This window comes from Podarcis erhardii, assembly GCF_964252035.2.
Source record: "Podarcis erhardii genome assembly, chromosome: 15".
Classification (NCBI taxonomy): Eukaryota; Metazoa; Chordata; class Lepidosauria; order Squamata; family Lacertidae; genus Podarcis; species Podarcis erhardii.
This window is the reverse complement of record NC_138505.1, coordinates 312,735-594,361: the sequence shown is the minus strand read 5'-3', so window position 1 is coordinate 594,361 and position 281,627 is coordinate 312,735. Positions and strand designations below refer to the sequence as shown.

Sequence of the window (281,627 nt, the reverse complement as noted above, 5' to 3'; positions counted from 1 at the left end):
ATGCAAGCCAGCAGACGCAGCCAGATCCCTCAGGCCTGAATCAGCCCCTCCTGGCTCCAGAGCAGCTGTCCTGGGCGATCTTGTATTTCGACAGTCTTTCAGGAAGCGACAGGATCCTGGCCTGCCACTCAGCCAGCCGGAGAATCTACCCAGAAACCGACGTTTTATTTTCTGTCTGCTCGGGTTTATTTTTAGCTCTGTTCCCATGCCGAGCCCAGCAGGGCCGCGGGGCGGGCAGCGAGCTCACACAGCCCCTGGGAGGACGGGGATTTTGACAGGCCTCCGCAGTGGCTGCTTGGGCTTCCTTGCTGGTTCTCCAGTCTTGGGGGCAGATATTCGGGGGGGGGGGGTTGAAGGGTGGGGGCAGTGCAGAAAGAGAAAGGGGTCACAGATGGGGCAGCCTGGCAGAGCCAGATGGAGCAAGGGTGAGCCGATTCGTTCAAAAGACATTTTGTGGAGTCAGAGAGTTGAAAGGGACCCTGAGGGTCATCCAGACCAACCCCCGGGAGCCACAGATTCGTGAAAACTTTTAATGGGGAGAAATGTAATTTCATTTAAAAAAGAAGATAAAACCCATTAACGGAGAAATCTGAGGGTTCCCTTGGACAAAAAACAAGGACACCAGCCAGGAATACCAGAGCAAAACAGCAGCCAATAGACTTGGTCTTGATTGAAGACTGTCTCGCGACAGGACTCCCACCTGCCACAAGACGAAGCAAGATGGAAGCCCCCAACAAAAGAGAACCCAAACTTTTATTAGCTGCTGATCCCCATGTTACACCCCCCCCCCCCAACTACATCACTCATACATCATGGTTGCATCACGAAAGGGGAGGTCTGGTGGCCGGAATCTGAGCATCCTGGACCCTGCCCCATGGTTCCCCTTGCCCTCCACCAAACACCCATCAAGTGTAACAAAAGAGATATTTACATTTCCCTGTTTCCCAGCCAAGTTCATCCCACCCTTTTGTCTTCATCTGGGCTTGTTATTTCTGCATGGCTACCTGTCTGGCACTCAGGTATCAGGATGCCAGGGATTATCCCTCAGGCAGAGGGGCTGCTGAGGAGCTGAGCTCACAGGTCTAGATGAATTTCTGAAGTTTCCCAGTGAGCCAGTACAGAGATACATTTATCAGTGAATTCTTACATTTGGTATCGTGCAGCAGAGGCCCTTTGAATAGATAGGAAGAAACTGTCATGAAATGTTTTGTGGGGACAAATCACAAAAGTGATGGTGCTGGTTTTGGTAGTGGGCTGCATGTGCATGAGATCTGCTGGAGGGGCAGATACCCCCCCAACCTATACATAAATTCCTGCAACAAACCCCAAAATAACGCCGTTCAGTGTTTTGGCACTTGATGCCAACGCTGCTTAGAGATTTCTGCATTCATTGTCCAGAACAATCCTGGCTGGGAAAGAACAGGCATCTTTGGAAATAATTAGGAAGAAAATGCAGGTGGTCAACTCTGAACTTCCCCCACCCTGCAGATGTTTAAAGAGAGGAAAGGGAAACTGGATGCTTAAGGAAGGCACCTCCTGGGTGGGAATATTGCTGAGGCGACGGCATGTCCTGTAAGATGGATTGGGGGCCAAGAGATTCTTCGGTTTGGAGGGACAGGAGACTTCGCTGCCCCCTGCTATATTTTCTCATTTTTTAATCTTTTTTTTTAAAGAAGAAGAATACTTTATTTACAATTCAACAATAACAAAGGAAAAACCCACAGTAATTGTTATTCATTACAATTAACTGATTTTAACAATACATAAATAGTAATAGAAAAATTACACAACATCACTTTTAATTTACTGAAGTTTTCATATTACACTTTTATCTCTTAACGAATCAAAAAGAGAAAGACCAAGAAAGGAGGCACAAAAGAGGAAATGAAGAAGAAAAAGGGGGGAGGAAAAAAGAAAGAAGGAAAAAACCCACACAAAATAAACACATTTGACTATATAAATACACTCTATTTTCTCATCTAGGGCATGTTCGGGTGGAGTCGCTGCTGCTGTTTCCCAGCCAATGCTGCCACCTAGAGGCCAGCAAAAGGGGCTGCAGCCTCCTTGGCCCAGTTGAGCTGCAGTGCTCCTCTCTGGCCACTCTTGCAGGAGGCGCTGTAGAGCCACAAACAACCAGACTTCCCCTCCTTCAGCCTGGATAGCACAGAGAGAGAGAGAGACTCTGGCCCAGGCCAGACTGGCCATTCGGGATCCAGGTTCTTTCCCCCCAACGCGTCTCAGGAGTGCAGGAAATCTGCTTTATACAGAGCTCCATTGCTTCACCTAGCCCAGTGCTGCCCACACGGACTGGCAGCCGTTCTCCAGGGTTGCAGGCAGGGGGCATTCTCGGACCTGCCTGGAGATGCTGCCAGCGGGGATTTGAAGCTGGGACCTTCTGTATGCCCAGCAGGTGCTCTGTCCCTGAGTTATGGCTCTTCCAGTTTATGTCAGCCAATAATAATAATAATAATAATAATAATTTTTATTTATACCCTGCCCTTCCCAGCCAAGACCAGGCTCAGGGCGGCTAACACCAGATATAAAACAATTGATTGAAATACAACTTAAAAAACAAGATGAAAAGACAACATTAAAATGCAGCCTCATTTCAGCAGAAACTCAAAAACTTTTGGGGGGATGAAAACGTCAAGGCTTCACCAAGGCTAACTATCCAGTTGGTCCTACGTGGGCCAGAAAGCATAATTATGCAGAAGCATGAGGACTAGCGCCTTTGTTTTTTAGGGGGACAGAGGACGTTGCCTCCTCGTGAGCCAGACCTCTCTGCCTGCCTTCAGGGACTGGACCTTCTGCGCACCAGATTCTGCTGCAAAGAAAAAAAGACGGAGCTGCATTTCCTAATTACGCCTTGCTTCGTTACATACGCCTCAACAGTACCCGTTTCCCAGACAACCATGTTTTATGGTAAACCACCCTCTTTGTTGTGTTTCTGTCTGGGCTTTTGGGAAAATGCCTTGGTAAAAAAATAAAATTGGTTAGGGGGAGTTGCTGGAGAGAGTTTTGAGCCTTCAGGGGTCCCGCTCCCTCCTCCCTGAGTAGGGCATCAGCACAGGCTCAGGTCTGTGGAGGGCGAAATGATCTGTTTATGAAAAACATAGACCACTATTTCATTAAAGCCATTCCCAACAAAAATACATTGAACCATACAGTTACAAACGGGCGTCAATTAAACATGGAAGGATGTCTTAATTGCTTACAGAGGCCTGGCAGAATAGGAAAGTTTTCAACAAGCGTTTAAAAGTTGGAAGGCGCCTATTGAATCTCCAGTTGCAGAGAGTTCCGCAGGGCTGAGCCAATGACTCTCAAGGCTCAGTTCCTTGTTGCCTCATGGATTCATGGAATGACCAAATCCTGTGGATGATCTCAGTGAGGGAACTGCGATATAAGGGTTCAGACTGTTCCCACAGTATCCTGGACCTAAGACGCTCAGGGTTTTGTGAATTAACGTCTCTTGAGAATGGATTTCCTTGCAAAGCGTTAGGCAAAAAAAGCCCTTACAACTTTCTACAGACCTTTGGTGGTTTTGATTTCATTTTAGCGACACAGCTCCCAGAAGCCAGGGCAGTGTTGCAATTGCCTGGGGAGAGGGAAGAAAACTAAATGAAAAATTGTTACGTATCTGTTTCATGTAATTTAGACACCCCTCTTGACTGTAAAACAACTCACAGAGGTTTACAAACAATAAAATTCTCAGTAAAACAACTCCTTAAAACCATTCAAAAAATTAAAACCAACAACAGATTAGAACACATGCCAACATTCTACATATCTGGACTAAACAATAATGTTTTTAGCGGGTGCCAAAAAGAGTCCAGTTGAAAGTGCCTGTCTGGTATCCAGTTTATGTCAAGAGGTGGGGAGTTCCAAAGTTTAGCTGCTGCCACACAAAGCAATCAAATTCTTACAAATTCAGAACGGGGATGCTGTGGCCCCGGGAACAGTGGCAGTTCCGCCCATTGAAGCAGTCATGGATGGCGTAATAATGGCACAAGCTTATGCATGTCTACTCAGAAGTAAGCCCTACTATGTCCAATCATGGCGCTTCCTCCCAGGTAAAGCCTGTATATAGGGCCATATAGGTCTCTGAAACAGCCACAGATTCCACACTCCCCAGTCTTGTCCCTATGTGCTGAGAAGCAAGTGGCCTGGAGTTCCACAGGGCCACCTCCCTGGAAATGGTGCCTAGCACTGTGGTTTAATACAGCATGACACTGGAAAGGGTGGAAGAATGATAGGTAGCTCAGGGACAGTGCCTCTGCCTGAAATCCCAGAGTGCCGTTGCTGCCAGTCCGTGTGGGCCCAGGGCCTGACTCTGCATAAGGCATCTCCCTCTGCCCCAAGTGTCAGCTGCAGGACGGACCATCAACTTTGACCGCGATTCTGTTCCTCTTTGCTGGAAATTGGGATAAGAGTGTGCTTTTGGGGGGTACCCAAAATTTATTTGGAAGGAGGCATGTGATTGCACACTGCCCAGCAATCTGTTACAGATAGGTAGCCGTGTTGGTCTGCCATAGTCAATCTGTTGAGTGTGTGATTTCGCTGGGGTCAGGCTGGATGACCCGCGGGGTCCCTTTCAACTCCACCATTCTATGATTCTGTGACTGAGGTCTCAGAAAGATTCTCTGTGCTTGGGGCCTTGGGTTCCTGCATTCTAGGGGGTTGGACTGATGGCATTGGGGTTCCCCACCCCCAAACCTTCAGTTCTATGACCCTTTCCTTCAAGCTGACTTGAAAGGTAGCCTTGAGGGCGAAACTGGCAGAGTGAGGGGTCCTGTTGTTGCAGGAACCCCCCCCCCAATAATTCAGTTTGTACAAACACGACACACACATACACTCACACACACACAAGACATAAGCAACGTTTCTGTTATAAATTCATAGTAAATCAACCATGCATCGGATCTGCACCGTTCCACTTTTATTTTACTCCATGAAGGAAGGATTACAAAATGGGGAAGGTTTGATACAGGGTGGCCATAATCCCTTCACCATACCAGCACATCCACAGGAGCCCTGCCCAGTTATGGCTATGCCAACCCTGTCCTACACAGAAGACCATCAAGATCACAAAGAACTTGCATATGGGAGTGGATTCAGCACGGACTGGAACAAAGGACAATGATCAGATCTTCCCTCTGGGGGCAGGAAACTGCCAACTCCCCTTTGTCTCCTGGAAGTGACTCATGGGGAGGGGGAAAGGGGGAACCAGCCAGGTGACAAGACACTCAGGTTACCTCCACAACTCCTCCCTCAACCCCTCCTTTTTGTGATGTAGTTGTGATGTAGTCTTAGGGGTGTAGTTTGGGGGATTAGTAACTAATAAAAGTTGGGGTCTTCTTTTGTTCTGGACTTCCATTTTGCTTCATCTTGTTGCGGGTGGGAGTCCTGTCGCGACAGTTTCCAATAAAGGCCAAGCCTACAGGCTGCTGTTTTGCTCCAAGTTATCCTGGTTGGTGTCTTTGTTTTTGTCCAAGGGAGCCCTCGGATTTTTCCGTTAACACTGTTTAGCTGGGAGAAAGAAGCCTCACTGAGCTCAAATGCTGCCGACTCCCGGAAGACTGGAAATAATGTTTGGAGACTTTGGGGCGGGTGGGAAGCAGCGGCAAACTTGGCCCTCGCCTTTTCAGAGGAATCGTTTCCGTGTGGACATTAATTTATGTAGTCCATTTCATAATTGGCTTCTTCAAAGTGGACGACTTCGTAGTCCACGTCTGTCCGTTCCTTCGAGAGGGTATATTGTGCAGATTTGGCTTTCTTGAAGTGATGATAATAGAGGAAGAAGAGGGGGACGGGCGTGAGGATGATTTTGGCAGCCCAGTAGCAGAGCACCACGAAAAGTCCTGCGGAAGAGAGAGGGAGAGAGATAATTGTTTCATGTTTGTTTATTGGGAAATCGCATAAACTTATTTAGCCCAAAACCACAAATTTTCCCAAGTGCTGTGTAAAGAGAGGAGGCAAAGGATTGGCTTAAAACCAGCAACTCGTCTGGAAAAAAATATAAGGACATGGGAGGAGCCTGCAGGATCAGACCCATCTAGCCTAAAAGGCCTCAGCCCAATATACCTGAAGGAGCGTCTCCACCCCCATCGTTCTGCCCAGACACTGAGGTCCAGATCCGAGGGCCTTCTGGCGGGTCCCTCTCTGAGAAAAGTGAGGTTACAGGGAACCAGGCAGAGGGCCTTCTCAGTAGTGGCGCCCGCCCTGTGGAACACCCTCCCACCAGGTGTTAAATAGAAAAACAACTACCTGACATTTAGAAAACATCTGAAGGCAGCCTTGTTCAGGGAAGTTTTTAATGTGTGACATTTTGATGTATTTTTAATCTTTGTTGGAAGCCACCCAGAGTGGCTGGGGAAGCCAAGCCAGATGGGTGGGGTACAAATAATAAATTATTATTATTATTATTATTATTATTATTATTATTATTATTATTATTGCCCAGCATCCTATTTTCTCAGGGACAGGATACTCCTAAGGACCTAGGATTGGATAGACTGCTCCTGCACCTGGAGTTTCCACAAGAACACAGGAAGAGCCTGGCTGCTGCCGGATCAGGCCGAAGGGGGCCCATCCAGTCCAGCCTCCTCACCAGGTGCCCCAAAGGAAAGCTTAGTGGTAGGATCCGAGCACAAGAGCAACTCTCTCCCTCCTGCAATTTCTAGCAATCGGCATTCAGAAACACTGCTGCCTCCAGTTGTGGCCAGGAGCCCTCCATGGCCCTCTCCTCCTCCATGAATTTGCCCAGTCCTCTTTTAAATCCACCCAAGTTGGTGGCCATTGCTGCCTCCTGTCCAGTGGGAGGGAGTTCCATAGGTTAACTCTGTCCTGCTGTGAAGAAAGACTTTCTTTTATCCTAAGGAGCTAAGCAGTTGGCGCCTTACCTCTCTTGCCCTGACCTAGCCATTGTGATCCACGCGACGGTCACCTCCGGACTTGATTATTGTAACTCGCTCTACGTGGGGCTGCCCTTGAGACTGACCCAGAAACTCCAGTGGGTGCAGAATGCTGTAGCGAGACTCCTTACGGGGTCCCCGCCATGGGATCACATTCACCCAGCGCTATACCAGCTGCACTGGCTCCCGGTGGAGTACAGGATCAGGTTTAAGGTGCTGGTTTTAACCTTTGAAGCCCTTCACGGCCTAGGACCCTCGTACATACGGGACCGCCTCTCCTGGTATGTCCCACGGAGGAACTTACGGTCTTCAAACAAAAACATCTTGAAGGCCACAGAGAGGTTAGGCTGGCCTCAACCAGAGCCAGGGCTTTTTCGGCTGTGGCCCCAATCTGGTGGAACACTCTATCCCAAGAGACTAGGGTCTTGCAGAACTTGACATCTTTCCTGCAAGACAGAGCTCTTCCACCAGGCCTTTGGCCAAGGCACATTCTGACCCCCTCCTTTGGCGATCCTCACAGAACTCTAGCCCAATGGTTGCCATTAATTTGATTTGAATTGATTTTAAAATGAAATGATTTTAGAATGCTGTGCTACTTTTATTGTTGTTAGCCGCTCTGAGCCCAGCTTCGGCTGGGGAGGGTGGGATATAAATAAAATTATTTTTTATTATTATTATTATTATTATTATTATTATTATTATTTTATTATCCATCCTGAATCTGCCAATGGACAACTTCCTTGGTTGCCCATGGATTCTAGTTTTAGGAGAGAAGGAGCCAACCTTTCCTCTCTCTGCTTTCTCCATGCCAGGCATTATTTTAGGAACTTCTGCCGTGTCCCTTGCATCGTAGGGGGTTGGTCTAGATGACCCTCGGGATCCCCTCCCAACTCTCCAGTTCTTTGATTCTGTGATTCCCTGAAGGCATTTACCTGAAGCCTTGACCCCACAGTCTTCGTAGGGAGAGATGTCCCATGTCACCTGGACCCCAAGAGCCTTTGCGACGCATGAGTAGGACTGATGCGCATCTGTGGGGTGCATGACGAGGTCGAGTCGGCTGCTTTGGGAAAGTGGGGCCCCCGTCGCCGTGAGAGTCCAGTTGTAGGTCACGTTGGCCATCTTCCCGGCCCCCAACTCGCAGAACAAAGTGCAGGAGCTGATCTCCCACCACGTTTTGCTGATGTTGATGCCTGCAGAGGGGCAGGGAAAGGTGGGGGTGGGTGGGAGATGGGCAAGAATTGGGGGGCAGAGGAAGAAGCATGTCATTCTACTCCCTCCCCAATCCTTTATGGGACTGAATCTGGCCATAGTGAGCCCACCGTGTGTTGAAGCAGCAAAAAAGGCTAAGGCTATTCTAGGCTGCATCAACAGACGTCTAGTGCCCAGATCAAGTGATAGCACTACTGTATTCTGCCTTGGTCAGACCCCACCTGGAAGACTGCGTCCAGTTCTGGGCTCCTCACTTTGAGGAGGATATGGAAAAGCTGTAAGCATGTGCAGAGGAGCGTGACTGAGATGGTCAAGGGTCTGGAAACAAAGCCTTATGAGGAACGGTTGAGAATAATAATAATAATAATAATAATAATTTATTATTTATACCCCAGCCACTCTGGGCGGCTTCCACCAGAATATTAAAACACAATAGTCTATTAAACATTAAAAGCTTCCCTGAACAGGACTGCCTTCAAATGTCTTCTACAAGTCTGGTAGTTGTTTATCTCTTTGACATCCGATGGGAGGGCGTTCCACAGGGCGGGCGCCACCACCGAGAAGGCCCTCTGCCTGGTTCCCTGTAATCTCACTTCTTGCAGGGAGGGACCGCCAGAAGGCCTTCGGATCTGGACCTCAGTGTCTGGGCTGGACAATGGGGGTGGAGATGCTCCTTCAGGTATACTGGGCCAAGGCCGTTTAGGGCTTTAAAGGTCAGCACCAACACTTTCAATTGCGCTCGGAAACGTACTGGGAGCCAGTGAAGATCTTTCAGGACTGGTGTTATGTGGTCTCAACTGCCGCTCCCAGTCCCCAGTCTGGCTGCCGCATTCTGGATTAGTTGTAGTTTCTGGGTCACCTTCAAAGGTAGCCCCACATAGAGTGCATTGCAGTAGTCCAAGCGGGAGATAACCAGAGCATGCACCACTCTGGCAAGACAGTCCGCGGGCAGGTAGGGTCTCATCCTGTGTACCAGGTGGAGTTGGTAGACAGCTGCCCTGGATACAGAATTGACCTGCGCCTCCATGGACAGCTGTGAGTCCAGAATGACTCCCAGGCTGCGCACCTGGTCCTTCAGGGGCACAGTTACCCCATTCAGGAACAGGGAGTCCTCCACACCCACCCGCCTCCTGCCCCCCCAAGAACAGTACTTCTGTCTTGTCAGGATTCAACCTCAATCCATTAGCTGCCCTCCATCCTCCAACTGCCTCCAGACACTCACACAGGACCTTCACCGCCTTCACTGGTTCTGATTTGAAAGAGAGGCAGAGCTGGATGGCTTTAAAGGAATAATGGGGGCATTCATGGAGGGGGAGAGGGCTCTGTTCCGCCTCTGCAGTTGGAGGAAGCAAGGCTCCCAAATTCCCCCTTCTGAAAACCGCAGGAGGGGAGAGCTGCTCTTTCACTCGGATCCTGCACAATGGTTTCCCTTTGAGGCAACTGGCTGGCCACTGTGAAGACAGGAGGCTGCACCAGGTGAACCACAGCCTTGATGTTCTGGCGAATAAAGAGTTTTGCTTCCTCTGGTTAACCCCGCTGGACCTCCAGTTATTTCCAGACCCTGGGATCAATGGAGTACTGGTTATTCCTCCTGGCAAACTGCCTGGTGCGCGCTGGATCACCAGTCCTTCCTCGCTCCCAGAATCTGGGTAACCAAATGTCCCTTCGTGGTCGCCATCTGTTGTAAACAAAAATTGTCCTTTTCCCTTATGGGGTATCCAAGAGCCCATATAGAGTCCTTACATAGGTTCCCTATTGATAGGAGAAAATAACAGAGGCCAACCAGAGAATACTGAGAAGCAAAGCAGCTAGTAAGCTTGATCTTTATTGATCTGTTGCAACAGGGTGCTCCCCTCACATGCAGGAGAGGAGGAGGAACCCAGAACAATGGCACGCAAGGCCGTATAAAGACTTTTGAAACTGCCACCCTGTAGATCAAGACCACCCCCAAAAACATCATACATACATCACAGAAGGGGTGTAGCCTAAGACCACCCCTCAGATACATCACACCTACATCACAGAAAAGGCAGTCTAAAACAGAAATTTGAATATTGTTTTTCTCCTGTTGTTGTTTATCTCCTGTCTGGCAGGTTACTTGATTGGATTTCCTGGGGAGCCTGGCCAGTTTTTTGTAATGATAAATACTTAGTTCCTGAGCCAGGTCACAGGCTCACACCCTATTCAAACACAGATATACCCTTAAGACAGGACAAAATAAAAAAATTCCTTCCAGTAGCACCTTAAAGACCAACTAAGTTAGTTCTAGGTATGAGCTTTTGTGTGCATGCACACTTCTTCAGACAGGATTTGTGAAGGAAAAGACAATGGGAGGTTTCCCACTTTGACCTTGCAGAAAAAACATTTGGTCAGTTTAGGAATCAAAATGGTTCCAGGTCGGTCTTCCTGTGCTAATCTATGTATGTGCTTGGTTGGTACATTTATGAACATTTATTATATATCTAAGACCATAAAATTCCTATCACACTTCCTCTCAAGATCCTGGAAGTTTGACTCAGCTCGTCTTCGTGGAAGAAGAGATCTGAGTTTCTGAGAGGAGCAAGCTGGTTTCTTATCAAGAGAGATGCAGTTGAGCCGCCCCCCCCCCCTCGCAGGAAACCGTCAGCAGCAGGGGAGGAAAGCCTCTCATCACGCCCTGGACTCTGCAGTCTTGTTTCAAGATAGTTTTGCTCACACGCAGCCAGGCATCACACTGCAGGCCGTTCCCCTTTCCTGTTATCATGCAACTGTTTCGGCTAATTGCTTCTCTGAATTGCTATTATTTCCTGCAGCACGCAGGGGTGTCGTTTTTTGGGAGAGGGGTTGCTGCTGCTGGCCCTGGATTCATCCGCAGGATTTTTTGTGGAGGGGGGAAGGAAAAATTGAGCACTGGGAAGGGGAAACAGTATACTTCCTCACTTCCCCCAAATAATAGTACATGCACATTTTGCCTCGTGAGAAGAGCCTGCTGGATCAGGCCAGTGGCCCACCTAGTGCAGGTTCCTGCCATCACAGTGGCCAAATGTCCCTAGGAACCCAGGAACCCAGATAGACTGCCTCTGAACCTTGAGTTACAGATAGGTAGCCGTGTTGGTCTGCCATAGTCAAAACAAAATAAAAAAATTCCTTCCAGTAGCACCTTAAAGACCAACTAAGTCAGTTCTAGGTATGAGCTTTCGTGTGCATGCACACTTCTTCAGATACACCATTCTTGTATCTGAAGAAGTGTGCATGCACACGAAAGCTCATACCAAGAACTGACTTAGTTGGTCTTTAAGGTGCTACTGGAAGGAATTTTTTTATTCTGAACCTTGAGGTTCCATAAGAACTAGATCAGGCCCAAGGGGGCCCTCAAGTCCAGCCTCCTCTTCTAACAGATGCCTCTTTTAGGAAACCTGCAAGTGGCACCTGGGCACAAGAGCCCTTGCCCCTCCTGCCATCTCCAGCACCTGGTGTTCAGAAGCATCGCTGCCTCCAACTGTGGGGCAGAGTCATTTTGGCTAGTAGCCGTCGATAGCCCTTTCCTCCTCCATGAATTTGCCCAATCCTCTTTTTAAAGCCACCCAGTTTGGTAGCCATCACTGCCTCCTGCGGAAGGGAGTTCCACAGTTTTAACTACCATATTTTTCACTCCATAAGACACACTTTTTTCCTTCTAAAAAGTAAGGGAAATGTCTGTGTGTCTTATGGAGCGAAGTCGTGGTCCCTGGAGCCAAATTGCCCAGGGGCTAAAAGCAGATCATGCTTTTTTTTTTTTTTTTTTTTTTTGAAAGAGGGAAGTGGGTGTTGAAACAAAGCCGCTGATTGGCAAGAGATCGGGGAGGGAGACAAGGGACGCTAGAGATAAAGGAGGCTGCCTGGGAGGGGGGAGGTAAAAACCCATGGATCCTCAGGATTTTTGCATTGGGTCACCCCAAATTCACCATCAGATCACATAGCATGTCCATGGCTACAGCCTGTACCAAAAAACCAGGCACCCACTGTTTTGTGGGGCCACAATGGTGCAAAAACGTGGTTACAAAGCACGGATCCACATGGATCCTCAGGATTTTTGCATTCGGCTACCACAAACTCACTGTCAAATAACATGTCTGTGGAAACAGCATGAACCACAAAAATCATACATCCACTGTTTCGTTCAGAATATTTTCCTCCTCTAAAAACTAGGTGCATCTTACGGTCCGGTGCGCCTTATGGAGCGAAAAATACGGTATGTGCTGCATGAAGAACTTTATTTTGCCAGTCCCGAATCAAGTGGCTGTCTCTGTAGCCCAAGATACAGACCCCACATCCTTGATGATGCCCTTTATTTTTCCAACCCATGAGCTGAATCTCTCTAACACCAACTTTTCTCTAAACTACTCCTCCTGGCAACATTTCCCTGAAGATCTACTGATGCCACAAATAGCAACTCCCATTCGGAGTGACCCTCCCCCATTGCAGGGGGTTTGGACCCTTGGGACTCCTACCCAACGCTACATTTCTACGATCCTACGGCTCCCGAGGAAGCCTTGCTGTGCCCTCAGAACTTACGAAATATGAACAGTGTGTAATTTTTTAAGATGGTCTCGCGGGGGACGACTCCCATCACGACTTCATAGGGTCCACCGTCTGCCAGGGTCAAGTTGCGTATTTGCAAGACATTGTTCTTCTCAGAGTAGTTCACTCTCCCAGAATACTCGGCGTCGATGACAAACAAGGAGTGCTGGGGGGTCCACAGAGCCAGTGCCTTCTTCCTTGACAAAGACTTCCAGTTCAAGAAGAGCGTGGAGATGTTCTGGGTAGGAATCTCCAGGGGCAACGTGATGGACTCCCCAAAACCTTCAACGAGGTTCACCCCTGCTGTGTCATCCAGCCCTGGGGCAACAAACCAAGAAGGGGCAAGATCAGTGCTGGATTTACATATAAACTAAACAAGCTGTAGCTTAGGGCCCCACTCTCTTGGGAAGAAAAACCTGGATGTACATTTCCAAAATACGGTGGTACCTCGGGTTAAGAACTTAATTCGTTCTGGAGGTCTGTTCTTAACCTGAAACTGTTCTTAACCACTTTGGTGAAGCACCACTTTAGCTAATGGGGCCTCCCGCTGCCGCCGCACAATTTCTGTTCTCAGCCTGAATCAAAGTTCTTAACCAGAGGTACTATTTCTGGGTTAGCAGAGTCTGTAACCTGAAGTGTCTGTAACCTGAAGCGTCTGTAACCTGAAGCGTCTGTAACCTGAGGTACCACTGTATAGGATAAAAAACAAATACAGTGGTACCTCGGGTTACATACGATAACCTCAGTGGTACCTTGGGTTACATATGATATAAGAAAATTTGAAGAAAACTTCTTCTTGTATTGTATTGTCTTTTTTTTCTTTTTCTTTTGTTTTTTCTCTTCTGTCTTCTTTCCTTTTAAAAGTAATAAATATTATTTTAAAAAAAGAAAACTTTTGTTAAAAAAACAGTGAATTTTCTAAATATAGAAAAAAATTAAAAAATTGTCCAGTAGCACCTTAGAGACCAACTAAGTTTGTGTTTGGTATAAACTAAGTTTGTTCTTGGTATTTGCAAGCACATGAAAGTGTATACCAAGAACAAACTTAGTTGGGCTCTGAGAGGCTTTTATGTTAGATATAAGAGGTGGGGAACTACCAAAAGAAAATAAAAGACTGTTTATGTATGCAGCGATGGCAGCGAGAATGCTCCTAGCCCAGAGATGGAAAGAAGTACCAACCCGAGGAGCGTGGCCGACCAAACTGATGGAATATGCAGAAATGGCAAGACTGATGGAAAAGATCAGAAACCAGGAAGACCTACGTATTCTTAAAAGATTGGAATAACTTCTTAATATACTAAAAAGACCACTGTAGACAGTTGAAATCATTGGCAGAGATACAGTGACACTTGTAAAGTGAAATGAACTTTGGTTACTATATATAATAGATGGATAACGATAAAAGATGCAGGAAAAAAGAAAAAGATAATTTTTTTAGAATTGGAACCCATGGGGGAGGGAAGGAGGTCTGAAGGTTTGAAAGAACCTTTTCTATTTTTGTTTTGGAATGGTTACAGTTATTGTGTATAACCTTATGTAAAACTACTGTAATAAAAATATTTTTAGAGAGAGAGAGAGAGAGAGAGAGAGAGAGGCTAGGGTGTTGCATGATGGAGCAGAGAGAGAGAATTTAACTGAGAGTCTCCCAGATTCTACTCACTTGCAGCTTGGAAGGTGCAGAGGAGGAGGAGGAGGAGGAGGAAGACCACGAGGGGATCCATGCCAGCTTCTCTGGAGAGATGATGATTGATGTGCGAGGAGCCTGGGATGCTCAGAGGGGCAGCCGCCTCTCCCTCCCCTTTCTGGCCCAAAGCAAGGGGGGAGTGGCTTCCTCCTGCCTGCCTTCTTGAAGCTCAGGCCAAGGAAGCCAGGGTGGCCCTTGGGGGCACGTGTCCCGCACCGCAGGGTTGCCAGAGGCCTCCCTTTGGGCTCTGAACACCTTCCAGAAAGTGCAAGAAGACGTCCTTGCTGGTTCTGTGTAGCGGAAGAATGAAGGATGAGAGGTTCCAGAGGATGAAGGAGCAGCAGGCAGCCTCGCCTGACGCCACGTCCTTAGGTGGGGCCCCTGGGTGCCCACGGGGCTTGGAGAGAGCTCTGGAGGCAGATCTAAACTCCTGGGCCATGGGGGGGTGTAGCAGGAACCCCCCACCCCAATCATTCTGTTTGTACAAACTTCACACACACACACACACTACATACGCCACACTTCTGTTATAAATTCATAAGAAAATCAACCATACATCGGATTTGCACTGTTCCATTTTTATTTTACTCCATATGACAAGAACTAACAAAGGGGGGTGGCTTAGTCCTGGTCAGCCATAATCCCTTCACCGTCTCAGCACATCCACAGGAGCCCTGCCCATGCCAACCCTGATGATCCCAGACGTATCTTGAAGACAATCAAGATCACAAAGAACTTGCATATGGGAGTGGATTCAGCACGGACTGGAACAAAGGACACTGATCAGCTCTTCCCTCAGGGGGCAGGAAACTGCAAACTCCCCTTTGTCTCCTGGAAGTGACTCATGGGGAGGGGGGAAAGGAGGAACCAGCCAGGTGACAAGACACTCAGGTTACCACCAACTCCTCCCTCAACCCCTCCTTTCTGTAATGTATGCATGATGTTTCTGGGGGTGGGCTAGACCTAGAGGAGGGGAATTTCAAAAGTTTTTATAAGGTCTTGCACACCATTTTTCTGTGTCTTTTCTCTCACCTGCAAGTGAGGGGAGCACCCTGTCGCGACAGTCTTTCTTCAATAAAGACCAAGCCTACAGGCTGCTGATTTGCTTCAATTTACTCTGGTTGGTGTCTTTACTTTTGTCCAAGGGAGCCCTCAGATTTTTCCGGTAACAGGGGCAAGGGGTATGTCAATGAGCAGCTTGACATCTGGCAGTTGTGAGGTTGTGTGCACACCACACATCTGAAGCACACTGGAAACACATTTCGCTCCTCAATGAATCCCAGGAACTGTAGTTTAAGGGCGCTGGGAATTGTAGCTCTGTGAAGAGTAAGATGCAGGGCTTGAAACCGAAATGTGTTCGTTTGGGGCTTTTCATGCAAAGCGGCAGAGAAGCATAAAAAGGCTGATCCCGGCTATAATTTGCCAGAGACGTTTTTGCTGCCTGCAGAATCCGCACTCGGATCTGCAGTCCTACCCAGCTGCCCACTCGGATGGGCCACTTTGGGTACAGGTGTTGAGCCAAAATGCCAGGCGAACGGTCAGCCTTGCGACAATAACGCCGGGCAGCTGGACGAAAGGCTTGTTTCCCCCCCAGAGTGCTGCCCGCCCCAGAGTGGAGTTTGTGAGTCAATGATGAGGCGACCACAAGCCATCAACTGTCAACCTTTCCTGGCAGAGAGATAAGGAGAGCTCTGCCAATCTGCCTTGGCATCTCGCCCAGGTGGCGCATGATCTCCCTTCGCATGATCTCCCTTCGCTCGGGTGATTCTCCCCTTTCTGCACCACAAGAAACCGCCCCCCCCCAAATCAAGATATGGGCCCGCTCTGCAGGCAGGGTGGCAAAGAATGCAAAGCAGCCACTGTCTCAGCTGATCAGGAGAAGATTATGAGAGGTGGAGGAGGGAGTATATCTGAAGGAGCGTCTCCTCCCCCATCGTTCTGCCCGGATGCTGTGGTCCAGATCCGAGGGCCTTCTGGCAGTTCCCTCATTGCGAGAAGCCAAGTTACAGGGAACCAGGCAGAGGGCCTTCTCGGTAGTGGCACCCGCCCTGTGGAACGCCCTCCCACCAGATGTCAAAGAGAAAAATAACTACTGTACCAGACTTTTAGAAGACATCTGAAGGCGGCCCTGTTTAGGGAGGCTTTTAATGTTTGATGTAGTACAGTATTTTAATATATATATTTTTTGAAGCCGCCCAGAGTGGGCGGGGTATAAATAATAAATTATTATTATTATTATTATTATTATTATTATTATTATTATTATCCCCCTCCCTCTCAAGAATTAGATGTGATCATGATGTATAGGTGGTATATCACCCCTGTAAAATTAGCTAAAATGTATAAAATAAGTAATAAATGTTGGAATTGTAAAGAAAAGGAGGGAACTTTTTATCATATGTGGTGGGAATGTAAAAAAGTGAATAACTTCTGGGAAATGATATATAATGAGATGAAAAAGATGTTGAAATATACATTTATTAAGAAACCAGAAGCATTTTTACTTGGCATTGTAGGAGATGATATTAATAGACAGGATTGTATGTTGTTTTTATATGCAAAAACAGCAGCAAGAATATTATTGGCACAAAAATGGAAGCAAGAAGAACTACTGACGAAAGAAGAATGCAGGATTAAGTTGATGGACTACGCAGAATTAGATAAACTAACAGGAAGGATTCGAAACCTGTGGGATCAGAGATTCTTAGAAGACCGGAGTAAATATATGAACTATTTGAAAAGTAACTGTGATGAACAGATTGCGTTAGTTTTCTGCAATAAGTTTTGTAAGGTGAATTATTTGAAATATTGCAAAAAAGACAATGAGGAGAATTATTAGTTAAGGATAATTAAATGTTATATAGAAATTAAGAAATGCATAATAAGTGACAAAGAATGGAAAATCATCAGAGGTGTTGATGGAAGTCTAAAAATATTGTATAAGATGAGAAGTTATGTTGTATGACTGTTGGAACTGATATGTTAAAAAAAAATGTGTATATATATATATATATATATATGAGAATTAAATGTGATCATCAAAAGTCTGAGGAATCATAGACTTGTAGAGTGGGGCAGGAACCCCAAGGGGTCTCTCCTTCCTTGGAGGTGTTTAAGCAGAGCTCAGATGGCCATTTGTCATGGATGCTTGAGCTGAGATTCCTGCATTGCAGGGGTTGGACTGGATGAGCTTTGGGGTTCCCAGCTCTTCTGATGTCCTTACGGGGAGGTTCAGCTGTACAGCCCCCGCCCTTTCCAAGCAGGAGGCCTGAAGTTCAGCCCCTGAGGGGATCTCCGGACAAGGCTAGGAAAAAGTTTCCTGCCTGAAGCTTTGGAGAGCTGCTGCTGCCAGTCAGTGTCAGCCACACTGAGCTAGATGGAGCCAGTGAAGCACCTTCCTCTCTTGTTCACCTTATCAGGTCAGATGAGGGCTGCTCAGATCTGCTACCAATCTGCTAAACGATTGCTGTTGTTTCTCGATTGTGGGGAGCCCTGGGTCCCAACTGAAAGAATAAAATCAGATAGGAGAGGCTTTGGTTATCTGCTGCAAAGCTGGGAAGGCTGCCAAAGCAGAACCCTCCTTTCCTTATCTCATCTATCTGTGGCTTATAGCACTGGCCGTTGGGGGGGCTTGCGATTTCCTTGGCTCCAAAGCAGCTGGGAAAGAAGTTGCCGTTTGAGGAATATGCTGCTCCATAAGAACACGAGAAGAAGCCTGAGGAAGGGTTTAACAAACATTTATCGGGACGCGGGTGGCGCTGTGGGTTAAACCACAGAGCCTAGGACTTGCTGATCAGAAGGTCGGCGGTTCGAATCCCTGCGACGGGGTGAGCTCCCGTTGCTCGGTCCCTGCTCCTGCCAACCTAGCAGTTCAAAAGCACGTCAAAGTGCAAGTAGATAAACAGGTACTGCTGAGGCGGGAAGGTAAACGGCGTTTCCGCGCGCTGCTCTGGTTCACCAGAAGTGGCTTAGTCATGCGGGCCACATGACCCAGAAAAACTGTCTGCGGACAAACGCCAGCTCCCTTGGCCTATAGAGCGAGATGAGCGCTGCAACCCCAGAGTCGTCTGTGACTGGACCTAACAGTCAGGGGTCCCTTTACCTTTACCTTTACAAACATTTATCAGGTCGCTGCTTTCTTGCCTGAGAAACTCAGCCAGATGGGTGGGGTATAAATATTATTATTATTATTATTATTATTATTATTATTATTATTATTATCTGAAAGCCCATCTCTCCATCTGCCTTAACTCCAAGCAAAGCCCTCTTCTGCCAGCTGAGCTGAGCCCAAACTCCTCACATCTCCCCTATTGATAATCCTGCCCCGCCGATCCTTCCCCAGGTCTATCAACCACCTCGACATCTTGTGGCAATGAGTCCCCAGGGCTCACAGAAATGTGAGTGTAATATCAGGCACCGCCTGGCAAGGGACACAGCTTCTGCTCTTTGCCTTCCATGTGGAAATGCCGGTGGGGGTATTTTCAACGGCCGAGGGACCAGAGCACGTTGTTGGTGCTCGAGGTCTATTGCGGCAGCCTCCGTCCTCTTACTTATGGGGGCACTTGTGGGATTGGTGCCCTCGCAGGCCTTTTTATCCAAACCCCCATGTTGTTCTGCACCCTCCTTGTGACAGGCAGATGAAAGCGTGTTGCTGTTGCTGTTATCAGCCTGACATCGGCTGTGATCTGCAAAACTTAAGCCTCGCTAAGCTACCCAACGGAGAGAGCTTAAAACACCCTCTTCTAGTTGTAAGCCTTGTGGATTAGTCTACTCTAAAGGGAGATGGCAAACCTAGACAGCATCTTAAAAAGCAGAGACATCACCTTGCCAACAAAGGTCCGTATAGTTCAAGCTCTGGTTTTCCCAGTAGTGATGTATGGAAGTGAGAGCTGGACCATAAAGAAGGCTGATCACCGAAGAATGGATGCTTTTGAATTCTGGTGCTGGAGGAGACTCTTGAGAGTCCCCTGGACTGCAAGAAGATCCAACCTCTCCATTCTGAAGGAAACCAGCCCTGAGTGCTCACTGGAAGGACAGATCCTGAAGCTGAGGCTCCAAGACTTTGGCCACCTCATGAGAAGAGAAGACTCCCTGGAAAAGACCCTGATGTTGGGAAAGATGGAGGGCACAAGGAGAAGGGGACGACAGAGGACGAGATGGTTGGATGGTGTTCTTGAGGCTACTAACATGAGTTTGACCAAACTGCGGGAGGCAGTGGAAGACAGGAGGGCCTGGCGTGCTCTGGTCCAGGGGGTCACCAAGAGGCGGACACAACTAAACGACTCAACAACAACAACAAGGGAGGTGGCCCTTTCCCTGCTTCTTCAGGAATCAGATGGTGACAGGTCTGAGCATCAGAACACAATAAGCTGGATCAGGCGAAAGGGGACACATCTAGCCCAGCCTCCTGTCCTCACAGTGGTCAGCCTGATGCCTGTGGGAAGCCCATAATCAGCACCTGAGCGCATGAGCAACTCTCCCGTCCTGCGATTTCCTGCAACAGGCATTCAGAAGCATGGCTGCCTCCCACTGGGGGGACAGGGCAGAGCCGTTGTGGCTAGTAGCCATTGATAGCCCCCTTTCTCCTTGTCAGGTGTGTGTGCAGGATCCAGGCCCTGGGACCAGTACGGCTTCGCAGGACTGGGGCCTTCCTATGTTTGTTCTGGAGAGGCAAGGTGCGGCCGCACAGGTGAGGCCACTTGGTAACTCACAACACCTGGTGACAAGAGCCAGGAAGGGATATAAGGTCAGCATTTCCCTTCGGCTCTTGGCCACAGCAACACGTTCCCTGCCTTGCTTCTTGATCCTCGGACCCCTGACTTCATGACTCCTTGCTTCCTGACCCTCAGACCCTTGGCTTCTTGACTCCCGGCTCTCTGACCCTTGGACTCTTGGCTCATGACTCCTGGCTTCTGGACCCCCGTTCCTGCTCCCACCCCCCATCTTGCCCCCAGTCCTGACATCCCCTGCCAGGACTTCGACTGCCCGTGAACCAGACCGTGACACTCCTCCATGAATGTGACCCATCCCCTTGCAGAGCCCTCCAAGTTGTTGGTTGTCACTGCTCCCCTGGGAGAGTGTGGGAGGTGGGGGTCAAAATCCAACAATATATATTCTTCCCAGTTAGTAAGTTTAGGTGCAGGAGACCACAGAGCTGTATTGCTGATAGGCAAAGACTCAGACCATAGAAACGTAATTGGTAGAGAGGGCTCTGTGTGATGTCATTTCCCCTCCTCTCCTGGGAAGGCATATATAATTCCCTGTTCCTCCCCCCCCCCTTCTCCTTCTTTGAGTAGCCTTGAGGATAGACATGCCGTCCACTGGCTCCAGCCCAGACCCATGCGTGAGGCTATTTCTATTGTAAATATAAACATTTTACCTCCATCATTTTTACTGCTGCCATGTTAAGGATAATCTAATTCCCTGAAATGGGAATGTTTGCTGTGTATTTTCAGTATGGTATTTTTTCCCCCTTGGCTGTAGCTCTCTCATGTGATTGGCTGACTGTGAGTCACATAAGAAAGACATTCCATTCCATTGTGACTGTTATTCCAGCAACTGTTGTTTTTTAAACTGCTTTTTCTGCTCTTCTCTCTCTCTGTGTGTGTGAGGGAGAATGGCAGAGAGAGAGAGAGAGAGAGAGAGAGAGAGAGAGAGAGAGAGAGGTTTCTTCAGGATCCTGAGTGCCTGTCAGTGTGAAGTGAAGCAGACAGAGGAAGATCCCGAAATGTTAATAGGGAGAATCCTGTGCAGGAACAATGCAAATAAGCATGAGATTGTAGATACGTTATTCTCAGTTATATGTTTATGAAAGGAAAGTCCTTTTTGAATATAAGGAGTCTGGACATTGCACAACATGCTGCAGCTGAGAACCAAGGCAAGACTATGAGTAAGTAATTCATATTTAAAGCTAATTCCCATAGTCTGTTGCCTGATTTCTTAAGCAGGCTAAAGGAAAAGGGGGAGTCCACTGGCTCTGCAGCTGGACTTACTTAAAAGAAGCCTTCACAGCTGATTCCTACATGTTTCAGTTTTGCTGCTAAGGGTGGGGCTTTTGAACTCTGTTCAGCCACCCTCCCCCCATACACATGAGTGCCTGGAGGGATAAATTGCAATTAATATATCCTCTCCTACCTATGAAAACGCCACAGAGAGTTCCACAGAGTAACTGTGTGAAGAAGGACTTTATTTTCTCTGTCCTGAATCTTCCAATATTCAGCTTCATGGCAAGTCCATGAGTTCTGGTGTCTTGAGAGAGGGAGAAAAACCATTTCCTGTCTGCTTCCTCTGTGCTGTGCAGGATCTACCATGTCCTTTCTTACTCATCTTTTCTCTGAGATAAAAAAACCCCAACACTGCTGCCTTTCCTGTTCCACCCCCCTTGGTCATTTTCTGAATCTTTTCCAACTCTGCCTTCTCCTTTTGGAGAGGAGGCAGTTTCCCAGATACTAGGAAGGATGACACAAAGGGAACTGTTCCCCTTGAGAGCTTTTCCCTGGCGTGTTCTGAATTTTTAGGGAAGTTTAGGGAAGTTTTTAAATGACTGATGTATTAATGTATTTTTAATCCCCTGTTGGAAGCCGCCCAAAGTGGCTGCGGAAATTTATTATAAGTTGTTGTTGTTGTTGTTATTATTATTATTATTATTATTATTATTATTATTATTATTATATTTTATTATGAACAAATTAGGAGCAAGTGACAGTGGAGTCTCAGCGATGGACCAATTCATGTTGCCTCAATATAAGAAGAGAATTCTGGGTTGCAGAGAGACGCTGAACATTGAAGAAGGAGAAGCGTTGACACTTTTTGTTCTAGTTGAAGATGAATCAGCATACGGGGGGGGGGGGGGTTCAAAAAGTATCTACATGGTGCCTAGAGAATAACTTGCACCTAAATATTAGCAAGACAAAGGAGATGGTGTTGGACTTTCGGAGGAAGAGAGGGGAACCTGCCCCGTTGTATATCGGAGGGTTGTGTGGAGAGAGTCTCTTCCTTTAAATTTCTGGGAGTTTACCTTAGTGAAGACCTCACTTGGAAAAGCAATGTAACTCAGGTGGTTAGGAAGGCCCAACAGAGACTCCACTTCCTCAGGGTCTTGTGAAAGAACAATGTTAAACAACAATTGATGACCTCCTTCTACCGGTCCACAATAGAAAGTGTCCTCTCATATTGTATCACAGTGTGGTACGTTGGCTTGACAGCCACGGACAGAAAGTCTTCACAGAGGGTGGTGAACACAGTACATGATATCATGGGCTGTCCCCTGAGCCCGCTAGATGACATCGCAAGGGATCGTTGCCTTAGGAGAGCGAGAAATTTTCAGGGACGATTCACTAAAAAACAGTTTCTACCCGTGGGCTGTTAGGCTGCTGAACGGAAAATAATATAGTGCAACTGACTTTCGGGGTTGGTGTGTTGTGCGACAAGCACAGAGTGCAATGAGATTGAGTGTTTTTTTGGGGGGGAGAGACTGTTAATTTCATTGTACAACGATTGTACATAATAATAATAATTTACTATTTATACCACGCCCATCTGGCTGAGTTTCCCCAGCAAATCTGGGCGGCTCCCAATCGAGTGTTAAAAACAATACAGTGTTAAATATTAAAAACTTCCCTAAACAGGGCTGCCTTCAGATGTATTATTATTATTATTATTATTATTATTATTATTATTATTCGTTTGGAGCATGCCACTAGTCCTCATGGAGGCAGCATGCCACAATCCATATGGCTCAGCCCTTCCCCTCTGGGAGCATCGCTTCAGTGCTTAACCAATCACATAGGGTTGTTGGGTGGGTTGAATGGCGGAGAGGCCAGAACCACATCAGCTACTTTGAACACCTCGGTGGGAAAATGCAAGTGGATCATAAATGCAATAAAGAAATAGTTTTGACATGCAAACTAGGCCAGGATTTTACCACAAGGCAGCCAGTGTGCTGTGGTGTGGTGAGAGTCCCAGACTGGGACCTGGGAGAGACCAGGTCCCCACTGCGTCTCAACCTCACCTCTCACCACCTTGAGTCCCTTGCAGAAAAGGGGTGGGCTATAAATGCAAGCCATGGCAGCACCTGCACTTTGGAACTCCCTGCCACTTGAGACCAAGCAGGTGGCTTCACTGTATGCTTTTCGGTTCCTGCTAAAAACATTCTTTTTTTTTTTCTTTTTTTTTTTGTCTACCCAGAAGCTTAGGAAGCTGGTGTGAATTTTAGCCTGTTTTAGCTTTTTAACTTTCCTACATGTATCATAACCTGCCCTCCCCCCCCCCCCGATTTTATGGTTTTCATAAAATTCTCTGGTGTTTAAATTTCATGGAATGAATGAATGAATGAATGAATGAATGAATCAATCAATCAATCAAAGCGGCCTTGAATCAGTCGTCCCTCATGCAAGATCTGATTGTGGATGAGGAAGCCTATTTGATACACAGGACTGCCTCAGAAGATGGTTTGGAAACTTCATGTCAGAGACTGGCTGGATGAAGAGGAGTTGGGGGAGGCACCATCCGGGGAACCCCCAAGGGAACCCCCAGAGGAGTAAGGCTTAGAGTCTCGGGATTGGTGGTGGGGCACCGAGGAGAGGTCAGAGGGAGAAGATTGGCAGGAGTGGCAGATGCTTAAGGGACAACAGGCTTTAGTGAGCAGCAAGAACCTGTGTCAGAGAGCAGTTCAGACTCCGAGGCTGAAGCAAAGGAGGGGGCCAAGGGGCTGCTGAAGAATTAAGTGAGTCTCCCTGTTCTGCTGCAACAAGCTCCCCTCATCGTTGTCCTCCCAGGACACGCAGAGAAACGAAAAGAGCAGAACGGGGGCCAGAGGTGCGCAGCCACAATTTGAGACTGCTTGGGAAACAGCTGGGAGAGGAGGAGCCTTAGAAAGGGGGGGGGGAGGAGGGACCTTCAGTTCTGGCCACAGCTCCATAGGTACAAAATCTGCTGCAAAGTGTTGCTGAGTTGCATGCCATTTCCTGACTAAGAAACAAAATAAAAAAAATCCTTCCAGGAGCACCTTAGAGACCAGCTAAGTTTGTTCTTGGTGTGAGCTTTTGTGTGCATGCACACTTAGAATCATAGAATCCTAGAGTTGGAAGAGACCACAAGGGCCATCGAGTCCAACCCCCTGCCAAGCAGGAAACACCATCAGAGCACTCCTGACATATGGTTGTCAAGCCTCTGCTTAAAGACCTCCAAAGAAGGAGACTCCACCACACTCCTTGGCAGCAAATTCCACTGTCGAACAGCTCTTACTGTCAGGAAGTTCTTCCTAATGTTTAGGTGGAATCTTCTTTCTTGTAGTTTGGATCCACTGCTCCGTGTCCGCTTCTCTGGAGCAGCAGAAAACAACCTTTCTCCCTCCTCTATGTGACATCCTTTTATATATTTGAACATGGCTATCATATCACCCCTTAACCTCCTCTTCTCCAGGCTAAACATGCCCAGCTCCCTTAGCTGTTCCTCATAAGGCATCGTTTCCAGGCCTTTGACCATTTTGGTTGCCCTCCTCTGGACACGTTCCAGTTTCTCAGTGTCCTTCTTGAACTGTGGTGCCCAGAACTGGACACAGTACTCCAGGTGAGGTCTGACCAGAGCAGAATACAGTGGCACTATTACTTCCCTTGATCTAGATGCAATACTCCTATTGATGCAGCCCAGAATTGCATTGGCTTTTTTAGCTGCCGCGTCACACTGTTGGCTCATGTCAAGTTTGTGGTCAACCAAGACTCCTAGATCACTTCTTCTGATACACTGAAACAGAAGTCACCAGACCCTTCTATATAGTGAGAAGGTGGGGAGGGGGATTACTCAGAAGGGTGGTGGGAATGGGTGATTGGCTGATAGGTGTGGTAAACCTGTTGGCGACTGTTAATGACTGCAATTGGTCTTATAGGAAAAAGCAAGGGGTGAGATGGCTAAAAATAGCTTTATCATGTATAATGAGAGAAGAATCCAATGTCTCTATTCAGTCCAGGTCTCTCCATGGTTTTAAGTTTGGTAAGAAGTTGCAATTCAGCAACTTCTCTTTCCAGTCTATTTCTGAAATTATTTCTGAAACTAGTTACAGGTAGGTAGCCATGTTGGGCTGCCGTAGTCAAAACAAAATTTAAAAAATTCCTTCCAGTAGCACCTTAGAGACCAACTAAGTTTGTTATTGGTATTGTATCTGAAGAAGTGTGCATGCACACGAAAGCTCATACCTAGAACTAACTTAGTTGGTCTTTAAGGTGCTACTGGAAGGAATTTTTTGTTTTGACTCTGGCAGACCAACTACCTACCTGCAACCTAAATAAAGCGTTCACTGTCAACGGAGACCTGCATCTTTCTGCAGACCTGCACCTGACAATAATAATAATAATAATAATAATAATAATAATAATAATAATAATAAATAAATAAATAAATAAATAAATAAATAAATTTATTATTTATCCCCTGCCCCAAGGGAAGTTATTTAAATGAAGGTTGGCTGGCCATCTGTCAGGGGTGGTTTAGCTGTGATTCCCGCATTGCGGGGAGTTGAGGACCCTTAGAAGTCCCTTCCAAATTGACAGTTCTGTGATTGTGAGGAAGGCAGGTGGGTTCATAGGGGTGGATCTTGGCCAGCCTCCCATCCTTTCTCCACCCCCTTGCAAAAGACCCCCCCCCCAGCCCCAGAGTCTCCCATGAAGTTAGACCACCTCCAGGATCCCCAGTCAGGACTCCACCTTCCTTGTTATTGCCCAGGTTTATTGGCTGGCTGTACAGATACAAATGTCAGGGTTTGTGTGTGTGAAAGGCAAACCTTCCCAACCCCAGGTCCTCCCCGACGGATGACAGCTCCCTCCGTCCAAAATCCCGGCTGCTGGGCGTTGGAGTCTGACGATATCTGGAGTTTTGGGGGAACAGCTGGTTTTTAAGGGGGTCATTAAGAATCCTTTTCAGGGGCCCTTCTCTGGTCCGTCGATGAAGCCCCGCATCCTCCTCCCACTCTCCGGCCACCTGCCCTGTCGCCTCGCTCTCTCTGCGGCTTGTCCGTGCTTCCTCCTCGCTGGGAAGCATGCCTGGAGCGGGGCCTCCTGCCGTGGCCTGGCCACCTCTCCCCATGGCCCCCTCAGACCTTGGACTCGCTCTCAGCACTGGCAAGGTTCCCATTCCTCTCCTTGTCCGCGTCCTCCTCCACCGCCGCTTTCTCGGTGGTCCCTTCCTCCACCTTCTCGTCCAGCCGGCTGGGGATGGACCAGTAGAGGTGGGCATCCATGCGGGCGGCCGCCTCGGACAGTTCCCGGGCGCTGCAGCTGGGCGTGGGCACCTCGAAGGTCTGGTGGAAGCTGTTGTAGTCCACTTCGTAGAAGCCGTCCTCCAGAGAGAGGACGGACATGAAGCGGTGGCCCCACAGGACCTCGTCCATCAGGTACGAGCTTCGCGCTTGGCAGGTCATCCCTGGGGGGGGGGGGGTCAAAGCAGAGAAAGTGGGGAAACTGAGTCAGGATGGGCAGAGTCACCAAACGCCACCTTCAGATGGAGGTGGACGTTCAACCGGCCGAGCTGGTGCCATGTAATGACCTGGCATGAAACCCATCTTATATGTGGCAGTAGCTACCCTTTTAGGGACGCGGGTGGCGCTGTGGGTTAAACCACTGAGCCTAGGACTTGCCGATCAGAAGGTTGGCGGTTCGAATCCCCGCGACGGGGTGAGCTCCCGTTGCTCGGTCCCTGCTCCTGCCCACCTTGCAGTTCGAAAGCACTTCAAAGTGCAAGTAGATAAATAGGTACCGCTCCGGCGGGAAGGTAAACGGCGTTTCCGTGTGCTGCTCTGGTTCGCCATAAGCGGCTTAGTCCTGCTGGCCACATGACCCGGAAGCTGTACGCTGGCTCCCTCGGCCAATAAAGCGAGATGAGCGCTGCAACCCCAGAGTCGGCCATGACTGGACCTAACTGTCAGGGGTCCCTTTACCTTTTTAGCTACCCTTTGGAACTCCCTGCCTATTGCGACAGGGATCTATCTTACATGAGCTGCCCACCGTTTCCCTAAGTCATGGGTAGGCAAACTAAGGCCTGGGGGCCTGATTGGGCCCAATCGCCTTCTTAATCCAGCCCATGGACGGTCCAGGAATCAGCGTGTTTTTACATAAGTAGAATGTGTGCTTTTATTTAAAATGCATCTCTGGGTTATTTCTGGGGCATAGGAATTCGTTCACCACCCCCCAATATAGTCTGACCCCCCCCACAAGGTCTGAGGGACAGTGGACTGGCCCCCTGCTGAAAAAGTTTGCTGACCCCTGCCTAAGTCAAGTTGTTCCATCTCCTGCTGAGCTTCTTCATACGCAAAGAGCAGAGCCGGCCCACCGATGAGGCGAGCTGAATCACCTGCCTCAGGCGGTGGAAGGCCAAGAGGAGGCACCCTGCCTGCCCCACTGCTGCCGCCTGAGGAATGCTTCTCTTCAGTATACGGTACTTATTATTAGATTTATATACTGACTGTTGGGTCCACCTATTATTATTATTATTATTATTCATTTATTATTGAATTTATATACCACCCTATACCCAGAGGTCTCAGGGTGCTCCACAGAACAATATTTTCCATCTTTTGGACGGCCCTTAAAGGGGAAAACTAAGCTAAACCAGGCAAAAATGCTATCAAAGGAAGAAATTCTTAGGCAACTGGATGTATATATAGCCCCAAGCAGCTTAATCAACAGAAAATGGCTTCATTGCCCCACTAAATTGCGCAGCCAAGAGAGAAACTGCAGAGCGCTTGCCCCAGTTTTCAAAGCACACCAACGCCGCTTTGACTTGTGTTTAAGCAGCACAAGCAACCTGGCTCAGTACTGTCTGCACTGACTGGCAGCAGTGGCTCTCCAGGTTTTCAGAAAGAGCAAGCAGCCCCACTTCCACCTGGGACGTTCTGCATGCAGAGCAACTGTTCTGCCATGGAGGCTTTCATCTAAAAAACAAAGTTCTAGTCCTCATGGTTCTGATTTAAATAGGAAGCTGCCTTATATTGAGCCAGACCATTGGGGATCATCTGCTGGTCCTTTGAGTCTCCCCCCTCCCCACCAGCCCACCCCAACCAAGCCCAGTGATCTTCAAAGCCTGACACACACCCCCCCCCGGCACGCCATCTGTGAGCCAGAAGCCTTTGCAAACAGCACTCAGACCGCGAGGCTTATGCAAGTGCACACAGGGCAGAGAAGGGGAGAGAAGTCAACGCTGGAGGGTCCTGGGAGGTGAAGAAAAGGATGGGGACCCCCTGAGAGGGAAGGCCCCCCCTGAAAGTTCCTGAGACTCTGGGTTCATTTGCACACCACCGGCCACAGCTCAGCGCTGTGAGAAGGACCTATAGCCTTACTCAGAAACATGAGGACTAGAACCTTGGTTTATTGGGGGGGGGAGGCCTGTAGGAACCAGCACTGGAAGTCCCAGCATCAATCCCCCCGGCATCTCTGGGAAGGGCTTGGAGAAACCCCAGAGTCTGAAAGTCAGGAAAGCCACTGCCAGTCAGTGCAGGCAAAGCATAGGTAGATGGACCAATGGTCTCACTCGGGATAAGGCAGTTTCTGGCTGCCTATCTACTCATAAGCCCAGTTCTAGCTTAGGGACTGCCTAGGGCAGGGGTCAGCAAGCTTTTTCAGCCATGGGCCCATCCACCATCCCTCAGACCATGTGGGGGGCTGGACTATATTTTGGAGAGAGAAAATGAACGAATTCCTATGCCCCACAAATAACCCAGAGATGCATTTAAAAGCACACATTCTACTCATGTAAAAACACACTGATTCCCAGACCATCTGCAGGCCAGATTGAGAAGGCGGTTGGGCCGGATCTGGCCCCCGGGCCTTAGGTTGCCTCCCCCTGGCCTAGGGCCTTCTATCCCAGCTCAATCCCATGAGCTCACCTGCAGGAGTGTCGCTGGGCGAGGTGCTGAGGCTCATTAGGAACACAAGAAGCTGCCTTAGGAATGCAAGAAGAGCGTGCTGGATCAGGCCCAAGGCCTCTCTAGTCCAGCAGCCTGTTCTCCCAGGGCCTTCTCGGTGGTGGCTGCTCCCAGACAACTTTGGAGCTGCCTCCCTGGAGAAGCTCTTTGCTGTCCTTCCCTTCCACTGGCAGGTGGAAACCTTCTTGTTCCAACAGGTGTTTGGGAACTGACTGCTTTTAAGGCCTGGGGCCACACTGTTTTTATTGCAATTAATGGTGTGGTTTTAACAGAGCTCATATGTGTATATAGTTTTATATTCTCTCAATGTTTAATTGTATTTTAATAATCAAATTTTCTATGTTTTTAGCGGTTCTTGTTTCTGTCTGTAAGCTGCCTTTCGTCCCATCAGGAGAAAAGGCAGGAAATTCTTCTTCTTCTTCTTCATCTCTCTCTCTCTCTCAGCTCTCAGCAATTAACCACAAAACTGTACAATTAAAAACCTTATAAAAAGTGGAAAAAATCCAGACATCGATTAACCATTGTGGAAAGGTGTCCTCAATTGCGTGGGCAGGTCCTGGTGGGAAAGGAAAGTTTCCAGTGGCCATATAAAAGTTGGCTTATGGGTTGGACAATTTTGGGGGGTCCCCTCCCTCCCTCCCTCCCTCCCGCCCACCCTCCCCCACCTACCTGTGGCCTCCACCATCCCCTCCAAGATGACCACGATCTCAAAGTCGTCCTTCTTGAGCTGTTCCCGAGAGACCTCCCAGAAGGGGCTGTGCTCGTTGATCTCATGGCTGATGATGAGCGGGGAGACCAGGAAGAGGCGGTCATCTCCAGTCTCGAAGCCCACGTTGATGTCTGTCTGGTTGAGGGGGATGAACTCCCCTTCCTGGGTCTGCTTGGACTTGATGAGCTTGGCTCGGATGGAGGCCTCCACGATGTGTGAGTTGCGCAGGTCCCCCACGCGGAACATGAGGCAGAGGCGGTCGTCGCGCAGGGAGACCACGGCGTGCGAGGAGAAGACCAGTGTCTCGGCCCGCTTGTTGGGCTGCGAGATCTTGACGAACATGCAGCCCACCATGAAGGCGTTGACCATGGAGCCCAGGATGGCCTGCAGCAAGAGCAGGATGATGCCCTCGGGGCACTTGTCCGTGATGACCCGGTGGCCGTAGCCGATGGTGGTCTCCGTCTCGATGGAGAAGAGGAAGGCCGAGACGAAGCCGTTGAGGTTGTTGACGCAGGGCGTCCAGGCGTCGTCGCCCAGGTGGTCCAGGTCTCCTCGGCAGTAGGCGATGAACCACCAGATGAGGCCGAAGAACAACCAAGTGCTGGCGTAAGCCAGGATGAAGACCAACAGGCTGAAGCGCCACTTGAGGTCCACCAGCGTCGTGAAGATGTCCGTCAGGTAGCGGTAGGTCTCGTGGACGTTGCCATGCTGGACGTTGCACTTGCCGTCCTTCTCCACGTACCGCTGGCGACCCCGCTTCTTCTCTGCCTTCTCGGGCTCCTCGCCCAGGCGCCGCAGGGCTGCCGGCTTGAGCTGGGGCCCCGGGACCTTTGCTTCGGGCGCCAGGGGCTCATGGATGGAGGAGAAGGCCGAGTTGTCCTTTGCCATGTTAGAGCTCGCGGGGCCCGGGCAGCGGCTCCCAGTCTGCGGAGGGGGAAACGCAGGAGGCCGGGTTAGTGCCGGAAGCTGCCTGGTGCAGAGCCAGGCCACTGACTACGATATATATACATACGATATACGATATCTTTATTGTCATTGTCCCATGCAGAACAATGAAACTGAAAAACTACACAAAACATTCAAAAACCCCTAAAAACTCTGAAACCCCATTTTAAAATACACTATTCAATAGAGACCCCTTATGCTGCGTTTAGAACCAAAATCGCATTTGGATAGAAAGTATTTCTCAGGCGGCTGGTCCTGGTCTTTATAACCCTGTACCTTCTTCCAGAAGGCAGAAACTGAAAGAGATTGTTTCCGGGGTGCGCACTATCCTGCGCTATCTCTGCCGCTTTCTTACGGCACCTGGAAGTGCAGATTTGATCTAAGGTGGGAAGAGGGCACCCAATTATTCTCTCTGCAGTCTTTACAACCCTGGACAGCATTGTTCTTTCCCTGGCCATGCAGCTCCCAAATCACACACATAGACCATAAGTTAATACACTCTCCACTGCACAGTGGTAAAATGCCATCAAGAGGTCCTTTGAGAGATTGTTTTTCCGGAGGATTCTCAGAAAATATAACCTGCTGTGCTCGCTTCATCAGGTATTTGCTGTTTTCTCCCCAGGTTAGGTCGTCTCTCAGCTCCATTCATAGAAATCGAAACACGGAGACCTGTTCCACACACTTCCCCTCAATAATAAGTGGCTGAATATTCAGTGTTGCCTGTTCTGACCGGCAGCAGCTCCCCAAGGTTTCACGCAGGAAAGGGGTGTTTTTCCAGCCTTTCTTGGAGAAGCTGCTAGTGGGGATTGCAGCTGGGCCTTCTGCATGCCAAGCAGGGGCTCTGCCACTGACATGGGGCCCTCCCTTCAAAAGCAAAGCAGGATTCTAGTCCTCGTGATTCAGAATAAAGAGTTTACCTGAGGAGAGCTGCCTTATACTGAGCTGGACTTTGGGGTTCCATCTTACTGAGTTCTGCCTTCACTGGCTGGCAGCAGCAGCTCTCCAGGATATTCGAGGCAGGGGGGTCTTTGCCCAAACTTACCTGCAGATGCCAAAGGGGACCGAATCTGGGACCTTTTGCCAGCAAACTATTCCAGCGCTTGGGAACCCTTCCCCGCTGACTCCATGCCAGGGCTATGGTTGGAGCCAGGTGCGAGTTGCTACCCAGGCAATAAGCAGACAAGATGAAACAGGAGCAGCGACGAGGCTGTCTGTTCCACAAAACGGAAGCATTTTATCTTCAAACGGTAAAAGCAGAGAAGTGTCAAAATTTGAGAGTGTGATTGTGCAGTCACAAGGCGGGTGTCGCTCCTGTATTTTTAAGCCTTTTATGCCTAAATCTTCACTGTGAAAACTGCACCCACTTGCCAAATCACAACTAGCGCTCTGGGGCTTGATAGAGAGACCTTTCTTGAAGTCGTGTCCAGCCCTTACCTGGTGACACTCACAGAGCCCCCAGAGGAAGATCGTGGCCCTTCAGGAATCACAGAATTATAGAATCACAGAAGTGCAGAGCTGAAAGGGACTCTAAGGGTCATCTAGCCCAACCCTCTGAAGTGCAGGAATCTCAACTAAAGCATACAAGACACAGGATTTTGGCATTTTGCTCTTCACTCCAGCCACACACACCCAACCTTATTCTGGTGACCTTGCCTCTGCTCCAGGTTTGGACCAAGACTGATGCTCTGGACCTGACTTGTTTGGACTGTGGATGTTATGCTTAGTGGCTTTGATCTCCTGGGATCAGGACCCTAGTCCCTGGGAATGAGACTAGATGCTAGAGGATGCCAGTTCTACTTTCTGTACATCCAAGGATGCTGGAGAGAGGAGCGGAAGGTGGGCTGGGAGGAGAAGGAAGGAATATTATGCTAGAATTCAAGAGTATTATTTCAAGATTCAACAGTGGAACGGTCTCCCTTGGAAGACGGTGGACTCTCCTTCCTTCAAGGTTTTTAAACAGAGGTTCGATAGCCATCTGCCAGGGGTGCTTCAGTTGTTAATTCTGCATTGCTGGGGGTGAGGCCTGGGAACCCATACAACTCTATGATTCCATTATGCTGTGAGTTCTGTGGCCCCTTAAGCGCTTGCAGGCTTATTGTGGCACCAGATGACATGGAGAAGAGTCCAGGTTGTGAACCCATAGCCACTGAGAAAGCAGCTCAGGGTCCCACAGCTGCCTTTGTGGCAGAACAGGCCCATTTAAGGTCCTGCAAGGCTCTGTTCTGTGAATTTTTGATGTAACAGACCAATGGTGTCATCCACTGGGCCCCTGGAGTCTCCAGAAAGTGCTCTGTTAACTGTGCTTGCAGGAACATTAACTGCTCCCAGGAAACATTTTTTTGCTACCATTCCTGCACCCACTTTGCAATTCATCGCGGGCCCAGCATCGCCCATCCCTATTCCCAGGGATCGCTGGCTGCAGAAAATATCATCTTCATGGTGCTGCCCCATGCTGCAAAAACATTGGCATTATTCATCCTGCTCCTGGCATGCGCCGGTGTGTTTTTAAACTGCCTGCCTGCGTGCGGGTGTGGTGTGGGACCTGCCGATGCTAAAACTGGCATCCTTTTCGCATGGTGGGTTCAAGGAGAGGGTGACGTGGATTTGGGGGGGGGGAAGGCTCTCACTAAGTGGGTATTGTGCCTAGACAGGCATCAGTTTTTTAAAACACACACACCTACCTCTGCAGGTGTAAACACAGAAAAAGTGGGGTTTACATAACAGCCATGTTTCTCTGCACTGGGAGACACTGGATGCTGGAATTTACAGAACAGGGAGCCTGTTCCTGCTGGCTTCTGTCGCTGGGATTCTTGAGTTGTGATTCCTGCACAGCAAGAGGCCGACTGGATGGGGACCCCAGCTCTGCAATCTGTGATGCTAAATTTATATCCTGCCCTCCCTTCCGAAAGAGCGCAGCGTGGCAAAGCCCAAAAAAACTAAAGGGAGCAGGGAATTATTCCAAGGCACACAGAGACTGAGAAAGGGCTTGAAGGAAAAGGAAGGTCAAAAGGGCAACATTCTGGATCAGACCTGTGGCAGCTCTAGTCCAGCATTCTGCCCTCACAGTGGGCTGTCGGTAGCCCCAAGGGGAATCCCAAGAGCAGGATCTGAATGCAATAGCCCTCTGCCCTCCTGTGGATTTGAGCAACAAGGCTATTCAAAAGCATGGACTGCCTCCATCTGTGCGGGCAGACCATGGGCATTGTGGCTAGTAGCCACTGATAGCCCTCTCCTCCATGAATGTGTCTAATCCTCTTTTAAAGCCACCCAGGTTGGTGGCTATCGATGCCTCCTGTGGCAAGGAGTTCCACAGCTCAACTATGTGATCTAAGGCTTGCACACTTCAAAATCTGAAGTTGCAACCACGAAGCCTAGAAACTTGGCCTTTTAAAAAATGCAATATGTAAGCCTTCCCCCTCTGCCTCAGTTTGTTGTTGTGGAATAAGTTGCAAGCACCACTTATAAAGTTTCAAATCACATGCTTATTTCCCATGCGTGTTTAAAGGCTTGTTCCGGGTCTTTAGGCTGGAGGAGGAGATCGCCCAGCTCCCTCCCAGGCTGCCTGTCCTGATCTGGGCCCACGGATCTGTGCCTCCCTCAGCGGGGCTGGTGGCGAAGCTGCGAGGAGAGCGGGTGGGTGTGTTGTCGAGGCCCAGATGGCTCGACTGATTAAGCACGGCTCTATTTTTAAACTGCGTCCACAGCAATAATTGAACAATTGCACCTGTTCCCGATAAACCGTGTCTGTCTTTGGTTATTAATAGGCAGTGTTTGGGGAAAGAGGCCCCTCTCACCTGAGAATGTGTTCATAGACTCAGAGTATTCTAAGGTCAGAGGGGACCCTGAGGGTCATCTAGTCCAACCCCCTGCAATTCAGGATTCACAGCTGAAGAATCCCTGGCAGGTGGGCATCCAAGCTCTCCTTTAAAAGCTCCAGTGAAGCTTTTTGCAGGGAGGAGTCCAGAGTGGAGGACCCAAATCAATCAATTTAAATGGCAATAAAAGAGAGTCTGACTAAATATCATTAAGAACTTTCTGCCAGTAGGAGCTGTTTGGCAGTGGGACAGACTCCCTCGGAAGGTGGCGGATTCTCCTCCCTTGGAAGTTTTTAAGCAGAGCTTGGATTGGCAGCCTGTCAGAGATTCTTTAGCCGTGGTTCCTGCATTTCAGGGGGTTGGACTAGATGGCCCTTTGATGCCCCTTCCAAACCTGTAATTCGACTGTTCTGTGAAAGGGGATTGAGAGATGCTTTGCTTTCTTAGGCTACTCGAACTTTTGGGTCAATTGACCGGCAGGAGTTTCAATATGGAAGAAAGATTGTGTTTTGCTTTGTTTTTTTCAAAAGGGTCAGAATTAATTTACAGGATTCACTGCCTTTTAAAGCCCAATCTCACAAGGGGACCCAGACCCAACAGGACGCCCCCCCCCGCCTTTCGTTTTGATGGTTTGCAGGCAGACTCTCCCCCCTCCCCATAGCGCAGGGCAGAGGAGTCCGCGTGCTTCTCTTACGTCAGACGCAACGCTAGGAACAGATTGCTGCAAAGTTGGCAAGTGCTTTAACTCACAGGTCTGGGGGCGAAGGTCCCAGGTACACCTCCCTGGGCCCAACTCTGTACCCCAAGGCTGAGCCCTGCATATCCAGGCCCTTAGAAGCCCCTCTTGAACCCTTCTCTGCCAGTGAAAAACCGAGGTGCCCACTGCAAAAAGAATCCAGGTGGGGTTTTTTATGTGTGTTGTTTTGCAGCTGGCGTTCCTCCTCTTCCTGCATTGCATTCATGCCCCCATTCCTATCTGGGACCCAGTCCATGCCAGCACCCTGGCAGAGACAAGACAGAGTGTGGACTTCAGCCCCTTCCCCTTTCTCCTCATAGCGAGCTGGCAAGGAGAGGGAGGAACAAGCACACCAAGTAGGGCAGCCCTGGGGAGAGGTGTGTGTGTGTGTGTGTGTGTGTGTGTGTGCGCGCGCACAGCACCCCCTGATGCGCTTCAGCTGCAACCTCACAATGCCAGCTTGGACGCTGCCTCTTATTTTTGAGCCGTGTTCAGACTCCCCTCCTGAAGCTCTCTCCATGGTCCTGATTCTTTGCCCATCAGCCTAGGCTCCTGGCTGGTGGTCTTTGGTAGCTCAACCTTGCTGTCTGCTGGCTGCTGCTTGGAGGTTCATAAGAACCTAGGAAGAGCCTGGCTGCTGGATCAGGCCAAAGGGGGGAGGGCATCTAGTCCAGCAGATGCCCATTATGGGAAACCCACAAGCAGGATTCCACCACGAGAGCCCTCTCCCTTCCTGCATTTTCTAGCGACTGGCATTCAGAAAAATCGCTGCTTCCAAGTGTGGCAGTAGAGCAGAGCCTTAGGAGAATGGGGGTGTTGAGCCCCCAAGGAGTTCCCCTATTTTCACTGGGGACTGGGACACAAGCCCTGTTCCCAAGCCCTGAGACCTTCCTAAGAACCGCCAACCCCACCCAACACACCAATGTTCCTGTGGAGAAGAAAAGGTTCCCTGCTCTTGCCAACCCACCAACATCTGGCCTTGCCTGGCCCTCAATTTGCAGCCTGACTGCCCCCCCCTTTCCCCCTTCCATCTCCCTACTTATTTTAACTTCCTTGCTGAAAAATGAAATGCACCGGGGGGGATGGTGTCCCCGCAAAACCGCCATGCCTCTTCCTGCTCACCCGACTGATCAATTGTTAGGCACAAGGATTGGCAGATAGAATAATAGAATTGCAGAAAGCCGCCCAAGGGCTCATCTAGTCCACCCCCTGCCATGAGGACAGGGGTCCTGAAGGGCTGTTGTTCAGTGGCAGCCCAGAAGGTCATGGGTTCAAGGCCCAGGGATGTCTCCAGGCAAGAGTGGGAAGGTCTCTTTGTTTGAAACCCGGGAGAGTTGCTGCTGCTCAGTGTGGACCAAGGGCCTGACTCTGCAGAAAGCAGCTTCTTAGGAGTTCAGGTGCCCTTGATGTTCAAAGAATTAGGCCTTCCTTGGTCTCCCTCTGCTGCTCCTCAGCCTCTCCTACCTTACAGGGTTGTTGTCAAAAGGATAACATTATAGGGAAGGACTGGCGTCCGTCTCAGTATCAAATATTTTCTTTGCTGTTTTCATCGGTGGGACTGGTTGCTTTTTCTTTTTCTGCTGGTCTTGATATTTGCTTTTCTTTAAATTGGATTGCATGCATGGCTTTTTAATATTATATGGATAAATTGTTGTTTTACTGTCTGGTTTTAAACTCTGCATATTATATATTTTTATAAGTTACCTTCGGTTTGTTGTTGTTGTTTTTAGAAAGGCAGTTAAGAAACTGACTGACTGAAGTATCCATAATAATACAGAGGATTTAAATATCTATTGGGAAGTGACTGGTGTCAAAAACCCAAATATCTCCACCAGCCCTCTTCCTCCCTCTGGCTGTCCTACCTTGCAGTGTTGCTGTAAAAGGAAACAAGGGAGCAGATCCAGATTTATCTGGGCAAGAGGCTTCAGTTCAAAACCCAAAACACCCTTGAAGCCTGCAGGGCTCCCCTTCATATTATATCCCTCCATCGGGCTTATCCTACTTTGCACGGCTGGTTTTGCAAAGATGAGATGTTAAAAATTTACATATTTATGAAAAGAGAGATCTTGGTTCATGCCCCTGGCTTCTCAGGAAGTTTGCAAGAGACCCTTTAAAAACTCCCTCTCTGCTTTTGCTGCCTTAAAAAAGTTGTTATGGTCATGATAAAACAAGGCATAATAAGCATATACAATTCTGTGATTTTTAGGGAAATTGACCTTTCTCCCCTGCTCTCCTTTGCCCCTTCTCTCCCATTCCCCAGTCTTCCCTACCTTCCATGGCTGTTGTTTTCAGAATTAAAACAGGGGATACCATTGATTTTTACTTTGCAACTCACTCTGGAATTGCCCTTGCAATGGAGAGTGGGGCATGAAAGTTTTAAATAAAAATAAGTTTGCAGATTTTACGGAAAGGAAGCATAAGAGGTGGGACGTGAGATACGACTTTCCCTCCTCATCTGCTGTTAAGGCCTCGCAGTATACTCTGCAACTCAGAACCATGAGGACTGGAAACTTGCTTTATGTAAAGGGGAAGAGCTACTGGCTGAGTGGTTAGAGCACTTGCTCTGCAGGCAGTTCAAGTTCAATTCCCAGTGCCTCCTGCTAATGCTGGGAGAGACCCCGGAGAGCGCCTGCCGGTCAGTGCAGCAAGTACTGAGCTAGCTGGACCCTAAGGCTCTGAATCAGTACAAGACAGCTTCCTAGATATATAAGCCTAAACTGAGTAGACTGGCTATGGCAGGTTTCGGGGCAGGTAAGACACAATCATAGAGTCAAAAGGGGCCATAAGGGTCATCTAGTCCTACCCCCTGCAATGACAGCTGACGAATCCCTGACGGAGAGCCATCCAGCCTCTGCTTAAAAACCTCCAAGGAAGGAGAGCCCACCACCTCGCGAGGAAAGTCTGTCCCACTGCCAAACAGCTCTTGCTGTCAGAAAGTTCTTCCTGATGTTTAGACCCTGGATCATCTTGGTTGCCCTCCTCTGAACAACCTTCCAGCTTCTCGATATCCTCCTTAAATTGTGGCACCCAGAACTGGACACTGGACTCCTGGTAGGGTCTGGCCAAGGCCCAAATAGAGCGGTATGCATTATTCCCTGGTGTCTGGCTCTTAACCAGAAGGTTGGTGGTTCGAGCCCACCCAGGGACACCTGTGGGTAGGATTCCTGCATTGCAGGGGGTTGGACTAGATGACCCTTGGAGTACCCTTCCAACTCTACCATTCTCTGGTTCTCCCCTTCCCCCCTGATTTGCTCTCCTCTACACATCTTCCAGCTTGTCCATGAGACCTCCACCCCTCTCACAGGAACAGAGGACGCTGCCTTCCTTCTACTGAGTCTGACCATTGGTCTACCCAGCTCCATATTGCCTACACTGACCGGCAGCAGTGGCTCATCAGGGTTTCACCAACCCTGCCTGGAGGAGATGCCCCAGGGGGGTTGAACCAGAGACTTCTACTTGCAAGGCTGCTTCCCCTGAGAAGGTTATTCTCTCCGTGACCTCCTTCCCAGCCCACTCCCACCCGGGAAGGACCCCTGCCCGCGATGCCGCCACGAGCTCGTTTCCTTGGCAACCCGGTCCCTGCATCCTCCTCCTCCTCCTCCTCCTCCTCCATCCTTTGCTAAGGCCGCTGGGTCCCTCGAGGGAGCTGTCCGCTCACCTGGTGGTGCTGAAAGCGTCTTGCCTCTTGAGGTCAGCAGCGGCGGCAGCAGCGTGGAGAGCGGAGAGGGAGGGCTGGGCAGGATCCGTGGCCGCCCCCCGGCGGGGCCCATCTCGCCCGGGCCCCCCTGCATGACATCCCCGGCGCCTCTTGCTCCTTCCCTCCTCCGCCTAAATTTAGCTGCAGCTCATCAGCCCCGGAGTCAGTCTCTCCCTCTCTATATATGGGAGACTCCCCCCCCCCAACCGCGTTCCCAGGCACCCTTACTTCCCGGCCGTCGCCAAGGCAACGGCTCTGGACGTCCTTTGGCTGGGATGCTAAATGGTGGCGAGGCTGCACCGTCTCGGCTTAAAGAGAGAACCGGGAGGGGGAGCTCTGGCGGGCGAAGCAGAACCAACATCGCCGCCCCCTCCCCGAAAACGCACGACCAGGCATGATTTTGGAACTCGTCGGAGGGTGTCGCTGAGGGTTGGGTGTGTGCCGAGTGTCGCGGGGGGGGGGAGAAGGGAAACGACAGGCCACCAGCCAGTCACGCTCTTATAGAATCATGGGATTGTGGGGTTGAAAGGGGTACCCGAGGGTCATCTAGTCCAACCCCCCGTCGTGCCGGAATCACAGCTAACGAATCACTGATGGGTGATCATCCAGCATCTGCTGGAAAACCTCCAGTGGAGGAGAGTTGTTGCTGCTGCTGCTGCCGCTGCTGTTGTTCATAGAATTGTAGGGTTGGAAGGGAACCCCAAAAGTCATCTAGTCTAACCCCCTGTGATGCAGGATTCGCAGCTCAAGTATCCCTGACAGGTGGCCCCCTGATTTAGAAATCTGCAGCGAAGGAAAGCTCACTGCCTTCCAAGACTTTTGGTTCGGCCATCAGCCAGTCACTCTGTTGCAATTATTTATTTAGTCTTGATTTTAATAAGAATTGAACAGATAAAGTGAAGGTGACCAAAAGAATCAGCTCACATTAAGATTCGATAACCATCTATCCCTCCCTCTTAATTTAGACATATCTATAGGTATCAGCTCTTCAGATGCCCAGATTGGCACGAAATGAAATCCACGTCTGTATGAAGTAAGTTCCAAGGCTGTCAGGAGCGGTGGAGGCACTCAAATGGTTGCATAATGGATGGTGCGTAAATTGTCCTTTCTGCCTCAGAGTAGAAGGTCTTTCGGAAAGCCAGTGCGGTGTAGTGTCAGACGAAGACCTGGAAAACCAGGGTTTGAATCCCTGCTCAGCGATAAAGCTCCCTGAGTGAGCTTGGGCCAATCACTTCCTCTCAGCCTAGCCTACCTCACAGGGTTGTTGTGCAGATTAAATGAAGAAGAACATGAAAAAGAGCCCTGTAGCTGGATCAGGCCCAAGGGGGGCTGTCTAGTTTAGCTTCTTCTTCTCACGGTGACCAAATATACCTATGGACATAGGAAGCAAGATAGACTGCCTCTAGCAGAGACATCACCTTGCCGAGAAAGGTCTGTATAGTTAAAGCTCTGGTTTTCCCAGTAGTGATGTATGGAGGTGAGAGCTGGACCATCAAGAAGGCTGATCGCTGAAGAATGGATGCTTTTGAATTCTGGTGCTGGAGGAGACTCTTGAGAGTCCCATGGACTGGAAGAAGATCCAACCTCTCCATTCTGAAGGAAATCAGCCCTGAGTGCTCACTGGAAGGACAGATCCTGAAGCTGAGGCTCCAAGACTTTGGCCACCTCATGAGAAGAGAAGACTCCCTGGAAAAGACCCTGATGCTGGGAAAGATGGAGGGCACAAGGAGAAGGGGACGACGGAGGACGAGATGGTGGGACAGGGTTCTCGAAGCTACCAGCATGAGGGAGGCAGTGGAAGACAGGAGTGCCTGGCGTGCTCTGGTCCAGGGGGTCACGAAGGGTCGGACACCACTAAACAACTAAACAACAGCAACAGACCTGGAGGCTCCATAAGAAGAGCCTGGCCAAAGGGGCCCCGTCTTGCTCTCACAGGCACCAACCACATGCCCCAGTGGGAAGCCCACAAGCAGCCCCCCAAAAAACTTTATGGGCCTCAAGTCTTTCCACAGATTATATTTCTGGAATATACCCTGGGGCTTTGCTAGAGCAGCTGCTTGGAATGCAGAAGGCCCCTTAATCAACCCCCAGCATCTCCCAGGTGGGGCTGGGAGAGACTCCTTGCCTGAACCCCTGGAGAGCTGCTGCCAGCCAGTGTAGACCAGGCATGTCCAAATTCCGTCTGTTTCAGTGGCCTGTTCCAGCCCGTCGGTTGGTTTAATCCGGCCCCTGTGGCAGTTTATTTCCTGGGGTAAAATCCTTTTAAAAGCCCTCAACAACTTCAATCCTTAAAGAAGGTCAACTACTTTGGTCGGCCCTCATGGCCCTTCACTTCATCAAATCTGGCCCTCTTTGAAAAAAGTTTGGACACCACTGGTGTAGACCATGGTAGGCAAACTAAGGCCCGGGGGCCAGATCCAGCACAATCACCTTCTCAATCTGGCCCACGAACGGTCTGGGAATCAGTGTGTTTTTAAATGAGTAGAATGTGTCCTTTTAATTAAAATGCATCTCTGGGTTATCATTCATATTTTTTTCTTTTCCAAATATAGTCCGGCCCCCCACAAGGTCTGAGGGACAGTGGACCGGCCCCCTGCTGAAAAAGTTTGCTGACCCCTGGTGTAGACAATACTGGGGTATATGGGCCAATGCTTTGACTGGGCAGCTGACAGCTTCCACAGTTCCTATGTACAGTAGTGTGAATCCAGAAGGAGGAGGGAGCTGTGTGTGCTCCGCTTAAGTTTAACGTCAGAAGGACAGCAGGACTTGTGTAACTCGCCCCTCTCTGCCCCCCACCTGCCTTCCCCATGTCAAATTAATAATGCATTTTCTGCTGGCCACGTCTGCATAGCAGAAATAATCAACAGTGCAGCAATGAGTTTTTAATGAAGGGAGCAGCTGAGGGGATGGGAACAAAATTGAAGTATCGCAGGGGGGGGGGGGAGAGAAGGATGGGAGGAGCTGTCTTAGAAGGACCTAAGAGGAGCCAAGGGGCCCATCTAGTCCACAAGAAAGGAGAGTTGCTCTTGTGCATGGGTAGGCAAACTAAGGCCCGGGGGCCGGATCCGGCCCAATCGCCTTCTCAATCCAACCTGCGGACGGTCTGGAAATCAGTATGTTTTTACAGGAGTAGAATGTGTCCTTTTATTTAAAATGCATCTCTGGGTTATTTGTGGGGCATGGGAATTTGTTCACTCCCCCCCCCCATATAGTCTGGCCCCACACAAGGTCTCAGGGACATTGGACCGGCCCCATACTGAAAAAATTTCCTGACCCCTGCTCTTGTGCCTGTATCCTGCTTGTGGGTTTCCCCTAATGGGCATCTGGTCAGCCCCTGTGAGAACAGGATGTTGGACTAGATGGGCCATGGGCCTGATCCAGCAGCCAGGCTCTACTTCTGTTCTTATGGAACTTCCAGGTGGAGAGGCAGTCTATCTGGATTCCTATCTTCTTTGGGACATTGGGCCACAGTGAGGACAGCAAGGACATGGGTGGCCTCTGTCAGGGCAGCTGTTGGGGGCAGGTCAGCAGTAACTCACAAGGTGTCAGTTAACTCTTTATTCAAAGAAACAGAAACAGCACAGATCACAGCAGCTCTTCTCAGTAGGCCTTGCCCCAATGAGGCAGTTGTGAGGATTGCCTTCCCAAGGCTCTCTAAGACTCCTCCTGCCCTGGTTCCTTGGGCTCCTTTACCTTTTCTCCCTGGGCTCTGTCCTCTTCATCCCTCTTCATGTCCTGGGGGGCCAGTGGAGAGGGGAGACCCCTGTCTTCTTCAGCAGCCTGCCTGATTTCTGCCTCTTGGTCCCCCTCCTCTCCACCTTCTGCTCCTGAAGCTGAGTCTGCACTGCTCTCTGCCACAGCCTCTTCCTGCTCACTAAACCCTGTTGCCTCTTCCTCCTCCCAGTCTGCTCCTTCCTCTCACTCCCACCACTCATCACTGTCCCACCACCAATCCCTTGAGTCTCTTCCCTTGAGGGTCCCCCCCCCCACTCCTCCATGGCAGCCGCTGTGAGAAGAGGGCGCTGGACTAGATGGGCCCCTTTGGCCGGATCCAGCAGGCTCTTCTGATAGGCTTTTGTCCCCCTAGACTCCCAAACCAACAGTGGAAGATTCCACCTGTCTTCTTGTCTTCTCCCATATTTTTCTTTCTTTGAAGAACCTGCTGATGGTGCCCCCCTCTCTCTTTCTCTCTCTCTCTCTCTCTCTCTCACTCTCTGCCACTTGCAAAATGCAATGTCTGCTCCCTCCCGGCCAGCTCTGTCAAGAAGGATACCTGTCAGGTTGCCCGAGATCCAAATTGATCAGGCGGGGGCAATTTGTCATCACCAGGGGTTCATGTGGATTGCAGAAGAGAGAGAGAGAGAGAGATGCTGGCTTCTTGCTGAGACAAGCAGCTCTTTCTCAGTGGCTCAGCCAGGTCCAGTCGTGGGGGGGGGGCAGGTTTTGAGGTGGGGGGGGAGACACACGACACAAATGAAAACAGAACATCTCTTGTTCTCGCCCTTTGGATTCCACCCAGGGCCCGTGCATTTCAGAAAAGGGCCTCCTTGCCTCGGCCTCGATGCTTCTCATTTTATCTTGCGTGGTAGGATCTCCATTAAAAGACTCTTCTCCCAGCTCCCCCAGCCCCCCCCCCCGGCATGTTTGAAAGGGTCAGGATAAAAAGGGAAGAGGGAGGGGAAGCCTCCCACTTGCATGGGTGTTTGTTTCAGAGCAAGGAATAGAAAAGGTCCTTTTCTGCGGACAGGAGGGAATTTTTATTTCTTCTCACAGCAGAGTGGGACTGCGGAACTCCCTCCCACATGAGGCAGAGATGGCCACTGATTCCGAGGGCTTTGAAAGAGAACTGGACAAATTCATGGAAGCAGAGGGCTATTGATGGTGACCAGCTAGGATGGCTATGCTCTGTCTTCACAATCAGAGGCAGCAATACTCATGAATCCCATTTCCTGGAAGCCACAGGAGGGGATAGTCCTGTATTCTATGGGACTGCCTCTCCTGGTCTGCCCCGCAGAGGACCTTAAGGTCCATGAATAACCATAAGGTCCATGAATAACCATAAGGTCCTAAGGAAGTCAGACTATCCTCCCCCAGGGCCAGGGCCTTCTCAGTGGTGGCTCCGACCTGGTGGAATGCTCTGTCCCAGGAGACCAGGGTCCTGCAGGATTTCGCCTCCTTCCGCAGGGCCTGTAAGACAGAGCTATTCCGCCTGGCCTTTAATTTGAACTCAGCCTGATCTTTTATTCCCCTTCCTCCCCCCCCCCCTTTTATGAAGATTACCTGCTCTGAGACCCCACATCAAATTCTTCCCTGGTCTCCTCGCTGACCCAAGTAGGACCAGTTTAGCCAGCTAGCCCTGGGAATTATCTAATGCTTATTTCCCCTAAATTGATTTTTAAATTTTATTGTTATTCATGTTTTTATACTGTATTTTATGCTGCTTTTATAATTGTTTTACATTTGTTGTTAGCTGCCCTGAGCCCGGTTTTTGAACCGGGAAGGGCGAGGTATAAATAAAAATTATTATTATTATTATTATTATTATTATTATTATTATTATTACCCTGCTCGCAGGTTTCTTATAATGGTCCTCTGGTTGGCCACTGTGAGGACAGAAGCCTGGACTAGATGAGTCCCCTTCAGAAGCCTCTTCATATCTTCTCATGTTCGTAAAAGTATTTTTTTGGAAGCTATTTCCGGCTAGTTTAACTTAACAGCTTCCAGATATTTAATGGGCTCAGGATTGTATTTATGTTAAGTGATAAAATAATATGTTTAATACTATTAGGAGAAGATTTAAAGATGTTAATGTTTAAGTTAAAGTTTATAAAAATTGGGATTTGGAAAACCGTTATAAGGACATGCAATGAAATTCAACCAAGGGGAAACGAGGAAGTCGCTTTACAAAGTTAATAACTGTTATTTTTAATAAGGTTATGATTTATGTTTGTTATGTTTGTTCGTTTTGTGTGTTTGTTTGTCGATAATATTGTAAAAACCAATAATTTTTGGGGGGGAAAAAATAAATAAAATTATTTTTGGGGGGGGTGGCAGTGGGGAGGAAACTACTTTTATTTAGAGTTGCTGTTTTTTTACACACATCGATCGTCGAATGTGACTTTTAAACCGATGACACAGGAGCTCTTGCAAACAACCCAGTTGGAATCGAGAAGCAGTTTTAACAGCAAGAGAGGAAGAATCACAGGGTCATGGAAAGGAAGAAAAGCTGGTGGAAAATGTGGTGGGAAGGAAAATCGGGAGACAAAGGACAGGTGTGATGTGTTTGTTCCTTCTGCTTCTCAAAAAGAAAGCTCCCTCCTTTGATTTGTTTCCGTCTTTTTCTCTCCAGGGACTTCTCGCCCGAGGAGGCTGCCCCCAGCTCCATTTCCCCGGCTGAAAAGGCCTCGCCTTCCAAGGGAGTATCACTGTTGCGAAGGCACCTGGGCCAAAACAGCCTCTGGAAAATCCCAGCACAAAGGGGAATGTCGTCTCTGGTGCGCAAGTTACCTGATAGCCCTGACCTGGAGCTCCTTTCGTTACCTGTCCCCTGCAAACGCCGCCGTGTCTTTCAAGCGAGGGGGAGACGGGGGTCGCTTTCCCAGGATGGTCTCCGTGTGTGTTGCAGCCTTTGGGACGGGCCAGTGGAGAGGGAAGAGGTCTGTCTAAGGAGACAAGGAGCCACAAGGCCCATGCTCTGCCCTCGGGCAGAAATGTTCCTGAATGCCCCTTCCAGGGAAACATGGAAGGGGAGGGGGCTCTTGTGGCTGGATCCCGCCTGTGGGTCTCCCAGAATGGGCATCTGACTGGCCACTGGAAGAGTAAGATGCTGGACTAGATGGGCCCCCTGTGGCCTGATCCAACACACTCTCCCCCCTATCTATCTATCTATCTATCTATCTATCTATCTATCTATCTATCTATCTCTATCTATCTATCTATCTATCTATCTATCTATCTATCTATCTATCTCTATCTATATCTATCTATCTATCTCTATCTATCTATCTATCTATCTATCTATCATCTATCTATCATCTATCTATCATCTATCATCTATCTATCTATCTATCTATCTATCTATCTATCTATCTATCTATCTCTATCTATCATCTATCTATCATCTATCTATCATCTATATCATCTATATCTATCCATCTATATCTATCTATTTATCATCTATCTATCTATCTATCTATCTCATCTATATCTATCTATCATCTATCTATCTATCTATCTATCTATCTATCTATCTATCTATCATCTATCATCTATCCTCTATCTCTATCTATTTATCATCTATCTATCTATCTATCTATCTATCTATCTATCTATCTATCATCTATTATCTTTTTATTTATTTATTGGTTCTCACATATTACAATACAGATGTACCAAAACCAACGCCATTTCCTCCCCATCCCCCCATACATTTACATTTCTATTTCCTCAATCCATCATATTATTCTTTTCTCCTTCCTCCCACTTCCCTCCGCCCCCACTCAATTTTCTTCACATTATACAATTTATAATAACCTTTGCATTCTACAATCTTCACAAATCATCTACATATTCTTATTATCTTTCCTCACTAATTTTTCTTCCATCCAGTACTTCACATTTTAATCTAGGCATATTAGCGTATCTTTTTTTTTTTTTAGCAATATTTTGCCATATATTCATCAAAACATTTCCACTCCTTTTTTAAATTTTTGATTCGACTGATTTCTTATTATAGCTGTTAATTTTGCCAAAATTAAACATTCATTGAGTTTACAATTCCATTCCTCCTTTGTAGCTCCAACACACTCTTCTTATGCTCTTAGGAAGGGGCCTGGAATGGAGAGAGAGGGCAGGGAACAGCTTTTCTCCATCTCTCATCACACTAGAATTCTTGGACATGCACCTGACGCTGAGTTTTGGAAGATTCGAGACAGATAAAAAGAATCTTTTCATGCAGACCAGGGTTAAACTGTGAACTCCCTGCCACAGGAGACGGTGAGGGCCACCAACTTGGATGGCTTTAAAAGAGGATGAGACAGATTCACGGAGGAGGAGAGAGGGCTACCGATGGCAACTGGCTAGCCTGGCTCTGCTCTGCCAGCAATGCTTGCAAATACCAGTTTCTGGAACCCCCAGGAGGGGAGAGGGCTGCTGTTGGGCTTGGATCCTGCTCACGGGTTTCCCAAATGAAGCATCTGGTCAGCCGCTGTGAGAACAGGGGGCTGGAGTAGATGGTCCTCTGGCTTGATCCAGCAGACGGGCTCTTCTTACAATCTCGTGTTTTATAAAATAGCTAAATATATTATGTTGGAACAAGAGGAAGGAGAATGCAGCCAAGAAACCTGTTGTGCTCTGAAGGTTCAATTAAGTCCCTTGGTTCCCCCAGAACAATAACCTTAAAGTTCAGCACCCAGGTCCCTTAGTCATAGGGAAAACCACAAAATGCGTAATTTTGCAAGTCTCTGTATTGTGCTGGGTGATGATTGTGCCAGTTCCTCCAACATCCAGACAGAGACAGAGGAGTGCCGTACTGCTAGAAATAATTCACCACCACAAATCTGTGGCCCTGGTGATGGAGTTGAGGACATGAGGACATGAACTCAGGGAAGGTCCTGTCAGATCAGGTGAAAGATGGAGGCCAGCTGGTGGTGATGGGCAGGAATGGAACCTCCATGTTCAGATAAAGTATACCTCTGAATCAGGGAGCAGGTGGTGCTGTGGTCTTAACCACTGAGCCTCTTGGGCTTGCTGATCAGAAGGTTGGTGATTTGAATCCCCGTGATGGGGTGAGCTCTGTCCCAACTTCTGCCAGTTTGAAAGCACACCAGTGCAAATAGATAAATAGGTACAGCTTTGGCAGGAAGGTAAATGGTGTCTCCATGTGCTCTGGCTTCCATCATGGTGTTCCGTTGTGCCATTTTAGTCCTGCTGGCCACATGACCCAGAAAGCTGTCTGTGGACAAATGCCGGCTCCCTCAGCCTGAAAGCAAGATGATCGCCACAACCCCATAGTCGCCTTTGACTGGACTCAACCGTCCAGAGATCCTTTCCCTTTCCCTTCTGCCTCTGAATCCCAGATGCTGAAGACCCAGTATAGCACAGGCAAAAACTCTGCAGTGCATCTGGGATCCAGAGCTATTCTGTCTTTGAACATGGAAAATCCATTCTGAGCAATTTCAGCATCAGGACTCAAGAAGAGCTCTGGAGCAGCTGAATCAGGCCCATATAATCCAGCATCCTTAAGGCCAAATGTCCTTAAGAACCGAGGAATTCAGATAGACTGCCTCTGAAACTGGAGGTTCCTCCCAAGGCTTAGTGTGGTCAGAATGGAGTCTATGCTTCCAGAGTTTAACACTAAATACATTACTTCTCGCATGTTTGCAAGCTAGAGAGTTCCAGAAAGACATTTACTGGCAAGACATGGGAGTGCCTGATCACCTCATCTGTCTCCTGAGAAATCTCTATGTGGGACAAGAGGCTACAGTTAGAACTGGATATGGAACAACTGATTGGTTCAAAATTGGGAAAGGAGTACGACAAGGCTGTATTTTGTCTCCCTGCTTATTTAATTTATATGCAGAATTCATCATGCGAAAGGCTGGGCTGGATGAATCCCAAGACGGAATTAAGATTGCCAGAAGAAATATCAACAACCTCAGATATGCAGATGATACAACCTTGATGGCAGAAAGTGAGGAGGAATTAAAGAACCTTTTAATGAGGGTGAAAGAGGAGAGTACAGAATATGGTCTGAAGCTCAACATCAAAAAAAACAAAGATCATGGCCACTGGTCCCATCACCTCCTGGCAAATAGAAGGGAAAGAAATGGAGGCAGTGAGAGATTTTACTTTCTTGGGCTCCATGATCACTGCAGATGGTGACAGCAGCCACGAAATTAAAAGACACCTGCTTCTTGGGAGGAAAGCAATGACAAACCTAGACAGCATCCTAAAAAGCAGAGACAGCATCTTGCCAACAAAGGTCCGTATAGTTCAAGCTCTGGTTTTCCCAGTAGTGATGTATGGAAGTGAGCGCTGGACCATAAAGAAGGCTGATTGCTGAAGAATTGATGCTTTTGAATTCTGGTGCTGGAGGAGACTCTTGAGAGTCCCATGGACTGCAAGAAGATCAAACCTCTCCATTCTGAAGGAAATCAGCCCTGAGTGCTCACTGGAAGGACAGATCCTGAAGCTGAGGCTCCAAGACTTTGGCCACCTCAGGAGAAGAGAAGACTCCCTGGAAAAGACCCTGATGCTGGGAAAGATGGAGGGCACAAGGAGAAGGGGACGACAGAGGACGAGATGGTGGGACAGTGTTCTCGAAGCGACCAGCATGAGGGAGGCAGTGGAAGACAGGAGGGCCTGGCGTGCTCTGGTCCCGGGGGTCACAAAGAGGCGGACACAACTAAACGACTCAACAACAACAACACATTACTTCTGGTTAATGAGCCACCAGAGCCGCTAGAGGGCCGTGGAAATTTGTGTCCTGGGTGTTTTAGATTCATCTACCCATGTACTTTCTGAAACCAAAGGGGCCAGATGTGAAATATATTGGCATTACAGTGGTACCTCGGGTTAAGAACTTAATTCGTTCCGGAGGTCCGTTCTTAACCTGAAACTGTTCTTAACCTGAAGCACCACTTTAGCTAATGGGGCCTCCCTCTGCTGCCGTGTGATTTCTGTTCTCATCCTGAAGCAAAGTTCTTAACCTGAGGTACTGTTTCTGGGTTAGCGGAATCTGTAACCTGAAGCATCTGTAATCCGAGGTACCACTGTATTTTCAGCTCTCCTGCCCCACTATATTTATTTTGTTTCATAAAATCTATGCACTGCTTAATTATACCTGACGATCCTAGTCTGGGGCCCTTCCTGGTGCACCTCGTCCACAAGAGGCCTGGAGGGCAGCAACCTGAGAGTGGGCCTTTTCGGCAGTGACTCCCCACTTGTGAGATGTTCTCCCCAGGGACACTCGCTTGGCACCTTCACGACAGATCTTTAAGTGCCGGGCAAAAACGTTTCTCTTCTCCCAGGCCTTTTAAACTGTGGGTGGGGGGTTATTGTTTTAGTTTGTTATTATGTTATGTGGTTTTGTAGTTTTATATCATAAAACACCCTGTGATCCTCGGATGAAGCGCAGTGTAGAACTTTTTAATAAGGATAATAAACCCCAAACCCCTCCAAGTGGTTCGCTAAGAGCTTAAAACAATAAAATCACCAGTAAAAGCAGCTCTTTTAAAACATTCGAGAGACAAAAACCAGCAATAAACAAAGAACAGATGGAACCTACATCAACAGCCTCACCTAAACAACGATGTTTCTTGACAGGTACCAAAAAGCATTCAGTGAAGGCGCCTCCTGCCTGGGGTCCATAGGCAGGGAGTTCCAAAGGGTAGGTTCCGCCGCACTAAAAGACTGCTTTCCTCCTTTGCTACACAACTGGTGCCTGTGAAGTCTTTTGGGGGGAGATGGGAGGAGGCCGGGTGTCGTGGGAACCTCACGCAGGTCCCCAGAGGGTGGGAAGGACTAATCTGTTCACAGCTCAGCGCAGGTGTCATCCTCTGCCGCCACCACCTCTAGCGCTGCGTCTCCACGGACGGACGGGTGCTCCCTCTGCAACTCTATTCATGTGCCTTTTAAATCCAGCTGTAATTAAATATGCCTCTCCCCCCCTCCCCCTTTCATTCTGCCTTCTCCTCTCCCTTGTCCCGTGACCTTTTAACACAGAGGGTTTGGGGCAGGGAGGCAACCCTATCCCCAGCGAGCGATTTGATTTCCATCTCATTAACTCGCCTCTCAAACTTTAACCCTCCGGCTCTGCCTGTTGGTGCCCACTCCTCTCCCACCTTTCGCTGCCAGATTTCTCTCCCCCCCTTTTCTTCTACACTCCGCACAGCTCCACCTCCCGCCATTGTCCCTTGCCACCGCCCTCCTGCGATAGGCCTGCTGAGGATGTCAATCACCTCCCTCTTCCGCCCCCTGCTTTAAAAAAAAACAACAAAAAATAAATCCTTTCATTCAATTGAACTTGAGCAAAGTTTTGTAAGGGAGAAAAAGAAAGAGAGAGGGGGGAAAGAGGCACAGAATCCATGGGGCAGACTCAGCCTTTCAGAGCAGCTCTTATCTGATGGTGGGTCCTGAATTTAAAAGCCTTTGCGAGAAGCCTCCGAGCCCCTGTGTTGGCAGCTGTGGTTGAATCCTGCCTCTTGGAGCCCCAGGTTTGGGAAGTGTGTGCAAGAGAGAGTTCACACACACACACAGGGGCAGCAGGACAAGAAAACGGAGCAACGTCGATTTAGCTCAGATTCCCTTCGGCGAAAAGTCCGGTTGAACCCTGACCCTTGCCCAGTTTTGCTCTTCGGACCTTCGCTGGACTCAAGGTAAGACTCTGTGAAACGGTGGAAGCCAGGACAGGATGGTGAGGAGGGCGATTTGACTTTGAACAGGTGGACAGTGGGACTTCCTGAGATGCTCCACAGGTAGCGAGTTTCCGTTTCGGGAGTCCTACCTACCTGCACTCCTCTTTGACCAGATACGAAGGAGAGACCTCTCTAGGTGGGCAAAATGTCTGGGTGGTTTCAGGGACTTCACTAACTTCCTGTTGCAACTCAGAATGGGGGGAGAAATTAAGTTTTAGCATGCATTTCAGTGAGAAACTCTCTAACATGCACTTGATCCAACACACGAAACCCGTCCTTTAGAATTTGCACCCCTCTGAATTTTGCGATCACTTCTGCAGCCAAAGAAGTTGTCCAAAGATGCATATGTTTGGAAACAGCGCACTTCAGAATGCATGTGTTAGAGACTACAACATGCAAAATTGCATTGTATTCGGGGAACGCTTGCAGAAAATATGAACTTTCGTCAAAATGGCATGCAAAAAGTGTGTTTAATTGGAGCAATTTGCACTTGGGCACTAACCCATTTTTGTGTTTGAAAAACAAATTGCTGCAGGAATACAGAGATGTGAATTTAAATTTGGGGGGAAACGAGGGCCAAAAGGGACAGGTTTGTGCACCCCGGATTGCCACCCCGGCTGCTTGCTAGAGATTCTCTGCGCTTGCAGGGCAGAATATTAAACATCCCACCTCCAAAACCGGATACATCCTGACAGCGGGGAAACAAGGAAAATCTTGTAGCAAATGATCTCTCTCTCCCGTCTTGAGCTCTTCTTGGCAAGTTCAGTGGCCCACCTTAATCCCCGCCAGCCGTGTTTATTCCTTGGCTGGCCCCATCTCCTCCTGGAGGGATGAAGTCCCCCGTCTCACTCCATCCCTCTGGCTTCACCCCTGCGTGTCCCCTGACTTGGTTCAGGGTGCTCAGCTGGGCGCTCAGAGCGAGAGTGGACACATGCCTGTGTGGGATGCTGCATGTGGGAAACACACAGAGCTTTCTCTCACAGAGCTTTGCCAGCCTGGCATTCCATGTTCCTGGATGTTCGTTCTGCCTCCTCTGCCCTGCCAGCTTCTTCTCCTTCTTCGTGAAATTGTAGAGTTGCAAGGGACCCCCGAGGGACATCTAGTCCATCCCCTGCAGTGCAGTGGTCACAACTAAATAACCCCTGACAGGTGGCCATTCAGCCTCCCTTTAAAAACTTGCCAGCAAAAAGTGAGTGCTAGTGTCTCATCTGAATCGGCTTTCATAGAAGCAGAGTTAGGAGGGGTCCTGGCTGGGTCATTTTGCCCAAGCCCCTGACAGACGCTCAGGCAACCTTGGCTTAAGAACCTCCAACTTCCTGAGGCAGCCTTCTCCACCGCTGAAAAGCTCTTCGCTGGAATCCTTCACCAGCAGGAAAGGAAGACAGTTATCCGGAAAACAGGTGCCTTGAGTGAGGGTCCATAACCGGCAGCCTGAACCTTTTTGGAACTGAACTCTTGAGGCCTGTGGCTGGGGCTGTAATGACCCCTTTTGCAGCCATGCCTCAAAAGCCCATTACAAGCTGGTTTGGCGAGGAAGCCTTACGCAGTGGGAGAACAGCTGCTTTGCCTGCAGAAGGCTATCCCCAGGTTGGTCTGGGAATGTCTCCCACCTGGAACCCGGGAGTGCCATTGCCTGTCAGTGCAGACACCTATGAGCTAGAGGAACCAGTTGGTCTGCCTCGGCGGAGACAGCTTCCTGCGTTCCTATTTCAACCCTTGGTTCAGAACCATGAGGACTGGAATCTTGGCTTATTTTACAGGCAAGGTCTGCAGCTCAGTGGCAGAACAGCTGCCTTGCATACAGAAGGTCCCAGCTATGGGTGGGGAAGACTTCCTTCCTGGAACTGAGGGCAGCTGTTCTGGGTCAGAGCAGTGGTGAGTTTTAAGCTGAATGACGCCCCTTTCAGTTGCTTCGAACTTCTTCCTAGCCAGTGCGAAGGTTGCCCCTTTAATCTCTCTCTCGGTCTCTGATAAGCTTCAGAGCAGGTATGTTAGGGGAGAATTTCTGGGTGGGATTTCTCTTCAAAAGCCTCAAAACAGTCCACTTTTTAAAATGCATAGCCCAACTTTCTAAGTGTGTATCTTCCCAGGGCTTTCTGCCTTGTGCAAAATACCTCACTACTTTGAATCATTTATTTATTCATCCATATCATGGAATTTACACACTGCTAGATTGCAAACAAACAAACAAAACTCAAAGAGAAAACAGTAGAATCAAGAAAAATCCGCAACCCTCCTTTAAAACATAGGAAAATTAACATACAGAAACAGATTAAAATCACCTCAATTTTCTAAGCTTGTCTAAACAGGGATTTTTTTTTTTTAGCAGGCACCGGAAAGAGTACAGAGAAGCTGCCTGCTTGATTTCAATAGGCAGGGAGTTCCATCTGTGAATCAGTTGTGAATCACTTGCAAGAGTTCCTTCCTGATATCACACTTGTTTTTCTCCAAGGACCTTGGCGTAAATGGTTCTCTCCCTCATCATTTAATCCTACACAACAACCCTGTGAGGCAGGCTGGCCTTAGAGAGGGAATGACTGGCCCAAAGTGAGGTTCATGGCCAGAATCGGCATTTGAGCCCTGCTCTCTCCCAGGTCCCAGTATGACACTCTCAGCACTTTTCTTTCTTTCTTTCTTTCTTTCTTTCTTTCTTTCTTGGATTCTGGCCATCTGATAGCTGACCTCTGACCTGACAAGGGTGCTAGGATCAGCCAGCCAGATTTGTATTTCAAAATAGTTCTGCTCATCCATCAACCCTTTAGAGCTATTTATTGATCGTAGATCAATATGATCTTTATTATGATCGTAGATCCCTCTCCTCCCTCAATTTATCCAATCCTCTTTTAAAGCCATCCAAGGTGTTGGCCATCACAGATTCCCGCACAAAGAACTTCCTTCCTCTCTCCTAACGCAAAACTCAGTGTCCATTCAGAGTCCCTCTGCTCTGCAAATTCTGCAGGAATTTGCAGGAAACTTGGTGGTCGTGGAGAATTAGTTTTTACCCATAGAACCCGAAGGTGACTTGTGCATTTTGAACACCTCTAGCAAGACGTTAATCAAGGAGACACTTCCTTAAAGATCTCGGACGAGGGGGAAGGAAACAGGAAATAAAATGGGCAAGCCCTGTGCATCAGGCCCAGACGATGGAGACCCAGCCTGATTCATTTCTTTCCCCTGCTCACCCCAATCACCTTGGGGAGGTCAGAGTGGGTGCAGAGGAAGGAAGCTTCCCTTCAAAACCTTTCAGAACTCCAGAGGACCTCTTTCCCTCTCGCACCTTTTCAAGAGCCACCTGCCAAAAATTCCATTATTTCGTGTAACAAAGAGAGGCCGGACTCTTTCTCTGCATCCGGGTGCCCAGCCTCCCCCCCCTCTCTCTCCTCCAATTTTTTTTACCTCCCTCCCAAATCCCTTTCGCACTCTTCTTTTCTGCATGGCTCACCTCTCTGTGACACAGAGCGCAGCCTCTTTGGAAGCAGAGAGAGAAAGATGGAGAGGGGGAGATAGAGGCAGCGAGGCTCCCCTCCGCGCATACTAATGAACTCCTGATTGTCAAAGCGCTTTTTGTGTCCCTCCAAGCTCCATTCAGGCCCTTTCCTCTGCATACAATGCAGCCACTGTCTGGCCTGTTCCCCCCTGCGAAACAGACAAATGCTTTCACCTCCGTGCTTTCTATCCCCTTCTTTTCACCCTCGCCGCCTCCTCCTCCTCTACTCTGGAGCCCGGACAGGGTCCCTGCTCCTCAAGGCAAGGAGGCTGAGGTTTCCAGGGCCTGCAGAGATCTGGCGGGGAGCTGTCCAGCCTTTTGCATTTGCCACCCCCAGTTCCTGCTCCCGTTCCACTCCTCCGTGTAGCCAAAGCTCTTCGGGGACACCTGGCACTGCCGTCATCGCAACCCTGGGAGGAGAAGGCCTTGGATGAGGCAGAGAGAGGAGCTTGTCCCAAGCCAACGTCGCCATGCGGCTCCAGAATCTGGCTGTTGGGGGAAGAGGCTTTCATAGAACGGTAGAGTTGGAAGGGACTCTGAGGGTCATCCAGTCCAACCCCCTGCAAAACAGGAGTCACAGCTAAAGACTCCCTGAACCTCTGCTTTGAAATCTCCAAAGAAGGAGAGCCCACCACAGTCAAACAGCTCTTGGCATAAGAAAGTTCTTCCTAATGTTCAGCCGTCCTCCCCTTTCTTGAATCGCTTTGTTCTGGTCCTGCCCTTGACAGGCTAGCTCCATCCTTCATGTGACAGCCCCTCCGATATCTGACGCTGACCATCACGTCAGCTCTCCATCTTCTCTTCTCCAGGTGAAGCATCTCCAGCTCCCTCAACCGCTCCTCATGAGCTTTGATGGTCAGACCCACGATCTCCCTTGGTCACCCTCCTCTGCCCACCTCCCAGCCTTCCTCATTTACAACCCCCAGTCTCCGTTCTTGCTCCCTGGTTTATCCAAAGCTACGGGGAAATCTGGCCTTGCCAAAATCACAACGACTGGGAGGTCAAAGTCTGGAATGAGGGAGAGAGGGACAGCAAGGCTAGTCCCAAGTTGATGTTGCCACGAGGCTCAAGGATCTGGGTGTTGGGGAAGAGGCTTTGGCAGGGAGGGGAGAGAGAGAGAGAGAGAGAGAGAGAGAGAGAGAGGAAGCAGGTGTCTGTGTGGGTCCTGGAAGCTGCCAGATGGCTCTTGCTCCCTGCTCCTGTGGTTCTTGCCTGCTTGCTCTGTTCCAGCCACTGGTTTGTTGGCAAGCTCCCACCAGGACACATCCTGCCACCTCAGTGGGGAACAAGCAGTGGTGCTGGAAGAAGTTCCCTTTTCTCTGCTGCCGCCTGCAGAATTGCCAGGCCTGCCCAAAAAGGCCTTTGCTGCCCACTGGGCCTAAAGATTTGTGAGTTTCCCCAAGAAGGCAACCTTGGAAAGGGGCATGATGTTGTTGGCTTGGAGGCAGGCAGCACTTGGCTTCCTCGCGCCAGGTTGCAAAGCTGGACTTCTGGGTGAAGGAACTGGGTGGGCTCTCAGACGCAATTGAGGTGGCTTGGCACTGGGCGTTTGGGAATCAAAGAGGAGCGCGGCTCCATCAGGCCACAGGGACCCATCCAGCCCAGTGCCCTGGCCTGCTCTCACAGTGGGGAACCAGCAGCCCCAGTGAGAAACCCGCAAGCGAGATCTGAGCACAAGCCCGCTCTCCCCTCCTGCGGTTTCAAGAAACTGGAATTCAGAAGCACAGTAGAGACACGAGAACAGGCAGCGATAGCCCTCTCCTCCTAAATCAGCGAGTTCCGTAGTTTACAAGACGTGAAGAAGGACTTCATTTTATCTGTCTTGAATCTTCTGACACTAGTAGATGCTGACACATGCCTGAGATCAGGGATTCCAGATCACTGATGGCAGAATTGTAGGCTTGGAAGAGTCACCCAAAGAGTTGTCCAATGTGATGCAGGAATCACAGCCAAACGAAGTTGAAGGTTTCTTGAGCTGTCAGGTGCCTTGGAAGGAATGGCATTGGAATAAATAAACTCCTAGAGACCTCAGCTTGCTATGCGCTGCGAAAGCGCACAAGGCAACCAGGAAGGAAGGCAGTCTGCGCTGACCTTGACGTGGGTTTGGAATACGAGCAATTCCAGCAAAAGGCCTACACCTCTCCATCCCCCTGCGATGTGAGAGTGCCGGTCTTGTACACCCTCCGTTCCTAGAGTTGGCCTCCGTGCCCCCAGCCTGTTCCCTCCACGCCCAAACACAGGTTTTAACAAGCTGGCTCTTGTTCCAAGCACCTCGGTGGTGCCCTGGAGGAAGAAACACATTTGCAGCAATCCTCTTTCTCAAGCGACCTGAGGTTACAGTTTAACCAGAGTTTGCTGGAGGCTAGGAAAGGATCTGTGATGTTTGGGTGGCGCTGCTGCCATCCCTGCTGTTTCAGCAGAGGAGCGGAGGGGAATCTCTGAAAATGTTCTGCGGAGAGCTTTGGAGGAAAATGGGGCACTGCCCCACCAGTCTCAGTCTGTCCCCCAAGCAGTCCTCCCTCTACATACCTGCCTACCGTCCTATCTGCAACCAGTCCAGGGGCTCAGAGAAACCTAGAGCTGGAAGGGACCCCCAGAGGACATCCAGCCCACCCCCTACAATTACAGCTAAAGAATCCCAGGCAGATGGTCCCCCAACCTCTGCTTAAAAGCCTCCGGTGAGTTTTGCTATGCAGTTAGGCTCCCCAGATCCTTCAAAAGCCTTATCACGGAGGGTGAGATTCTGAAAGACAAATAGCCACATGGGGAATGTTTCATTTCCACTTAGAATATTGTAGCTGGACCTTGCAACTCAAGACTGTGCAGGTGAAAGGCAGGACACAAGAACCTCAGTAGCCTGCTTGGACTACTGCAATGCACTCTACTTGGGGCTACCTTTGAAGGTGACCCAGAAACTGCAACTAATCCAGAATGCGGCAGCTAGACTGGTGATTGGGAGCGGCCGCCGAGACCACATAACACTGGTCCTGAAAGACCTACATTGGCTCCCAGTACGTTTCCGAACACAATTCAAAGTGTTGGTGTTGACCTTGAAAGCCCTAAACAGTCTCAGTCCAGTATACCTGAAGGAGCGTCTCCACCCCCATCATTCTGCCCAGACACTGAGGTCCAGCTCCGAGGGCCTTCTGGCGGTTCCCTCCCTGTGAGAAGCAAAGTTACAGGGAACCAGGCAGAGGGCCTTCTCAGTAGTGGCACCTGCCCTGTGGAACGCCCTCCCATCAGATGTCAAGGCAACAAACAACTATTTTACGTTTAAAAGACAACTGAAGGTGGCCCTGTTTAGGGAATTTTTTAATGTTTGATGCTGTATTGTTTTTAATATTCAGTGGAAGCTGCCCAGAGTGGCTTGGGAAACCCAGCCAGATGGGCGGGGTATAAATAATAAATTATTATTATTATTTATTATCAGAAGAGCCTCCTGGATCAGGCCCAGAGGGCCCACCTAGGCCCGCCTCCTGTTCTCTCGATGGCAAAGGAGGACCATGGAGGCACAGCCCAGCCCTGGTGGCTAGCAGCCTTCAAGAGCCTCCCCCTCCCTGAACTCATCCAATCCTCCTATGAAGCCTTGCAAATTGGAGGGAGTTCCACAGTTCCACCTCTGCCCTGTGTGGAAAGGGGCTTTCTCTGATCTCTCCTGAATTGTCCGTCTTCATGGGATGCTCCCAAGTCCCAGTGGAAGGCAGAGCCTTGCACGGATTTTGGAGAAGGAAACATCTTTCCCCAGAGATGCAATTTATTTTTTTTGGGGGGGGGAGATATTTAGAGGTGCCCTTGGCGAAAGACCCAGGCTGGTCCCCTTCTCCTTCTCGGAGAAAAGGATGCATAAAACTGTTACACACTGTACATTTGGAGTTTCTCAGTGCTCTGCTCTCTGCCCTAATTAATGCCGGTTAAACCACATGCAGTTAATGTTTAATGCCTGTGAGAGGTTAATGGCTCTCCGTGGAGGGGACCTTCTGCTTCTGCACTCTTTTAGCGTTTCAGGAGTGGGTCGGCAAGGAAGGGGGCTCCACAAAGGCCAAAGGCAGGAGACAGAATCATAGAACTGCAGAGTCGGAAGGGACCCCAAAGGCCATCTAGACCAACCCCCTGCAATGCAGAAACCACAGCGGAAGAACTTCTGGCAGGTGGCCACCCAACCTCTCCTTAAAGACCTCCAACCAAGGAGACCTCACCACCTTCTGAGGTGACAGAATCAGAGTTGGAAGGGGCCTCCAAGGGCCATCTAGTCCACCCCCAGCCATTCAGGAACTGTAGTTCAAGGATCCTTGAGAGGTAGGCACCCAACTCTGTTCAAAGTCCTCCAACAGTGGAGAAGGGGCCGCCTTTCTGAGAGGGGAGTGTGGGGAAACTTGCCTACTGTACATGAACATCAGTTGCCCCGCCCACTCTGCCTCTGGCCCCGCCCAGCACTGGCATGCGGCCCCTGGGCCATCTCCCAGGCGGAAATGTGGCCCTCGTGCCAGGAGAGCCCCCCCCAATAATACATAGGGAAAATGGATAGAGAGAAGTTTTCTTTCCTTCTCTCATAAGACTAGAATGCACAGGAGCCCATTGAAGCTGAAGGCTGGAAGATTTGGGACAGGGAAAAGGAAGGACTTACAGTGCAGCAGAGTATCTGAAGAAGTGTGCATGCACACGAAAGCTCATACCTAGAACTAACTCAGTTGGTCTTTAAGGTGCTACTGGAAGGAATTTTTTTATTTTGTTTTGAGTGCAGCAGAGAGTTAGTCCGTGGAACTCCCTGCCACTGGAGGTAGCGACAATCACCAACCTGGATGGCTTTAAAAGAGGACTCGACAAATTCGTGGAGAAGAGAGCCAGGGATGGGTTTCTCTTGGGGGGGCATCTGGCCGGACACTGAGAACTGGATGCTAGATAATAATAATAATAATAATAATAATAATAATAATAATAATAATAAATTAAATAAATAAATTATTTATTTATTCCCCGCCCATCTGGCTGGGCTTCCCCAGCCACTCTGAGCGGCTTTCAACCAAATATTAAAATACAGTAATGCATCAAACATTAAAAGCTTCCCCGAACAGGGCTGCCTTCAGATGTCTTCTAAAAGTCTGGTAGTTGTTCTTCTCTTTGACATCTGGTGGGAGGGCATTCCACAGGGCGGGTGCCACCACCGAGAAGGCCCTCTGCCTGGTTCCCTGTAATCTCACTTCTCACAACGAGGGAACCACCAGAAGGCCCTCGGTGCTGGACCTCAGTGTCCGCGATGGACGATGGGGGTGGAGAAGCTCCTTCAGGTATACTGGACTGAGACCATTCAGGGCTTTAAAGACTAGGTGAGTCAATGGCTCTTCTGATGTCCTTATGGAACCTCCAGGTCCAGAGGCAGTCTATCTGGATTCCTAAGTTCTATGGGGAGTTTTTGCTGCTGTGAGAAGAGGATCAGATAGGTCCCCTTTGGACTCTTCTGCTGTTCTTCAATGCTACTTCAGTGGCCGTTCACAATGCGGTCAGCCAGGCTGCTTCTGTTTTCTGAAAGGTGTAATCGCCCATCTCTGAGAAACAAGCCTCTGTTTCTTCCCAGAGCTGATAAAACTCTCCTGGGGGAGAGGCCGTGTTTCGTGGGAATCTGCCCTGAGCCGTCCCCATCTCTCCCGCGGCCGGCCAGCTTATCAGGAAGCCGAAGAAGAGGTGACCTGATTGCAGGACCCAAGTTTAGCTGCAAAGGAATAAGAGATTAAAAGGGAGAGCCTGGGGTAGTCTTTTCATCCAGCTGTGAGTGGAGGCGGCGAACAAGGGCCAGTGGGAATTAAATCTGGGCCCTTTCCAATTAGTATAATGCCAGAAGTTTTGAGAAAGGAGGGTAAATGGGACAATGAGAGAAGTGGGTCAGAATAAGGACCGTTTCCTTCCGGTAGGAAGGCTCCAGCAACTGGGATTCAGTAGCCCTGCAGGAGAGCAAAGCCATCGAGAGCCCTCCCCTCTTCCGTGAATTTGCCTATTCTTCTTTTAAGGCCACCTGAGCTAGCTCTGGTTTTCCCAGTAGTGATGTATGGAAGTGAGAGCTGGACCATGAAGAAGGCTGATCACCGAAGAATGGATGCTTTTGAATTCTGGTGCTGGAGGAGACTCTTGAGAGTCCCATGGACTGCAAGAAGATCAAACCTCTCCATTCTGAAGGAAATCAGCCCTGAGTGCTCACTGGAAGGACAGATCCTGAAGCTGAGGCTCCAAGACTTTGGTCACCTCATGAGAAGAGAAGACTCCCTGGAAAAGACCCTGATGTTGGGAAAGATGGAGGGCACAAGGAGAAGGGGACGACAGAGGACGAGATGGTGGGACAGTGTTCTCGAAGCTACCAGCATGAGGGAGGCAGTGGGAGACAGGAGTGCCTGGCGTGCTCCGGTCCAGGGGGTCACAAAGAGGCAGACATGACTAAACGACTAAACAACAACGAGCTGCTGGGCCCCCCTGCCTCATGTGGAAAGGAGTTCCACAGTCTAACTATTTGCTGTGTGAAGAAGGAATTCCTTTGATCTGTCCTGCTAGAGATGCAGAAAAGGACCCCCCCCCCCAATTTGGGCATGCGGCTACGGGACCGCCTCTCCTGGTATGTCCCACGGAGGACCTTATGGTCTTCAAACAAAAACATCTTGGAGGTCCCGGGCCACAGGGAGGTTTGGCTGGCCTCAACCAGAGTCAGGGCTTTTTCGGCTGTGGCCCCGACCTGGTGGAATGCTCTGTCCCAAGAGACCAGGACCCTATGGGACTTGACATCTTTCCACAAGACAGAGGTGTTCCACCAGGCCTTTGGCAAGGGCACATTCTGACCCCCTCCTTTGGCAATCCTCACAGAAGTCTAGCCCAAAGGTTGCCATTAATTTGATTTGTACCAATTTTACAATGAATTGATTTTAGAATGCTGTATTATTTGACTGTTGTTAGCCTGTTATTTGACTGTTGTTAGCCGCTCTGAGCCCGGCTTCGGCTGGGGAGGGCGGGATATAAATAAAATACAGTGGTACCTCGAGTTAAGTACTTAATTCATTCTGGAGGTCTGTACTTAACCTGAAACTGTTCTTAACCTGAAGCACCACTTTAGCTAATGGGGCCTCCTGCTGCCGCTGCACCGCCGGAGCACGATTTCAACCTGAAGCCAAGTTCTTAACCCGTGGTACTATTTCTGGGTTAGCAGAGTCTGTAACCTGAAGCGTATGTAACCTGAAGCGTATGTAACCCGAGGTACCACTGTATTATTATTATTATTATTATTATTATTATTATTATTATTATTTGGCTACTGTCTCCTCCCGCATCGCAGCCGTGTTCTGCAGGGACCCCTAGGGAAGGAGAATGCCCCCCCCCCGTGTCCGACAACCCAGCTTCCCTTTCCCCCTTCCCCCTCCTCTCCCTCCAGCCAGAAATCATCTTCTCCTCCATCCCTGTATCTTCAGGTGAGAAAACTGATCTCCCTTCCCACAAAGCAGCCTTTGTCCCGTCCCTCTGGGGATTAGCACAGCCGGCCTTCCTCCAGCCTTGGCCTCCTTTCCGCTGCCCAGGTATCAAAATCTGCATCTGGGTTATAAAAAAAAGCACTTTGCCGCTGCTTTGGAGTGTGCAGGCAGCCCCTGCGGAGTGGTTCCTCTGAGTTGGGGCGCTGCAGGGCTCTGTCAGCAGCAGGAGGAAGGAGAGTGGTTTGGGGGGACTGGGAATCCCAGAATTTTAGAACTGGAAGGGACCCCCAAAGGTCATCTAGCACAACCGTCTGCAACACTGGAAGGAGGCGCGCAGAGGCTGGTGCTCAGCTGGAGCTTAGGCTTGGGGCTGCTTCCTTTACGATAGGCCCTGGGCTGGAATGCAGGTGTCTCGGGTGCAGGAGTGTTGCCTAGTGGGTAGAGCATCTGTTGCCTAGTGGGTAGAGCATCTGATTCAATCCTGGGGAAGCCCTCTGCCTGAAACCATTGAGAGGCGCTGCCAGTCAGTGTAGAGGGCGGTGTGACTATTTAAACCGGTGCTTCACTCCGAAGCCTGAGGACTGGAATCTTGCTTTTTCTGTAGCCCCTTAGAAAAGCCCCAGCTTTGCAGGAAGATGGTCCCAGGGGGAATTTTTTTAAAAAAGAAAGAAGTGGTAACAGGGCCGGATTAACATATAAGCTATAGTTTAGGGCCCCACTCTCTTGGAAAGCCCCCAAAAAATTAAAGGGGAAAAAAACCATGGATGTACACTTATAAAATATGCTAAAAAACAAATAAAATAAAACCTACATACAGCAACAGTATTTTGTGTTGTGTAGGCTCCTATGATGTAAGTCATGGGCCCCCAATCATTTTAAGTTAGAGCTTAATAATTAATAATTAATATTAATATTAATTATTAATATACTTCTTAATTGTATTTCGCTATTAATATACTTCTCCTTAACTGTATTTCAGTTCAATAATTACTTTCATAAAACACACATTTTGTTATGTGCAAATGGCTTTAGATACCCATTAGGTCCATCAATTACCATGTTCAACACGAATATGCGACAATTTGTTGTTGACAAAGGACAGCCGGACATATAAAAGGCCCCATTACCTTCAGGAGCTGAGGGTCTCATCCAACCTGAATCCGGCTCTGGGTGGTGATGTGGTGGGAATCCTTCTATTCTGGAAACAGGATTTGGGGCGCTCAGAGCTTCCAAATCCAGGAGTCGGGGTCCACTGGAGAGCTTTGGAGGGCCGCCTGAGATGTGCAAAAGAGGCAGCCTCCCTCTTCCAGCTGGTCAGGAGGGAGTCTGGCCGGTCCGGTCCTCCCAGGAGGGAAGATGAGGAAACTGCCTTAGGGGGCAGGATCCATAGGGGCAGCAGACCCAGCCTCCTAGGAACGCATTGCCTGCCGTCGCTGCTGCTGGTGGTCTCCTTAGAGGCCGGACCTGCCTCCTCCTTGCCAGCCCCCACCCCTTGCCTCCTTCACAGCGGCCTCTTCTTGTTGTTGTTTAGTCATTTAGTCGTGTCCACCTCTTCGTGACCCCCTGGACCAGAGCACGCCAGGCCCTCCTGTCTTCCACTGCCTCCCGCAGTTTGGTCAAACTCATGCTGGTAGCTTCGAGAACACTGTCCCACCATCTCGTCCTCTGTCGTCCCCTTCTCCTTGCGCCCTCCATCTTTCCCAGCATCAGGGTCCCCTCCATGGAGTCTTCTCTTCTCATGAGGTGGCCAAAGTCTTGGAGCCTCAGCTTCAGGATCTGTCCTTCCAGTGAGCACTCAGGGCTGATTTCCTTCAGAATGGAGACGCTTGATCTTCTTGCAGTCCATGGGACTCTCAAGAGTCTCCTCCAGCACCAGAATTCAAAAGCATCCATTCTTCGCCGATCAGCCTTCTTGATGGTCCAGCTTTCACTAGGCCAGTGTTTCTCCACCTGTGGGTCCCCAGATGTTGTTGGACTACAACTCCCATCATTCCCAGCCAGCATGACCAGAGGTCAGCGATGATGGGAGTTGTAGTCCAACAACATCTGGGGACCCACAGGTGGAGAACCGCTGCTCTAGGCAAAGAGGAGGAGCCGGTGGTACGCCCGCCCCAGGGAGGAAATGGCGGGAGGTGCCCTCTGGGATCTGCACTCACCGGAGGAAGAGGCAATGTTTTGTGGTTCCCCTCAGACCCTAAAGTGTCTTGGGGGCCCCCAGATGCTGGAGCTGAGCAGGTGGGCTGAGAACAGCATTTGCAAATGTGTCCCTTGACCATAGCGGTCAACATTTCCCCCCTTTTTAAGGGAAATTCCCTTATTCCGAATAGGATTCCTCGCAAGAAAAGGGAAAAGTTGACAGCTATGCCCTTGACCTGCTGGGTGTCTGTTTCTCCTCTAAACTGGCACTTTCCCCTCTTTGCAAAGGTGGCGGCTCCTTGAGTCGCCCGATGGCCACATCCTTAGGGGCTCCTTCCAAATCTCATCAGCTGTGATCCCTGCATTACGGCGGGGTGGGCTAGATGACCACTGGGCGTCCTTCCAGCTCTACAAGCCTATGAGTTTCATCCTGGATTGTGGAGGCCTGAATCTTCTTTCCAAAGGGGAAGGGTGCCCTGCCCTCAAAACTGCTTTGAAAAGAAAATCCAATTTTGTATCTGCATGTGCTGACTCTGCTTACCTCTTAGAGACAGCTTCCTGTCCATCACTTGTACTGTCAAAATTCAACAATGAAAATTAAGATAAAACCCCAGTTTTGCACCAGAGTGCTGTGTATTCACAGCTTGTTGAAGCTGCCTGTTCCTTCAAAGCTTTGTACTTTCTCTGCACAACCCACCCTCCGTATACTCCATTGCAAAGCCCATGTGCCCAGCACCCAGATTCTTTCTGCTTGTGGGTTTTGGCTGCTGCAACCCTGAACCACTCCAATTAATATTGATTCAATTAGGACACACCCAAAGTCCACTCCTTTGCAGCTCCCAACCTCCAAACCAGAAGTGACAAAGAAGAGTCAATTGGTTAATTTCGCTTTCGCTCAGTTTCGCATGTTTCCAGTCCAAAATTCACATCTCCACATTTCCAAATCAGTCCCCCCCCCCCAAAAAAGGTCCTTGTGAAAATGAATCAGGATTTTAGTGCTAAATTCTCCAAATCAACACATATTTTGTATGCAATATTGCCTAATAAGACACATTTTTTCCATGATAGGCAATGCATGTTTGTACGCTCTCCTCACTAATATACACACAGTTTGCACATTTCCGGAGAGGATTTAAGGCTCAGTCCCTTTTCCCAGAGAGCTCTGGGGTCTCCTAACAACTCTCAGCACCCTTAACAAACTACAATTCCCAGGGTGCTTTGCGGGAAGCTATGACTGCCTAAAGTGGTGTGATAAAGCTTTAAAGGGATGGTGTAAACGTGGCCTAATGTACCAGACCATCCACAAATCGTTCCTCTTAATCAGTCACTCTGCAACACACTATTGCCATCTGAAGGGTCTTTCCTGTACTATAGCGAAACATCACCAGGATAAAATAAACAAACTCTGCACAGGAACATCACAAGAGCCTGCTGGATCAGCTGCCAAAAGGGGCGCATCCAGTCCAGCCTCCTGTTCTCACTGTGGCCGACCAGATGCCATTTTTGGAAAGCCCACAATCAGGATTCAAACACAAGACCAACTCTCCCCTCCTGCCATTTCCGGAGAGATGGCTAGGAGCCACTGAAAGCCCTCGCCTCCTCCATGAATTTGTCCAGTCCTCTCACAAGCCATCCAAACTGGTGGCCCTTCCTGCAGGAAGGAGTTCCCACAGTGCTGTGTGAACCCAGAGCATCCTAAAACTGTAGAGTTGGAACTCCTTTTTTATATATAGTACATCTGCCATGTGAAAAGTCACATTATTCATATCTGTCAAGCGTCTCTTATTTGGCGGGACAGTCCCTTCTCCCAGGGCCATGTCCCGCTGCTGTCCCTTATTGATGATGTCCCTTAAATATGCGACTATGGCGACGGACTCGTGACGGAGCCTCAAGAACATCTTATTGGACGCTTATGGAAGCCTATGAGATGGCTATGAAAGCTGCTAAGAAATCTTACTTTGCAGCTTCCATTGCATCCGCTAGCTCTCGCCCGGCACAACTTTTTCGAATAATTAGATCAATAACAACCAATTAGATCAATAACAACCAAATTTAAGCACAAATTCGACCCACAGCTGTGAGGTATTCACGAGCTTTTTTGCGGAGAAAGTCCTGTTGCTCCGCCGTGACCTCCCTGCCAATTTAGATACAGTGACTGAACTGGAGGCCCCTCGACTGACTTCAGGTCCAGTGTTGGACCATTTCGAACGAATACTCCCTGCTGATGTGGATAGATTCCTCCAAGTTGGTAGGCCCACCACCTGCCTCCTTGATCCGTGCCCGTCTTGGCTGATTAGGGAGTGTCCAGATGTTGCGCGGACCCCCCCTGGTTGAAATTATCCATTTGTCCCTTGACACGGGGACATTCCCAGGGGAACTGAAGGAAGCAGTGGTGTGTCCACTCTTAAAGAAAACTTCATTAGATCCCTTAGACCTATCCAATTACCGCCCAGTTTCAAATCTTCCATATCTGGGTAAGGTAATTGAGAGAGCGGTTGCTGAACAGCTTGGTAGGTTTCTGGAGGAAACATTGGCTTTAGATCCATTTCAGTCCGGTTTCCATCCTGGTTTTGGGACTGAGACGGCTCTGTTTGCCCTAACAGACGATCTCCGTAGACAGCTGGATCGAGGCGGGTCAGGACTGGTGATCCTTTTAGATTTGTCAGCAGCCTTTGACATGGTCGATCATGATCTTCTGGACCACCGCCTCGCAGACGTGGGGATACAGGGCATAGCCCATAACTGGCTGTGCTCTTTTATCTCTAGTGGGGGACAGAGGGTGGCACTAGGGAGGGAAATGTCGTCACGCCACTCCTTGGTGTGTGGAGTGCCGCAGGGCGCAATTCTCTCCCCGATGCTTTTTAACATCTTTATGCACCCCCTTGCCCAGATTATCCTGAACTTTGGGCTGGGCTGTCCCCAATATGCTGATGACACTCAGCTCTATCTGCTGATGGATGGCCACACCGACTTGGCCCCGAACACACTGACCAGATGCTTGGAAGCTGTGGCTGGATGGTTTCGTGGGAGCCGATTGAAACTAAATCCTTCGAAGCCAGAGGTCCTATGGCTAGGTCGGGATGGCATGGGGATGAGGGACCAACTCCCTTCTCTTGCGGCGTCCCAGTTAGTGCCATTGCCTTCCGTTAAGAGTTTGGATGTAATCCCTGACGCCTCCCTTTCCAGGGAGGCACAAGTTACAGCATCAGCCAAGGCGACATTTTTCCACCTTCGCCACATCAAGCAGTTGGTCCCTTACCTTTCCCGCCCCGACCTGGCCACAGTGATCCATGTGACGGTCATCTCCAGGCTTGACTACTGTAATTCGCTTTACATGGGGCTGCCCTTGAAGCTGTCCCAGAAACTCCAGCGGGTGCAGAATGCTGCAGCGAGGCTCCTCACGGGGTGTCTGCCATGGGAGCATATTCAACCAGTGCTTTTCAAACTGCACTGGCTCCCGGTGGAGTACAGGGTCAGATTTAAGGTGCTGCTTTTGACCTTTAAAGCCCTTCACGGCCTAGGACCCTCGTACCTACGGGACCGCCTCTCCCGGTCTGCCCCACGGAGAGCCTCAAGGTCCATAAATAGCAACACCCTAGTGGTCCCGGGCCCTAAGGAAGTCAGATTGGCCTCAACCAGAGCCAGGGCCTTTTCAACTCTGGCTCCAGCCTGGTGGAACGCTCTGCCTCATGAGACCAGGGCCCTGCAGGATCTGATTTCTTTCCGCAGGGCCTGGAAGACAAAGTTGTTCCGCCTGGCCTTTGGCTTGGAGCCAATTTGATTCCCTCCCTCTCTTTCTTTTTTCTTTTCCTTCTTCTGCGATGACATTTTAATATTTTAATGTTTCAATATTTTAATGTATTTTTTAATTTTGTTTTTAAGTTGTAATCATTTAACTTGATTTTATTATTGCTTGTAAGCCGCTCTGAGCCCGGCCTTGGCTGGGGAGGGCGGGGTATAAATTAAAAAATATTATTATTATTATTATAAATAAGCTACTGAAGGTAATGGGGCCCATTATATGTCCAGCTGTGCTTTGTCAACAACAAATTGTTGCTTTTTTGTGTTGAATATATTCTATATGGTAATTTATGGACCTAATAGGTATCTAAAGCCATTTGCAGGCAACAAAATATGTATTTTATCAAAGTAATTGTTGATCCCTTATTTTGGCTGCTGATCCCTTATTTTAGAGGCTGTTGGTCCCTTATTTTCAAATCTGTAAGTTGACAGCTATGACATTATTTCAGTCGGAAGTTATGACAGGGCTATATTTCTAGAAAAAGAGGGGCCAGCGCCCACCTGAGAGATGTTGGAGGGGAAGGCCCAGGATAGACACCAATCAGAAACGAAGCATGACACCTGACCCAAAATCTGCTCAGGCCCAAAGCAGCATCAAAAGTGGGATCATGGGCAACGTCCCTGATCCCAACATGAGCACAAATAATTATGAAGGCCCAATAAAAGACCCCTGGAGGGGTCCCTCCAGGGCAAGGTACTTTGTGCATGCTCAGAGGTACTTTTGTCCGTTATTTTCAACCCATCAGTTAATTACAGTCAACATACCAAAAATATAAAAAAGTTATTATAACTGGAAGGTTGCAGCGTTTGGGACTCTAGGACTCACTCCTGCAGGGTTTCCCATAATAGGCATCTGGTTGGCCGCTGTGAGAACAGGACGCTGCTCTCTATGGACCATTGGCCTGACTCAGCAGGCTTTTCTGAGGGGCCTATGGAACCTCCAGGTTCAGAGGCAGTCTATCGAGGTCCGGGGGGGCCTTTGGTCACTGTGATGACAGGGTGGTGGACTTCATGGGCTATTGGCCTGATTCAGTAGGCTCACGTCCTTAGGGATAGCTCAGGCCAGGGCCGTCCTAAGCATATGTGGCACCAGGGTGCAAATAATAATAATAATAATAATAATAATAATAATAATAATAATAATTTATTATTTATACCCCACCCATCTGGCGGGGTTTCCCCAGCCACTCTGGGCAGCTTCCAACTGAGTATTAAAAACAATACAGCAACTAAAATTAAAAACCTCCCTAAACAGGGCCGCCTTCGGTTGTCTTTTAAAAGTAAAATAGCTGTTTATTTCCTTGACGTCTGATGGGAGAGCATTCCACAGGGCAGGAGCCACTACTGAGAAGGCCCTCTGCCTAGTTCCCTGCAACCTCACTTCTTGCAGGGAGGGAACCGCCAGAAGACCCTTGGAGCTGGATCTCAGCCTTTGGGCAGAACGATGGGGGTGGAGACGCTTCTTCAGGTCTACCGGGCCTTTGAGGCCGTTTAGGGCTTTCAAGGTCAGCACCAACACTTTGAATTGTGCTCGGAAACGTACTGGGAGCCAGTGTAGGTCTTTCAGAACTGATGTTATATGGTCTCGGCAGCCATTCCCAGTCCCCAGTCTAGCTGCCACATTCTGGATTAGTTGTAGTTTCTGGGTCACCTTCAAAGGTAGCCCCACGTAGAGCGCATTGCAGTAGTCCAAGCGAGAGATACCTAGATCTGCCCCCCCCCCCAGTTGCTCAGTCCCTGGCACGCAGGAGGGCAGAGCTGGCCGGCCGGCCTCAGCGTCTCTCTGGCTCAGTCGCCCCCGAACTCGTGGCACACAGCCGCCTGCAGCAGAAGAGCCCGTCACGGCGCTTCAACTGACTGGCGGACTTTCCCCCAGACTCGACTCTCAGCCTGGTGCCCCTGAGAGCCCGGTGCCCGGGTGCCCCGCACTCCTAGCACCTATGGGTAAGACGGCCCTGGCCCAGTCAGTAGAGCATGTGTGAAAGATGCTAGAAGACCTTCGTGTTCCCTTCCCACTCTACAATTCCATGATTCTCTGATTCTTAAAGCAGCCCTGGGCGAAATCCTCTTCCAGGACTGAGTCCCAGCTCAAATTAAGTCTTACCACCTCACCCAACCCTGAGCCCAGGGCACTTTTCCATCCAGGGAGGAAAAGCTACCATGCCAGGGTCGCATGAATACAATTGGGTACTTCCATTTTCAGAATTCCCTTTCCTGGCCCCAAAAGGAGGCAGGTGCCAAACACACACTCCCCCCCCCCTTTTTTGGAACTCTTAAAAATCTCCTCCTTAAAAAACATTTGCCTGGAGATGGTCCCAGGCATGAGGCTACACGGAACGAGATCTCCTGCCCGCCTGCTGCCAAGGCAGATGGTCAACTCAGGTTTCGGATAAGCGATGGATGAGGAGGTGGCCGGGGGGGGGGTGGGAGAGCAGTCCCGTGGCCAGAAGGCTGGCATCGCCCCCTCAACCCCCCTCCTGAGAGAGGGCTCAAAGTCTCGGCCTCTTGGAGGATGCGCTGGCGAACTGCAAGTTAGATAAAAGACAAACCAGTTTGGGAGCAGCGGCAGGTGCGCTAGTGAGGTTGGAGCAGAGGGTTCATAGAATCATAGAATCATAGAATCATAGAATCATAGAATCACAGAGTTGGAAGAGACCACAAGGGCCATCGAGACCACAAGGGCCATCGAGTTTTCCTGCCAAGCAGGAAACGCCATCAGAGCACTCCTGACATATGGTTGTCAAGCCTCTGCTTAAAGACCTCCAAAGAAGGAGACTCCACCACACTCCTGGGCAGCAAATTCCACTGTCAAACAGCTCTTACTGTCTGGAAGTTCTTCCTAATGTTTAGGTGGAATCTTCTTTCTTGTAGTTTGGAACCATTGCTCCATGTCCGCTTCTCTGGAGCAGCAGAAAACAACCTTTCTCCCTCCTCTATGTGACATCCTTTTATATATTTGAACATGGCTATCATATCCCCCCTTAACCTCCTCTTCTCCAGGCTAAACATGCCCAGCTCCCATAGCCGTTCCTCATAAGGCATCGTTTCCAGGCCTTTGACCATTTTGGTTGCCCTCCTCTGGACACGTTCCAGTTTGTCAGTGTCCTTCTTGAACTGTGGTGCCCAGAACTGGACACAGTACTCCAGGTGAGGTCTGACCAGAGCAGAATACAGTGGCACTATTACTTCCCTTGATCTAGATGCTATACTCCTATTGATGCAGCCCAGAATTGCATTGGCTTTTTTAGCTGCTGCGTCACACTGTTGGCTCATGTCAAGTTTGTGGTCAACCAAGACTCCTAGATCCTTTTCACATGTACTGCTCTCAAGCCAGGTGTCACCCATCTTGTATTTGTGCCTCTCATTTTTTTTGCCCAAGTGCAATACTTTACATTTCTCCCTATTAAAATTCATCTTGTTTGTTTTGGCCCAGTTCTCATCGAGTCAGGGATGTGGACAGTCCGGAGCTAGAAAGACCAGTGACCTAAATGGGAAAGCCAGCCCTTCCTTCGTGATCAGGAGGACTAGAAACCTGCCTCCATTTGAGGGCTCAGTGGGAGAGCACCGACTTTGCAAGCAGAAGGTCTCAGATTCAATCCCCAACATCTGACAGTGGTTGCTGTTGTTGAGTCATTTAGTCATCCCTGACTCTTCGTGACCCCCTAGACCAGAGCATGCCAGGCCCTCCTGTCTTCCACTGCCTCCCTCATGTTTGTAGCTTCGAGAACACTGTCCCACCATCTCGTCCTCCGTCGTCCCCTTCTCCTTGTGCCCTCCATCTTTCCCAACATCAGGGTCTTTTCCAGGGAGTCTTCTCTTCTCATGAGGTGGCCCAAGTCTTGGAGCCTCAGCTTCAGGATCTGTCCTTCCAGTGAGCACTCAGGGCTGGTTTCCTTCAGAATGGAGAGGCTGGATTTTCTTGCAGTCCATGGGACTCTCAAGAGTCTCCTCCAGCACCAGTAATAATAAGTGCATGCTAGATGGGTTCCTGGTCAGCCTGAAGCCGCTTCCTTTGCCCCTCTTTTGCACCTCTGGCCCATGAGCTCCCTCTCCTCTCTGCCCTTATTTACTCTCCTGGCTCTTTCACAGCAGAATGGACTCCCTGGGAAGACTCTACTTCCTGGGAGATTTTTAAGCAGCGGTTGGGTGACCATCTTCCCGCATTGGATGGGGCTGGACTGGATGACCCTCGGGGTCCCTTCCAGCTCTACAATTCTGGGAGCCGATGGCCTTGACCCCCTTCCAGTCCCACTTTGGACTTTGGTGTGCTGGGCTTGGGGGTAACCCAAGAACTGTGGTCCAGGTCTGGTCCAGAATCCGGAGGTTCCACTAGGAGTCAGTCCAACAGGGCCAAGGCAGGACCTGAGGCAGGAAACCAGACAAGGGCAGGTACAGGATCTTAGGCAGGGTCTGGCACACAGCAATGTTGCTCCTGCATCGTGGGCCGGGCTCCAGCAGCCTTTTATCTTTGACGAGGCAACGGCCAGTCCTGATCCCCCGGCAACTCACCTCCCTGTTTCGCCTGAAGACGAGCACTCCTCCTGCGAGTACTCAGGTCTCTCCTTCTCTCAGACCTCAGTCTCTGCAGCTCAGGAGACGTCGGTGGGTGACTAGACCCAGAGGCCACCTCAGCCTCCCCTGACCCAACCGGTAGTGGAGCAGCTGTAAGTGAAGGCCCAGCTGGAGGCAACGAGGGAATCCCCATATCTAGAGCCAGGGCAGGCTCAGGCCCCTGACTTGGCCCAGCTGGTGCTTGGTGCAGGGGAACCTGTGCAGACTGGGACTCTTCAGGATCAGGCCCCAGACTTGGTCCAGATGATGCCTGAGGCAAAGGATCCGGTGTGGACTGAGACTCCTCTGGTTCTGCGTCTGAGCCCAAGTCCCAGGCCATCACTGAAAGCACAAATGAGCTTACTTGCAGGCTTCGCAAAGTGGCATCTAGTTGGCTACTGTGAGAACAGGATCCTGGGCTAGATTAGCCTTTGGCCTGATCCAACAGCCCAACTCTTCTGGTGTCATCTTCTTAACTGCCATCAGCCTCAACCAGCCTAGACATTGTGTTGCCTCCATATCTGGGTAGCCACAGGTCCCCATCATGTCTAGAAAAGTGCATGCCGCAGCGAGACTCCTTACGGGGTCCTCACTGCGGGATCACATTCACCCGGTGCCATACCAGCTGCACTGGCTCCCGGTGGAGCACAGGATCAGGTTTAAGGTGCTGGTTTTAACCTTTAAGGCTCTATACAGACTAGGACCCTCGTACCTACGGGACCGCCTCTCCTGGAATGTCCCACGGAGGACCTTAAGGTCCACAAATGACAAAATCATTTGACTCTTCAGGATCAGGCCCCAGACCTGGTCCAGATGATGCCTGAGGCAAAGGATCCGGTGCAGACTGAGACTCCTCTGGTTCCGAGTCCGAGTCCCAGGCCATCACATTTGGGGAGGAAGGGAGAGGATGTTGACCTCAACATCTTTCCAGCCAAGGTGAAGAATCTCCTTGGAGGGTTTCCCAAGCTGACGGCAAAGGAGAGGGGGCTTTGGCGCCGGTGTCCTGAATTCCCCCTCGGGGTTCTTGCCTGCCAGTTCAATGCCCTTCTTGGAAGGTGGGGCTGGGAGCCTTGAAAGGAAACAGAGGTTCCCCCACACACAAAGGGACACTTTCGGCCCTCCGCCATTTTGGATGACTCAGCCCAAGGCCTCAGAAAACCCCACGGCTGTCGCCAAGGGGGACAATGGAAGCCGGCGCTCGGAAACTCGCCCCACACCTCTGTTTGGGCTCTGAGGACTGTGACCATCCCTTGGACCATCGCAGCTTCCCCTTCATCCCCGACAAAAGGGAGATTTATCCTTGGGGTGCCCCCTGGGGAGCTTGGCAGCATCCTCAACCCAGCCAAGAGGAAACCTTTCGTGCCAGGGAACCTGGAACATCGAGGCTCGGCTGTTTTTTGCAGAGGGAGGTGGGCAGGTTCTTCGGGACGAGGGGGCAAGGGATTTTTTTATTGGTGGGGGGTGAAGGAGCAGCAATGCAACCCCCCCAACCTCTTTCTCCCCAGAGAAAGCGCCACGCAGAGGCCTGGCCACTGGGGAGCAGCCATCGAAGCGCTTGGTTTCCATGGGATGTTTCCAAACAGTTGAGATGCCAAGATGAAAAGGGCCTTTCTTGTTTTCTGAGTTGCAAGGGGGGGGGGTGTTTTCTGTTTGCAGGGAATGAGGTTAAAGGGGAGGGGGGGCGAGAGAGATGCTGGGGGGGTGAGCGGAGTGACTCAGTCGGAAACACACAGGGGTTTGTCTCTCGACCGCTTTCATTTCCCCCTTTTATTTATGAAGCCGCGCGTTAAACCCAAGAGGAGGAGGAGGCGAGGCAGCGATCACAGGATGCCCAGCGCCAGGGCCGGCACCACCAGTGGGACTCAGGGCCTGTGAGGTGGCAGAGCCAGGCTCGCCATGGCTTCTCCCTCGCCTCCTGACTCGCCTTTTGGCCAGCAGTCAAGGGAGCCGGGTTGCTCCCCTCCTCCCTGAAGTGCAGAATGTGTCAGAGGCCGGAAGGAGCGACAGAGGGAAGGAAGGAAACAGACAGAAAGGGAGAGGGAGATAAATATCTGTCTGTTCAGAATCTAGACTCATAGAACTGTAGAGTCGGAAGGGCACCTCCAAAGATCCTCTAGTCCAACCCCCTGCAATGCAGAAATCTCAATTCCACTTGCATGGGGGGTCTTCTTCTTCTTCTTTGTTTAACTGCATTATTATTATTATTATTATTATTATTCATTTCTATCCTACCTTTTCCTCCAAGGAACTCAAGGGGGGAAACATGGTTTGTCCCATCGTCATTTAATCCCCACAACATCCCTGCAAGGCGGGTTAGACCGAGAGAGTGGCCCAAGGTCTCCTGAATGAGCTTCATGACTGAGCTGGGATTCAAACCCTGGTCTCTCAGGTCCTATTCAAACACGCTAACCGCTAGGCAGCACTGCCATAATACCCTGCCATCCCTCAGGAGGAGCCCAGGGTGGTGAGGCAAAGCAAAAGCATTCTCAGGCAAATCAAAACATTCCAGAAACAAAGGGAATGGCAGCTTCTAATTTCACCGTCATGGTGAAAAACATTCTTCCATTCAATGAACGTGGGTTTGCCAGGAACATGCAAAGTGCCTTCTGGATCAGGCCAGAGCCTCCTCTTCTCACAGTGGCCAAAGGCCCCCAAGAGCCTAGGAATCCAGATAGACTTCCTCTGGACCTGGAGACTCCAAAAGGACAGCCTGGCTGCTGGTTCAGGCCAAAGTGAGCCCATCTAGTCCAGCCTCCTCACAGGGGCCATCAGCAATGTCTAGGCAACACAATGACCATATACATATGTAATAGACAATCTTTATAGGATTCCTTCAAACCGTAACAAGTACAAAATGAAATCTTTACTCTCAAAGTCTCTGAAAGTCTTTAAATGAAGCGAGGTGCTTCATTCGAAATAAGAAGGGGTATGTACTCTTTTTCCACATTACTGTTTGTATTATACTTTATAATTTTTGTATCATGAGATGTGCCTGCAGGTCATCGCCTGTAAAATTTTATTTTCAGTTTATGAAGCAATTCTATATCCTCCCACCACAATGACGAAGAATTCTACGAAACAGCAGTCAATATCCGGAATCTCTGTTCAGTGTTGGACATCGTATTTGCCGAATACACAAAGCTTCACAGCTTTTCCTTCATCGTACGAAGTTTGGTACCTCACTTCGTTTAAAAGTTTTCAGAGACTTTGAGACCAAAGATTTCATTTTGTACTTGTTATGGTTTGAAGGAATTCTATAAAGGTTGTCTATTGCATATATAGATGGTCATCGTGCTGCCTAGACATTGCTGACGTTCTCTTTGCAACACAGCGGTTTGCTTGGTTACCAGATGCCCTAAAAGGGAAATCCATAAGCAGGACTCGAACACAAGATCCAACTCGACCCTCCTGTGGTTTCCAGCACCTGGGTATTCAGAAGCATGGCTGCCTCTGACCCTGGAAGAGCAAAACCATCATGGCTATTTGTCTCATTCTTTTTTAAAGCCATCCAGGTTGGCGGCCATTGCTGCCTCCAGTGGCAGGGAGTTCCACGGGAAGGAGGACTTTATCTGTCCTGAATCTTCCAGCATTCAGCTTCATGGCACACCCAGGAGTCCTAGCGCTACAGGGGAAAGACTTTACCCGGTCCAGGTTCAAAGAATGTGGTGCTTGGATGCCGGTGGGGGGGAGCAGAGAGGGGGCTCAGCCAGGCTGAGAAACTTCTCCCCCCCCCCCGAAAAATGCTTGTTTTGGTCTCTGTGAGCAGGAGCTGTCGGGATGCTGTTCCAGCTGCAGGGGCTGATCCTGACAGCCTCCAATGGAGCCATCTCAGCCTTGTGTGCAAAATTGAATGTGAGGCGGATGTTATGAAAGGGGAGCTGAGTCTGGCAGAACGAGAGGCCAGCGGGGCAGAGAGAGAGAGAAAGAGAAAGAGAGAGAGAGAGAGAGAGAGAGAGAGAGAGAGAGAGAGAGAGAGATGGGGATGTTGTCTCCTCCGAAAGGGAGGGTGCAGGATCAGGCCGAGGGACAGATGTCACTCTGTATCAGACAGGACTGGGGCTGACTTCGCGGATGTTTGTGCTTTTGTCAAGACTTGGCCCCAGGCTGCTTCAGGAGAAGAAGCAAAGAATCATAGAAGTGTGGAGGGACCCCGGGGTCATCTAGTCCAACCCCTGAAATGCTTTGCCAGCGTCAGTGGGAGTTAAACTGCGGAACTCTCTCCCTCAGGAAGCATGGACGGCAACCAACTTGCACGGCTTTAAACTGGGCAAACTGGTTATGAGGCCTACAGCCCAGCTGGGGGGAAGACTCCCAGTGGCTCTCGTGGCTCAAACAATCAAAATCAAGAAAGGGGGGGGGACATTTTTGCTTTGATCAAACGAAACAAGCCGGCAGACAATAGTTCCTGTTTGAAGAACGTTGCCCTGAAGTCATTCTCTTCAGAATGAGTCCGCCTCTTGCCTTCTCATTCAAGTTACAGATAGGTAGCCGTGTTGGTCTGCCATAGTCAAAACAAAAAATTCCTTCCAGTAGCACCTTAAAGACCAACTAAGTTAGTTCTAGGTATGAGCTTTCGTGTGCATGCACACTTCTTCAGATACACTGAAACAGAAGTCACCAGACCCTTCTATATAGTGAGGAGGTGGGGAGGGGTATTACTCAGAAGGGTGGTGGGAATGGGTGATTGCCAACTTTGCTGCCACATACACCCGGACAACACCATTACTGGCCCCAACAACATCACACATACCATCTCGGGACTATTTAATTGCTCATCGTCCAACATTGTGTATGCCATCAAATGCCAACAGTGCCCTTCAGCTCTCTATATTGGACAAACAAGCCAAACCTTACGCCAAAGGATAAACGGACATAAATCTGACATCAGGAATCACAAGACAGAGAAACCAGTAGGAGAACACTTCAATCTCCCAGGACATTCTATACAAGATCTCAAAGTAGCTGTTCTATTATAAAGGAATTTCAGAAATAGACTGGAAAGAGAAGCTGCTGAATTGCAACTTATTACCAAACTTAAAACCATGGAGAGACCTGGTCTGAACAAAGACATTGGATTCTTATCTCATTATACATGACAAAGCCATTTTTCACCTTCTCACCCCTTGCTTTTTCCTGTAAGACCTATTGCAGTCGTTAAGAGTCGTCAACAGGCTCATCACAGCTATCTGCCAATCACCCATTCCCACCACCCTTCTGAGTAATACCCCTCCCCACCTTCTCACTATATAGAAGGGTCTGGTGACTTCTGTTTCAGTGTATCTGAAGAAGTGTGCATGCACACGAAGGCTCATACCTAGAACTAACTTAGTTCTCATTCAAGTTAGCCCTTCATCCTCCAGCGCCATGAGGTCTAGTACCTTCATCTTTAAGGGGAGCTCTGCAGTGCAGAAGCAGAGCGCCTGGTTTGCGTGCAGAAGGTCCCAGGTTCCATCTCTGGCGTTTCCTGATAGGGCTGGGGAAAGACTCCTCTTCTGAAATGCTGGGATGTGGCTGCCAGTTCGTGTAGAGAAAGCAGTATAGACTACCGTATTTTTCGCTCTGTAAGACACACTTTTTCCCTCCTAAAAAGTAAGGGGAAATATGTGTGTGTCTTATGGAGTGAATGCAGGCTGCGCAGCTATCCCAGAAGCCAGAACAGCAAGAGGGATCGCTGCTTTCGCTGCGCAGAAATCCCTCTTGCTGTTCTGGCTTCTGCGATTCAGAATATGTTTTTTCTTGTTTTCCTCCTCCAAAAACTAGATGCGTCTTGTGGTCTGGTGCATCTTATAGAGCAAAAAATACGGTACTTTGAGGATTAAAACACCAACAGCAACAATCCAGCCTTATACGTATTTTATGAAATAAATAAACAAAAGGATTATTAAAAGGCAGCTTCCGATGTTCTCCTTTAAATCAGCCCTTCATGAGGACTAGAATCTTCATTTTCAGGGGAAGGGCGGCAGCCCAGAGGTAGAGCACTTAACTCTGCCAAAGGAAAGCCATGCGCTTCAATCCCTGGCAATATTTCCAGGTTTTGGGGTGTGGGAGGACCCACTCCCTGCCCAAACCCCCACGAGCTGTTGCTGCCGGTCAGTGCAGACAGCCCTGGGCCAGGTGGAGCAGTCGTCTGGTTCAGCCTGAAGCAGCTGCCCCCACCCTCTCCCTTAAATCAGCTGCAGGGCTGTTGTGACTGTACGTGTGATCTTTGTCACGCATAATTTGGGATTTGTGACATCTTTCCGCAGGGCCTGCAAGATGGGGCTGTTCCGCCTGGCCTTTGGGCTGGACTCAGTCTGACACACACCTCTATCTATCTATCTATCTATCTATCTATCTATCTATCTATCTATTTATTTTCCTGATGGAACCCCTATATGGGATTAGTATATAACTTTTCCCTCGGCTCTTTTTGCTGGCTCATGTAGGTCCAGCAGGGATAGTTGGCCCCAGTGAATATGTGACGTTTTCTCCCCTTATGGCTTTGATCTATATTGTTGTTTAGTTGTTTAGTTGTGTCCGCCTCTTCGTGACCCCCTGGACCAGAGCACGCCAGGCCCTCCTGTCTTCCACTGCCTCCCTCATGCTGGTAGCTTCGAGAACACTGTCCCAACATCTCGTCCTCCGTCGTCCCCTTCTCCTTGTGCCCAGTGGCGTAGCGCGGGTTGTCAGCACCCGGGGCAAGGCAAGTAATTTGCGCCCCCTAACCCTGGATTTGCGCCCCCTAACCCTAACCCTAACCCCCAGATGTTGCGCCCGGTGCGGCCGGCACCCCCTGCACCCCCCACGCTACGCCACTGCTTGTGCCCTCCATCTTTCCCAACATCAGGATCTTTCCCAGGGAGGCTTCTCTTCTCAGGAGGTGGCCAAAGTCTTGGAGCCTCAGCTTCAGGATCTGTCCTTCCAGGGAGCACTCAGGGCTGATTTCCTTCAGAATTGATCGGTTGGATCGTCTTGCAGTCCATGGGACTCTCAAGCGTCTCCTCCAGCACCAGAATTCAAAAGCATCCATTCTTCGGGGATCAGCCTTCTTTATGGTCCAGCTCTCACTTCCATACATCACTACATTTTAAACTGTATTCTAACTTATATTTTAATCAACAATTTTATGTGTTTTTTAAAAATGTTTTTACTGTATTTACCGTATATTCCGTGTTAGCCACCCTGAGCCTGATATTGGCCGTGGAGGGAGGGGTATAAATAAATTATTATTATTATTATTATTATTATTATTATTATTATTATTATTATTATTATTATTATCAGCAGTCAGGAAGGCTCCAGCCCACCAGAGTTTGCACAGCATCGCCTTGAGAAAACGTTGCAGCGGATGGGAAAAGGGGGGGGGGCGCTTTTGGAAAGATGTCTGCAGCCAGAATCCAGAAACAGCGTCGCCACCAGCCTTTTGCTGGCGGTTTCATGCAGTTACATAAGAGCAAGTGGAAAATAGGCGGCCGCCGAGTTCCCAGTTTTATGGCGCCACCTGCTGGCGGAAAGGGGAGAGGCTGCAGTTTGTTATGGGTGCTGAGAGTTATTAGGATTCCCTGTAAGGTCTGTGATTTCCAGACTTCCCTGAGAAGAGAGGCTGGTGGTTGGGCCAGTCTGGGAATTGTGTCTCTGGGAGGAGGAAGAGAGGACCTCCCCCAACAGCTCTCAGCACCCTTAAGAAACTATAACTCCCAGGATGCTGTGGGGGAAGACATGCATGTTTAAAGTGGGGGGGGGCTGCTTTAAATGTAGGCCCTGTATGCATTTAAGGCAGTATCAGCCCACTTTTAAAAGCTTTGGGTAAAATTAAGTTGCCTCCCAATGAACACCTCTGGAATAACCGACAGGAAAATGTAACAAGCAGGAAGGGTTAGTAGGGTTAGTTGGGAGTCTTCTTCAACCAAAATGGTCCAAGGCCTGGAAACGATGCCTTTTATGAAGAACGGCTAAGGGAGCTGGGCATGTTTAGCCTGGAGAAGAGGAGGTTAAGGGGTGATATGATAGCCATGTTCAAATATATAAAAGGATGTCACATAGAGGAGGGAGAAAGGTTGTTTTCTGCTGCTCCAGAGAAGCGGACACGGAGCAATAGTTCCAAACTACACGAAAGAAGATTCCACCTAAACATTAGGAAGAACTTCCTGACAGTAAGAGCTGTTTGACAGTGGAATTTGCTGCCAAGGAGTGTGGTGGAGTCTCCTTCTTTGGAGGTCTTTAAGCAGAGGCTTGACAACCATATGTCAGGAGTGCTCTGATGGTGTTTCCTGCTTGGCAGGGGGTTGGACTCGATGGCCCTTGTGGTCTCTTCCAACTCTAGGATTCTAGGATTCTCCTCCTCCTCAGTAAATTTGTCTAATCCTCTTTTTAAATCACCTAATCTGCCATAGGACTGGCAATGCACACTGAAAACGTGATTCATTCCTTCTTCGCTTGACTCCCCTATGTGGAACAGCATCTTCAGGCAATGCAGAGCTAAACTTTGGAACTCCCAGCCACCAACCGAGATGGCTTTAAAAGAGGATGAGACACATTCCCAGAGGCTGTTAATGGCCACTAGCCAGCAGGTCCAAGCTTCACATCCATAGCTGGAGGCGGCAAGGCTTCCCAGTTGCTGAAAACCAGAGGAGGGAAGAGGGCTCTTGTGAGCAAATCATGTTTGTGAGTTTCCCATAATAGGCATCTGAATGGCCACTGTAAGAACTGGGGACTGGGGGCGGCCGCCGAGACAACATAACACCGGTCTTGAAAGACCTACACTGGCTCCCAGTATGTTTCTGAGCACAATTCAAAGTGTTGGTGCTGACCTTGAAAGCCCTAAAAGGCCTCAGTCCAGTATACCTGAAGGAGCATCTCCACCCCCATTGTTCTGCCCAGACACTGAGGTCCAGATCCGAGGGCCTTCTGGTGGTTCTCTCAGTGCGAGAAGTGAGGTTACAGGGAACCAGGCAGAGGGCCTTCTCGGTGGTGGCGCCCGCCCTGTGGAACGCCCTCCCACCAGATGTCAAAGAGAAAAACAACTACCAGACTTTTAGAAGACATCTGAAGGCAGCCCTGTTTAGGGAAGCTTTTAATGTTTAATAGACTATTGTATTTTAATATTCTGTTGGAAGCCACCCAGAGTGGCTGGGGAAGCCCAGCCAGATGGGCGGGGTATAATAATAATAATAATAATAATAATAATAATAATAATAATATAAGGTGCTGGAATAGATGGGCACCCCTGGGCCTGACCCAGCATCCAGGTTCTTCTTATCTTCAGGTGTAGAGGAAGTCTACCTAGATTCTTAGGTTCTTATGAGTACCTGCCCGCCGTGAGAACAGGACACTGGCCTGGATGGGCTCTTTATATGTTCTGGTGTCAGTCCTCCCATCTCACCCCGTCCTCTTTTCCTTTTCTCCTCTCCCCACCGGCCAGATGACGTCATCCACCAAGGTGTACTACAGCCAGACGACGCAGACCGACAGCCGCCCCCTGATTGGTTCCACCCTGCGCAAGAGGCGGGTCATGACGAAGGATGGGCGCAGCAACGTCCGCATGGAGCACATTGCGGACAAGAGGTTCCTCTACCTGAAAGACCTGTGGACAACCTTCATCGACATGCAGTGGCGCTACAAGCTGCTCCTCTTCTCTGCTTCCTTTGCCGGGACGTGGTTCATCTTTGGGGTGATCTGGTACCTGGTAGCCGTGCTGCACGGGGACCTCCTGGAATTCGACCCTCCCGCCAACCACACTCCGTGTGTCATGCAAGTCCACACCCTCACCGGGGCCTTCCTCTTCTCCCTGGAGTCCCAGACCACCATCGGCTACGGCTTCCGCTACATCAGCGAGGAGTGCCCGCTGGCCATCGTCCTGCTCATCAGCCAGCTGGTCCTCACCACCATCATGGAGATCTTCATCACGGGCACCTTCCTGGCCAAGATTGCCCGTCCCAAGAAGAGGGCAGAGACCATCAAGTTCAGCCAGAACGCCGTGGTGGCCCAGCACGACGGCAAGACCTGCTTGATGATCCGGGTGGCCAACATGAGGAAGAGCCTCCTCATCGGGTGCCAGGTGACCGGCAAACTCCTCCAGACCTACCTGACCAAGGAAGGTGAGAACATCCGGCTCAACCAGGTCAACGTGGACTTCCAGGTGGACACGTCCTCCGACAGCCCCTTCCTCATCCTGCCCCTGACCTTCTACCACGTGGTGAACGAGAGCAGCCCTTTCCGGGACATGGCCTTGCGCACCGGGGAAGGAGACTTTGAGCTGGTGGTCATCCTCAGCGGCACCGTGGAGTCCACCAGCGCCACGTGCCAAGTCCGGACCTCCTACCTCCCCGAGGAGATCCTCTGGGGCTACGAGTTCACCCCGGTCATCTCCCTCTCGGCCAGCGGGAAATACGTGGCCGACTTCAGCCTCTTTGAGCAGGTGATCAAAGTAGCGCCCCCTTGCTGCCTTCATGAGACGGTGCGGTACGGGGACCCCGAGAAACTGAAGCTAGAGGAATCCTTTCGGGAGAAAGCAGAGAGGGAAGGGACCCCCTTGAGCGTCCGGATCAGCAACGTTTGACCCTTCGGAGGACTTGTGAGGCCTGTGTTATACGAGTATTGCATCCGAGTGTCTTCCTTAGCTTCCAGACTTCCTTACACCCTTCTTTCTGTGGCTGCATTTTCTCTCTCTCAAACTGCAGGATGAGCAATCTGTTTTTCTCTTTAGGAACCTGCTAAAGGAACGCAAAGGTCAGCTCCCCTCCTGGCACAGCAGCTCACAGTTAGCGCCAGAATTCAAGGTCTCCTCCGTGGTTTTGACCAACTGCTGGAAGTATATATATCTTTAATTGTGTTTCTTTCTTAAATACAAATAATTGTGCGGTCATTGTTCAGGGGGCCACCAGGTTGTGGTTTTTAATAGGAGGCAGAGGCACACGTACCAGCAACACTATTGTGTCGAATGCTTTTTAAAATATAAATACATGGAGTTTTCTTTCTCTTTTTGCCTTGGAAACTCTTACCACAAAGATTAGCTTTTAATGCCAACCTAACCTGAAAGATACTGACGGATGCATGAGAAAGGGAAACACAAAGATTCGGACAGAGCACTGGGAGTGACCCACCGCACCAGGCTCTGTGAAATGGAGGGTGTAAATCCTACTAGCGCAAACTGTGCAGATTAATATTCTGTTGTGGTCACCACGGGATACCTCAGATGAAGCTGGAGAACACATTCACAGCAGGTACGCCTGGCAATCTGCATTCAACAAACCCACCAGACCTCAACAATTTGCAATTCAGAAGCAGCCCTTCGAAGTTTTGAAACACACCCCAGCACTTGATATTTAATGCACAGGTGTTGTATGACAAAGCAGTACCTTAAGAATTATCGTGTGACCTCCAGTCTGGAGGTCTGATGACTCCAGTTACAAAGCACACCCATCTACCCACTTTTAAAAAAATTAAAAACGCATCCTCCCTGATCTTAAAATATGGATGTGGGAAGGGAGGACAAGCAGATTTCGTTTGAGAGCTTTGTAAGAATTGGAACCTGGATGTCTGTCTGTTCAGAAAGTTGTACTGCAGTGCGAGAGGAATGTCCTGTTTGTTAACTGGAATGTTTTGTCATGAACCTTGTTTTTCAATGCTAGAAAGCTTCCAGTCCCGGGACTATAGGAGGAGCGATGACTCTTTAGCTACCCAACAGGCTAGGGTGCCTATGTTGAAAACACCAAGCAGAATGCAGGTAGAGTCCGAAAAGAACGCATGTGTTTCTGTCTCCTGAATCCTGCTCCATAAAACAATAGGTGAACCTCTGATCACAACAGACCTGCTGTACTTGTTATTATTACTGTAAATTCTCAACATCAAAAATGCTGAACTTCGGAGCCAAGGAGATGAGTAAGAAAGAAGACCTTGTGGAGAACATATTTATCCTCTTTGACCTCCCATCTATGGCATTTCCCAACTGAGCGGAGAAAGGACTTTGTGTGTTGAGATGAAGATGGCTTCTTGAAAACGAGCGAGGCCAGTATTGTTTGTCTGTGATGGGACACACACAAGAAGTCATGGTGCACCAATCTGAAGACTGGTCTGACAGATAGTCCCTATTGAAAGACCTGCCCACAGGCCCTGCATCTTTGTAAAGCTAACACACTCGCAAAATGGGCTTTTAACACAGATCCATCAGAATGCAGCTCTCAAGGGCTTTTGCTTATTTTAAGTGCAGGGCGAATCTCCCAGCGAACGGAACTGACAGCAAATTCCCCAAAAGATCTGCGGAGTTAGCTCACTTCGGCACAACCCTGTTTATTAAGCACTCATCCTGATCTGTTTGCAGGGAGCTCAGATGCCGTTGCCTCACAGCAAATGTCATCCTGCGCTCTCCATTCATTTCCCCGTCACTTTCCTTCCTGCGAAAAAGCCCAATCTTTTTGGGAAAGGGGGTTGGTCATACGAGACTCTAATTGAGCAACTGAACCCAGGAACAACCTCATCACCAGGGTAAAGTGGAAGAAGATTTTCCAGGGAGGATGAGACACTGTTTGCTTTTCTGTGGCCGGTCAGGTCTCTGTTGTCATTGCAGCTGAAAGGAGCCTTCCGGAGGAAAGGAAGGAGCTGGATTTTGGGGGCCGGGGGTGGGGGGGCGGTAGGAGGCCAATGATTTTTTTTATCTCCCAGAGGCCTCCAAGGCTGAGGTTGGGGTGTGTGGGTGGGGAGACCCACAGCTGTGCAGAAACTGTCCCAAACAGCTACTTCTGGCTAGATCAAATAGCATTGTGGGTCGTGGGGGTGGAGGAGTTTGAGGGTGGCTATCGGCTCGGTTTTTTAGGAGTCAGATTGTCATGGGCCTAAGATGGTTTCTTACAGGAACAAATTCTAAAACGGTTGTCACACGCATCAAAAAAGAGGGAGTTGCTTCCTCTTCGTAGAAAGAAAGTATCTATTGAAATATATAAATCTATTTATATAAATGAGATATATATAGTTATTTGTAAAAGAAAGAGAGAGTGTGTGTCATGGAGCTATTTTGCACTTTGTCGGAAAGAAGTTGGATTCAAAAATTGCTATCGGAGCCAAAAAGAAAAATGGAGGAAGGAAGCAAATCCAAGATGTTCCAGGCATCTTTCCTTTCATTCCTTCCTTCCTAAATTCTACTGGGACCAGTGTGGAAATTCCCGCCCCATTCTCTGAAATGAGTCACTGATATTTCTGCAATGGGAGTGGGGTGGGCAATGGGAGTTGGCCCAAAATGTTTTACTGTTGAGCAAAGGGTGATTCCATCAATTCTGCATTACATGGGGGGTGGACTAGATGTCCTTTGGTGTTCCTTCCAACTCGACCACTCTGTGATTCCATGAACAAAAGCCAAGAAGAAGGGCAGTTGACCCTTTCTTCAATGCTGGCAAGGGGTCCCAGCGAGGAGGGCAGCAAGACCTGGCTGTGTGGCAAACACCCCGTTTGGCTCTCCAGCAGGTGATGTTGGAGAATCCCAAGGAAAACATTCCCTTATGTCCAGAACAAAAATCAATCTGGCAAATACGATTTGAGATTCACTGTTGCTTTCACTCCACAAGCATGTATGTAGATGATGCCCTTCCCAGTTCACATTACTTTTTCTTGCATTGATACAAACAGAGTGCAATAACAATGCCATCGATTAATTACATAGATTATGTCATTCCTCCATGGTGAAATGAAGGCTGGGATTCCAGCACTGCAAGGGGTTGGACTGAAGCAGAGCTGGCCGTGACCCGCAGATGAAATTCCACTGTTACGATGGGAGTGTGTGATGTGGTTCGAATGAGGAATCTCTCCCCCTCTGCTCTGACACAAGTTGCACCCGGGTTTTGGAGGCAACGGCTGGCAAAGCCCAACTTTTGCAAGGAAGCGTCACCCCAGCGCCATCGTGCAATGGTTTTTGACTCATCCTTTCAGTGCAGTGATGCAGCCACACAGGGAGCTGTGTCCTACGTGGGGTCATGCTACCCCTCCATCTCCCACTGCATGTTTTCCTGGCCACGAAACAAAGGGTCCATCTGTCTGATAAGCTGCTCTGTAGAGACGCTGTCGTATGGACTTGCCCCGAGTTCAGATCCCGATTCAAGAAGTGACCTGGATCAAGGGCCAACGATTGAGCCTGAGTTCCTGGTCTTTAAAATACATTGCATTTCCATCATGGAGAAGCCATCTGTTCCCAAATAAGTGAACTGTGGTGTAGTGTGTGTGTGTGTGTGTGTGTGTGTGTGAGAGAGAGAGAGAGAGAGAGAGAGAGAGAGAGAGATATTTAGGAGGATCACAAGAATCTGATTAAATCAGACACAATGGATTCCCACCACAATTGGTCATTAATGAGATACAGAATGTAGTTAGGCGATGCTCCAAAAAGGGTTTTAGTAATGGGATCAGCTTTCAGGGTTGTTTTTTTGCAGGGTCCGAATGGCAATGCCATCAAAATGCCAACCCATATCCCCCCACACACATTAATTTTCCTTTTCAGGGGGAAATCTGGTAAATTAAAAAAACCTGTTGCCAATGACCTGGTTGTGATACCTCAACCACCTGTTTACAGGATTACGCCCCCATTTGAGAGCCGGTGGTACTGTAGTGAGTGCAGGACGAGGAGCTGGGAGAGACCAGGGTTTGAATCCACATGAAACTGACTGGGTATAACGTTGGGAGCCAGTCCCTGTTTCTCTCAGCCTAACCTACCTCACAGGGTTGTTGTGAGGATTAAACAAGGAGGGAGCAAACCATGTGGAGTAGAAATGCCAGAAATCAATAAATGCGTATAATAGCACCCTTTCAGAGTACAATATTTACCAATAATAATAATAATAATAACCCTATTTGCCATTTTCCTATTAGCAAGAAAAGGCTGTGGGTATGTTTAACTAAGCATTTATTAAAAGAATCTCAACCCCTAGAAAAAAGGGGGATCTCTAGCGCTGGCTGGCTGGCAACTCAAGTAAACCATGGCATTAATTTCTCAACTATTGGCGGCTGGGGGGGGGGGGGCTGAAGGTGGTCAAACAGGCCAAATACTTCTTGATAACGGAATTGAGCTTCGTGTTAACTTGATTTTGTTGTTGTTGTTGTTAAAGAGAGAGACTTTATTTTGTGCCTGACATAATTACGTACTGTACTTCATAAATATGAGGACTTGTATCCACCGAAGAAGACTTTGCACTAAAAAGGTCCAATTTGGGGGGGGGACGGACACGAGGGGGTAAGTGAGCGAGAGAGAGAGAGACAGGGAGCTGTGTTATTTCTTCTGTTTAGAACAAAGTCATTCAATAACAATAAAAAGAAATCAGATTTTAAAGTGTGTGTTGTTTTAATGGATGGAGATGTGGTCAGTCTACTCCTAATTGTGGTCAGTCTACTCCTAATTGAGCTGTGATTCCTGCACTGCAGCCAGGGGGTGGACTAGATGCCTCTGGGATCCCCTTCCAACTCCAGTTCTGTGATTCTACACGTGTATCTTTGTTCAGTGATGAACAGGTGCAAAACCAGGAGTATTTCGAGTGTGTTGATCCCTCTTCTCTCCAGGTAGAGGAGTAAAAAGGCCCATTTGCCTAAAACTCTCCCTTTCTCTCTCCTGACCAGAGCACCTCTGGAAATGCAACTGGATGGCACTGGTGGACAACGACCTCACCAGTGTCACCAAACCGCTTGTGACCCTCTTCCCCGATGCAATGTGAAAAAAGTAATCCAAATTGCACTTTGTAGATCTGGGTCTGCAATGTGAAGAAATGTTAGGGCACCGAGTTAATGGTTGCACTCCAGAGTCCTGACAGGCAAGGGTGACTTCTTTGCTGGGCAAGAACACTGTTGCAATCCTGACCCACCTACAATTTAATTAAAGTCTCATGAATTTAAATATGTACAGTGGTACCTCTGGATACGAACAGGATCCGTTCCGGAGCCCCGTGCGCATCCTGAAGCAAGACGCGACTGCGCGTTTGTGCGTGCCGCGTTTTGCCGCTTCTACGCATGCGTGTGACGCCATTTTGAGCATCTGTGCATGCGCGAGCGGCAAAACCTGGAAGTAACGCACTCCGTTACTTCCGGGTCGCCGTGGAGCGCAACCTGAAAATATTTAACTTGAAGCTACTTCAACCCGAGGTATGACTGTACACAGCCACTGCTACAGTTTCCCCGCACTGTGAGTTCGTTGATGGGTTGTGAGATTGTCGCTACGACTGAAGCTCTTGCCACATTCAAAGCACTGGTACGGTTTCTCCCCGCTGTGAATTCTTTGGTGGAAAATGAGCGTGTGCCTGTGACTGAAGCCCTTTCCACACTCCAAGCAGAGGTGCGGCTTCTCTCCGCTGTGAGTTCTGTGATGGGTAGTGAGGTGGGTGCTCTGGCTAAAGCTCTTCCCACACTCCTGGCACTGAAAAGGTTTCTCCCCGGTGTGGATTCTCTGATGGGCTGCGAGGTTGGCCCTGTGACCGAAGCGCTTTCCGCATGCCAAGCAAAGGTACGGTTTCTCCCCGCTGTGAGTTCTCCTGTGGGAAGTGAGAGAGGTGCTTTCGCTGAAGCTCTTCCCACATTCCACGCACTTGTGGGGTTTCTCCCCCTTATGAATTCTTTGATGGGAAGTGAGCCATTTCTTCCAGGCGAAGCTCCTTCCGCATTCCAAGCACTGGTGTGGTTTCTCTTCTGTGTGAACTCTTTGATGGGAAGCGAGGGTGCGCCTGTATCTGAAAACCTTTCCACATTCCAAACACGTGTAGGGGTTCTCTCCGCTGTGAGTTCTGTGATGGGTGGTGAGATGAGCGCTCTGGCTGAAACTCTTTCCACACTCCCGGCACTGAAATGGTTTCTCCCCGGTATGAATTCTTTGATGGGTTGTGAGGTTGGCTCTGTGACTGAAGCTCTTTCCACATGCCGAGCAATGATATTGTTTCTCTTCTCTTTGAGTGCTTTCCTGGGAAATGAGATGGACCTTCTTACAGAAGCTCTCACCGCACCCCAAATATTTATGTAGCGTTTCCATTATGCAGATTTCTAACATTTCGCCACCTGCAATGAAGAGAAAAACAGGTTAGATCCTCAGGAATCCCCCAATGATGGAGAAATGCAAATGAAAGATTGTTATAGACAAAGAACAGGAGAGATTTAGATGTCAACGTTCATGGTTTTCATTGACTAGTAATCACAGGCCTGTTTATGGGAACCTGAGATTTTAAAAGCCTGACTCTTTTCTGGGAGAGTTTGGCTCAATCATGTGATCCACTAAATCTCTAGGGCCAGTATTTAGTCAACGAAAAACGGACAGAAGAAGAACGGGAACCTGACAGAATCTGCATCTGCTAGCCTAACAACTCTGAATCCTATATTTTAAAAGGCCTAGAGTTCAGACTAGGCTGATCATTGTTATTTGACTTTCTTCTGTAAAGTTTTATTCTGGATTGTTTTAGTTGACTTTTAATGTAGGCTGCAAACTACTCTGAGATTCTTTTCTTAAAAATATAGAGTGGTATAGAAATGAAGTGCGTGATAGTAATAACAACAACTGGAGAAAGAATATTCAGAGCCCAAACAGGAGATAGTTTGGGGAGTGCTAGAATCCCAGAGGCTGCTGCTGCTGCTGCTGCTGAGCTCCATCCAAATACGGAAGGGATGTCACAGAGAGAAATGCACTGAATTTCAAAACAGAGGCCCTGATCCAACAGGGAGCCTTACTGAGAAAGTCCACGATCCCACGGTTCTCCGCCATGACTTCCTTATGCAGAGCTCTCTGGTCAGGATCCAGCAATGCCCACTCCTCGTCCGTGAAAGAAACGGCGACGTCTTCAAAGCACACTGAACCCTGAAAGAGAAAAGGAAATGTCCTCCACTCAGACAGCAGGAAGATGATCTACTGCACTTTGCTCCGGGGTTTTCTGCCTGTTGGTTACTTTTCAGGGATTGTTTTCCTGCACATTGTTATTAGGGAGGCTTATTTTAACGTATCAAATGAATTCTTCTCTTGCGGCTTTTAATGATGGGTATCACTCATGGTTCAAAGGGGAAGAGGTCAACATTGTGGTCCTTGTGTCATTCTGCCTGCACAAAGCATTCCAGTCTACCGGAGAGAAGGATCCCCTCTGTCCTCTCCCTGGACGCTGTTCTTGGGGGGACCCTCCCGACGCCCTAAAGCAAAGTTCAAGGGGTGAATGGGGACAATGGAAGAGAGAAAAGAGAGGGGGAAAAGCCCTGCTGTGAAACGGATGGGGCAGCTTAGGTGAATCCTGGCCACTGCTATTCATGGTTTGTCAACTGCTTAGAAGCCTATTTTAGCATTCAGTGACAACTTTATAAAGAAAGCAGCAACAACAGAGCGACATTCAGAAGGTGAGGTGAGGCAGCTGCTCCTTATTCTCAGCACAGAAACCTTCCTGAATGGCCTTTCCAGCTTTTGTGAAGGGCAACTTTGACAGAAGCCAAGTGGAGCAGGAGTGAGACTCATCACTGGGGCCCAGAGGCCTCCTGGCTGCCCCTCCCGTCAGCCTCTTGACCCACACAGCTCCTTCCCCCTACCTGATCCACTTCCACAGCCACCGCTTCCCCTGTGACACCATGAGAAGATGGAGGAGGTTTTGCAGAAGTCTTTCTGTCACCTGCAGGAGACAAAGGTAAGGTCTAGCAGAGCATCTCTTACTACAGATGGGCCTTAGAAAACCCTCACTTGCTGAGTGCATTTGGACATTTGTACCCAATTGGTAGCTCAGTTGTGTACATATTGTAAATCACCCTGAGTCCTCCAGGAATAGGGTGGTATATAAATTCAATAAATGAAATATACATCTCTCCTCCTCGGGGCTCTTGGCTTCCATTGTTTTCCCCCAAGCGATTCAAAGAACTCACAGGAGAGTTTCAGAGCCCACAGAATGTGACCAAACAGAGACAAACCACATCATTCCTCCTTACCCAGTGGCCTCTCTCTGGCGTCCAGCTGAGTCCTCTCTGCCTCAGAGGAACCTGAACCCATTCCTGCAAACAGATCCTTTCCCTGAAATCACAGAATCATAGAAGGGCATCAGCTAGTCCACCCTCCTGCAAAGCAGGAATCTCAACAGAAAGTCCAAACAGAAATCGGGGAGAAGGATTAGAAAAGGAACAGCAAAAGAAAAAGTGTTAGGGGTATCATATAACACTCCTTCGGTTCTTTCCTGTAAAGATGGGCCATGAGTAGAGAATCTGGGGAAACTCTCCCTCACGTTGGGAGCCCCTTGGGAGTATCCAGAGGAAAGTCTCTCTCACCTGCTTTCTCTCCTCTGCCTGACTCAGGAGGAATCCTTCGGCCAGGGCCACCGCCTGGGAACTGGTCTCCGCTCCGCATTCCCTCACCCAGCTCTCCATCTCCGCTGGAAGGACAGCCAGGAACTGCTCCATGACCACCACGTCCAACATCTGAGCTTTCGTGTGCCTTTCTGGCTTTAGCCATTGATGGTCAAAGTGGTAGAGTCTTCTGCAAACCTCTCGCGCTCCTTTGGCCTCCTGGGGGCAGAACTGCTGGCTCTGCATCTGTGCGTGGAGGGTGTCCTCCTCAGCCTGGATCTTCTGCACAGAGTTTCCCCAGAATCCCCCACTGCTCCCATGGCCTCTTCCTGCTTCAGGGCCAGCTGAGTCTCGCTCATCCATCTGTGCTCTCAGGAAATCGCCAAGAGATCAGAAGAAATCCTTTTTTTCCCCTGCTGTGTTCAGTCTGTCCAAATTAGAGCAGCTAGAAAATCCTACAAAGCAAATGCATTACTCAGTTATAAAATTGACACTGTCTGGAGAAAAGAAAGATGTTCCCTGATCAAAGGTGGACGATCCCTTAAGGTGCCTGCTTGGAGAGACTCAAGCTTATCCTGCAACTTGGGTTACTCCTGCATCCAAGAGTGTCACTTGAGGATTAGTCGGCCTCGGTGACAGTGCCCATTTCTAACTCTGGCCTGTTTGCCAGCCCCAGTCCACGATCTGCATTCTATGGGATTAGTACAGTGTTCCCTATGAAGAGCTGCCCTTGAAGAAGACTCAGAAACCGGTTTAAAACACAGCAGCCAGATTCCTGCCTGGGTTCCCCTCTATTTCACAGTTCCCTTTAAAGATGGCCACCTTCCTCTCCAGGGAGCTCAAGGCATCATCCATGGATCTAGCCCTCCTCATGCAACTCTCACAAAAACCCTTAGGAACATATTTAGCTCCTCTTTTAACCAAAGCTGCAGGGCTTGCGAGTTTGTTTCCAAGTGCAATTTGCCGTTCGCTGAGCCCTGGCATTATCTGAAGAACCCCCTCCTTCCCTACATGCCCTCTTGGGTGTTCAGGTGGGCAGAAGGTTGGCCACCCTGGCGGTGGTTCCTCAGGCACCTTCCACCCCCCACCCACCTATCCGAGGTAAAGGTAAAGGGACCCCTGACCATCAGGTCCAGTCGTGGCCGACTCTGGGGTTGTGGCGCTCATCTCGGTTTACTGGCCGAGGGAGCCGGCATACAGCTTCCGGGTCATGTGGCCAGCATGACCAAGCCACTTCTGGTGAACCAGAGCAGCGCACGGAAACGCCTTTTACCTTCCCGCTGGAGTGGTACCTATTTATCTACTTGCGCTCTGACGCGCTTTTGAACTGCTAGGTTGGCAGGAGCTGGGATCGAGCAATGGGAACAAGCAACCGCCGAGCTTCTGATCGACAAGCCCAAGTGGCTCAGTGGTTTAACCCCCAGCGCCCCCCCCGCGTCCCGCCTCCCCTAGCCGAGACCCGCCCGCTATTCCTGCGACTGTCACTTGCTTCCCTTCTTTTCCCCTTGGCAATGGGGGCAGCAGCAGCCAGAGCTTCCAGTATCACCGGAGGGGTCGGACTAGAGGACCTCATGGGTCCCCTCCAGTGGATGAAGGACCCCCAGCAGGAGCGCCCCGCGTCCCCCCCCTCCAAAGGGGGAGCCTCGCCCAGGAAGCGCCACGAAGGCAAGAGGAGGCCGGCGCAGCAGCCCCCGCACAGGAAGTGACGGGCCGGGGGGGGGTCTCGGCCGCCCCGCCTCGTCCTCATTTCCTTTTCAGGAGAGGCGGCGGGAAGCGGCGTCGGGTTGCTTCGCGACGTGAGGCCGAGACACCCGAAAGGCGCCATCTTGGAAGAGGGCGGGAGGGAAGAGGCGCGGAGCGCGGCCGAAGAGGACGAGGGCAGGCGGCTAGGAAGCGAGCGAGAGGCGCCGCCTGAGGAGAGGCACCGGGGGCAGAAGCAGCGCGGGGAGCGGGCGGAGAAAGCAGCGCCGCCGCGGTGGGCAGAGGCCAGGGCGCCATCTTGGACGAGGGCAGCCTCGGAGGAGGGACCCCGAGGGCGGGAAGTGACGCAGGCGTCGCGTGGAGACGGCCCTGCTGCCGTGGGGCGCGAGGGCGCGCGGCGAGGCCCCATTGGGCGGAGGGCGGAGGGCGGGCGGAAGTGCCTCTCCCGCCATGCCGGAGGAGGGCAGGGCGGGCGCCTGAGGCGGTGTCGGCGCAGAGCCGGGCGGGGCGGGGCGGCGCTGCTCTCTCTCTCCCTCTCGCCTCGGCCAGGGCTGCTGCTTCCCGGGCGCCTTCGCGGGGGAGTCCCCGGCCCCTCAGCCCGGGCCCTCGGGAGGCTCCACCCGGAAGGGGCGGGGGGGGGGGCGGAGAGGCCGGCTTCGTCGGTGAGTCCTTTAGTGGTCTCCGCCTCTTGGTGCCCCCGGACCAGAGCAGGCCGGGCCCTCCTCTCTCCCACTGCCCCCGCACTTGGGTCAGACTCAGGCTGGCAGCTTCAAGAATACAGTGGTACCTCAGGTTACAGACGCTGCTAACCCAGAAATAGTACCTCGGGTTAAGAACTTGGCTTCAAGATGAGAACGGAACTCGTGCTCTGGCACCACAGTGGCATCAGGAGGCCCCATTAGCTAAAGCGGTGTTTCAGGTTAAGAACAGTTTCAGGTTAAGAACCGACCTCCAGAACAAATTAAGTACGTAACCAGAGGTACCACTGTACTGTCCCACCATCTGGTCCTCTGTCGCCCCCTTCTCCTTGTGCCCTCCATCTTTCCCAACATCAGGGTCTTTTCCAGGGAGTCTTCTCTTCTCATGAGGTGGCCAAAGTCTTGGAGCCTCAGCTTCAGGATCTGTCCTTCCAGTGAGCACTCAGGGCTGATTTCCTTCCAAATGGAGAGGTTGGATCTTCTTGCAGTCCATGGGACTCTCAAAAGTCTCCTCCACCACCAGAATTCAAAAGCATCCATTCTTTGACATTGGGCCAGTCAAAGAATTATGGTACCAAAGACTTAAAGTTTTGGGAGAAGCCCCCTGGGTCATCTAATCTTTGTTGTTGTTGAGTCATTTAGTCATGTCCGCCTCTTCGTGACCCCCTGGACCAGAGCACACCAGGCCCTCCTGTCTTCCACTGCCTCCCTCATGTTCATAGCTTCGAGAACACTGTCCCACCATCTCGTCCTCTGTCATCCCTTTCTCCTTGTGCCCTCCAGCTTTCCCAACATCAGGGTCTTTTCCAAGGAGTCTTCTCTTCTCCTGAGGTGGCCAAAGTCTTGGAGCCTCAGCTTCAGGATCTGTCCTTCCAGGGAGCACTCAGGGCTGGTTTCCTGAAGAATGGATACGTTTGATCTTCTTCCAGTCCATGGGACTCTCAAGAGTCTCCTCCAGCACCAGAATTCAAAAGCATCCATTCTTCGCCAACCAGCCTTCTTTATGGTCCAGCTCTCACTTCCATACATCACTACTGGGAAAACCAGAGCTAGCTCAGGTGGCCTTAAAAGAAGAATAGGCAAATTCATGGAAGAGGAGAGGGCTCTCGATGGCTAATAGCCGCAATGGCTATTAAGAGTCTCCTCAAGAGTCTCCTCCAGCACCAGAATTCAAAAGCATCCATTCTTCGGCCACCAGCCTTCTTGATGGTCCAGCTCTCACTTCCATACATCACTACTGAGAAAACCATAGCTTTAACTATACGGACCTTTGTTGGCAAGGTGCTGTCTCAGCTTTTTAAGATGCTGTCTAGGTTTGTCATTGCTTTTCTCCCAAGGAGCAGGCGTCTTTTAATTTCGTGACTGCTGTCACCATCTGCAGTGATCATGGAGCCCAAGAAAGTAAAATCTCTCACTGCCTCCATTTCTTCCCCTTCTATTTGCCAGGAGGTGATGGGACCAGTGGCCATGATCTTCATTTTTTTGATGTTGAGCTTCAGACCATATTTTGCGCTCTCCTCTTTCACCCCCATTAAAAGGTTTTTTAATTCCTCCTCGGGTTAAAATGAACTGAGCAGGATTCCTAGAAAGGGTGGGGGGCGCAAAGTGGGGGGGAGTCCTCCAGGGCAGAAACCCCGCCCTCCTCTGCCTCCTGGACTCCGCTGAGTCTCCTCTCCTCTCTCTGGGGAGAAGGGGGGTCGGGAAGAAAGCCCTTAAGGCACCCGCACATTTTGCATGGGAACTTTCCTTACTTCTTGTTTTTCCTTTCTTTAAAGAAAGCTCAGAATCAGGGCTGTCGGGGAGTCCAGGCCAGGTTCCTAGCAAGCCTCATCCATGCTTGATCAGGGAACATCTTTCTTTTCTCCAGAGTGTTAATTTTATAACTGAACAATGCATTTGCTTTGCAGGATTTTCTAGCTGCTCTAATTTGGACACACTGAACACGGCAGGAGAAAAAAGGGATTTCTTCTGATCTCTTGGAGGTTTCCTGAGAGCACAGATGGATGAGCGAGACTCAGCTGGCCCTGAAGCAGGAAGAGGCCATGGGGGCAGTGGGGGATTCTGGGGAAACTCTGTGCGGAAGAGCCAGGCTGAGGAGGACACCCTCCACGCACAGATGCAGAGCCAGCAGTTCTGCACCCAGGAGGCCAAAGGACCCCGTGAGGTTTGCAGAAGACTCTACCACTTTGACCATCAATGGCTAAAGCCAGAAAGGCACACGAAAGCTGAGATGTTGGACGTGGTGGTCATGGAGCAGTTCCTGGCTGTCCTTCCAGTGGAGATGGAGAGCTGGGTGAGGGAATGCGGAGCGGAGACCAGTTCCCAGGCGGTGGCCCTGGCCGAAGGATTCCTCCTGAGTCAGGCAGAGGAGAGGAAGCAGGCAGAGGAGAGGAAGCAGGTGAGAGAGACTTTCCTCTGGATACTCTCAAGGGGCTCCCAACGTGAGGGAGAGTGTGCCCAGATTCTCTACTCATGGCCCATCTTTACAGGAAGGAACCAAAGGAGTGTTATATGATACCCCTAACACTTTTTCTTTTGCTGTTCCTTTTCTAATCCTTCTCCCCGTTTTCTGTTTGGACTTTCTGTTGAGATTCCTGCTTTGCAGGAGGGTGGACTAGCTGATGCCCTTCTATGATTCTGTGATTTCAGGGAAAGGATCTGTTTGCAGGAATGGGTTCAGGTTCCTCTGAGGCAGAGAGGACTCGGTTGGACGCCAGAGAGAGGCCACTGGGTAAGGAGGAATGATGTGGTTTGTCTCTGTTTGGTCATATTCTGTGGGCTCTGAAACTCTCCTGTGAGTTCTTTGAATCGCTTGGGGGAAAACAATTGAAGCCAAGAGCCCCGAGGAGGAGAGATGTATATTTCATTTATTGAATTTATATACCACCCTATTCCTGGAGGACTCAGGGTGATTTACAATATGTACACAACTGAGCTACCAATTGGGTACAAATGTCCAAATGCACTCAGCAAGTGAGGGTTTTCTAAGGCCCATCTGTAGTAAGAGATGCTCTGCTAGTCCTTACCTTTGTCTCCCGCAGGTGACAGAAAGACTTCTGCAAAACCTCCTCCATCTGTTCATGGTGTCACAGGGGAAGCGGTGGCTGTGGAAGTGGATCAGGTAGGGGGAAGGAACTGTGTGGGTCAAGAGGCTGACGGGAGGGGCAGCCAGGAGGCCTCTGGGCCCCAGTGATGAGTCTCACTCCTGCTCCACGTGGCTTCTGTCAAAGTTGCCCTTCACAAAAGCTGGAAAGACCATTCAGGAAGGTTTCTGTGCTGAGAATAAGGAGCAGCTGCCTCACCTCACCTAACCTTCTGAATGTCGCTCTGTTGTTGCTGCTTTCTTTATAAAGTTGTCACTGAATGCTGAAAGAGGCTTCTAAGCAGTTGACAAACCATGAATAGCAGTGGCCAGGATTCACCTAAGCTGCCCCGTCCGCTTCACAGCAGGGCTTTTCCCCCACTCTTCTCTCTTCCAGTGTCCCCATTCACCCCTTGAAGTTTGCTTTAGGGCGTCGGGAGGGTCCCCCCAAGAACAGCGTCCAGGGAGAGGACAGAGGGGATCCTTCTCTCCGGTAGACTGGAATGCTTTGTGCAGGCAGAATGACACGAGGACCACAATGTTGACCTCTTCCCCTTTGAACCATGAGTGATACCCATCATTAAAAGCCGCAAGAGAAGAATTCATTTGATACGTTAAAATAAGCCTCCCTAATAACAATGTGCAGGAAAACAATCCCTGAAAAGTAACCAACAGGCAGAAAACCCCGGAGCAAAGTGCAGTAGATCATCTTCCTGCTGTCTGAGTGGAGGACATTTCCTTTTCTCTTTCAGGGTTCAGTGTGCTTTGAAGACGTCGCCGTTTCTTTCACGGACGAGGAGTGGGCATTGCTGGATCCTGACCAGAGAGCTCTGCATAAGGAAGTCATGGCGGAGAACCGTGGGATCGTGGACTTTCTCAGTAAGGCTCCCTGTTGGATCAGGGCCTCTGTTTTGAAATTCAGTGCATTTCTCTCTGTGACATCCCTTCCGTATTTGGATGGAGCTCAGCAGCAGCAGCAGCAGCAGCCTCTGGGATTCTAGCACTCCCCAAACTATCTCCTGTTTGGGCTCTGAATATTCTTTCTCCAGTTGTTGTTATTGTGCGAGATAACGATCTTGATAGCTTGATCGTTGAGCCGTGTACTCAGACAGCTTTACGATCCCAATCCGTCATTCGCAGCGTCCGGCACACTTCTTTCTCAGCTGCGCAACAAAGTCTGCTGTCTCTTTGGCCACGGCTTAGCAGAGTAGCAGACAGCGGTGTAAAACAGTCTTTTTCTCCCTTGCTCCATGCAAGCATACACAGACAGCTTCGTCTATTTACAGCTTTTATTCAAACATTTGTCCATCACTGCTTGCAGCCATGTTAAAACATGTCCGTCTCTCACAAGACACACAGAGAGAACAACAAGATACAGTCTCCTCCCAGACTCCTCCCAGCTTCTACAGCTGACGTCAGAAAGCTGACGCACAGCTCAGAACACTTAACCAGTTAAGTTCTGAACTCCCACACACCCCCTTGCGTTGCTTTCTGATAAAACCTGTGTAACATCTTCAGCCACACCCTGTGAGATCAATCCCTTCCCCAATGTCTTGCGCCCTACCTTGGCGTACCTGTTGGGCATCTGTGGAATCACCTCACAACTCTCAGAATCGCACTGTGCGAAACTTACCCACGTACCTGTGGCCTGGTACCTCTCAGGTGGAATACCCTTGGTTGTGCGACTGGATCGCCTAGGCACAAACTCTGGTGTTTCCTCTGGCTCACTGTCACCAGCAGGTGTGTCCTCTGCATCACGGGTTTCCCCCTCTGACTTAAAGCGTCTTCGAATCCTCTCCATTACACTTACAGGAGAACTAGGCTCACTCTTGGGCTGTCCTCTCCTAACAACTTGTGGAGATGCCCCACCCTGCTCCTGACCCTGGTCAGTGACCTGGTCGTCATCAGCAGACTCAGCCTCTTCTTCCTCTGCCTCATCAGAACTGTCTTCTGGATCAGAGAGACATTCTGAAAGAACATCACGCCTGACAGGAGTCTTTGACTTTACATCCTCCTGACAGAAATCAGCGTGTTTACTGATCAACACCTTACTCTGATCACCTGACGGATATGCAAATCTCCATGCACGAGCGTCTGGCTCATACCCACAGAAGATCATTTTCTGGACTTTGGCTCCATCTGGCCCTTGCAAAGCCTTAGGCACAGGGACAACCGCAGGAGATCCAAACTTGCGCAGAAAATGAACCTGGGGTTTGCGGCCATTTAACAACGAGTACGGTGTGTCACCTACCAGTGAGTTGTAGACACGATTCCAGGTGAACGACACACAACGGATTCCCTCCAGCCAAAACTTTGGAGGTAACCTGGCGTCTTTCAGCATCACCTGTCCAGCCTTAACCAGAGCTTCACTTCTCAGCTCTGCCACCCCCCTCTTACTGGGTGAAGTAACTGTGTGACGTATCCCTCTTCTGTGAAAGAACTGCTGCAAAGCAGAACCAGTGTACCTATCATTTCTGTCACTGACGATTGCTTGAACCCTGGTGGAGAATCTCTGTTCCACCCCCTCAACCCAGCTCTTGATCAGCTGTGCTGCATCCTCCCTGGATTTGAGACCGTGAGTCCAGGTGCTCTGCGAAAAATCATCCAAAAAAGTTAGCAGAAACCTGGCCCCTCCTAGACTTGGTTCCTTGACAGGACCGGCCAAATCTATGTGAACCAGCTCAAAAGGTTTAGTGGTTACCCGTTCCACCTTTGGGTAACTGCACCCCCTCACCTTTGCTTGCTTGCATGTGGTGCAACTAATGGCACGTCCACAATCTCTAATTTTACACCCTCTGGTAACCTCAGGAAGCACTTGCAGTTCTTCTACAGAACCATGAATGGTTCTCCCATGCCAAACACAAGCACATGACACATGAGCGGGAACTGTAGTACGCTGGTCGGGAACTGTAGCACGCTGGTTGGGAACTGTAGCACGCTGCGCCTGTGCTCTCTCAACCTTCCCCTCACCCCCAAGAGACGTCTTAAGAATGAAAAGATCATTCTGCCCTTTCTTAACCTCGGCAAGTACCCTCTCCCCTTTGGAGATTGTGCAGACATCATTTTCAAAACAAACTTTGAACCCCTTACTTAACAAATAAGGCACAGATAACACACAATGATCCGCCTCTGGGACGATACAAAAACCCATCTGTTCCTGCAAAACAGAAAAATAGGCATTAGCAAACTTATAAGTCTTTTGTCCCTGTTCTTTTGGAAATGCCGTGCAATTCCACATCTTGACTGCAGGGGTCTCTGGAACCATGTTGCGGTTAGCTGTAGAGTCGATGACAAAGCTAAGCTTGGAATTTTCCACACTACTGTTCTCAAACAAGGCCATGCAGGCAGTTGTTTGATAAGACTCTTCCTGTTCTTTACCACGACGCCCACCTGCACGTCTTGCTGCCTGGCCAGTCTTGTTGCCATGGAAACTCGCCTGGTTCCCATGAGAAGTGTCCTTGAAAACATCCTGCATCGGCTCTGTGCTCCGGTGGGGGCAGCTGCCATGCAGACGTTGTATTCCAGTGGAAAAACACTGCCCGGGGCTCCTCCCAGCTGGCCTGGCCTTCCTTCTCCTGGAACGGCACCTCCCACCAGCCTGGCCCCTGCTGAAGTTGCTCTCCGCTTCAGCAACAGTGGAAAGTTTCTTAAACTTGCCTTTGGAACTCTTCGCCCCCCCGATCTGCCCAACAGTGCTCCTTGAGACTGAAGTACCGGGAACTGGGGCCGCAGCCATCTTGGGGCTCTCCATTTCTTCTCCAGGGCCCTGGCCTCCTGCTGCAGTTTCACACAAACTTCGCAGCACCTTCCAGGCAGCCCCTGGTGTCTGTACACCTTCCAAATGGGGTCTCAGTGAAGCATCAACGCATGCTCTGAGCATATTCAGCTCCTGTTGCATTCTCTGCTTGCCATCTCCAGGCACCGCAGATTCACAGCCTGCTTCAGCTGGCTCTGACTGGCTTCCTTCCCAAAGCCCAGTGACCAAGAACCAGCCCCTTATTCTTCTGCTCCAGGTTGCCCAACTTTTTAAAGTGAGCTTTTCCACTGGCATATCTTGGCTCTCTGCCATTTTCTTCCCGTTCTCCCAAGGGGGCCCAAGCTTACTTACGATCAGGTACAGCTTCTCTGCCTCACCCTTCCGTGGAGAAACGATTCAGCTGCTCTTAGCTTTTAGCTCTGTCTCTCAGCTTTTGCCTCTCAGAAGCAGGCAAAGACTCCCTCTGCTTCCCGGCATCAGGCTAGACTCAAGGAATGCAGCTTCCAACCTCCAGCTAGCTTCCGTGCCGACTTCAAAGCGTTCCTGGAGCTCACACCGACTGTTTTACGAGCGTTTACTGACCTTCCATAACCTGTGCGAGATAACGATCTTGATAGCTTGATCGTTGAGCCGTGTACTCAGACAGCTTTACGATCCCAATCCGTCATTCGCAGCGTCCGGCACACTTCTTTCTCAGCTGCGCAACAAAGTCTGCTGTCTCTTTGGCCACGGCTTAGCAGAGTAGCAGACAGCGGTGTAAAACAGTCTTTTTCTCCCTTGCTCCATGCAAGCATACACAGACAGCTTCGTCTATTTACAGCTTTTATTCAAACATTTGTCCATCACTGCTTGCAGCCATGTTAAAACATGTCCGTCTCTCACAAGACACACAGAGAGAACAACAAGATACAGTCTCCTCCCAGACTCCTCCCAGCTTCTACAGCTGACGTCAGAAAGCTGACGCACAGCTCAGAACACTTAACCAGTTAAGTTCTGAACTCCCACAGTTATTACTATCATGCACTTCATTTCTATACCACTCTATATTTTTAAGAAAAGAGTCTCAAAGCAGTTTTCAACCTACATTAAAAGTCAACTAAAACAATCCAGAATAAAACTTTACAGAAGGTAGCCTGGCTAGTCTGAACTGATAAGGGCTTCTTACTGTAGGCTTCAAAGTTCTTAAGAAACTGGAAGTGGCTTCTCCCGGGTATTTTTGTTTTTGCTTCTACCCATTTTCTGTTGACCAAAGAGATTACTGACCTTGGAGATGAAGTGGATCCCATGATTGAGCCCAAAATATCTCTCCCAGAAAAGAGTCAGGCTTTTTGAATCTCAGGTTCCCATAAATAGGCCTGTGATTATTAGTCAATGAAACCGTGAACTATATCTATCTATCTATATATAGATATATAGATATATATAGATATATCTATAGATATATCTATACATCTGTATGTACTCCCAGTGGAGCCTTGACTAGGGTTTCTTCCTCCAGCGGGCGCTGCTCGCAGAGGGACTCAGGAGCAGCGGAGGTTTCACCCGCAATATACCACTGAGTGAAACCACCATCTGCCCTCATACAACTCAGAGGGAGAAACAGCTTGTTCTTCCCTCTGCATCTTTGATCTGCTTGACTGAGGAGTGTGCAGCCGCCCTTGCCTCAGTGGAGCAGTTAAAGGAAGCCCCAGCTGGCAAACTGCCTCTGCTCCCAGGGTGAGAGCTGGGGCAGTTTCACCCCGTGTCTCGTGGGCAGAGGCCAGCACATCTTGTTTTTTCAACATTGCAGTATATTGCCAAATGTTTGGCTAGTCTGTTTAGCTGGTGATACACCACAATGTTGAAAAGCTGATATTTCTCAGCCCTCTGAATCTCTTCAGTTCTTTGACTAAAACAACCTTTCACTCTCGTTGCTCAATAATTGGGGGTTTCTTGAGAATCTGTTTTTCTCTTCCTTACAGGTGGCAAAATGTTAGAAGTGAAGAACAAGGGGGACCACATAGTGGAGATGCTACATAAATATTTGGGGTGCGGAGAGAGCTGCTGTCAGAAGGTCCATCTCACTTCCCAGGAAAGAACTCATAGAGGAGAGAAACAACATCGGTGCTCGGCATGTGGAAAGAGCTTCAGTCACAGAACCTACCTCGCAGCCCATCAGAAAATTCATACCGGGGAGAAACCATTTCAGTGCCAGGAGTGTGGAAAGAACTTCCGTCGGAAGTACCATCTCATGTCCCATCAAAAAATTCACACAGGAGAGAAACCATATCAGTGCTTGAAATGTGGGGAATGCTTTGAGAATAGCACAAGCTTATGTCTCCATCAGAGTCGTCACAGTGGGGAGAAACTATTTCAATGCCAAGAGTGTGAAAAGAGCTTCAGGCGGAAGGACCATCTCATTTCTCATCAAAGAATTCATACAGCGGAGACGCCCTTTAGGTGCTTGGAATGTGGAAAGAACTTCCGTTGGAAGGCGAGTCTCATTTACCATAAAAAAATTCATACAGGAGAGAAACCGTGTCAGTGCTTGGAATGTGGAAAGAGGTTTACTGTAAACTCAAGCGTCCTTCGGCATCAGCGTATTCACCATGGGGAGATACCGTTTCAATGCCAAAAGACTGGAAAGAGCCTCGGTCAGAGCCCCCATCTCCTGCACCATCAGAGAATTCATACACGCGAGAAACCCTATTGATGCCTGGAATGTGGGAAGGGCTTCAGCTGCAAGGACTGTCTCACTTCCCGTCAAAGAACCCATAGCGGCGAGAAACCATATCATGGCTTTGTACAAATTTAATTTTTGGGTACTTGGTACGTGAGGATTTCAACAGTGTTTTTTTGCTTCCAACTCAGCAAAGAAATTGACCTTGTCTCTCAAGGCCATGGAATTCACACCCGATAGGCAGCCGTTCTTTATTGTCGTGCGCCTTGTTTAGTCTTACTGCAGGACCTGAACCGCTGGCTTCAAGATACAAGAAGGGAGTCTCAATATGTTCACTGCCCTGGGCAAAAATGAGGGTGCTCTAAAGGATGCTGGGCCCAAAATGGCAAGTCCTCGCAGCTCCCCACCCCCTGCTTATGGGCTAACTCCATTTTTCAATTTCTCTCTCCCACCCCAGCAAAGCCTTTTCCGCAGTGCCTCTGGAGAAGAGGTGAGCAATCATTGGATGGTAGAGTTTAAGGGTTGACACCTCCCCCCCAACAATACTAAAGAAGAACTTGGAACAGCCGCCTCATCTGGGAGCCACAAACCCACCTGGGTTGAGGTCAGAAGGATCCTTGTTTGTGGCCTCTTTCCTGTGAACATCCGTCTAGCGCAGCTTATTCAGAAGGCTGGTGGCTCCAACATGCTAGAAAAGTCACTCCCGAGAGGAGGACAGGAAAGCCCGTCTCCCCCTTACAAAAAGTCCAAAGGAGTGAATTGTAGATTTGGAAGGGATCCCAAGGCTCATCTTGCCCAACCCACTGCAAGGCAGGAAACAAGGAGAAGATAATTTTATTGCCAGCTCATTGACCAGCAACACAACCTGCAGTGCGGACAGCTCTTCCGGGTTCCTGCTGGCCAGACTGATTTTCCATAATGCTCCATCCCACTCCCCAGGCTTCACGTGTTCTCTCTCTTTCCCCCACCCCCAGGAAGTCAGTACAGGTTCTGTGTCCATTGAGTATTCTCCATTCTCATTGAGCTGTTTTGAAGTTCTCCCTCATCCCCCCCCCCAGATATTTGTGTTATTTCTGCTTGACAGCCCCTTGTAGGGTGCCAGTCATGCAGTTTTGGCACCAGAAGGGATTCCTCGGGGTCCCTTCCCGCTCTACAGTTCCATGATGCTACTCAGTAACAAGTTTGCTATAGGTGTTTTGCAGGGAGGGTGAGAGGCATGGAGGAAAGGAGGCCCCGTAATGTCATCGTCCCCACTCTCTCTTGGTGCATCAGAAGTCAAAGAAGCATGTTGCTCCGTTGGCAAAGCAGCAGAATGGCACAAAAGAGTGAGACACTTTCTGTGGGAAATTGCAGTCAAACGTAACCATGCATGAGAGCTAGTTAGTGCATGAAGGGGTTAAGACCAGAGAGTTCTATTCCTAGACCCAGCTAGGTCATGCCCCCCTTTACCTCTCTTCCTCCTCCCACTCCCTCTGACCAAGGAGGACGTGTCTAAGCTTTGCTCCCAAGTTTAGAGCCCGTGTTTAGAACTATATTCTGTATTTCCTACCCAAGAGGTTTCTGCCGGCGTTCTCCTTGCAGCTCTCTCAGACCTTTGAATCTGTTAATAAAGCGTTTTAAACCTACGTAGCATTGTGTGGTCTGTCCTTTGCCAAAGGGGGTAGACAGAAGGGAGTGTTGTAAGCAGGATAAGAAAGCTCTAATAGCCTATATTCCTAACGCTATACAGTCGTACCTCGGAGGTTGAATGGAATTTGTTCCAGATGCCCGTTTGACTTACAAAATGTTTGGAAAGCAAAGTGCAGATTCTGATTGGCTGCAGGAGCTTCGGCTTCCAAAAATCGTTCGGAAACCGGAACACTCACTACCAGGTTTTGATCATTCGGGAGCCGAAACGTATGAGTTCCGTACGTGCACGTTTAAGCTTGATTCTTTTCTTATCACCTCACACATGTGGGTCGCACAGATTCATATATTTAATTTCCCCCCCACCCTTTCAAAGTCTCCCAAGAGGGCCTGCAGGTTCTGCCTGACCACTGGGGTGGGTTTGCTGTGCTTTTTAAAGAGGCGTGGGATGCTGTCAGCCACCAAACTGGATGGTTTCCAGAGAGGATGTGGTAAGTTGGTGAATGGGGGGGGGGAAGCTATTCTCAAACAGAGTCTACAAGCTGACCTTTGGGCTACAGCATTCAGTAGGATGCATTTTTAAAAAGCATTTGTTGATTGCTTTTTATTTTTCCCGGGTCTCCTCCTGCCCCTCACTTTGCATATTATCTCTCCAGACGAAGAGCTCCGGAAAACACAAGCTTGCTGCCATTTTGCAACCTTTTGCTTGGTCTTAAATTAATAGACCTCTCAGATTCTGCTTGCAGGCTTTGCATTGGAGGGATGTGATTGGGGACTGTGAGAACAGGAGAGCCATTGGCCTGATCCAGCCACACGGCTCTTTGTACATTCTTGGTTCCAAACTGGGTTCTGGAGAGTTTCTTTTTATTCCGTAGCTGCAGATTCCTTGTCATGCCTCGCTCCCAGAGGAAGAGCCGTCTTCAGAGGCCATCAGATTTTTTTATTTTTGCAAACAAGCCTCTTACCTTTTATTTGCACTTTCCAGGCAAAGGTCTGGGTTTCCCACTTCCGTCTCCAAGGGTGCCTTCCCTTTTTCTTCTCTCGCTTTCCCCGAGAAAACGCTGAATCAGAACGAACGGCAGTCTCCTCAGGAACCACAACAATCTTTGCAGGGTCTTCCTCAAGGCGTTCTCCACATGGTGGAGAAGGCTAAAGGGCTGACCAGTTTAGTCTTGAGGTCTCGAAAGAGCAAAAAGAGCCCTAAATCAAATGCAGGGTAATATTTTTGGGGTATTTGATAAATGAATCACATTTTGCACGTATCTCTTGAGGCGACCGACAATCCCATCATACCAATGGACGCCCTTCCCAGGCGGCGAGGGAGTCCTGCTCTTGTGCTCGGATCCTGCCTGCGGGTTTCCCAGAAGAGGCACCTGGGGTGGCTGCAGTGAGAACTCGGTGGGCTATTGGCCTGATCCATTATGTCCTTATGGAACCTCCATGGAACCTCCTCTAGGCAGTCTATCTTGATTCCTATTGTGATAGGAATTTTGAGGTCTTAGATATATGTTAAATGTTCCTAAGCGTACCAGCCAAGCACGTACACAGATCGGCACAGGAAGACCGACCTGAAGCCATTTTTGACTCCCAAACTGACCAAATGTTTTCTCTACAAAGTCAAGGGAAAATGAAAAAGCCTCCCCACTGTCTTTTCCCTCACAAATCCTGTCTGAAGGGTATGTCTGTGTTTGAATAGGGTGTGAGCCTGTGACCTGGCTCAGGAACTAAGTATTTATCATTACAAAAGACTGGCCAGGCTCCCCAGGCAATCCAATCAAGTGACCATTCAACAGGTAACCTGGCAGACAGGAGGGAAACAAAGCACTCAGATTTCTGCTGTAGACCGCCCTTTCTGTGATGGAGGTGTGATGTATGGAGGGGGTCTTGAGCTACACCCCTTCTGTGATGTATTTATGATGTTTCTCGGGGTGGTCTTGAACTCCTGGGCAGGGAATTTAATGTAAAATGTCTATATAAGGGCAGGCACACTTTTGTTCTGGGTGTGGTGAGTGAGGACCCTGTTGCAACAGATCAATAAAGATCAGGCTTACTAGCTGCTTTGCTTCTCAGTATTCTCTGGTTGGCCTCTGTTATTTTCTCCTACCAATAGGGAACCTACGTAAGAACTATATAAGGGCTCTTGTGTCCCCCATAAGGGGAAAAAGGGCAGATTTTTGTTTACAACACTAGGTTCTTAGGGGCATTTGGCCACTGTGAGGACAAGCAGCTGGTCTAGACGGGCCCCCTTTGGCCTGGTCCAGCAACAGCTGGGCTATCCTGTTCTTAGAAAAATAATCACAAGCCACTTATTTTAAAAAGCCAAGAGCCTGATGACAGTTGCACCGGAAGAGCAGCAATGTCATCTGTTTCTCCTGTGTCAGCCAAGCGAAGGCATGATGTCAGTTCCAGGGAACTGTCTAGAAATTGCTGCTTATTGCAGATCCTGAAAGTGATTCTGGCCCTCATAACATTTGCTGCCCGCGCCCAGTTCCTCTTTGACTCCTTTTCCTGCTGAGCCTAAAAAAAAGCCCCGATTCTGGATCCCGTGATTCTCCCCTCTGGCAGTTCCTCTTTTTCTGCTGTTTGGGGTGAAATGGGGGAATCGAAAGATTTGGGCTTCCTTGGGCCTGTGTCTCAGGCCAGCGCTGAAGCGAAGAGGCCAGGCCAGGGTTCAGTGCGGATGCAGCCGAGGGGCAAGTCTGGGAGGAGCAAATCTCCTGCCTCGTGGAGGTCCCTGGTTCAAGCCCTGGGGTCTCCAGGCAGGGCTGGGAATGGGTCTAAAAACCCAGACAACTGCTGCCTGTCCATGTAGACAGGACTCAGCTGGGGGCACCAATTGGGCGACTGAGTGGAAGGCAACTTAACTGGGTTCCCGATGAAATCACTCAGAACCTGAGGAGTCACTTAGGATACTGCAAAGGGATTCTATAGATTCCCCCCCCCAACGTATTTTTTATTAAAGATTTATTGGTTTACAAAAGTATGTGCAATGTCTCTTTTTTCAAGTTACATTTTCTGCAAATCAGTTTCATTTGGTGAGACGTTAGTGTTACCTTAGGAAGAGAAGGGGGAAAGAGGTGGAGGGGGAATGGGGAGTGGGGTGTGGTCTGGTGGCAATGTTTCTATTTTACTGAACATATGGGGGGGGTGTCAGCACCGCTTGTGTGGGTTCTTTTTGCTATTCGCTTGTGTTCCTTTGGTGGCGAGAGAGGTTGGGGTTGGCCTGGGACAGGCAGAGGCAAACTCAGCCCTCCAGATGTTTGGGGACTACAGCTCCCATCATCCCTGACCCCTGGTCCTGTTAGCAAGGGATGATGGGAGTTGTAGTCCCAAAACATCTGGAGGGCTGAGTTTGCCTCTGCCTGTCCTAGGGTGTGGTTGTTTGCTTGTGGTTGGCTGTGGTGGTCTTTGTTTTCGTGTGTGAGTGGGGTGGGTGGGTGTTTTGGATCAGGTTAGCCATACTGATTTGTATGCCTTTGGTGGATTCTTGTTGTTGTCTTGTTGGGCTGTGTATGTGATAAAGGGGAGCCATACCGGGGTGAAGGCGTCTTCTTCCATTTGTCCCCGTTTCAGTTTCAATTTGTTGGTTAGTTTTTCTAATAAGGCTGTTTCCCGTACTATTTGGTACCATTGGTCCATGCTTACTCCTGACAGGTCTTTCCAGCGTGATTCTATAGATATTTGAACCAGCGCATTATAGACTTTACTCCAGGGCACCAGACTCGAGTGGAATGGACTCATTGGTTATATGTCATAAACAGAAGCACAATGTTGCCTGGCACCCTAATCTCAGAGCAAAGCCAGATTTCAAGCGCTTACGCAGAGTTTGTTTTCGTTGGACTGAAGCACAGCAGATATTGTGGCGTCTTTGTAATAGATGGTCTGTTTACACATAGACAGTACAGTCATACCTCGGGTTACAGACACTTCAGGTAGTGTGGAACGGGTTACTTCCAGGGTTCGCCGCTCGCACATGCGCAGAAAACTAAATCGCACTTTGCCCATGCACAGAAGTGCCAAATCGCAACCCGCACGTGCACAGACGTGGCGCTGCAGGTTGCGAACGTGCCTCCTGCACGGATCGTGTTTGCAACCCGAGTGTCCACTGTATATAACCTGCCCTTATGATGGAGGGGCTCACAGCATTACCCCCCCCCCAAGAAGGCCTTGCTTCTCCCGCCGTCCTAGTGGATCCCAAAGCTTGCACACCCGGTCCTCCTTCCTCAAGCAGAAATGGCAAGCCTGTTCCTCTTGTGCCTTGAGAGGGGGTGTTTCCTAAACCCAGAGGGAGGTCTCTGGCTACTGTGTACATGGGGCCTGGTCACATGACCCCAGGGTCCACCCTGGGTGTCGTCCGATGGCCAAGCCTGCAAGAAGGCGGGCAGGAGGAAGCCTCTTCCCACCCTTGCTTTGGCCAAGTTGCAGAAAAGGGAAGGAGAAGCGGGTGTCCCTGGCTGAGCTGCCCAGGCTCCTTGCCCGTTTTCCTTGGGGCTGATCTCTCCACCGTGACCCCAACATGGATCCAGCTGTTGCCTTCCTCCTCCTCGTCTTCACCTTCCAAGCTACAAGTGAGTAAAATCCAGGTGACTCTCAGTTCAGCTCCCTCTCTGTGTGTATGTGCCATCATGCAATGCCCTTGCCTCTTTTGCACGAGAAAACAATGTGTGTGGAGGAATAGGGCTCCCTGCTTATTCCACATTTATCCCCAGTTGCTCACAGAGATGTTAGACAATATCCAGTCTTTATTGCGGAAATTTTCCAGGTTGTTTTCAGAGAGGCTATTTGACAATGAGCTTTAGGCAGATTTGCTTACAGGGTGTTTATCCGTCTTCCCAATGGGCATTTGTTCATTCCACCCATTCCACAACCAGGAAAAAGGCAATTTCCTTTTAAAGGTGTATTTGTTGCGTGAGGGGGAACTATGATATTCCATTTGTATCTAACTTTTTCTCCAAAGAGCTCAAGGTGCCCAAAAAACAAAAAACCCCAACCCCTTCTGACGAGCACTTAACAAAAAGGACGAAATCGTGGCTGGTTAACTGCAACCAGGGAATCATGGGCGGGACATTTTCTCAGAAGCGTTGAAAATAAATGTCTGGTTATTATGGGGTGCTGAAGGGCGCCATGAGTTGTTGGCTTTTGGTTTTGGTTTTTAAGCGCACGTTCCGTAGACTCATAGAACAGTAGAGATGGACAAGACCCGACGGGCCACCCAGTAAGACCCCTGCAATGCAAAAATCACAGAATTCGTGCCCAGAGGTGGAATTAGGTGGGCTTGTGAGTCCAGAAGGTGCTGGGGTCCCTTTGTCACTGCAAATCACCCTGCTATGCAAACAGCCCCAGCCCCAGAGAATTGTTGTAGCAGCAGACTAGAAAGGGGAGATTTGGGGGGCGGGAGGAGAAACAGGATGGCTGGTTCCCCAAGGTCTCATCTCTCGCCTTTGCCTGTAGCCTGATGGAAAAGCTGCAAATTGGGGTTCTGGCCTTAGGATGCTTGGGCCCACTGCATTATCGTGATGATGATGATGATGATGATGATGATGATGATGATGATGATTTTTTATTTATACCCCGCCCATCTGGCTGGGTTTCCCCAGCCACTCTGGGTGGCTTCCAACAGAATATTAAAATACAATAGTCTATTAAACATTAAAAGCTTCCCTAAACAGGGCTGCCTTCAGATGTCTTCTAAAAGTCTGGTAGTTGTTTTTCTCTTTGACATCTGGTGGGAGGGCGTTCCACAGGGTGGGCGCCACCACCGAGAAGGCCCTCTGCCTGGTTCCCTGTAACCTCACTTCTCGCACTGAGAGAACCACCAGAAGGCCCTCGGATCTGGACCTCAGTGTCTGGGCTGAGCATTGGGGGTGGAGATGCTCCTTCAGGTCTACTGGACTGAGGCCTTTTAGGGCTTTCAAGGTCAGCACCAACACTTTGAATTGTGCTTCTGGCAGTTCCCTGGCTGCAAGAAGCCAAGTTACAGGGAATCAGGCAGATGATCCTTGATGGTGGTGCCTGTCCTGTGGAAAGCCCTAAAGATAAATTATTATTATTATTATTATTATTATTATTATTATTATTAGCCACTGCAAAGCAAGAAGGCTGCACTGGCTGGGACCCTTCTTAGGTCCTGGTGGAACCTCCAGGTCCAGAGGCAGTCTATCAAGATTTCTAGGTCTTAAGGGCTTTTGCATGGCCACCGTGAGAACAGGCGGCTTGCTTTGATGGGCCTGATCCAGCTTCTGGGCTCTGGATTCAACCTGGATTCTGAGGAGATGTTCCTCATGGTTGTTTTTAGGAGTAAGAGGAACTGATCTGGAAAGATTTGGCAATGGGGTTTGTGTGTGTGCCTGTAAAACAAGCAAGGTCATCCCCATTAATTGCTCAAGAAGTATTGTGTCAGCTAGTGGCATTTTGAGAGAAGCATAACTTGACCGGGTGGTGGGAGACAACAACACGAAGCATCCTCTGTGGGTGTCAGACAGATGTGAACAACAGAACATCCCAGCGTCCGCGGCACCAGGACCTCCTAGTCCCACCTCTTGTCCCCACAGCGGCCAGAGGGCTCTGGGAACCTAGGACCAGTGCTTTTTCTGGGGGTTCCCAGGGGTACACGTACCCCTAAACATTTTGTGAATCTTTGTGCTTTTGTCCATTTATTGTATTTATTTTTCCTGAATTGAACTTTAAAAGGGTGATTTTCTTGAATCAAAATGAGAGCAGCCCTAAACATTTCTTTAGGGTGGGGGAAGCACTGCCTAGGACTCTAGAGAGACTGCTTCTGGGCCTGGGGCCAGAAGAGGTTGGCTTCTGGATCAGGCCAAAGGGGGCGCATCTGGTTCTCACAGTGTCCAGCCAGAAGCCCCAAACTGGGAAGCCCAGAAGCGTAACTGCAGCAACCCCCTTGCATGCAACCAAGGCAGGCCCCCAGCTGGCTCCAGACAATCTCCAGTCCTTGGTGCAGCATCAGCGACCTGAGCTTCAGAAGCTGGGGCAGGCTACTCAGCAGAGTAAACATTACACAACAGAAGTGGCAGAAGTTGTGTGAGCATATTTGCAAAACGTTTATTCAGCATGCAGCAGGACAAAAGGAAAACATGTCCTTGGTGTCCAAGCAAGACAGCAAAAGCAAAAGCTATACGCATACAGAAGTTCCCAGCAAGCTGTGCTGGAGTGTAAACAGACATGTGACATGCAACAATTCCACACGTCTGTTCTGAAGGCGGAACGGAATATCCTCACACTATCCTCCATTTATGAGAGCCCTGCCTGTGTGCAGGATTGCAGGTTAAAGATAAAGGGACCCCTGACCATTAGGTCCAGTCGTGGCCGACTCTGGGGTTGCGGTGCTCATCCCGCTTTACTGGCCGAGGAAGCCGGCGTACAGCTTCCGGGTCATGTGGCCGGCACGACTAAGCCGCTTCTGGCGAACCAGAGCAGCGCACGGAAACGCCGTTTACCTTCCCGCCAGAAGGTACCTGTCAGGGAACTGACATCAGAGCGAGAGGTGGAGGCAGGGCTCCAGAGCGATGCCGGAGAGGGGACCAGCAGGGGGGAAGGAATTCAGCGTAACACCAGTAGAGAAGAGAGGGAGATGGAGGAATTGGAGACAGGTCTCCAAGACCCTTCACCAGAGACTAGTGGAGAGAGCGCTGACACGCCCCTGCCTTCCCCGTACTTGCGCAGATGAGTTCCGCGCAGGGAAAGTAGGAGGAGACTTGGCGTCAAACAGCTCTTATGCTGGAAGAGGTTCAAGAAACGCCCACTGACGGATTCTGCAAGTGACTGACCGGTCACAGAGTGTGAGCTGTCAGCCAAAGCATGGTTGGCCAGGCAATATAACTAAAACTGAAGGCAACTTACGCACAAGTAACCCCCTTACAACCATTACAGTACCAATTGATCTACTTGCACTTTGACGTGCTTTCGAACTGCTAGGTGGGTTGGAGCAGGGACCAAGCAACAGGAGCTCACCCCGTCGCGGGGATTCGACCCGCTGACCTTCTGATCGGCAAGTCCTAGGCTCAGTAGTTTAACCCACAGCGCCACCCGCGTCCCTTAGCAGATAGGATAGCCATCTTCAAACAGGGCCGTCTTAAGCATATCCGGCGCCGTGGTGCAAAGATCCCTCCGGCGCCCAGCCCCCTTTCCCAGAGTTGACCTTTAGGAGGAGGCAGGCAGCGGCCTGGTGCCCTTCAGAACTTGGCGCCCTGGCATCCTCGCCACTAGCCTTAATGGGTAAGATGGGCCTGTCTTCAAATATCTCAAGGGCTGCCCCATGGAAATTGGAGCAGGCTTGTTCTCTCCAGAAGGCAGGACCCAAACCAAGAGATTCAAATAGCAAGGCAGGAGACTCCAATTACCGTTTTTTCTCGCTCTATAAGACGCACTTTTTCCCTCCTAAAAGGTAAGGGGAAATGTGTGTGCGTCTTATGGAGCGATTGCAGGCTGCACAGCTAACCCCGAAGCCAGAACAGGGAGAGGGAGCGCTGCGCAGCACTCCGTCTCGCTGTTCTGGCTTCTGGGGCAGTCCGTGAAGCCTCCGCAAGACACGGGGATGAAGGCTCCCGTGCCCTGCAGAGGCTTCGCATGAAGCTAGAACAGCTAGAGGGAGCGCTGCGCAGTGCTCCCTCTAGCTATTCTGGCTTTTGGATAGCCCCCGCGAAGCCTCCATAGGGCAGCAGGACGAAGGCTCCCCGCTGCCCTGGGAGGCTTCGCGCGGCTCTTGTGGGAAGTGGGGGGCTCTGTCCCTTCCCCCACCTCCCAGAAAAGCCCCCAAGAACCGCACTCCCTTTAAAGAGCGCATGGTTCTTGCAGGAGATGGGGGAAGGTACAGAGGGCAGCTTACCTGTGCGCAGCCTCTTCCGGGCTGGGGGGGGAGCCTTCATCCCGCTGCCCGGGAAAGCCTTCAGCGGCTGTCCCAGAAGCCAGAACAGCAAGAGGCTATCCCAGAAGCCAAATCCCTCTTGCTATTCTGGCTTCTGGGATTCAGAATTTTTTTTCTTGTTTCCAACACCCCCCCCCCCAAAGACTAGGTGCGTCTTATCATCTGTGGCGTCCTATGGGGCGAAAAATACGGTAAACATTAGGAAGAATTTCCTGAGGGCAGGAGCTGTTCAACAGTGGAACAAATTCCCTCATTGGGCTCTCCTTCCTTGGAGGTTTCTAAGCAGAGGATGGAGGGCCGTCTGTCATCGCATGGATGCTTCAGTTGTGATTCCTGCATTGCTGGGATTTGGACCAGAAGACCCTCATAGCCCCTAGGATTCAACCGTTCTATGAAAGGGGTGTGAGGAGATGGGGGACTTGGCTGTGCCCCCTAGGTTCCCCCCCAACTCCTCCCCATTTTGAAATGGCTTATCAGCTCATGTGCCTCGCCCCTCAGTTGCTTTGCAAGCCTATCTAATGTCCGACCCCCACTGCCCCCCCCAAAAAACCCAGGTTGCTGAAATGCTCTGGTCAATGTCTCAACCTGGTTCCTGTTGATGGCGCGTGAATCTCATCCTCTCCAAATTCACTTTCTTCCCTCTTCTCTCTCTCCCCTCCAAGGCGCAGACAGCCCTGCAGCGACCCATGCTGAATTAGGCCCCAAAGATGTGGGGCACTCGGTCAGCCTTCCTGTCGTGATTCCAAAAGGGACCATCTTCTCGGGTCTCATGTTGAGGTCCGCTGGCCCACCCAGCAAGGCCGTTGCCATGTGGGAGCAAGGGAAGCCCGTCACGGTCCTAGACCCGAGGTATTCCGAAAGGGTGTCTTTCCGCGAGGAGGAACCTGCCTTCCGAATCCATAACCTCACCTTGGAAGACGGAGGAGGCTATGACATTGCGACGTTGACCCAGGAAGGCTCCAAGACGCTGAACCGCTACACGCTCTTCGTCTTCCGTAAGTAACGTCTAAGAACTGCAAATTCAAGCGCCTTCCATGCACATTTAAGCACCCACCCCCAAGAATCCTGGGAACCACAGTTCCCCACCCAGAGAGCTACATTGAATGAACTACGGTTCCCAGGATTCTTGGAGCAGGAAGTTATGCACTTTGTACGAGTTATAGACGTATTTATTTATTTCATTATTTCATATGTACACCACTTGATTATTTTTTTAAAATGACAAGGAAATCAAGGAAAAATCACAGCAATACTTTAAAACATACAAAAGTTAAAATACTAAAGTGAATAGGTTCATAAATGTATGGTAGGGCTAATGGCCTTAGTTCAAGGCAGAGAATTTGAACTTAATAGTAAAAGGGCACAGGCTGCTATCAGCTCAAAGAAGAATGCCCGACTGGCATGTTCCCTCCCTCCTGCTCATTCGTTCGGGAGCTTCAAAAGCTTTATTCAGCCCGAACATCGCTGACACCAGCACACTTAGGGATCCACAGAGTTTGCGCATTTCGCGTAACAGACCTCAGCAACTCAGCATTTTGGCTAATCTACTTTATTTGCATATAAACACACACGGAGCACTGCAACATGGCTCCCTCTCTCTCTAGCATCAGACAGCAAAGAGAAAAAGAACAAAGGACAATAGTCCCTCTTCACGGAACACAGTAACACAAGCATCCTGTCTCCGTCACGTCCCACTCGGTGGAGTCAAAACATATACCGTCCAGTGATAGACAACAATCCCATGACTGCAATCACGGAGCAGGGATCCTAACACCCCCGCAGGGCAGGCTCTCCAACGGGGGGCTGTCTGGCAAGGATGCTTTAGCAGTGATCGCTGCATTGCAGGAAGTTAGACTACGTGACCCTTGGAAACTCTACGATTCTGTGACTAATCAAAGCCGTGTCTGGCAGCTACTAAGTTCAGGAGTTTTCCAAGAAATTGTCAGTTCCTCAACCGAAAAGTTACACCAAACCCAAGAAGGGAAGAAAGTTGGGCAGCTGCTTTTAGTTTTAAATGTTGCAACAGCAGCTAAAATTATCCTTCCTCAGCAGATCTTATTTGCTAGATGCAAGCGTCAAACTTTGAAGCAAAGAGAGGGCGGGCGCCCGGTTGCTTGCTTGGCAAGAACGTACGTAACCCTGGCAAAGAAAAAGGGTGAAAAATATCCTGGTTGTCAGGCTGCAGTTCAGTGGTAGAGCAGGCACTTCACGTCCAGACGGCCCCAGGTTCCCTCCTCCATGGCATCTTGGGGGAAAAGACTCCTGCCTGAAATGTTGAAAAGTGGTGAGTGGCCACTCTCAGCGAGGTGTCTTCCCCCTTTCCAGACCCAGGACTTGTGAGAATGCTGTGGATAGCAGGAGAGGATATATTGGTTCTATATTATCCTTCCTCACTCACGCTAGTGAGTCAGTAGCAGAGTACATTCCCCACTATATAGCAGGAAGATTCATTTGGTAGATTCATTTGAATATCTGTTGTTCCTGGTAAATTCCTGGTGTTTTGTTTTTCCTGGTAAATTCCCCTTTTATTCCCTCTTAAAAAGAATAAAGACACAACGGTCTTCCCTTAAAAGTAACAAGGCTTGCTCACATTCCGTCCACAGTGTGATCCCAAAGGCAGGCTTTAGCTTGTAGTTACAGATACAGAGAAAGGTGTGGGTTCATCCCCTTGTGAGGAATGAGCCCATGCGCTGCTGGCTGAGAGCCAGCAGACAGCAGAAGCATCCAGAGAAGGAGAAGGGTCTCAAGAGAGCAGATGGCTGCGGGACCGGTCCTTTTATGGGGTCCGCCAGGGTCACGCCCATCTACCTGTTCACACGCAGAGGGAGGATGCTCCAGACCAGGTGTCACAGGAAGTTATACTGACTAGAGTAACACCCCCCTGCGTATCCCCTCTGGGCAAACAGGAAATGTTGAACTTGACTGCTATGGCGATGTTACTTCCCACAGGACCCCTTTCCAGCTAACATGCACCTGGGGACCCATTTCCTTAAGCCTTTTACAAGACCTTGTATGACTCATGCAACACGTTGGTGGCTAATATACACACAATAATTACCAAAATGATTGTGCATTCTTTATCAATCTTCTGAGAAAAATACAAGACCTTATGCAAAACCACAGAGACTTGTGAACTACCCAACCTAAGATGAACTTATAATATCTGATTTCAATAGATTTTGCAAGTGCTTAGCTCAGTCTTTTGTTTTCTTTATCTTCACAATACGGAGAGATGCTAGTAAAGTTGTAGATAGATGTTAATGAAGTTGCAGACATTAACATCCATCTACAACTTCACAATCTCTTGGTATTGTGAACAACACCGAACTTACCCTTTATTGGTATCTTCATGAACTTACCAAAAAAGATAAAGAAAACAAAAGACTGAGCTAAGCACTTGAAAAATCTATTGAAATCAGACATTATAAGTTCATCTTAAATTGGGTAGTTCGCAAGTCTCTGTGGCTTTGCATAAGGTCTTGTATTTTTCTCAGAAGATTGAGAAAGAATGCATAATCATTTTGGTAATTATTGTGTGTACAGTGGTACCTCAGGTTAAGTACTTAATTCGTTCTGGAGGTCTGTTCTTAACCTGAAGCACCACTTTAGCTAATGGGACCTCCTGCTGCCGCCGCGCCGCCAGAGTCCTATTTCTGTTCTCATCCTGAAGCAAAGTTCTTAACCTGAAGCACTATTTCTGGGTTAGCAGAGTCTGTAACCTGAAGCGTATGTAACCTGAAGCGTATGTAACCCGAGGTACCACTGTATATTAGTCGCCAACGTGTTGCATGAATCGTACTACTCCTATGAGCAGCACAGGTGGCATTTTTCTAGCGTTATTGTTTTTGCCAGACGTTGGCAGGGCCATCTTGGATCAGGCCCCGACCTGTCTCTGAGTCCACCAACTTCCCGAGGAGTCCATTCCACGGTCGAGCCACTCTTCACACCAGGAACTTCCCAATGTTTAGTCTGGATCTCCTTTCTTGAGATTTGAATCCGTTGGTTTGTGCCCTGCCCTCTGGGGTGGCAGGTTGCAAGCTGGCCCCACCTTCTGAGACTGGAAGATGGCTGCGATTTCTTGACCCTGTCCCTTGCCCACCTCTTCCCTCCCTCCCGTTTCAGACATCAACATCACGGGAGAAAGGCTGGCCAACAGCTCCTGCAACCTGAATTTGCTGTGTGAGGCTGGAGCTGGAGCCAAAGTTCGGGTGACCTACTCCTGGAAGAATACAAAAACGGGGGACACGGCTTCTGGCAACGCCAGGCTGCACCTCACCTTGAATGCCAAGAACAAAGATGACTCTTACACCTGCTCCGCGCAGGCCTTGGGGACCCAGAAAGCTTGGGAGGTCTTGCCCTATGCTTCGTGCCCAGAATCTGCAGCTGCAGGTGAGTAATATTTTGATTTATTTCCCGCCCGTTGCCGTCAGGTCCTACCACTCAGTATTGCAGTGGTTCAGAAGACCAAAGACGGGCACCGTAGCCTGTGGTCGGTCAGTCAGTTTTACTGCACATAGCCAAAGGCTGTCGCAATGTACACAGGATCATTCAACAATTAAAAGAAAATATGCTGGATTAACACAAAACACTTAAAACATTTCTATTCTCAAGACATTACCTACTCTAAACAGAGCTATAAAAGTACCTTAATATACAGGTTAAGACATTAAGCAATAAATTTTATAGACTAAAATCACCACATAACCACTAATATACTAAAAAATAATGTTAATTAATACAATGTGCAATCATATTCGGAGTTTGGTGATAAAGATAAAATATAGCTAGATGTAAAGGTAAAGGTAAAGGGACCCCTGACCGTTAGGTCCAGTCGTGGCAGACTCTGGGGTTGCAGCGCTGATCTCGCTTTACTGGCCGAGGAAGCCGGCGTACAGCTTCCGGGTCACGTGGCCAGCAGGACTAAGCCGCTTCTGGCGAACCAGAGCAGCGCACGGAAACACCGTTTACCTTCCCACCGAAGCGGTACCTATTTATCTACTTGCACTTTGACGTGCTTTGACGTGCTGTCAACTGCTAGGTTGACAGGAGCAACGGGAGCTCACCCCATCGCGGGGATTCAAACCGCCGACCTTCTGACCGGCAAGCCCTAGGCCCTGTGGTTTAACCCACAGCGCCACCCGCTTCCCACATAGCTAGATGTAGGTAGGGTCAAATCTATTCATCTCCTTTACAATTGGTGGCTATCTTGGCTATATAATTTGCTCTAATTTTCCTAGCAGCAGTTGCAAAGAGTGCTACACGCCAGGTCACATACTTATCTGTGTCTGTGAGGAGATATAAAATCATGTCAGAGGGGTTCTGACCAGGGGACCTTGTCATTATAGGTACTAAAAATCGTTCTCTTGCTTCATTATATAAGGGGCAGCGCAAGATACAATGCATAAGGTCCTCTACTTCAGGGCATCCCCTAATGCAAACACGTTCATTTACTGGTCTGCCTCTGTGTCTCCCATCTCTATAAGCAGAGTTTATTGTATTTAATTGTAACTCTGTAAAAGCTTTCCGAAGTTGTACAAAAGTCAGTTCATTGAAATAAGGTGTATGTTTGTGGGCCTCTCTAAGTTTGAAATATAATAGGGTGTGTTATGTACTGAGTTGAACAGGATCCAAAATGCTGCAATCTGATTGGTCCTAGAACAATAGGATCCAGAATGCAGCAGTCTGATTGGTCTGCAGGAGCCACCCAATCCAGCTCCAGGTGGAAGTGACTCTGCAACCTGATTGGCCTACAGGAGAATCCCAGAATTAGCCAATCACGTGGGGCCCATTGTGTAAATAATGTATATAAAGGAGACATTCTGGGGGAACTTCCATTCCTCCTCATCACTATGAGCTGAATAAAAAGCATGAAATCCACTCTTGACTCTGAGTATATTTCAGGGCGCATGTGGAATGTGTACATAGAGTTTAGGTTGTTTTTAGTTACCACTGCCCTTATGGGTCGTTTAAAAATATTTTTCTGGGAATATAAGGGAGGTTCTGTGATCTCGGTCACTGAGAGGTCCTATTTGCCCATCAGTTGGGCAGCGTGATGTGCCCAGTTTTTAAGGGGTAATCCATTCAAGATCGTAACACTGTGGATAGAAAGGACAGAAGGTCACCTCCGAAAGGATGTTGCAGAGTTGGGGAAAGTTCAGAAAAGGGCAAGCGGAAGGGTCACGGGGATGGAGCAACTCCCCTGTGAGCGATTGGTTGCAGCGTTTGGGGCCTTTTAGATTAAAGGAAAGGGGTGTGAATAAAACGAGGCACAGCCTTGAGAAAGTGGTAGAGAAAAGCTTTTATCCCTCTCTCATAGTTGATGGGCGTCTGATGAGGCTGGATGTTGGAAGATTTAGGACAGATAAAAGGAGGGACTTCTTCAAGCAGTGCACTGTTAATGTCAGTTTGCATTTCTTAGTGCAAAAAGTATTGATCTGATGCACTGATCTTTCCTATTCTATTCTAATTCATTCAAGAGGGTTCTGGAAGCTTCTCTGTGTGAAAGAAGCAAGCGGAAGGTTCATGAGGTTTGGGTTCTTCCTTCAGAGAAGCTGAGTGCAGCTGGCTTAGACTGGTTCTTTTATCTCTTTCTGTCAAGGTCATGCTGATTATAATAATAAGGCCAGAAGGAGCCTGGGCTTCACTTTCTGTCTCTCTTTCCTTCTGGTGTGGTTTTCTGAACAAAGTGTTAAGGTTTAGTCTTATTATAAGTTATGTAAGCTTAAGTTAAACCTGCTGCAACTGGATTTCTTATGGGTAGTGCCAATCCTGAATGTACAGTGGATGCTCGGGTTGCAAACGTGATCCGTGCGGGATGCACGTTCGCAACCCACAGCATCCGCAACCCGCCGCACCGCGTCTGCACACGTGCGGGTCACAATTCAGCGCATGCGCAAGCGCCGAAACCCGGAAGTAACTCGTTCCGGTACTTCTGGGTTTGGCACGGTGCGCAACCCAAAATCGCGCAACCCAAAGTGTCTGTAACCCGAGGTATGACTGTACAGTGGTTATTTCGGGTTAAGTACTTAATTCGTTCCAGAGGTCCGTTCTTAACCTGAAACTGTACTTAACCTGAAGCACCACTTTAGCTAATGGGGCCTCCTGTTGCTGCTGCACCGCCGGAGCACGTTTTCTGTTCTCATCCTGAAGCAAAGTTCTTAACCTGAAGCACTATTTCTGGGTTAGCGGAGTCTGTAACCTGAAGTGTATGTAACCTGAAGCGTATGTAACCCGAGGTACCGCTGTATTGGATTTGTGACCATTATGCTCATTTGCCTTCAGTAGCAGTAAAGCTCTGCTGGGTGAAATTTGAATTGCCTCTGATCTATTTTGGGGAAATCCGGCAACGTGTTTGTTACGAAAAAATCTGGGTGTGAGGCTGCTCAGTCCCCCACCTGGTCGGACAGAGCCCGCAGGTCCCTGCGGAATAAAGGAAGGAGTCCAGCCAACCGGAGCAAATAGCTGTCGACCAAAGTTTATTGCGCAATAGGTTCAAAGAGGAAAGTTGAACCCTGAGGATGGGGTGACAAGGACTTTTAAAACTCTCCCACCACATCCCAGAATACAGTTCGAAGGGGAGGGGTTAACCTTGGCAAACATGTCCAGACAAGTCCTTGGTACAAGAGTAGCATAAGCAGACATGGCAGGGCAAGACTCAGGTATAAGATTAGCATAGACAAATACCGTATTTTTTGATCTATAAGACTCACTTTTTCCCTCCTAAAAAGTAAGGGGAAATGTGTGTGTGCGTCTTATGGAGCGAATGCAGGCTGCACAGCTATCCCAGAAGCCAGAACAGCAAGAGGGATTGCTGCTTTCACTGCACAGCGATCCCTCTTGCTGTTCTGGCTTCTGAGATTCAAAGTATTTTTTTTTATTGTTTTCCTCCTCCAAAAACTAGGTGCGTCTTGTGGTCTGGTGCGTCTTATAGAGCGAAAATTATGGTATGTCTTAAGTACCCACCACCCAAAAGTGCAATAGAAGTTCCTTTGCATGTCTGGAGCCTGAGCCAAGTCAGGTGACGAGATTTGGCTTCCTTTGGCTAACAATGAGCCCAGCAATTGTCACCTCTGAGAACTTCCTGGAGTCCTTTTTCAAGGGGAAAATAGCTTTCGAATGGGGGGAACTGGGAAAGGAGATGATTTTATATTATTTTTAAAGTTAGGTGACTTCCCTGAGCTGTCAAGTTGGAAGGATATACCGTATTCAGGCATAATATTTGTAATATTTAACTTTAAAGATGTCCCCCCCCCCCCACAATTGTAACAGTGTTTAAGTTGTTACTCTGCTAACTATGCATTGGAATCTGCTTTGGATCAATACTGGGTAGAATTTCGGTGACAGTTAAACAGTGGAACTCTCTGCCACAGGAGGCAGGAAGGCCCACCAACCTGTAAAGGAGGACTGGACAAATTAATGGAGGAGGGGGCTATCAGGGGAGGGGAGAGGGCTGCCAGCCACCATGAATCTGCTCTGTCTCCACCGTTGGAAGCAGTTGAACACCCGTTGCTGGAAACTACCGGAGGGGAGAATTGCTCTGGTGCCCGGATCCTGCTTGTGGGTTTCTGTAGGATACCGGGCTAGATGGGCCATTAGCCTGATCCTGATTCTTATGCCCCCCCCCCCTCTCTCTGATGGGCACCCCTTGACTCCCCCAGAATATTGTTGTACTACAACTTCCATCATCCCTGTTAATGGAGAAATCTGAGGGCTCCCTTGGACAAAAAAATGAGGACACCAGCTAGGAATACCAGAGCAAAACAGCAGCCAGTAGGCTTGGTCTTTCTTAAAGACTGTCGCGACAGGACTCCCACCTGCCACAAGGTGGAACAAGATGGAAGCCCCATACAAAAGAGAACCCAAACTTTTATTGGCTGCTGATCCCCATGTTACACCCCCCCAAACTACGTCACTCATACATCACGGTTACATCATGAAAGGGGAGGTCTGGTGGCAGTAATCTGAGCATCCTCGACCCTGCCCCATGGTTCCCCTTGCCCTCCACCAAACACCCATCAAGTGGAACAAAAGAGATCTTTACATTTCCCTGTTTCCCAGCCAAGTCCATCCCACCCTTTTGTCTTCATCTGGGTTTATTTCTGGCATGGCTACCTGTCTGGCACTCAGGTATCAGGATGCCAGGGATTATCCCTCAGGCAGAGGGGCTGCTGAGGAGCTGAGCTCACATGTTTATAGGAATTTCTGAAGTTTTCCCTGTGAGCCAGTACAGAGATACATTGATCAGTGAATTCTTACATTTGGTATCGTGCAGCAGAGGCCCTTTGAATAGATAGGAAGAAACTGTGATGAAGCGTTTTGTGGGGACAAGTCACAAAAGTGATGGTGCTGGTTTTGGTAGTTGGCTGCATGTGCATGAGATCTGCTGGAGGGGCAACCCCCCCCCCAACCTATACATAAATTCCTGCAACATCCCTAAGAGGTGAGGGTGGAGAAATTGGGGTCACTTTGCATTATAACTTGAAGCTGTTAGCCCAGGAGCTGAGGTCTGCTGCAACAGGCTGCTCCTCCAGATGAGCTGATATGCAGACAAGCTAAAGAGAGACCATGAATGGCCAGAAATATTTTTGAGATTTCCACATCTCATCAAAATAATAATACTAACAATCCTATCCTGTTGGAGCATCTGGAATCTAAACTACGCAGCAAATATTTGAAATAATCAAGCTTGCCAAATTAACATTATTTCCCCTTTTTGGAGAATAGAGCATTTGTCAGCTGGGCTGAGACGATGGCGTCATTTCTGAAGTGCGCCGCAGCAAATGTTCCCTCTCCAGAACCCTTTTAGCCATTTCCCTGCATTATTCATTCTAATTCATTATTTGGTATTCATCCATTCTTTTTGAAGTCATTTAAGTCATTATTTGCCTAACCCCTGGAACACGGGGAGGCTGTTGGAGAGAGAAAGCAAAAAGGTAATTATATCCGCCATGCCAAACAAGCATGTATGTGGCGTCTGGGGGCTTCTGCGAGGCTTATTTTAATTTATTCATTTCATTTAGAACCAGCTCATTCTGAAAGCCATAGGTGGGCGCATCTTCCTGGGAAAGTGTTTACGGGGTGGGATGTGGGTACCTGGATGAAGAGCCTTTTCCTGATCGCCATCCCTCTACCCTCTGAAGTTCAATGGGCAGTGGGGGGGGGGAATAATACTGAGATGGTCCTTTTGGGGGTGTTGTGCTCCCCCATCCCACCCCCAAATAATATATAATAATCATTCATTACTTATACCCCGCCCATCTGGCTGGGTTTCCCCAGCTACTCTGTGCGTCTAAAAATACATTAACACCTCGGTCACTAAAAACTTCCCTAAACAGGGCTGCCTTCAGATGTCTTCTAAAAGTCAGATAGTTGTTTATTTCCTTGACATCTGATGGGAGGGCGTTCCACAGGGCGGGAGCCACCACCGAGAAGGCCCTCTGCCTGGTTCCCTGTAACTTGGCTTCTCGTAGCGAGGGACCCGCCAGAAGGCCCTCAGATCTGGACCTCAGTGTCTGGGCTGAATGATGGGGGTGGAGACGCTCCTTCAGGTATACAGGACCGAGGCCGTTTAGGGCTTTCAAGGTCACCACCAACACTTTGAATTGTGCCCAGAAACGTACTGGGAACCGATGCAGGTCTTTCAGGACGGGTGTTATATGGTCTCAGCGGCTGCTCCCAGTCCCCACTCTAGCTGCCACATTCTGGATTAGTTGTAGTTTTGGGGTCACCTTGAAAGGTGCCCAACCCACTAAGGAGGATAATAATGCAATACAGTGGTACCTCGGGTTACAGACGCTTCAGGTTACAGACTCCACTGGCCCAGAAATATTACCTCAGGTTAAGAACTTTGCTTCAGGATGAGAACAGAAATTGTGCTCTGGCAGCAGCGGGAGGCCCCATTAGCTAAAGTGGTACCTCAGGTTAAGAACAGTTCCAGGTTAAGAATGGACCTGTGGAACGAATTAAGTACTTAACCTGAGGTACCACTGTACAAAACAGTGACAATTAATTGCACATTTTCCTTCAAAGCCAATTCATTCAGCAAAATGGATGAATCTGTTTCCAAGTCTGGTATTCCTTTGCGCCTCCCCCTGCTCCTTCTGTTGTGGCTTCCCCATCTAGTCCAGCCTCCTCTTCTCACAGGGGTCAGCCACATGCCTGTGCAAAACCCACAAGCGGGATCTGAGTGCGAGAGCAACTCTCTCCCCTCCTGTGATTCTCAGCCACTGCTGCTCAGAAGCATCGCAGAGCCATCGTGTCTGGCAGCCCTCGAGAGCCCTCTCCTCCTCCATGAATTTGTCCCATCCTCTTTGAAATATGCTCGGAGTCGAGAGTGGATTTCATGCTCTTTGTTCAGCTCATAGTGGTGAGGAGGAATCGAAGTTCCCCCAGGATGTCTGCTTTATATACCTTATTTACACAATGGGCCCCACGTGATTGGCTAATTCCGGGATTCTCCTGTAGGCCAATCAGGTTGCGGATTCCCTTCCAGCTGGAGCTGGATTGGGTGGCTCCTGTGGACCAATCAGACTGCTTCATTCTGTATCCTATTGTTCTAGGACCAATCAGAATTCTTCATTCTGTATCCTATTGTTCTAGGGCCAAGCAGACTGCTGCATTCTGGATCCTATTGTTCTAGGACCAATCAGACTGCTGTATTCTGGATCCTATTGTTCTAGGACCGATCAGTCTGCTGCATTCTGGATCCTATTGTTCTAGGACCAATCAGACTGCAGTATTCTGAATCCTATTGTTCTAGGACCAATCAGACTGCTGCATTCTGGATCCTATTGTTCTAGGACTGATCAGTCTGCTGCATTCTGGATCCTATTGTTCTAGGACCAATCAGACTGCAGCATTCTGGATCCTATTGTTCTAGGACCAATCAGACTGCTGCATTCTGGATCCTATTGTTCTAGGACCAATCAGACCGCTGCATTCTGGATCCTATTGTTCTAGGACCAATCAGTCTGCTGCATTCTGGATCCTATTGTTCTAGGACCAATCAGACTGCAGTATTCTGAATCCTATTGTTCTATGACCAATCAGACTGCTGCATTCTGGATCCTATTGTTCTAGGACCGATCAGTCTGCTGCATTCTGGATCCTACTGTTCTAGGACCAATCAGACTGCTGCATTCTGGATCCTATTGTTCTAGGGCCAAGCAGACTGCAGTATTCTGGATCCTATTCAGCTCAGTACATAACACTCTTTCAAAGCCACCCAGGTTGGTGGCCACCCCTGCCTCCATTTAATCGGGAACATCTCCCCCTTTCTTTCTTTCTTTGCAGGACTTTTCGCGGCCGGCCTCTTCTTCTTCCACGTTGCCAGAGCTGTCTTGGCACCTGCCCTCATCACTGTCTTCATGCTCCTGTGAATAGCCAGTGGCTCTGCAGCTGCTTCCTGAGCGAAGTGTGGAAATCCAGCCTCCTCCTCTCGTTTTCCAGTGCTCCCACTTCTCGTCCGCCCCTTGCTCTGGTTCCCCTTTGCAGTCAAACCTCAGTTGTCAAACGTAATCCGCTCCAGAAGGTTGTTCAACTTCTGATTGGGCGCAGGAGCTTCTTGCACTCAAGCGGAAGCTGTGTCGGACGTTCGGGTTCCAAAAAACGTTCGTAAACCAGAGCATTTACTTCCCGGTTTTCGGCGAAACGTTCGAAAATGGAGCTGTTCAAGAACCGAAGTTTGACTGTATTAGGAAATGAGAGAGAGAAGAAGAAGTCTGAATTAACATTTGCTAATTATTCCCCGTGATCCATCTGGTTCCTCCCACCATTCCTCTGCGCCCAAGCAGTCCCTGCTGAGATTCCTGCACTGAAGGGGGTTGGACTAGATGACCCCTGGGTTCCCTCCCAACTCTGTAATTCCGTGATTCACGCATGCTTCGGTGTTCCCAGGCATCACGTTCCTATTTCCCAGTGCTGATCCTCTGAAGCCACTGCCTCGATTTTCTCCCTAATCAAAGCCCTCAGTATAAGGATGATTCCTATGTTCCTATTTAAACCATCCCTTTATGGAGAACCATGAGGACTAGCGTCTTATTTTTAGAACAAAGGGTGTAGCTCAGCGGTACAACAAGCTGAAGGCTCCATGTTTGACCCCCAACAGCATCTCCAACTAGGGCTGGTCTGGAACCCCAGAGAGCCATTGCTGGTCAGGGTGGACCAACCTCCCCAACCTGGTGCTCTCAAACTGGTGCTAAACTGCGGGCTGCTGGGATCCTTCCCCAGGGTTCAATCCCAATCTTAAATTCAGTTCTCTGCTTTCCTTGCAGCAAATTGCCATTTTATTTTATTTCTTGAAAATCCTAATGGAAATTGGCCTGTCTTTCAATGTGAATTCCTCCTGATGGAGGCTGTATTAAACTGAAATACCTGGATTTGTGGGGGGGGTCCCCCCAACCCCCCGAGGCATTCTTGCATGTTATTTCCCTGCTACAATATGTTAACATGAAAGAACCCTTTCCCTTAATAGATGCTTCTTCTGTGGGTGTGGTGGTTTTTTTTTGGGGGGGGGGGGTAAAATATTCTTCATTTGGAGAACTTGCATGGCAAAATTCAGATCAGTTTGGGTTTCGAAAGATGGGTGTGTTTTGGTTCTTGTACAATTTCAGAGAGTGCTAATTTCACCAATTTGACTTTTCCTTGCTGTTTCTCTGTCCAGCAAGCAAGCAGGGGCAGCAGGAATAAGGAAAACAAGGAGGGGGCCAAAATAGCATTAAGGGGGGGTGAGGTAGGATCACCAAAAGCCCTGCAAAACCCTGGTGCTGGCCCTGTTCAGCCCACTTGGTAGTTTCCTGGCAGGTCGCCATCTTTGCATGCAGAAGGTTCAAGGTTCGATCCCCGGCGACATCTCAAACCTCAGAGAGCCACTGCTGGCCAGCACAGTCCAGACTTCCCCAACGTGGTGCCCCCAGGATGCTACTCAACTCTGCAGATCCCGTCAGCCCCAGCCAGAAGAGCCGACAGCAGAGGGCGATGGGGATGGTCGCCAGAAACATCTGGATGGAACAAGAATCTGGAATCCTTTCGTTGTGACTCCTGCATCACAGGGGGTTGGGCTAGATGACCTTTGGGGAGTCCCTTCCAGCTCTACGATTCTGAGATGTGGCGAGGTAACTTGAGGGGCACCTCCTCTTAGGTTCCCCTAAGGGGTTTCATCCACAACCCTGGCAGTATTGTGAGCTAAGTCTGTCCTCCTGGGCTGTTTGTGGATGTGGGGGGTGTTGCAGGAATTTATGTACAGGTTGTGGTGGGGGTTTGCCCCTCCAGCAGATATCTTGCATATGCAGCCCACTACCAGAATCAGCACCATCACTTTTGTGATTTGTCCCCACAAAATATTTCATCACAGTTTCTTCCTATCTATTCAAAGGGCCTTTGCTGCACAATACCAAATGTAAGAATTCACTGATCAATGTATCTCTGTACTGGCTCACTGGGGAAACTTCAGAAATTCATCTAGACCTGTGAGCTCAGCTCCTCAGCAGCCCCTCTGCCTGAGGGACAATCCCTGGCATCCTGATACCTGAGTGCCAGACAGGTAGCCATTCCAAATATAACAAACCCAGATGAAGACAAAAGGGTGGGATGAACTTGGCTTGGAAAGAGGGAAATGTAAATATCTCTTTTGTTCCACTTGATGGGTGTTTGCTGGAGGGCAAGGAGAACCATGGGGCAAGGTCCAGTATGCTCAGATTCCTGCCACCAGACCTCCCCTTTCATGATGTAGCCATGATGTATTAGTGATGTAGTTTGGGGGGTGTAACATGGGGATCAGCAGCCAATAAAAGTTTGTGGGCTCTTTTGTTTGGGGTTTCCATCTTGCTTGTCTTGTGGCAGGTGGGAGTCCTGTCGCGAGAGTCTTCAAGAAAGACCAAGCCGACTGGCTGCTGTTTTGCTCCAATTTTCCTGGCTGGTGTCCTTGTTTTTTGTCCAAGGCAGTCCTCAGATTTCTCCGTTAACAGGAGGACCAGGGATTTGTCATTGTCTGCTAATAACTCCGGGTTGAATAAAGAACTCTAACCTGTCAACCATGAAGAGGTTAGGCCTCAAAACCTAGTAGAGCAAACATTGCCCGCTAGTGGAGTCTCAGGAAAACCAAAGGAAATCCTAGATCCTAGGCAATCAACTTCCTACAAGACTCCTCAAGGAAACCCTATATACTCAAATCTTCCTACCCCTCTCCAAATACAGAGGATTCCCCACGCTTGCACAATGAACAGCCAATATTCTCAAGAAACTTGACTTAGCCATTAGAGGCCTCGTCTCAGCAAAGAATATTATCAACGTAAAATTTCTTGCATTTGACAAGGTCCAAAATAGAGCCGTGGTGACCTTTAGGGACTGGTCTACAACCAAACAAATTTTAGCTAATAAAGACAAGCTCCAAAGGGCTGGACTGTTGGTGATCCGTCTTTTCGAAGATTTCAGTGACCCTTCACCACTCATAGAAACACACAAGTTTGTTAGACTAAAAACAAAACCAGAAAAGTCTAACACTGCAGAGAATTGCAAGCCGCCACAGCCAGAAGCGTAGGTGGCGCTGTGGGTTAAACCACAGAGCCTAGGACTTGCTGATCAGAAGGTTGGCGGTTCGAATCCCTGTGACGGGGTGAGCTCCCGTTGCTCGGTCCCTGCTCCTGCCAACCTAGCAGTTCAAAAGCATGTCAAAGTGCAAGTAGATAAATAGGTACTGCTCTGGTGGGAAGGTAAACGGCGTTTCCATGCACTGCTCTGGTTCGCCAGAAGCGGCTTAGTCGTGCTGGCCACATGACCCGGAAGCTGTACGCCGGCTCCCTCAGCCAATAAAGCGAGATGAGTGCCGCAACCCCAGAGTTGGCCACTACTGGACCTAATGGTCAGGGGTCCCTTTACCTTTATAGCCAGAAGCAGACAAAGTCCCCAAATAGATGGTTATGCTTCAAAAAAACTTATCCTCTTCTTTAGAACCAAAAAAAGATATCCTCAACTCTAACCTGTCCAGCAGGTCCAGTTACAGATAGGTAGCCGTGTTGGTCTGCCATAGTCAAAACAAAACAAATTCCTTCCAGTAGCACGTTAAAGACCAACTAAGTCAGTTCTTGGTATGAGCTTTCGTGTGCATGCACACGAAAGCTCATGCCAAGAACTGACTTAGTTGGTCTTTAAGGTGCTACTGGAAGGAATTTGTTTTGTTCTGTCCAGCAGGTGGCAGCAATAAACTGTGTTGGGTTCTGAAATAGGTTTTTTTTCTTCCCCCTTAATGTGATTTCTTTCAATGGCAGGGCATATCCAGCAGGGAAAAGGAGTTTGTGAGTGTGTCTGTGGGGAGGAAGGGATCATGATGACCCAGCCTGATGAGGAACAGTCGAGGGAGTTGGGGATGTTTAGCCTGGAGAAGGAAGACTGAGAAGTGACAAGAGAACAGTCTTGAAGGGAACACCTGAAGGGAAGACGGACCAAGCTTGTTTTCTGCAACTCCACAGACCTGAAGCGATGGACAGAAAGGGAAAAGGAAGGAGATTCCAACTCAATACAAGCAAGAACTTTCTGATGGTAAAAGCCGTTAGACAGTGGGACGGACTCCCTCTCCTTCCTTGGGAGTTTTAAAATGCAGGTGGGATGGCCATCTGCCAGGGATTCTTGAGCCGTGATTCCTGCATCGCAGAGGGTTGGACTACATGACTCTTGGAGTTCCCTTCCAACAATTCTTTGATTCTAGGATGGGAAAAGGGGATGTCTGCCAGGTTGTGTGAATGAGTGTCTGGGAAGTCAAGGCACTTGGGGGCATCCCTTGAGTTCCTGCATTGCTCAGATGGCTGGGCAAGGAGGACACAGGTTGGGAATGCGCCCCTTTGGCACTTTGGCCAGTGTGGTGTAGTGGTTAAGAGCGGTGGTCTCGTAATCTGGGGAACCGGGTTCGCGTCTCCGCTCCTCCACCTGCAGCTGCTGGGTGACCTTGGGCCAGTCACACTTCTCTGAAGTCTCTCAGCCCCACTCACCTCACAGAGTGTTTGTTGTGGGGGAGGAAGGGAAAGGAGAATGTTATCTGCTTTGAGACTCCTTAAAGGGAGTGAAAGGCGGGATATCAAATCCAAACTCTTCTTCTTCTTCTCAAGGAGGTGCCAAAGTTCTCCCCCGGGCTGGGTCAGATGAAGGCAGGAGCTGGTGCCTCAATGGCGTAGCGATTCAGGTTGCAAAATGTCGGGAGGGGCAGGGGGGCACCCTTGGATCATGGCCCTCCTCTGCTGCGACTGATTTTGTGGACCTCCTCTGTCCATCCTATGCAGAACAAGGCTCCATGTGTGTGTGTGTGTGTGTAGGGTGCTGTTTTATGATGGCACCGTTGGCACACTTTTATCAAGATATGGCAACCAGCTCTTCCAGTGCTTTCCCCCCCTGGAATAAAAAGTGGGGGAACTCGCCTGTTTTCTGCAGCTCCAGAGTGGAGGACAGGATGGATTCAAGTTGCAAGAAGGCAGAGGCTGACTAACATCAAGAAACAAAATTAAAAAATTCCTTCCAGTAGCAGCTTAGAGACCAACTAAATTTGTTATTGTGATACACACACACACCCCCCCCAATATATAATATGTTATTGTTATATACCAATAACAAACTTAGTTGGTCTCTAAGGTGCTACTGGAAGGAATTTTTTAATTTTGTTTCGACTACAGCAGACCAACACAACTACCTACCTGTAACATTAAGAAGAACCTCCTAATGCATCTCCCCTCTTTCTTTCTTTCTTTCTTTCTTTCTTTCTTTCTTTCTTTCTTTCTTTCTCTCTCTCTCTCTCTCTCTCTCTGTTTCTCTTTCTTTCTTTCTCTTTCTCTCTCTCTCTCTCTCTCTCTCTCTCTGTGTGTGTGTGTGTGTGATGCGCTAAGTGCTGGCTCTCATTCCATCCCCTGGACGTTGGCAGGCAGTTGAGGAGTCTCCAGAAATGATATTTAGCCCAGACACTTTGGGTCCCCTCAGGACTCTCGGTGACATCTTTGCGAGAGACATTAGGCAGCTCTGGGCTGCGCTGGGAACTGGAGAAGGATTTGATTTTTCTCTCTCTCTCTCTCTCCCTCTTACCCAGGAGGGAATCCCAGGCTGTGAGGGAGGTGGCCCCTGAGCTGTCAGAGTCTGAGTTCCCAGCATTGCAGGCAGGCGGCATTTTGCCGCTCTCTTGAAGGACCACATGAGCAAAAAGGGAGCCTGTAAATCAGTCAAGCAGCATTCAATGGATCAATCGATCAGTCGCCTTATTTGTATGCCATCTTTCCAAAGTTAAAGCGCTGCTCAAGGCAGCTTGCAACGCACTTTTTAAAATTGCAACCACAACAAAAGTAGTCATAAACCATAAATGAAACATCCAACCGACCAAATTGAACCATTTCCACCTGGCAGTGGAACAGACTCCCCCAGAAAGTGTTGGACTCTCCTTCCTTGCAAGTCTTTAAGCAGAGGCTGGATGACTCAGGGATGCTTGAGTTGAGATTCCTGCCTTGCACCGGGGTTGGGCTAGATGAGCGCTGAGGGGCCCCTTCCAACTCTACAATTCCATGGTTCTGTTATTCTAAGATCCAAAATAAAGATAAATTAACAGCAGCAACAGCAACAATGACCCCACACACCAACAAAAACATCTAAACAATACCTCAGCTCAGGATCTGAACCCGGAGCCCTCTTCCCCTCCTGCAGTTTCCCGCCACTGGTATTTGGAAGATTTTGGCCACGGAGGCACAGACCACAGACATCGTGGCTAGCAGCCATTTATGTACTTATTTTACAGAAACTGTACACCGCTTGAATGTAAAACCAAGACTGAAAGTCATTTACAAAAAGATAAAACAAAAAAATCGGGGGAAATTACAACAGTTTGAAACATGCAAACAGTTAAAATACTAGAGCAGGTTTAAACACACACCAGCTTTCTAAAAATCCGGGCAGACTTGTCTAAACAAGAATGTTTTTTTGGGGGGGGGGGTTTGCAGGCGCTGAAAAAAGAACAGCGAATTCGCTTGCTTGGTATCAATAGGCAGGGAGTTCCAAGGATAGGTAGGCATTGCCACACGACCAGGACAAGTTCTTACAAAGTTCAGAATGGGTATATTGTGGCACCTGTGGCAATGCCAGTTCCACCCCTTACAGAGGTTGAGTGGGCACATGTGGGCTCAGGCAGTTTCAAAGGCAGGCGGGTTCCAAGTTGTTAAGGGCTTTGTATACTAGGAATAGGGACGCGGGTGGTGCTGTGGGTTAAACCACAGAGCCTAGGGCTTGCCGATCAGAAGGTCTGCGGTTCAAATCCCTGCGACGGGGTGAGCTCCCGTTGCTCAGTCCCAGTTCCTGCCAACCTAGAGGTTCAAAAGCACCTCAAAGTGCAAGTAGAGAAATAGGTCCCGCTCCGACGGGAAGGTAAATGACATTTCCGTGCGCTGCTCTGGTTCACCAGAAGCGGCTTAGTCCTGCTGGCCACATGACCCGGAAGCTGTATGCCGGCTCCCCCGGCCAGTAAAGCGAGATGAGCGCCGCAACCCCAGAGTCGGTCACAACTGGACCTCATGGTCAGGGGTCCCTTGACCTTTATACTAGGAATAACACCTTGAACTTGGCCTGGTAGCAACTGGTGTCGAACTCTGATCACCAGTGTTGCATACAGACAAGGCCTCGCTCCTTTCAGCAACTTTGCTGCAGCATCCTGCACCAGTGGCAGCTTCCGGGTCAAGTGCGAGGGAAGCCCCACAGAGAGCGCATTCTCCTCCATGAATTTGTCCAATCCTCTTTTAAAGACACCCGAGTTGGTGGCCGTCACTGTGGCAGGGAGTTCCAGAGTTTGTGCACTGAGTGAAGGAGAAAGAGGATGCTTTTGACAGGGTGTGGAATCAGCAAGACTTGTCAGCTGCAATGCACTCAGTGTGGGGCTGCCCTTGGGGTCTGGACCAGAGGCTCCAGCTGGTGGAAAACACAACTAAACAGTTGCTGGGGTCAAACTCTGGTTCTCAAAATCTTGCACAGGCTTGCCATTTGTCCCCCATGGCCCAGATTCAGGGCTCACATCTGCCAGAAGACATGCCGTAGGGTGGTCCTGTGGAACTTACTCCCACCTGAGAACAGGCAAGCTCTTTCTCTGTTGAACTTCAGGCACTTAGCGCCGGACTCTCTCTTCCAGCAGGTGTTTGGTAAGTGAGGTTTCCCTCCTGATTTTACGGCAAGTTTTAACCAATTTTATCTCCGCTGCTTCTGCTGTAATCTTAGCTGGGAGGGAAAGCAGTATATCAGATCAAATAAAATCATTTATTATATGGTCGCAGACCAGCTCCAGCAGAGCAGACGAGAAATAAAAGAATGAGCTTTAAAACATGCGCTTGTTTAAAAAGCATTCTACTAGAAGCCAAAGAACAGGGATTCAAAGGGATCCGACTAAACACTAGGAAGAACTTTCTGATGGTAAGAGCTGTTCAGTGGCAGAATGGACTCCCTCGGAAGGTGGTGGGCCCTCCTTCCTTGTAAGTCTCTAAGCAGAGGTTGGAATTAGCTGCAATTCCTGCACTGAAAGGGGTTGGACTAGATGACTCCTGCGGATCCCTTTCAACTCTACAATTCTGTGATTCTATGAAATCCAGCCTGCGCAGCCCCTGAACCTCTCAGCTCAGGAGAGATCAGGATGGGGAGAGGGACCTTTGACGAGAGGGGCTGGGGAAAAGAAGAGCTCCTCTTAGCAAAACCAGAAAGTTCCTTCCTTGTTTAATCTCCGCTTCCCTGCCCACTGCTTTTCCAGCTGCGTGAAACATTGATCAATTTGGTCGCAGTGAGGCGGCAAGATAATAAACCCTGTTTGGGATTCGGAAAGAGGAGAAGAGGTGGGGGCGGGAGAAGGAGCTGGGGAAGGGGAAACACTGGGATGGGGAGGGAAGCAAGCAAGGAATAGTCTATGGAGTCCCTCTGTCTCCACCGCCCTGGACCCCAGGAGCCCTGGGCAGAAACACGCCTTCCATACATGCAGAAAGGTTGACTTAAGAATGTACAATGAGCCCATTGGATCAGGCAAATGGCCTGGCATCATTGTGGCCAAATACCCCTACAAAGGGACACAGTTGGTGCTGTGGGTTAAACCACAGAGCCTAGGACTTGCCGATCAGAAGGTCGGCGGTTTGAATCCCCGCGACAGGGTGAGCTCCCGTTGCTCGGTCCTTGCTCCTGCCAACCTAGCAGTTCAAAAGCCCATCAAAGTGCAAGTAGATAAATAGGTACCGCTCCGGCGGGAAGGTAAACGGCGTTTCCGTGCGCTGCTCTGGTTCGCCAGAAGCGGCTTAGTCCTGCTGGCCACATGACCCAGAAGCTGTACGCTGGCTCCCTCGGCCAGTAAAGCAAGATGAGCGCCAAAACCCCAGAGTCAGTCACGACTGGACCTAATGGTCAGGGGTCCCTTTACCTTTATCCCTGCAAACCTAGGAAGCCAGATAGACTGCCTCTGCAACTGGGGGTTCCATAAGGACATAAGAAGGGTGTGCTGGATGAGGCCAATGGCCCGTCTGGTGCAGCATTGTCTTCTCACAGTGGCCAGCCAGATGCTCATTATGGGAAAGCTTCAAGCAGGATTCGAGCGCTGCTGCCCTCTCCTCTCCTTCAGTTCATTGGTATTCACAAGCATTGCTGCCCATAGCCCTCATGGCCAGTAGTCCTCAAGAGCCCCCTCTTCCTCCATTAATTTGTCTAATCTTTTTTTAAAGCCATCCAAGTTGGTGGCCATCATTGCTTCCAGTGGCAGTGAGTTCCATAGCTCCACTGTACACATCTGCTTTCAGATGTCTTCTAAAACGTACATCAAATGCAGCTGTGCTCAATAATTTGCATTTTCTTTATTTTGCAATGCCAAAATTCTCCAAAGTCCTTCCTTTTATCTTTCCTGAATCTCCCAAGGTTCAGCTTCAAGGCTCAGCCCATGAGTTCTGAGAGAAGGAGGAAGATTTCTGTATCCAGGAATCGCCTTATAAGCTTCTATCAGGTCTCTCTGACTTGTCTTTTATTCAAACTAAGAAGTCAAAAAACGCTGCTCCCTTTCTCCCTAGGGGAGCCGCTCCATTCCCTTTTCTGAATCATTTCCAACTCTGCAATATCCTTCGAACTTCCCGGACATCCAGATCAGGGGAAGGGGCAAGGAAACACACGGCCTTCGTGCTGCAGCTGACGATGCAAAGCCGTGAGCCTCTTTTGTGAAATCCAGGGGGGAATCAGATGCTGGAGCCAGCGATGCTTGAAATCTGATTGACAAGGAGTTTTATTTCCACAGTGCCATCAACACCCAGAGCCTTGTGGCACCTTAGAGGCTGAGACATGTTTTAAGGGCATAAACATTCACGGACTTCAGTTCTCTTTGTCGGTTGGCTAAGATCCTTCTCTTCCTTCGTGCAGCGTGCGGTTAAACTGTGGAACTCCCTGCCACAGGGAGGATTGGGGGAACACACGGAGGAAAGGGAGATCCCCATTGCTGGAAAATCACATGAGGGGAGGGAGTTGCTCTGGCGCTCAGATCCTGCTGGCGGCTTTCCTGCAGGATGCTGGGCTAGATGGGCCATTGGCCTGATCCTGATTTTTATTCTTATTCTCTCTCTCGGATGGTCACCCTTTGACTCCCCAGAATATTGTTAAACTACAACTTCCATCATCCCTAAGAGGTGAGGGTGGAGAAATTGGGGTGCTTTAACTTGAAGCTGTCCAATTCACAGTGCCCCAAAGCTGCTGCTGCTGCTGCTGCTGCTATTATTATTATTATTATTATTATTATTATTATTATTATTATCATCCACCCATCCGACTGGCTTGCAGCAACCACTCTGGGTGGCTTCCAACAACATTTTTAAACGCCAAAAGCCTCAAACATTAAAATCCTCCCTGTACACATCAGCTTTCAGATGTCTTCTAAAACGCACTCGAAGCTGCCAGCATGAGTTTGACCAAACTGCGGGAGGCAGTGGAAGACAGGAGGGCCTGCTGTGCTCTGGTCCAGGGGTCACGAAGAGGCGGACACCACTAAATGACTAAACAACAACAACAACCACAAGCAGAGGTGAGAGGGCCATCTGTCCTGGTTGCTTGAGCTGAGATTCCTGCATTGCAGAGGGTTGGACTGGATGACCCTCGGGGTCCCTTCCAGCTCTGAGCTTCTCTGATTCTGTGATTCTCCTTCCCAGATTCTTGCCTGGGAAGACGACGGCCCCGTCACTTTCCATATTTACAGCCCCGAATCAGGAGGGAGGCCGTAATTCAGCCTCTCGCAAAACACCCCTTAGTTTATAATAAGTGAATTATTTACTGGCGACCCTGACTAAACGCTCCGCGGCATGAATTATGGAGCGACAGATCTGTCAAGAAGTTCCCATAAATAAGTAATCCGGTGCCGTCTTAATGCTCCCACTAAATTACTCGCACCGGCTCCCGTCTAAACGCTCTCCTGGGAATATCACTCATGGCCCGGCTGCTCTCATGAATCAGGGCTGAGGAATCAGGCAGAGCTTCCCAAGGCTGCTCCCCTCCGTGCTCTGGAGGGTCTCCTCGAGAGTCGCTCCTCCTCTCCTCACCCTCTGGCACCCGCAGAGCCTCAGGGAAAATGAATTCGTTGGGGGCAGTGGGGTTGAGGTGCTACTTAGATGTGTTGGCCAGAGCTGCAGTCCTAGAGGACGTGGGCGTTTGGGGGATGCGGCCCCTAGACCTCTTCATCAGGCCCCCAAGATGAGGATCCTGGTGGAAACAAGAGTAGAGTATGTAAGTATGTCAGGAAAGTTTGCTGGATGGGGCCAATGGCCCATCTAGGCCAGCCTCCTGTTCTCGCAGTGGCCAACCTGATGTCCCAAAGCAGGATTCAAACACAAGAGCCTCCTCCATGAATTTGCCAAAGCATCCAAGCTAGTGGCCATTCCTGCCTCCTGTGGCAGAGAGTTCCACAGTTTAATTCTGCACAGAATGAAGAAGGACTTCCTTTCACCCATCCTAAATCTCCCAGCATTCAGCTTCAAGGGATTCCAGTGTCAGGAGACAGCAGGAAAAGCTTCTCTCTGCCCGTTTTCACCCTTCCATGCATTCTTTCTTAAACTTCTATCCTGTTGCCTCTTCCTCACCTTTTGCCCAAACGAAAAAGTCCCAAATCCTGCATCCTTTCTCCATAGGAGTGTCAGTCCAACCCCTCAATCAGTCTGGTGGCCCTTTTCAAAACTTTTTCCAACCCCACTTTTTTGGTGGGGTTGAAGCGACCAGAACTATAGACACACAAAGTACCGTATATTCCAAATGTGGTTGCAACATAGATTTGCATAAAAGCATTGATGACCATGAGGGGGGGGGAGAGGGAGAGGGAGGGAGAGAGCCCTCCCCCCACAAAAAAGGTTTTAAAATTTGGGTGATCTTGGATTGAGATTTGAGGGGGGCTTGATTGATTGATTGATTGATTGATTGACTGATTGATTGATTGATTGATTGATTGACTGATTGATTGATTGCCTTTACATCCCACCTTTCCCCTCCCACAAGGAGTTTGATGTGGTTTACATGGTACTCCCTGCCTCCTAATTTAACCCCCACAACAACCCTGCGAGGCAGGTTAGGTTGAGAGAAGCAGTGATTGGGCCCCGAGGTCACACCCCGTGAACTTCGTGGCTGAGTAGGGGGATTCGAATCCTGGTCTCTCCCAGGTCCAGTACTATAACCACTACACCACCGCTGCCTCTCATGGCATCCATAGCTAAAGGTGCTGTTTTTGTTCCTCGGACCCTCCAGAACATCCAAGTTCTACCAGAGCTGGCATCCAGGCCTTCCAGCTGGAGTGCTGGCCAGGGTCTCCGGTGGTCCCAGGCTCATTATAATATTTTATAGACCCTCGTATATCCTTCCCGGAGTGCGCTGCGTGTTTTATCGGGCCTGTAACGACACCCAGCGAATAAGCCTCTCTCTGCCTTGCCCTCTGCGGGAGACTATATCTTCACCATCAAAGGTCTTTTGCATTCATTGTTCCCAATCACACAGGGATAAATATTATTTTTCACCGCAGTTAATTAGAGGCGTAGCTGGGCAGTAAATAATGCGGCTGCTGTGACGGCCACAAAGTTGCACTCTCGACGTGCTCTGGGGTCATAAAAGCCAGCGTGCCGTCCTTGGAGAAGGCTAGTTTGGGGAGGTTTTATGTCGCCTCGTATTTCACCAGCAAATTGGAGGTTTGGAAGAAGAAGTTAGTGGGAAGACAAGCAGAGGGGAAACGGGGTAAGGGGTCCACACTGGAGATTCCTGCATTGAAGAGGGCTGCACTAGATGACCTTTGGGGGTCTCTTCCAACCCTACAAATCTAGGATTCTATGAGGTTAATCATTGCATGCAGCATTGCAAACGCGGAGCAGGCTGGCCCAGGATCACACCCAACTGAGTTCTACTCCAAAATATGAATGGGTCCATTGAAATGCATGGGGGCAGGGGTCTATTTCCAATGGGTCTGCTCTGAATAGGACAAACATTTGGCACAACCCATGGCTTTGTGAGAGAACTTACCGTTTACTTGTTTTTCAACAGGGATTTGGGGCAGCCAAGATTCCCGCCCTGAGCCATCTTCGTCGCCAGCAGCGCTGCTTCTGTTCTGCTGCAGTTTGCTTTCCACCAGAGACAATGTTACCTGCCTTGCTGCCCACGGATTGACCTGACTTACATTCATTTCAATGCAATGCAGAAAACCAAGGATGTGTCTGAATCCCCATTGCTGGAGACCCCTGGAGGGGAGAGGGCTCTTGCACCCGGATCCTGCTCTGGGAGTTTCCCTTGGGGGCACATGGTCGGCCGCTGTGGAAACAGGAGGCTGGACTAGGGGGCCCCCCAGCAGCCAGGCTCTTCAATCTGTGCATATCTCCATCCTTTGCACCAATCCGTTACTCCATTTATATCTCCTCCTCACTCCAGGTCCCTGGCTCTCCTCATCCCCATCTCATCCTCACAACGGCCCTGGGAGGCGGTGACCAGCTGGTCGGAGCGGGTTTCGAACTCTGATCTCCCAGGCAACCTAGTCCAAAGATCTGAGATCCTGCCAAAACACGCAGGGTTTGTGCACTTGGGAGTTACGTTGGTGAGAAGTTTGGAGCAGGGTGGGGGGCGGGGTGTTTGTAAAGGGGTCCCCATTAGCTCTCCTTTCTCCTCCACCCCCCAGATTACATTCCTTGCCTTTCTTCTTGGTCTACGTGGAACCAGAGATAACTCCATTGAGCTTCAGCTTAAGACCTTCTGAGCTGCTCCGATTAAGCCTGCCGCTCCTCTCCTTTAAGCCTCCCTTTCAAGTCCTCCCCCCCCCCATCTCTTTTCAGGCCTTCCTCCTCCTCCTCCAAGATTGATTTAATTGCCTCCCCGTCCGCAGGCCTCTCATCACCCAGCTGCACTTTTTAATCATGATATTATTGCACAAGTTTGAGGCCCGACTAATGTATTATTTTAATCAGATCCTCTCCTTGAAGAGAGCTTTCCTTCGGAGGAGAGGGCGGGAAGGAGGGAGGAGGCCTCGGCCATGATTTGTCAAAAACCCACAAATTTCCCTATTGCAGAATAATTCAACGGCTCTGGGGTTGCAGGGGGGGTGGAGGAGGGAGACTTTGGAAGGAATTTGCTCGTGGTGGAAGAAAAGATGGACGGGTTGGGGGTTGAGCAGCTGCAGCTGGGGTTGCCCCCCATCCCTAGAAAAACGTGAGCATCCTTTTCAGAGAGAAAAGTGTCCCATGTCCTGTTGGGACTTCAAAGGAGACGTCTTTTTTCACATATTCAAGCTCATCCTGACCTGCCCTTTATTTTAGCTACAGCAAATGGAGGTGGAGTTTTTGCTTGGACTCAACCATACTGAAATTGATTGAAATTGAATTGATATACTTTATTGTCACTTGTACAACCTGTATAGGGTGAGATTACACGAGCACACCCCCCACTCAGCTCTCTTAGTCTTAATTCCCCTTGTTTACTGACAGTTGCCCTGTTGTTATCTTTTCATTCAGCAGCCTAACAGCCCACGGATAGAAGCTGTTCTTTACCCTGTTGGCGCGACTAATCATGCTTCTATATCTTCTGTCGTAGGGCAGGAGATCAAGAAAGTGCCGGCCAGGGTGTGAATAATCATCCCTGAGAATTTCCCTCACTCTCCTGAGGCAACGTTCTTCCACTATTTCATCCAGCGGATTCACGGGACATCCCATCATATCTTGTGCTGTGTTCATCACCCTCTGTAGGCACTTCCTATCAGTTGATGTCAAACCAGCGTCCCACAGGAAAAAATGGGGCAGCACCCATTCAGCTGGCAAGCCCAGCTCAAGGTGCCAAGGCCAGGATCCATATAAGAACATAAGAATGAAAGAAAAGCCTGCTGGATTAGGGAAGCGGCCCATCAAGCCCAGCCCCCTGTTCCCACAGTAGCCAAGTGCCCCCAAGCACCTAGGAATCTAGGTAGACTACCTCTGGACCTGGAGGTTCCATAGGGACCTAAGCCTCAGCTTCAGGATCTGTCCTTCCAGTGAGCCCTCAGGGCTGATTTCCTTCAGAATGGAGAGGTTTGATCTTCTTGCAGTCCATGGGACTCTCAAGAGTCTCCTCCAGCACCAGAATTCAAAAGCATCCATTCTTTGGCGATCAGCCTTCTTTGTGGTCCAGCTCTCACTTCCATGCATCACTACTGGGAAAACCAGAGCTTTAACTGGGATTTAACTGGGATTTAGAACTGTCCTGTTGCAGGACACCCCCCCCCCAATCATTCAGTTTGTACAAACACGACACACTCACACACGACATACGTGACGTTTCTGTTATAAATTCATAGTAAATCAACCATACATCAGATTCACACCAGTCCACTTTTATTTTACTCCATGAAGGACTATCAAAGGGGGATGGTTTGATACAGCACGGCCATAATCTCTTAACCATACCAGCACATCCACAGGAGCCCTACCCAGTTGGCATGCCAACCTTCATGGTCCCAGACAGAAGACCATCAAGGTCACAAAGGACTTCCATATGGGAGTGGATTCAACACGGACTGGAACAAAGGACAATGATCAGATCTTCCCTCTGGGGGCAGGAAACTGCCAACTCCCCTTTGTCCTCTGGAAATGACGCATGGGGAGGGGGAGAGGAGGAACCAGCCAGGTGACCAGACACTCAGGTCACCTCCACAACTCCTCCCTCAACCCCTCCTTTTTGTGATGTGTCAATGATGTAGTCATGATGTAGTTGTGATGTAGTTCTTGTGGGATGTAAACACAGGAGCAGTCAATGACAACATTCCTAGAGTGTACATGTTAGAACATGGGGAGGGATGTCTGTCCAGCAAGCAGGTAAACTTCCTGGGGACGGACTTCCTCCGCATGTGACCAGAGGTGGGTGTGGCCTCACCTGTGCAGGTAATGATAAAAGCACAGGGCAGGCAGCCACTCTCTCTCTTGCCTCTTGCCTCTTGCCTCTCTGCCATCTTCCTTCGATGAGGAAACATCTAAGGATGCCCTCTTGGCTCTCAACCAAGAGAGGACAGTACTATCTTCCTATAAGTGCATGTTTCTAAGTGCATGTAACCTTTTTAAGCCTGCCTACCTTCTGGGATCATATTGTGAACAGAACGTGAGTAAACTCTTTTATACTTTTATAAAGACTGTGTCGTGTCTTGTATTTTAAGAGGGAACAAAAGGGGAAATTACCAGAGTAATTATTATAGAGGTTCTAGCGAACCTGTGCAAGCGTTACCGTTGCGAACTTAAAGGGGAATGTCTATAAACTCTGCTGATATTTTGGGAACTTGTTAGTACAAGTTGGATAAGGATATAATTAGTCAATATATCCTCTCCTGCACCCCAGAACATTCCCACAAAGGGTTATGGGCCCAGTATTGCATATTTCTGCGTATTTTTGAAGGATTGCGTTGGATTGTGATTTTGAGTTGAGTAGTATTTTTCTGAGTTAACTTCCTGGTAAGCACATGGTCCTTTGTTCCATTGTGCAGTGGGGATTAAGCAACCCCCCCTTCCCTCAGAGTTCACAGTGACCCAAGGCAGTGAAGAATTGTTTTGTATTTTGAGATTTTTGAGATTTTTGATTTTAAAATTTTGAGAAATTTTGAAATTTTGAAGAATTTTCAAATTTTTGGATTTTAAGATGGCTAGAGCAGCTTTTGATAGTGATGCAAAGCTAGGAATGCCTGTGCTGAATGAACACAATTTCATACACTGGAAGCAGCGCTTGATAGCATGTTTAGATTATAAACACATTTTGGAAGCTTTAAACCCTCAACCTACGGGATCGTCTGAGGAAGCTTTAGCCAAGATAAGTGCTTGGAAACGCATGAACAGCGAAGCTAGACACATAATTTTGAGTGGACTTCGTGATGAGCAGCTATCATTAATAAATAGTACAGATGATGCATCTCAAATCTTAAGAGATATTGAGCGCGTGTATGGAGAATCTAGCATAAACTGCTTCAGAAACTTGGTGTGTAAATTAACCAGAGTGAGGATGAATTCAAATGAGGAATTCACAGAGCACATCAACAAGTTTACTGAGATTATTCAAAGAATTGATCTGACTCCCAAAGCTTTTGATGAAGATACAAAGATAGCATTTTTGTTGTCATCACTTGGACCACGCTTTAGCGCATTTGTAAGTTTGATGGATCATAGACAAGGTCTGACTTTTAAAGACTTGATTGGTTATTTAAAAGAAGAATGCAGAGATAGAGCTGAATCTCCAGTGAGAAATGCTAGAAGCAAAGACAGTAGTTATGCATCTAGGCAATTTACAAAGTCCAAAGAGATGCCTAAGAAAGTGATTTGTTTCAATTGTAACAAAGAAGGACACATTGCAAATAATTGCAAGGCTCCTAAAGCCAAGAAACCCCACCCCTTTCAGCCAAAAGGGGAAAAGAAGGGGAAATGCGAATGCACATGGCTACTGCAAGAAAGGAATTTAGCTGTCCAGAATTGTGAAAATAGACGTAATAAATGGATAATTGATTCAGGTGCCAGCTCACATTTTTCATATAAAGAGGACTATTTTAATGAGATAAATGATGAAGAAGGATCTGAAATTGAAATTGCAGATGGCAACATTGTTAAAGCAAAAGGTGCAGGTTCCATGAGGCTGAAATGCAATATAAATAATGAATGCATTGAGAACACAATCTCTAGAGTTTTGTATGTTCCAGAGCTGAGCTGCAATTTAATCAGCGTGTCCACTTTGGACAAGAAAGGTTTCCAGATCACATTTGGAAATGGAGAATGTAAAGTGACTAGAAATGGCAAAGTGTTTGCTCAAGCAAAGCTAATCAATGGTGTATATGAGCTTGATCTTTCAGAGAATCAGTCTGCAAAAGTGGCACATTCCAGCCAGAAGGATGAAGCAGATCTGGACCTGTGGCACAGAAGGCTTGGACATAGAGACACCAACGTCATTCTGGATCTACAGAAAAGAGATCTTGTAAGAGGTTTGCAGGTAAAGCAGAGCAACAAAGCTCCAGCAAAGTGCATAAGCTGTATTACTGAGAAGGCTGTAAAACCTTCATTTCCACGTTGTGCAGAACAAAGAAGCAACAAAGTGCTTGACATAGTGCACACTGACATATGTGGACCCATGAATGTTCCCTCACTGGGAAAGAATAGATACATTTTAATATTTCTGGATGACTTTTCAAGATTTTGTGTTGTGTATTTCCTCAAAGAGAAGAGTGAGACAGTGGACAAGCTCCAGGAATACATTGCCATGGTCAAGAATAAATTCCAAAGAGCTCCAGCTGTGCTAATGAGCGACAATGGAGGTGAGTACTGCTCAAATGAAATGCAGGCTCTCCTGGCCAAGGAAGGAATTGCACACGTAACCACAATTCCTTACACACCACAGCAGAATGCCATAGCTGAGAGAAAGTTTAGGTCCATTATGGACATGACAAGGTGCATGCTAAAGGATGCATGTTTGCCACAGAAGCTGTGGGCCGAAGGAGTGTACACGTCGGTCTATTTGCAGAATAGACTGCCAACTAAAGGTGCAGAGCGCACACCATTTGAACTTTGGCATGGGAAAGCTCCCAATCTGTCGCACATACGTGTGTTTGGAAGTCCGTGTTACTTCCACGTGCCCAAGGAACACAGACACAAGCTTGACTCCAGGGCAAAAGCAGGTATCCTGGTGGGATACGCCTCTGGAGGCAAAGGATATAGAATTATGGACTTACAAACTGGTAAGACAAATGCATACCATGCGGTTTATGTTGATGAATATGGAAAGGTAGACACTAAGAACACTGTTGTGGATTCTTCAGATGAGTCAGAAAGGACTCAAGAGTTTGTATATTTCCCTTTTGAGACCCCACAAAGTACTAATCTGCCTTCGAGTGTTACAGCGCCCCCTACAGGCGACGCACCAGAAGACGCAGAGGACCAGAACCCTGGCGGCACCAGAGACGAAGATGAGGACTCAGATGGGGACATGCCTGCGTTGGAGGAGGATGAGGAAGCTGATGCGGTCGCAGAACCAGAGGTCAGGCGCTCGTCCAGAACCAACAAAGGTGTCCCACCATTACGGTTGTCCTACTTTGCAGGGTCGGCGTTTCCACAAGAACCTTCCACTTGGGAAGAGATACAGGAGATGCCAGCTGCAGAAGCCAGTCTCTGGAGGAAGGCCGCGCAGGAGGAGATGGATGCACTGCATCAGAACAAGACCTGGACACTCACTGAGCTGCCTCCCGGTAAGAAGGCCATTGGCAGTAAATGGGTTTTCAAGGTTAAGAAGGGGTCAGAAGGAGAAGTGCAGCGCTACAAAGCTAGACTTGTAGCACAGGGATTTTCACAGCGTTTTGGTGAAGACTATGATGAAGTTTTTGCACCAACCGTGAGGTACAGCAGCGTAAGAATGCTTTTAAGCATTGCAGCCTCCAAGAAAATGAGAGTGAAACACATAGACATTGCTACCGCTTTTCTACACGGGCAGATTTCTGAAGAAATCTATATGAAACAGCCCAAAGGTTTTGTGAAACCACATGAGGCACATTTAGTGTGCAAACTGCAGAAAGGACTTTATGGACTTAAACAGGCTGCTAGAGCCTGGAACCAGAAGTTGCATAAAATGCTGACGCAACTTGGGTACAAGCAAGGCGACGCTGACAAGTGCTTGTACAGTAAGTCAAATAATGGACAATTCTCATATATCTTAGCATTTGTTGATGACCTGATTATTGCCACAGCAAGTGAGAAAGACTATACACAGATAGTAAAACACCTTAGCAAAGAGGTGGAGGTCAAGGAGCTAGGAGATGTCCACTACTACCTCGGGATCCAGGTGGAAAGAGAAGAGGACGGCTCATTTCTTCTCAGCCAAAGACAGAAGATCCACGAGCTAATTGAGCACATGCAGATGCAAGACGCACATCCAGTTGCTACACCGATGGCTACTGACTTCCTGAAGAATCAGCAGGATTCGAAGCAGTTGCCAGACAACAATGACTACAGGTCGGCGATTGGTAAACTTTTGTATTTAGTTACCACATGTAGACCTGACTTAGCTAATGCTGTGGGGATTCTTAGCAGAAAAGTGAATTCTCCCACTGAGCATGATTGGGCAGGTGTAAAGAGGGTGGTGCGATATTTGAAGGGTACCATGAATTGTAAATTAAGGTTACCAGCCGTCAGAGATCCTAAGTTGGTTGGGTATACTGATGCGGATTGGGCTGGGGATAATGCTGATTATAAATCAACAAGTGGTCATGTTTTCATGTTTGGTGATGGACCTGTTTCATGGGGCAGTTATAAACAGAGCTGTGTAGCATTATCTTCCACAGAATCAGAATACGTTGCAGCAACAGAAGCCTGCAGAGAGATCGCCTGGCTTGATCAACTCATAAAGGACTTTGGGTTGGTGAGAAAAGGGCCTGTCAGCTTGCTAGAGGACAATCAAAGTTGCCTGAAGCTGACGCAGAGTGAGAAGTTCCTGGCCAGAACAAAACACATTGGGGTTAAATACCACTACATACGCCAGATGATCCAGGATGGACTTGTGGAACTATCCTACTGCAGCACCCAAGAGATGACTGCTGACATCCTGACGAAACCCCTACCAAGAGAGAGTTTCCAGAATCTACGTGTCAAGCTGGGACTCTGGGTGGTTGAATAAAGTTGTTTATGTTTTGTATAATGTTGTATTGCCTGAGAAGGGGTATGTGGGATGTAAACACAGGAGCAGTCAATGACAACATTCCTAGAGTGTACATGTTAGAACATGGGGAGGGATGTCTGTCCAGCAAGCAGGTAAACTTCCTGGGGACGGACTTCCTCCGCATGTGACCAGAGGTGGGTGTGGCCTCACCTGTGCAGGTAATGATAAAAGCACAGGGCAGGCAGCCACTCTCTCTCTTGCCTCTTGCCTCTTGCCTCTCTGCCATCTTCCTTCGATGAGGAAACATCTAAGGATGCCCTCTTGGCTCTCAACCAAGAGAGGACAGTACTATCTTCCTATAAGTGCATGTTTCTAAGTGCATGTAACCTTTTTAAGCCTGCCTACCTTCTGGGATCATATTGTGAACAGAACGTGAGTAAACTCTTTTATACTTTTATAAAGACTGTGTCGTGTCTTGTATTTTAAGAGGGAACAAAAGGGGAAATTACCAGAGTAATTATTATAGAGGTTCTAGCGAACCTGTGCAAGCGTTACCGTTGCGAACTTAAAGGGGAATGTCTATAAACTCTGCTGATATTTTGGGAACTTGTTAGTACAAGTTGGATAAGGATATAATTAGTCAATATATCCTCTCCTGCACCCCAGAACATTCCCACAGTTCTAGGGGTGTAGTTTGGGGGATTAGTAACTAATAAAAGTTGGGGTCTTCTTTTGTTTGGGGCTTCTATCTTGTTCCACCTGGTGGCAGGTGGGAGTCCTGTCGCGACAGTCTTCAATAAAGACCAAGCCTCCTGGCTGCTGTTTTGCTCTGGTATTCCTGGCTGGTGTCCTGGTTTTCCTCCAAGGGAGCCCTCAGATTTCTCCGTTAACAGTCCAAATGTTAGTGAATTGTCAACCCAGGAAGGATCCAGAGGTGGGCGGGGCATGTATATAGCCAGGTCTTCCTTCACCTGGATCATCTTCTCCCTCCCCCCAGGTAGGCCCTCCCCCCCCCAACACTACATCCAGTGCCGGATTTACATGTAAGCTAAACAAGCTCTAGCTTAGGGTCCCACTCTCTTGGGGGACCCAAAAAAATTAAAGGAAAAAAACTGGATGTACATTTCCAAAATATAAGGTAAAAAACAAATAAAATAAAACCTACATACAGCAACAGTGTATTGTGTTGTGTAGGCTCTTATTTGCTATGTGCAAATGGCTTTAGATACCTATTAGGTCCATCAGTTACCATATAGCATATATTCAACACAAGAAACAGCAACAATTTGTTGTTGACAAAGGACACTGGACATACAAAAGGCCCCATTACCTTCAGTAACTGAGGGCCTCATCCAACCTCAATCTGGCCCTGACTACATCATTCAACTATCATCAACTCATTCTCTTTTTCTCACTCATCTCCCAAACCCTTTCCTCCCCCCTCTCTCTCCCCCCCCCACATGCACCCCATCCCCCCATTTTCTCTCTCTTTCTCGCCCCTCATCTCATCTACCTGCATATAGACAAACATCCACTTTCTCCCCCCCCCCGGCTCCCCCTCCTCATCCTGTGGGTGCTGGACCCCTGCTGGCTCCCTGCCCCCTCACCCACTTCCAAGGGCGGCCCCCAAGACATCTGCAAGCGAGGAGGAGAAGGCAGCCGGGGACTACTCTGCACACACCGCTTCGTCTCTGGAACAGCCAAATTATGCCCGTGTTTTGTTTAATAATTGAACACAAGTTTGGGGACAAATTACTTATTTAGAGGAAACAGCGTGTTAACAACGATGAGCACCTAATCTTTTGCGATGGCGCGACGGGCTTGTTAGCGCCCCTTTCCAGGAGCCCAGCAGCCCACCGGGCAGAGAAAGACGTCCTTCGTGGAGAATTGAGAGAAAGACGTCCTTCGTGGAGAATTGAGAGAAAGACGTCCTTCGTGGAGAATTGGCTGGCTGCTATGAAGATAGCAGTGTGTTCCAGGGATTGGTGAATGGGGCAGGGAGGGGTGTGTGTGGATGGCACCTCCGTCAAAGCAGCTCTGGCCCATGGGGCAGACAGCTTAGCTGGCGTTGGCACTTGTCAGGCCCTGGCACTGGGTCTCCCCTGTGAGTTTTGGGAGCAGGGCCAAGCAGAAGAGTCTGGGCGTTGAATGGAGAGTGCAGGGGGCAATGCTAGGCCTACCATGTGCCTTGGGCCAGATTTGGGAGGGGTGGCAAAGCAGGGTCCCAGCGCCGCTGTTCCCTCCCGCCCTGACTAGCCTTCTTTTCAGCCAGTGTGGTGTAGTGGTTAAGACCGGTAGTCTCGTAATCTGGGGAACCGGGTTTGCTTCCTCGTTTCTCCACGTGCAGCTGCTGGGTGACCTTGGGCCAGTCGCACTTCTCTGAAGTCTCTCAGCCCCACTCACCTCACAGAGTGTTTGTTGTGGGGGAGGAAGGGAAAGGAGAATGTGAGCCACTTTAAGACTCCTGAAGGGGAGTGAAAGGCGGGATATCAAATCCAAACTCTTCTTCTTCTTCTTCTTCTTTCACTCTCCCCCCCCCCCAGAGGAGCCGCCTGAAGGGGATCTCTAAACCAGCAGCAGCAGCAGACTTCAGAAGACACCCAGTCCGACCCGCTGCTCAGTGTCTGCTCAACAACCCTGAACAAATACAACACGATGGCGTCTGACACACGTTTAGCCAGATGGCCTCAACAGATTGGAGAACTGGGCCCGACCTCACAAAGCGAATTTCAAGAGGGACAAATGTCAGGTTCTGCACTTAGGCAGGAAGAACCAGATGCACAAACCAAAGATCGAGGGGTCTTGGTGGACCACAAGCTGAACATGAGTCAACAGTGCGATGCAGCAGCAAAAAAAGCTCAGGCTATTCTTGGCTGCGTCAACAGACGTCTAGTGTCCAGATCAAGGGAATAATAGTCCCCCTCTCTTCTGCCTTGGTCAGACCCCACCTGGAATCCTGTGTCCAGTTCTGGGCGCCACAAGGACACGGACAGGCTGGAAGGTGTGCAGAGGAGGGGGACCAAGATGATCAAGGGTCTGGAAACCAAGCCTGATGAGGAACGGTTGAAGGAGCTGGGTATGTTTAGCCTTGGAAAAGGGAGACTGAGAGGAGATAGGATAGCTGTCTTCAAATATCTATTCAAGGGTGGTCTCATGGAAGAGGGAGCAAGCTTGTTTTCTGCTGCCCTGGAAGGTTCCAAGGGCTTCAAATGAGAAGAAATCAGAGCCTGTCTACCAAACAGGGATGGGAAAAATCCAGTTCAATCGGCATAATGAACAGACCTAATTTGCCCATCCCAAAACAAGACGCGACCCAAAACACAGCAATCCCTGGAGCTCTGCCCTCTCTGAGCCCCTGTTCAGAAATGGGTCTTTCTTGCTGAAAGGATTCGTCAGTTTGCTTTCCCTGCCAGAGGGGGAGAGAGCCGGTCTCTCTTGCGCCCACTGCTGGCTTGAGACAGAAATGCCTCCATGAGGGTCACATGGTTTATACACGAACACACTTCCAGTAGTAGTAGGAGTAAGTACCCACTCCCAGATCTCCCTAAAGGTAAAGGTAAAGGTAAAGGGACCCCCAACCATTAGGTCCAGTCGTGGCCGACTCTGGGGTTGCGGCGCTCATCTCGCTTTACTGGCCAAGGGAGCCAGCGTACAGCTTCCGGGTCATGTGGCCAGCAGGACTAAGCCGCTTCTGGCGAACCAGAGCAGTGCACGGAAACGCTGTTTACCTTCCCGCCGGAGCGGTACCTATCTATCTACTTGCACTTTGACGTGCTTTCGAACTGCTAGGTTGGCAGGAGCAGGGACCGAGCAACGGGAGCTCACCCCGTCGCGGGGATTCGAACCGCCAACCTTCTGATCAGCAAGCCCTAGGATCTGTGGTTTAACCCACAGCGCCACCTGCGTCCCTCCAGATCTCCCTAGAAGGCTAAATAGGAATTGTTTTACACCATAGATTTTAAAAATGGGACTGATTCTCCTGGGTCAACGGGGGCAGTTTCTGAGTGTGCAGTTTGGCCTCTCGACCTGGTTTACTACAGTCCACTGGGGATGGAGGCTGGTCCAGGAGTTTGGAAATGGACCACACTCCCCTTTTCTTCTGGAAAGGACATGTCAGTTCCACTTCCTTCCAGCAGGGAAGAGAGAGAGGGTTGCTCTGCCTCCCTCCGCTGGCATAAAAATCTCACACTTGTACTGACATCACAAATGCCCCTTGCTAGCCAAAGGGGCCAAACCATAATAGCCTAGTTTCTCATCTTGGCTAGTTCCTCCTCTAAGATTCATTGGATTCTCCTTTGAACCCCGAGAGAAATTCCTCCCTCTTCTTTCTCCAGGTACAGCCTTCCATCTCCACACCCTCCTGGGGTGATCTTCCTGAGACTTTCATCAGTTCTGCCTGGGGGGGTTCCAGATTCCTCTCCCCGGAAGGCCAGGCTGTCCCTGAGGCAGAAGGAGAAATGTTTGCCTCTAGCAAATGGTTATGGAAATGCATTTTTCAAAAATATCCTTTTACGGGGGTGGCAGTTCCAAGATGAGCCTCTAGTGGCAATCGCTTGCAGCAATGGGCTGCGTCTTCCAATGAAGATCCCCCCTTTTCTCTCCTCCCTCCCCCAATATCAAATGAGAAGGGAGGAGAAGGCAAAGAGTCAGCCCAGGAAGGCCTGCTGTCATTGCAGGAAGGTTTGGATTCCGTTTGGGGGCAGTGGGTGAGAAAAGGCAATTGACAAGAAAGTTGGGGGTTCAGAGAGAAGAGGTGGGCTCCTGGCTGCGAGTTCAAATCCCTCCTGGCTGACTCACAGCTCTTTTACAGCTGCGGCCTTTAAAACCCGGACACCGCTGCCAATTAGTGTGGACAATATGAAGCCAGATGGACCAATCTTAGAATAGCTCCTCAAGTTTTGAACTATGAGGACTGGAATCTTCCTTTAAATTTAAGGGGGGTGGGGCTGCAGGTCGGTGGGTGAGCATCTGCAGAAGCCCCTCAGCATCTCCAGGTGGGCGAGTCTCTTGCCCTTAAAACCTGGGCTGCAGCTGCCAGTCAGAGTAGAGAACACCAGGCCTGATGGACCAGCAGCCTGGCTCTTCCCGAAGCAGCTTCCTGCGTTCCCGTTTGTGCGTATTCGGGGCTTGCATTTTGGGTTGGGGGGCTCCCCCCTCCTCCGTTCCCTCTCCCCCAGCCTCATTTCCCCCTCCTTCCATCTGCTCCAATTACCTGCCGCTCTCCTAATGAGTCTCTCCCTCCGCCGGGAAGAGCTCTACCTGGCAGCCTCCCTCTTGGCGAGCCGTTAATTGCCAGAGAATGGAGGTCACCCCGGCAGGAACGGCGAGCGGGCGCCGGGGAGGGAGAGCCGGTAATTGCCTGCGAAGAAGAGCGCGCGGAGGGACGGGCGCGGAGCCCGAGGCCTCCAGCCCTGCCAATTATTCGTCGGGGAGGCCCCGCTTCCTGCGCCACAGTCCCCAAAGCCATCCGAGAAGCCTGCAAATTATTTCCTTGCTCCCTGTTGCTCCGCGTCAGAAGGCTTTCATTTTCTTCCCTGCTTGCCTTCGCGTCCCCGGGAAAAAAGGGGGAGGAAACCCCACAATTTGCTTGTGACGGCAGAGGCGCCCGGATCGGGCCAAAGGGGGCCCGTCTCGCCCAGCATCCTCCGCTCGCAGGGGCCAAAGAGAACCTGGGCATCCAGATAGACTGCCTCTGCACCTGGAGGCTCCATAAGAACCCGAGAAGAGCCAGGCTACTGGAGCCAACCAATGAGCGATCATAGCGCAGCATCCTCTTCTCACAGTTCTGGGGCCCTTCAGCCAAAACCAAAACAAGGTTCTAGTCCTCACCGTTCGGAATACAGGACTAGTTTGAATAGAAGCGCCAGAAACTGCCTGGCATGGACAGGCTTGATGGACAAGTCGGTGGGAGGGGGGCACATGCCACTGGGGGGCAGGGCCAGGAGGAAAGTGGGTGGGCAACATATGCTAATTTACACCCACACCTCTATCCTCCAGCCAAGCGGGCAAGATGCGTTTAGTCTGCGTTCAAGGACAGATTCCAACCAGGTCAAAATACTCAAAGAAGGGGCGGAGCAAGAGCGGTAAGGGGGCGTGGCCTGGGAACGTGGGCGTGACCTAAAGTTGGGGGCGTGGTCTGGGAGAGGGGCGTGGCTTGGGGTAAGCGCTGTGGCTAAGGGGGACGGTGGCTTGGAGAGCATCCCGGGCACCAGACGCAGAGAGCTTCGCATTTGTTGCACCCTCTTTGGGGCCTAATCCTTCCCACCCGTGATTTGGATAGAAAACCCCGCTTCCTGCTGGGGGCTCCACTGATCCCACGAAGCTTGCGTAGGTGATTCCTGCTGGTGAATCGAGCCCGTGGGCCAGATCCCGCCAGGCTTTTTCTCCAGCGGTGCGCAAAACCTGCCACTCCTCCTCCTCCTCCAGGTTAGCTGCGATTCCCGCGTTGCAGGAGCGGGTTGGACTAGATGCCCCTTGGGGGTCCCTTCCAACTCTACCATTCCACGGTCCTGTCTCCTCGGTGTGGGGAGGGGTGGGATAAACGCTCTCCCCCCGTCCCCGCTCCGCTTGGCGAGGCAAGGAGAGGAGCTGTAATGAGCGCCTGCCTTCCTTCCTTCTCTCGCCCGCCTCCCCTTCTTTCTCCTCGGGCGCCCGGAGCGGCGAAGCGCTGCTCGTCATGAGCCGCGGGCTCCTGGAGGGTGCTCGGAGACATTAGACTCCGTATAAATATCGTCATGATTGTTATGATGATTGTCACAGATGGGCTTTCATCGGGCTCGGCGCGCGGCGGGGGTAGCCTGTTGTGCCCGAGGCGCTGGAGGAAGGGCGGGGAGGGAAGGCAGGCAGGCAGGCAGGCGGCGAGAAGGCAGCCCGGACTGGCTCCCCGGCTTCTGGCTTGCAAGAAGAACCTGCTGGATCAGGACCCGTCTCGCGCGGCCTCCTGTTCGCCCGGTGGCCAAGCAGGTGCGCCAAAAGGCAGCTCTCCAGTGGTGTGGCCCCCACTCTCTGGCATTCAGAAGTAGACTGCCGCTGGGCATGGAGGTTCTGCTAGCGCGGTAGATCTCCCTGTGGCGAGTCTGGCTGCTGGATGAGGCCACAGGGGAAGAAGCATCCAGCCCAGCCTCTTGTCCTCGCCGTGGCCAAATGACCCTAAGAAGCCAGGAATCGAGACAGACTGCCTCTGGACCTGGAGGTTCCATCGGAACAGCACCCTGCTCTGCCAGGGGCCACCCAGGGGCCCCGAAGGGAAGCCCGAGAACCTGAGCGCAAGAGCGGCTTCCAGCGACTGGGACGGGCCCCCTAGGCCTGATTCAGAGCTGTTCCTACGTTCTTGAGCCCTGGACGGTGCTCCGTTGGGGAGGGTGACATGTAAGCTGAAAGGGCAGCAAGCACGACATTCACATTGTGGCCACCTCAATGCGCCAGGTGGGTGTCTCCAAAGCCCCAGAGCTGTCCAAGGTCCTAAAATATTATGCGGAGGCCGTGCTGTTAAGTGGGGCGGCTCCCGATAAATACTGTAATTGAATGCACAACAAATTCAAATGCGCTCTCTTTTGACCTATTTCTGTCCTTCCTGGTACCCGCATTCCTGCTTTTCTTGCCCGTGTCCCAAGGTGATTCCTGCATTGCAGAGGGTTGGACTAGATGACCCTCGGGTCCCCTTCCGGCCCTGCAGTTTTATGGCTCTGTATGCGTTTTATTGTGAGGAAGCGAGAGAGCCACGCTGCACACGGCCAGGCTGCCAGTCCCACACAGGGCCCAGGGCCGGCAAGGGGCGAGAGAGAGAATTATGGGAGCGGGGGCCGGGGGGGCCTCCTTGGCACTGCGGATGAACCCGCTTCTCCGCCCCCCTTTCCTCCGCCACCTGATGCAGCCAGCTCTGCGCAAGCGGCAGGCTCCTGGCTCCCCGCACGGCGGGTTTTAATTTTGGCGCATTTCACACCGCGGGCTTCCCCGTAATTGTGCCTGGCGAGCCGGTTAATTTGATTCGCCAGCCTTCCCAAAAGAGACCCTCTTCAGAAAGCCACCTGACTGGCAACGCGATTCAGAGTTGCCTCCTGGAGGGCTCCACACACACACACACACACACACACAGAGAGAGAGAGAGAGAGAGAGAGAGAGGGAGACGGTTTCCATCTTTGCCCATGGAATGGCAGTGTGGTCCATTGGTTAGGGAAATGCGTGTCGCTACTGCCCTCTGCAGGGTGGCTATGGAAGCGCTCAGCTCCGGACCTGAGACCAGCTCCCGGCTTCTGTCCAATCCTTTTAAAAACCCATCTAGGTTTGTGACCCCCATTGCCTCCAGTGGAAGGGAGTTCCACAGTTTAACTCTGTGCTGCGTGAAGTATTTTCTGTTATCTCTCCTGAATTTCCCAGTAATAAAAAAAATTCCTTCCAGCAGCACCTTAGAGACCAACTAAGTTTGTTATTGGTATGAGCTTTCGTGTGCATGCAGACTTCTTCAGATACAATACCAATAACAAACTTACTTGGTCTCTAAGGTGCTACTGGAAGGAATTTTTTTGTTTGTTTGTTCCGACTATGGCAGACCAACATGGCTAAAGGTAAAGGTACCCCTGACCATGAGGTCCAGTCGTGGCCGACTCTGGGGTTGCGGCGCTCATCTTGCTTTATTGGCCGAGGGAGCCGGCGTACAGCTTCCGGGTCATGTGGCCAGCATGACTAAGTCACTTCTGGTGAACCAGAGCAGTGCATGGAAACGCCGTTTACCTTCCCGCCAGAGCGGTACCTCTTTATCTACTTGCACTTTGACATGCTTTCAAACTGCTAGGTTGGCAGGAGCTGGGACTGAGCAACAGGAGCTCACCCCGTCATGGGGATTTGAACCGCCAACCTTCTGATCAGCAAGCCCTAGGCTCTGTGGTTTAACCCACAGTGCCACCTGCGTCCCTTAGTAGCACCTTAGAGACCAACTAAGTTTGTTATTGGTATGAGCTTTCCTGTGTATGCACACTTCTTCACAAAAGCTCATACCAATAACAAACTTACTTGGTCTCTAAGGTGCTACTGGAAGGAATTTGTTTGTTTGTTTGTTCTGACTATGGCAGACCAACACGGCTACCTACCTGTAACTAGAATCTCTCAATGTTCTGGTTCCTTGGAAGTCCATCAGTTCCAGAGTTAATGCGAGATGAAGGAAAACTTCTCTCTAGCCTAGAAAATCTCTATCATTTTATAATTATTTTTGGATCAGGCCAAAGGGGGCCCATCCTGTCCAGCACCCTGTTTTCATAGTAGCAGCCAAACAGACCCCCCCCCCAAACAGGAGCCCAAGAGGAGGGTCTGAACAGAAAAGCAGCCACTCTCTCCGACTTGCAATTCTCAGCTATTGGTATCATTCAGAGTATTTGCTGAAATGCAGTAGTACACACCGTTCGTGGCTAGTAGCCACTAGGGGTGCCAACTTGATTCAAATATTGGGGGGCCCAGGTGAGCCCCGCCCTGCATAATGGATCATATAACGTGGTGCATGCACACCCTCAAATATTTTATTGGGGGAGTGAAGACCTCTTGGCTCCTAGGAATGGCTCCTAGTAAAAGACTTCTGGGAAAGGATTTATAATGAATTGAAAAAAGTGTTGAAAAACACATTTATTAAAAAACCAGAAGCCTTTTTACTTGGTCTAGTGGGGGGTGAAATTCCCAAAAAGGATGTTACTTTTTTTCTGTATGCCACAACAGCTGCGAGAATATTGTTAGCGAAGAATTGGAAGAAACAAGATTTACCAACTATCAAAGAATGGCAGATGAAGATGATGGATTACATGGAACTTGCCAAACTGACCGGGAGACTCTGAGACCAGAGAGAAGAGACGGTGGAAGAAGATTGGAAGAAGTTTAAGGAATATTTGAAAAAAATATGTTAATATTTAAATCTTAGTATAGCTTTGGAAGTTGATATAGACTGTAGGGTTAGAAGTAGAAGATAGGGTATTTTAAACTAGTAATATTTGTAAGTGATAAAAGGTGAAGATATTTTAAGTGCGATAAAAAAAAAAGATGGCTAGAAATTATGATATATGTAAACTGCTAAAGATGAAGTAAAATGAAAATCAGATAGGTGGGACTTGGGGAAGCCCACTTAACAATGTTTAGGAAAATAAGGATATGACAAGAATTTGTTTGTATTGTTTGTCTTTTCTGTTTGTGTTTTTTATTTGTGTTATAAAATGAATTTAAAAAATGGGGAAAAAATAAGAGTGGGCTCATGGCAGCCCCTCCATTTCCCCAAGTCCACAGACGGGGCCAAGTTCAGTGTTCAAGCACCTGGTTTATGCAGAAGGTCCCCGGTTGGATCCATCTCCAGGCTGGGCTGGCAGAGGCTCCTGCCTGAATCCCTGAAATGCTGCTGCCAGCCCGTGTTGGCAACACTGGGCTAGATGGACGAGATGGTAGAAGGCGGCTTCCCACGATTTGCTCAGATGCCCCCGCCAACACAGGAGGGTTGTGTGTGCATGTGCCCACACCATCTCAGAACTGTACTACTACACCCTCAAAGCAAGGCAGTGTTGGGAAATTCAGGACAGGCAGAAGAGAGTTGATCTGTGGAACTCGCTGCCACAGGAGGCAGGGATGGTAAGCAACTTGGATGGCTTTGAAAGAGGGTTTCTGAATCCTAGTGCGATAAGACATCCTGCTTGGCAGGGGGTTGGACTCGATGGCCCTTGTGGACTCTTCCAACTCTATGATCCTATGATTCTAAGACATGGGCCAGCAGCTGGACTTGCAGGAGGGTGGAGAAGAGGCTGACCACCACTGCCCTCCGGCTGCTGCCAGTCTCCTCTGGAGTAAGCATGAGGGAGGCAAGCTGCCTGTCATCTTTCTCTCCTCTCTGTGCTTTATTTAGGCCAAGCTTCTTGCAGCGCAGCAAGACCAGGCCAGGGAATGGTGAGCTCTTGTTTTGCTTTGTATTTATGTAATTAAGCTGGATCATTTTGTGATATTGAATTTATTCTGTGTTCACCAAATCGTTGCTTTTTCTCATTTCTGAATTTACAGGCTTGCTCTGTATTTTGAATATTTTGCATTTCCGATGCTCCGCACTTCGGTGTTTTGGATGTTTGCCGCAAGCCACTTTTGGCGGAGCTCCTTGCGCAAAAGCAGCATGTGATAAAACTTGATCCATCAATCAACCCATCCCAGAAGAGGAGTGTTGCTCTCGCACTCAGGTCCTGCTTGGGGGCTTCCCCTATGACTGGCCACTGTGAGAGCAGGAGGCTGGGCCAGGTGAGACATTGCCTGATTCAGCAGGTCCTTCTTCTGCTCTTCTATTCAGTCCTGGGATGGAAGGCAGCCAAACCTCGTCCACAGATATCTCCAAAGGGCAGAGGGGTCTGGGGACTGTCGATTTGTCATTCTCGGTCCGGCAGCAAGCCGCATGCCACGTCTGCGACACGAGGAGCCATTATTGCTTTTAATAAAACATACTTTATTTTAAGTGGCTGTTATTGCATTCATTAGTCTTGCTCATTTCTTACCTCACTGCTCCGTGACAGCTGGACCTGGCGGCTGGCTGGGGGTGGGGGAGGCTTCTTTGAAACGGCCAGGGGGGGGGCGGCAAAAGCCAAAGGGCGGCTCACACAAGGACACCGGGGGAAAGTGTGGATAGATACCTCAGGGCGGCTCGGTTGTGAGCTGTCATGGGAAAGTCTTTGTCGACTCAGAACTGGAGCGCAAATATGGTGTAGAATTAGGGCTTAAAACACCCAAGCACTCTACTGAGGGGCTTGGAAGATTCAGGACAGATGGATTCATAGTTCAACTGTGGAACTCCCTGCCACTGGAGGCTGCAGTGGCCAGCGACCTGGATGGCTTTAAAAGGGGATTAGATACATTCATGGAGGAGACGACTATTAATGGCTACTAATCAGGATGGCTTTGCACTGCCTTCACGGTCAGAGGAAGCAATGTTTCTCAAATACCAGTTGCTGGAAGCCAAAGAATGCAGGAGTGCTGCTGCACTTGGGTCTAGATTCCAGGTTCCTCAACCAACCTCTGCTTGGCCACTGTGAAAACTGGATGCTGCATTAAATGGGTTGCTGGTCACACCCATCAGGTTCCTCTTATGAGGCAATGATGTCCTTTTAACTGCTGCATCTCGCAAAAACACCACACAATTCCTCTTGTTGTTGTTGTTGTTGTTGTTGTTGTTGTTGAGTGGTTTAGTCGTGTCCGCCTCTTCGTGACCCCCTGGACCAGAGCACGCCAGGCACTCCTGTCTCCCACTGCCTCCCTCATGCTGGCCACTTTGAGAACACTGTCCAACCTTCTTGTCCTCTGTCGTCCCCTTCTCCTTGCGCCCTCCATCTTTCCCAACATCAGGGTCTTTTCCAGGGAGTCTTCTCTTCTCATGAGGTGGCCAAAGTCTTGGAGCCTCAGCTTCAGGATCTGTCCTTCCAGTGAGCACTCAGGGCTGATTTCCTTCAGAATGGAGAGGTTTGTTCTTCTTGCAGTCCATGGGAATCTCAAGAGTCTCCTCCAGCACCAGAATTCAAAAGCATCAATTCTTCGGCAGTCAGCCTTCTTGATGGCCCAGCTCTCACTTCCATACATCACTACTGGGAAAACCATGGCTTTAACTATACGGACCTTTGTCGGCAAGGTGATTCCTCTACAGGTGGGCAAAGTGCCCATCACTGTCCCTGGCCTGGGGGGTTCTATAAGTACACAAGCCAGGACTACTGAATCTTCTCATCTGCCCATCTAGTCCAGCCTCCTGTCCTCACAGTAATAGTAATAATAATAATAATAATAATAATAATAATAATAATAATTTATTATTTATACCCCGCCCATCTGGCTGGGCCTCCCCAGCCACTCTGGGCGGCTTCCATAAAAACCAAAAATACAGTAAAATATCACACGTTAAAAACTTCCCTGAACAGAGCTGCCTTAAGATGTCTTCTGAATGTCAGGTAGTTGTTTATCGCTTTGACATCTGCTGGAAGGGCGTTCCACAGGGCGGGCGCCACCACCGAGAAGGCCCTCTGCCTGGTTCCCTGTAGCTTTGCTTCTCGCAATGAGGGAACCGCCAGAAGGCCCTTGGCGCTGGACCTCAGCGTCCGGGCAGAATGATGGGAGTGGAGACGCTCCTTCAGGTATACTGGGCCGAGGCCATGTGGGGCTTTCAAGGTCAGCACCAACACTTTGAATTGTGCTTGGAAACATACTGGGAGCCAATGTAGGTTTTTCAAGACCGGTGTTATATGGTCTCGGCAGCCGCTCCCAGTCACCAGTTTAGCTGCCGCATTCTGGATTAGTTGTAGTTTCCGGGTCACCTTCAAAGGTAGCCCCACGTAGACTGCACTGCAGTAGTCCAAGCAGGAGATAACCAGAGCATGCACCACTCTGGCGAGACAGTCTGCGGACAGGGAGGGTCTCATCCTGCGTACCAGATGGAGCTGATAAACAGCTGCCCTGGACACAGAATTGACCTGCGCCTCCATGGACAGCTGTGAGTCCAGAATGACTCCCAGGCTGCGCACCTGGTCCTTCAGGGGCACAGTTACCCCATTCAGGACCAGGGAATCCTCCACACCCGCCCGCCTCCTGTCCCCCAGAAACAGTACTTCTGTCTTGTCAGGATTCAACCTCAATCTGTTAGCCGCCATCCATCCTCCAACCGCCTCCAGACACTCACACAGAACCTTCACCGCCTTCACTGGTTCTGATTTGAAAAAGAGGTAGAGCTGGGTATCATCCGCATACTGATGAACACCCAGCCCAAACCTCCTGATGATCTCTCCCAGCATGTAAATGTTGAAAAGCATGGGGGAGAGGACAGAACCCTGAGGACCCCACAAGTGAGAGCCCAGGGGTCTGAACACTCATCCCCCACCACCACTTTCTGAACACGGCCCAGGAGGAAGGAGCGGAACCACTGTATGACAGTGCCCCCAGCTCCCAGCCCCTCAAGATGGTCTAGAAGGATGTTATGGTCGATGGTATCAAACGCCGCTGAGAGATCCAGCAGAACTAGGAAACAGCTCTCACCTTTGTCCCTAGCCCGCCGGAGATCATCAACCAGCGCGACCAAGGCAGTTTCAGTCCCATGATGAGGCCTGAATCCCGACTGGAAGGGATCCAAATGGTCAGCTTCTTCCAGGCGTGCCTGGAGTTGTTCAGCAACCGCTCGCTCAATCACCTTGCCCAAGAATGGAAGATTTGAGACTGGGCGATAGTTGGCCATCGTGGCCGCATCTAAAGATGATTTTTTAAGAAGCGGTTTAATAACCGCCTCTTTCAGTGGGTCTGGGAAGGCTCCCTCACGGAGGGAAGCATTCACCACCCCACGAAGCCCATCGCCCAGTCCTTCCCGGCTAGCTTTTATAAGCCAGGATGGGCAAGGATCCAGGAGACAGGTGGTTGGTTTCACTCGTCAAATGTCCTTAAGGTAGACTGCCCCTGGACCTGGAGGCCCCATGAATAGAGCCCAGCTGCTGAAACAGGCCAAAGGGGTTCCGTCTAGTTCAGTGTCCAGTTCTTACAGTGGCCAACCAGTTGGGGAGCCAGTATTTAAGAGCCCTCTCCCCTCCGGCCATTTCAAGAAACTGCTGTTAAGAGATGTCGCTGCCTCCGAACGTGGTCCTGTGAGATGCTCAGCCTACCACGAACATGGTTGCTGCCCACCCGTCTCCCACGTGGCTGTGTGAACAGGCCCTCGTCTTCCGGCTCATCTTCCGTAGAGCAAACCTTTCCGACATCTCTCTTTCCTCCGCTCTCCCCTACCATCTTTCCCTCAAGCAAATTATTCCTGCCTCACCTGTTAACTTAGTTCAACTGACACAGCTAATTGTCTAAAAATAACCCTCTGCTGGTCCCAGATCCGTGTGAAGGAGGCGAGACAGGAAAGGCGAGCGAGCCTAGGAGGTCCAGGTTTCCCCAGCGCAAAGTGTGGGAATGTGAGCATGGCATTCTGGAGCAGCTTTGCTCAAGGACAAAACCAGCAAAACGGGTCGAGGAGTTGATGTTGCTTTTTCGGACAGCTCCTTTGCCAGGAGACCGTGTGGTCCATCTGCCGTCTGCACGAGAAGCCCATTTCTCCGTGAAAGGGGGTGTGAGGTCTCCTGAGTGCCAAATGTGCTTCTTTCTAAACTATATTGAGGGCTACCAACTAGAACACTGGCCTTTTTTCTTTGTCACGCTTTTTAAAGTGTGGTTTATTTCAAAGAATCCCAAAATTGCAGATCTGGAAGGGATCTCCAAGTGTCACCTAGTCCAGCCCTCTGCAATGCAGCAATCCCAGCTACAGAATCCCAGCCGGGTGTTTAGTTGGAGTCTCCTTCTTTGCATTTTGAATCCGCTTGCTTAGCTCCTACTCCTTGGAGGAGCAGAAAACAAGCTGGCTCCATCTTCTGTGATTTAGCCTGAAAGAGAAAGCTCATTTCTGGCGAGAAGGCAGCCCCCTACTTGGCTGTTAATTGATTGACCAATGAATTAAAAAGTTAATTACATGTGCTGGGCAGTGGGAGAACACAAGGGCCGTGGCTGAACAATCTCCTCTTCTTGCCTTCCACCTGCACCACAAAAGCCAGGAGGATCATAAGAAGGGGACTTAAAAATATCCTAAGTCACTGGTCCCACCCAGCTCAATACTGTCAACACTGAACGGCAGTAGCTCTTCGGGATTTGGGGCTCAGGGGTCTCTCCCAGTCCTACCTGGAGGTGTTGCCTGGGACCAAACCTGCGACCTTCTGCATGCCAAGCAGATGCTCTGACCACTGAGCTGCAGCCCTTCCCTTTATGCTAAAGTAAGATTCCAGTCCTCATGGGGCACATGAAAAGGCTGCTTTAAACAGAAAAGCAGGAAGGTGCCATCTAGTGATTCGGCTGCCCAGGATTTAATCCCAGGAGTTTATCCCTTGCAGAGCTGTCGTTCCCAGCATCCCGAAAAACAACTTCTCAAGATCTTTCCAGGGGGGTGTTAAGGAGAATGGGATTTGCTGTGTATTTTTTGACATGGGGTTTTCCCTTTGGTCGTAGCTCTCTCATGTGATTGGCTGACTGTGAGTCACATGGGAAAGGCATTCCATTCCGTTGTGACTGTTATTCCAGCAACTGTCGTTTTTTTAACTGCCTTTTCTGCTCTTCTCTCTCTGTGCGTGAGGGAGAATGGCTGAGAGAGAGAGAGGTTTCTTCAGGATCCTGAGTGCCTGTCAGGGTGATCTGCCTGAAGTGAAGCAGACAGAGGAAGATCCCAAAATGTTAACAGGGAGAATCCTGTGCAGGAACAAAGTGAATAAGCATGAGATTGTAGGTATATTCTCAGTTATATGTTAATGAAAGGAAAGAATATGAGTATGGACATTGCATATCATATATATGTGTGTGTAAAGCTCCTTGATGTGACATGGGTGTATACACAGACGCACACACAAACACACACGGGGAGCCAAGGGCTTTCAATGCAGTGTGTGAAAGGTAAAGGTAAAGGGACCCCTGACCATTAGGTCCAGTCGTGGCCGATTCTGGGGTTGCGGCGCTCATCTCGCTTTACTGGCCGAGGGAGCCGGCGTACAGCTTCCGGGTCATGTGGCCAACATGACTAAGCCGCTTCTGGCAAACCAGAGCAGCGCACAGAAACGATGTTTACCTTCCCTCCAGAGTGGTACCTATTGATCTACTTGCACTTTAACGTGCTTTCGAACTGCTAGGTTGGCAGGAGCAGGGACCGAGCAACGGGAGCTCACCCCATCGTTGCGGGGATTCGAACCGCCGACCTTCTGATCGGCAAGTCCCAGGCTCTGTGGTTTAACCCAAAGTGCCACCCGCGTCCCTTAGTGTGTGAAAAGGGCGACCCAAATGATCAAAGGAATGGAGCCCCTCTCCTATGAGGAAAGATAGCAAAACTGGGACTTTTTGGTTTGGAGAAGAGGCAAATCAGAGGAGACATGATAAAAGTTTATAAAATTGTGCCTGGCATGGAGAAAGGGGACAGAGAGAGAGGTTTTCCTCCCTCTCTCCTCACACACCAGCCTGGGTGGCTTTAACAGAGGATCAGGCAAATTCACAGAGGAGGCGGCGAGGGCTGCCAGCCACAAGGGCTCTCTGGGTCCCTGCAGAGCATCCCAGGAACTCTAGCCCACCCCTCACAGAGCCGCGACCCCCAGCATCCCTGGCAAACTACGCTTCCCAGGATCCTTCGGGGGGGTGAGAGGGGAGCCGCGCGCTCTCGGGGTGGGGCGTGCGGACGCGAGCGAAGACTCATATTTGCTGCTTTCCTCCAGAGGCCGCCATGCCGCTCTCTGGCCGCCAGAGAGCAGCAGTGAGCTTCCAGAGCCCCCCTGCGCGTTCCTAACTTCCAGATCAAAGGGAAGGTCAAAGTTTTTGCCCCGTCCAGGGTGGTTTAGCCTAGTGGGCAGGCGGGGGGGGTCGCAGGAGGAGAATTAATCCCCTCTCTGCTCCCCCCTCCCTGCCTCTTCCAAGCCCCCTTCCTGGGGATTTGGCGGTGGGGGGGGGATGCAGCCGCGTTGCCATGGAGACCACCGCCTGGGGCAAAGCAAACTAGAGGAGGAATCCAGAATTCTCCCCGCCAGCCAATAGCCAGGGGAGCGAGGCGAGGCGGCGAGACGGGGCAGGAGAGGGTCAGGCGCTTCAGAGAAGACGTCCCTTTCTTTGATGTTTCCTCTTGGGGGGGCGGTTTGCGGAAAATGGCGGGTGGGAGCCCAGAGGAACGTGGCGCAGTGGCGCCTAGTGGTTAGAGCGCCGGGCTGGGACCCAGGAGTCCGGGGTTCAAATCCTCACTCGCCAGGAGTGAAGCTGGGGCAGGTCACTGCCTCTCAGCCCGACTTCGGGGTGGGGGGGTTATGGGGATCAGATGGAGAGAACATCGCCTGGCACTTTGAGCTTCTTGGAGGAAAAGTGGGATATAAATTATATGCCAACCAGCTGGGCGGGTGGCGGGCAGAACTTTGGGATGGGTCCAAACGGAAACACAGGGAAGGGCAGATGCAGGAATCTAGTGGTGTGGTGGTGGGGTTTTTGTGGGGAGGGGTCCTCCACTAGTGGGCAGATTCCCTGTGGGAACGGTGCTGACTGGCATGCTGGCCCTCTGCCAACCTCAGGGCCCCGTTGGCACGGCTCAGATTTGTGGTGGCTTGTCGTACTGAACACCACAACCCGTGTGGGTGTGCGAGGGGGCGGGTGTCTTTGCACTCAAGGCCTGACTTGGGGGAGGCTCCCTGCAAAAAATACTAAAAACACAATACAACACCACACCCAAAAAGATCCCTGAAACTTTGGGTGTCTTTTAAAAATGATGTAACTCTTGTATCTCCTCGACATCTGGCCGCCCAGAAGGCCCTCTGCCTGGTTCCCTGTAACTTCACTTCTTGCAGGGAGGGGCCCAGAAGAAGACCCTCGAAGGAGGACCTCAGTCTCCAGGCTGGATGATGGCAGTGGGTGGAGATGCTCCTTCAGGGAGACCCACCTTTGGGTGAGATTGCCCAGGTAAGAAGGGGGCCACAGGCTGTCTCTCTCTCTCTCTCTCTCTCTCTCTGCTGTTGCCTGTAGAAAGATGCCTTCAACCCTGGAAGGAGAGAAGGGGTGGGCCTTAAAATCTGGCCCTTTCCTCTCCCAGATGTGAGATACTCTGCACAGGCTTGAGAGGAGGAGGAGGAGGAGGAGGAGGAGGAGGAGGAGGAGGAGGAGGAGGAAGAAGAAGAAGAAGAAGAAGAAGAAGAAGAAGAAGAAGAAGAAGAAGAATTTGTTATTTATACCCTGCCCATCTGGCTGGGCTTCCCCAGCCACTCTGGGCGGCTTCCAACAAAATATTAAAATACCACAATGCATCAAACATTAAAAGCTTCCCTGAACAGGGCTGCCTTCAGATGTCGTCTAAAAGTCTGGTAGTTGTTTTTCTCTTTGACATCTGGTGGGAGGGCGTTCCACAGGGCGGGCGCCACCACCAAGAAGGCCCTCCGCCTGGTTCCCTGCACAGTGGTACCTCGGATTAAGTACTTAATTCGTTCTGGAGGTCCGTTCTTAACCTGAAACTGTTCTTAACCTGAAGCACCACTTTAGCTAATGGGGCCTCCTGCTGCCGCTGCGCCGCCGCTGCACGATTTCTGTTCTCATCCTGAAGCAAAGTTCGTAACCCAAGGTACTATTTCTGGGTTAGCGGGAGTCTGTAACCTGAAGCGAATTTAACCCAAGGTACCACTGTAACTTGGCTTCTCGCAGGGAGGGAACCGCCAGAAGGCCCTCGCAGCTGGACCTCAGTGTCCGGGCAGAACGATGGGAGTGGAGACGCTCCTTCAGATATACTGGACAATGATGCTCTCGCCATGCGCAACCCAGTCACCCTCCAGTTGCCTCCAGGAGCTACACAGTTCAGAGGGCATCTGGTCCCAGAACCAGGGAAGCCCCTTTATGGTGAAAATCCAGCAGCAAAGTGCTGGAAAGGTTGTGCAGGAACCCTTCTGGGAGGTCAGAGAGAGCGCTAGAGAACGGCCTTTGCAAGGAGGGAAATAAACTTTGAATTGCCTTCAGCTTGAGGAAACCTTTGTCTGCGCCGAATGTCTTAATTCTCTGCCTCCTTCGGCCTCTGGAGGTGATTCAGAGACGCCTGGAGAGTCATCAGGATACGCCCATCATCACTAAACTTCTCAGACAGATTTCGGCAACCCAGATGGTGCCTGGACACCCGTCCCCAAATGATCCGGGGAACTCCTGTCTGAAAGCGACACGGGGCTCCAGAGCCAGATCCCACGTGTCTTTTAAATGTGATGGGGGAGATGACTTACTCCCAGGAAACTCAGGAATGTAACCATGGTTTTTCTCCCCTGCCCCACAAAAAAAGCTCACAAACCTTCTAATCAAGTCACATCAAGGAGCTTTACTCTCAAATTCAAATTCAAATGTCTTTAATACGGACAATGACCAGAAAACAATTTATAAAAATATGACATTATAAGTAGTATTGAGCTACAAATAACAGTGGAAATATAGCCAATTCACAGAATTGGTGCTTATATTTATGACCAGGTTTCGACTTTTAAGGTTTTAAAAATTCAATTCGAATGTCACTACTGTTTATTATCGTTCCTTCGATGTTTACAATTTGAACTCCGTTGCTGACATCATTGCTCGTCTTACTCTTGTTGCAATGTAACAGTACTCTCAAGTAAAATGGGCCTAGGAACCTGGACTTGAACCCCTATGTCTGGTTGCCACCCGCTCCAAGCAAGATAGTGCAGTGTAGTGGTTAGGGTGTTGAGCTAAGATCTGGGAGAGACCCAGGTCCCAACAGCCATGAAGCTCACTGTGGTGACTTTGGGCCAGTCTCACCTACCTCACAGGGCTGTTGAGAGTATAAAATGGGTGAGGGGCGAAGTCACCTTGACCTGCTTGGAGAAAAAAGGTGGAGGAGGAGTCCTGAGAAAAGCGATGACAAACCTAGACAGCATCTTAAAAAGCAGAGACATCGCCTTGCCAAGAAAGGTCCGTATAGTTAAAGCTCTGGTTTTCCCAGTAGTGATGTATGGAAGGGAGAGCGGGACCATCAAGAAGGCTGATCGCCGAAGAATGGATGCTTTTGAATTCTGGTGCTGGAGGAGACTCTTGAGAGTCCCATGGACTGGAAGAAGATCCAACCTCTCCATTCTGAAGGAAATCAGCCCTGAGGGCTCACTGGAAGGACAGATCCTGAAGCTGAGGCTCCAAGACTTTGGTCACCTCATGAGAAGAGAAGACTCCCTGGAAAAGACCCTGATGTTGGGAAAGATGGAGGGCACAAGGAGAAGGGGACGGCAGAGGACCAGATGGTGGGACAGTGTTCTCGAAGCTACCAGCATGAGGGAGGCAGTGGAAGACAGGAGGGCCTGGCGTGCTCTGGTCCAGGGGGTCACGAAGAGGCGGACACGACTAAATGACTAAACAACAACAACAACAGTCCTGTAACAAACAAACAAACATCAAGAAGGTACTTTGCCCTCAAGTTCTTCTTCTTTGGCGATCCCTCGTAGCCAAGAAAGATTGCCTTCCATAAACACAGTTCTAACAATGAGTCCGTAAGTGACTGTGGAGGCCAATTCTGGATCCAAATGGGCCAGGAAGGCAAACCTTGACCCTTGAAACGTAGGCCTGGTTTTCCTGCTTTGCTAGGATTCCTTCCTGCCAGTCATCAGACTGATCCTCAGCTGATCTGCACAGGGAGTGCTTTGTGCACAGAGAACTGGACATGCCCCATGCTCCCTGCTGGTGAACATTCAGGCTTACTCGGGAGTAGCTGCCATTGAGATCCATGGGATTTCCTCCCACCCGGGAAGGCAGCTTCCTAGGCTCCTGTTCAAACCAGCCCTTTACTTAGAACCATGAGGACTAGAATCTAACTTTATTTCTTTGGAAGAAAGGTGCAGCTCAGCAGGCAGGGCAGCTGCTTCCCAGGCAGAAAGCCCCTGCTTCCAAGCAGGGAAGGACCAGCAGCGCCACCTAGAACCCAGACCAGCGGCTGCCAGCCCAAGTCGACCACCCCAGAGGCTGAATTCATCATTCCTCCGCTCCTTTGCCATCCAACCACATGGCATCTCCGTGAGGCTGGCCTGGACGACCCTGAAGGTCTCTTCACTTCCGTCATTCTCACATGTGGAGGGCGCCAGGTTGGAGAAGGCCGCCGTCCCCAACAGCCCCATCTGTAAGGCCTATGCCTGAGGAGCCTTTAAAGATAAAGGTAAAGGGACCCCTGACCATGAGGTCCAGTCGTGGCCGACTCTGGGGTTGCAGTGCTCATCTCGATTTACTGGCCGAGGGAGCCGGCGTACAGCTTCCGGGTCATGTGGCCAGCAGGACTAAGCCGCTTCTGGCAAACCAGAGCAGCGCACGGAAACGCCGTTTACCTTCCTGCCGGAGCGGTACCTCTTTATCTACTTGCACTTTGAAGTGCTTTCAAACTGCTAGGTTGGCAGGAGCAGGGACCGAGCAACGGAAGCTCACCCCGCTGCGGGGATTTGAACCGCCGACCTTCTGATCAGCAAGCCCTAGGCTCTGTGGTTTAGGCCACAGCTAGACTAAAGGTAAAGGTACCCCTGACCGTTAAGTCCAGTTGCGGACAACTCTGGGGTTGCGCCACTCATGTCGCTTTACAGGCCGAGGGAGCTGATGTTTGTCCGCAGACAGTTTTTCTGGGTCATGTGGCCAGCATGACTAAGCCACTTCTGGCGAGCCAGAGCAGCGCACGGAAACGCCGTTTACCTTCCCACCATAGTGGTACCTATTTATCTATTTGCACTTTGATGTGCTTTCGGATTGCTAGGTGGGCAGGAGCAGGGACAGGGAGCTCAGCCCGTCGCGGGGATTCGAACCGCCGACCTTCTGATCGGCAAGACCAAGAGGCTCTGTGGTTTAACCCACAGCGCCACCCGCGTCCCTTTGAGGAACCTTTACACGGGAGTAAATCCGGATCGGGGCCTCCCCTGCCGAGCCGCGTCCACACGCGCCAGAACTTTGCCCAAGTTGGCTGGGAAGCGGGTTGCGCCTCGGCGCCTCCTCCGCCCGCTCCTTCCCCGGAGGCCAATCCGGAGCGCCTCTCTCCCTTCCCCCGGCGCTGCCTGCTTCGCTCTCTTCTTCTCCTCCTCCTCCTCCTCCTCCCTCCATCCCAAAGTGGTTCCCGGCGCGCTCCTTCTTCCCTCCCTCCCTCCTCTCTGCCTCCCTCCCTCCCTCTCTCCTCCGCCTTCCTCCGCCTTTTGTGCTACCAGGAGAGGCGCCGGAGCCGGAGCGGAGCGGGTCCCCCGCCGGACTTGCTGGTGGCGGCGGAGCTGCTGGGCGGACGACGGAGCCCCGAGCGAGCCACGGACCCCGGCCGGCCCTCCGGGAGCGATGCTGGTCCTGGCCGTCCTGTGGGTCTTCACGGGAGCCGACGCCGCTTTCGCCCAAGGTAAATCCGGAGCCGGATTCGGAGCGGAGAGAGACTTTTCTCTTGCTTGTTTTGCGCCTCGACGGCAGCGCAGAACCGAGGCTGGCTTGTTCCGTTCGCTGCGCGCCGGGGAGAGGCGAGGTTTTCTGCTCCCCTCCTGGGGAGAAAAACTTGGAGGGGGGAGAGATTTAGGAAAAGTGTGGAGCGGATCCCAGGACACCCCCAGAAAGGAGAGGCGCGTTCCCACGGGTGGTTGTTTTTTGGGGGGAGGGTCTGTATTTGCAGTGCTAATCGTGGAAAGGGGGTGCAGTCGGATTGAAATGGGGGGATGAGCGTCGTTGCTTCCGAGGAGGGGAGTTTGGGGGGGGGCGGAAGGAAGGAATGAGAGTCGCTCCCGGCCCCGCTTCGGATTTGCAACGGGTGTAAACAGAAGGGGAAACTCCGCGGAAGCTGATGGTTTTTTGGGCGGAGAGGTATTTTAAAAACGGGGGCCCCGATTCTGCGGCCGGGGCGGGAGCGAAACGAGCGTTAAAGAATCCGGGGGGGAAAGGATCGGGCCTGTTTGGAGGGCGAGGGCGAAGTTGACTGGATGAAGCCCCCCACTCGCCCCCCCCCCAAAAAAGTAGGATCGGAATCAGAGCGGTGGATCGGTCCTCTAGGCTCGCGCGTCGTGGGCGAGGAAGGCGGCGGATCCAGCCACGTTTTCTCCCGATCCTCCTCGCTCCCTGCTTTGTGGGCTTCGCTCCCAGGCAATCGGCAGCCTTCGAAAGACCGCCTTACTCGCGAGGAAGGAGCCTTGAACTCTGTGTGATTGCGCGGCGGTGGAGGAGATCCTGACTCGCGAGTAACCTCCATCCGGAAAGAGAGACAAGCCAGCAGCCCTCCCCACCCCCCAAAACAAAGCCCATCTCCCTTCTTCCATCTCACACCCGCCCCACATTTGGAAGCCAAACTCTGGGGGTTTTTTGGGCTGATGTGGGGAAAAAGTTAAGGCCGAAAGGGCTTTAAAGGGTTTCATTTGCGGAGGGGGGGGGCAGAGAGAGAGATGGAAAAAGTGAAAGTGACTCGATCAGGGTGCGCGCGTGGGGGGGGGCGATGTTTGAGGGATCCCAGGGGGAGGGGGAGGAGGAGGGAAATGTGTTTTCCCCCCTCCCCTTTTCATTTTTGGAGCCTCCAGGAAAGTTAAAAACATGTCAGGGGGAGGAGATGTGAAGCGGGGGGGGGGGGAGGAGAGGGGGAGGGGAAATAGGTTAGGATGGGGGGGGATTTCCCAGGCACCCAAACCTCCTCCCCCCGCCACTGCCTCCCAATCCAGCCGGAGGGGGAGAATTCTTTCCGAGGCGCACGCCGGAAAAGATTTGGTCCTGGGGGGCGCTGTTGGTGTGGAAGATGGACTTGTGGCTCCTCGTTGCAAGCGAGGATGGAGCTGGTCGTGGCCCAAACTTGGGGGGCGGGTGGGGGGCTGGAGAAGAGAGAAAATGAGGGAGGGGTGGTGAGAGCGCCTGGTGCCGGTTTGGGGGGCGCTGGGGGGGGCAGTTGAATCAGCGCTGATGGCCGCCGTCTTCTCTGCAGATTCGGGGTGGGGGGCTGAGCGCCTCGCCGCCCCCAGCCTGGTGGGATGCGGTTGCCAAGGGCTTGTTGGGGGGGGGAGCTTTGCCACTCCCCACAACTCCTGGGGGTGGAAGGGGGGCGTTGTAGTTCAGCAGCATTGGGGGGGGGCGGGTTCCCCACCCCCTTTCCCCGCCTCATCTATTGCCTTGATATCCCTCCTTTTGTTCTCTGAGCTGAGCATGCCTGGGTCTCCCCCCTCCTCATTTAACCCCCCCAACAACCTTGACAGGTAGGTCAGGCCGAGAAGGATAGAGACTGGGCCCAAATTTGCACCCAGGGCCAAATGGGAAGATGTCTTAGAGTTAGAAGGGACTACAGGGTCATCTATTCTAGACCAACCCGCTGCAGTGCAGGAATCTTTCACCCAAGCTGGGTCTCGAATCCAGAACCCTGAGAGTCTCATGCTCTACCAGCTGAGCTGTTATTCCTGGTTCAAACCCTGTTGTGTCTCGGGCCCTAGTCTGATGCTCTAACCACTACACCACACTGCCCTCTATGTGTTGTGTGTACAAAAGCTCTGGGTCCCTGTTCTGGAGTCTGTTGTGCTTGAACTAGGTGGACAGCGGTGGGTGAAACCTTGAAAAGAAAGAGGGAAGCTGCTTGGCTTGCAGAAGGCCAGCAGAGTAGAGCTGAGTGGGGCAGGGGATGTCTGCCTTGGGCCACTTCTGCTGTGGAACGGAGGAAGATGAAGGTTCCTTGTGCAACATACTAATAGAGCCTCCCCTTTCAGTGGCAGTCTACCCTGGGACGCCACAAAGGCTGGCAGGATTGTGGGCAAGGCTGCTTTTGGCCGGGTGCAGATTTTTGTCTTTTTTGCGGGGGGGGGGGATATGTGGTGACATCCTTGACTTTAGGATAATGAGGACTCTCTCTGGTCCCTGGAAGCCGTCTGTGAGAGGATCACGTGGCACATGGTTAACCTGTGGAACTCCCTGCTGCAGGAGGCAGTGGTGGCTTTGAAAGAGGACTGGATGAATTAATAGAGGAGGAAGGAGGCCATCTTGGGCTACTGTTTGCCCCAGTGGCAATGCTCCTGAATGCGCAGCAGTGGAAAGGAGTCCTGAGTTCAGATTCTGCCTGCGGGTTTGCCAAAAGGGGCATTGCCCTGACCCAGCAGGCTCTCTTTATGGTCTGTTACCCTATTACTCTGAGTAGGCCCATTGGAATTAATGGACCTAATACAGCCATTCCCTTCAGTTCCATTGGATGGGGTCCAATGCTAGTCTTCCTCCCGAGTAAATCCCATTGAATTGGAACACACAAGTCACTAACTTGGGTCCACTGATTTCAGTGGGTCTACTCTTGAGCAGAACTGAGCTGTTTGGCTGTGAAAGGGACTCCCAGGGAAGGCGGTGGACTCTCCTTCGCTGGAGGTTTCTAAAGAGGCTGGATTGCAAGGGGCTGGACTAGAAGACCTTTGGGGGTCCCTTGCAACTCTACAATTCTCTGAGTTGGAATGCAGCCTGGTAGGTCTACTCATGAGCATGGCTAGCATTGGAGGCAGACCTATTATTGCAGTATTTCAAGCCCCTAGCTAAAAGGAAAAAAAGATGTCTTCTGATGGGGTGGGGGTCCCAAACTGTGTTTCTCTTTAAAATGCTATAATCTCCCCCCCCCCCCGAAAAAATATCCTCTTTTGAAGAAAGCTCTGTGTGTGTGTGTGTGTGTGTGTGTGTGTGTGTGTGTGTGTGTGTAAATCTCTGGGCCCTTCATTGGCTGAGATCCCACTCAATTTTTGCATGGGGGGGGAGCTGAGTTGTCAAGCTCCTCCCCTCTGTGACCACATTCCTTATAATTAAAAAGAAGGGGGAGGGGAGGAGCAGCCTCTTTGCATAGCCTGGAGGGGAAAAGGAGAGAAATTGGGATTTTCAAATGCGGGAGGGGGCAGGGGTGGGATTCCTAGAACCTCAAAATTGGAAGGGACACCCAGAGCCATCTAGCCCACCCCTCTGCAATGCAGGGAGAGAGGGGGACCTCTCAAAGAGAGCCAAAATGGGTTTCTGCTTCTCTCTCCCCACTCAGCCCCCCACTTCCCTGAGGCCTCCTCCCTCGGGTGGTTTTTCTGAGTTCTTCTCTGGGGCTGAGTAGCACAGGAAAGAGAGCTTTCTATTTAAACCAATTTAAGGAGAGAAGGGGGGGTGGAAACCAACTGGGGGGGAATTACTCTGAAATAAAGGCATGTAGAAGAAATTGTGTTAATCAGGGAGGTTCCAGAGGGATGGATGTCGTTTTGTGTGTAATTCTCTCTTTTTTGCTTCCATGGGGTGGTCAGCCCCACCGATGCTGATGAACCCTGTTCCTTGTTTAGGCGCAGGGCATGATCCAATTGGACTGCACAAAAGTAGCTATGGTTTATGCCAGATATAATCCAGGCGGGAGTTCTTCCCCCCTGGCTCCCCAGATGCTTTGAGACTACAATTCCCATCGTCCTGCGTCAGTTCAGTTGTCGTGGGTGATGGGAGTTGTAGTCCGAGGACGCCTGGGAACGCAAAGTTGGAAGGACTCGGATCTACATTGTGAGCTTAAAACACACACACCACTATTTCAAATTCTCTGGATGGATCAGGCCAAAGGGGAATTCTCTTGCTCAGCCTCCTGTTCCCACAGTGGCCAACCAGTCGCCCCAAACAGAAACCTGCAAGCGGGACCTGAGTGCAAAAGCAGAACTCTCCCCACTTATGATTCAGAGGGAGAACAGAACAATTGTGGCTAATAGCTATTGAGTGTCAATATCGAGTTAAGGAGGCATTTGGACTGGGGCAAACTAGCGGCTGTCCCAGGTGTTAGAGGGAAGGATGTGGGGGGGGGAGAGATCTGGGGGTGTAATGCAGGGCGGGGGTGGGACTCTGCGGCCAATCACCTGCCTGGCATGCAGAAGGGCAGAACTTTCCCTGTGATTATACAGTGGTACCTCAGGTTACATACGCTTCAGGTTACAGACTCCGCTAACCCAGAAATAGTGCTTCAGGTTAAGAACTTTGCTTCAGGATGAGAACAGAAATCATGCTCCGGCGATGGCGCAACAGCAGCAGGAGGCCCCATTAGCTAAAGTGGTGCTTCAGGTTAAGAACAGTTTCAGGTTAAGAACGGACCTCCGGAATGAATTAAGTACATAACCAGAGGCACCACTGTAATGAAATGATTTTAGATGCTGTATTATTTTACTGTTGTTAGCCGCTCTGAGCCCGGCTTCGGCTGGGGAGGGAAGGATATAAATAAAATAATCTTCCTCCTCCTCCTCCTCTTCTTCTTCTTCTTCTTCTTCTTCTTCTTTTTCTTCCTATTATTATTATTATTATTATCACAAGGACTTGAGGGAAGGCCCATGGCACCTGCGCTGCATGCAGAAGGTCTCCCACATCTGGGGAGGGGGCCTTGCCTGAAACCCTGGAGAGCCGTGGCTGCCAGTCAGTGCAGGCCACCGAGGCCCTGACTCGGGGAGAAGGCAGCTCCCTATGTGGGAGGGCTGGATCTCAGTGGTTAGAGCACCTGCGCTGCATGCAGAAGGTCCCAGGTCCCACCCCAGGTGCATCTCTGGAATATCAAAGGAGCTGTGCAGGTATTGAAATTACCCTGAGAAATGAGTGAGTGTTTGGGGGGGGGCAGATACGGCTGCGGTTGAGAAGGAGGCAGGGGCGGCTGGTGCTCGCTTGTGTGGCGAGGCTGGATGAGCCTCATCACTCTTCATTTCTCGCTAAATAATTTTCTGTATTTTATCTAAATGAAAGTCATTCTTCTTCCCCCACCCCCCCACCCCACCCTCTTTCAATCTCCTGCAGGGCTTCTCCCCACAATGGTGTGTCACAAATTGAAATATTCATTCATTTTCAGAGGCCTTTCTCTCTCTCTTTCTCTCTCTCTCTCTCTCTGTCCGCATGGATTATTTTTCATTTTCTCCTCTCTTTTTTTTCAGGGGGAAGGATGGGGGAAATTTAAAACGGAAAAGATTAAAGATAATTTTGTGTGTGTGTGTGTGGAGAGGAGGGAGACCACTGAAAACAGAGCAAAACTCTCTCTCTCTCTTTTTACAGGGGTTCAGTAAACACCCCCAAGGCTATCCCATGTTGCAACCCGGGGATATCAGATGGATGGGGTCAGCTCTTCTGCTACATAGAAGGGTTGCCAACTTTAGGCGCTCTGCTCCTCGGCCTTTTCACAGCAGCCAGGAGTTCGGAAATTTAGGAGGCGGAAAATTCCACCTCCTCCCCCAACATCCCGTTATCTCTCCTTGGCAGAGCAAAGTTAAGTTGTTAACTGCAGAGGAGCAAGGGCAGAAAAAAATGTTGGCAACCCTGCTGTGGAGGCAAACGCTTTCCAGGCTTAACATGGCGGAGGGTCTTGGACAGAGATGAGGAGGTTGGTTTTGATAGCACGCTCTTTCTCCATGGCGTATGGAAGCGTTTGCTTCTTGCCTGGTCACCTGCAACGAATTGGAATAGTTTCTAGGCGACCAAGCAGTGGTGATGGCGGAATCGCAGAATTCTAGACTTGGAAGGGACCGCGAGGGTCATCTAGCCCACCCCGCTGTGAAGCAGGAATCTTTCCCAAGCCTGGGATTAAGAGTCTCGTGCTCCACCAACTGAGCAATCCCACTTGCTATAACTGCAGAGAATTGACTTGGGGGTGGGCATTGATCGATATATCATTTCATTCATTTAGTCCGTAAAAATTAATTAATACAGTCATACCTTTTGTTAAGTTTGCTTCAGGTTAAATCTTTTCAGGTTGCATCCCGCAGCGACCCAGAAGTACCGGAAAGGGTTACTTCCAGGTTTTGCCGCTCGTGCATGTGCAGATGCTCAAAATGACGTCATGCGCAGAAGCGGCAAATCTCGACCCTCAGACGCGGGTTGCATTCTGCTCATGTTGCAAATGGGGCTCCGGAACGGATCCTGTTCACAACCAGAAGTGATTGTAAAACACATACACACCACCTCTGGGCAGATTTAGGTGCTTCTCAGAATTCCCAACCAGAGGAGTGAACAAATTCAAGCTATTGATGGCCACTGCTAGCCACAATGGCTATGCCCTGTCTCCATAGTGAAGAGGAAGCAATGTTTCTGGAAGCTACAGGAGACAAGAGGGTTGCTCTCGTGCTCGGATCCTGCTGCAGGTTTCCCTAAAGAGGCATCTGTGGTCGGCCACTGTGAGAACAGGAGGCTGGACTTGATGGGCCCCCTCTGCAGCAGCCAGGATCTTCTGTGGTCCTTGTGGAACCTCCAGCTCCAGAGACAGTCTATCTGCATTCCCATGTTCTTTGGGGCAATTGGCCCCTGTGAATGGGGACAGGAGGCTGGACTAGACGGGCCCCCTTTGGCCTGATCCTGCCGGCTCTCCTCATGTTCTGATGTCTCCTGGCCTCCTAGCAAGGAAGCCTCTCTCTCTGCCGCCGCTCTGGGGTTTCCCTGCCCACCCCCTGTAAGAAGCGGCGTAAATATTGTGAGTGGCACTCGGGAGATAATAACAGTCTGACTGCAAATTGATTAGTGCTGTGTGGAAACTGCCAGCCTGGGCTGCCCACGCAGACCGACTGCCACTTACCTGCCGGGTTCGCTCGGAGGGAACAGACTGAGGTGGGGGGGGGCTGGCATGCAGAATGTGGGGGGGGGGAATGGGTGCGGAGGAGCAGCAAAGGACTTTGGTAACATGGTGCCCAGAGCGAGGACTAAATTTTGAGCTCCTCCGCCCAACTATTATTTTCACGATAATTGGTACAGTTGCTTTTTATGCATCTTCTCAGTCAGTATCCATATAAGACAGGTATTATTAATATTAATATTAATAGTATTATTGTTTTGCACCCAGTTATTATTAGCCTGCACTGCCCTAGATCTGGAGCTGGGGGAGTCCGATTAAAACCCTCCTCCAGTGGGGAGAGGGAGGAGCTCAGCTCCCTAGAGACCAGGGAGTTGCGTGGAAATGCAGACATCTGCGGCTGTACTTTGTACCCCATTGCTGTCTCTAACCATTGGCCCTGCTGGCCAGGGCTGGCTGGAGGAGCAGCCCCACAGCCTCTGGAGGGTCTCATTTTTGCTGCGCCTGCTTTAGGGTCCTGGTCAGGGGTGTCCTCCCCACTAGTCCCATCATCGCCCCGACCACTGGTCATGCTGGCTTATTTATTTATCACAGAGATAGCCCAGCTTTTTCTCCCTGGCGGTTAAGGGGTGTCATTCATGGTTCCTCCTCCCCTTGTTTAATCCCCACAACAACAGCCCTGTGAGGTAGGCTGAGATGCAGCAACTCCCAAGGAACTTCAGGGAAGTTGTTAATGTGTGACATTTTAATGTATTTTTAATCTTTGTTGGAAGCCACCCAGAGTGGCTGGGGAAGCCCAGCCAGGTGGCCATGGACAAATAATAAATTATTATTATTATTATTATTCATGGCTGAGTAGGGGGGTTCGAAGGCTCCTCTCTCCTGGGCCCTAGTCTGACACTCTAACTACTGCAGCACACAGCTCAAGCCTTACTTGAGAATAGCTTAGGAACATAGGGACCTGCCAAAGTTCATTCTTTCTTCATGATCATGAGGACTTGAAACTTGGATGGATTAAAATTAATAGAAGGATGAGAAGGTGATTAAAGAAGAAGAATGAAGTGGCAACTTCAGGAAGCAATGGACATATGTTTGTAACAGGAACAGGAAACCTCATTATTATTTTTTAATTGTATTAAATTTAAATAATTTGGATCAATTTGTTAAAATTTGGAAAACTAATAGAAATATATATATAAGAAACTTGCATCCTTTTATAAGAAGGCCATTCACTTGGTGGCAGACTGTCCCAGCTTCACTTGCCAGTGGCCTCTTCAGGAGGGACTGGGAATGCCCCCTGCCGGCAACCTTAGAGAGCTGTGGCTGCCAGTCAGTGCAGGCAACATTGCAGTTACCCCTGCACCAGCCCACCTGCTCCCGGGCTCCCTTTCCAGAGCCGGCACTCTGCCCCGCAATCACTGGCGTGAGGGTGGGTGGTGCCCCTGAGCTCGTGCAGAGGGCCGCTGCCTCTTTTCACTACCTCCCTTTGTGTCAAGGGAAGGGCTCCGAGATTGAAGGGAGTGTCTTGGGTGCGTTCCCTCCTCTGCCGACCTCTGGAGAGGAGCCCAAGGTTGGCGCTGCCTGCTGACGGGAGAGGAAAGGGCAGGCAGGCAGCCTCCCCAGCCGCCCGTCTCGGCTTGTCTCCCGAATCTCCCTTTCCGCCCATCTCCGGCTGCCATGGCTGTCTATCAATCAGACTCGCACTCGCCTCCCGCTCTCCTTCCAAGTCAAAACGGATCCTGCGGAGGATGACTCTCCCCCCGGGACTCTCCTCGCACTCGTCTCCACGGTGTTTGGCCAGGCCTTTGCCGGGGGGGGAGGGGGGGGAGTGTGCGGGAGCTTCCTAGAATGTGTGGAATCCCAGAACGGTCAGACTGGAAGGGACTTCAAAGGTCATCCAGCCTGGCCGCCTGCCATGCAGCCTCAGCCGAGTTTCCCAGCAGAAGCTGAAGTGGGCAAGAGCACCTCTGAGTGAAGTGCAGAGTGCCAAGTTGGTTCTGGTCCTGGCCCCTCCCCTCTAGGGTGCCTCTGCTCTAAATCCAGGTGTTGCTGCACCCCTTTCCATGACCTTGTGGTCTCTTCCAACTCTACAGTTCCACGATTCTACCTTAGGGAAAATGGCTTTGCAAACAATGTGCATGTTAGGCAAAATAACATTATTTGGGACGGGGGGGAGGGGCAGCTAATTTAATGATGGTGATGATGATAATAATAATGCAATAAGCGTATACTAGGATAAATTTGGGGGACGCTGGTGGCGCTGTGGGTTAAACCACTGAGCCTAGGACTTGCCGATCAGAAGGTCGGTGGTTCGAATCCCCGCAACGATGGGGTGAGCTCCCGTTGCTCGGTCCCTGCTCCTGCCAACCTAGCAGTTCGAAAACAGTGAAAGTGCAAGTAGATAAATAGGCAGGAAGGTTTCCATAGGCGTTTCTGTGCGCTGCTCTGGTTCGCCAGAGGCGGCTTAGTCCTGCTGGCCACATGACCCGGAAGCTGTACGCCTGCTCTCTCGGCCAGTAAAGCGAGATGAGCGCCCCAACCCCAGAGTCGGCCCCGACTGGACCTAACGGTCAGGGGTCCCTTTACCTTTAGGATAAATTTGCAATGTGAAGCTGGTGCATTTCCACAGGGAAAATGCTTTAGAACTCCCAAATGATGTCCAGAACTTAAGGGTGTCAAGTCAAGACCCTCAAAGGCCCAGATCCGCCACACTATCTGCAAACCAGGGCTGCTGTGTGGCTGCAGGGCCTCATTCTCCTCCCCCCCCCCACGCTGGGCTCCAAACTGGGACACCTGAGACCCAGAGGGGCTAGTGGGTGGTGGCCAGCTGAGCCACCTGGATCCTGCAGCCTTTCCTCTGATTAATCCAGCTGTGTCAACAGGTCCCTGAGGCCGGGTGATGACGTGTGTGGCCCTTTGGGCGCTGGCTGCCTCGTGAGTCACTGTGCGTGTTGTCTGGCAGGCTGTCTAAGGGCAGGATGACACCACTGAGACTTAGCAAGCCTCTGGCCTGGCATTGCTTCTCAGGCTTGCCTACTCTGCAGGGTTGTTGTGGGGAGGGGAGGGAGGCACACCCGCCCGCCCCCCGAGCTCCCTGGAGAAAAAGGTGGGATGTAAATGCAAGAAATAAATAGTATTGTAATAAATGAGCAGATTACTAGATGGGGGACACCAAAGCACTCTGGGGAGAGGCTGGCACCTCTGCACATGCGCAGAGGCACTCTTGCTTTGTGTGCCTGCCAGGGGCAGGGAGGGTCCTAGGTTCAGGAGGATCCTGAACTGGGCCTGTGTGATGATTGGAGCACCTCCTGCCTGATCACTGGAGGAATTCTCTGTGTGGCCATGAAATTTGGGGGGCCATATCTCAGTGGGGAGAGGGAGGCGGGTGGCGCTGTGGTCTAAACCACAGAGCCTTGGGCTTGCTGATCAGAAGGTTGGCGGTTCGAATCCCCACAATGACGGGGTCAGCTCCTGTTGCTCGGTCCCTGCTCCTGCCAACTTAGCAGTTCGAAAGCCCGTCAAAGTGCAAGTAGATAAATAGGTACCACTCCGGCGGGAAGGTGAATGGCGTTTCCGTGCGCTGCTCTGGTTCGCCAGAAGCGGCTTGGTCCTGCTGGCCACATGACCCGGAAGCTGTACGCTGGCTCCCTCGGCCAATAAACGAGATGAGCACCGCAACCCCAGAGTCGGTCACGACTGGATGTAATGGTCAGGGGTCCCTTGACCTTTACCTTTATCCCTGTGGGGGGTGGGGTGGGGAGCAGAGGCTGAAGTGAGTGGAGCAACAGGGCTGGTTTTTGCCTTGCACAACAAAGTGAGATTCCAACAGAGGTTTCAACCCACCCAGGCAAGCGGCTGTGATTGCTGCCATTCAGGGGGTTGGACTAGATGACTCTGGGGGTCCCTTCCAATGCTACAATTCTGGGCACGATTGCAGTTCCAAGAATGTGAAGGGTGTTTGGGAAAGGGCCTTTGTCCTTAGGGAGGGAGGGTGGCCTGGGACTGGGCGAAGTGCCAAGGGCCAGAGAGTCTGTACTGAGATAGCTCTGGGTTCTAGATTTGCTCTTGCCAGACCCCTGTGAGGTAGGCCACTGGGGGGGGCGTTTTGCAGGCAGAAGACTTGGCAAAGGCTAAAGAATCTTTTAATGAGGGTGAAAGAGGAGAGTGCAAAATATGGTTTGAAGCTCAACCTCAAAAAAACGAAGTTCATGGCCACTGGTCCCATCACCTCCTGGCAAATAGAAGGGAAGAAATGGAGGCAGTGAGAGATTTTACTTTCTTGGGCTCCATGATCACTGCAGATGGTGACAGCAGTCACAAAATTAAAAGACGCCTGCTCCTTGGGAGAAAAGCAATAACAAACCTAGACAGCATCTTAAAAAGTAGAGGCATCACCATGCCGAGAAAGGTCCATATAGTTAAAGCTCTGGTTTTCCCAGTAGTGATGTATGGAAGTGAGAGCTGGACCATCAAGAAGGAAGATCGCTGAAGAATGGATGCTTTTGAATTCTGGTGCTGGAGGAGACTCTTGAGAGTCCCATGGACTGCAAGAAGATCCAACCTCTCCATTCTGAAGGAAACCAGCCCTGAGTGCTCACTGGAAGGACAGATCCTGAAGCTGAGGCTTCAAGACTTTGGCCACCTCATGAGATGAGAAGACTCCCTGGAAAAGACCCTGATGTTGGGAAAGATGGAGGGCACAAGGAGAAGGGGACGACGGAGGACGAGATGGTGGGACAGTGTTCTTGAAGCTACAAACATGAGGGAGGGAGTGGAAGACAGGAGGGCCTGGCGGGCTCTGGTCCAGGGGGTCACGAAGAGGCGGACACAAGTAAACAACAACGACACTCCTGTGGGGCCTCAACAGTGGAGCGTGTTGGGGGCGTTCTGACCATCTCCAAAATGGAAGCCTGGGTCCCCCCCCCCGCCCGCCCAATGGTGTGTTGATGGCAAATTCCTTTTCCTTCCATCTCACGCCAGGCTGAGTGGAGCCATTGTCGCAGCTCAGCCACCCGTGGCAGCGAGAATCAAGGGGTGAGCTGGGGCTGCAGGAAGAGGCAGCCTTGTGGGATGGAGGGGGCTTGCCTGGGGGGGGGTGAGGAAAGGCAGCCTCCTTGCATTCCTTTGGGGGTGCCTTGCAAACAGGGGGAGGCGGCAAAGAGCAGGGCGTGTTTGTAGAATAAGGGGGGAAACTGAGTGTGATCGCAAGCCAAAATAAAAGCATCTTCTCCCCTGCCAGGCCCAAGTCGAAGGCCAGCTTGGGTCTATTCATTTCAGTGGGTCTACTCTAAGGAGCTGGATATGCCTTGGAATTGTAGGATTGCAGTGTTGGAGATGACTCCGAGGGGCATCCCGTCAATGCGCTTGAGAAAGGAGATTGCAGAGCTTGAAAAGTTTCAGGGCAAAGTCATCCAGGGGCGGAGCAACTCCCCAGTGACTTTTAGTTTAGAGAAAAGGCAAGTAAGAAGCAAGAGGGTAGAAGTTTATAAAACAATGCGTGGCACAGTGGAAACGGGCAGAGAGAAGCTTTTCCTGCTGTCTCCTAATGCTGGAATCCCTTGAAGCTGAATGCTGGGAGATTTAGGATAGATGAAAGGGAAGTCCTGCTTCATTCTGTGCAGAATTAAACTGGAACTCTCTGCCACAGGAGGCAGGAATGGCCACCAGCTTGGATGCTCTAAAAGAGGATAAAGCAAATTCATGGGGAAGGAGGGGGCCCAGCCTGATGGATCTGCTTTGCTCCCACGGAAGGAGGCAGCTGTGCTTCCGAATATCAGTGTCCTGGGTCTGGGGGTAATCTGAGAAACATGGTCCAGGACCGGTCCAGAATCTGTAGGTTCCACTAGGAGTCAGTCCGACAGGGCCAAGGCAGGACACGAGGCAGGAAACCAGGCAAGGACGGGTACAGGATCTCAGGCAGGGTCTGGCAGACAGCAATGTTGCTCCTGCAACCTGGGGCAGGGTCCGACAGCCTTTTATCTTTGTTGGGGTAGTGGCTGGTCCTGATCCCCCGGCGACTCACCTCCCTGTCTCGCAGACTGGGACTCTTCAGGATCAGGCCCCAGACTTGGTTCAGGTGATGCCTGAGGCAGAGGTTCCAGTTCAGACTGAGACTCCTCTGGTTCCGAGTCCCAGGCCATCACACCCAGCTGCTGGAAAACCAGAGGAGGGGAGAGTTGCTCTCTGTGCTCAGGCCCTGCTTACAGGTATCCCTTTCAGGCATCTGGCTGGCCACTGTGAGAACAGGAGGCTGGACTAGACGGGTCCATTTTGGTCTGCTCAGGGGGCATGTCCAGGGCAGCTTGGACGTGTGTGTTTGGGTGAAAAGTCTGGGCAGGTTTTTTGGTTGTGGATTAAGAGTCATGACTGAGGGGATTTTCCCAACCTGATTCCCTTCTTTGCACTCCAGCTCCCATCAATCGCAGTCCAACCCAACCCCAGTTGCAAATTCTCTTGCCTTCCATTTATTAAGGGCTCTTCCATCCTCCTCTCCTCCTGGCAATGCCCAGAGCAGTTAACCAAAGAACTCCATCCTCTGTGTGACGTGTAATGAGCTGGTGCGGCTTGCTGGCCCCCCAACATGGGGCACCAGCCAGTGGCTTAGACAGATTTTGGGATTCAGGCAAGAGGGGAGAGGTCTGTTGAGGCCCATTAACTTTGCTAGCTAAGCAGAGCTTCTGTGTCCAGAGGCAGTCTACCTTGGAATGCTGGTCTCTGGGAAGGGGCTGTTCCCATCACCCTCCTGCCCTGGTCTTCCACTTCCCATAGGCTCCTGCTTGGTGGGGTGCAGGGGTCTTCTGGGGGCTGGTCTGTGACGGAACATGACTTCTTCTTTGGGAACCCCAAAATCCTCACTTATGTGATTATGTAAGTGAGAGAGAACTGAGACGCGGGTGTCACTGTGGGTTAAACCACAGAGCCTAGGACTTGCCGATCAGAAGGTCGGCGGTTCGAATCCCCGCGACAGGGTGAGCTCCCATTGCTCGGTCCCTGCTCCTGCCAACCTAGCAGTTCAAAAGCACGTCAAAGTGCAAGTAGATAAATAGGTACCACTCCGGCGGGAAGGTAAACGGCGTTTCTGTGCGCTGCTCTGGTTCGCCAGAAGTGACTTAGTCCTGCTGGCTATATGACCCGGAAGCTGTACGCCGGCTCCCTCGGCCAGTAAAGCGAGATGAGCGCCGCAACTCTAGAGTCGTCCGCGACTGGACCTGATGGTCAGGGGAGGGTGCTGTGTCCTGGCTGGGGGTTCATTCCAGCCCCCAGCCGCCCCAGGACAGAGCGGGGAAAATGGGCCCAGGCAGGAGGAGCGGGGCTCTGCGAATCCCAGCCGGCCTTCGCTCCCTGCGAGGAGCTGCCTCCTCATCCCCCATCCCTAAACCCTCCTTTAAAAGCCACTTAAGGAAATTGGGGTTGAAGCTGCCAGCAGGGCCTGCCAGGCTGCCGGGGGATTAAGGGGTTTAACTCTGGGCCTTCTGGCCACAAAGCCAGCATATGCTCCCTGCCCCTAAGCCCAGGCAATTTCATCCCCCTCCTGAGCTGCCGGAGAGAGCGTCTCTGGGGGGGGGGTCTTTTCCTTGCGCCCTGGGGTGGGAGGAGGGCGCCTGGAGTGGAAGAGGGAGCGTCTGCAGAGGGAGCTCTCGAAATCTGAGCCCTGGTCCACATGGCGCATCGATTATTATTGTGGTTAATAATACAGAATAATAAATCACAAATCGTAAATAAATAATTAGAATAATAAATTATAATATTTGTATTAAATAAAAATAAAGCCTCTGGCATGCTTTAGTTGTGTTCCTTTCCAGATCATCATCATCATCATCATTTTATTGCATTTGTATGCTGGCTTTGCCTCCAAGCGATTGCCACCAACTCTCATAGCAATAGAACTCACAAGCATCCATTGAAACTGAATGCTGGAAGTTTCAGGACACATAAAAGAAATCTGGGGAACTCCCTGCCACAGGAACCACCTGGATGGCTTTGAAAGGGAACCGGACAAATTCATGGAGGAGGAGGGGGCTATAGACACCGTGGCTCTGCTCTGCAATGCTTCTGAATGCCTGGTGCTGGAAACCACAGGAGAAGAGAGGGCTCTGTGTTCGAATCCTGCTTTGGTTGGTTTCCCATGGAGGCATCTGCTTGGCCACTGTCAGAACGGGAGGCCGGTCTAGGTGGGCCCCCTTTGGCCGGATCCAGCAGACTCTTCTCACATTCTTATGAGCTCCAGGTGACTCTCCTCCTCCTCACAACAACCCTGTGGGGCAGGTTTGGCTGAGAGGCAGTGACTGCACCAGTGTCACCCAGTGAGAAGTTCATGGCTGAGTGGGGGATTTGAATCCTGGACGCTCCCAGGCCTGAGTCCAACACTCTAACCACTGCACCACACTGCACGGACTCTCCACCCATCCCCAGAGGGTGTGACATGCATTAACTGGGCTTTCAGGGTATGCTGTGGCTGTGTGGGGAGGGGAGAAAGCTCTGGGATCTGTCCTTCGCGGGTCACAAATTCTCCACCCCTGAGCACACACCTGTATGGATCTCCCGGCTTATTTGCATTGATCTTTTCATGTTCAATTGCATCTTGCCTTGTATTGATTCAGAAAATAAATAAATCACGAGCCTCCCTGGTTAATTGGGCTCTTTGGAAAGGCCTACGTAAATCAATTAAATGATAAACCAAATTTGATCCTCCCACCCGCCATGGAAGGAAGGAACCTGGGATGGGTCTTGTCAGATGGAAAGGGCAGCGCTGAAAGACATCGCTGGGGAAAGAAAGGGAGGAGGTTGCAGGTAAATCATTAGAGAATTGGCTTCATTTTCTGCTGCAGGAAGGAGAAGCCAGGCATTGGGATGTGAAGAAGCCCAAAGTGAGAGGCAGTGTGCTGTAGTGGTTAAAGTGTTGGGCCAGGATCTGGGAGAGACCAGAGTTCAAATCTCCACTCAGCCTTGAAGCTCAGTGGGTGACTCTGGGCCAGTCACTAAATCTCTGCCTAACGTACCTCGCAGGGTCCTTGGTGGGGTTGAGCCTCCCTGGCTTTTTTGTGGAAGCTTTCGGGAGCGACCGTGATGCTCGCACACGCACACATGCCTGCAGCTGCTTCTTCCTCATCCCTCCCATGCTGCTCTCCTCTCCTCTCCCCTCCCCCCCCCGCCCCAAACTTGGTTTTTTCCTTTGGCAATAGTTACTGGGGGATTATAGCTAACTCTTCATAAAGATTCCCCTAATTGCTTGGCTTACTTCAGGTTTTATCATCAAAGCAGCTGTTATTCCCTCTCTAGCCTCCTTTTTCTTTTTATTATCTCTTAATTAATCACTCTGGCTTTCACACTTAGCAGATAATTAGAGTCCCCAGAGCCTGGCTGCTCATTTTCATAACCTCTTGCTCTGGAAGGCTAGAGGAAGGAAGGAAGGAAGGAAGGAAGGAAGGAAGGAAGGAGGGAAGGAGGGAGGGAGGGAGAGAGAGAGAGAGAGAGAGAGGGAAGGTAGCAGCACTTGGGACCCACCTCCATCAAAGTAGCATCTTTATTTGTGAGGTAGGCTGAGAGGTAGTCTTCCAAGATCCCTCAGTGAGAGCTCCACAGCTGAGTGGGAATTTGAACCCAGGCCCCTCCCAGGTCCTGCTCCAGGACTTTAACCACTCTTCCACCCTGCCTCTGTGTTGTAGGTGGTCTGTGGACGTCCCTCCATCTTATGCAAAGCCCCCTTGAAACTGTGTGTATGTATGAAATTCATATACCGCCCTTCATCACAAGGTCTCATGGTGGTTCACAGAATAGAATAAAAGATAAAAACACAAGTTTTAAAACAAGAGCAACAAAGCAACAACCTGCACCTTCCCACAGACACATTTAAAAGGCTGTGGAATATTAATCAGACCAAGGGCTGGTTGAGGAGTTGGAGGATACAACAAGATGGGTGGAGGATACAATACAAGATGGGTGACACCTGGCTTGAGAGCAGTACATGTGAAAAGGATCTAGGAGTCTTGGTTGACCACAAACTTGACATGAGCCAACAGTGTGACGCGGCAGCTAAAAAAGCCAATGCAATATTGGGCTGCATCAATAGGAGTATAGCATCTAGATCAAGGGAAGTAATAGTGCCACTGTATTCTGCTCTGGTCAGACCTCACCTGGAGTACTGTGTCCAGTTCTGGGCACCACAGTTCAAGAAGGACACTGACAAACTGGAACGTGTCCAGAGGAGGGCAACCAAAATGGTCAAAGGCCTGGAAACGATGCCTTATGAGGAACGGCTAAGGGAGCTGGGCATGTTTAGCCTGGAGAAGAGGAGGTTAAGGGGTGATATGATAGCCATGTTCAAATATATAAAAGGATGTCACATAGAGGAGGGAGAAAGGTTGTTTTCTGCTGCTCCAGAGAAGCGGACACGGAGCAATGGTTCCAAACTACACGAAAGAAGATTCCACCTAAACATTAGGAAGAACTTCCTGACAGGAAGAGCTGTTTGACAGAGGAATTTGCTGCCAAGGAGTGTGGTGGAGTCTCCTTCTTTGGAGGTCTTTAAGCAGAGGCTTGACAACCATATGTCAGGAGTGCTCTGATGGTGTTTCCTGCTTGGCAGGGGGTTGGACTCGATGGCCCTTGGGGTCTCTTCCAACTCTATGATTCTATGATTCTAGGAATTGCAGAGATGGAAGGGACCCTGAAGGCAATGCAGAAATCTGTTTTAAAAGCCTTCAGTGAAGGAGGATCCACCACCACAACAAAAATCTATTAGTTCATTGTTTGAAACCTTGGTTTAATTTGGCAGGCGGAGACAGGGAATTTATGATTCTTTGGAAGTTTTGTTTTGGTGGTCTCCCCTTCCTTGGAGATTTTTAAGCAGAGGTTGGCTGGCCGTCCGTCCTGGCAGCTTTAGCTGAGATTCCACCATTGCAGGGGGTTGGACTAGATGACCCCTGGGTCCCTTCCATCTCTATGATTCTGTGGTTCTTTTTAATGGGATTTCTTCTGGACAGGTCCAAAAGTGGGTTCCGACAATAAAATACGCATTTATAAAACAAAATTATTTTAAAAAGCGAGAATGAATAAGCAAGCAATTGAAACGTTATAGCTATTTGGAACGTACATATTACACACACACAATGCTTGCATCTTGTTGGCCTCCGTGAGACCAGGAGACTGCAATAAACAGGCAATTAGCCTGATCCAGCAGCCAGACTCATCCGCTGGTCTAATGGAGCCTCCAGCGCCAGAGGAAGTCTATCTAGTCTCCTAGGTTCTTCGGGGTAGTTGACCACCACCACCATCATCATTTTTAATTTGTATACCACCTTTCTATCTTACAATTCTCAAGGCGGTTTACAAGCTGAAGAAACAAAAAATGTACATCGTATAACAATCTAATGCAATACAAAAATGTGATAATAAAACGTAACTTTAAAATAGGCCACCTCCATCAAAAAAGTAAAATTCAACAATCATTAGAATATTATAAAATAATAATATCAACATATAAACGTTAAACAGAAATCCACTCGACAGTTACAATAATATCTAAACTATAATCAATAAAACAACGGCAAGCCACCGTACATAAAACAATACAATACACATTGAGAAGCAGAGGCAGGTGGAAGGAGGTGTTGCCTGGTGGAGTCTCTCCCCTCACTGTCCAGCGTGAGAATAGGGTCTGGGCTGGATGGGCCCCCTTTGGCCGGACCAGTGGCAGGGCTCTTCTGATCTCCCCTCAGCGGTCTACCTTGATTCCACCTAAACATTAGGAGGAACTTTCTGACAGTAAGAGCTGTTTGACAGTGGAATTTGCTGCCAAGGAGTGTGGTGGAGTCTCCTTCTTTGGAGGTCTTTAAGCAGAGGCTTGACAACCATATGTCAGGAGTGCTCTGATGGTGTTTCCTGCTTGGCAGGGGGCTGGACTCGATGGCCCTTGGGGTCTCTTCCAACTCTAGGATTCTAGGATTCTATGATCTAGGGCAGGGCCCTGTTTCCCCCAGAGGTTTTCTGGTTGCCAAAGGCTACAACGCCCCCCTCGCCTGTTGGCTGGTTCACAGTCATGGCCGCCTGCCCTGGAGAGAGAAACGCGGAGCTGACGTCCGGAATGGCTTCCGAAAGGCGGCTGCGGGCAGTTTGGGTGGGCATGCCCCAAGGTGGCCAATATTGGGGAGCGAGTGTTCAGGGAGATAAGTAGAATTGCTCATCAGGAAGTTTCCCCAGCCTGCCTCGCTGAATCCCTACCATAATGAGAATCGGGACTCGGTGGATAAACCACGAATTGGATTTCTCTTAGTGGCTGCGCGGAGGGAGGACTTAGAAGGGAGGAGCTGGAGCGCTTGGTTGGAGTGTTGGCCCGACAGAAAAAGCGACCCACAAATTTAGGCTGGTGAGCACACAAACAACTTTGCGGGAGAGCTTCATTTTGCCCACAAATTCTCCCGAGAACCAATGACCAGTTCCAACGGTTTATACCAACTTGTGGAGCCCTCAATGAGAACATGTCTTACTGGTTTATGCTGGTCTAAGTGGGCAGTCATGTACAGCAACACAGGGTTTTCATGATGTATGTTGGGGGAAGGAGTGTCTCTGGGCAAATTTAAAGAACAAAAGGGGTATTTAACCCACATTTTCAGGCAAAGTCTGGGATGATTTAGCTGTGATTCCTGCATTGCAGGGGGTGGACTAGATGGCCCTGGGAGGTCCCTCCCAAATCTACAGTTATATGGTTAGTGGAAGTTTCTAAGCAGAGGCTGGACGGCCGTCCTCCAGGGATGCTTCAGTTGTGATCCCTGTGTTTCAGCCGGCCTGAATGACCCAGGGGGTTCCATTCCAAGGCAGAATTCTGTGATTCTAAGAAATAAAGATATTTAAAAGAGGGGAAAGGCATCTGCTGGGAGATGCAATGCAAGAGGTGGATCTTTCCTTTTAGAGAGTGCACTGGTTTTTTAAAAAAGGCAAATTCCAGGCAGTGGCTTTCTGATTTTCTTATTTGGGGGAAGGAGGGCGGGCAGATAATAGACTGGAGTAGGCAAGAACTTTGGAGCCGCTCCCTTGATAATGGCAGCAGAGACCATCCAAGCCGCTGCTGTCTGTTACTTAATTATCTCTGAATGGGTTTTTTGTTCGAGCCTTTAAACATTTACTCTGATTGGGTTGTTGCCTCCAAAACGTCACACACACAGACACACACAATCCTCATCTTCCTTTCTTTGGTGTTTCTATGGAAACACCTCCAGGCATACAATTGTTCTCCTATTTTGTAATAAAAGTTGGGTAGGGATAGTTCACCCCCTCTGCGCTGCCAACACACACACACACACACACACACCAAACCACAACCCTGTGCTTGCTCACAAACTCAAATTTCTGCACATGGAGACACACACAGATTGATAGTTGAACTGGGATCGTGGCTCAATGGTATGATGACCCCCCCTCTTGAAAGAACAGCTGCCCCTTCTCTCTTAAAAGTGGGGGAGCGAGGGGTGTAAAAATGAAGTTATTAATGCAGCACACAGATGAACTGTGGAACTCCCTCCCACTGGAGGCAGGGATGGCCAGCAACTTGGTCTGATCCAGCAAACTCATTTTCTGTTCTTATGGAACCTCCAGGTCCAGAGGCAGTCTATCTCATCCCAATGTTCTTTGGGGTATTTGGCCACAGTGAGAAGAGGATGGTGGACCAGTGGCCTGATCCAGCGGCCAGGCTCTTCATTGGTACAGCAGGTTACATTCCAGGCAGGCAAAAGACAGATTTCTACAGGCAAACATGAGCACACAAGAGGCATTATCCCAGCTCCAGGAGCCATCCCAGACAGACAAAGGATGTGGGAACACCTGTAAAGAGGGGCGTGGCCTGTGAAGAGGGGGCGTGGCCTGGGAGTCTCCAGGGCCAGGTAAAGGAGCCCTGGAGGAGGACTTTGTCCTGGGGATTCTGCTGCCCTAAGGAGGGAATCTCTGCTGACGCTTCAGATCTGTCTTGAAAGCCCTTTTCGGAGGGTTGTTTTTGTTTATCGTCCTCTCTACCTTTTCTCATTGTTCTTTCTGACATCCCCCTCCAATGAGCCTAATTTAACGCAGCTGAGTCTTGATGGCTCTGTCGTATCTGGGTTTTCCTTCCTCCATTCCTTCGCTCCTTCCTCCATCCTAAAAGTTGGCATCTTGTCTCCTGCCTTTGCTAATGAGGGTTCCTGCAAAGCGGAGGAAGAAGAGGTGTGTGTGTGTGTGTGTGTGTGTGTGTGTGTGTGTTTGTGTGTGTTTGTGTTTGCACTGGCTCCTTCTCTCTCTCTCTCTCTCTGACTGGGGAAAGATGTTTTCCAGGTTGTCTGGGGCTGACTCGTTTGGCGGCATTTGGAATATGCTGGGTGACCAATTCGGGTCGTCTCACCTGGGGAAGGAAATTGCAGAGACGGGAAAGGGCAAATGATCGAGGGGACAGAGGGACTCCCCTGTGTAGCATTTGGGATGTTTGAGCTCAGAATAAGAAGGCAGGTGGGATAGAAATTATGCATGTTGGCATGGAGAAAGTAGATGGAGAAGTCTCCTGACACTAGAATTCACTGACCTCCAATGAAGCTGAATGTTGGAAGATTCGGGATAAAAGAAAATTCTTCTTTACACCATGCAGTTAAACTGTGGAACTCCCTGCCACAGGAGACAGTGATGGCCACCAACTTGGATGGCTTTAAAAGAGGAGGAGACAAATTCATGGAGCAGAAGAGGGCTCTCCGTGGCTTCTGAATAGCAGTTTTTGGAAGCCGCAGGAGGTGGCAAGTGTCGCTCTTGGGCTCAAATATTTCCTGCGGTTTTCCTGAAAGAGACATCTGGTTGGTCACTGTGAGGACAGGGTGCTGGACTAGATGGGCCCCCTCGGGCCTGATTCAGGAGGCTCTGCTGATGTTCTTATGCAAGAGATCAATCCTTCAGCTTGGTGGTGACTCCCCGTTGGAACTCCCTGCCCATTGATATTAGGCAACTGCCTCGGCTGCTTCCAGGGCCTGACTTTTAACATGCAATTTCTTGTTGCAGTGTATATCTTTATAACCCCACTTGCTTTTTTGGGGGGGGGGCAAGTCTAACTTTGCTCCTGACGTCCAATTTTATTTTAACGTATATTTTCAGTTTCCGCGATTTCAGCGGTGTACATATATATATTTATATAAACCCTTTAAAATGAAAACAAAGAAATAACTCTCTGCAGAACCCAAAGACACGCAGCCCCAAGATGCTGCCTCATTTATATGAAGATTTATCTTCCAGCATTCTAGTACTTACGCGTCACTCAGGGCGACAAAACAATTAAAAAAAAATGAAGGGGGAAATACAATTTATTCTACAAAAACAGCAGACTCCAGAGAGGGAGGCAGGTGCAGGGCAGCACGCACAAAACAGAGGCATTTGATTTAAATGTTATATATTTCCAAGGATTTTGGAGGGGATTTTTCCCCCCAGCCCACGGGTCACATTCCCAGGTAGAGAGCCTCTGGGAGGTCAAATACCTGGCAAATATGTGTGAGCAAGGAATATCTTCGCTTTGTATGTTTCAGCCACCAGAGGACTTTCCATGCATGTAATCTCTCTCGATCTTCCCATCCAGGGGAGCAAGAGGCATCATGGCGGGTCAGGGCCAGGAGAATGCACCCAAGGGGATATTGTTGTTGTTGAGTCGTTTAGTCGTGTCCGCCTCTTCGTGACCCACTGGACCAGAGCACACCAGGCCCTCCTGTCTTCCACTGCCTCCCGCAGTTTGGTCAGACTCATGCTGGTAGCTTCGAGAACACTGTCCCACCATCTCGTCCTCTGTCGTCCCCTTCTCCTTGTGCCCTCCATCTTTCCCAGCATCAGGGTCCCCTCCATGGAGTCTTCTCTTCTCATGAGGTGGCCAAAGTCTTGGAGCCTCAGCTTCAGGATCTGTCCTTCCAGTGAGCACTCAGGGCTGATTTCCTTCAGAATGGAGAGGTTTGATCTTGCAGTCCACGGGACTCTCAAGAGTCTCCTCCAGCACCAGAATTCAAAAGCATCCATTCTTCGGCCACCAGCCTTCTTTATGGTCCAGCTCTCACTTCCATACATCACTACTGGGAAAACCAGAGCTTGAATTATACAGGCCTTTGTTGGCAAGGTGATGTCTCTGCTTTTTAAGATATATGGGAGTACAAATACCACCTTGAGAACGTAGGCTGCTGGATCAGGCCCAAGAGGGCCCATTCAGTCCTGCACCCTCTTCTCACAGTGGCCACCCTGGTGCCTCTTCTGGGAAAAACATAAGCAAGGCCTGACCATAAGAACAGGGCTCTCCCCTCACAGGGTTGTTGTGTGGATGATGGAGAGAGGAGGACAGCCACACTTGCCACCTTGAGTTCCTTGGCAGAAAGATGAGACATCAGTGTAATATGGAATAAAGAGGAGGCTGCCTCAAGCCAGTCTCACCACTGGGCCAGCTGGCAGAGCTTCTCTTCGGCTTCTGTGCCTTTCAGGTTCTTCCTTTGGGACTGATGTGGCCACATATGGCTTTGTTGTTGTTGTTGTTGTTGTTGTTGTTGTTGGGACGCTGGTGGTGCTGTGCTCTAAACCACTGAGCCTCTTGGGCTTGCCGATCGGAAATTTGGCGGTTCGAATCCCCACGACGGATTGAGCTCCCTTTGCTCTGTCTCTGCTCCTGCCAAACTAGCAGTTCTAAAGCATGCCAGTGCAAGTAGATAAATAGGTACCTCTGTGGCAGGAAGGTAAATGGCATTTCCGTGTACTCCGGCATTCGTCATGGTCCTCCGTGCACCAGTAGCGGTTTACTCATGCTGGCCACATGACCCGGAAAGCTGTCTGTGGACAAACACTGGCTCCCTCAGCCTCAAAGCGAGATGAGTGCCGCAACCCCATAGTCGCCTTTGACGGGACTTAACCTAAGTCCAGGGGTCCTTTACCTTTACCTTACCTATATGGCTTTTTGCAGAATTTAAGGGGCCGGGTTTGCAGACCCCGCAAGAAGCGTGATATGTGAATCAGGCTGTTGGTTCCTGAGCGTCTCCCAAAAGTTCATCTGTGCAAGTAGTGGCTTGGCGTCTTGGCGAGGGCAGCCTGTTGTGCAAACCAACCTGGGACTGCAAGGCCCGGGGACCAGTTGCACAACCTGCCAGGAACGTCGTCAGCAGATCATTTTTGCTGCAGTTCATCTGCCTGGAGGGATCCACCCTAATCTCTCGCCCCACAGACAAATGCTGTTGAAAGCCCCAACCCCGCTGCCTGACTCTGCTCCTCTGGGGTTTCCCCTGCTGACGTCTCCACGCTGACTCAGAAAACCTTCGCCTGGAGGCACAGAGGTGAGCCAGTGCTGACTTGCTGGCTTGCGTCCGTCGGCCTCCTGCGCTGCACACAAATGCATGGGCTGGGGGTTTTGTTGTTGTTCCTGAGCCCCAAGATTTAGAAAGAAGGAAGCTAAGAAGAGATGGATCAGGCCAATGGCCCCTCTAGCCCAGCAACCTCTTCTCACAGTGACCAACCAGATGCCTAAAAGGGAAACCAATGTGACTGGAAAATCCTTGGGCTCCCTTGGAATACCAACAAAGACACAAGCCAGGAATATAGAAGCAAAACAGCAGCCGGTAGGCCTGGTCTTTATTGCAGAGACTGTTGCAACAGGACTCCCACCCAGCAGATGAGAAGAAGCAGGAAGAAGCCCAGAACAAAGGCTGGCTCCCACTTTTATCAGTTTCACAAAGATACCCACAACACCCCTAAAAATTACATCATGGATACATCATGCGGGAGGGTCTGGAGACAGAAACCTCAGCCCCAGGGCTTGCCCCCACCCTTCCCTTGACCTCCACCTCACACCCATCAAGTGATGCAAAAGAGATATTTACATTTCCCTGTTTCCCAGCCAAGTTAATCACACTCTTTTGTCTTGATCTGGGTTTGTTACTGTTTCTGGAATGGCTACCTGTCTGGCACTCAGGTATCAGGATGCCAGAGATTATCACTCAGGCAGAGGGGCTGCTGAGGAGCTGAACTCCCCCTTTAGGGATTATGGCTGTTGTCACTCATGTCCCTTCTTCTTTGGCGATCACTCATAGCCGCTCACTCATAGCCGCGTAAGATTGTCTTCCATAAACACGGTTTTAACAATGAGCCCATAAGTGACTGTGGAGGCCAATTCTGGATCCGCACGTCCTTCTACAGTGGGGACCTTGGTTCCTGGGTGGGAGTTGATCATGGTGAGGGTTTGCCAAACATGCCTTCCTCTTAGCACGTTTCTCCCTTGCGTCCTGAGTTCGAGTGTTTTCAAAGCCCAGGACACCTTTGGTAAAGGCTGTTCTCCAACTGGAGCACTCACAGGCCAGTGTTTCCCAATTGTCGGGATTTGCCTTGAGAGAGTCTTTAAACCTCTTTCGTTGACCACCAGCATTACACTTTCCATTTTTAAGTTTGGAATAGAGTAGTTGCTTTGGAAGACGACCATCAGGCATCTGCACAACATGACCAGTCCAACGAAGTTGATGTTGAAGAATCATTGCTTCAACACTGGTCATCTTTGCTTCTTCCAGTACACTGGTATTAGTTCACCTGTCTTCCCAAGTGATGTGTAAATTTTTTCAGAGACCCCGTTGATGGAATCTTTCAAGGAGTTGGAGATGGTGTTTGTAAGTAGTCCATGTTTCACAAGCAAATAGTAAGGTTGGTAGTACAATTGCTTTGTAAACAAGCATTTTGCTTTCCCTGCAAGTGTCCCGGTCCTCAAACTCTGCACTTTGATCTGGAGAAAGCCGCTGTTCTCCCATGTCCCAAGCTCCCACCTTGGTGGCCATTTCCTTCCTGAACAGAACAACGTTGTAAATTGTGTGGTGTCAGTGTGTTACATGATGCTTTGAGGAGACATTGTGTGTGTGAACAAAGGACGGGGTGCACATTGCGTGCTGGAGGGGCAAACCCCCCCCCCCATCATTATAAAAATTCCTGGTATTCAGAAGCATTACTCCCTCAGACCATAGAGGCAGAGAGAGCCATTTGTCCTCTTTTAAAGCCATCCAAGTTGGTGGGCATCACTGCCTCCTGTGGGAGGGAGTTCCACCGTTCAACTCTGTGCTGCATGAAGGAGAACTTCCTTTGATCTGTCTTCCAAGATTCACCTTCAGGGGATACCCACGAGTTTCAGTGTTAGGAGAGAGGGAGGAAAACTCTTCTCTGTCCTCTTTCTCCATGCCAGGAATCGTTTTATAAACTTCCATCATGCAGCCTCTTTGGGCTTATCCACAACACCGTTTGCCCCGCTGCGTTCGCCCTGGAAAACCTGAGGTTTAGTGCTGAATCAGAACAAATGGCAATCAGGTTCCCAGCAGATTGCCAATTCTTTTGATTTAGCGCTAAAGAGTGGCTTTTCTGAGGGAGAACGACCGTTCCTAGGAAGCGTGGGAGAAGCGGAAGGAGGCTGAAACGCTTGCTTTCTAAGCATGGAGCATTTTGCAGTGTGGATGAGCCCTCCCTCGTCTTTCCCCCAAACTAAAAAGTCCAAAGTGCTGCCGTCTCTTGCTCCTCCCCATGATCATTCTGCTTGCCCTTTCCTGAACCTTTTCCAAGGACAATATCCTTTTTGAGATGAGGACTCCGAATGCAGCTGCACCCTAGATCTGCGTGTCAGAATATTGGCAGCTTCCTCCTTGCAGTGGCCAAGCAGATGCCCCCAGGGGGAACCCTCGAGCGGGACCTGGGCGCAAGGGCACTGGCATGGTTTCCAGCAAGTGGGATTCAGAAGCATGGCTGCCTCCAGCCACGGAGCCACAGCAGAACCTCAGTGGTGGCCGGACGCTTCTGATGCTCCTATGGAAGTTCCAGCTCCAGAGGCAGTCTATCTGGATTCCTGGGGACATTTGGCCACTCTGAGGGCGGGAGGCTGGACTCAACGGGTCCTTTTGGGCCTGTTCCAGCTGAGCCATTACCTCCCTAAACATTATTTTGCAAAACAGTGCCTGAAGCGTATGGGAAATGTGGTCTTTTGCAGCCATGTTAGTAGGGACAGAGTTTTATGATGGTATGTAAACAGAAAGAGCAGGGTTGGCATCCAGCTCCCTCCATTCCCATTCCTTTCCTTTCTTTTCCTCCAGGCTTCCTTTTTAAATACGGCTTTCCCCTTCGTCAGCAAAAGGCCAAGCCTGCGGGCTTCTCAGCCCTCCAGAACTCCACCCTTTGAGACTTTGGTTTGGACTCCCTGGCAAATCTGGCTCCGAACTTTTTTGGTTTTTCCAGGATGGAGAAAATACAAAGAAGTGTCATGGGCTCCAGGGCAGAAGGAGCGCTTCTTCCTCTCTTCTCTCTGCCTTGCTTGATTTTTCTCTTTCTGAGGCCTCGCCTGCTTCCCTTCACTGGCAAAGTTAAAACAGAGTTTGCAAATGCAGACAAAGGACGGGAGGATTTGGAAAGGCTGCATTTTCCCTCCTCCTCCTCCTCTCCTTTCTCCTTTTCTCTTTCTGGTCTTCCAGTGACTCTGGACAGGAAATTCTTCAAATTCCTGGGCTGTGGAATCACTGCAGAGTTTGCAACCACAAGAGCTGGGAAGGAGGGAGGGAGGGAGGGAGTCAAGACGCAGAGCCCTGCTTCTCACCTCCAGCCTTTTTCCTGATGGGATTTGCAAATAATATTTGGGAAACACGGAGCCTGCCCACCAGAACAAGGCAGGGATGCCTGCAGAGGACAGTGGCCTTTGCTGCCCCTCCATTAACCCCGCAAAGAGACAGATCCTGATCCGAGTGGGGGGGGGGGGAATGGGCTGGGGTGAGGAGGGGGACAGAGCTACATATATCAAGTTCAGTTTTGCTCCCCGAAAGGCTGTGGTGGACCCTCTTCTCCCAGTGTGCAACGAGATGCCTCAATGGATACCACTGGTCCATCTTGTATTGCCTTTACTGACTGGCAGCAGCCCTCCAGGATTTCAGGCAAAGGGTCCCTGGGGTCATCCAGCCCAACCCTCTGCAATGCAGGAACCACAGCTAAAGCACCCTTGGCAGGCTGCCAGCCAAGCTCTCTTTAAAAGCCTCCCACGAGGGAATCCAGGCTCTTGCCATTGGAAAGTTCTTCCTTAGCAGACCGGAGCTGGCTAGGCGAGTCTCCGGTGGGTGGTGGTAGTGGGGGGCAGTGGTTAGAGCTCAGCGCTCTCCCCCTTGGTGGCAGGACAGATCGTGAGCAACATGCCTGAAAATGCTTTCCATGGGCAGGATGGGCCCCGATTGCAGAATGCAGCTGTTCCTGGCACACAGATGAAGAGGTGGAATTAAGCGTATGGTTTGGAAGTGGGGCTAGGTGAAGGACAGCCCTGCTGGATTACGCCAGGGGCCCAAGCAGCCTCCTCTTCTCACAGTGGCCAACCAGACGCCTGTGAGAAACCCGCAAGCAGAATTCAAGCACAAGGGCCCCCTCCCTTACTGTGGCTTCCAGCACCGGGCATGCAGAAGCATGGCTGCCTCCAACTGTGGCTAGGAGCCCTCAATAGCTCTCTCCTCCTCCGTGAGTTTGTCCAATCCTCTTTTAAAGCCATCCAGGTCTTGTGGGAGGGAGTTCCACAGTTTAAGGAGGTGCTGTGTGAGGAGGCCTTCCCTTTATCAGCCCTGAATCTTCCAAGGTTCAGTTTCATGGGATTTCCACTCATTTGAGTGCTAAGCCTTTGCATTTGGGGTGGAGACAGGACTTCTTGATCGAGCCGAGGCCACGCCAACACTATCTTCCATATTCTCAGCTGCCCAGAGAAAGAGTTAAAAAAAGGAAAGAAAAAAACCATGGCAGATCTCAGCTCACATCTGTTTGCCCTGATTTAGATTTGAAAGATAACTCCATTATTAAAAGACATCTCATTAAGACTTCTGTGTTTAAAAGAGAAAAAGACGAATCAGCTTGATGGACTCATGCCAGACTCTTTGGGAAAGATTTCTCTTGCATTAATGATTACAGATTTTTCCCCCCTTCTATTTTCCAAAAGAGAGAGGGAGAGGGAGTGTGTGTGTGTGTGTGTGTGTGTGTGTCAGTTAGTGGGGGCTTGCAGAGTCTTAATTAGCCATTGTTCCTAACAGGGACATTACACAAATTAATTAAAGCAAGCCAATAAAATAGTGTTGCTTGGTGTTCTTTGACAGCCTCAGAAATTGAGATTCCTGTGAACAAGACCAAAGGAGGAGAATGAGGATGGGCAAATAGAGACAAATAATAATATTGGTGCTGTTTGTCTCCACCCATTGAGAAATGGCAGTATGTGTGAATGGTTACAGCGGGGAGGGAAACAATCCCTTGGCGTAGGGTTGGGTCTGTATGTTCTCTGACTTACCGTGAGCTCACTGGGTAGATGTGGGACCACTTTGGTCTTTCCTCTGCCTGACTCCCGATTTGAGTGGAAATTTCACCCCCCGAACGTGGAGCAGAGTTGAATTGTAGAATTGCAGAGATGTAAGGGACCCTGAGGGTCATCTGGTCCAACCCCTTGCACTGCAGAAATCTCAGCTAGATCATTCGTGACAGATGACCATCTGCTTAAGCTTCTGCTTTAAAAATTCTCCAGGGAAGGAGAGTCTGCCACCTTCCAAGGGAGACCATTCCACTGTCAAACAGCTCTCACTGTCAGAAAGTTCTTCCTTTCTTGCAACTTGAGGCCATGTGTTCAAGTCCTACCCTCTAGAGCAGGAGAAAACAGGCTTGCTTCATCCTCCATGTGACAGCCCTGGAGATATTTGAAGATGGCTATCATGTCTCCTTTTTTCCAGGTTAAGCAAACTGATAAGGTTTGGTTCCCAGTTGCTTTCTGTTGAACCGGGGAGAAAAGCTGAGAACCGACTGGTGGGTTTTGCAGACTTTGCAGGGGCAACCGGAGAGGTTTCCTAAGGGTCAGGGAGGTGGGAGAGATTTAAGCCAACACTAGGCAGGCATCTGTTAGAGGTGCTGCAGTTTTTGAGAAGCCAGGGACAGTCTTGTCTCCATTCCAAGGATCAATGGGGGATTTGGCCACTGTGAGAACGCTTTGCTGGACTGGGTGAGGCAGGGGCCTGATCCTGCAGGACTTACCTTGTGCCCTTCACTTGGCTTCTTTGCCTGCACCTGCCCTGAAGACTGAGGTCACTGATGGAAGTCTGTTCCCTCCATGGCTGAGAGAGAGAGAGAGAGAGAGAGAGAGAGAGAGAGAGAGAGAGAGAGGAAGGAAACAATAAAATTATCAATAACAAGAATGGACAACTGGATTAGAATTCAAGAATTTGAGAAAGTTCACATGGCAATAGCAGTGAACGGCGGGTGCCGCCCCACTTGGAGGTTTCTCTCTCTAATCCAGTGGTGTACAAATGTTATGAATGAACCATAGAATTCTAGAGTGGGAAGGGGTCCCCCAAAGGTCATCTAGTCCAACCCCCTGCAATGCAGGAATCTCAACAAAAGCATCTGTGACAACCTCTGCTCAAACACCTCCAATGAAGGAATTAAAACAACTGTTTCCACCAAAGTAACCTCATGCATTTCTTACAATTGCAGAGCGGGGATTATTGGACCCCGTAATGGTTCCAGCTCAACTGACTGGAGCATCTGACTTGGGCGTATTTAGGGTGGGTCCCTCCTCTCTCTTGCGTTCCTGCACCGCCCCCTCTCCCCCCCCCCCACCTCTTTGCAGCCCCGACTGCAGCTTCCAACCCCAGGATGTGCTCTGACTCCCAAGGTCTCTCTGGCCTGCGGATCAAAAGGGGCTCCTGAACTTCTGAGCGCCACCAGCCCCGCCTGGCTGCCTTCGCGTCTCCTTTTAGGTCTTTGATGTGAAGGAGGCAGGAGGCTGTCTCAGCCGCCCCCCTTCTCCCCCCCCCATGCACCTTGCCACAGACGCTTCCTCTCTGAACGCTTCTGGTACTGAGACCTCGAAAGGCTGCTGCTATGCGAATAACCGCTCTTGACTTCTCAAACGGAGCCTACAATGCTTTGTTGACTTGGGGATTAAATAGAATTGTAGAGTTGAGAGGAACCCCGGGGTCATCCAGTCCAACCCCCTACAATGTGGATCTGAACTGCTCAGCCCCAGTGAAGGGGGACGTCTCACAGTAGTCTGCCCAAGCTGTCCCTGGCCGATGGGAGAGGGCTGTTCACAACTTAGGATACATCGCTGAAAAGGCAAGCCTTTTTCCAAATTTCAACTAAGGCTTGCCTCTTCAGCATATATTTTTATTTTAGAAAATATTTACATTTCACTAATTTGTTAAAGAAAAATACCCAGAGTGCTTCACTTCAGTAATACCTCTGGATGCGAACGGGATCCGTTCCGGAGCCCCGTTCGCATCCTGAAGCGAACACAACCCACATCTGCACATGCACAGATCACAATTTACCGCTTCTGCGCATGTACGTGAGGTCATTTTGAGCATCTGCACATGTGCAAGTGGCGAAACCTGGAAGTAATGCGTTCCTTTACTTCCGGGTTGCCGCGGAGCGCAACCCAAAAACGCTCAACCAGAAGCAGCTTTAACCTGAGGTATGACTGTAGTGGGAACTTCCAGGAAACCTTTCACTCCTCAGGTTTCTCCTGTTATTTTGCCTTGCAGTCCTTGGAAACTTCTGTGCTGTTTAAGTTTTGGAATCCACTGACGTAAGATCAGGCTGTGCGCACTGGCTTTGGTGCATGTGGAGAATTCCCCTCCTGCAAATGCAGGCGTGATGCCCACACGCGTCTTCTGCCCTCAGAGGCAGTCTCTGAATGCCAAGGGGTTCTTGGCAGCCGAGCCGAGAGGTTTGGGCACGGATCTCCAGCCTTGCTTCTCGCCTGCCAACTTTTGAAATCCTGAAAGCTTTTTGCGTTAACTTCAGGAATGAGAGATGCCATGACAATGGGAAAGGCAGGTATTTAAACATTTAAGTGGAGCAGTGTGCGTGTGCTCAGTGGGATAATGAAATATTAACTTCGGGGGAAATGTACCTTTATTAATAATTCTGCTGGTTTTGTCGAAACAGAAGATCTAGGCTGCTTTGTGCTGGAGTGCCTGTGGGACGCTTTTGGGGGTGACTTCCTACTTGGCTGGTTTTATATTTGCAAATACTTTGTTAAAAATTGCATTTTGACCCCACCCTTCCCTCCTGGGAGCTCAAGACAGCTGACATGGTTTACCCCACAGAACAACCCAGTGGTTTAGTTTAGGCTTTGTAAAAAACAAACAAATGTAAAGGTAAAGGACCCCTGGACAGTTAAGTCCAGTCAAAGGCGACTCTGGGGTTGCGGCGCTCATCTTGCTTTCAGGCCAAGGGAGCCAACGTTTGTCCACAGACAGTTTTTCAGGTCATGTGGCCAGCAGGACTAAACCGCTTCTGGTGCAACAGAACACTGTGACGGGAACCAGAGTGCATGGAAACGCCGTTTACCTTCCTGCCACAGCAGTACCTATTTATCTACTTGCACTGGTGTGCTTTCGAACTGCTAGGTCAGCAGAAGCTGAGACAGAGCAAAGGGAGCTCACTCCGTTGTGGGGATCCGAACCGCCGACCTTCCGATCGGCAAGCCCAAGAGGCTCAGTGGTTTAGACCACAGCACCACCCGCGTTCCTTATTAGTCTGAGTGGCAGTGACTGGCCTCTGATAACGACACCCAGTGAGTTTCATGGCCAAGTGGGGAATTCGAACCCTGGCCTCTCCCAGGTCCTGGACCTCATTTAATCCCCACAACAACCCTGTGAGGTAGGTTCAGCCGAGAGGCAGTGACTGGCCAAAGTTGAGCCTCACAGCCAAGTGGGAGGGTTTGAAGCCCGACCTCTCTTAAGTCCCAGTCTGATACTCTAACCACTACACCACACTTACTCTCACACCCATCTCTGTAGAGCACCTGGCAATGTCTAGAAGTTCTGGACTACAATTCCCACCAGTCCCAGCCAGGGGGGCCATATGGGGAAGGGGAAGAGGGGAGCAGAGCTGTTTGGGATGGAAGAAACCTCTTTCCGTAGGATTTCTCCTTGCCCTGAAGCAGCTCCACCAAACCTGCCCTCTCTCTGGGGTGGTATCTAGCGACCCTTATCTGGCTGTCTTTGAAGAAGAGGAAGACTCATCAAAGGACCGGTATCTCAGCAGGCTCAGGCCTTATCCAGACTCCCTCTGGCCCAGGGACCTGTCTTGTGTGGTCGGTTATTTCGTAAGGGTGGCGATGGGACAGTTGCCTTTGAGGTCGGCCGCCCCTTCCGCCTCTCCAAACTCTTGCAGGTCCACACAGTGTTGGAGCAAAGATCTTCTTTTGCTGTCCCCCCCCCCAATTTTTTTTATTAGTTTTCCACATTTATAACAAATGTAACATATAAAACATACAAAACAAAACACATTACAATGCTAAAAAATAAAAAAATAAAAATAAAATCACATATTCCTTCTTATATTCATTTTAAATTCCATTGTCAAGTGACTTCCCCAAATCCCCCCTAACTGAATTTCGTTATATCACCTTATAACAGTTCTCCCAAACATCTTTCTAAATAATTAGTTCCTTCAATTAACTATATTCAACTCTTTTCTTATTGTCTTCAATCCATGAAGGAAAGTTTTTGCTTCTGCACATCACCCTAGAATGTTCAGTTCACCATGAGTTCATGAAAACATTGCATTCTGACTTGTTCTTAGTCTGACCTGTTCTTAATGCTTGGTTGACCACATTTACGGATGAATGGTATATATTAATTACTAGTAATTAATTAAGTATTGCTATATCAATCACTAGTTATAGTTTAATAAGGAGGTTTCCATGCCTGTCAAATTCTGTGTTCCCTTTCCCACCCTTTAATCTATTGATGATTGATGCCTATATGCAACCTTTGCTTTGTACTTGTGTTGACCAATCAGCAACAAGCACATATGTGGCAATGCTGTAATATTCAATAAAAGAGACTCCCCGAGACATGCGAGGGAGATGCCTCTCATATGACACCCACTACTCGTCTGTCGTTCATTTTAACCCAACAAATCCATATTACTATACCACATTCTTATTGTGATCCTAGGTCTGTTTAGTACTTTCAAGAGCCTTCTCAATTATCTTATATTACAATATTTAGCTAAATAGTCTTTAAATTTCATCTAGTCTTCTTGGTATGCCTCCTATTTCTGTTCGCGGATTCTTCCAATCAGGTCAGCCAGCTCCAGAAACTCCGACATCTTCATCTGCCATTCTTCTAGCGATGGTATTTCAAGATCTTCTTTTGCTGTTAATCTGGGACAATGCCTCCCCTCCTGCTCATTCGCTGCCCCCAGACTCTGGTTCAAAGTCCTGGAATCTCAGCACTTGGTTTTCACCAACCCGCCTTGAGGCAGATGAAATCACGTCAGAGAACTGCAGTTCACAGGTCATTTTAGCCGTGCTTCCTGCATTGCAGCGGGTTGGACTAAATGAGCTTTGGGGGGCCCTTCCAACTCTACAATTCTGTGCTCATACACAATTTGGTTTTGGGAAATTGTTGCCGTAAAGTATGTTGGTGGCCTCAGGCGCAGGGGGCTTAAAATGTGTGACTTCTCCTCCTTCTGAAAATGACCGCATGAATCTTCCAACCACAGAGGCAGTCTGAGTGATGGCTGCTGGCAGTCAAATTGCAGGTGACGTCGGTTGTTTCTTTCCTGCCCTGTTTTCAAGTTTCAGCCCAACCCTTGTTCTCCCATCACCCTCAGACTACAGGGATGGGTCCCATGCAGACCTGCTCCAGAGCTGAAGAATTAATGATGGACCCCTTATGGGTGGCTGTAGAACTTGTGGACATCCCATGAAGCTGAAGGCTGGAAGATTCGGGACAGATAAAGGGGAGTCCTTCTTCACTCAGCACAGAGTTAAACTGCAGAACTCCCTGCCACATGAGGCAGTGATGGCCGCCAACCCGGATAGCTTTGAAAAAGGATTGAATACATTGATAGAGGAGGAGAAGGCTACTGAGAGCCACAACAGCTGTCAATTGGAGGGAGCAATGCGCCCGTATCCCAGTTGCTGCAAACCACAAGAGGGGAGAGGGCTCTTGAGGTCGGATCCTGCTTGTGGGATCTGGTTGGCCACTGTCAGGACAGGATGCTGGACCAGAAGGGCCACTGGCCCAATCCAGCAGGCTCCTCCTATGTTCTGGCTGTTGAGATGCTCGCGGGGACCTTGGCGCTTGGCTGAGACAACATCTGCCATGGCTTGGTCAGGAGGAGCCACTGGGAGCTGTCCGGGGTCCTGCTCCGTCTTGCCCCGGAGCCGGGCCAATGTCTCAGGGCTGCCCAGTCACTGAGTATGCAACTCTGGGAGCATGGACGGATTCAGAGACTGGTTCCTGACGCCCTGTGGTGTCTGAACATCCTAGATCAAGCTGTCTAATTCAGAAGCATTGAACTAGGGAAGGAGCATAGCTCAGTGGCAGAGCAGCTGCTTTGCATGCAGAAGGCCCCAGGTTCAGTCCTTGACAGCATCTCCAGGTAGGGCTAGGAATGCCCCTGAACCGAAATCCTGGAGAGCCATTGCTGCCAGTCAGCGCAGACAGTGCTGGCCTAGATGGAGCAAAGGCCAGACTCAGTAGAAGGCAGCTTCCTATGTTCCTAGTTAAATCAGCTCTATATTAAGAACCACGAGGACTGGAAACTTACTTTTTAGCTTCTTTTGTTAAAATGTCCCACTGATTTCAACAGGCTCACTCCCAAGTCCTGCCACTGTGTTTTTTTATAGACCTCTATTCCGCCAGACCAGGACTTAAAGCTGCTTACCCTAACCCAAACAATATGGTTAAAATTGGAAAAGCAAAGAGCATATCAAGACAATTGTTAAAATGTAATTAAACTCTAATGGAATTGAAACAATATATTAAAAAGCAAAGTTCATTAAAATACAGATAGTCAAAACAGTACAGCACTGTTTAAAAGCCTTTTCCTTAGAAACCAGTCAGTTTCCAAGGGACTGTCAGGATGGAGCAGTCTTTAGCTACTGGCTGAAGGACAGCAGGGAGAGAGCCAGCCTGGCTTCTCTAGGAGGGAGGCCCAAAGTTTCCTGGGAGAGGCCACCACTAAGAAGTCCCTCTCCCTTGTCCCCACTAAGAGTGGTGGGACTGAGAAAGGGGCCTCCCCCAAAGAAGGATACTGACAAGCTGGAACGTCTGCAGAGCAGGGGTCTGCAAGCTAGGCCTTATGAGGAACGGTTGAAGGAGCGGGGATGTTTAGCCTGGGAAAGAGGAGATAAGATAAGCCACCTTCAAATATCTCAAGGAAGAGAGGGAACCTGCTTGTTTTCTGCTGCTCTGGAGGGGGGGGGGACCAAACCCATGGCTTCAAATTGCAAAAAGGAGATTCCAGCTAAACCTTGTTGCTGTTGTTGAGTCGTTTAGTCGTTTCCGCCTCTTTGTGACCCCCTGGACCAGAGCATGCCAGGCCCTCCTGTCTTCCACTGCCTCCCTCATGCTGGTCGCTTCGAGAACACTGTCCAACCGTCTCGTCCTCCATCATCCCCTTCTCCTTGTGCCCTCCATCTTTCCCAACATCAGGGTCTTTTCCAGGGAGTCTTCTCTTCTCATGAGGTGGCTAAAGTATTGGAGCCTCAGCTTCAGGATCTCTCCTTCCAGTGAGCTCTCAGGGCTGATTTCCTTCAGAATGGAGAGGTTGGATCTTCTTGCAGTCCATGGGACTCTCAAGAGTCTCCTCCAGCAAAACCTTAGGAGGCGCTTTTTCATGCTTGGTCACTTGACGGTGGAACGGACTCCCTTAGAAGGTCTCTCCTTCGTTGGAGGTTTCTAAGCAGAGATTGGATGGTCTCCCCCCAGGGATTCTTGTGCTGTGATTCCTGCATTGCAGGAGGGTAGGCTAGGGGTCCCTCGCAGCTCTGCGATTCTGTGATTCCACCTCGGAGCCCGTGCTGCTTTGTATGAGGGAACGGGGTCCTTCCGCTCGCCTGGGCCTCTGCTTCTCTAGGGCTCTCTGGGTCACAACCAGCCCTCTGCATTGCGCCCAGAAACAGGCCGGCAGCTGGTGGAGCTCTTGCAACCAGGGAGTCATTCGCTCAGCCCCTGGCTGCTGTGCAGCCCAGTTCTCCTTCGTCCCCTGCTGGGTGCTGAGCCGAGGCAGCTGGCTCCAAGGGATACCAGCTTTGCCTCTCCCCCCACCCCAAAGACGCTTCTCCCCTCCCGAGAAGACTCCTCCGTCTCCCGCAAGCTCCCTTCTCATCCTTCCACAGCTCAAATCAAGGCTGTCAGCAGCACCAGAGAGGCAGGCCGGGCGAAGCCTCCCTTGTCAGCCCGGATCCTCCTCAAGAGGACGGCTGTCCTCCTTTCCCCCAAAGTCAACTCCGGTTTTCCTTGGGTCTCTGGCAAAGAGAAGCGGAGAATCGTAGCGCTGGAAAGGGAACCCCAAGGGTCATGTAGCCCAACCCCCCCCCCCAGTGTGAAAAAACAAATCTGTTCCTTGTTTGCATTGAACCTTTTTTTAGGGGGTGAAGGAGTAGGGAATTGATGCCTTGGAAGTTTAGTTTATTTATTTAATTGGTTTTCTTGCAGCTAGGTCCCAGGGTGGGTTCCTACAATAAAATATGCAGTCATAAAACAAATTATAAAGGAGTGAGAATGATTAAACAAGCAATTAAAAACCATTCCTTATATTGGAAAAAATCTCTCTCTCTCTATATATATATATATTCCACATATATATCATAGAATCTTCGAGTTAGAAGGGACCCAAGGGTCATCTAGTCCAACCCCGTGCAATGCAGGAATCTCAGCTAAAAGCATCCATGACAGACAACCACCCAACCTCTGCTTAGAAACCTCCAAGGAAGGAGATTCCACCACCTCCCGAGGGAGACCCTTCCACTGTCAAGCAGCTCTTACTCTCCGAAAGTCCTTCCTGATGTTGAGTCTGAATGGCCTTTCTCGTAACTTGGATCCATGATTCACATGATTCCTCCAAGAGCAGCAGAAAACAAGCTGACTTGTGAGGGCCCTTCAGAGAGCTGAAGATGGCTATTCTTACGTCACCCCGTGGAGGAAAGGGCTACAGTGACTCCTGGCCACAATGGCCAAGCTCTACACTTGGAGGCAGAGATGCTTCTGAATGGCAGTTCCTGGAAACCGCCGGAGGGGAGAGTGTCGCTCTTGTGCTTGAATCCTCCTTGCGGGTTTCTCACAGGCTTCTGGTCTGCCAGTGTGAGAAGAGGAGGCTGGAATAGATGGGCCCCCTTTGGCCTGATCCAGGAGACTACTCTTATTACGTTCAGTCTTCTCCTCTAGCCTCCGCCAGCTCCTTCAACCGTTCCTCATCAGGCTTGGTTTCCAGACCCTTGAGCATCTCAGTCACCTTCCTCTGCACACCTTCCAGCCCAGGGGCCAGCAAACTTTTTCAGCAGGGAGGGGGGTGGTCCACTGTCCCTCAGACCTTGTGGGGGGGCTGGACTATACAGTGGTACCTCGGGTTAAGTACTTAATTCGTTCCAGAGGTCCGTACTTAACCTGAAACTGTTCCTCACCTGAAGCACCACTTTAGCTAATGGGGCCTCCTGCTGCTGCCGTGCCGCCGGAGCACGATTTCTGTTTTCATCCTGAAGCAAAGTTCTTAACCTGAAGCACTATTTCTGGGTTAAGGGAGTCTGTAACCTGAGGCGTATGTAACCCAAGGTACCACTGTATTTTGAAGAAAAATAATAAGGAACAAATTCCTATGCCCCAGAGATGCATTTTAAATAAAAGCACACATTCTTCTCATGTAAAAAACACTGTTTCCCGGACTGTCCAAGGACTGGATTGAGAAGGCGATTGGGCCGGATCCAGCCCCCAGGCCGTAGTTTGCCTACCCATGTTCCAGCCTGTCCGTGTCCTTGTGGCGCCCAGAACTGGACACAGTCTTCCAGGTGGGGGCTGACCAAGGCAGAATAGAGCGGGACTATGACGTCTGTTGAATAGAGCGGGACTAGACGTCTGTTGATGCAGCCCAGAATGGCCTTACCTTTTTTTTTGCTGCTGCACCACACTCTTGAGTCCTGCTAAGCTTGGGGGTCTACTGAGACCCCTAGCCCCTTTCCACAGGAACTGCTGGCAAGCCAGACCCACAGAAATCCCAAACTCTCTTCCCCTCCCTTTTCTCTTGCGAAAGGCATTAGGCAGCGCCAAACAATTAGCACCGACGATGCTTTTGGGCCGAGAGGCGAGTTATGAGGAAATGATAGCCTACCTTTTTATATATAAAAAAAAGCACAAGGAATAGGAGATGCTTTGCATTTATATAGCCTCTTCCGCCTGGAAGGAAAACCAAGGCTCTTAAAAAGAAAACAAGTGTGTGATATTATGCATGGGCAACGAGGGAAGCTTCTTGCCGGGAAAGAAGGTGGGTGGGAGAGACTTTTGGGTGCTCACTGGAAGATGCCTTGCAGGGAGCCCAGATTCTAAGATCAGGAACGGAAATGCAAATGGTTTCAGGATCGCTTTCTTGTTGGGCTCTTTAGAGGAACCAAACAGAGGCCCCAGTGGACCCTCTTTGTTCCTGAGGCTTCTAGCAACTGGCATTCAGAAGCACTGATTGATGTCTCTGTTTGTGGAGGCAAAGCAGAGCCATCATAGCTTCTAGCCATCCATAGTCCTCTCCTCCTCCTCCATGAATTTGTCCAATCTTCTCTTAAAGCCATCGAGATTGGTGGCCATCACTGCCTCCAGTGGCAGGGAGTTCCACAGTTTCACGATGTGCTGTATGAAGAAGGCCTTCCCTTTATCTGCCCTGAATCTTCAAACACTCAGCTGCATTGGATGTCCACCAGACAAAATAAACTCTCTTTGAGAAGGAAGACTCTGGCATCCTGCCCTCTGCTCTCCTTCTAAACTTCTGACCATCATCTGCCCTTGCAAGCGAGGGAGTGAGCAAGGGGCTCCTGTGACGTCCCAGCAGATGGGATGGCAACGGACTGGGTCACGGGGAGTCCTGCAGGTGCAGACATCAGGTGGGGGGCAGCTGGCACCAGGAGGCTACGGTGCGTTACCAAACAAAAGGGCACAGGCGAGAGAGCCAGCCGAGATCCTGGCCAATGTCCGGGGCAGCTGGGCAAGTCACTAGCCCAGGAAGACGGGGGCCCTGTCACCAGCCTATTCACAGGGAACAAAAGCCGAGCCCTCCAGCCGTCATGCCCCTTAAAGAATGGGGCTTCTGCGGGGCTGGAGGAGTCAAAGCGGGCAAGGGAAGACGGCTGAAATAACCAGGTCCTTTTGCAATCCTTTGATTCCAAGAGTTTATGCCAGTTTTAAAGTCTGGAACTCCATCCGGCAAGTTCCTGACCTTCATTTCAGAGATCCATCAGAACAGCCCTTGGCACAGATGCTAAGAAGGAAGGAAGGGTCACCCAAATCAAGGGTCCGGGGAAGATTCCTCAAAGCGCCGTCCCCATTAGTTGTTGTTTAGTTGTCTTAGTCGTCTTCGGCTCTCTGTGACCCCGTGAACCACAGCATGCCTTGGAAACTCACTTTCTTCTCAAAGCGCCTCCTTTTTTATGTCCTTGGAGTTTTCTTGGCAAAATACTGGAGTGGTTTGCCAGTTCCTTTTCCAGGTGGATCACATTTAGTCTAAACTCTCGGCTAGGACCTGTCCGTCTTGGGTGGCCCTGCACGGCATGGCTCACAGTTCCTCAGAATTATTCAAGCCCCTTTGCCACGGCAAGGCAGGGATCCATGAAGGGGGTCCCCATTAGTAGGCCACCTCAAAATGGAAGGTGGGTCCAAATGGCGCAACATTTCATCATTTTTCCTGGTAGCAAAACAACCACCTTCTGTTAGAGCTGGAGGGTCCTGGGTCCTCAGAAGCTTTTGCTCTGCTCTTAAGCCATAAACTCAGGAAGTCTACAACCAGGCGGAGGGTTGGCCAAGGCAGTGGAGGAGGAGAGGTCTCTCAATGCCTCTCAGTCGGAGGCAGCAGTGGTTCCAAATCCCAGTTGCTGGAAATCACAGCAGAGGAGAGTTGCTCTGTGTTCGAATCCTGCTTTGGCTGGTTTCCCATTGAGGCATCTGGTGGGCCACTGTGAGAACAGGAGGCTGGGCTAGGTGGGCCCCTTTGGCCTGATCCAGCTGCTCTTCTCTAGTCCTTATGAATGCTTGCTGCCCCTATGATGGGGGGTGGGGAGAAAATGGTTGATTTGGTGGTGACCTACTTTTCAAACAGGCCACATGGAAATGGCCACGTGGGATCCGCCGCCTGCCGAGTGGCTGGACAAGGAGAGAAATGGGGGACACTTTGGTTGGGGAGAGGGCCAATTTTTTTTAAGGCTGACACCCTCCTGTGAGGAGTGACTGGGGGCACCGTGGCAGATTGGCCTGTCTTATTTGCAGTTTGCACACACTGGGCATGGCTCTTTTCCTGCAGAGTTGGGCCGCAAGTTTGGCACCCCTGTTTCTGCATGCGATTTCCATATGTTTAAGTGGCATGAGAAGAGCCTGATTAGGATCAGGCCAACGAGGCCCCCCCCCCCCTAATTCTGCCTCCTGTACTCACAGTGGCCAAATGCCCATAAGAACCTAGAGATCCAGATAGACTGCCTCTGGACCTGGAGGCTCCATAAGGGCAGAAACAGAGCCATGACGCTGGAGTGAGTCAGTGTAGTCCATCCTGTTCTCCGAGTGGCCATCCGCAAGCAGGACCAGCGGCCTCATCCTTCTCATGTTCTCCGCATGCATGCATGTGCTGCGTACAAGTGCAAAGAATTTTTATATGGGGCAAACTTGCCCCTGCCCCCCCCCAGCCTCCCTTTCTTCCCAAGTCTTCCCAGCAGGCTGGGCTCCAGAATCCCTTTTACTCTTTCTGCCTGGCTGCGTCCTTTCAGGGGGATTAAACTGCCAAAAATAAGGGGAGGGGGCAAAGAAAGAGAGAAAGAGCTGTGTGTGTGTGTGTGTGTGTGTGTGTGTGTGTGTGTGTGTGTCCTCTTTCTGCATCCGGGGGGGGGGCTCCTTCTCCCCCAAAGTGACGTAGGCAGGCAGGTGGAAAGATGGTCACAATAACCTTCATAAGGAGAAGAAGGGGGGGTCCCATCCCTCTCCCTGTCCCACACTTTTTCGGGATGGGGAAAGACCCCCTGAATCTGTGCCCCATTGGGGGGGGGTGTTTATGTGTCTTCTTTGCTGGCACAGTAAATGGGCAGGCCCTGCCAGGCTTGGGGGGGGGGTGCTGCTGCTGCTGTTGCCTTGGCGGAGAGGCTGCCCCCCCCCCTTAGGCTTGTGAGATAATTGGATTCCCCTGGCCTCCCATTTATAAAAGGAGAGGGGGGAGGGGGTGGGGTGGAAGGAATCTCTCTGGAGCGAAAGAATGGGGTGGCGGAGAATAAGGATTCCAGCACCAGAGCAGCGCTTGGAGACAGCGCTTAACCCCCTCATGGCTGCCCAGGCCAATCGCGAAATTGTCAAGGGGCTCCCAAGGGCCATCTAGTCTAACCCCCTGCAATGCAGGGATCCCAGCTGGTGAGTCCCAACTGAAAAACCTCAAATGTCCCATTTTTCGAGGTCGTCCATTCCACTGCTGAACTGACTTTACCACCATAAAGTCCTTAATATCTCCTTCCTTGCAATTCCCCCTCCCCTTTTATCCCGAGGAAGGGTCTCTGCCCCAGAATATACAGTCCCTGGACCTCTCCCTGGAGAGTGCCTCTAAGCATATACAGAGTGCCTTCCCTTCTTCACTGCACAGCCGGCTCCTGTACACCTACAGGTTTTATTTGGCAGGGCGGCCGGCAGATGGAAAAATCTGGTGCAAATTATGGCGTCGGTATATGTGCAAGGATGTTTGTGTGTGCTTCTAGTTTTAAACCTTGTGGCTTACAAAAAAAGGCAAGGTGGAAAACTACCAAGAGAGATAAGCAACAATGGTGGAACCACAGGGCGGAAGATTCTCCGTGGTGCCCTGGGTCAGAGCGCCTGGCTGCAACCCCGAAGGCTGGTGGTTTGAGTCCACCCAGGGACCCTGGACTAGATGACCCTCGGCTCCCTTCCATCTCTACGATTCTTTACCCCTGTAAAGCTCACTTTTGAAACAGAAAGCAGGTTAAAACTCACACTGACTTTCTAAATTTCCAGGCAGGCTCATCTGAAGAAGAATGTTTTGTGCAGGTGCCCAAAAGAGAGCGGTGAAGGTACCGGCCTAATGTCCCTAGGCAGGGAGTTCCAAAGGTGCTGGGATGTTTCCACACTCCCATGAGCAGCAGCTGTGCTTGGGGATGAGCAGAGTGGCCCCCCTCCCCATGGATCTGGGTCTGTTAAGTTGCCAGATCTCATCTCTGGCCTTGGGAGAGATTCCTCCTCCTCCTCCATCAGCCAGCCGGCAGGAAGTCAGATAACAGGGAATCTGCTGGCGGGGTGGGGGCTGGAGGGGTTTCTTCAAACAGACAGGGGGTCAGAGGCTTGACCTCTGCTCTCCAGCCCCAGACATTCCTTGCAAGCCTTGCAGAAAGGGAGAAGAGGGCTCTGAACTTTGCAACCCCCCCCCCCCCGCAAACCTCCTTAAGATGGTGAAAGCACCAGCCAAGGGAAATTGATTCCTCCCCCTAAAAAAAATGTTGAGAAGCAGGAGGGAGGCGATCTCAAGAGGGCTTTGCTGGAGAAATGCCCCCTCTCACCCAGTTAGGCCCAAAATTAAATTTCTGACAGTGGATTTGGCAGATGCAAGAGGGGCCCAATTTGGCTGGATCAAACCAGTGATCATAGCTGTCAACTTTCCCCCCTTTTTAAGGGAAATTCCCTTATTCCAAATAGGATTCCCTCGCAAGAAAAGGGAAAAGTTGACAGCTATGCCAGTGATCTGTCGACAAGCATGGGATAAATGGGTCAGTTTGGGCTGCTTCTTCTCCCACCCCATATTAAGTTCACTTTGCCACATTAACAACAACAACAACAACAACAACAACAACAACAACAACAACAACAATTTATTTATACCCCGCCCATCTGGCTGCAGTTATTATTATTTTCCCAGTCTTCATGAACCTGGGACCTTCTCCTTGCAAAGTTGCATCGGATGATCTACGATTCTAGTCCTCATGGTTCTGAAGAGAAAGCCTTAAGCAGAGCCCATCTTTGGGAGACCTGGGGACAGGACCCCTGACCAGGGAGGCATGGATCCACACCCTCCATTTAAAGCCCATGGCTTCTTCCCCCAAACAACCCAGGGAAAAAAAGCAATTTATTCCCGACAGCACTACAGTTCCCAAACTATGGTTCGCCGGCTTCTTTGTAGGAAAGCCACATGCATTGAATGTCTGGTGCAGCTGGGAGTTTAGGCGGTCATTTGGCCTAATCCAGCCACCTGGCTCTTCTCTGGTGCCCAGGCAGCCCTGCCAGAAAACAAGCGGGTCTCGTGGGGCAGCTGGGACCACCGATGTCAGGCAAACCCAGGTCCATATCCTTCGCTCATTCCTTCAATCATTGCATTTTATTCCACCTTGTTCTCCATGGAGCTCAGCGTGGCACTCATGGCTCTCTCTCTCCCTCCCCCATTTAACCCCCCCCCAAAAAAAAACCCCAACGCTGCAGGGTAGGTGAGGCTGAGAGGGAGGGACTGGCCCCCATGGTCACCCAGTAGAGCTTCCTGGCCAAGTGGGAGATTCGAACCCAGGTTCCTGCCAGGTCTAAACATTGGCTCAGTCCAGTTGAAGTCCTGAGTCACAGCTGATCTCTGGGTCAGTCTTTCTGCAGCCACCTCCAGAAAGTCTATGCCCCCCCCCCAAATTCCTGCCTCCCTCTCTCTCTCTCTCTCTCTCTCTCTCTCTCTCTTTCTCTCTCCCCTTCGCTCTCTCTCTCTCCAGACAAATTGAGCTGTTTGCTATAATGCAGTAAAGCTATTTATTTATTTGAGGGCCTCCCCCCCCGCCTTCTCTCGCTTTCTTTTGGGCACCTTTGTGGCACCGAAAAAATGTAATTTCGGTGGCGACTGTGGTGGGATTTATATATTGCTTTCTGAGCCTCGGGGAGGGCGTAAGAGGGGAGACTTTTAAAAATAATAATCCTAATGATAATGTTATTTATTAGGGGGGTGGAGGAGATATTTAGGACATTCTGAGCGGGGAAAACAACAGCCAATTCCACCATGTCAGCCCGTTCCTGGATTTATGCCTCCTCTTGACACAATTTTAATTGAAAAATTTTTCATATGCTTTTCCTGGGCTAATTGCAGTTTCCTCCCACACATGTTTGGACTGGGAAATCTGTCTCTCTCCCTACTCTCTCCATTTTATTCCCTTTTAGGATATTGCGGCAGAAAAAGACTGGGAACGGAAGGGAAATGGGGTGGTTTTTTCCTCCCTGTTTTTTTTCTTTTTCTTTAAAAGAAATTGATTTGGGTGATGAATACGGCAGGAGTTTTGACGTAATGCCTGCTTTGCCATCCGGGTCTCTGAATCTCTCCGCGGATAATCAGATAGCGAGGGGCTCTCTGGGGATCTCTGCGAAGGGCGCCAGAGTCTCTGTTGCGATTAGTTGGGGTTGCAGAGAGAGCAGGCACAAGTCTTGAGAACTGAGAGAGAGCCCAGGGATGGATCTGGCCCAAGGATCGAGCCCAGAGCCTTGTTCTCACTGCGCTCAACCAGCTCCCTCTTCTGGGAAACCCGCAATCAGGATTTGAACCCAGAGCCCTCTGCCCTCCTGGGGTTTCGAGCAACTGATGTTCAGAAGCATCGCTGCCTCCGATTGGGAGGGCAGAGTATAGCGAATGTGGCTAGTAGCCATCGATAGCCCTCCCCTCCCTGCGTCTAGAGCCACCGGAGTTGGTGGTCACCCCTTTGTCTTGTGGCAGGGAGTTCCGCAGTTTAAGGGTGCGCTGCTTAGAGGGCTTCCCCTTGTCTGTCCTGAAGTGGGAGAGATGCCCTTTCATATTACAAGACAGCTAGAAAAATCGGTATCTATGTACTTCCTGTGGTTAATTTCTGGATCTTTCCCATGCCACACCCCCCCCAGCTGTGTGTTCTCTTCTGCCTCCCCCCAAAAAACATGGCAAAGAAGTGCAGTTTTAAACTAGTTCAGTGTAAAAGTGAGAAAACCTGACACCACCAAGCAGGTGAGGCTCCCAAGTGCAGGTGTGCTGGGAGAAAAGTAATCCAAGCCACCGGGTCCTCCCTCCTTGGCTCATCAGGCCTGATGTGGTTCCAGGTGCTTCTCACGCCCTTTGCTGTCAAACCGCTCTGCAGGGTTGGTGCCAGAGGAAGAGGCGGGGGGGGGAGCCCCTTTCCTTTACGTACAAACCTTTTCAGGCTTCCGCCCCCTTGGTTCCTTAAACTCGTGCCCAGTGCCCCTGACCCTATGGAAAGCATTACTCGAAATAATAATAGCAGCAGCAGCAGCAGCAGCAGCAGCAGCAGTAGTAATAATAATAATAATAATAATAATAATAATATAATAATAGACTGTTCTGCCTCCTTTCTTTTAGCAAATGTTTTGTGTGCCACTGGGGTAGTGGTAATTCCATATTGCTTTGTTTTGAATGTTGTATGTGATGTCAATAAAGGTTTTACGAATAATAATAATAATAGTAATAATATATTATTATTTATACCCTGCCCATATGGCTGCGTTTCCTCAGCCACTCTGGGCGGCTCCCAACAGAATATTGAAAGCACGATGAAACATGAGACATTAAAAGCTTCCCTAAACAGGGCTGCCTTCAGATGTCTTCTAAAAGTCAGTTCTTTATCCCCTTGACATCTGGTGGGAGGGCGTTCCACAGGGCGGGCCACAGGGCGGGCACCACCACCAAGAAGGCCCTCTGCCTAGTTCCCTGTAGCCTCACTTCTCACAGCGAGGGAGCCGCCAGAAGGCCCTTGGATCTGGACCTCAGTGTCTGGGCTGAGCGATGGGGGTGGAGATGCTCCTTCAGGTATACTGGGCCGAGGCCGTTTAGGGCTTTCAAGGTCAGCACCAACACTTTGAATTGCGCTCAGAAACGTCCTGGGAGCCAGTGTAGGTCTTTCAGGACCAGTGTTATGTGGTCTCGGCAGCCACTCCCAGTCACCAGTCTAGCTGCTGCTTTCTGGATTAATTGTAGTTTCCGGGTCACCTTGAAAGGTGCCCAACCCACTAAGGAGGATAATAATGCAATACAATTCAAAACAGTGACAATTAATTGCACATATTTTTCCAAAGCCAATTAATTCAGCAAAATGGATGAATTTGATCCAGTGACACAGGTGGTTCCAAGCCTGATATTCATTTGCGCCTCCCCCTGCTCCTACCCCCAGGGGGCGCCACCACCCACTTTAGGAACCCCTGCTTTATACGGAGACGGCAAATCAAGTAATAATAATAATTTTAGTACAGTATGTAACTCAGCTTCACAAAACTTCTGGGTGAGTGGCGCTGGTGAAAAGCAGGTGTGAGCATGTTTTGGGTCAAAAGGGAACACACCCCTTTAATCATCCTGTTGTTATTACTACTGCTGTTGTTATTTATTATTAATTTAATTTAGATCCTGCACTAGCTCCCAAAGAAGCTCTGAAACAATTTAAACGTCTGAAAACAGCCTGAGCACAGATCCAGACTAGAAAAGATCTCTGCTTCAAAGGATCGTGGGAAGAGGAGAATGCTTGGTTTGTGCAGAGGAGGGCAGCCAAGACGATGAAGGTTTTAGAAGCCACGCCTTATGAGGAACAGTTGAGGGAGTTGGGGGTGTTTAGCTTGGAAAAGAGGGGACTGAGAGCAGGTGGGACAGCCATCTTCAACAACAGCTGTCTTCTCCTGCTCTGGAGGGTGGGACTCGAACCCATGGCTTCGAGTTGCAAGAAAGGAGATTCCGCCTAAACCTCAGGAAGAACTTTCCCAGGGTAAGAGCTGATTGACAGGGGATCAGACGCCCCGGAAAGTGGCAGACTCTCCTTCCTTGGAGGTTTTTAAGCTGAGAGGCCGCCTGTCAGGGATGATGGAGCCGTGATTTCTGAGCTGCCGGGGGCTGGACTAGATGAGCCCTGAGGGCGCCTTCAGACTCTGCTGTTCTCTGCTTCCTCTCCCCTCCCTGCTCTCTTCCCTTCTTCCGCCTCCCCCTTTTCCCAGGCCTGGCAGAGGAGAGTGAGCTAGATTGAGTCTGACATCCTGCGAAGGTGTTTTCCGCTGGTTTGGAAGCAGGGCCCCGTCTTGGTGGCTGGGAGATAATCGAGGTGGAATATGTGATAGGGCCCGGGAAATGAGGTGCTAAATTTGTTGTGAGATTGGTGTCAAAACCAATCAAGGGGCTTTTGCTCCTGTCTGAGATGGGCAGCTAAATGAGAAATCATTTAGGTTACGTTGTCAGGAGGGGAAGGAGTCTGGCGTGAATCCGAGCAGGTATCGCCCTCCGCAAAAGGGGAGACTCCTGGTCAAAACAAGAATTGGTGAAGGGAAAGAAGGGCTCTGCCCTTTCCATTCAATTTGGAAGGTGAGAAGGGTCTGCCGGATCAGGCCAATTGGCTGCATAGCCCAGCTTCTTCCCTGGGGGAGTAAAAGGTAAAGGGACCCCTGACCATTAGGTCCAGTCGTGGCCGACTCTGGGGTTGCGGTGCTCATCTCGCTTTACTGGCCGAGGGAGCCGGCGTACAGCTTCCGGGTCATGTGGCCAGCAGGACTAAGCCACTTCTGGTGAACCAGAGCAATGCACGGAAACGCCGTTTACCTTCCCGCTGGAGCGGTACCTATTTATCTACTTGCACTTTTGACGTGCTTTGGAACTGCTAGGTTGGCAGGAGCAGGGACCGAGCAACGGGAGCTCACCCCGTCGCGGGGATTCGAACCACCGACCTTCTGATCGGCAAGTCCTAGGCTCTGTGGTTTAACCCACAGCGCCACCCGTGTCCCTGCGGGGGGGGGGGGGGGACCAGGTGCCAAAATGGGAAACCCAAAAGCAGCACCTGAGAGCAAGACCCAAACACAAGACCCAAGACTCTTGTGGCTTCCAGCACCTGGTATTCAGAGCATCGTTGCTGTCTGTAGCTCTGGAGGACAAAGCTAGGAGCCCTCCTCTTCCCCCTCCTCTATGAATGTGTCTAGTCCCCTTTCAAAGGCATCTAGGACGGTGGCCACCACTGCCTCCTGTGGCAGGGAGTTCCACAGTTTAACTCTGCCCTGCATGAACACCTCCTTTCTTTCAGTTGTCCCGAATCTCCCAACATTCAGCTTCCTGGGATGCTGTTCTGGTGTGTGCCTTTGCATATATTCATTAATTTTGAATACAGAAACAAGCATACGGTCAATTACAGTCGTCTTCCCCATAATTGGCCCCATTATGTCCAGCTGCATTAGTAATAATAATAGTAATAATAATAATAATAATAGCTGCCAATTAAAAAAAGTGTTGTTCCAAAGGTTTCTGTGTGTCCTGGGTGGTTTAGAATCAGAGAACAGTGGAGTCGGAAGGGACCCTGAGGGTCATCTAGTCCAACCCGCTGGAATGCAGGAATCCCTTGACCCTGAGATGCGGAGTCAGAGCCGTCTCCCTACTTTCTAGGCATGCTCTCCATCTGTTCAAATGAAGTGGAAGTGAGCCACATGTTGGAGCCACCCTAGTGTTGTGCGGGAGGGAGAAACGCTTTTTAGAGACTTCAGTCACGTCGCCTCTTCCTGCTTCTCGAAACGGAAAAAGTCCAGTGCGCTGCAACCTTTCTTCCTGGGGGAGCCACTGCCCCCCCCCCCCGGATCCTGGCGCTTGCTCTTTCCTGAACCTTTCCCAGCTCTCCCAATTCCCTCTGGGAGGTGAGGCCGGGTGTCCCACCTTGGCCCAAGCCATTAACAGGGCGTGCGCGCTCCTTGTAGGGCCCCAGAGTGCGCCAGCTTTTAAGCTTACACCGCACTCTTCAACAGGCACAGTTAGGGAGCAATCTATTTTTCATGGCCCTCAAGCAGTCTCCCCGGACTCTCTCTCTCTCTCTCTCCTTCTTCTCCATCTTGGCAGGCGGGGGGGGGGGGGCTGTTGGGGGTTCCTGCATATTTAATTGCGGCACGTTTACAAGCCTGATCCCAGCGCCCTTTAATTATTTACTCTTAATATCCATACGGCCTTGTTGCTTTGCCTTTAAATTAACATTTCCTGCCCTTCGTCTCCCGGGCAAGAAGCAGCGCACTCAAAATGCAGCGCTGGGGAGATCCTGGAGGCCTTTTCCCAAAGACGGGGAGGGCTGGGGGTTTTGTGGCTGGACCTTGCCCCCCCCCGACACAAAGGGTCACGGAACGGTAGCCCTCGAAGGGACCCAAAGGGCTCATCTAGTCCAACCCCACGCAGTGCCTTCCCTTTTGCCGTGCTCTGACCCGCAGCCCCACTTTCACACTGGAACAGGGTGGCTAACGGGGCCTCCAAGCCCAGCTGGGAATGGACCGTTCCTGATGGAGAACAAGGACAGAGGGAGATGCTGGCCGTTGCCAAGATATTTGAGAAGCGTTCCAGAGGAGAAACAGCCTAAAAGGACAAACCTTGTTCTGTGCTGCCTGGGACCTGGAAAGTCATCTCCTCCCAGTGCACACTCAGCTTGATGCAGAATCTCTAAAAAAGACAGGACCCTCACATTATATGCAGTTCTTGTTCAGTTTCTCTCGGTGAGGTATTAATCAAGACTGATAAAATAAAGGACTTCTTTGTGCAGTGCGTAGTTAAACTATGGAACCCCCTCCCACAAGAAACTGTGGAGCTTTTAAAAGAGGATTGGGTAAATTCATGGAGGGCTATCAGCAGATGCTTATGCTCTGCTTCCGCCTTCAGAAATGGCAATGTTTCTGAATACAGTGGTACCTCGGGTTAAGTACTTAATTCGTTCTGGAGGTCCATTCTTAACCTGAAACTGTTCTTAACCTGAAGCACCACTTTAGCTAATGAGGCCTCCTGCTGCTGCCGTGCCACTGGAGCACGATTTCTGTTCTCATCCTGAAGCAAAGTTCTGAACCTGAGATACTATTTCTGGGTTAATGGAGTCTGTAACCTGAAGCGTCTGTAACCCGAGGTACCACTGTACTGGTTGCTGGAAACCACAGGTGGGGAGAAGGTTCTTGTGCTCGAATCCTGATTGCGGGTTTCCCCTTGGGGCACCTGGCTGTCCACTGTGAGGGCATCAGGCTGGGCCAGATGGGCTATGGGCCTGATCCAGCAGCCAGGCTCTTCTGTTGTTCTGGTGGAACCTCCAGGTGCAGAGGCAGTCTATCTTGACCCCCACATTCTATGGGGCATTGGGTCACTGTGGACTAGGAGAAGCACTGAGCTGACCCAGCAGGCTCTTCCGATCTTCCTGCTTGGAGATGCCCAACTCTCCAAGGGCGGCGGAGACCCTTTCGTCCTTGCCTGTGACATCTTTAGGTTTCCCTGGTTGGAGACGCGAAGTGCTGTGGCTGCTCCCTTCCTGCCAAGCAACCCCAGACGCTGACGGAGGAGGTTGGGGGGGAGCCATGGGCCTTCTCCAGAGGAAGGAAACAAGCTTTTTCCCAGCCACAATTGCTCCCTTGAAGTTTATCTTGATATATCTGCATACAGTGGTACCTCGCAAGACGAATGCCTTGTAAGACGAAAAACGCGCAAGACGAAAGGGTTTTTCGTTTTTTGAGTTGCTTCACAAGACTATTTTCCCTATGGGCTTGCTTCGCAAGATGAAAACGTCTTGCGGGTTTGCTTCCTTTTTCTTAAAGCCGTTAATACCCAGGGAATCTGCGCTCCGCAAGACGAAAAAATCGCAAGACGAAGCAACTCGCGGAACGAATTAATTTGGTCTTGCGAGGCACCACTGTATGGTTATTTATTGTTGATGGGCAGGCTTCTTTACAGGGAGGGAGGGAGAGGCAGAATCATAGGGTTGTGAGGGACCCCCAAGGGCCATCCAGTCCAACCCCTGCAATGCGGAGACCGCAGTGGATGCACCACTTGGCAGAGGCAGCCTGCAGCATGTTGTGTTAGCACGGAGGATGCCCCAATGAGAGTGCCGGAATGACACTGAACAACAAGCAGGAAGCCCCTGGTTCGAATCCTGAACACTTTAGGTGGGTTAACTTCAGTCAAACAACTCACCTCTCTCTTCCCCCAAACTGACCCTCACAATTCCTTGTTCAGGGAATAATAATACTGGTCTACATTGCAGGGTTTCTTGTAAGGGTTGTCGAGGTAGTTGGAATGCTTTTAAGCACAAATTGCTGTGTGCTACCTTTCCAGGTGGGACGCGGGGGGCGCTGCTGGTTAAACCACAGAGCCTAGGACTTGCCAATCAGACTTGTCGGGGGTTCGAATCCCCATAACAGGGTGAGCTTCCTTTGCTCAGTCCCTGCTCCTGCCAACCTAGCAGTTCGAAAGCACGAAGTACAAGTAGATAAATAGGTACCGCTCTGGCGGGAAGGTAAATGGCGTTTCCGTGCGCCGCTCTGGTTCGCCAGAAGCGGCTTAGTCATGCTGGCCACATGACCCAGAAGCTGTACGCCGGCTCCCTTGGCCAGTAAAGCGAGATGAGCGCCGCAAACCCAGAGTCGGCCATGACTGGACCTAATGGTCAGGGGTCCCTTTACCTTTACCTTTCCAGGTAGGGCTGCCGATGCCTCTTCCCCAGGAGAGTCACTGCTGCCAGTCAGTGTAGACAATACTGAACTTGATTCAGCACAATGCACCTTCCTCTGTTGTTGTTTTAGTTGGAGCCTGGTATTAATGCCCATCTAAATGAGCGACAGAGACATAATTAGTTATAGTTGCTAGGTTTGCAATATCCTGCAAGAGGACAGTGTGGTGTAGTGGTTAGAGTGTTGGACTAGGATCTGAGGGACCAGGGTTTGAGTCCCCGCTCAGCCCTAAAGCTCAGTGGGTGTGATGTTTGCACCAGTCGCTGCCTCTCAGCCTAGTCTCCCTCGCAGGGTTGTTGTGGGGATTAAATGCGGAGGGGACGACCCACCTGAGCTCCTGGAAGAAGAAGGTGGGAGATCGGTGCAAGAGATAGAAAAGTAAAATAGGCAGGCTTTTGAGTTGCACAGAATTCTTTGAATCTGGCCCAATAACTCCTGAATATCTCCTCCTCCTCCTCTGCTTTGCAAAAGCAAAAATAAACTGAAGGGGATACAAAACCACTGAGATGGAAATTAACTGGGAGGGGGACAGGTTCAATGCTTCAGACCCTCCCCCCTTTTTTCCAACTGAATGAATGTGTCCCCTTAATGCAAAGCACCCCCTCTGTCCCCCCCAAAACACACCCACACCAATTACACTCTGGCTGAGAGGGGAGAGAAATCTCACAGCCTCAGAGTTAATCCGCCTAGAAATATCTTCCATTTCCTGGGGATTTTCCTACTTTCCCTTTTGGCCTAAAGTACTCAAGTCCTTAAAATGGTCATCAATAATCCTCTCTCCTCTCAACCTCCCCCTCCCCGCAGTGTGTGTCCCCCCCCCCAAAAAAAATCCTGTCCCAGTTGCTGCCTGACTGCTTCTTGGTGCTGGACGAGAGAGACAGAGAGAGAGCTCTGCCTTTGGACCATTTGCCTGTCGGTGCCACAGGGGCCACGCTTCAACACGCGGTGCCTTAACGTGACGCAGGCACATGCTGCTCTGTGCATCGTAGAACCATGGAGCTGGAAGGGACCCCGGGGTCACCTAGCCCAACCCCCTGCTATGGAGGGATCATCCCCAACAGATGCTTAAAATCCTCCAAGGAAGTGGAGTCCACCACCTCTCAGGGCAGTCCATTTGAAAACCTCCAACGAAATCATAGGATCCTAGTATTGCAGAGTTGGAAGGGTCCCCCAGCGGTCATCTAGTCCAACCCCCATCTGAAATTGGAAGATTGACTTCTTCCACATGCAGAGGAGGAATTATGTGGCCCCTGCCAGAGTGCCAGGGTACAGGAGTCCTGGCAGGGCCGAACCCCCAAACCCCGACAGCCATATATTCCCGCGATTATCTCTCGTTTTATTTTTATTTAAATTTTAGTTCCAGTTGAATATGTTGCTATTTACGAAAGGCCGTGGTGGGAGGCGGAGAGAGACGCATTTCTTAGTATAACCACGAGATATTTGCATCCGCGTGTCATTCCTGATATCGCTCACGAGCCCTTTTTTCTTAAAGCTCGCTCTAATTTCTGTCTCTCCCCCTTGTTTGTTTTGTTTTTTGAGTGCGAGGATAATTATGTGCGGACGGAGCTGCCTGTAATAACTTTGCATTAGAGGATAGACACAAATACACACACACAAACACACACACACACACACACCCTCAGCAAAGCACAGCGGATCTCAGGGCGGAGGGGATTCCAGTCCCACTGCCTTTGAGAATCTCTCCGCAGTGGCCACAAGTCACTTGCCGGATCTTGGCCTTGCCTGCCCCTAGATATGGGGGTCCCAGCTAAGATGTGGGTGCAAATATCCCTGCCAGCAAGGAGAGGGAGGATCATTGGGGCTGGGGCAACACTTGCGAGGTTAGGGGACTGCTTGAGTTTTTGGAAGAAGGGCAGGGGCCGCCTCCCCACCTGAGTGACCTTTCAGGGGCCGCGTGCAAAAGTGCTGGGTCCTCTGTGCTTTAGAAGAAGGACCAGGTGATCCTAGGATCAATGATCTATGGAAGCTTGTGGATGCAATTTGCTGGGAATCGCAGGATGGTTGGAGGGGAGCTTCTCTTGTGCTCAGATCCTGCCCCTGGGCTTCCCAAAGGAGGCATGTGCTTGACCATCGCGAGCGGAAGAGGCTGCACTAGATGGGCCCCCTCTGGCCTGATCCAGCAGCCTGGCTCTTCTTCTTTCCTTATGGAACCGCCAGCTCCAGAGGCAGTCTATCTGCATTCCTAGGTTCTTGGGGGTATCTGGACATCCAGGATCCTCCAGTTTCTGGGGCAGTCTATCTGTGCATCCCAGGCTCCGCAGAGGAGGGCTGCTGCTGCTGCTGTTCTTCCAGGTTATCATTAAATTTACTCCCCTCTCTTCACCAGCAACAGCCGGTCCCAGGGCAGGATGCAACCATTTTTAAAGCTGCCTCGGTTCATTTTTGAAAACTGCATCATTCTCACTTTCTAGCTCTGCAAAGGAGGAGTGTGAAAGGGAACCGGGACCGGCAGCGACCCGGCCATTAAAACACAAATGATCCGAGCTAAAAGCGGCTTCGGGGACAGAAAGAGCAGCTGGAGAGATCGATAGATTAAGCGGCAACAGAATCGAAAGCTTCTGCTTTCTCTCCAGGGGAATCTGGGTTTCCGTTATTGGGGAAAGTCTGATGCTGTACTAGTTAGATCTTTGGAGCATCAACAGAGGCGGCTGCTCCTGCTACTGCACCAAGGTATGCCCCATTCTTCCTCCCTATCGGAGAAATGTAGAGCTGAAAGGGACCCTCAAGGGTCATCTAGTCCAACCCCCCCACACACACACAATGGAGGAAGCACAGCTAGATCTCCAACACTGACTGGCAGCAGCTCCCCAGAGTTTCCAGAGTCCTTTCTCTCCTCTGCCTGGACTTTCCGCATGCAAAGCTGTGGAGCTTACCTTAAAGTAAGGCTCAGGTCCTCATGGTTCTGAAGCCCTGGTTGAAACAGGAAATGCAGGAAGCTGCCTTCTACTGATTCAGACCCTTGGTCCACCTAGCTCAGTATCTTCTACACAGACTGGCAGCTTCTGTCCTAGGTTTCAGGTAAGGGACAGAGCCTAGTTGGAGATGCCACTGCAGGTTGAACCCGGGACATTCTGCATGCAAGGCAGGTGATCTGCCCTGAGCAAAGGCCCGTTATAAAATCCAGTAAATCGGGATAATAAAAACAGGAGTCCGGCCCTAAAAGGGCCCAGTTGTGGATCAGAGAAACCTGCCCCAAATGTATGTCTTTGCAGGGCATTTGAAGCAAGACAGCTGCCAGGTCCAGCAGAGGGAACGGCCTTCCCAGGGGATCAGAGTGATGTTCTGGGTCTACACTGGGGTGTTCAAGCAGCCAGTGGGCGCAGTGGTCAGAGCATCCACAAAGTCCTGGGAGACCAGGGTTCAGATCCCCACTCAAAGCTCCCATGGCCAGTTCCTGCTTCTCAGCCCAGCCTACCTCACAGGGCTGTTGTGAGAATGAAATGAGATGCGAGGAGGAGCCCGTGTGCCACCTCAAATTCCTCCAAGGAAAAGATGGGACATAAACAAACGGCGTGCCTTCTAGAGAAACCCACAAGCGGAAAGCTAGCAGTGCTTTGAGGCCATGCGGAGGGTGGCTTCTGATTTCTGGGTGCCCTGAACAGAAGTCGAGGGTCCAGGGCAAGGGAAGGAAGGGTCTCCCTCTATTCTGCCATGGCCAGACCCCACCTGGAAGGCTGTGTCCAGTTCTGGGTGCCACAATATAAGAAGAGAATTGGCAAGCACAATTCAAAGTGTTGGTGCTGACCTTGAAAGCCCTAAACGGCCTCAAAGGCCCAGTATACCTGAAGGAGCGTCTCCACCCCCATCGCTCAGCCCAGACACTGAGGTCCAGCTCCAAGGGCCTTCTGGCGGTTCGCTCCCCGTGAGAAGTGAGATTTCAGGGAACCAGGCAGAGGGCCTTCTTGGTGGTGGCACCCGTCCTGTGGAATGCCCTCCCACCAGATGTCAAAGAGAAAAACAACTACCAGACTTTTAGAAGACATCTGAAGGCAGCCCTGTTTAGGGAAGCTTTTAATGCTTAATAGGTTATTGTTTAATAGTATTCTGTTGGAAGCTGCCCAGAGTGGCTGGGGAATAAATAATAAATTATTATTATAATATTATTATTATAAGCTGGAAGGTGTGCAGAGGAGAGAGACCAAGAGGACAGAGGAAACCAAGCCTGAAATAGTTTGAGGGAGTTAGGTATGTTTAGCCCGGAAAAGAGGAGACCGAAAGGAGTTATGAGAGGCATCTTCAAATATCTCGAGGGCTGTCACATGGAAGATGGAGCAAGCTTGTTTTCTCCTGCTCTGGAGGGTAGGACTCGAACCCATGGCTTCAGGTTGCAGAATAACTTTCTGACTGTAAGAGCTACCTCTTCATGGGAGGTTTTTAAAGAGAGCTTGGATGGCCACCTGACAGGGATTCTTTAGTATTGTGATCCCTGCCTTGCAGGGGGTTGGACTAGATGACCCTCGGAGAACCCTTCACGATTCCCTGGCTCTATCTATGAACTCTCCCCAGGCAGCCAATTAGCGGTTATTTACAAGCACTTGTGTGTGTGTGTGCTGTAGCTCTGAGGCGTCCATTTGTCAAAAGCAGCATTGGAAGCCCCTGCGGCCTCCGCCAGCCTTTCCGGGGAATTTAAACACCCCTCTCAGCTTCCTGACATGCAGAGGTTGGCAGTAACTCAGGTTTACGGTGGACCACGAGTGCCTGACCTCTTTGTCAGATTTAAGAGCCGGGCAGCCGGAGAGAGAGACAGCGCCAGAGCCTGACCTCCTGGCTCCAGCAGATCTTGCCCATATGAATTGGTATTTGCCCGCAAAAATCCCATGAGCCGTAAACAGTGGATGAGCCGTCTTCAAAATCGCTCCCCGCAGGCAGCGCTGGAGAAGCCAGGGGTGGTTTGTCCTCAGGAAAGGCTCTCCGTGGCCATCTTCCTTTTTATAGCATCACAGAATTGGGGGATTGGGAGGGTACCCCAGGGGTCATCCAGCCTGACCCCCCCCCTCGCAATGCAGGAATCCCAGCATCTGGGTCTCAGGGCTGCTCGAAACCCTAGAGAGCTGGTGCCAGTCAGTGCCCAGCTAGGGTAGCCTCCATGGAAGACAGGGCTACAGCTGGCCGCCTGCCACGCAATGTTCTTCCTCCACAGTCAGAGGCAGTAAATGCCTCAATACCAGTTTCTGGAAACAGCAGGAGTGGAGAGGGCTCTTGGGTTCAAATCCTGCTTGCTGGTTTCCCTTGTGTGAGAAGAGGGTGCTGGGCTGGAAGGGCTGGCGAGAGCCCACAGCCTCCTTTGGATCTGCTCAAGAAATGCAACGTGGGCCAAAGCGGCAGGACAGGTTTCGTATGCGGTCTGCCGGGTTGCCCACCATTTTTCAAGGAGGTCCGCAGGAACCTTTCGTGAAAATTGGTGGCCTTCTTAGACAGCCCTTCCCCACATACATGTTACTTGCATGTTGGGTGGGGCACCTTGGGGTAAATGCCCCCCACCGCGAGGGTCTCTCCTGGGCGTTCCCTGGAGCTCAGCTGGACTGAAGATTTTGGAGCTTTTGGGCTACCTAGGGAAAGTGGTGGACTCTCCTTCATTGCAAGTTTTTGTTTAAAAAACAAAAATTTTATTCATTACATGTAGACATATACGACATGCAACAGATACATAAAATGAGAATTAAAATAAAACAGCAGTATATGCTCCAACAAATGTTTCTGACAACAGTAACAAAGTTGGGTTAAAGTATGTATCTCTTAATTCCTACAGATATGAAATGATGTGTAATAACGCGTATGCTTAGGTTGTTGACTATTAGGAAAAGGTATTTTGTGTAACCATCTTAATTTATAAGGATTTCATTGGAGGTTTTTAAAGAGTGGATGGCTGGCCAACTCTACTGGAAGTTTTAGCTGAGATTCCACAAGACTGTCAAACCGATAGTTACGTAAATTCAACTAACAAATATACCCACAACGTAACTGGCTGTGTTTAACTATATAAATTCTTTATACATCATATAAACACAACTCTTTTCACATTATCTAATTTAGTAGAAGCAATTAAGGACCAACACCAGCGTACAGCAACTCTGTTTTGCAAAGGCACCAGTTAAGATCTTCCATATCCTTCGTCTGATACCTGCACACAGCAGCTGCACAGGCAGATGTGGAACATTACAAAGAAAAGTTCATCTTTTGCAAGTGCTGCTCCTTAAAGTTGTGACGTCTGACACTTGTATTCGATAAGACTTACATGGAACACAAAAAGCTTCTATTTGGACATTACGTTAAAAAAAACGGATTCATTTGTACATACGTGGAACACAAAAGCTTCTATTTGGACATTACATATAGAAGAACTGATCTATTTGTATTTCCTGTTCTAAATGTTGGTCCTTAACTGCTTGTGTGTATATTTGTTAGCTGAGATTCCTGTATTTCAGGGGGTTGGTCTAGATGACCCTTAGGGGTCCCATCCAGCTCCACAGTCCTCTGACCCTACGCCCTGCCTTCCCATGGGCTTCCAGCTCTGCCTTCCTGGCTCTCCCCACCCCTGCCTTGCCCTCCGGCCTCCTTTGGGTATTATTTTCAGCCTTTTCAAAATGCCTGCTCCCCCACCCATTCTTTTTAAAACCTGAGCTGCTTCCGGCAACCAGCCGCTTTCGGCAGCCTGCACTGCTTCCTTCGAGAGGCTGGGCGCTTTTCATAGCCCCAAGGAAGAGTTTCCTCTCCCTCTTCTCCTATTTTGTGTCTGAGTCAACGCAGCGCTCCAGGGCTCAGGGCGTGTTTTTTAAGCTGTCACAACCAAGGAGGAAGGTGTAAAGGGCCTCGCGGATTTGGGGGGGGGGTGTGTGGCAGTGGCAGGTTCACAGCAACACAGGAAGTTGCCTTCCGCTGAGCCCAGCTAGCCCAGATTTTCTTGCACTGACTGGCAGCTCTCCAGGCTTTCAGGCAAGGAGCTTCTGCCATCCCTACCTGGGGATTGGGGCCTTCTGTGTGCAAAGCAGGGGCTCCGCCACTGAGCAGCTGTGTCCTTTCCCCCTAAACAATAAAACAAGACACTAGTCCTCATGGATCCGAGTCCGAGCCTAGCGGCTTCCTATGTCCACCAAGCCCAGCGACTTCTACTGAATCGGGCCATTGGGGCACCTCACTCAGTGTTACGGACCCTGGCCAGCAGCAGCTGTGCAGAGTGTCTGACATGGGGGCTTTCTCAGCCCTGCCTGGAGATTGAGTCTGCATGCAAAGGAGGTGCTTTTCCTCTCAAAGCTTAAAGCAAGGTTCTAGTCCTCATGATTCTGATTTAAATAGGACTGCCGGAAGCTGCCTTCTCATCTCGGTCCGCCTCACGCAGCGCTGACCCCTCCAGGGGTCTCAGACCGGTGGGCTGTCTGAACCCTACCTGGGCATTCTGCATGCCAAGCAGGTGTTCTTCGGCTGAACCATGGCCCTGAACACTTAGCAGCCCCCACCCAAGGGTGGCAATTTGGAAATGGCAAGACCCTGGCGAGATTCTGGACTCTTCTGCAGCAAGGCTGTCCTGGTATATCTCGAAAACTATGGGGAGGGGGGGAGAGACCCAGCCTACCCCACCCCCACGCCGTTAAACCACATTTAAATTCATTAATAGCCTCTTACGAAGCGCAGGCATTTTATTCTCTCTGCCCCCCCACAAAACCTCCTTGGTTGTCTTTGAGCAAAGTGAATATTCTTCTTCTTCTTCTTTTTCTTCCCCTCTGTTCACCCTCCTCCACATCTCCCTGCCGGAGAAATAGTGTTTGCTGCTGACAGAGGCAGAGGAAGAATGGAGAGAGATAAGAAGCAAGAGGAGGATGGAGGGAGAGAGAGAGAGAGAGAGAGAGAGGGAGGGATGGGACATCGGAGGAGGAGGAGGGATGGCGAGAGCGCAGAGCTGGCGGAGGAGAAGAGCGAGCGAGAGGGAGCAAGGAAGCTGCAGAATCTTAATAGGGTTTCAAAGGCCGGCCGGCTGCCTTGCCGCTGGCAGTGCCCCCCCAATCCCCGTTCCTGTTTGTGAAGCAGGAGGGGGCTGGGAGGAAAAGGGGGGGCACGTCTAAGGTCAAAACGCTGGGTCCCCAGCTGCCAGGGGTGGGAAGCAGCGGGAGACGCGGGGCAATTCTTTCCAATTACTCACAGCACAGCAGAAATACAGGGCAGTTTTCCTTTCTGCTTGCCAGTGCAGTGGGAGAGGGACACGGGGCAATTATCCGCCCACCCCTTGGCACTGAAGTGGTGAGGGGCACGTGGGGCAATTCTTTCCTGTTAGCGCAGGGAGAGATGCGGGGCAATTCTCATTCCTTCTCCCCCCTTCGTTCCTTTATTTCCTTTTCTCTGAGGAGCCCAAGGTGGCGTACGCACTTCTTCCCTCTCCTCATTTAATCCCCACAACAACCCTGAGAGGCAGTGACTGAGCCCCACACCCAGTGGGAAGATTCGCACCCTGGTCTCTCTCAGGTTCTAGCCCAGTGCTCTAACCACTACACCACCGCTGCCCCTGGTTTGAAGGTATTAAGTTGTTCCCAAAGTTTCTTCTGCGCAGAGCCGAGCCCCTGACTTGGGCCCGTTCATTCCAAAGAGTATAACTTAGTGGGATATTAGTATTTTTATTCAGAGCCGAGTCCGCCCCCCCCCCCCGTCCACCACACCCACCCACACATCCATCGGGGAGCAGCGAACGGCTTGCGGGAAAAGGCTTAAATTTAAAAGCAGGGAGAGAGAGTCAGGGAGGGAGTCTAGCGCAGGGAGATTTAGTTCCATCTGAAAGCTGTCTGTGTGAATAAAAGGCTTTTTTTTGAATCCTGAGTTTAATAGCGAGAAGAGAGAGAGGGAGAGAGGGAGAGAGGAGCCGGGAGCCCCAGGGTTTAATCAGACCTTCATTTGATAAATAGAGGGAGACAAGGCCTCCAGTGGGCGCCCCCCCCCCCTCCCTCTCGCCATCTCTCCCTTTCCTCACCACCCTCCACCCACCCAGATGGGCTCTCTCTCTCTCTCTCTCTCTCTCTCTCTCCTCACTCTCTTTTGGCCAAGGGGGCGTGATGGGTGCTCTCCCCCCCCCCAGCACCCCTCTCTGTTCGGCTCCCCCCTCTCTCGCTCAGCCTCCCCTCGCACTCGTGGGCAAGGGGGCGGGCGAGGAGGCCCTGGCCCAACACGGCTGGGCATATGGCAGGGGCTGCCAGCCCCGGAAGGTGGATCTTTGGAGCTCTGCGAAAGAGAGGGAAGAAAAGAAAGAAAGAAAGAAAGAGGTGCACCTCCATGCACACAGGCCCAAGAAGTCTTGGTTTTATTTGAGGTGCCCGGCAGGAGGAATATTTTTTCGCAGCCATAGAGAGAGGCCTGCAGATAAGGAGCTCTTGCCAACCTCGTGTTCTGTCTCTGAATGAGGATTTCGAGAGTGAACTCCGCAAATTGGTTTTCTCCCTGCGCGGGACTTTCCTCACTCAGCTGCAACAATAAAACTCCCTTGGCCCTGCCAATTGATCGGACCAGAGGAGGGACCCATCTCACTCCAGGATCATGTTCTCGCAGCAGCTGACCTGATGCAACAACAGCGACTCTCACAGCAAATGCTGCCCCAAGGTAGACTCCATTAATCTGGCCCAGGCTTCGATGCTGGTGGCAATGAGTCCCACCAACACTTGTGGAGAATGGGGCTTTTCCTGCTTGCCTCTCCTGAAAACTGCCGCCTACCACTTCTGCTGGCTAAATCCTGTTTCCAGTAGGATGATTCATGGAATCAGAGTTGGAGGGGACCCCGAGGGTCATCTAGTCCAACCCCCTGCAACGCAGGAGTCACATGAGACAGAGGAGGCCATTCCCTCCTCCAAACCTCTCAAGAAGGGTCACTCTTGGGGAGGCAGACAGCAGAGGTCTCCTTATAGCCTGTGACTTCACCAAAGTCCAGAAATTGGCATCTTGGGAACCTTAGTTCTCATTCCACCCACCGACCCCCCGCTTTGTGTCTGTAGTCCTTATGATTGGAAAGTTAGGTTTGCTTGTGTGTGTGTTGGGCTGCCCATTGCCAAGGCCTGAGTTTCTCCTTGACCCACAAATCGTGCTGCATGGGGGGGGGCTCCATTTGCCCTCAGAAGCCCAACCCTGCTCTGAAAGGGGGGGCACGGAAAGGGCTGGCAGAGCGAGTGTGGCACAGAAGGCTTGAATAATTTAACTCGCTGCCACTTTGCGACGTTCGGCGCTGGGCTGAGGTGAGGCCAAACACAGCATGCCTTTTAAGCAGACACACTTTTCTGGAAGGAGCAGGGCCCCCCTCTTCCCTCCCCCCACCACCCCTCGCTCCTTTAACATAATGGCTCCGCTCAGCGACAAGGAAACACTTTTAACACACTCGGACGCTGCCGCCATCGCGACGCAGCCAGCCAGCCAGTCAGCCAAACCAGAGGACTCCCTCTCTCGCCCAAAGGTGCCACTTGCTGGTGCTGACATCACTCTGGCTTCCTCTTGAGTCGCAGAGGCAGGAAGAGGGGTGAGGGTTGGGGTTCCCCAGCAGCGTGGGGGGGGGCGGCGGCTGCACTGTGACTTCATGCAACTCCAGGGTGGGAATGCAGGGCCTCCCATGGGGGGCTGCGTGATGACAGCCTTCCTTTTCTATTCATATAGGAAGATAGATAGAATAGCATCAGCCCCGCCCACCCTTGGGACTGTGAGGGGGAGGGGCTTGTAGAGATGGGCGGAGCAATGGATTCTGCTCCATCTCAGCCTTACAGCGATAGGTCCTTTTCTGTCTTTGGAAAGATCGCATTAAAAGTCATTCTTTGAGCAGTGCGCATTGTGGGGTTGCAGCCAATGTCCTGCTCAGAGCAGAGACAGCAAACGTTTTGAGAAACTAATTTACGCAACTCCTCTTAACGGTTGTAAGTTGTTTAAGATTGTTTCTAATATGGTGCTTTCATGTTGTGAACTGCCCTGGGACCTTAAGGTGAAGGGCAGGAATCGATCAATCAATAATAATCTTAGATCCTTGAATTTCAGTGGGTCTGCTCTTTAAGAAGGACTTAGTCGGGTGCCACCCTTTGTATGTATGTTTTACGTAAACAACACACTTTTAAAACATAAAATGACACTTTGTGGTGCTTTTAAATGCCGCCGCCCGGAAAGCGCCTGCTATTCCCGTGCCTCTCTCAGGTAAAATAAGTACACCTCTGCGCAGTTGCAGGATCCCTAAAAGTGTGCAAAGCTTTGGGGAGTCGTGTAGTGGAGCAGCTGCCTTGCAGGCGGAAGGTCCTGGGTTCAGTTCCTGCTGGCATCTCCAGGTAGGGTGGGGAGAGACTCCTGCCTGGAATCCTGGGGCGCTGCTGCCAGTCAGTGCAGACAGCACTGAATCTGATGGGCCAATGGTCTGCCTCGCTATCTGGCAGCTTCCTGGGTGTTCCTGCGTGTTCCCAGTGGTGAGCAAGTGGAAGGGCTTTGGGTTGGGTTGGTCTGCTGCGGAGAGCCGACGCCGCGCATCTCCCCGTCCACCCCAGTCCCTTGGGGCTGAGAATGGAGCAGCCCCTTCATTAGGTCTTCGTGCATCTCCCCCCTCCCTCCCTCCGCCCTTTGGGGAAGACGGAGCATTCCCAGTCCCCTCCTCCTCCTCCTCTTTGCTGGCCTCTGAGGCTTTGTTCAGCCTACTTCGAAATGTCTTGCGCCGCGCCAGGGCTTCCCTGCGGATCGCGCGGCGTGGCCTGTCACGGTGGCACAGCTGCCGTGGCCCGGTGGCGCTTGCACAGCCTCGAGGCGCGCTGGGCGAGGCGCCAGGCTCTTTCCAGTAACCTTCAAAAGGGGGCCACTGTGGCAGGGGCTGACCCGACCCAGAAGCCCATCTGCATAGCAGTCGCATCCATTTGGGATAACTTGCTGCCCAAAGATGGCTCTTTCGGTCCTTTGGGCCTCTTGCTGATGCCGACTGGCAGGAGGTAGGAGGGAACCCAGTTTAGCACCGAAGGAGGGTCCGTCTAGCTCAGTATTAATAATAATAACAATATATTTTATTTATACCCTGCCCTCCCCAGCCAAGACCGGGCTCAGGGCGGCTAACAACCAATAAAAAACAAGTTGATTGAAATGCAACTTAAAAAACAAGATTAAAATACAACGTTAAAATGCAGCCTCATCACAGGAGGAGAAAGGAAAAAGAAAGAGGGGAAGGGGATCAAGTTGATTCCAAGCCAAAGGCCAGGCGGAACAACTCTGTCTTACAGGCCCTGCAGAAAGAAATCAGATCCTGCAGGGCCCTGGTCTCATGAGACACAGCGTTCCACCAGGCCGGGGCCAGAGTTGAAAAGGCCCTGGCTCTGGTTGAAGCCAATCTAACTTCCTTGGGGCCTGAGACCACTAGGGTGTTGCTATTTATGGTCCTTGAGGCTCTCCGTGGGGCATACCGGGAGAGGCGGTCCCATAGGTACGAGGGTCCTAGGCCGTATTGTCGACCAGCACCAGCTCTCCTGGGCTTTGGGAAGAAGTGTTTTCCTAGCCCTGCCTGGAGGTGTCCGGGATTGGACTTTCTGCATGCCAAGCAGGGGCTCTGTGTGCTTATCTACAGCAAGGGAAGCGCCGTGGACTGGTTGGATGCAGAGGAATGGTGTGGGGCACAAGAGGCAGAGGCTGGGGCGTCTGCTGTCACTAGCTGCCCTCCCTGCTGGTCTCCCAGGACCAGAAGAGGTATGAAGAGGGAGGAGCAAAGGCAGCCCCTGCAGGGAGTCTCAGATTGCTTGGGAGGAAGGACCAGGGTGGAGGTGATGGAGGCAGCAGCCGTGGGAAGGAGAGGACCTTCTGCCTCCCCGACTGCCTCATAAGGGCAAGACCTTCCAAGTAGAGTTGCCGAGCCCATTAGTCCTGGCGCTGTTGAGCAGACCAAGTTTCCTCTAATAAATAATAATAATAATAATAATTTATCATTTATACCCCACCCATCTGGCTGGGCTTCCCCAGCCACTCTGGGCGGCTTCCAACCAAATATTAAAATACAGTAATACAGTTAACTTCACTTATTCCATTTGATTTTTCCCCCCTGACCTGGTCTTAAAGTACGTTTTCAAGCAGAAGAGCAGGGTGAGCCCATATAAAGGCCAGGGTAAGAGTTGGACTTTTGGCGTAAGACGAAAGCTTTGCAGAGACAGCTGCTGCAGGCCAGCCACATCTAGAAAGCCCCGCATTGGCCACGACCTTTCTCAAGTCAGGTTCTAGTCCTCATGGTTCTGAGAAGAGCACTCATTTAGACAGAAACGTGGCAAGAAGCCTTATACACACCCTTGGGCACTGGGGATCGGCAGGGGTATTCTGACACTGCAGACAGGATCCTATCCCCAGCTCTGCCTGAAGACACCACTGAAACCTTCTAGATGCAAAGCAGGTGCACTCTCACACTTCCGGCCCTTCCCAATCTGAAATGTCGGGAGATCTTAGATGAGAGTGTTCTTCCCCCACAGTTGGTAGGTCAGCTGACTGCATGACTTAGGGCACATTTTGGCCCAGGGGCTGCCCAGTTGCTGACTCCCCAGCTGCCTGGGACTCTCTTCTCTCCCCGCTTCCATGTGAGTCTCTAAGCTCTGAGTTTCTGGAGCGAGAATCGGAGTCTTTGTACATAAATGATTTCTTGCGATCTGCCTTAGCCATTATTTTCTTCTTTGGCTCAATAATCGATACGGCTGCGGTGTTTTCTCTTATCTGGGAAGAAGCGACAACAGGGCTAAATGAACTCCCCTCTGCAGTGTGTTACTCATCATGTATATAACTGTTCTGTTTGCAGAGGGAGCCTGATTTGTGGCTTGCTGGAATACCAGGAGTGTTTTTTTACCTGTGTGTGTGTGCAAGAAGCAGGGCGGGCGACGGGAGGGGACGCCTGGCACTTGCCATGCAGAATGCATCACGCACACTCCCTCTTGGCAGTTTTGCAGGGTCCGGTGCAGGTTTTATATATATATATATATATATATATATATATATAAATCTCCTGCCTTTCACAATAGCCCTGCAAGGTAGATCATGACAATCGTTCTGTTCCTGTGTCTAGTTTTAAAAGGACCTTCACAGAGTGGAGCATTTCAGGGTGGTGAAGGGTGTGGAAAATAAGTTCTGTGAGTAAGTGCTGAAGGACCCGCCTTCTGTGTGTCTGACCATGGGTGTAGGCAGGGAGGGGCACCTGCCCCCCCCAAAAAAATATCAATGAAAATACATGGCTAACTGAGGTTCTGCCTGTCCTGCCCCCCAACAAAAATCCTGGCTATGCCCATATTTCTGACCCAATGGGGCTTTTCTGATGTTTGCAAGGGGGAACCAGAAGTTGTTGGACTCCATCTCCCATCATCACACCTGGGGCTGCTGGGAGTTGTGATCCAGCTATCTGGCGCCGTTCCCCATTTCTGCTTTTAAAACCTCGCTGGTGAGCAGCCTTTGATGCCTAGAGACCAGCGTTTCTCCTGGAATCAGGGAGTGGTGAGCCTTGGGCCTTTCAGGCTTCAGGGCTTGCAGCACCCGCCTCCCCCCCCGGCTGGAGTGGGGAGTCCAGCCACATCTGCTGGGTCCGTGAGGTCCTTCTCATGCTCATTTTCTTCCCGCATGTTCCTTCGGCTGGCAGGCAGGAGGTGTGCGCGCTCAGAGAGCGAGAGCGAGAGAGCGATGGCAATGTACCTAATACACACACAAACACGCTCCATATCTTTCACCGCCAGATATTAACAGGAGTTTTCCTCCTCATTGCGCTCCCATTCTGGGGACATGCTTCACCTGTTCATTTCCGCCTGCCGAAGGCCCTGCGTTTTCGCCCCATTAAAAATGGCGGCTGCTCCCCGCCTGCCTCTTCCAATGGGTTGAATCTTGATTGCCGCCCTGCTGTTCCGGGTACCAGCTTGGAAAGGCTGATAGCGTTGTTCTGCAGAGTTTGGAAATTCTGGAGAATTAACAGCGTTGGAGCAGTTGAACGTGCGCTTTCCACGCTGGAAGGAAATGTGCCTTTTTGATATTCTTGTTTTATTTTATACGTTTGGAGGTTTTTAGGCGGCAGGAGACGTGCGAGGGGGAGGAATGCCCTCTGGCAAGCACCTTTTGAACAGGGTTCCTGGTGCCTCTTACTCTCCCTGAGCTGAGCAGATGAAGAAGCCCGCACATCTTTTCATCTGACAATTTTTTCGTTGGATGCGTATGCATTATTAAGGCCTGGAGAGGGAAGGGAGGAATAAATGGCTATTCTCTCTGCCTCCCTCTCCTCGCAAACCTTATTTCTGCCTGCTCTTTAGCTATGATTACAGTGCGGTTTATCATTTTAATCTGCTTGAAATGTCATCGGTACGAGGTGTAATTACGGCAAACCAACAATGGCTCCTCTCCCTCTCAATACACACTTGCGTACTGTACACACACACACACATTCTGCAACATTTCTTGAAAGGAGCCTGAATGGAATTGAAGACTCAAAAATGGGGGACTGGAAAGAACCCCGTTTTCCCTGTCCACATCCAAACCTAAGAAGAGCCTGGCATCAGGACAATGGCAGCTCATCCAGTCCGGCCTCTTCTTCTCACAGGGGCCAAATACCATGAAGATCTTAGGAATCCAGATAGACAGCCTCTGCACCTGGAGGTTCCATAAGGACAGAACAAGAGCCTGGGCAAAGGCGGCCCATCTGGTCCAGCACCCTCTTTGCGCAGTGGCTGACCAGTGGCTCCAAAGTGGCAGACGCGTGGGCACCCTGCCTGCTCTGCCACTTCCGCCACTGGCACATGAGAAGCACCCAGTATTGGCCACAGCACTGTCCTTAGCATATGCGCCACCAGGATGCAAAGATCTGCCCAGCGCCCCCAAATTTAGTTTAGCCCCCAAACTGGTAGCTTTTATGATGATATAAGAGTTAATTTCGCGTGCATGGTGCCGCTGTGAATGCCAAGCACCGCCGCTGGCACAGTGCATCTTTGGTAAATGAGCAAACAAAGTCGGAAGTCCTTTAGTGAAACAGTAGGTATACGTTCGGTAATACCTAGGTATATATGTATTTTGTTTTTCTAGCTTGATCAAAATTATTTATTATTTCATAACAGGTAGATAGTTAAAACCTTAGGTGGCTGCAGCAGCAGGTGCCCGGTGCCCCCCAGAATTCGGTGCCCAGGTACCCCGCCCCCCATTGCACCCCCGGGGAAAGACAGCCCTGATTGGCCAGGATCATGCCCAAAATCCTGCAAGATCTGGCCTGAAATTGGTACTGGTGCCACTTCAGTGGAGGCAGAAGGGCAGGTGGAGAAGCAGGCATGGTGCTGCAGGTGGCAGGACAGGGCAAGGTGGCATTCTGGCCCGGAAAACTCGCAATCAGGATCCGGGCACCAGAGCCCTCTCGCTTCCTGTTGGGTCCAGCGACTGGTATCATGTATTCAGAGTGTGACAGAAGGCCATTGGGACTGGCCCAGTCTGAGAATGGCCAAAACAGTGGTGACACATTCACTTCTAAGAAGCCCCGTTAAAGGTCCATTCATTTCACTTGGTCTACTCTGAGTAGACAGTTTGCTGCTTCCTAGCCAAGGATCTGCTGCTCCTGTGATCTCCTCTCCTCACTCTTCCTCCCTCTCTGCTCTGATCTTTCCCCCTCCTTGCAGCCTCCCCACCTGCTCTCTTGAGCGCCTGGCATCACTTTGATCTCCCCTGCTCCTGTCACCTTCCTCCCTCTGAGCTCCTTCACGTCTTTCTTTCTTTCTGTTTTCTCTCTCCTTTCTGTTCCTGGCAGGCCTGCCTCCCCCCTTCCCCCAATGTCACTGAAGGGTCTGTCCAAGTAGAGTTGGGGGAGACACACTTGCACAAACTCACACACAAGATCAAAGGACTGCATAAAGTTTGTGTGAAATCCTATTGAATTCCCCGTATGGTTTGGAAGACTCCTCCCAACCTGCGAGTCGCTGGTGGGAAACTAGGATGACATTAAGGAGGCGAAGCAGTGGGAAGGGGGGAAGGAGAGGTCTTTGGGTAGGTGCCCCCTCCAGCCTCCCCCCTGTGGGGTGGAGATCGCCCAGCTGCAGAACTCCAAAAACCCAGCAAAGCTCAGAGCAAGAAGGGGGGAGCTCCTTTGGTGTTAGCCGCCCTGAGCCCAGCCTTGGCCGGGGAGGGCAGGGTATAAATAAATTATTATTATTATTATTATTATTATTATTATTATTATTATTATTCCTCCAAGGACAACCGGGCTGTGGGTGGCGGTGGTTGGAGAAGTTAGCGGTTCTAACTCCGGAATATGCATCCCAGAATGAACATGAGAACTCCAAAACCAGCATGATCAAACATTCCAAAAAGACTGGAGTAAATTTATAGAATACAGTCGTACCTCTGGATGCAAACGGGATCCGTTCCGGAGCCCCGTTCGCATCCTGAAGTGAACGCAACCCGCGTCTGCATATGTGTGAGTCACGATTCACTGCTTCCGCATATGCGCGTGAGGTCATTTTGAGTGTCTGCATGCGCGAGTGGTGAAACCCGGAAGTAACGCATTCCGTTACTTCTGGGTCGCCGCAGAGCACAACCCGAAAATGCTCAACCCAAGGCTACTTCAACCCGAGGTATGACTGTACTTGAAGGGCAATTGCAAGCGATTCACAACACTGGCAGGACTTAATGAAGGAGACTTGTGACAATGATGATATATACCTTTTTACATATTGGTTAAAAAGTTTTGATAAATGAAGGAACATCACTGTAAAGAGGAAGAAGTGCAAATGCTATCGTATAAAAAAAGAATTAAGGTGACCATGAGATGGATGGGTGGAAGGTCAACTGTTTATTTGAACAAATAATATGGAAAATATGAATGTCTTTTAATAGTATAAAATGGAAACTTAATAAATATTATATATATATATATATATATATATATATATATATATATATATATATATATGAAACACAGAATGAACATAAGAACAGCCTGCTGGATTAGGCCAAAGTGGACCCATCCAGTCCGGCCTCCTGTTCTCACAGTGGCCAGCCAGATGCCTGAAAGGGAAAGCTGCAAGGGGGACCTGAGTGCAAGAACAACTCTCCCCTCCGGCCATTTCCAGCAACTGCTGTCCAGAAGCATGGCTGCCTCAGACTGTGGAGCCAGAGCAGAGCCATCCTGGCTTGGAGCCAGCGGCAACCCTCTCCTCCTCCTCCTCCTCCTCTTAAAGCCCTCCAGGTTGGTGGCCGTCGCTGCCTCCTGCAGAAGAGACTTCACAGAACCCTAGAGCTGGAAGGGACCCTAAGGATCATCTAGTCCAACCCCTGCAACGCAGGAATATGCAGCCGTCCCACACAAACCTGCAACCCCCCTGGTGTTATCAGCACCAGCTCTAACCCACAGAGCCAACGTCCATAGTTTATGTGCTGCGTGAAGAAGGACTTTCTTGTGTCTTTCCGGAATCATCTTCCTTGGATGCCCACCAGTTTGAGCGTTATGAGAGGGGAAGAGAACTTTCCTCCACCTGCTTCCTCCAGGCCACATAGAATTTTATCAGCTTCGCCTCTCACTCGCCTGTTCCTCGCTGGGAAACCTTGCCGTTCTAGCCCTTGAAACGGCATCCCTGGCTGGTCTTGCTGCCAGGTTTGTGACAGCTGGCCATTTTTTAACTTAGCAAACTGAGGGGGGGGGGTCTTGAGCCCTGGTCCTAGCCTGACACTAACCACTGCACCGCACTGCCCACTTTCTTTTTTTAATTTTTGCTCTCTGCTTTCAACTCAGAGGACAACACCCCACCCCCTTCGCCCTCCCTGGGCCTTGAGGAGCTTGAGAGGCAAAGCAGAAGGAAAGTTCCTGGGCTGTTTTATCACCAAGGACATTTGCATGACAGGGGAATCTTTGTCTGCTCCTCCTCCTCCTCATTCCCGCTTTACATAACACCAGGCCAGAGAGGGAGGGAGGGACCCTGCTTTCTGGTTTCCCACAGGCAATGCTTGACCACTGTGAGAACAGGATGTTGGCCTAGATGGGCCCCCTTTGGCCGGATCCAGCAGCCAGGATCTTAGCCACCAAGGCTGCCCTCTGCCCTTCGCAGCAGGAGATGGCCATGCTTCTGATTGCCAGTTGCTGGAAGACGCAAGAGGGGAGAGTTGCTCTTGTGCTCAGATCCTGCTTGTGGGTGGCCTCCACGAGAGGAGGACGCTGGACTAGATGGGCCCCCTTTGGCCGGATCCAGCAGGTTCTTCTCACGGTCTCCCAGCCTGTCCTCATTTCCCCCTCAGTCACCCTGTGATCCTTTATCCCTCTCTGAAGACTTGTCCGCATTCACTGGTGCTGTAGCCTGTAATCGAGTTTAGCTGACTAGATTAACTGATTTTTTATATAAAAAAACCTTAATCAACTCAAAAAGCATCTCCAATGAATTGGGCAACATGTTGGTGTGTTGTGGTTTGGGGTTTTTAAAAACCCACCGCAAATTATTTTTGATACAAGGACTTGCTTAAAAAAAGCAAACGCCCTCTGGGCTTAGAGCATGCAGGTTGGATGGATTTGTTGTTTGAGAGCCAGTGTGGTGTCCTGGCGAGAGTGTCAGGCTGGGCGCTGGGAGAGACCAGGGTTCAAGTCCCCCACTCAGTTGTTATGCGGAATTAAAGAGGAACATGGTCAAGATGCTGGCAGTGATTGCAGACAAGATCTTTTCCCCAGCCCTGCCTTGAGATTCTGCTTGGGGATTGAGCTGCCCAGATGGACAGGGTATACTTCCTCCTCCTCCTCCTCCTCCTCCTCCTCCTCTTCTTCTTCTTCTTCTTCTTCCCACTAAGCTACAGACCTTCCCAAACAGCAGGGTGAGAAGCTGCCATCTACTGAATTGCTCCCATGAGATCAGTCTTACTTGCACTGACTGGTAGCAGTGGCTCCCCAGGATTTCAGGCACGGGGGGGGGGGGGCATTCCCAGCCTGACCTAGAGATGCTTTTGGCTGGTTGATCTGGGGACCTTCTGCATGCCAAGCAGGTGATCTGCAGAGGAGAGCCTCCGCAGCTGGGCCAGACCAGGGTGGGGAAAGAGGGATTAAAAACAAACAAGGGTCACTAGTTTCATTGGGAGGGATGGTGGCTTTGGGGCTGAATTTATTGCATCGATTCCAAAACAACTCTCCCAACCTCTGAGTGCAGGCTGCCAGCCTGGGCTGGGGAGAAAAACTGCTCCTCTCCTCTCTCCAAGAATCTGCCTACTCCCATTTCTTTTTCCTTTTTGTGACTTCATTTGAAGTCGGTGGGCAATGCAGCCGGTTCTCTCCCCCCGGAGCCCGCACAGAGAGGCTGGCGTTGGGGAGGGGCCTTCTCCCCGCTGCCGATCAATCTCCCTGTAACCCCGGGGCTGGCGGTTCATTTGGGTGCCATGTGACGGCCGCGGCTGCTCTAGATAAAAAGAAAGGGAAAAATCTACCGCTATCGACCTGATCTCTCTCTCTCCTCCCGGGCAGAGAGAGAGGGAGACGGGGGGGGGGAGCGAGCTGCACTTTGCACCCACAAGCCGACGGAGAGCGGGCGACGCGGGTGCTGTCAGGCCCAGGGAGGTGAGGGGGGCAGCGTCTGTGCATGTATTGACTTCTGCTGGTGTCGGGTCCCCATTAGCGCCTCCGTCTTCTGGTGGTGGAAGCAGAACAGCAAAGTGTGATGGAGTAAAAAACCAAAGTGTTGGGCTGCCTGGTGCTTCCCTGTTTGCAATGCCGCAATGCCCCTACACCACTTTGTTAACAGCACACTTAAGAGATAGCGCCGCCTGGTGGCTGTTAGAGGGAAAAACACGCACAAGGCACTTCAGTGCACTTTGATGTTGCTCAAGTACCCCTACTGCTGCTCCAGCAAAGGCAGAAAAGCTGCTCTCAACTTATTTCTTACGTTTATTTATCGGTTGCCCTCCTGCCCCATCTTTTCTACTCCCAGGAGCTCCAGGTGGCAGACGTGGTTCTTCCCCATCTCTTTTCATCCCTACTACAACAACCCTGTGAGGTAGGGCTGGGCTGAGAGGCAGTGACTGGCCCAGGGTCACACCCAGTGAACTTCGCTGCCCAAGGGGGGATTTAGAACCCTGCTCTCCCCCAGGTCCTAGTCCAACTCTCTAACCATTACGCCACCACTGGATTAATAATAATTATGCTTTAATTAAAGCAGTCAGACGCATATTGATAGAACAATAACAGCAATGATAAGACTTCCTACGGTATAATTTGGGGTCTCTTCTCAAATTCTCTTTCTCTCTCCAGTTCTGCAGACCCGCTTTGTCGAAGAGCCTGAGGACCAGACGGTGGTGGCCGGGCAGAGGATTGTGCTCTCCTGCGTGGTGCTGAACTATTCCGGGATCGTGCAGTGGACGAAGGATGGCCTCGCCCTGGGGATGGGGCAAGGCCTCAAAGGTAGAACCAGAGAATTGGGCCGTCGCAAGGGACTCCTAAGGGCCATCTAGCCCAACCCCTTCCTTGCGTTATGTGTGTGGTGGCGCTGGAGGTGGCCTGCACTGTTATTTTTGTCCTGCGAAGGAGCTTTGCTTTGCATCCTGAATTTTTCTTCTCTGGGGCTGCGAAATTGCCTTTTTGGTGGGTCTGGGCTGGCAATGTTGTGCTTTCAGCTGGCTTCCCAAAGCAACGCTCGCCCTCTTTCCCTTTCAGTCTCTTCACCTCCAGCCTGGCTGTGACATGGAGGACGGCTGAAGCTCAGTGGGGAGAGCATGTGCCTGGCATGCAGAGGGCTGCAGGCTCAATCCCCACTGGCAGCGTCTCCAGGCAGGGCTGGGACTCTCGCCTGCCTGAAACCCGGGAGAGCGGCTGCCAGCCAGTGCGGACAATCCTGAGCTAGGGAGACCCGTGGCCTGACTTGCTAGAAGAGCGATGATCTTCGCCTTTCAAGCACTCTTTTTTATTTTTCCAATTCATCAATATCTGTCTTTTTGCTGGACTAAGAGAGTCCATTTGCACTGTCCCTTTGTTAGCATTTCTTGGGTATATAATTCAAAAGGATATTTTTCCTCTGCAAACTTTAGATTCTTCCATACAGTCGTGTTGATCGTTTCTATTACCCTCTGCCAAAAAATTACCAATAGAGGGCCTTGTAAGAACAGAGGATTTAAAGAAGTATCGTCTCCCACCCCCTTTATGTGCCTCAAGGTGGAACTCTGGAAGCTGTGCGGGGCCCCAGGCAGACCAGTGAGATCCATCTGGCTTGACATTGTCTACACCATGTCCAAAGTCCATTTTGGGGGGCAGTTGGTTTAATCTGGTTCCTGTGGGTAAAATCCTTAAAAAACCTCAAGAACCTCAACCTAAAAGCAACTTCAATCCCAAAAAAGATCAACAACTTTGGGGTAGAATCCTTTAAAAAGTTCAACAAGGTTAACAACTTTGGTCGGCCCTCACGGCCCTTCACTTCATCAAATCTGGCCCTCTTTGAAAAAAGTTTGGACACCACTGGGCTACATGGACTGGCACCTCCTCTCCCTGCTTGCCATGGGACCTTTATTACACAAAGCAGACATTCTGTCATGTCTATTATTTTTATAATTTATACCCCGCCCATCTGGCTGGGTTTCCCCAGCCACTCTGGGTGGCTCCCAATTGAATATTAAAAACACAATACAGCATCAGACATTAAAAACTCCCTAAACAGGGCCACCTTAAGATGTCTTCGAAATGTCAGATAGTTCTTTATCCCCTTGGCATCTGGTGGGAGGGCATTCCACAGGGCGGGTGCCACCACCGAGAAGGCCCTCTGCCTGGTTCCCTGTAACCTCACTTCTTGCAGGGAGGGAACCGCCAGAAGGCCCTTGGAGCTGGACCTCAGTGTCCGGGCTGAGCGATGGGGGTGGAGACGCTCCTTCAGGTCTACTGGGCCTTTGAGACTGTTTAGGGCTTTCAAGGTCAACACCAGCACTTTGAATTGCGCTCAGAAACATAATGGGAGCCAATGCAGACCTCTCAAGACCTCATTGTTCTGAAGCAAGGGCAGAGGGAGCTGCCTTGGCAGAATCGGGCACTTGAGCCAGCCAGCTCAATATTGTCAGGCAGGCAGCATGGCCAGCCCTAGATTGAGAGGCCAAGTGGTGGAGCCTGGGACCTTCTGCATGCTGAGCAGGTGTCCACCTTGCCCTGTGGCTCCTCTCCTCTCAGTCCTGGGGCAGAGGGTTGTCATCTTCCCTCTGCGCATAGGAATTTTATGATTTCAAGAAGCCTCCCTTGGTCTCTCCTCTCTCTGCTCTGGCTGCCCCATTGAGTGTGCCAACAGCGCCACCTCCTGGGAGAGGGCCTGGGCATCCCACTCCCTTCTTTCCAATTTCATTCTTGATTTCTTTTTCTTTTTTAACGCTCTAGCTTTAATTTTGGGACAGTTATCGCCTTGCAAAATGGATCCCCCAACTTTATTTCATTTCAGAAAATGATCGATAAGAATTAATAACAATTTTAAGAAGGCTCAAAAAGTTCAAAGAGCGGCAGATCAAAACTCGCACCCACAAGCGGGTATAGCCTTGCCTAAGCAAAAATGCTCTCAGCTGGTGCCGAAAAGGGCACCGTGCCTAATGCCAAAAGGCAGGGGGTTCTGGGGTGCAGATGCTTCCACGCTGAAATATTGAGTTCTTGCAGGGACAGTGCCAGTTCTGCAGATCGAAGCTGCCAAGGGGGCACATGGGGCGTAAGGCAATCTGGCAGGGAAAGTGGGGCAGGGAGCCTTGCGAAATAAAAAGACACAGCACAAGAGGAAACAGGAGGGGAGGGAAAAGGCAGAGGAGGGAGATCAGCCCTTTGGGTCCAGAGCAAAGGGCTGGGCAACAAGGACATCCACTCCAAGACAGGCCGGTCTTCCCTTTCTGGTGGCAGCAGGGCAGATTCATGGCTGTGTGAGTGGGGAGCTGGGTGCTGAGCTGAGGGGGCACCCAGTACGAGAGGCACTGGGCTTTGGGAAGAAGGAGTGAGGCTCTAACAGGGTCCTGGAGTCCTCCCGCCTCCTCCCCAAAGCATAGCTGTCAATGTTTCCCTTTTTTAAGGGAAATTCCTTTATTTCGAATAGGATTCCTCGCAAGAAAATGGAAAAGTTGACAGCTATGCCCCAAAGCCCAGTTAGCACTTCCCCAGCTGCAAGGAGGCAGCACAGGGATCCAGGACTCTGCTGGGGCCCCAGCACCTCCTTCCCAAAGCTGGGCACTGTTGGCAAGGCAGCTCAAGGGCTGGGGGGAAGGACCAAATTTTGGCCTCGCACAGAGCACTGTTGTAGCTGAGTCTGCCACAGACATGAGAAGATTCTGCCAGATCAGGGCAGCAGCCCATCTAGTCCAGCCTCCTGTTCTCACAGTGGCCAACCAGGTGCCCATTACACGAAGCCCACAAGCAGGATCTGAGCAAAAGAGCAACACTCTCTTGCTGCTTCCAGCCGTGGAGGCAGAACAAAGCCATCCTGGCTCATTGCCCTTGATAGTCCTCTCCTCCCCCATGAATTTATCCAGTCTTCTTGTAAACTCCCTCCAGTGGCAGGGAGTTCCATGGTTCAACCCTGCCCTGTGTGAAGAAGGACTGGAGAGTGGCTGCCAGTCAGTGTAGACAATGCTGAGCTAGGGGGATCCCAAGGTATCTTCTTGTGTTCTTCATTATGGCCAGGAGAGGGGAATTCAGGCTCCTTTTGTGGCTGGTGGGGATGGAGTTGGGGCTCTGGCTGATCCTCTTTCTAGGGGGCAGGAGGGGGCAGCCCCCCCCCCCGGGACTCCACCGGCCAGAGCGGGATGCCCTTCTGTTTTTTCCGGCCTTTGTTAATTAACTCCTCGGACGGTTACTTTGCAGACGTCCGCCTGACCTTTTCCCCGTCCACCCTGACCAAGCCATCGCCCGCCTCCACAGACCAGCGTCCTGGGAGTAAAACAAATAAATGAAAATAATTAAAACCTGACGCCGAGGTTATTTCGGTGGTACACCAGGAGAAAGCTGCACTCTGCCACTTTTAACGAGGAAATTATGCGCTCCGAGCTCATTTGCATATGTTGACATTCTTTTTCTTGGCACCTGCTCTTCCTGGAGGGGGGCGGTGAGGTGGACTCACAGAGGTTGCACGGGTGCAGATTTCGCAGGGGGCTTCAAGCGCACGTCCGCAGCCTTCCTAAGGGCAGAAAACGGGCTCCTTGGGAATACAAGCCACGGTTCCCACGCCACACAGATCTGTCACTCTGTCCCAAATTCTGCAGCTGTGGGGAGGGTGGCTGCCCCCCGAGAACCTGCTTGCTGAATCGAAGCAAACAGCAATTGGGTTTGCTGCAGATCGCCTTTTGTTCCAATTCAGTGTTTAACAACAGGTTTTCCCCGGAGAAAGAGGTGGGACCAAAAAATCTGTATAAACCACTGTCCGGACCCGTGACTCCCAAGAACGTCATGAAAGGAAGTCTGGGTGAGCCCAGGCCAGTCCCGAAATTGGGGGATGGGAGAAGAGGGTCATCATGAAGCGTCTGCAAAATGGTGCCTATGCAGACACAGGAGTGCTGTTCCTGCGATGCACATGCGCAGAGTTTCTCTCATCCTGGCTTGTGTGACTAAGGAAGAACGCCTCTCCCTTCGCTGCTCAGCTGCAGCACAACAGCCCTGCGGTGTCGGCGGGAGGTCTTCCTCTCCGCCCGGTTTCTGCTTAAGCCCCACAGGGGAGGGAGCCTGAGACGCCCTCAAGCAGCTGCTCTGGAAAGGCCCCCATCCAGGGCCCCAGGACTCCGCTGCGCAATGGTGTTTTACTTGAGCGTAACGGCAGCCTGCCTCTGGCAGAGGAGTGTGCCGGTCGCTTGCAACTCCCATCTTCAGCTCCCAGTAGCCTGAAGGCCAAGTGGGATTCAGGAACCCCGAGGTTGGCAGACAAATTTGTCAGTCAAATTAAGGAACTTTATTGGGAATAAAGGGAGGGGGAAGCAGGCAGAAAGGACGCGGGTGGTGCTGTGGGTTAAACCACAGAGCCTAGGGCTTGCCAATCAGAAGGTCAGCGGTTCGAATCCCCATGACGGGGTGAGCTCCCGTTGCTCAGTCTCTGCTCCTGCCAACCTAGCAGTTAGAAAGCGCATCAAAGTGCAAGTAGATAAATAGGTACCACTCCGGCGGGAAGGTAAACAGCGTTTCCATGCGCTGCTCTGGTTCGCCAGAAGCGGCTTAGTCATGCGGGCCACATGATCCGGAAGCTGTACGCCGGCTCCCTCAGCCAGTAAAGCGAGATGAGCACCGCAACCCCAGAGTCATCCGCGACTGGACCTAACAGTCAGGGGTCCCTTTACCTTTTAAGCAGGCAGAAGGGCCAAAGAGAACCCAAAAGGCACCCAGGAACTCCTCCTAGTCTATTTGCTGCACTCTCAGGTTTGCTCCCAAGGGATCATCAAGGCTGGCCAGCTCCATGGAGGATCCCACCGTGGATCCCTGGCACTGGAAAGGGAACTGGATCCCTGGCGTTGGGAGGGGAAGGAGCTGAAAGAAGCGGCTCAGCTCCTCAAAGGCTCACTCTGCTCTCGGGGGGGGGAGGGGATCTTTGCTCTTTGTCCTCAACTAGGCATTTGAGGTTCCCATTTTGCATACAAAGAGGACAGGCAGGACACACCAGCCAGCCTCCCTTAGAGAAATGGTGGCCGACTCAGGGCCCAGAAGGGCAAGCCTGGCATTCTGGCTGGGCTACTGCAGTCCTCTCCCCCTGGGGCTGCCTTTGGAGACTGTTTGGGTGCTCCAGAGGGCGGAAATGCCGGCGCCTGGCTGTCCCTGACTTTTTTATTCTCCGTCTGGTTCCTTCCTTCTCTGCACCCCTCAGGAACGCAAAATGATCAAGTGTTAGATAAATGCCATAAACAGGAGAAGCCTCTTTTCCCTTGATAGGCCTTTGGGAACTGGCTGCTTTTCAAGGAGGGGCTTTTAAATAACACTGCACTGTTTTTATTATTATGTTTATCATTTCTCTTTTAGTAGATGTGCTTTTTAATTCGACGGCAGCTTAATTATTTGTTAGTGGTGATCTTTTCTATGTTTTCAGTTTTTTGTGTTTTATCTGTCTTGTCTGAATTTCTGCATAAGCCGCCTTGTGTTGCAGTCCTGGGAAAAAGCAGGCTAATAATAATAATAATAAATAATAATAATAATAATAATAGAAATTCCTTGTGGCTGTTTGTTCACCATAGCCTGACTATTGCATCTCCTTTGTTTTAAAAATCATTCTCAGCCTGGCCCCGGTACAGGATCATTGGAGCCTCTGATTCTGGGCAATACAACCTGGAGATCACGGATGCCGAGCTCTCGGACGATGCCCTCTACGAGTGCCAGGCCACAGAAGCCGCGCTTCGCTCCCGGCGCGCCAAGCTGACAGTCCTCAGTAAGAGCTGTTCTGGCATTTCTCCTTGTGTCCCCCCCCCCGTCCCTTTGGGGAAGTACTGAAGACTAGAACTCGGGACGCCTCTTAGAGAAGTTCTAAACTGTGCTGCACGAGCATCTCTAGCTGTTCCTGCAACAACCTGGATTCTGTCCTGACTCTTCCAACATCCCACTTCGCTGGAACCCCCGTTGGGTTCTAATATTATGAGAGAGGGAGGGGGGAACCTCTGTCCATTTTCACACCAGACAATCTTGGACCCCTCTATCATGGCCCCTCTTATTCTCTCTCTCTCTCTCTCTCCCTCTCTCTCTCTCTCTATATATAGAATTTAACGTTGTTATTATTTGTTCACAATTACATCATAGCAAATAATAACAAATTGAATTCCCCACTCCCCCCCCCGCCATGACTTCCCTCAACTTCCCCTTCTGGTTTTTTACATATGAACTTGACCTGCTTACAATACTATATTTCAATATTATATCCTTAAATTAAATGCTGTTATATTCTCATCATTTTGACCTCATTTTTATAGCTTCCATGTTTATATTGTTAATTGTAAGCGTTTACTCAAACCCTGCTAGTGAGTCCATTTCTTTACTTTGATTCTGTAGATACAGTATAAATGGTTCCCAATCTTCTTTAAAATCTCCGTTGTCTTTGTCTCCGAGTCTTTCCGTTGGCTTCGCCATTTTGCCATAGTCCATCAGTTTCTCTTGCCATTGTTCTTTGGTTGGTATTTCATCACTTTTCCATCTTTGGTCTCATAAAATCCTAGCCACTGTTGTTGCATACGTGAACAGTTTTTTCTTCTCTTTTGGCATATCTTGACCTGAAATGCCTAATAATAAAGCTTCTGGTCTTTTAACAAAAGTTATCTTAAACATTCTTTTCAATTCATTATAAATCATTTCCCAATATTTTTTATTTTTATTTTACAATTCCACTACATATGAAAGAGCGTTCCTTCTTTTCCTTTGGCCCCTCTTCATAGAATCATAGAATCCTAAGAGTTGGAAGAGACCACAAGGGCCATCGAGTCCAACCCCCTGCCAAGCAGGAAACACCATCAGAGCACTCCTGACATATGGTTGTCAAGCCTCTGCTTAAAGACCTCCAAAGAAGGAGACTCCACCACACTCCTTGGCAGCAAATTCCACTGTCAAACAGCTCTTACTGTCAGGAAGTTCTTCCTAATGTTTAGGTGGAATCTTCTTTCTTGTAGTTTGGAACCACTGCTCCGTGTCCGCTTCTCTGGAGCAGCAGAAAACAACTTTTCTCCCTCCTCTATGTGACATCCTTTTATATATTTGAACATGGCTATCATATCACCCCTTAACCTCCTCTTCTCCAGGCTAAACATGCCCAGCTCCCTTAGCCGTTCCTCATAAGGCATCGTTTCCAGGCCTTTCACCATTTTGGTTGCCCTCCTCTGGACACGTTCCAGTTTGTCAGTGTCCTTCTTGAACTGTGGTGCCCAGAACTGGACACAGTACTCCAGGTGAGGTCTGACCAGAGCAGAATACAGGGGCACTATTACTTCCCTTGATCTAGATGCTATACTCCTATTGATGCAGCCCAGAATTGCATTGGCTTTTTTAGCTGCCTTGTCACACTGTTGGCTCATGTCAAGTTTGTGGTCAACCAAGACTCCTAGATCCTTTTCACATGTACTGCTCTCAAGCCAGGTGTCACCCATCTTGTATTTGTGCCTCTCATATTTTTTTTGCCCAAGTGCAATACTTTACATTTCTCCCTGTTAAAATTCATCTTGTTTGTTTTGGCCCAGTTCTCTAATCTGTCAAGGTCGTTTTGAAGTGTGATCCTGTCCTCTGGGGTGTTAGCCACCCCTCCCAGTTTGGTGTCATCTGCAAATTTGATCAGGATGCCCTTGAGTCCATCATCCAAGTCGTTGATAAAGATGTTGAATAAGACCGGGCCCAACCTGTGGCACCCCACTAGTCACTCTTCTCCAGGATGAAGAGGAACCATTGATGAGCACCCTTTGGGTTCGGTCAGTCAGCCAGTTACAAATCCACTGAGTGGTAGCATAGTCAAGACCGCATTTTACCAGCTTCTTTACAAGAATATCATGGGGCACCTTGTCAAATGCCTTGCTGAAATCAAGGTAGGCTACATCCACTGCGTTCCCTTCATCTACCAGGCTTGTAATTCTGTCAAAAAACGAGATCAGGTTCGTCTGACATGACTTATTTTTCAGAAATCCATGCTGACTATTGGTGATCACAGTATTCCTTTCTAGGTGCTCACAGACTGTTTGCTTAATGATCTGCTCCAGAATCTTCCCCGGTATTGATGTCAGACTGACTGGGCAGTAATTATTTGGGTCCTCTCTTTCCCCCTTTTTGAAAACAGGGACAACATTTGCCCTCCTCCAGTCTGCCGGGACTTCGCCTGTTCTCCAGGAATTCTCAAAGATGACTGCCAGTGGTTCTGAGATCACATCTGCCAGTTCTTTTAATACTCTTGGATGCAGTTCATCTGGCCCTGGAGACTTGAATACATCTAAACTAGCCAAGTATTCTTGTACTATCTCCTTAGTTATTCTGGGCTGTGTTTCCTCTGCTGAATCATTTGCTCCAAATTCTTCAGGTCGGGCATTGTTTTCTTTATCAGAGAAGACTGAGGCAAAGAAGGCATTGAGGAGTTCAGCCCTTTCTGCGTCCCCTGTTTGCATTTCACCATCTTCTCCTCTGAGTGACCCCACGGTTTCTTTGTTCTTCCTTTTGCTACGAACATACCCATCAAAGCCTTTTCTGTTGCTTTTAACCTCTCTAGCAAGCCTGAGTTGATTCTGTGCTTTAGCTTTTCTGACTTTGTGTCTACACGTGCTGGCTATTTGTTTGAATTCCTCTTTGGTGGTTTCCCCCCTTTTCCATTTTTTGTACACATCCTTTTTTAATCTTAACTCAGTTCTTTAGATAGCCACCCTGGCTTCTTTAGGCACCTTCCATGTTTCCGTCTCATTGGTATTGCCTGAAGTTGTGCTTTTACTATCTCCCTCTTAACAAACTCCCAGCCATCATGAACTCCCTTTCCTTTTAGTATTACTGTCCATGGGATCTCACCCAGCACTTCCCTAAGTTTTATGAAGTCGGCTTTCTTAAAGTCAAGAAATTGAGTCCTAGTATGCTTGGCTGCTCCTTTCCGCTGTATAGTAAACTTCAGAAGAGCATGATCACTCGCGCCTAATGATCCTTCCACTTCTACCCCACTAACCAGGTCATCAACATTGGCTAGGACCAGATCTAAAATGGCTGTTCCTCTTGTTGCTTCTCCCACTTTCTGGACAATGAAGTTGTCTGCAAGGCCAGTGAGGAATCTGTTTGACCTTATGCTCTTGGCTGAGTTTGACATCCAACAAATATCCGGGTAATTGAAGTCCCCCATTACTACTATCTCCCTTCCTTTTGCATGCTTGGCCATCTGTTCCAGGAAGGCATCATCTATGTCCTCCGTTTGGCTTGGGGATCTATAGTAAACTCCCACAATGAGGTCCCTGTTATTCTTCTCTCCCTTAATTTTGACCCAAATGCTCTCACTTTGGCTTTGAGGTTCTAAATCTTGGATCTCTTCACAGGTATACACATCCCTGACATATAACGCCACTCCTCCTCCTTTCTTGTTTGGTCTGTTTCTCTGAAATAGATTGTATCCCTCCATTATTACATTCCAGTCGTGAGATTTATCCCACCAGGTTTCAGTGATGCCTGTTATGTCATATTTAGCTTGCTGTACCAAGAGCTCAAGCTCATCTTGTTTATTTCCCATGCTTTGTGCATTAGTGTACAGACAATGAAGTCCATTAATCATTCCCCCGTGTCTCTTATTTAAGGATATTTTTTTTCTTCTTCTTCTCAAAGCTGCTCCAGGCTACGGCCCTCTTCTGGAAACCTCATTTCTTCTGGTGCTACAGATAACAATGGCGACTTAGCTGTGCTTCCTGCATTGCAGGGGGTGGGCTGGATGATCGCTGGGGTCCCTTCCAACTCTACGATTCTATGATTTCCTGAGGAAACCTCCCAAGGGACACCTGTCCCTCCTTCTGGGAGCTCATGAAGACAAAGTGGAGCCACCGAGATGCCCCTGACTCTCCCGGTTTTTTTGGGGGGGGCAGATTAGGGTCAGACTGACCCCAGCTCTGGTAGCAATCTATCTCACTTGTGGGGCAGGTGCAGAAATAACCTCCTAGCGAAGATTTCCTCTCCATTTTTGCTTTTGCTTTCTAATGCAGTTGCTGGGGGGGGGGGAGAAGGGAGCAGGCAGGCAGAAGAAGCACAGATCCCCCCCCCTCTGAAGTTTTCCACAGGGTCTAACATTCCTCTGCAGCTTTTATGAAGCAAGTGGGGGAAAACACAAATTTACAGCCCCCCACGGCAAGTGTAACTCATGCTGGCCATGAATATATATTAAGGCATTAAGAGCGGACGGGGAATGTGGGGGGGGGGGCAGAGGCGCGATCAATGGGACGAAACGGCCTGATCCTGCGGGTGGCGGGGGGAGGGGGAGGGAGGAGTCGTAGTAGGAGCAGCTTTGGGGATCCAGGACCGGGAGGAAGGGAGCGCTGTCAAAGACGGAGAGGGGCTTTGGTGGCCATTTCCAAATATCTAGGGGGCTGCCCCATAGAAACTGCAGCAATCTTGTTTCCGGAGAGCAAGATCGAAACCGACTGATTCACATTTCGAGGGCAGAGATCCCGACCGAACATTCAGAAGGAGAAAGGAGACGGGCTTTTGCCAGCCCCCAATCCATATTGGGGAGCTGTGGTTGTTTGGGGACGGGGGGCAGGCTCTCCCTCCCCACCCCATTTGCACCCATGGCGTCCTTCCCTGCCCAAACCCCACTTGTGGCCATGAGCATGGATCTCTGCGTGTCTCTAGCGGCCTGCCCCAGCTGCTGACCCCAAACGGCCGGCTGTCAGCCGCATGGAGGAGACGCGCCAGTAGGAATACCAATGGCCGAGGCAGGGCTCCCTCCCCACCCCAGTGGCCTGGCCTGAGTCAGTCAAGGGAAGGTCAGCGAGAACAGAAATCGTGGAGCTGGAAGGGAACCCAAGGGTCATATAGACCAACCCCAGGCAGTGCTAAATAATACCTGGCCTCAAGCAAAGGAGAGTTGCCGCCTTCCCAGGGTGTCGGTCCTCCTGCCCAGTGGCCCTTGGCTCAGCATCTCCTTACTGGTCATTCCACTGGTCAAGGTCCTGCTCCTTCTGTCCGGAGCAGCAGGAAACAAACTCTCTCCATCTTCCCTGTGACAGCCCTTCGGGTATTTGAAGACGGCTCTCATATCTCCTCTCGTTCTCCTCTTTTCCAGGCTCAGCATCCCCAACTCCCTCGGCCATTCCTCACAGGGCTGGGCTTCCAGCCCCTTGGTCATCTCATTCTCCGTCCTCTGCCCATCTTCCAGCTTGTCCATCTCCTTCTCAAATTGTGGTGCCCAGAACTAGACACAGTGCAGTGGTACCTCGGTTTACGACCAGTCCAGTTTACGAATTTTTCGGTTTGCGAACTCTGCAAACCCAGAAATAGTGTCCCGGTTTGCGAACTTCACCTCGGTCTACGACCGGAATCCGAACAGTGGAAGGGAAGCCTCCTTAGGGAAAGTGCGCCTCAGTTTACAACCGGTTTCAGTTTGCAACCGGACTTCCGGAACGGATTAAGGTCATAAACTGAGGTACCACTGTCTTCCAGGTGGGGTCTGGCTGAGGCAGCATAGAGTGGTATCATTCCTTCCCTTGATCTGGGCACTAGACTTCTCTTCCTGCAGCCTAGAATAGTATTCGCCTTTTTTGCTGCTGCATCACACTGTTGGCTCCTGTTGAGCTTGTGTTCTGCTCAGACCCCTTGATCCTTTTCACCTGTACATTTTGGCTGCAATTGCTTTGTGATTAGTTGCAAGCCAAGAGGGGGAGGGAAGCCTCCCCAAATCTCTTTCCTAATCAAACGCCCCTTGCCTCCCTCTCCAGCTGACCCCCCTCATTGCTTCATAATTAACAACCGCCAACGAGACGCCCCATTTTCTCCCCTCCTTCATCTTCATTTCTTCCTCTGAACAAGGCCTTTTTTTAGCAGGTTGTTGCTCCTATTATTATTTTAAATTAAAAGAGTGATCATAAATCAATAATGGACCCCTGTCTATATCTAAGGAAAATGAATCCATCAAAAAAAGAAAAGGGGGGGAGACCCTGTCTCTTTATCTTCCTGAGTGACAATCAGGCTGTCAACTCGGTCTTGATTTTTCTTTCCCAAAAAAGAGAGGAAAACCGTGAGGGACCCTCTGTTTCCCTGTCACTGAAGCAGCATCAATATTTCAGAATTATGCAGCCTGGATTCTTTTATTATTTGAGGGGAGGTGGAATTCTGCGAAGTTGTGGCATGTTTTGAAGAGCTCCTGCTCTCCACCCAGCTAGCTTGCGCAGAGCAATTTTAAAACAAGACCACTCAGGAGAGAACAAGGAGGGAGAGCCCAGCCTTCCAAAATCTCCGCAGGTAGCAGGCAGAGTTCCTCTCTGCCTTGCGGAAAGAGCTCATCACAAAGAGGGAGATATATATATATATATATATATATATATATATATTTCATCAGAGAGGAGCGGAGCGGAGGCAGCTGCTTCTTAAATCCCCCCTGTGGAACTGAACAGAAGAAGAGTAGAATCACAGAATCAAAGAATCGCAGAATTATAGCATTGGAAGGGACCCCAGGGGGTCATCTAGTCCAACCCCCACATCTTTCACCCCATAGAAAGCAGAGGGGGCTAAGCAGGGCTTCTTCCGGAGGCTGGGGAGCTCAACAGGGAACACCTATGACTCCCAACTCCTGACATCCCTGACCATTGGCCAGGCTGGCTTCTGGGGCTTCTGGGGGTTCAGCCACACCTGGAGGACCTCTAATGGCTTCCTGGCCTGGGGAGCCAAGTGTATCCTAAGGCGGGGGCAGCATGTCGGTGTTCAAAGGGATGGCTGACCCTCTTTGCCTCTCCCTCCGCAGTTCCTCCCGAGGACCCCGTGATCGATGGAGCCCCTGAGATCCTGCTGCGGGCTGGGACCCCGCACAACCTCACGTGCCGGGCGCGCAACGCCAAGCCAGCCGCCACCATCGTCTGGTTCCGCGATGGGGTGCAGCAGTTGGAAGCGGCCACGACCACGGTAGGGGCAGGGGGGGCCTGCTCCGGATCCAGCTGGCGGGGCAGGGTGACAAAGGAGGCGTCTCCTTAGTTGCAGCACAGCAACTTTTGCATGTATGCCAGACCCCTGGAGATGATGTGATATTGCAGGCGGAGACCATTCTGCATGCATTCAGTTGCTGCATTGCTGTGGATTTGCGGGTCGTTTTGGATCCAGAAGAGGGGGGTCTTTGAAGTTATATTATGAAGCCTCCTGTATTTGCTGGATCCGGGAATGGATAAAATTGAAAAAGCTGTGGGAAATCCTTGCAGGAGTTCCAGGGGAGCCTAAACTCCCAGGGCAGGTTTTCTGGCTTTGCGGAGAGTTTTGTGACGTCGTTTAGTCTTGCCTCAGTTTGCACATGAGTAGAACCTGCTGGATCAGGCGCATAACCCATCTAGCCCAGCATCATCTTCTCACGCTGGCCAAGCAGATGTTCCCCATGGGAAATCCACAAGCAGGATTTGAGTTCAAGAGCCCTGTCCTCTTCTGCGGTTCCAGCGTTGTTGCCTCTGACAGTAGAGGGCAGAGCAAAGCCGGGGTGGCTAGGGGCCCTCTCCTCCTTCATGAATTTGTCCAATCCTCTTTTAAAGCCATCCAGGTTGGTGGCCATCACTGCCTCCTCCTGTGGCAGGGAGTTCCACAGCTTAACGCTGAGCTGTGTGGACTTTCTTGCGCCTGCCCTGAATCTCCCAACGGCCAATTTCATTGGATGCCCAAGAGTTCTAGCATTATGGCAGAGGGAGAAAAACATTTCTCCGTCTGCTTTCTCCAAGCCAGGCAGAGTTTTGCAAACTTGTCTCTTTTTCTTCGCCTTTTCACTTAATTGAAAAGTGCCACATGCTGCATTTGAGCAGGGAGTTCTGGCTGCCTTCTCAACCCCGCTGTCTCCTCTATCCAAACCTGGAGCAGAAGATGGGACTCTGCACCTTCTGGTTCACCAAAGGGAACCCGGCTCCCCACCCACGTCAGGAGGGGGCCTGATTCTGGCTTGGCGCTGTGCTCTTGGATCGGAGGAAGGAAGGAAAGGACCCAGGAGTTCCAGCTCCTTCCAAGGAGCTTCAGAAGCAAGCTTTTCTCGCCCCCCACCCCATTTTTCTTTCTTTTGTGAGTGGAGGAAAAAGAGGAATTAATGGGAGAGAAGTAGCTCTCTCTGGCTGCCAGCCACCTTGGCTGTGCTCTGCCTCCATCTTTAATCTTGTTTTTAAGTTGTATTTTAATAAATTGTTTTTATATCTGTTGTTAGCCACCCTGAGCCCGGTCTTGGCTGGGGAGGGCAGGGTATTATTTTCTTCATCATCTTTATTATTATTATTATTATTATTATTATTATTATTATTATTATTCTGAGTAACAGCTCTGGGCTTCCCATTGGGGCACCTGATTTGCCACCCTGAGCCAGGATTTTGGGCCTTGCCTGTTTCTCCCCAAGCGGCAACATGGGGGTGCGTCACCCCCGGCCCCTGGCCAGGTCCACCAGCCTTTTCCATGTTCTTAGATGCTGCCATTGTGCTCAGCTCTTGCGGCATCCGGCTGAGCCCTGCAAAAAAAGGATTCTGAACTAGATGAGCCTCCCTGGGCCGGATCCAGCAGCCAGGCTCTTCTTCTGTTTCTATGGAACCTCCAGCTCCAGAGGCACTCTATCGAGAGTCTGAGCGGCATGCAGCCATTGTGAGAACAGGAGGCTGAGCTAGATGGGCCATGGGCCTGATCCAGCAGGGCTTTTCTTGCATCCTTATGACTTAGAAGGAGCCTGGCTGCATTGTGCACGGACCGCCGCTTCCAAATTAAGTCTGGAGCCGAACCAAGTTCCTGTTTCGTTCTGCCTGTGCCCATTAAAGGCCCAACGAGGTTGTCGGAATTAATGTTATCGCCCCATAAATGTCTGGGGGGATTAATGAGCGGGAACGGCTTGGCTCAGGAGCCAGCGCAGGGAGGGGGCCGTCAGCGAGGAAGTTCCAGTGGTGGTGCCTGGGGGGGGGGTGGAGATGGGATTCATAATTGAGAAGGGAGAGGAAAACTCCACAGAGCAGAGGGAGGGCTTTCCTGGCGGGGAAAAGAGGGACGGAAGAGAACGCCACAATTGGATATGGGGAAGGGCTGGAGCTCAGTGGCAGAACACCTGCTTGGCATGCAGAAGGCCACAGAATCAAGCCCCGCCGGCAGCATCTTCAGGTTGGACTGGACAAAGACACACACCCCAGCTGCTGCCAGTCAGTGTGGGCAACACTGAGCTGGATGGGCAGAAGAATCTGACTCTGTCTAAGGCAACTTCCTTTGTTCTCATTTAGATCAGCCCTTGATTCGGAACCACAAGGACTGGAATCGAAAGTTTATTTTTAGAGGGCTGGAATCATTATTGTTCCTGTTTTTATTATGCATTTGTTTTTATCTTGTGTTTTTATGCTGCCCTGAGGTCTTCAGATGAAGGGCAGCATGCAAACGTAATAGATAATAGTAATAATATCGTGTTATCGTAAAGCTGTAGAGTTGGAAAAGGGACCCCCAGAGTAATCTAGTCTAACCCCTGCGATGCAGGAATCGCAGCTAAGGAATTCTTGCCAAAGAGCTCTCACCATCAGAAAGTTCTCCCTGATGTTCAGTCAGAATCTCCTTCCCCGTTGATCCGGATCCTGCCCTCCAGAGCAGGAGAAAACCAGCTGCCTTCTTCTCCACCCCCCAGTCGGCCGTCTCCTTCTCTCGCCCCTCCAGGAGGTCTTGCCGGACGGGAAGCGAGAATCCACGCTCAGCCAGCTCCTCATCAACCCCACCGACCAGGACATCGGCCGCATCTACATCTGCCGCTGCGCCAACGACGCCATCCCGGCGGGAAAGGAGACCTCCATCAAGCTCAACGTTCACCGTGAGTGGAGGGCGGCCTCATTTTCAGTGCCCCCAGATATCCCAAGGGGGTACCTGAGGATGCCATGGGGCGTTGGCACCGTCTTGGAGGGCTCATCGGAGAAAAGCAAAGTCAGTGGCCCCCCTGGAAGCAGACCCAAGGAAATGAATAGGTCCCCTTTGCGCATCAATGCCAGTGGGTCTCCTTGGAGCAGAAAGCCGTTGGACGCAACTCAAAAGTTGGTTGTGCTGGTGGCAGAGGCTGGCAAAAGGGGGGGGTGGATAGTTATGGTAGTTATCTGTATGTTGTGGGTGTTTTGTGTCATGTCATATAATACAAGTGTTTAAAATCAATTAATGTTTTTTAATTATTGCTCTTCACACACCCACACCCCGCTCAATGTTTTTAGCTGTTTCGATCTTATCTGTGAGCCACCTTGCGTCCCTGCCAAGGAAAAAGGCAGGATATAAAACAATATTATAATACAGTCAAACCTCGGATCCCGAATGCCTCCATTTTCGAACGTTTTGGCTCCCGAACACTGAAAATCGGGAAGTAAATGCTCCGGTTTTCGAATGTTTTTCGGAAGCTAAACGTCCAATGTGGCTTTATGTTCAACAACCAAGGTTTGACTGTAGTAATAATAATAACAATAAATTATTATTAATAGTAATATGCTGTAGACCCATGGGACTTATTTTGTTTTCCCATCCTGAGGAGAGGTTGTTTTTCATATTACACGGTCAGCCAGGTAGAGGAATCTCAGAAACAGATTGAAGGAGTGCTCTTCTCGAATGACTTTTCCTTCTGGCAATTGGCCAGGAAGGGTTTTTCCCTGCTTTGCAGGCAAATGGTGTTGCTCCCCCATCCCATAATGCCCTTCCTTCCTTCTGCCCGGCAGACCCCCCCACGGTGACGCTGTCCATTCAGCCCCAGACGGTGCAGGAAGGAGAGCGAGTCACCTTCACCTGCGTGGCCACCGCCAACCCAGAGATCAAAGGCTACAGGTGAGTTGGGGTGAAGGTGGGGAGACCGCAGGATCAGGCCAAAGGGGGCCCCTCCTGTAGCTTCTGGCAACTGCTCTTCAGAAGCATCGCTGTCCCCAGCTGTGCAGGGCAGAGCGCTGCCACTGTGGCTTCTAGCCATCAATTTCCCTCTCCTCCTCCATGTACTGGCCCAGTCCTCTTTTTAGAGCCAGCCAGGTTGGCGCTCATCATTTCACTATGCCCTAGGTGAATAAAGATTTCTCCCTCCCGAATCTTCCAACACCCAGCTTCATTGGACGCCCACAGTGTCCCATTTTATCCACTGCCCCTTGTGGCAGGGAGTTCCACAGTCTAACCCTGGGAGACAGCTCCTAGGAGGAGGGTGGAAGAGGGGGTTTCAGAAGCCTCCCTGCTTCTTCTGATGCCACTTTCTCTGCCCCCGCCCCCAGGTGGGCCAAAGGCGGCATCATCATCGAAGACGCCAAAGAGAGCAGGTACGAGACGCAGGTGGACTACACCTTTTTCACGGAGCCCGTCTCGTGCGAAGTGCACAACGACGTGGGGAGCACCAACGTCAGCACCCTGGTGGACGTGCATTGTGAGTGTGGCTGGGGGGAAGAAGGGGGGGCGAGGAGGTGACCTGGAAGGGCTCAGCTGGAGATCCTGGCCAGAGGCAAAATGGGAAGAAGGCACAGGGGCAAATGTCCCCTTGGTACAGATTCACAGGCAAGCGAGAGGCAGGAACAGAGTTTGGGGAGCATCTCCAGCCAGGGAGGGGGTGGCCTGGGAAGGGTCCCTAATGCAGGAAAGAGAGGCCAGCCCATCTTGAGCCCTGTGACCAAGTAGGTCACTGTTTGACTTCCTGGAGGAGCGGCATTCGGTCAGATCCTGGCCAGATCCATTTCCCAGCCAGCCAGTCCTTCTGTATCCGCTGCCCGCGATGTCTGCCTTAAGACACACACATTTTAGATGTAAGTTTGGCTGTCACAGGTTCAGTCAAGTGAGAGAGAGAGAGAGAGAGAGAGAGAGAGAGAGAGAGAGAAGAGCCCTGCCACAGGATCAGGCCCAAAGGGGGTCCCGGCTAACCTGGCATCCTGTTCTCGCAGGGGCCAGCCAGGTGCCCTGACGGGAATCCCAGAAGCAGAACAGGCATGCAAAAGCCCTCTGCAGTTGCCTCGCCTGGTATTCCGAGGTAGACTGCCCCTGGCCATGGAGGTTCTGCTCTCACAAGAGACTTCTTTATGGAGACAGGGCCCAAGGCCCACCTGGTCCGGTCTTCTGAGAGAGATGGGGGCAGATCTCCTGACGCTCCCGTTCTCTCCCCAGTTGCCCCTCGCATCGTGGTGGAGCCCAAGCCCACGACCACCAACATCAGCCTGGACGTGACGCTCACCTGCGTGTGGGCAGGAAATCCTCCCCTCACCCTCACCTGGACCAAGAAGGAATCCAACATGGTCGGTACCGTTCTCTTCCCTCTCCTCCTGACCCCAACCTACTCTCTTGGGGGCGATCTGGCCCCAGGTGCCCCTGCCTTGGTGTTGGGGGGGGGGGTCCTGGCCTTGACAGGGGAGCAAATTAGGCTGGCTGTTCCCATTCCCAGATTGCTCAGAGAGAAACAGGCTTGTGCCTCCAGGACCAGAATGTTTATTTGCTGGGTTATAAATGAGGGAACGGCCTGCGTTTCATCTGCTGTTTGTATTGATCCGTTTGCAAGTGTGTGTGTGTGTGTGCTTTTGCAGTGAGTGAATTTGCTTTTGCAGTGTTTCTGCGGTGGTGATTTGTTGGATATTTTAAACAAATCCCTTCTACTTACTTCTTTTCTTCTCTTTTTTCTAAAAAAGGTGTATTACATACACACTTTTTTGGAGTTGTTCTCTAATAGAAATATTCTGGATATCCGTTCAGGCTAAAATCTCTGATATATTAGGATATCGTATACCGTTGGGACCGAAAACAATTCTGCTTAGTTTTCTAGCAGACGTTATTCCAAAAAATGGTCAAGAAATAGTGTTTTACCTTATAACTACTGCTAGGATTATAAGAACATTGTTTAGGGGAAGCATATCTCCTACAAGATCTCAGTGGATTGAGAACATTTGGCCCATAGTAACTATGATTAAGCTTATTACAAAAGAACACATATAAAGCAGCCTAGCAGACTGATGGGGGAAATGTATTTTTGGTAATGTTTTGGAACAACAAGTTAAATGATAATAATATTCAACCTTATGCTGCTTTCAACCTGCTGAACAGTATTTCTTTATGATCTTTTATCTTGGGTTTCTTATGTTTATTAAAGAAATGGTTTTTCTCAAATAAAATCCATGCAAGGGGGCCAACAATATAGACCAGTAAATAGATAAAATGGACAGGGTGAGATCCAGCTAATGAGTCTTGTCTGGGACCACTTCTGCTTGTATTGTGGAACATCTCTCCTCCTCCTCCTCCTGGGCCCCCAAAATCGTTGCAATTCTACGTGCAGAAGTTGCCCCCTGGTCAATAGTCTTTCTCTCCCAGAAAAGATGGCACAAGGTACCCTGTTTAAAGTTTAAAAATCACGCATGACTTTTGCTTGGTATACAGAAGCATATTTACATGGATTTATACATGAGACTGACTAATATTTACAGACTGATTCTAAGGCTCAGAGCAGCATAAAAACAGCACCTGCTGCTCTCACAGTTAAAGGTCCCTCTCTCAGCAGTCGATGGTGGACCTCGCTGAAAACACTGCTGCCCGTGGTTGTGGCATCGAGGGATCCTGGGCTACAGCCGTAACCCTTTGCCTGGTATTTGGGGTGCACCATCTGCACAGGGACGCGGGAGGAGCTGTGGGTTAAACCACAGAGCCTAGGACTTGCCAGTCAGAAGGTTGGCAGTTCGAATCCCTGTGACAGGGTGAGCTCCCGTTGCTCGGTCCCTGCTCCTGCCAACCTAGCAGTTCGAAAGCACGTCAAAGCGCAAGTAGATAAATAGGTACTGGTCCAGCGGGAAGGTAAACGGCGTTTCCATGCGCTGCTCTGGTTTGCCAGAAGTGACTTAGTCCTGCTGGCCACATGACCTGGAAAAACTGTCTGCGGACAAACACCAGCTCCCTCGGCCTATAGAGCAAGATGAGCGCCACAACCCCAGAGTCGCCACGACTGGATCTAATGGTCAGGGGTCCCTTTACCTTTACTATCTGCACAGGGGGAGCCCTTAAATCAGGGGTTGGCAAAGTTTGTGTGGCTTGGGCCAGTTCACGGTCCCGCAGACGTCGCAGTGTGCTGGAGTGTGCACACGCATGAGCAAATGCTATTCCCGGTGCGGAGGAGGCGTGCGCAGCTTCCTGCAGCCAATGGGAAGCCGGCCAGCATTGCAGAAGCCGGCCCCCGTTCTGCTCCGTGCCGGTTTACAGCAGCACACGGAAGCTGACCCAGCGGGTGGGGGGGGTCCATGGGTTGGTTAAATGACCCCCGTGGGCCACTTGTGGCCCATGAGCCTTATGTTGCCGCCCCCTGCCCTAAATCAACACGATGGGTGAGGAGGAGGAAGGCTGTTCTACCTGCCAAGCCAGAATGCTTTCTCTGACTAAATGTTTCACCGTAGCGCATCACCAAATTCCTTTCATGGTTTAGTATATATTTCAAGTACAGATAACCTTAATCATCCATAGCAGGCCATTGCCATTATTGTTTTAAAGCTGTTTTAGCATCCCTGCGTAGGCTATAGGGATCAAATAGACACACCAGCGGCTGTGGAGTTTCCAGATGTTGTTGGGATCCAGGTCCCCTCAGCCCCGACCTTCAGGGCTATCTGTCCAGGGTGGTGGGGGTTGAAGTCTGGCCGCGTCTGAAGGGCAACAAATGTCCCCCTCGCCACCCCTGGGATGCAGTGTTGTTGAGGTCCGTGGAGCTTCACGCAAGCGAGAGAGCGAGGAAGACCAAGGCAAAGACAGAGAAGACAGAAGAAAGGTTGTGGGGAAGGGAAGACCAAGACATCCAGACAACGCTATGCTAGTCTGGGTTCAGGGGAAGGGCTAGAGACGGTGTCGCCTCCTTGCAGCTCCAGGCTTCGTGCGGTCGCAGGATCCCTCCTTCCTCTCTCCCTCCTCACGCTTGCACCCCGTTTCATCCTCAGGTGCTGAGCAACAGCAACCAGCTGTACCTCAAGTCTGTCACGCAGGCGGACTCCGGGCTGTATGTCTGCAAGGCCATCGTGCCGCGGATCGGGGTTGGCGAGAGAGAAGTCGCCCTCATCGTCAACGGTGAGTGAGGCCGCGAAGCGCAGAGGCAGCCGCTTCACCTGTTGGACTACAAGCCTGATGTCTGCTGAGACAGAGGGTGGGGTTCCTTCCAACTCTGCAGTTCTGCTGGCGGTCCTGAGCATCACCTCTGCTCTGCCATAGCGCTGGTTCATTTCAAAGGGGCTGGCACAAGGGAGGGGGGTCCCTCATTGGATTGTGCCCTGCACTGCCCCACACACTTTTCAGGCTCAGAAGTTGCAGGTACAGTCTGCCCTGACTGTTCCCCCTGAAAATACAAGAGAGGGGGGGGAGGGAGAGAGAGAGGGGGGGGAGGGAGGGAGAGAGAGAGAGGGAGGGAGAGGGAGGGAGAGAGAGGGAGGCCCAGGTTAACAGCACAAAGTACTAAAGAGACAATGAACAAGAATCTGGGTTCCCTGCAGGGTCTGTTAGCAGTGGGAGCCGATCTAAGGATTTGGAATCGTAATCTCTTCCTAATGTCACTGAGCAAAATTTCCTAATCCTTCTCATTAGTGGAGCCTGTTGTTTGAGCAGATTGGGGTCTCCTGCTTTCCTTGGAAAGACGGGTCAGAACAGAGGTTCGTTGGGGAAACTGAGGCTGGAGAAAGGAGTGCCGCCGGTGGAGCCCTGTGGGGAAGCTGCTTCCTTATTCAGTGCATCATCTATGGAACTCCCTGCCACAGGAGGCCAGGATGACCACCAGCTTAGATGGCTTTAAAAGAGGATTAGGCAAATTCGTGGAGGAGGAGAGGGCTATCGGGGATGGCAGCCACGACGGCTTGGCTTGGCCTCCACAGTCGGAAGCAGCAATGCTTCTGAACGCTCATTCCTGGAAACCACAGACGGGGAGGAGGCTCTGTGTTCGAATCCTGCCTTTGGGTTTCCCACTGAGGCATCTGGTGCGCCACTGTAGGAACAAGATGGGGGACCAGGAGGACCTGAACCCAAGAGCAGAAATTCTTCCCACGGAGGGAGCACACAGCCGCTCTGGCCAGTCGCCCTCCATAACCCTCTCCTCCTCCATGACTTTATCTTATCCTCCTTTGAAGCCATCCAGGTTGGTGGCCATGGCTGCCTCCTGTGGCAGGGAGTTCCACAGTTTAACTCTGTGCTGCGTGAGGAAGTCCTTCCTTTTGTCTGACATTCCCCTTGCCAGATGCCCGAGGGTCCTATGAACCTCCGCTGTGTCCCCCCTTCCTGGCCTTCTCTCTAGACGAAAGGGTTCAAGTGCTCTTCCGCAACAGACACTTTGGGGACTAACTTCTCCCATCAGCCTCTGCCAGCTTGGCCCTTCATGGGAACTGGGGGCCACAACAGCTGGGGGTGCACCAGCTCAAAAGGGGTGGGGGCAGAGGAAGTGTTGCTTTCATTCAGCTGCTTGCTGACTCTCTCTCCCCCAACTAAAGGCCAGACCTTTTCTGCCCTCAAACGTCTTCTTCCTCCCATTTTTCTCTAGGTCCCCCCATCATCTCCAGCGAGTCGGTCCAATATGCCGTGCGGGGGGACCAGGGCAAGGTGGAATGCTTCATCGGAAGCACCCCTCTCCCTGACCGGATGGTGAGTCCCTCCTTGGCAGTTGGGCGGATCAGGGCAGTAGGCAAAACCGAGAGCTCAGTGGGCGGAGCTGGAGGCTCTGGATCTCGGGGTTGTGGGTTGGAGTCCCCTTTGGGCAAAAGATCCCTGCATTGCAAGGGGTTGGGCTGGATGACCCCTGGGTGCCCCTTCCACCCCTGCCATCCTATGATTCTCTAAGGCTTGGAGCTGGAAGGAGAAGTTTTTGGAGGCGGGCACCCTGGAGCGCTACACCGTGGAAAGGAGCAACACCGGGAACGGCGTTCTGTCCACCTTGACCATCAACAACGTGATGGAGAGCGACTTCCAGACCCACTACAACTGCACGGCCTGGAACGGCTTCGGGTCTCGGACGGCCATCATTCAGCTGGAGGAGAAAGGTCAGGGGGGCAGAATCGTTAGTCAACTAAAAACACGTGGGCACAATTCTGGCCTAAGCAGAAATGCTTTCAGAAGTTGCCCTGATGAGCGCTGTTGAAGGCAGCTGCCTGCTGTCAAGAGGCGGGGAGTTCCACAGGGTGGGTCCTGGCACACGGAAAGAGGGAGTCCTTGCCAGTGCAGGACAGGGATTGCGTGACCCCCGTAATGTGCCAGTAAAAGGCAGGTAAATCACAACAGCAGCAACAGGTGGGCAGGCTGGCTCTGCCTGGACAGCATGTCCTCTTCAAGCGAGAGGCAGAAATGAAGAAGAAGAATCTTTCTTTGCATCAGCCACTTATTGCATAGCAATAAAATAAAATGTACCGGAGATAGAGGTAAAAACGTCACTATACAAAATACATTCGGAGGTTTATATCAAGAATCAAATAAAGATCTTATTCTAATTGTCCCTGCTAAATGTTTTAGAAGTGAAGCACCCAAGTTCTAGGGTTGCCATATTTCACAGAGTAAAAACCAGGAGACCCCAAAATTGTCCTGGTGTTGTTTTTTACACTGCCGTTTTTCAATTGACTTGTCTAACGTCCAGGCCAAAGCGTCCCCTTTTGGGAATTTCCTCCGGACGTCAATTCCACCTTTGAAATCCCAGTCATGTCTGGGAAATTCAGGACGTGTGGCAGCCCTAAAGTTTTCTGCCCTTGACAAAACCACCTTTAAAAGGGGGTTGGACAAATTCATGCCGGAGACGGCTGTCCGGGGCTCCTGGCCACAAGGGCCCCACTCTGGCCCCACAGTCTTCTGAATGCCAGTGGCTGGAAAATACAGAGTTCCTGCTCTTGAGCTTCAATTCCCGCAGGCATCTAGCTGGTCACCGTGAGAACAGGGAGGCTGGACGAGATGGACCCCCTTTGGCCTGATCCTGCAGGCCCTTCCTGTGTTCTTCAAGTTCAATTAAAATGAAGGAGGAGTTGGGGGGCAGATCTTTCAGCCCCTGTGCTTGAAGGTGGGGGAGAAAGAGAGAGACCTTTCCCCACCCTCCTGCCTCTGTCCCTTTGCAGAAGTTCTGCCCGTGGGAATTATCGCTGGTGCCACCATCGGAGCTGGCATCCTGGTTATCTTCTGCTTCGTGGCCCTGGCCTGCTTCCTGTACAGACGGCGCAAAGGAAGTGAGTGGGACGCACTGGCAGGTGGAGAGACGGCAGCAGGAACCAGGAATGCCGGGGCAAATTCACTGGGGAGGGAGTTCCACAGGTGTCTGGGAGCAGCCCCCACCGAGAAGGCCCTGCCTCTCCTGCGTCCCCGCCAAGCAGGCCTGGGAGGGTGGCCGGACCGAGAAATGGGCCCCCTGAAGATCTCAGAGCCTGGGCAGGTTTATATGGGAGGATATGGCCTGAACGCAGGCTGGGCCTAAGCTGTAAAGGGCTTTATAGGTCACAACCAGCAGCTCCAATTCTTGGCTGGGGAGGGCAGGGTATAAATAAAAAATATTTTTATTATTATTTATTATTATTAGAGACACATGCCCAACTGGCATGTTCCCTCCCTCCTGGTCGATCGTTCGGGAGCTTCAAAATCTTTCTTCAGCCCGAACATCACAGTAACCGATGCCAACCGACATCGGCACACTTAGGGATCCACAGAGTTGGCGCAGTTGTGTAACAGACCTCAGCAACGCAGCATTTTGGCTAATCTACTTTATTTGCATATAAACACACTCGGAGCACTGCAACATGGCTCCCTCTCTCTCTAGCATCAGACAGCAAAGAGAGAAAGAACAAAGGACAATAGTCCCTCTTCACGGAACACAGTAACACAAACATCCTGTCTCTGTCACTTCCCACATATACCATATACCGTCATGTGAAAGCCAACAATCCCATGACTGCAGTCACCGAGCAGGAATTCTAACAGATATCCCTCACCTTTACCCTGAAAAGAATTCCAACAGGCCTTAAAATAATGGCAGCTATAATTATTTATGTCTGCCACTACTGCAGCCCGTGTTTTGCTAGCCCAAAAATGGAAAACAAGCGAGGTCCCAACCAAAGTAGAGGGGCAACTGAAACTGATGGAATATGCACAGCTTGCAGATTTAACATATAGATTAAGAGAACAAGAAGAACATACATTTAAAGAAGACTGGGAAATGTTTACTGATTATTTGGGTGAAAATTGTGTACATTTAAAAACACTGGTAACATTAAGATAAATTCAACAGTGTAAACCACGTGTAAACCACAGAAAGAGAAGACAGGAAGTCATTGATTTAAGGTCGTCTAAATGAATATATTGAAATGTAAATTAGAAAAATTTAATAAAAACTATATATTAAAAAACCACAGCAGCTAATTGAGATCTCCCCCACCCAGGCCGCAAGGACGTGACGTTGCGCAAGCTGGACATCAAGGTGGAGACGGTCAACCGGGAGCCTCTGACGCTGCACACGGACCGCGAGGGGGACACAGCCAGCGTCTCCACGGCAACACGCATCATGAAAGCCATCTACTCGGTGAGATGCCCTTTCCCGTCTGTCGGCTGTTGCCTCGAAAGCTCATAGGAGGGGGTGGGGTGTGAGCTCCAGGGGGCGGGAGGAAAGGCTGGTTTGTGGCTAGGAGGGACTGAGAGAGTCCTCCGTCCCCCTGCCCACCGAGGTCCCTGACGTTCTCTTTCCGTTACCCCAGCCGTTCAAAGATGATGTGGATCTCAAGCAAGACCTGCGCTGTGACACCATCGATACTCGGGAAGAATATGAGCTGAAGGTAAGATGAACCTGGGAGACAGAGAATCGAGAAGCAGTTGCATAGGAGCAGACTGTAAGAAGAGCCAAAGTGAGCCCATCTAGTCCAGCCTCCTGCCCGCACAGTGACCAGCCAGATGCCCCCAATGGGAAGCCCTCTCCCCCCCTGCGGGTTCCACCAGCTGGCGTCATTCAGGTGGCCAGCAGCCATGATTAGCCCTCTCCTCCTCCATGAATTTATCTCATCCGCTGGATAGCGCTGTTGGTTAGAGCCTGGCCATGACAATGCCAAGGTTGCAGATTCGATCCCTGCATGGGACTGCTGCCTATTCCTGGCCTGCAGGGGGTTGGACTAGATGATCCTCAGGGTTCCTTCCAGCTCTGCAATTCTGCGATCTTCTTCTGAAGCCATCCAGGTCGGTGACCATCCCTGCGCAAGAGAGATTAAAAGAGGGAACGGAATTGAGATTTGAGGGCATATGATGAGGCTTCTTGCCTCTGCTGGCTTTGGAAATGGATAACATTAGAAAATATGGGTGTTTTAGATTTGGAAGGTCATGATAACAGATTGGGTTAGCATGCATATCTGTGGTATGAAAAGGTAAAAGTCCATAAAGGATTTTTAACCCACTCGGTAAGGAAATCAATCTATGGTGTATGGGAGAAATATAAATATTTTATAGATAAGTAGAGAACGTTAAGATATGCAGTGAAAAAGGGCTATTAGTGGACAGAGGGGAAGAAGAAAATCTGAGAATTTGTAGGATTCTTTATGTTTTGATTATATTATTTGTGTGAATGTAAACTAAACTGTAAAATCAATAAAATAAAATAAAGAGGGAGTGGGGAGGTGGGTGCCCGACTAGGGATTTCAGTCACGTGCCAACCACGACGCCCTCCAACCACTGCACGGCGCTGCCTTCCCGTCGGTTCCTTGGCTTGACTCTCCCTGCTCTCCCCTCTTTCTTTTCCAGGACCCGACTAACGGCTACTACAACGTCCGCGCCCACGAGGACCGCCCATCTTCGCGCACGGTGCTCTACGGCGACTACCGCAACCCCGGCCCTTCCCGCTACGAGGCGCGGCCCTCGTCCTGCCTCTCCCACTCCAGTGGCTATGCCCAGCTCAGCACCTACAGCCGGGGACCGGCCTCGGAGTACAGCGCTGAGCCCGTCCCGGGCCCCGCCGCGGGCGCCTCCACAGCCGAGACGGCCAGCCAGCTCTCCTATGAGAACTACGGGGGCCACGGGGCCTTCCCCCCCAGCGCTGGCTACGCCACCTACCGCCTGGGCTACACCCAGCCCCCTCCGCCTGCCCTGGACCGAGCCCCCTATGACACCTATGACCCCCTGGGCAAATACACCACAGCCACCCGCTTCTCCTACACCTCCCCGGACTACGGGCATCGATTCCAGCAGCGGATGCAGACTCACGTCTGAAAGCGGCCAGGACTGGGGAGGGCAGGCGGAAGGTACCTCACGACTCCCCCTGATATTCAGGGGCTCTTCCCCGCCCCCCAAAACCCGGCCCCCTTCGCCCCCCCCCCGCAGGCTGGACTCGCAGACCTCCCCCCCGACCTCGGACGAGGGCGATACCCCGGGGGTCCGTCTTTCAAAATCCCCAAGCTTCCTTCCGCCGTTTCTCAGAAATATTTTTCTTCCTCCTCGCATGAAACACTGCTGTGATGGGGGGGGCTTTTCCGATTCATGGGGGGCTGCAAGGGTGTCGAGCGAAAAAGGGGGGCATCTTGTGAGACTGGACCCTCCTCTCTGCCTAAGGCAGCGCCTTAGTCTCGCGGTGGACACCTGCAAGGAGGTGGAAGGTTGGAAATGACCAAACCAGCGGGGGGGGCGGGGGGCAGTGTGGCTGTGCTGGTGTTTGGCTTGGCCCCAAACAAGGATCTGGGGGTACGCGGGGAGCCATGCGTTGCAGTCGGAGGGGGGTTCTCATCCTAATGAGTGCAAGACAGAGAGAGGCTGATTTCTATGTCATGTGGACTAGCGACTTGATTACCAAATGGGGTCCCCACCCCTTCTTCTGTTCCGCGCTTAGTGCAACAACACCTCCTCTGTCAGAGCAGGTGGAAACACCCTTCTTTGTCACAGAGAGCCATGCAAATGCGCCTCTCTGGTGGCACATGCTTTCACATCTCCCGACAGCAAAGGAGCCTCACGTCCCTTGGGGTGCGAGCTGATCAAGGTGTGGGGCTAATGTTTCACCCACCCGAAAACATCAAGAGAGCCTCGTCCCGCCTGCCTTGAGGCCGTGACCGAGCTCCTTGCAGAATTTCATAGACTCGCAGAATTGTAAGGTTGAAAGGGCCCCCCAAGGATCATCTAGTCCACCCCGCTGCCATGAGGGAGTCGATTTGGTACGCCAAAGGATCCTGCCTGGGGTCCTCTGCCTCTTCACCCTCACCACCAGATTCAGAGGGCCTGGAGGAGAGAATGGGCTGAGCTCCATTGTGATGCCTCGTCTCACCTGCTTCCAAGACTTTATCCCTCCTCGCCCCACTGTGGGAGGGGATGGGTGCTGGGGGCTCTTAGGGGAGAAACCACCCGAGGGAAAAGGCCCAGGAGCTCTCCTGGGTCCCGTCCCTGTGACCTCTGGCTGTCTTGCTCAAACACACCCTCCCATCTGGCTTCCATTCTCCCCAGGCTCATTTCCTGGCCATGAGGACCAGCAGCTTAAGAGGTTTAGGTAGAAAAATCAGAACACCAGCCAAGACTCTCAGGAAGCTGAAGTCCACAGAGGGTGGAGACCCAGTGCTGGGAGTCTCTCTTCCCACCTCGCCCCTACGAGGGCAGGACACATCCCTGAATCGTTCCCTGGAGGAGGGGGCTCTTTTAGGGACTGCCCCCCCCGACCACCCCCTGAACCTGCTCCCTGCCAGTCTCTCCTCCTTGCCAGCCACACTCTTTCTCCCTTGCACTTTTCAGGGGGGAAACAGATTCTCTGGCTGTGGGTGGTTGGAGGGTTTTTAAACTGTGGGGTGGAGGGAGAGGCGCGCTGAGAGATGGGGCAGCTCAAGTGTCCCGGCTGGAAATCGCCAGGCTGGAAGGGACCGCGAGGGTCATCTAGTCCAACCCCCTGCATTCCAGGAATCCCTGCTCAGGCCTCCCTGATGGGGCCCCCGACCTCTGCTCAAACACCTCCAAGGAAGGAGCCTCCATCCCAGGGAACCCTTTCCTGTGTCCAGCAGACGTCTCCCCACTCCCATCGCCGTCTCCCTACTTTGTGCATTCCAAAGGGGGGGGCTCTGCCTCCCCTTTCTTTGCCACCCAAAGGATCCACCTGCCTCCCGCCCTTTGCTTCTTCCTCCCATCCCTTGACCGCCAATCTTCTGCACTTCCAACGCAGACGGTTGGGTGAAACTTATTTCTCTCTTAATGCCGTTTATTTTTGACATTTGTGCGTCTTCCCTCCCCCTTCTCTTCCATCTTCTTCTCCTCTTCAAGGAAACCCGCTCCCCCACTTTTTAAATTTTTGTGCCTTAAAAACTCTGAGCTTGATTTGGCCACTAAGAACAGCCTTAGGCATCCTTTGGGACGACACCCCTGCCAGCCCCGAGATGGTACAGCCGTGTGGCGCTGGGGCTGATGGGAGTTGGAGTCCCATGGCGTCCGGTGGGCCCCACATTGGGGAGGCTGACCTAAAGCACTGAGCAGAGTCTCCACCAGCGGAGTCTGGGGTGGGGGAGGCAGGGGGTGGTAGACCCAAGGGTCCAGATGGGGGGCTTCTCCATCCAGCAGTTTTGCAGGAAGCAAAGAGCTTTGGCTTCTTGCATGTTCCAAACGCCCCACAATTTTATCCTCCCTTTTTGCTCTCCCCTCCCCCCTTCTGGGCATGCTTCAACTCTCAGGTGAGCAAACGGGGCTAAGAGAGGCACAACTGGACTCCCGGCAGACCTACAAAGTGAGATTCTCACCTACCCCGGCCTTTGCATGCTACATTTCCAGCTGCAAGCTGAAAACGGGGGTTTTTTGGGCAGCGGGTGCCCTCTGCACGTGACCTTGAAGGCCCTGGGCATAAGAATGTGCCCACACAGAGCACCATCTTGTGGTTGCCTCCAGCAACTGCAACTCTGCCTGGTCAGAGAGCAGAAGGAGGCACTGGGCGTTCAGGCACCCTTCACCTGCCAAGGTTCGATTCCTGCTCTTGGATTTGTCATTATCGCTTTTTCCTCCTCGGCGGGTCTCTCATCCGGCAACATATTTGATTTACAAGGTCCCTTAGGCTGCTTTTTCAAGTGGTATTTTCAATGTATTTTCTCCTCTCTTTTTTGTAAGGAAAAGGAGCTGCCTGACGCGTCAGCCGTGAGTGAGCTCCCTTCCCTTCGAGGAAGCAGCTCGCTTGGTGCAATACTGCATGTGGCCACAGTGAGGTGCTCACCCACCCCTTTGAATGAAGTCTATTTGTGATGGGTATTTACACACATTCACACCCTTTTTGGCTCCAGGAGAAGCTTAGATGTTGCAAAAAAATGGAGAGATCTTTGAGGACAGAAGGGAAATGTCTCCTTCCAAAACCTCTTCCTCTCTCACTTCCTGATCTCAGACTCCAGTCCCCCTGGTCCCCCTCTCTCTCAATCCCAGAGTCATAGACTCACATCACTGTAGAGTTGCAATGCCAGAATCACAGCTGAGGACCAGCCAACAACGTCTGCTTAATATCCTCCAGCGAAGGAGAGGCCACCACCTTCCAAGGTGGCAAATGACTCTTACTGTCAGAAAATTATTCCTAATTTTTAGTCAAAATCATCTTTCTTGTCATTGGAATCCATTGGTTGTGGTCCTGCCCTCTGGAGTACCAGCAAACAAGCCTGCTCCACCTTCCATGGGGCAGCCCTCCAGAGACTGGAAGAGGGCTCTCATATCACCTCTCAGTCTGTTCTTCTCCAGGCTAAGCAGACCCAACTCCATCAACCGTTCCTCACAAGGCTGAGTTTCCAGAGCCTGATCCTCTCAGTCTCCCTCCTGTGCCCATCTTCCGGCTTGTCCATGTCCTCCTTAAACTGAGGTGCCCAGAACAGGGCACAGGACTCCAGGTGGGGTCTGACCAAGGCAGAACAGAACGGGACTATTCCTTCCCTAGATCTGGACACTAGACTTACTGTGGATGAAGCCTCAAATTGCATTCGCCTTTTTTGCTGCTGCGTCACACGGTTGACTCACGTTGAGCTGGTGATCTGCTAAGAGCCCCTAGATCCTTTTCACACAGGCACCGGATCTATCCACTGAGTAGGCAGAACCACAAAATGTGGGGAGCGCTATCTCCATAGCTCATGAGGTTTCGGGGCTCAGCGTCATTTGCTGCCCAAGAGCACAAGACCCCCCCCTCCCTTGAGACAGTCGGGAAATTCAGCAATAATCACTCCAAAGCCTTTGAGCGGAGATGCACTCTGAGGTCAGAGCTGACAGCACTGGTTGTTCCGTGTGGGATTCCCCCGGCCAGGCTGCATTTGGGTACGCGGGGAGAATGTGTGTGTGCATCTGGGCGGGGGGAGTTACTATGTCTCTCCCCCCCCAGCTCAATTCTGTGTTAATTCCACCCCCCTGCTGGAGACATATATCTGTGAATCTTTTTCACTCGTCCCTCTCCCTCTACACCGACCTTCCTTTTTTTAAAAAAAATGTTTTTTTCTCATTCTTAAAAAAAATATTATGTACTATATTTTTAGTCTTAAACACAATATATTATATATATTTAATTTTTTATATATATAAAGTTAAATGTTAAAAAAAAAAGTTCAGCTGGAGACCTCTGTGATCATTTCAGGGAGGGCGGAGGGCAGCATGTTGCATTTCTCTTATTTATTGCTTTTCAGTCCCCCCCCCCTTTCCTCCTCCCAGGAACTCAGGTGCTACATGTAGTTCTTCCCCTCCTCAGAGCAACCCTGCCAGGTGGGTGAGGCTGATAGCCAGAGACTGGCCTCCAAGGCTGCACCCAGTGAGCTTCATGGCCGAGTGAGAATTCGAACCCAGATCTCTTCCAAGTCCTAGTCCGACAAGCTAGCCCCAATGCTATGAGTTGCAGGGGGAGGTGTTTTCCTTCGGGAATCCAGTTTCAGGCCAGGATCTGGAATGGATTCCTCAGCCTGGGCGAAGTGCTTTCCCAACCAGCTGCAAGGCCGAACCTCAGCACTCTGGATCCACTGTAATCTTGCAGCTGCTGAGTCTAGGGTGGTGGTGGTGAAGGAGGAGGCTCCCAGATGCTCTCCACAGGTCCTGGCATTGTGGTCTTGTGGCAGCAGCCATGGAAGAGAAATTCATTGCTAACCTGCTTGATTCACCAGATCTTATAGGAGGACTGGTTGGCGCAGGTGACTGAGAATGCACCTGTTCAAATCTTGCAATGCAGTTTCAGTGAAACACACATGCATATATTTTTAAGCATTCCTTTTTAATTGCTTTTTCACAAAATAGCATTACATTACACCACCCTCTTTCCTTTCTTCGGGCATCAACAAGGCCTATCAAAGGCTCTTAGCCAGGATGTCTTGGCTCTGCCTTGACAGCTGGAGGGGAGAGGAATTGTTGAGCTCAGATCCTGTTTGCAGGTTTCCTATAATGGGCATCTGGTTGGCCTGATCCAGCAACAAGGCTCTCCATCTCTTCCGATGGAGCCTCCAGGTCCAGAAGCAGTCTATCTTGATTCCTAGGTTCTTAAGGGCATTTGGCCTCTGTGAGAAGAGGAGGCTGGATGGACCAGCAGCAGCCAGACTCTTCCGCAGAGCACCGGCAGATCTTACAAGCCGGCGAGGCTTAATGATTTCATCTCCGTACAGAGGCAAGTTTCCCTGCCCGGCTTTTATTACCCAAGAGCCGAGTAATTTGCTTCCCCGCTCTCGGGACCCTTGAATGGGCTCCGTGGACGGGCAGGAGCGAGGGAGAGAGAGGGAGGTGGGAAGGTGCGCCGCGGAGCTGGTCCGAAGGAGGCAGATAAATAGATGCGAGCGGCTGAAAGATGAATAGCTGCTGATGGGGATGAGGGAGGGGCTGATGGGATGCTTCAGAAAGGAGCCTTAATGCAAGGAGGGAGGGAGCGAAAGCGGGGCTCCCGGCAAGGGATGGAGAGAGAGGACCCCTGAAGGAGAAAAGGGAAAGCAGAGGGGGAGAGAGAGGGAGAGAGAGAGAGGGAGAGGAGCTTATTGGGAAACGAGGAGGAGATAGAAGGATGAGCAGAGGCTCCGACGGATGGATCGTGGAGCTGAGGATATTGGATTTATATCAGGCCTTTGGAAGACAAATGGACCAAATGACTTTTTATTTCATCGCAAAGGATGGCGACGAGAAGAGAATTAATGGAGGGAGGGAAAGAGGCGGCGGAGGCCTCGCGACCAGGGGAAATACAGGCGGAAAAGCCGGAGGCAAAGGCGCCCAGGCGAGCTCCTGGCCAAGTCACAGGTGGGAAAGCCTGGGGTCCCCCTGGCGTGGCTGGACTCTCATCTCCCATCCGCATCATCCCTGACCGCTCCTCATGGGGGCTGCTGGGAGCTTCTCAAGGGCGCCACGTTGGCAACCTCTGGTCTTAATCAGCCCCGAAGTTTGTGGGCAAAAGCCAGGCTTTGGGGGGAAGCGCTCAATGGGGCTGTGGGGCTTTGTGGAAACGGAGGGGTTGCTGCCTCAGAGGCGCTTCGAAGAGGACTAGATGAATGAAAGGGAGACCTCCAAGAGGACTGGAAGGATGGAAGAAGTGGCTCTTCCTGTGTTTTGCTTGAGTATACAGTTGCAAAATTCATGGGCGGCAGGCTGGGATCTTAAGAAGGGGGCTTCTCCCTTCATTCCCTCCCCAGGAGGGTTTTTTTTCTGAAAAAAGTCCCTTCTACAATCCATAACATACATCGACGAAAACCCACAAGACAAACCACAGACTCTCTCTCCCCCCCCCCCACCCCATTCTGAGCCTATTGTTTCCCTCATGTATGCCTTGATGAATTCATCCTTCAGTGCGTACGCTAAGGAATCATTCACAGTTCTGTCACGGCCGGGCAGCCCGGGCAGTGTGTCGGACTCAGTCGCCGGGGAGAGGCCGGGGTTCAAATCCTCCCCCCTCGGTCCTGAAGCTCTCATGGGTGCCCTTAAGGGCCTCTCCGCCTAATCTACTTCACGGGGTTGTGAGGATTAAATGAGGGAGAGGAAGCGCCATGATGCGCGTCACTTTGAGCTCCTTGCAGGAAAGGTGAGAGAGAAATGCAATAAAATGAAGTAAATAACTGGGAGGGGAGTTCTTTTTGGAGCCACGACTCTGCCCAAATCGGGGCAGCTTGCCGACTCCCCCACCCCGCAGGGCAGAGGGGACGAGCAGTCCCGCTTTGCGTCTCCTTTTGCGTCCCTGCCCTCTCTCTCTCTGGTCCGGGGACGAGTGGCGGGGGGGGGGAGGGAGGCCTTTTTTGCGCCTCCGGCCCCGAGGCGAGCGATGCCCGCTCCCACCGAGGGAGACCGGCCCCCTCTTTCCCGCGCCAGGTGGCGAGCGCATTCCGGGAGGCAGAGATGTATTCAAATTTATTCCAGGATGAAACGGGGAGGCGGGGAGCGGGGAGCCGCTCGCGGCTGTTCAGGAATCGCTCGGCGCGCTGCTCTCGCCTCCTCGCTGATGTTCCCCCGCAGACTTCGACAGGGCTACAAGCCATTAGAAGCAGGGGAGGGGGCTCTCTTTTGATTCCCCACTTTTTAATACATTTTTTTTTAAAGAAGAGCTTCGCTTTCAACGTATTTTTGTCCTGCCTTGATTTGACAGGCCGCCTGGGGAGCGTGTAGGATGAAACGGGGAACATCTGTGAGGTCTGGTTCAGAGGCGGGAGGAAGACAAGGAGCTGCCAGGCGAGGAGCCTGACTCCCGGGTAAAGCAGCGCTGTCTTCACCGTCTGGCAGCAGCAGCAGCAGCAGCAGCAGCAGCCCCTCTCCGGGCAGGGATCCAGGTGGTGGCAAGGGCGGGGAAGCTCCTTCGTGGCCCGGCCTGGAGAGAGAGAGCGCATGGATCAACCTGTGGAACTCCTTTCCGCAGGAGGCAGCAAGGGCCACCAGCCTGGGAGGCTGTAAGAGAGGATCGCGCAGATTCAGAGAGCGGGAAAGGGCTATTGACGCATCCTAGACACGCTGCGCTTCCAGGGTCGGAGGCAGGGATGCTTACAAAGGCGCCAGAGGAGAGGGGCCTCTGGGGCGGGTTTTCTATGAAGGGCCTCTGGGAGCCCGTGGTGAGAACAGGAGGCCGCACCAGATGGGCCCCTAGTGGCCTCATCCACCTGGGTCTTCATTTGTTCTTATGACTGAACCCGGGACCTTCTGCGTGCAAAGTGGCCGCACTGCACGACAGCCTAGTCCCATTAAAATGAAGTAAGATTCCAGTCCTCCTGATTTCTGAATGAAGTGCTGGTTTAGCAGGGAACTGATGAAACCGCCTTCGGCAGAGTCAAACCATTTGCCCATCCAGATCCGCCCTCTCTAGACTCGAGATGACCATCAGCGGTTCTCTAGCTTTTCTTGCAACTAGGGAGCGGTTCCTAGTCGTCCCTGGAGAAGCTGTCAGGGAATGAAGCTGGGAGCTCTTCTGCCTACGGGGCAGAAGAGTGAGGACCCATCTGCCCCAGCTTCCTGTTCTCACCATGGCCAAAAAGCCCCCTAGGAATCGAGATAGACTGCCTCTGGACCTGGAGGCTCTTCAAGAACACCAGAAGAACCTCACGGATCAGGCCAATGGCCCACCTAGTGCAGCCTCCTCTTCTCACAGTGGCCAACCAGATGCCTGATTCTATGGGGAACCCACAAGCAGGAGCTGCGCGGCTCTCCCCACTTGAAATGCCCAGGTATCATTCAGAAGCACATTGCCGCAATGTACACTCAGCCGCAATGGCTACTAGCCTTTGAAATAAGCATGAGGAGGATGCCGGGCTGGTGTTGCACCTTTGAAAAGGCTTTGCAAAATCTGCAAGAGTTCATCCCAGACCAAGTGTGTAATCCTGCCCGTGTCTACTCAGAAACTAGCCTGCCTTGAGTTCAACGAGGTTTACACCCAGGTAAACCACGGGTAGTGATTTCACGGGAAGAAATGGAGGCAGTGAGAGATTTTACTTTCTTGGGCTCCATGTTACAGATAGGTAGCCGTGTTGGTCTGCCATAGTCAAAACAAAATAAAAAAATCCCTTCCAGTAGCACCTTAAAGACCAACTAAGTTAGTTCTAGGTATGAGCTTTCGTGTGCATGCACACTTCTTCAGATACACCGAAACAGAAGTCACCAGACCTTTCTTGGGCTCCATGATCACTACAGATGGTGACAGCAGTCACGAAATTAAAAGACGCCTGCTTCTTGGGATTAAGGCGATGGCAAACCTAGACAGCATCTTAAAAAGCAGAGACATCACCTTGCCGAGAAAGGTCCGTATAGTTAAAGCTCTGGTTTTCCCAGTAGTGATGTATGGAAGTGAGAGCTGGACCATCAAGAAGGCTGATCGCCGAAGAATGGATGCTTTTGAATTCTGGTGCTGGAGGAGACTCTGGAGAGTCCCATGGACTGCAAGAAGATCCAACCTCTCCATTCTGAAGGAAATCAGCCCTGAGTGCTCACTGGAAGGACAGATCCTGAAGCTGAGGCTCCAAGACTTTGGCAACCTCATGAGAAGAGAAGACTCCCTGGAAAAGACCCTGATGTTGGGAAAGATGGAGGGCACAAGGAGAAGGGGATGACAGAGGACGAGATGGTGGGACAGTGTTCTCGAAGGGACCAGCATGAGGGAGGCAGTGGAAGACAGGAGGGCCTGGTGTGCTCTGGTCCAGGGGGTCACGAAGAGGCGGAAACGACTCAAGGACAACAACAAATCACGGGTAGCAGTGGCTGCAATTTGATGCCCTCTTTCATAAGAACCTCAAAAGAGCCCGACTGCTGAATCAGGCCCAGGGAGGCCCGTCTAGTCCAGTCTCTTGTTCTCCCAGGGGCCAAGCAGATGCCCATTACAGGAAGCCCGGAAGAAGAATTCATAGAGGTGGTTGCTTAATTTTGGGGAAAAGATTCCCTTCCTGAGCATGTGCATCTCCAACCACCCCCACCCCATCATTCAGACCCCATTTGCCAGCCGCTCCCAATTCCACAGAAATTGCCTTTCAAGAAATTGGCTATATTAAGTTCGAGTTTATCCAGCCTGTGATAAAACGGGAGCTTGTGACTCAACGCGCCGGCGAGGGCGAGAGAGGGGTGGGAAGAGAAGCCCTCGGATAAATGACGAGGTGTTCTGG

The 281,627-nt window shown here is 50.5% G+C and overlaps 7 protein-coding genes and 3 long non-coding RNA genes across 13 annotated transcripts; 7 read left to right on the top strand and 3 right to left on the bottom strand.

The window, feature by feature from the left end:
• Nucleotides 1-5,071: 5,071 nt before the first annotated feature.
• On the bottom strand, nucleotides 5,072-14,691 carry LOC309329986 (SLAM family member 9-like). The gene is made up of 4 exons (XM_081841355.1): nucleotides 14,320-14,691; nucleotides 12,654-12,977; nucleotides 7,844-8,101; nucleotides 5,072-5,858 (listed from the first exon to the last, which is right to left on the bottom strand). The coding sequence occupies exons 1-4, from the start codon at nucleotides 14,378-14,380 to the stop codon at nucleotides 5,668-5,670; spliced, it is 834 nt and encodes a 277-aa protein (XP_081697481.1). The 5' UTR covers nucleotides 14,381-14,691; the 3' UTR covers nucleotides 5,072-5,667.
• Nucleotides 14,692-20,359: 5,668 nt separating this feature from the next.
• Nucleotides 20,360-22,674, top strand: LOC309330163. The gene is made up of 3 exons (XR_014151331.1): nucleotides 20,360-20,949; nucleotides 20,995-21,232; nucleotides 22,036-22,674. It is a non-coding gene; the product is annotated as an uncharacterized lncRNA (long non-coding RNA).
• A 3,112-nt stretch (nucleotides 22,675-25,786) lies between these two features.
• On the bottom strand, nucleotides 25,787-39,642 carry KCNJ9 (potassium inwardly rectifying channel subfamily J member 9). The gene is made up of 3 exons (XM_081841148.1): nucleotides 39,118-39,642; nucleotides 29,924-30,887; nucleotides 25,787-26,757 (listed from the first exon to the last, which is right to left on the bottom strand). The coding sequence occupies exons 2-3, from the start codon at nucleotides 30,849-30,851 to the stop codon at nucleotides 26,429-26,431; spliced, it is 1,257 nt and encodes a 418-aa protein (XP_081697274.1). The 5' UTR covers nucleotides 30,852-30,887; nucleotides 39,118-39,642; the 3' UTR covers nucleotides 25,787-26,428.
• Nucleotides 39,643-50,858: 11,216 nt separating this feature from the next.
• KCNJ10 (potassium inwardly rectifying channel subfamily J member 10) lies at nucleotides 50,859-84,553 on the top strand. The gene is made up of 2 exons (XM_081841208.1): nucleotides 50,859-51,533; nucleotides 82,390-84,553. Exon 2 carries the CDS (start codon nucleotides 82,390-82,392, stop codon nucleotides 83,524-83,526), a length of 1,137 nt encoding a protein of 378 aa, XP_081697334.1. The 5' UTR covers nucleotides 50,859-51,533; the 3' UTR covers nucleotides 83,527-84,553.
• Nucleotides 84,554-88,326: 3,773 nt separating this feature from the next.
• Nucleotides 88,327-93,971, bottom strand: LOC309329888 (uncharacterized protein). 2 transcript variants are annotated; one of them, XM_081841092.1, is made up of 6 exons: nucleotides 93,867-93,971; nucleotides 92,202-92,674; nucleotides 91,869-91,950; nucleotides 91,479-91,558; nucleotides 90,642-90,768; nucleotides 88,327-89,978 (listed from the first exon to the last, which is right to left on the bottom strand). In XM_081841092.1, exons 2-6 carry the CDS (start codon nucleotides 92,580-92,582, stop codon nucleotides 89,098-89,100), a joined length of 1,551 nt encoding a protein of 516 aa, XP_081697218.1. In that variant the 5' UTR covers nucleotides 92,583-92,674; nucleotides 93,867-93,971; the 3' UTR covers nucleotides 88,327-89,097. The 2 variants fall into 2 exon arrangements, with proteins under 2 accessions (XP_081697218.1, XP_081697217.1); XM_081841091.1 differs by lacking the exon at nucleotides 93,867-93,971 and having other exon boundaries at nucleotides 92,202-92,764.
• A 1,849-nt stretch (nucleotides 93,972-95,820) lies between these two features.
• LOC309329901 (uncharacterized protein) lies at nucleotides 95,821-104,365 on the top strand. 3 transcript variants are annotated; one of them, XM_081841116.1, is made up of 6 exons: nucleotides 95,821-95,899; nucleotides 96,526-97,016; nucleotides 97,268-97,349; nucleotides 97,660-97,739; nucleotides 98,453-98,579; nucleotides 103,419-104,365. In XM_081841116.1, exons 2-6 carry the CDS (start codon nucleotides 96,618-96,620, stop codon nucleotides 104,147-104,149), a joined length of 1,419 nt encoding a protein of 472 aa, XP_081697242.1. In that variant the 5' UTR covers nucleotides 95,821-95,899; nucleotides 96,526-96,617; the 3' UTR covers nucleotides 104,150-104,365. The 3 variants fall into 3 exon arrangements, with proteins under 3 accessions (XP_081697242.1, XP_081697243.1, XP_081697241.1); XM_081841117.1 differs by lacking the exon at nucleotides 95,821-95,899 and having other exon boundaries at nucleotides 96,305-97,016; nucleotides 97,274-97,349; XM_081841115.1 differs by lacking the exon at nucleotides 95,821-95,899 and having other exon boundaries at nucleotides 96,305-97,016.
• A 5,769-nt stretch (nucleotides 104,366-110,134) lies between these two features.
• LOC309330010 (T-lymphocyte surface antigen Ly-9-like) lies at nucleotides 110,135-127,417 on the top strand. The gene is made up of 4 exons (XM_081841398.1): nucleotides 110,135-110,310; nucleotides 115,289-115,621; nucleotides 118,749-119,015; nucleotides 126,918-127,417. The coding sequence occupies exons 1-4, from the start codon at nucleotides 110,259-110,261 to the stop codon at nucleotides 127,001-127,003; spliced, it is 738 nt and encodes a 245-aa protein (XP_081697524.1). The 5' UTR covers nucleotides 110,135-110,258; the 3' UTR covers nucleotides 127,004-127,417.
• Nucleotides 120,877-122,813, top strand: LOC309330199. The gene is made up of 3 exons (XR_014151370.1): nucleotides 120,877-121,616; nucleotides 121,862-122,129; nucleotides 122,599-122,813. It is a non-coding gene; the product is annotated as an uncharacterized lncRNA (long non-coding RNA).
• A 24,352-nt stretch (nucleotides 127,418-151,769) lies between the features above and the next one.
• LOC309330603 lies at nucleotides 151,770-152,624 on the top strand. The gene is made up of 2 exons (XR_014151506.1): nucleotides 151,770-152,059; nucleotides 152,470-152,624. It is a non-coding gene; the product is annotated as an uncharacterized lncRNA (long non-coding RNA).
• Nucleotides 152,625-170,433: 17,809 nt separating this feature from the next.
• KIRREL1 (kirre like nephrin family adhesion molecule 1) lies at nucleotides 170,434-276,147 on the top strand. Its single transcript, XM_081840959.1, has 15 exons — nucleotides 170,434-170,616; nucleotides 244,366-244,515; nucleotides 250,307-250,456; nucleotides 257,465-257,622; nucleotides 260,353-260,503; nucleotides 261,384-261,489; nucleotides 261,918-262,066; nucleotides 262,795-262,922; nucleotides 265,587-265,713; nucleotides 267,167-267,267; nucleotides 267,464-267,662; nucleotides 268,719-268,826; nucleotides 270,030-270,169; nucleotides 270,342-270,419; nucleotides 271,372-276,147. Exons 1-15 carry the CDS (start codon nucleotides 170,559-170,561, stop codon nucleotides 271,834-271,836), a joined length of 2,268 nt encoding a protein of 755 aa, XP_081697085.1. The 5' UTR covers nucleotides 170,434-170,558; the 3' UTR covers nucleotides 271,837-276,147.
• Nucleotides 276,148-281,627: the final 5,480 nt, after the last annotated feature.

What these genes read in the sequence shown, in the direction of transcription:
- LOC309329986 (XM_081841355.1), bottom strand. Translation starts at nt 14,380, where the DNA reads ATGGATCCCCTCGTGGTCTTCCTCCTCCTCCTCCTCCTCCTCTGCACC. An exon ending in CTGCACCTTCCAAGCTGCAA is followed by an intron (nt 12,978 to 14,319) that starts GTGAGTAGAATC and finishes TTGTTGCCCCAG; the next exon opens with GGCTGGATGACACAGCAGGG. An exon ending in CTGTGGGGTCAAGGCTTCAG is followed by an intron (nt 5,859 to 7,843) that starts GTAAATGCCTTC and finishes TCTCTTCCGCAG; the next exon opens with GACTTTTCGTGGTGCTCTGC.
- KCNJ9 (XM_081841148.1), bottom strand. Translation starts at nt 30,851, where the DNA reads ATGGCAAAGGACAACTCGGCCTTCTCCTCCATCCATGAGCCCCTGGCG. An exon ending in GGGGATGGTGGAGGCCACAG is followed by an intron (nt 26,758 to 29,923) that starts GTAGGTGGGGGA and finishes CCCCCCCCCCAG; the next exon opens with GGATGACCTGCCAAGCGCGA.
- KCNJ10 (XM_081841208.1), top strand. Translation starts at nt 82,390, where the DNA reads ATGACGTCATCCACCAAGGTGTACTACAGCCAGACGACGCAGACCGAC.
- LOC309329888 (XM_081841092.1), bottom strand. Translation starts at nt 92,582, where the DNA reads ATGGATGAGCGAGACTCAGCTGGCCCTGAAGCAGGAAGAGGCCATGGG. An exon ending in AGGCAGAGGAGAGAAAGCAG is followed by an intron (nt 91,951 to 92,201) that starts GTGAGAGAGACT and finishes CTGTGATTTCAG; the next exon opens with GGAAAGGATCTGTTTGCAGG. An exon ending in CGCCAGAGAGAGGCCACTGG is followed by an intron (nt 91,559 to 91,868) that starts GTAAGGAGGAAT and finishes TGTCTCCTGCAG; the next exon opens with GTGACAGAAAGACTTCTGCA.
- LOC309329901 (XM_081841116.1), top strand. Translation starts at nt 96,618, where the DNA reads ATGGATGAGCGAGACTCAGCTGGCCCTGAAGCAGGAAGAGGCCATGGG. An exon ending in CGCCAGAGAGAGGCCACTGG is followed by an intron (nt 97,350 to 97,659) that starts GTAAGGAGGAAT and finishes TGTCTCCCGCAG; the next exon opens with GTGACAGAAAGACTTCTGCA. An exon ending in TGGCTGTGGAAGTGGATCAG is followed by an intron (nt 97,740 to 98,452) that starts GTAGGGGGAAGG and finishes TTTCTCTTTCAG; the next exon opens with GGTTCAGTGTGCTTTGAAGA.
- LOC309330010 (XM_081841398.1), top strand. Translation starts at nt 110,259, where the DNA reads ATGGATCCAGCTGTTGCCTTCCTCCTCCTCGTCTTCACCTTCCAAGCT. An exon ending in CTTCACCTTCCAAGCTACAA is followed by an intron (nt 110,311 to 115,288) that starts GTGAGTAAAATC and finishes CTCCCCTCCAAG; the next exon opens with GCGCAGACAGCCCTGCAGCG. An exon ending in CTACACGCTCTTCGTCTTCC is followed by an intron (nt 115,622 to 118,748) that starts GTAAGTAACGTC and finishes CTCCCGTTTCAG; the next exon opens with ACATCAACATCACGGGAGAA.
- KIRREL1 (XM_081840959.1), top strand. Translation starts at nt 170,559, where the DNA reads ATGCTGGTCCTGGCCGTCCTGTGGGTCTTCACGGGAGCCGACGCCGCT. An exon ending in GTACAGACGGCGCAAAGGAA is followed by an intron (nt 268,827 to 270,029) that starts GTGAGTGGGACG and finishes TCCCCCACCCAG; the next exon opens with GCCGCAAGGACGTGACGTTG. An exon ending in TCATGAAAGCCATCTACTCG is followed by an intron (nt 270,170 to 270,341) that starts GTGAGATGCCCT and finishes CCGTTACCCCAG; the next exon opens with CCGTTCAAAGATGATGTGGA.